At 40.2% G+C, this 288,358-nt stretch overlaps 2 protein-coding genes and 3 long non-coding RNA genes across 5 annotated transcripts; 2 read left to right on the top strand and 3 right to left on the bottom strand.

Moving 5' to 3' along the window:
- The first annotated feature begins 15,541 nt into the window (after positions 1-15,541).
- On the top strand, positions 15,542-19,634 carry ZNF503 (zinc finger protein 503). Its single transcript, XM_064717213.1, has 2 exons — positions 15,542-16,519; positions 17,616-19,634. Exons 1-2 carry the CDS (start codon positions 16,211-16,213, stop codon positions 19,134-19,136), a joined length of 1,830 nt encoding a protein of 609 aa, XP_064573283.1. The 5' UTR covers positions 15,542-16,210; the 3' UTR covers positions 19,137-19,634.
- Positions 19,635-86,979: 67,345 nt separating this feature from the next.
- Positions 86,980-93,427, bottom strand: LOC135449358 (uncharacterized). Its single transcript, XR_010440733.1, has 3 exons — positions 93,386-93,427; positions 92,974-93,154; positions 86,980-88,440 (listed from the first exon to the last, which is right to left on the bottom strand). It is a non-coding gene; the product is annotated as an uncharacterized LOC135449358 (long non-coding RNA).
- An 18,797-nt stretch (positions 93,428-112,224) lies between these two features.
- LOC135449359 (uncharacterized) lies at positions 112,225-116,438 on the bottom strand. Its single transcript, XR_010440734.1, has 4 exons — positions 116,304-116,438; positions 114,875-114,932; positions 114,072-114,163; positions 112,225-112,615 (listed from the first exon to the last, which is right to left on the bottom strand). It is a non-coding gene; the product is annotated as an uncharacterized LOC135449359 (long non-coding RNA).
- A 13,917-nt stretch (positions 116,439-130,355) lies between these two features.
- LOC135449360 (uncharacterized) lies at positions 130,356-263,452 on the bottom strand. Its single transcript, XR_010440735.1, has 3 exons — positions 263,359-263,452; positions 147,976-148,154; positions 130,356-130,454 (listed from the first exon to the last, which is right to left on the bottom strand). It is a non-coding gene; the product is annotated as an uncharacterized LOC135449360 (long non-coding RNA).
- Positions 263,453-269,979: 6,527 nt separating this feature from the next.
- Positions 269,980-276,119, top strand: COMTD1 (catechol-O-methyltransferase domain containing 1). Its single transcript, XM_064717228.1, has 7 exons — positions 269,980-270,128; positions 271,369-271,493; positions 272,455-272,560; positions 273,287-273,405; positions 273,631-273,685; positions 275,095-275,228; positions 275,724-276,119. Exons 1-7 carry the CDS (start codon positions 270,047-270,049, stop codon positions 275,874-275,876), a joined length of 774 nt encoding a protein of 257 aa, XP_064573298.1. The 5' UTR covers positions 269,980-270,046; the 3' UTR covers positions 275,877-276,119.
- The last annotated feature ends 12,239 nt before the right edge of the window (positions 276,120-288,358 follow it).

Below are 288,358 nucleotides of genomic sequence, written 5' to 3'. Positions count from 1 at the left end.
TCCTCTTTTTTCATCCTACACTAAGTTAAAGTCTGACTTAAAAGAAAATTATTGAAAAAAAATTTAAGGTCTTCACAATGTGGAAAAAAAAAGTCGAGTGAAATAACCTCAAAGAGGCAGCAGCATGATGAGTATTTCTGCTTATTCCAAATCTTAATTCTTATAAAATCATAGCAAGATGTTAAATACAGTTCTCCCCTACCATTAATTTTTCATTATGAAAAAATACATATGTTACTGAAGCTACAGAACTGTCCACACTGTCACAAACAGGAAAAAGCTCTAATTTTAAGGTAACCACAGGTCTGAAAATCTTTTGTTACCTGGAAAGTTCGAGGGTATCTGTTTTATACCAACATTTTAAATTGTTCTGTTAAAGCAGAAGAGCTAAGATCAAAGCCTTCCTCAGCTAAACAAGTAAGTGAGCAAAAAAGAAGTCAAGTGCACTGATTTTAGAGATTCTATTTTAAGCTTAATGACCATTTATATATAATGAATATATATATATTTCATCATACTGGCCCATAAACTGACATATTGAAAATAATATTTTCAAATTGTTATATACTAGGGAATTTATTAACATTCATATTCACCTTCTAGTGAATGGAAATGCATGTTAATTCTCTTCTACATTTAGGACTTCAAATTGTATTCACTGTACAGTATATTAATTTGTCTTTCAGTGGAAAGATAAGTAAATGTGTTTGTGAAAATTGTTCATAATGATCAGTTCCTGCTGCTATTTATACTGGTTATGTTAAAATATAAAGAAAGTCCTACCTAACACTTCTAAAATGTCATTCACCTGTAAATTTCATGACATTTTACATATATTAATCAATTAAGCCCTACTATACCCATCTCAATTAAGCATTAATATCCCAATTTTACAGTTAGTTACACTGAGGATAGCTTGAAAGGTTGGCTGTCTTGCTAATACCACTCAGGAGTGGGGATAAAGCCCACAAGTGATAATCCTTCTGCATGTGTAATTAAAAATGAAAAGTATTTTCCCTCTTGTAGAATGGATAGCATAAAAATAAAATGCAAAATCAATGGACAAAAGTTTGGGCTCTAACAGGACTTTATCTTTTCTTGTGAAACAAACCATTGCTTTACAAATTCTTGGAGAGAGGTGAACATGTATGATCAAGAGATTTCTACAGAAGTTCCACAAGATGTGGTCCTCAGACCACAGCAAAAACAGTGGCACAGAAGTACAGCCCCTACTAAACTCCCCCCACTCCCCCAGCCAGGCTAAGCATCTCACACTGAACACAACTTCCACTTTGCATCATTTGGAGAGGATTTTTCAACTGATCCCCTTAAAGTAAATGCAGGCTACTTTATGCTTGTTTTAACAACAAAATTGATGTATCCAATTAATTTACCCATATAGTTTTACATCATATTAATTCTATCAAATTTGCCAGTCTAATGCCACTAGAAAATAATTTTGTTTCAGTGTTGTGATATGCAAAATAAAGGTTCTCCTGTTTACCCTGTTGCTGAAATACTATAATTATCACTGATTACAAAATGGCAAACCAGTGTGTTTGCAGGTGCATATCCTAAATGTAACCTTATTTCGGAAGAAAAGCTTCATAACTTTCCTGTATACTTTTAGTATTAATATCTAGTACTCATAATTTACTGGTTTAAAAGTGCTTTCTTATTAATACCTTTACTTATAATCCTTTCTTGCTTTTAGTCCTCTAACTTGGTATGGAAACAGTTACAGGTTTCTCATGTTTAATCAGACTTCTATATGTTCTGTGTGGGTGAAAAAAAAAATAGGCTACTTTGCTCTATTGTGCTGCTACGAAACCTCTCAAAGGGGTCAGTGACAAATCACAATCTCTTGGCATTCTGTCTTGCAGATTTTGCACCAAATGAGGCAGGGGTGATACAGGAGTGGTATAATTTAATCTTCATTAACACCTCAAGACTGTCATCACATCCATGAACTAAACAACAGAACCAAGAATGTAGAGGCAACCTCTATTCTGGCACTTCATTTTTTTCTATGCCCAACCTGGCATTTTATTAGAAGTCACTAAGATTGCCATTGACATTCTGAGCCAGATACTGAAGAGTAAGTCCATAATGGCCTTGTATTTCTTCCTTGAAAGAGAAGAAAGCCTCAGCTCCAAGACCTGTTTATGTGGAATGGGCTGATTTCCAAACTGGCTCCACAACTGTTCCTTACCACCTCCAGCCATGGGCCATTCTAGTACTGTGCATACCCTGTAATCACTTCATCAATGCTTCATGTCTAGCACGATGTCTCAGGTGTGCTCTGTAAAAGCAATCTGACCCAATGTATCAGTTAGTGACAGCACCCAGCATGTCAAAAGCCTGTTAGGGGACACCCAGAGGACAGCCATAATGCTGTGGTGTCTAACAGACCCGGCTCTTTCAAGAGGGGAAATCAGCCTGGTGTAAAGGAAAGTCTGGAACGGCAGTTTTCTACGCCTGCACAGTCTGTATCAGCTAGAGGTTCCTCAGACTATGCAGCCTCTCATCCACCCCAGTGCAACACATCTTTTGATACTCTAGTGCCCACACTGAGGACAGGTAACTGGAGAAATCTGCAGCTCTTAAAGATCTTTTTTTCTCCCCTAATCTTCTACAAGCAAGCATGCATAGGCCTTCTGGGAAGATATAAGGGCACTACTGGCATCCTTCACTTTTCAGTAAGTAGCTTTCAGGGCTTTTCCATCAAGATGCTCATCTCCATGATCAGAAGCAGCCATGCCAAGGTGCCAAGGTGCCACCAAGTCCCCTCTTCTTGTGTGCTACCGAGAAAATTTTCCTCAGCACTGGCCTGGGCTACTTCCAGCAAGCCAGATCTTTTCGGGTCTCATTTCATACCTGTGTGTCCCTAAAAGATCATGGTTTTTTTAGTCATTGGTTAAAAGTCAGAAGGCTAAAAAATTAAAGGCCACATTACTTTCCAACAGATTTCTACAATTTGGTATGAGACATAAAATGTGTGGTGCACATCTGATGGCACTAAAGGGACACATGAATCTCCAAGGCCTTCTGGATAGTGGTGTAGCTCACATGAACAGAGAAAATGAAGCCCAGCATGAGTCTATATGATCCCAGTGCAATACCCAATAAAGTGAACTGCCTGCTGAGCCAGCCTCAAACTTTCTGTTAGCAGGAAGGAAGTTATTTGTTTCAGGGGGAAGCCTAAAAGTGAACAGTGTACGCAAGCAAAGCCTGAGAGCACCTTAAACTGGCAGGGCAGGCACGGCCTCTGATAGGCTTGGCACACCTCAGAGTCCTGGAAAGATGAAGGAAAGCTTTTTGCCAGCTCCCAGCAGTGACAGCTCACCCTCCCCCAGAGTGGTCACGCTGGGTTCAGCACCACTGCAGCCCACAGTGTGCCTGAGCTATGCTCCCTCCTTCACTGGGGACACGTGTTCTCTCCAGAAATCTCTATCATCTAAGGATTCCCCACTATTAGGGAAAACAGAGTTGTCATTAAGGTTCCTGCCAACTCATTGGCACCTCACAATTCACACACAGAGGTAAGGGGAGGCCTTTTTCACTTTGTAAGCAAGAAAAATATGTTTTACTGTTTGACTTGAAGCAAACAAAAGAGCTGAACAGGTTTTATACAAATTTTTATCATGCAAGACACTTGCAGTGTTTTGGGTATAATAAAAGCACTCAGGTTAGTTCAGTAATTTGCACAAGTCATTTAAGTTATGCTAGAAATGTATTATGACCAAAATGTTATTAGAAACCAACTCCATGAAAAACATGAACTACAGAGAAATTATTTTCTCTACTTCTAGAAATTATCCTAGTGTTGTTCCTCATCCATTACTGACAATAGTACCTGAGTGACATGCATTATGCATTAAATATATTTATGATAATTCAGATCTATTTGTATTAAACAGTGATATTATATATTCACTTAAGATTTAAAAACGTTAAAGTTGATAGCGTACATATCAGAATATCATAGATTAGATTACAGTGGATATCTTTAGGCAATTTTATTTTATATGGAATAGAAAGGCAGAAGACTAAGCATTTTTATTCCAAAACTGTGCTCACAACTGACCTAAACTGACAAAAATCGAGAACTTGATATCTAAACTTGTCACTTAAAGGTGAAGTAAAAATCCTTAGCAGGAAAAGGGCAAAGAATCAAAGTCATCCATAGTATATGAGCAGAAGTAAAAAATTCAAATAACCTTACATTTGGAAGGTAAAACATGGAGCCAGTAACACTGGCTACTGTCTGAAAGTCTGTATCAAAGACGTTGCCACTCTCCAGATGTTAAATAATCTATGAGCTGAATTTGTAGGCACCTCCATCACAGAAGTCCCGTCACACGACTGATATTTTTGCAGAAACAACAGAGAGGATATGAATGAACTGTTCTCTAATTATTCTGGCAAGGCAGGGGAGGACATTCTGCACTTCATTCTCTGGTGTCATCAATTTGATGTCTTTATAACTGCTAAATTAATTTTTCTGTACTTCAGGAGCCTGTTTCAGTTCTTAAACTTCTAAGGATGAAATTCATGCTGCCTTTCAAAGTCTTAGGAAATCCCCTGTGCACAGATCTTTTGGTATTCTAGTGCCCACACTGAGCTAACTGGAGAAATCTGTAGCTCTTAAAGTTTTTTTTTTTTTTTCCTGGAGTACTTAATAATATTCCACAAGCAAGCATACACAGACCTTCTGGGAAGATATATGGGCACCGCTGATAAACATTTGATCTATCCAGAGACATGCAGCCAAGACTGTGTAAAAAATACCAAACCATCTTTAGCCCAACACTCCTCCAAGAGGTAGCACTTTTTTTGTGTGTGTGTATACTACAAACATAAATATACCCTACCCTGGATTGGGTATTTTGGCATCCCATGATTATTTACTGTTCACTGTAAAAATGTTACTGCTTTCATTACTCCATAATAAATACATAAATAGAACTACAGACTGCCACAGGAAAGAACCATATTTCCTTTCAACTTTTCTCTGCATTACACCAGGTTGCTCACCCAGAACTCAGCTGAACTAATCTTGTCCTTTGTTACTGCACATAACAGAGATCTTCATGTCATCCTAGTCACAGAAATTTCAAATGTTGGCCAAAAAAATCAAGATCAACTTATCTCCATATCCACAACTGAGCTCCAGTTTTCTTTACTGTACAAATGATTTTAAGAGCTGTATTTGAAAGGAGGCAGTTCTGCCCAAAACAGCTTTTACCTTCATGATAAGGAGCCTATTACAGCTCCACAGTTGTTTGTATAAGTGCCATAATTATAAATATATCCTTTAAAAAAATCCTGTCTATTTTACATAGTTTTCATGATGAGTAACAAAAAAGGCATCCAGATTTTTTTCCCCCTTTGGTTTATTAATATTACTTATTATTAACAACAACAGATACAAATGGATACCAAGAGTCCAGAGAAAGTGAAGCATCTTTTTTTAATGGGTTGTAATGTTTACTGTTTTTCTTGAATATTATCATTTCAGTTCAACCATTACCATTTTTTATTAACATACTTTGATATTAAATATCTGTAACAAATATGAAGGCATCACACTTAAATTTGGGAGGTTCCCATTTAGATCATGTGGGAATGTGGGAATGAGACAATGGGTGATTAGTGAACAAAAACAGCTGCTGCAATTGTTTTCATACAAAAATGAATGAGAAAATTTAATCTTTCAGTACATGAAGAGAAGGTGCAAGCCCTAACTGGAGTAGCCACAATGCCATTATATTATCTCTGTCTTAGAGCTATTCAACCAAAGAATACTCTTACACAGTGTTAATAAATTACATTTCAAAAATGATGTTTTGCTAATTGATTTTCCCCTTGTATATTAATGACACTCAAACAAGACTACCAGTGCGATATAATAATAGCATTTGTACCTTTGTCCTACTAGCATAATTATTCATGATTTCAAGGTCACGGGTAAAAACATCATCTTGTATAAATATAAAGTAAACAGTAAGAGCACTAACGTCAGATATTATAGAAATAGGTAGCAACTACTAATTTAAAGAACCAAATGTCATCATCACATGCCTAAGTTGTATTACATCATTTAATGAATTTGAAAATTAGTGGAGGAATAAGAAGCCTTGATGATGCATGTTTGTTTCCAATGACTAACACAAAACATGGAACTTGCAGCAGCACCAGCATATTTAATTCTGACAAGAAATCATGGCATTCAAACAGGAATGAGATGATCCTCTTGATTTGACTATGCTATTATACAGCAAGTCACGCCGCATAATGCCGGAGCTTTTCTACAAGCAGTGTGAGATTATGTTCTTGTATTTTTCTGCCATGGTAATGCACTAAAGCATTTACTGTCTTATCCTGATTACAACTCTTTGTAATGGAAAACTAAATACCAGGACTCTGTTTCACAGATACAGAGCTGCAAAATATAGTTGAACGCTGTTAATGGTGGACCTGGAAATGAAACTTAAGTGTCGCCAACTCTGTCTAGTCTCTGCTCCTCAATGGCCACAGTTTAAGAAGTTTACTTGAACAGAATTTACTGTAAGGACTTGGGTCCTTAATCTCTACTCATAATGCTAAATGTAGTACATTTATCAGAGCTGGGAGTACCTGAATGAAACTGGTCAGGGAAAAATCCTCTTCACACTCTCATGCTGCTGCCTACTTTGTCATCCATTAAGGATATGAACTTTATGTGAGTGATGTAGGAAAAAAGAAAGAAATCAGTCTGGGGTAGGGGTTCTTTATGGGAAATAAATTACATAAAGGGGAGCACTTTGCTCAGTTAATTAAAAATAAAAAATTACAATTAGATGAAATAACACGGGTGCTTAATCTCAAAAGCAAAACTCCCCTTAGAAAGTACATTGAATTTAGAAGAACAAGTTTTCATTGTTCAGGTGTTGAGAGTAGTGATCAAGAAGAAATGTTGCTACAGGCACTTGTTTGGCTAATGCCTTTTCTTTTAAACATGGAAAATTTTGCAAGCAGAGTTTGTATTATCCCTTCATAAATAACCCTTAAATGTTCCTTTTGTCATCTTGTAAGATTTTAAATTTAATCATGTAAGTTCTTTTCCTCCCACCTTACTGGTGGCTCAGTCATTTCAACTCATTTGACCACAGGATAGAAGTGGGTGAGTGTGCACTTTTAAGCTGAACTTACATTTTCTAATATTTGGCACATTTTCTTACTATCTTTTCTTTACCTCCAGGTAGGCCACATAGCACAACAATGAGCAAATAGGTAAGACTCCAGCTGAAATGATGTAATGCTGAAAATTAAATTTATACACAAGTGTTCCGAGTCTGGGTCATAGCTGGGTCACTCCTCTGAGTGGGAGGCAATCCAGCAAGGAGCACTGGATAATGATTTCTCTAAGCTGAGGCCCCTTTCAAGAAATATAGCACAAAGCTTTACCTTGATATCTGAATCTAATCTGATTCAATGTGTGTAATTACTGATATTTGTTGTGTGGTAGTAAGAAGTGATATTATTTTGTTATATGTTGTATTATGTCTCCATTTCCTTTCAACCTGCTAGCACCCAGCAATAAGCTTTCCAGTATCTGAACCCTTACCCAGAGATAGTGGTTTAGATAAGGACTGGCTGGCTGAAGCTTTTTACAGAACACTTATTGTTTAGAGTTGGGGGGATTCATTCTTTTTTGAACAAAGAATGGAGTATGTCTTGGTTGTTTAGGCACAGCTACATACGGCCAGTGCTATTTTTTTAGCTGTATTTATCCACTGTATTCATTTGCTTCCAGGTGTAGCTATCACACACTCCTTCCTGACCTTGGGATGAGCTTTTCTGTAATGGCTTCTAAGTGGGTTCCACCTTGGGATGGTAGGAAGTTCCAGCAGAACATCTCTGCTCACATACAACTAAGCAGGCCCTCAGGGGAGACACAGGCTCTTCTAAGCAGTCCAGGCTGGTGCAACAGGCTTTGCAAAACATCTAGGAGTCTTAAAAACACAATCACATCAAAAGGTAAAGCAACCCATATAATTTCCTTCTGTTGTGCCAGTTGTCAGCCTCTTGCATGTTGTGTCGCCAATGATTTTGCACTCTACCTGCAAGGTTCCCTGCTGCCACCTGACAATGCTGCAGTCAGCCACAGCTGACAACCTCAGCACCACGAGAGCGACTGTCAGGGCCATTTTGCATGAAGCACACGCAGCTCCTATCCAGCGAAGCCCTAATGTGTTGATTTACAGAGTCCTCTTGGCTGACATGGGAAAATGAGTCTGGTCATGGTTGATTTAACATTTTATGGGCAAAGAGTCAGCCTGCTATAGTAAGTTTGGACTAGTGCAAATATTTTACACATTTGCACACAAGTCCGCGAGAAAAAAATATTCAAGATACTCTGATTTTCATTCCCACATCCCTCGAGCTCTACTGAAAATAACGTGAGTTCCAATTAATCAAACACAAAGGTGTGTGTTACGGGTCAGACCCTCAGGATGAGTAAGCAGCTCCGCGGGCACAGCCAGCCGCCCGCGAAAGGAGAAGCCGGGCCGAAGGCTGCGGTGGGGCGCCGCGAAGAGGCGCGGGTGACCCGCGAGTGCTCCCGTCCGGGCCGCTTCCCCCGCAGCTCCGCGTCCCGCCGGCCCCGGCCCCCTCAGCTCGCGGCGGGGGCGGGCGCAGCCGGCGGGCGGAGCGGACACGGGCGGCCCCGCCCGCCCCGGCGGAAGAGGCGGCGGCCGCGGGGCAGCCCCGCGGTTCTGGGCGGCGGCCCCGGCCCCGCCGTGCCCTCCCGCGGGCGCCGCTGCTCGGGGCTCCCCGCCGAGGGGGTGGAATGCCTTTCCCCGCAATCAGCTGAAGCGAACCAGCAGCGGAGCGGCCGCCTGCGCTGCGCTGCCGCCGGTGTGCTCGCCCCGAGCCCGCGGGTAGAGCGGAGCGGAGCGGGCGGCTGGCCCCGCGCTGCCGCGGCGAGCCGGGAGAGCGGCCGGGAGAGCGCCCTGCCCGAGCCCGCTCTCATCAGCCCCCTCTCCCGCCGGCACACCGGCACTCCCTCCGAGACGAGCGCAGCTGGACGGAAAATAAATCCGGGGGGGGAAAAAAGCCTGTCAAATCTACCTCCGGCTAGTTCATCGCCCGAAAAGAAAGGGGGGGAAACGGGTATGCCTGCGTGGGGGTGCCAGGAGAAAGATGAGTGTTTCTTTCATTAACCTAATGGTAATTGCAAAAAGACTCCCTTTTTGTCAGCTTCACCTAATCAAAACCGAATATCTGTATGTGGCACTGACAAAATCAGTAAAACTTCACCTTCGACTTTATTGATCTGAACAGACAGGCAGAGTTTTCTATGGTGTTCAATTTAGGGAATTAAAAAAAATCACTCCGCTAACAGCATTTGGTACATTTCTAACCCATATGTCACCTCAGTGCTTTAAATAATTATATTTGCATGCAGGGAGTGATTCATAAATATGTCAGGATTGTGAAATATAGGCAGGCATTTCAAACTTTCTATTTAAAAAACATGAATTATGGCCACGAAAAATGTGTTCCCATTTAAGGGTGATACGAAGTATTTGGTGTCTAGTACGGAGGCCCATCCATCATATAGACAATAAAGAGAGTTTTTGCCTGACGTTGGAAATTTATGGTTGCCCTTCTCTGCCCTAATAACTCAAGCATTGTGTCAGCCTGTGACAGCCTTTGCAGAAAAACAGCAACCCTGTTATCAATCAAAAAGCCCTTTTACATTTTTAGCAAAACTCTGATCATCCAGACACCCTTTTAATGTATATATTACATCATTATAGATCATTCTGCACTTTTACTGCAACTCAACAAAATGATCCATCACTTCAGGACAGTCCTGATGAACGCTGATGTAAATTATTTGCACGTCGCTAGTACAGTACAAAATGAAAAATGTACTTTAGGTGGAATTAATTTTAGGGTGTAAAAAGCTAAAAATGAAAGCAGTGGGGATTAGAGGAGACCTAAATGCACCATTAGGGATAACTGAAAACAAGCTAATAGTTATTTAAAATTAAGATTATTTTAACCTTTTGGGATGATGGACCTAGACTGTTTCAAGAAAATAGCGAAGATATATTACATATATATCTTTCTGCCCCTGCCAAACATAGCTGTTTTGTAATTGAGTGGAGGATCATTGTTCATTTGTCATTAGGGTGTTTAGATAAGGTTAATTATTTGGGTTCCAGTGCCTTTTCCAGCCATATCCTCAAAACTCTTCCTCATATCTCAAAGGACGCTGTTCCTACCCTGTACCTCCCTGTGGAAGACGCATCTGGTTGATCTGCACAGTTTCCATAACAAAGTTGTCAATAAACACTCCGCATTTGGGATCCGAGTGACAAAGCTGGAGATCGCCTCCATTGTGTGCCATGGTTAATTTCTGAGGGATTACTGTAACCAAATATGTGCTTAGTTGGTACAATTCTCTCCCGCAGCCTCCAGGCTTTCGCAGAAGATAAACACAAAGATGCCTTTATGATTGCTGAGATGGAGTGATCAGACCAAGGTGTTACAAAAGCTACAAGACTTTTTTTCCCCCCCACTCGTAGAATCTAGACGCCAAATACCAATTCAAGTTACTTATGTACGAATTAGGAAATGTGTTCACTCGCTTTGGGCTCGATGATTTTAATCGTAGTACATTTAAAAACATGAAATGACACTAAAAATCTCCATGCACTTAACAGGAAACATACCCAGTCTTGCTCGTGTCATTGCAATTATTTGACTTGCTCTCTCCCTCTCCCTCTACAAAGTTACCTTAAGGCATATTTTAAATAACAGCTGTTTGCATAAGAAACACCTTAGACATAAAAGAGGGTAGATTTTGAAAATAGCTGTTGGCAAACGGATTTCGACACGGGAGTAAAAATTTTCACACTTACACATGAAACAATGTCAAGAGGGAAATCTGTCAAAGGGCTAAAAAGAGGTTGGGGTGGGGTCTTTTTATTATTAGGTGCATTAATCTCTTCCTTATCTCGGTGTAACAAAAGGAACAAAATTAGACAAACGCATTTGAAAACATTCTAGGTGAAGCTATGTTTCCGAAAGCAGTAAGCAACCAGCCAAACAAGCAAACAAAAGTGATTTTCTGCTCGTTTAGTAAAAATGCCACTGACTTCTAAAATTCACGTTAGCTTAAACGTGACTATTATTTTGAAGATGGCTCTGAAATTATCACCGCTTATAAAACGATTACCTACATCTCATGCAGAGTAAAATATATATTGCTTCTATGTGTTAGGAAAGTAATTACAATCATAAGGGTAAATATTTTCAGGTACTATGCGAACAGGGGAGAGGTTTGGAAATCTTACTTCATGTTGGCAAGCTTTCCAACTATTCACTTTAACAATATTCTGGAATAAATACCCCTCACCTCTGCTGGATACCTGGGCACATGCATCAGTTATTAGCTGAGCACATGCAGTCTCGCATTAAAAAAAAAAAAAAAAATAAAAAGGGAAAAAAGCCTCTCTCCAAATGTACCAAATTGTGGTGGTCTATTTCTGATCACCCATCACATTTCTTATCTTCTTATATGAAGTACTATCATTCATGTGAGAAATAAAAAGAAAGAAGATGCACCATCTACAAAAATGTATTGCAATGTATATCTTAATAAAAACCTTGGGGCAGATAGTGAAATGTAAGTACTATCAAAGGAAATAAATTTGACGCACCGGATGGACAGACATGTAACTGAATTGTGTTACACACAGAAACACAACCCAGACACAACTCAGCAACTCTGCTTCTGCTAATTAACATCTTAGTCTTGTTCGAAAAGATAGAAAATAAAGGGGGGGAGAAGGAAAAAACAAACAAACAAAAAAGCTAAACTAAAGGGCCTGTAGGGTTGCTGCTGTTCCGTTTAAAAGACTAAACGCCCTTTTCCAACATGATCTACAGAAGCTGACACTTAAATGGCAAGAGAGCAAGCTCTCAGAGCAGGCACGCTGGTGTCGAGGTTTCTGCAGTTCGCTCTCCCGAGGGAAAAATAGTCAGTCCAGGTTTTTTGGGTGATCCTGACCAGGGTTTGCAGCTCGCCAGCCTGACCTGTCAAGCGGATTATTTTAGAGGGAGATTAATAGGGGAGGCGGGCTGCAATAATAATCGTTTTGTTTGATGTGACAACTTTGATAGGCGTTGATTTACTTACAAACTGATAGGCTTTTAATTGAGCGCCTCCATCCAGCTTGAGATGAAAGGAAAACCGCATTGAAAAGCTGCCCGAGTGCCCTCGAGCCTCAATACTGATTAGCCATCTCGACAGTGAATAGTTCAAGGCATTTTCAAACTTTTTTTCCTCTCTCGCTCTCGCTCTCCTCTCCTCCTCAAATATCTGCCAGCCCACTCCTTTTTAAGAGAAAATAAATCATTTCCATTGTGTGCAAATAAAATCGACTTGACATGCTTGCCAATAGCTGGTAGGTAAAGGAAAGTGTGGACTGGCACTTGTTAATTAATTCCTCCTTTGCTCTCCTTTTTTTTTTCTTTTTTAAGTTACAATTTTCCTTTGTAAAAAGAGGAAGACGGGTTCCAACCCTTGGATTTTTTTTTTCAAAGGAATAAAAGCAACAGCCACCAAAACTTCAACAAGACTACACAAGTAAATGCCAAACAGCAAACCGTCTGCACGGACTCATTAAACAAGAATCCCTCGCGAAGGTAACGAGCAGGACAGAATCGCTCTTCTTCGGCTCAGGAGAGGAAAGGAGCCCGCAGCAGGCAAATCACAAACTCCGCACCGCTTTCAAGCTGCAGCCCCGCCGCCCGCCCGATCCTACGCGTGTGCATCCTAACTCCGAGCCCCTCGCTGGGAATCGTTTTCTGCGTGTGTTAAGCGCAGTGAATAAGCTCTCATAGCTCAAAAATGCTTTGGAGGGCGCAAAGGGGAGGAGATGTCTTGGGGCTGATTTTTTTACAAGGTTCTACATTAAAAAGTTTACAGTACCGAGTGAGATTTAAATCTCATTTCAAAGGCTGAGGGGAGAGGAAAAAAAATGAAAAAGAGAAGCAAATGAAAAAGCTGTCCTCTGAAGTTGCTAATTAAATTACCCTCTGATGCTTCTACTTCAGCCAGAAAGATCGGGGTTCGTGCTGTCCCCCCCGCTCCGTCCCCCGCTTTCCCCGTCGGTGCGCTGCCTGTTTTATACAAGTACCGACTATCGCCTCTGCTTCCTTGGCTTACAAGTAAAACAACCCTTCCCGAAATCACCCTCACCTCCACAAGAAAAGAGAGAGGGAAGGAAAAATGGGGAGGGAGAGCCTTCCCACAGCTGACTCTACCTTAAGACAATTAATCTTTAGTCTTTCACCCTGGGAGGCAGGATAAATACAACGAGAAAACAGATAGGAGTCTCCCCGGTCCTGTAAGGAAAACAGCTGTTCCAAGCACTTTAATGCAAATGAACACAAATGAAGGTTTCAGCTTTTTTTTTTTTTTTTCTTCCAGAGTTTTACTGCACTCCATTTATCAATTGGACTTGACAACAAAAGAAAGAACTGGGGGAAAACCTGGGGCAGATTCAAGTCACTTCCACTCTAGATAAAGGAGGGGGGCCGGGGGGGGTGGGGGAGTTCCTTGAGGGCAAGTTGTGGGTCTTGTCAGTCCTATTGCAATATCGTGGGTTTTATGCAGGATTTCTTTCTCTACCTCCTCTCCCCTGCCTTTTAATTTTGATGGTCCTGCAAGATGACCGCGGTGATTGCAAAGTGAAAGTACGTTTATGATTCTCCACTGAGAAGTTGCGCCAATAAACCTTATCTTTCAGAGAAAAGACAGAAATTTAAAAGTTTGTTAAAATTAATCGCATCTTTATTAAAGCTAGAGGAGTTCCGTGTATTTATTCTACTCTATACACTGTAGTAAAAGAGTAAAGTGGTTTAAATAAAATACAGCAGATATACTCACTGCGCTGCAAGATTTAAGGGGTACCTCTTGGCGGGGGAAGGGGGGGATACCGAGCAAAACCTGCCTTACATACACCTCGTCAGAAGAGCGGGTCATTAAAGACTATCTGACACATCTGCTTAGGGACTAGGGCAGATCGGTGTTTCAAGCGAAGAAAAAGGACTGGGTTCAGCAAATCTAAACGTGAGAAAGTGAAAGTCCTTCCTCTCGTCCAACCCTTCCAGGATCAGCGCCTGTTCTGGTTGGAGTCCAGGTCAGGAATTGGACGCGACCCCTAAAGCACTTGCCTTGTTCTTCACTTGTCAAACGTGCTTTATCTCCAAGTGACCTTTTTGTTAATGTTGTAGATTGTGTGGGCCACCATGTCAGATCCGGAAACAAAAGTAAAAGATTGATTAACACATTTTGCCTGTGAAAAAATGTTATGGGATGAGGAGGTGGGGGGATAGTGGGAAGCAAAGTACAAAGAGGAAAGAAAAAGGCAACCCAGCGACTTGAAGGGCTGCGGATTCCGCTCGGGGCATCCGCCGGCACCGGTAAAAACGGGGCTGAGGGCAGAGGACTCGGTACCCCTCGGGAGCGCACAGACACAAAGCAAGACGAATGTAACGCCCGGGTGGACACCGTGAGCGTACCCAGAAGGCTCTCAACACAGCCTAGCTTAAAATCCAGCACATAAATGGCGAACCGGTACTCTCAGTACTCTCGTCGGGCCGAGGGGCCGCCTCCCCAGGCCCCTGCTGCCGGGGACCGGTTCAGCCCGGCGGGTGCAGGGACGAAGGACACTTTCGAACAGGACGAAGAGGGAAGGGGAAGAGAAGTCCAGCTGCCCTCCCCGACAGGGCAGTGAGGAGCTGGGGAGGGCTACGGGCTGCTGGCAAACAATCCAGTTTACTCCAAGGATTTATTCCGTAAATTAAAAGGCTTTTTCTCCCGAGGAGCCCGTCTCTCCCTCTGTTTTCTTTCCTTATTCCTCCCTCTCCCTCTCTCTCTCCTTCCCCCTTCAAGTCACACCAGGCTTGTAATCAGCAACAAAAGCTGACATAAATCAAGGGCGGATTGACAGGGGCTGACAAATAACTGATTGATTGCGGTTGGGGAGCACTGACAATTGACGGCGGGGCGGAGAGTCCCGAAAGGCGGCGGCGGGCTGTGCGTGACAGCCCCGCGTGTGACGACCTCCCCCAATCCCGCCGCGCTCCCCGCGCCGCCGCAAGCCGCGCCGCAGCGCCCCGGCTCCCGCCCGCTGCCGCCGGCGACGTGCAGGCCGGCGCTCTGCAGGTTCTCGTCCGGGCCTCCCCGCGCTGTCAGGCGGGAGGGGCGGGAAAATCGCCCCGCGCCCTTCCCGCCTCCCGGAGGGGACACGGCGCGGCGGCGGCCCCGGAGCGGCCCGGGGCCGGGGGGCGCGGGCCGGGCCCGTCCGTGCCGTGCGTGGCGGGCGGCAGGCCGTGCTCGGGGCGGTGTGCGAGCGGCGGGGGCGGGCGGGGGAAGGGAGGGCGGCGGAGCCCGCGGCCGCCCCCCGGCAGGCGCGGCGCCCCCAGCCCCGCGGCCGCCCCGCCGCTGCCGCGCGATCCGCGCTGCCTGCGGAGGAAGAAAAACGTTCGCAGCGCTTGATGTGAAACACAGAATTAACGCCCATCCCATCCTAGGAGCGAAAACAAGGAAGGAGGGGAGGGGAGAGGGAAGGCGGACGAGAAAGGAAAAAAAAAAAAAAAAAAAAAAGAGCGAGAGACCATTAAAAACGGAGAAAAAAAAAAGCCCAGAAAAGGGAACGTCACATCCCCTTGACCCTCCAATCACCTCGGGGTCCCATTTGATTGGAAGGCGGCAAAGGCTTTAATCTCAGACTAATTCAGCTGCTTTTGAAGTGAGTTTCTTTGCCAGATCCCGGGCTGGATGGGCAGCGGCTCGCATCACAGCTGAGCGGCGGAGGCGAGCGCTCCGCGCCGCGCCAGCCGGGGGAGCTGAGAGCGGCCGAGGGGGACCGCGGCACACGCTCGCAGCCCCCACCCCCGCCCCCAGCACAGCCCAAGGATTACTCGGCTTTTTTTCCTCCTCTTTCTCTCCGGCCGGCTCCCCCTTTCCCTCCCCCTCCCCACCCACGCCCTCCCCGCCAGAGAGAGCCACGGGACATTGTATGTTTGTTTTTCTGCTCGGGGGGCGTGTGGCTTTTTTCCTTTCTCGCCCGCAGAAAGCGAGCGAGCGTTTCCGAGTGCGAGCGGCGCCACTTGCCCCAGTTTTCATGCGAGGTTTTGGGTCATGATCACATCGCCCTCGCTTTCTGCTATAAGAAGTAGTAAGCGCAGCAGCAGCCTCAGCGAGCCCGGAGGCAGCCCCCGCCGCAGCCGCAGCGCCGCCGACCTCGCCGGGCCGAACGGGCACGCTGGGAATAACGGCAGCAGCGCCGCCGCCAAGCCCTGCTTCCACGCCGTCCCCCCCTCGGACCCGCTACGCCAAGCCAACCGCCTTCCCATCAAAGTCTTGAAAATGCTCACGGCGCGGACTGGACACATTTTACACCCTGAATACCTGCAGCCTTTACCCTCCACGCCCGTCAGCCCCATCGAGGTAAGGACCCGGCCCCCGTCGCTTTCCTCGTCCCTGCCCGGGCGCTGGCTGTGCATGGCGGCTCCGCCAGCCGCCCTCGGCACTTTCCTGCGCTTTGAAATGCATTTACACCGGGACAGGGGCTTCTTTTGATCTCGAGTTAGTGCGAGGAGCCGCTCCTGGGTATTGTTTCCGTGTTTACTGGGATAATGTCTAGTTCCTGTGTAAAAATAATATTTTCTTTTTTGCTATTTTGAGCTTTTTTTTTTTCTCTCTGCTTTTTGAGAGGAAGGGTGGGTGGAAGGAACCGATCCACGCTGGGGTCACGATCCGGCCACGCAAATAAGCAGCGCTCCGAGCGCCAAACAACCTTGCTTTTGCAGGGAGTGTGTTGGGGTGAGGGGGGACACACACGGGACGGGACGACACGACGCGGAAAGCGACAGGCTCAAACGCGGGTGCGGCAGAATAACTATTTCAGCTCGCCGACCGATTCCTTTAAAGTACCGACACGGATCTGTACTTCGAGGCGCCTGTTGGTCCCCTTTCTGCTCTGTCGAGGTTGCTGGTCCCCCTCTGCCTAGCTCGCTATTTGCGGGACCGAAACTCGAAACAGAGCTGGTGGTGGGAAGGGTGTGTCCGTGGGAATGAATGATTTCATTAAGGTCTCTGCGGAGCGAGGACACTCTTCTCCCGGGCAGCCCTGCTCGCCGGCTAGCTCGGGCTCTGTTTATAAATAGTGCCAGCAGTCAGGGTGCAGAAATGCTGCAGTCGCTATAGTTCACGGGCGGGATTGCGGGCCAGCACGGCCCGAGCGACGCCGAGACGCCGAGCTCCGCGCTGCCCGGGCCGCTGCCGGGGACGCTGGGGGCATTGAAGGCGGCCGCGGCGAGCTCGCAGGGATACGAAAATCCCCAGCCCTTTTTAAAGGCTTTATGGAAAATGGTGCATTCAAGGGAGGGGGCTGTCAAATTGATGAATGCGCACAAACTGTTCGTTACTTCCAGGCTGTACTCTGCGGAAACCTACGGGACAAGAGTCCTATGTAAGCGGGGAGGGGGGGTTTCTCAGACCCCGATTAAATCTCTTTCTTTGTGTGTCCTTCTGATTTCCGCAGCTGGATGCAAAGAAGAGCCCCCTGGCCCTTTTGGCACAAACTTGCTCGCAGATAGGGAAGCCGGACCCGTCCCCTTCCTCCAAACTCTCCTCGGTCACCTCCAATGGCTCCGGAGGCGACAAGGACTCCAAGTCGGGCCCCTTGAAGCTCAGCGACATCGGCGTGGAGGACAAATCGAGCTTCAAGCCGTACTCCAAGCCGGGCGCGGAGAAGAAGGAGCCGGGGGCGGCGGGCTGCGCGGGCGCCCCCGCCGCGGGGGTCGCGGCCGGGGAGAAGTCGGGATTCCGGGTGCCGAGCGCCACCTGCCAGCCGTTCACCCCAAGGACAGGCAGCCCCAACTCCAGCGCCTCCGCCTGCTCGCCCGGGCTGCTGCCGGCCGAGGGCAAAGGCGGGGAGGACAAGAAGGACTCGGAGGGCTGCGGTAAGAGCGGCAGCTCCGGCTCGGAGGGAGGCCCGGGCACCACCAGTATCAGCCACAGCCGGATTAGCGTGAGCTGTGCCGGGATTAACGTGGAGGTCAACCAGCACCAGGAGAGCACGCCGGGCTCCAAGCCCATCGCATCGGACTCCGCCTCCTCCTGCAGCAGCACCACCGCCACCTCCTCCACCTCCGTTCTGGGCTCCGGCCTCGTGGCCCCCGTCTCCCCTTACAAGCCGGGCCAGACCGTTTTCCCCTTGCCCCCGGCGGGCATGAGCTATCCGGGGACGCTGGCTGGAGCCTACGCCGGCTACCCGCCACAGTTCCTGCCGCACGGAGTGGCTCTGGACCCCACCAAATCCTCCAGCCTGGTGGGGGCCCAGCTGGCCGCCGCCAGCAGCCTGGGCTGCAGCAAGCCGGCGGGGTCGAGCCCGCTGGCGGGCGCATCGCCGCCGTCGGTGATGACGGCGAGCCTGTGCCGAGACCCGTACTGCCTGAGCTACCACTGCGCCAGCCACCTGGCAGGCGCCGCCGGAGCCTCCTGCGCCCACGACCAAGCCCTCAAGTCCGGATACCCCCTCGTCTACCCCACCCACCCTTTGCACAGCGTCCACTCCTCTCTGACCGGCGCCACGCCGCCTTCGCTAGCCGGCCACCCTTTGTACCCCTACGGCTTCATGCTCCCCAACGACCCCCAGCCACACATCTGCAACTGGGTGTCGGCCAACGGACCCTGCGACAAGCGCTTCGCCACCTCGGAGGAGCTGCTTAGCCACTTGCGGACCCATACTGCCTTCCCGGGCACCGATAAACTCCTCTCCAGCTACCCCAGCTCCTCGTCGCTGGCCAGCGCAGCGGCCGCGGCCATGGCGTGCCACATGCACATCCCCACGACGGGCGCCCCGGGCAGCCCGGGCACGCTGGCCTTGCGCAGCCCGCACCACGCGCTGGGACTCGGCAGCCGCTACCACCCGTACTCCAAGAGCCCCCTGCCCACCCCCGGGGCCCCCGTGCCCGTGCCCGCTGCCACCGGACCCTACTACTCCCCTTATGCACTCTATGGGCAGAGACTCACCACAGCCTCGGCCCTGGGGTACCAGTGAGTGCAGGCAGCGGGGCTCTGACACACAACACAAAGTCTAGCGGTAAAGGAAGGAAGCCCTGCGAAACTTTATAAAAGTTGGAAAGAAAAAAAAAACCCTGACTTTTTATAAAATAGTGTTCATTTGAGGACTGGATCCATGAGCACTGTATTTATTTATGTTAGCTTCAAGCGGGACAACGAATCATAAAGTGCATTACTAAACTGAGCTCAATAGGTAAAAGTGGAACACCCATTGTAGAATATAAATAAAAAGATAGAGGTCTTCTCTTTAATGTTACTTTAAAATTGCTATGATTGTATTGTACGTTCTTATTTAATGTCTCATTGAAACAAAAAAATTTACATGCATGTTTGTTACTAAAAACAACTCGCAATTTGTCAGTTATAATTTCAAATTGCAATTATTTTTAAGGTGTATACCCTTGAAAGAGAATTGGTATTTTTTTGTATGTATTCTGGAAGAAAAAACAAAAACAATTCTATTCCAAAAACCTCATTTGCCTTATTTTGTTCTTTAAAGGAACACTTAACTATTTTTAATTTTTAAGTCCACCCTGTAAAAAGGGTTAAGTAAGGTTTACGTCATGTACTAAAATAGACAATGTATCGCTTTAAAGATTAAAATTCCGTATATTTGATGTATTAAAAGGTTTTACTTTTTTTTTTAAATACGCTTTGATTCTGTTATAAAACCCGAGTAGGTCTTGGATGAAGGTGACTGCTAATTTCTCCTTAAGCGTTTATTCAATTTTAATTAAAAATTAAAAAAAAAAACAACCAAAGTTTTTTTTATTGTAACCCCAGGGCTCTCTTAAAAAATAATCAGACACAGTTGGTTTTTTCCTCGTCAGTAGAATTTTCTGGCACGAAATAAGAAAACTGAGAATCGCTTAAATCTCTTCCCCTGTCTTTAAAGAAGGTAAACTTATATTTTTAAACGTTTTTACTGTGAAATATCTGGTTTTTAAAACTAGTTTTCAACTAGAAGACTTCTTTCTTTCTTTAGAAAGAAACGGGGAAGGCAAGACTGTTTTGTAAAAGTGTAAGATGATTATCCGAAAGCTTTTTTTTTTAGCAATGTAATGCATACCTATTCATCTCTTTCTAAATGAGAAGTTCAGAAGTAATTAGGGAAGCGCTGTTTGAGCTCATCCAGTTATTTTCAATTTCTCTCTTCAGTTCGCACCGCAGCACAAAAGATCGTCATGTAAAAAAAAAAAAATCGGACTGCTCAGAAAATTCATGTTCTCTTAAAAAGAAAGGGACGGGAAAAAAAAGAAGCCATCCGTTATTTGGGCCGAGTTTGCTCTTTACTGAAGTGCAGTGCCAAACTTGACGTGATCCCGAGAGGGGCTGCCCCTGCCCGCACCGCGCCTCTGCCTCCGCAGCCCGGGTTTCCTCCTGGCGCCCCAGGGCCACCGCCCAGCTCCGGCTCGTCGTCCTGCGTTCAGGTAGGAGCGGGGGCTGCGGCGGAGCAGCTGCCGAAACTGCGCAGCAAACCGGTGCCGCCGACACAGTCGGAAAAGCGCTAGCGCAGTCCGTGAGGGCAATGCCAGCGCAGGGCTCTGCCCCGCGCCCTGCCCGGCGTTCGAGCAGCGGCCCAGGCGGAGCCGAGGACTTGCTGCCCCTCGCTCGGCCCCGCTCCTCCCGCCCCGGCCCCAGCCCGACGCACTGGCGGGGGGCAAAGCTGCAAGCGGCGACTTCGCTTGACAAATCACCGGGTTTTCTCCCTCGTTCTGGATTCCCCCCACAATATAATTACTGTTCAGAGTTTCCCGTGGTGCCCAGATGCTAATTAGTCGAATACATTTGCTTCAGATAATTAGTGGAAGTTAGCGTTAATGTGCAAAGGCGAGAAAAGCAGCGAGCTCCTGAAGCTGCAGCGGCCGTCCCGGCACGGCTCTCCGGGCCAGGCCCGCGGCGGGGCCCGGGACACACGCGGGGAGGCCGGGGCTGGGCCGCACTGCGGCTCTGTCGGGACGCTGTCCGAAAGCGGCTCGGGAAACGCTTTGCGGTTTAACCAAACGTGTTACCCCCCAGCCGCCTTAAATGGGAAAGGCACCTTTGCGGATCTCTGCTTTAGGAAATGTAAAACGGGCTCTCGTTCTGAACCGATGAGTTTGAGAAAGGGAGGAGAGGGCAGTGCTGTTAACTGCGCCAAGTAAACTTTAGTTATAAAATAAGAAGCCGATACAAACACAGAAAGTAATTGAAAGAAGGGCTTCTCGGGTCGGGGGTGATGGTGGCGGAGGATTCATCCGGCGAGCCCGAGAAAGGCAGAACAAGCTCGCAGTCCTCTCTGTATGCCGCACGCCCCCCGCTCCCTCCTGCAGCCCGGCCAGACTGCCTTCCCCGCTTTGCTATTTTAACTACTCTTAATTTGAGGAAAATTACATTTCAGACTCCATCTGGGTGTGCAAGAAACAATTACAGTTTTGCCGCGATTAAAACACCACCATTGCCACGTTCCTCTCCTGTTCGTGTGTTTTACAATTACGGATCTTGAACAGCTGCAGCTCAGACTTCGCTAACGAAATCCCATCGCCCATCAGGTGTTGCAGGGGCGATTTAAAAAGGGCGAGGGAAGCATTTGTGTCCTGGAAGCCTAACTACAGTTTTGGGGATTTCAGCTCTGAAAGGTTACACACAAAGATTGCTGATGCAAGTGGTGAAATGAACACTTAATGCTATTATTACTGTTTTGCTCAGATACTGTCACCGAGGTTAAAGAAAAATTAAAACACCTTATTTTATATGTAGAGTGGTGATAAGTAGGTCTCTCTTCCAGCCTTGTTAAGTATATGACCTGGCAAGTGCCACCTAGGATTTTGATATTAATCTATTAAATTCGCCTTTTTTTCTAACAGAGATTGACTTATGGACATTAATGTTTTTAGCTAAAAGGACTACATTTGTTATTCCTCACCACCCCACCCCCCCCACTCCCCCCGTTCTTACTAACTGGATGGGTTGTGGATTTGACAGCAGCCGCTGGTCCATGCCACCGAACTAAAATAATTTCACAGTGAAAAACCAGCTTGAGAGGACAAGCAACAGAAGGGCAAAACCCATCAAAACCCGAAACTGTGATCAATCTGACCAGAGTCAGGCATACATTAGTTTAAATTAAACAGTTTTGTCTTTCTCACAAATCTTTTTTGAACATTAAAGATAGAATCATGTAATATTTAAATCAACTCTTGTCAGATGCTAAGTGCAACAGAAGAACCAAAATAAAAATTAATGCGTTTCCCTCCACTCTCAAAAGCTTACTTTGGATGCCACTTCGACAAAATACTTCTGATAAGCAACGGTTAGAAAAGAAGGGTCCTGTTTATCTTATCTACGGGGAAATGTAATTAAGGTAGTTTTATGAAACAATAAAACACCAGACTCCACAGACAGCAAAGGAGTCTCTGTAATATATCTGAGCCTAGATGGGCATATGTATCTTGGCTTATGTGCACAAGCCCACACCAAACACATGCATATACATATGCTTGCCTGGTTTTGGAATGCAAAATGTATGTTAGAACTAAAATACAAGGATGCCTTTATTACGGGAAGATTTTCCTCAGTGATTAGAGACTCCATTTGCTGAGACCAGAAAGTCACCCACTGCCCACTGACCACCTTTGGAGCCACCCTCAGCGCAGGCAGCAAGGTACATGCAGTGCTGGGGCTGACCCGCCTCTCTCCGACCCGAGGTTAGCAATGATCTACCCACATCTACAGTCGAAATCACTCAGGCAAAGGGAATCCCGAAAGATCCAAACTTTCTGAAACAAAAGTAAATGTGCATTCCTATTCTGTAAAAACATTGATCAAACTTCATTCTTTCATACTTAGAAAAGATGGAGAGCACTGCTGCTTTAATACTGTTGGCTCTCATTGTAGGCTTTCGGTAGACCACAGTTTAGGGGTTTTTGGTGGTCTTTTTTTTTTTTTTTTTTTAATAATTGTGTGTGTTTTCTTTTTTTGGCTTTTGGGTTTTTTTGGTTGGTTGGTTTTTGGTTTTGCTTTTTTTTTATTTTGAAGGAACGATTCTTAAGTGGAAAATCGCTGGAGCTACCAGCACCAAATTTCCTTTTCATAAAGATTTTTGGGTATAATTTCGGACATTTGTAATGCCGTGTTGAGATACCCCACCACCCCTGATTCTCTCTGCACCATGAAGCACAGCTAGCACTTCTTCATGAGCAGACCTGAGGCAGGCAAGCAACCAGTTCTGATCAGAGGTGTCTAATCCCTGTTAAATCTCTTTCTCAGCTCACTCCTGGAAAATTCGGGGCAGTCTACCTTTTTTAAGGTAAAATTTTGTTGCGATGAAGCACAGAGGTGTCGGAAGAAAAAAGACGGACCCCGGGTCTGTATGCTCTCACCTCTTCGGAGGCGGAATGCTTTGGCAGCAGAGACGTGGTTGAAATTTGAGCAGATTATACGTTTGAGCTTGTGCATAAATGCGAAAAGACTGTCCTAATGCTGGCTATTTCTCCATCAACATCAACCAGGTGCTGCTGTTGCAAAAATCTCACCTCTGACTGCTTGCTCTGTGCGTGTGTGCACGCACAGCGATGCACAGACTTTGTTCTCTCTTCATGTCTGAAATTCATCTACTACCCACCCCCGGTTCCCAGCCCCACGTCCCCTACGTGAAAAAAAAAAAAAAAAAAGTGAATCCGTTCAGGCTTTGAATATTGTGTAAGAAGCTTTGTGTGTGTATTTTTTTTAATCTTCAAATGAATTAAAGACAACCTGACAATGCTGTCATCTGTCTTCAACGTCACATCAAGGCAAGAAATAATGATAACAGAGCAGCAGAAGGACGCCCACTGAAACCTGGAGGATATATATACACATATATATACACACACACATATATGCCTTGAAACAGTTTGAAAGAGAACAAAATTAGATTACCGCTCTTAGGCTATCACGGTAAAAACGTGTGGGATTTTGCGTGCGTATGCGTGTGAGTGGCTCATCTTTCCTGCCTTATTTTGTGAAGCGCGCGCTACTCGATCCAAACCACTTCTGTGGGATGGGACAAGAAGACGAGCAGGCACATTCCTCGTTCCCAAACTACCACGACCAAAGGAAGCACCAAAATATCTCCCCCTCCCCCTCCACCGTTTCAGGTTCACGTTCCAGTTAATAACAAACGTTACTGCTCTACCGAGGCGCAGGCCAGAGCGGCACGCTTTGCGCGGAGGCCCGGGCGGGCGCGTTACGCGCAGCTGCCTGGTGGGAAAAGGGCTGCTCCCGGGGGGAAGGAAGAGCGAGGAGCGGCTCCTCTGGAGGAAGAAGAGCGAGGAGCGGCTCCCTTTGTCTGCGCGGGCCGGTGCCGCTCCCGGCCGCCAGGCGGCGCTGCGGCCCCCGGCGGAGCTCAGGGCAGCGGCCGCAGCCGAGCCGGGCCGGGACCCCACGGACCCCGCGTGCTCGGGCACCGGGAACCGCCCGCAGTCCCGGAGGGCAGCACGGCACCACAAACGGCCTGCCGAGATAGAAACAGATAGGCCGGATCAAAAAATAGAAAATCCGAAACGCACACACACAAAAACTCCCCTCAAAAACAAAACTAAAAATCATAGTGGTTGGGTTTAGGTTTGGTTTTTTTGTTGTTGTTTTGTTGTTTTTTTTTTTTTTAATCGCGCTTGTAATCTCATTCGCTCTGAAGGGTAAATAAATTGCAGTTGTATGAAAAACAATTGGTGCTACATGTGTTCATAACAGATGGGATCTTATCACAGTTTAACTGTAATAAATTCTGACTTCTCGAAATTGTAATTTCTGCTCCATGCTGGATGTCTCTTTTCTACTGTAATAATAGGGCTACGAACTCTTAAGAGCAAGCAGAAAAGTTTTCGCTGCTAGCGTTGCTCAAGAGCCAGGGCATGCTCCTGCAGCCTCTTCCCAAGTGCGGCTCTTTGAAAGTTTGCATGAAAACGCATCTGAAAATCAAAAGGAAGAGAAAACCCCGGCGTATAGGGAAACAAACAGCTGATCCTTCTCCCGCTGAGTAACATTATTTACTAAGGCCAACTATAATAGTCCTTAAAATACATGCAGAAAACCTAAGAACGAGCCCACTGTGTGAAGAAGCCCTGGCAAATGACAGATTACGCTTTGCTTTGTGAAGAGAGAAAATGCGGAAAGAAACGGAGCCCCTGAGGAAGGGGGAACCAAACTTTAGATTAATCCCCCCTCGCTCCAGCTCACAAAATTAAAAAATAAATTTGAATACCCACTGAAAGGATAAAATTATAATAATAAATTGTCCATATTCACTGAGGCTGCGGGACTAATTATTTTCACCATCTCGACTTCCAATTGCTGTTTATCAAGTCGCAGGATAAATGCTTGTAAATCCATTACATTTCCATAAATCCTTTCGCCACTTTGTTTTTGGCCAATGCTTTTGCAACATTAATTGATTTTATTACACTTTCTGAAGTCACTGTTTATTAAACTCAAGCAACTTCTCTCTGAAAGCGTTGGGTTTTTCCATCGACATACCAAAGCCGCGAACGGGAATTACTGAGGTTACTATAGGATCTAGTCCCTTTTTTTACACCCCTGCTGTGATTTTGATGGCAAATGCGAACTGCAAATTACAAGTTTCTAATAATCCACGCTGTTACAGAAAACAGCTCCTTTACCGCTGTTGAAAAATTAGTCTAAATCCAAACACCACCCTTCCCCATTGTTTTTAAACGGGGGAGGCATGAAATGCTACTGGGAGATGGAGATCTCACACACTAAGAAACGCTCTGCGAGTCTTTTACGTTACTGGGTGGACAGCAGTAAATTTAGTAAAGGATTTTCTTGTAACTATAAGGCCAACGCAATTTAGAAATGAGTACACAAGTTCCAGGTTTCTCAAACCTTTCTCCCCTTTTCTTCAATTGCCTTAAGAAAACTGGCCCCAACCAGCCTTAAAGTGATAAATGATTTCTGACTCAATAGCAGCTGATTTCCAGTTCCCTCACCTGTCACGCTAGCCCCGTGATCGCTATTTAAAAGCGTGAAAAGCCAGCGCTGGTGTTGAGAGCGCTCCCGCTCGGTCCCACGCCATGCCCAGGCACCCCGGGCAGCAGCGAGCCCCCTCCCGCCCTGGGCGCCGCCACCGCCGCCCGCCCCATCGCACCGAGCGAGGAGGTCCCGGCCATCGGCGGCTGCTGCCGAGCCACCTCCAGGGACTTCAGTGACGCAAGACCTTGTAAAAAGCACATAATTACTACAGATCGCATACGGAAGACATGGAGAACTGCCTGGTTTAGGTAGGACAACATAATGTGAAGGCACGCTTCGTATTACAGGTTCAGCGTCTGCAGCCTACCCTTGGCTCCTCAGCCTTTTTAGTCACATCAGCTGCTGCCCATGAAGACGTGTTGTAAAGGTGAACGCACCAGTGGTTTGCGATGCGGTCATGACTCGCACTGGGAGGAGGAGGGGAAGGACAGGGAAAGCAAGCCCGGAGCTGCCCCTGCCTGCGCCTGACCCCGCGGGAGGCGGGCCAGGAGGGCAGAGCTCCGGGCACTCTGTCCCGGGCCGGCCCCCGGAGCTGCTGCGGCACCTCCGCGGGCCCCGCTGGACATGAGGCACGGGAGAAAGGCCGCAGCGTCTGCCTGCCTCCCTTCTGCTCGGGACGCCATGGGCAGCGCTGACCTCGGCGCCCTGGCCAGAGCAGCGGCCACCTCGGCACCCGGCCGGCACGACTGGGAGAAGCCATTCGCTTGTTCACGGCAGAGCGTCCTGTTTGGAAAAGGCCACCTCTCCACTACATCCACTGCCACAGCTTTAGAGGGGTGGGTTCAGCCGGGACTGGGACAGACAGCTCAGGTGTGAGGGACTCGCACTCCGCACAAGGGAAGTCATCCCACTACGAGCATCCTTTCAGCCACCACAAGATCTACAGCTCCAGCTGCAGTGTAATGGTTCAGTTTCACTGAGGTTAGTAAGCATCAGCCCAGACTCTCAAGCACACCGATCTATCTTAGAATTGTGGGGAAATGTCTCCCCTCTTGAACAATTCACAGCCCTTAACATGCTCTTTGTGGAGATGTATTTTTTCCTACCAGGAAAGATCAACTACTACCATCATCTGCTGCATTCTTCATGCTTGAATTACTCATCTCGAGGCAGAGGAATATGCATCAATTCCCCGATCTGAAATATTCCAGACCCACAAGCCTCACTTATTAGGGTTCCTGAGTCACCTGGATAGTCTAATGTGGGGAAAAATCTCCATTTGCTCCTTTGAAGGCATTTCACTTTGCTTAGAAGTGCACTGAGCCAGAGGGAAAGAGAAGGAATTAACAAGGCTGTGGTTACAGTGCTTACCAAAGCCCAGAGCTCAGGTGTCCCAGTCACTGCTCAGATCTAATAATGTTCCTACCCACTCTCTTTGCCCAAGAAAAAGCTTTAAACATTCCATACCGAAGAGGTAACCTTTGCAACATGCCCTTTTCACCCCAAATGGTAATTAGAAGAGATGAGTCTCTTACTCTGCTCAAGGGGAATAGGAAAAAATCCAAATCTGTAGCCACCAAGTTACTAAACAAACAGCTAATGGAATAGGCCCCTTTGAGAGATCATTTTTCAAAGAAAGTAGAAACCACCACGGCATGTTAGGTGACACAAGTTTTGCCTGGCAAGGCTTTAGTAAAAGGTAAGGTTTTCCTCTGCATGCACTGATCACAGAGCAAAGAAAAACTGGTTCTTGTAGTAGAGTTTCCAGCTGTGCAAGTATAAGTATTTCTCCTCTTTGGCCTGTATTTTTATTACTTGTCCACCCCATATGGAGCCACCGAAGACCATCCCCACTAACCTGCTCACCACTGCCTAAATCAGGCTACCACAGAAATTCACTGATGGAGACCAAAACAAACCCAGCCAAAATCTTACTTGTCCCTATATAGTTTTACAAGAAGATTAAGTTAATTTCATCAACTTCTAAAGAGAAAAATAATTGCCTTATAGTCAGTTTCCATCATGAAAACTGACTCATGAGCTCATGAGTCTGAGAACATTCATAAGATATTTTTTTCCTATTTCCACTTCCAATTCCCTTTCTTCTGCAAAATCACAATTTCCTTAAATATATATTGCACCAGCAGGCCCAAGGAATGTGCTCCAGATAAAACAGATGAGTAGAAATAAGTGTAGGGGTTTTTCTGTTTTGGTTTTATTTACTTATTTAAGAAGGATCAGCTGCTAAATACATTTCAGTAGAGGTGTCAAATATTTTATGACGAGAGCTGATCACGTTTATAATTATGGTCTTCAGGCTGACTTTATGGAGTTAGGGTAAAATGTTCTACTTGATCATAAGCAGATATCCTACATACATCACTAGGTTTATAAAAAGATTGAGGAAGGAATTTAGACCAGATGCAGCAACTAATTTTTCTAGTTTAACTGTGTAATTTCATTGAGAAACAAATGGTTGCTGATGTATCTACAAAACAGGTACTGACAAATTCTCTGAGAAAACTGGCTACTCACAGTACCTCCACCTTGTTTTAAATAAAGTGGGAAAGTGTTATAGCAAGTCTTACCTCCTCAATGACCAATTAACACTTTGTATACTATTTTAATCTACCTATTTCTAAAGTAACTGAGTAAAAATGGTCAATTTCCTACATGTAGATACAATCAAAGTCAGCAAAACTACTGCTAAACCCTACCCCCACAGACAGTTATACCAGTATAGTTTAATCCCTATTAGAGAAGGCACTTGTGAATCATCATAGCTGTGTATAAACCAGGTCACGAAAAAAGCTAACTCTGTAAAGGAGAAAATATTTATTCTAACTAAAACATTTAAACTTGTATAAACAGTGTTCCACATGGTTAATTGTGTTTGCTGGTTAATGGGATTGTGTCAATTTACATTTATACATTCAAGCTATTAGAACTTGCACACACCCTAAGTCCACAATGCAATGTGAAATTCTAGTCAGCCTGAAATCAGTAGAAGTGTTCTAGCAATTCTGAGAAAGGCAGGATTTCTCCTGTGACAGAAGAAGCCCTAAAGCTTACCAATTCTAATTTCAAACATAAGAATATGTAACACAGTTGTACAATTCGGGAAGGGGCCTGTGAACACCTTGGAGCAAACAATGCAACTTTTGGTTTTCTCTCTCTGGTGGTTTAGAGGTCAAAATCTGAAGAGGCCTCACAAGGTACATCCATGTAAATAGGTAAGAAAGACAGCATTGAACTCATATACTGAGAAGAGCTGGTTTTAGCCATTGTACCACAGACTCACTCAACTTGGAACTGATGTCTGTCAAGATAATAAGAGCACAGGGAGTTTAATCAGCACATCTGTCTGACCAGTCATCTCTCATGTTTTAACACAAGAAATTGTTTCATTTCAGTGATGGGTGAGATGTGTACATTTTTATTTCATGTCTGTTATTTACACAAAAAATGTCTCATCCAGGTCTTTCCCCAAGAAAATAATAGAATAATACTTTTAACGTAACTAAAAAAATCCCCTCAAATTCCTATGAATTAGTAAGAAAATAAAGAACTGTGAAATGTTCTACAAGTTTGTTTGGTTGTTTGTGCCGAGCACCTCTGAAAATACCTACATCTGTTCTGACAGCTAATAATCTTAGACGAAGCAAACCAATAAAAATTAATGATTGAATAAGTAATTTAGTTCAGCTTTTCTATGCATAGATACACAGACTAGTTTACACACTGAGTACTAGAAGAATAATGTAGTTAGTTGTGCATACCCATCTTGAAAACAATTATTGCATAACCATGTCATTTCACCAGCTATTAAATGGTAAACTCACTTGTGCAACATTTTCCCAGTTTTTCTGTATTGCAGGCATTAAAATGAGGACAGGCATATTTCTGTGAAGTCTCTTTTGATGTATTTTGTAATAGTTTCCTTTTATCTGTTCTAAAGCTCACAACAGTATTTTTTTCCCCCCCAGAATTAAACTACCCTTTCCACCACACCCACAATACAAGCTGTCCTTAGGAATGCAAGTACATACAATCCTGGAAGCGTAATAATCACCGTCCTGCTCATTACCTGGAGCCTCCAGGGCTGACTCACAAACCCTTACACCTCGAGTGAAATATCCCAGCAAGCAGCTGTGGCATACTCATATCCGCTGCTGGCCAGATGCGGCCACGGAGAGGGACGCACAGCACACTGAACAGTGGGCTACACATGCACACACACTCAAAAGCAGGTTAAAGATTGGCTAGAGACTAATCCATTTTATAGGCTCAGAAATTGATTTTCAGAGAAGCTGAGCTACAGGTGCTCAAGTCTGTTTAAAAAAGAAAACCAAAACCAAAAAAAACCCCAGCCTAACTCTGGTGGTACGGTTAGCAGTGTTCACTGCAGCAGAGGAAAGCATGGGAAACATGACCTTGGAGTCTGGTATTCCCTAAGTCCGGGTCCATTGTGTGCAGCATGACGCAGTTATTCTTTTCCTGGAGTGGTGGCTAAGGGTGTTTGCTTATAACCACAGAATTAGGGACAAAATGGACTGTAAATGTTACCCATAGCACTACCATTCAGTTGTTTTTGGATGCAATGTACAATACACTCAAGTAAATTCTCATCAGAACAATATGAGATTATAAGATATATTTATATTACTGCTAAGTAGTGAGACTGTTGTAGAAATCAGCTCTGGACCAAGTCAGACAAAACTGGTGTAAGTTAAACAGGAAAATAAACTAAGTAAGTGGATCTCCAAACCTTTAGATTTCAGAAAGGCAAACTCTGGTGTAGTTACATCAGCTGGACTGTGGAGTTAATAGGTTGAATAGGGAGCAAAGTCTTACTAATACTTCACATAAGGAATGTTTAAATAGTCAAGAATCTACGTTCCAAACACAGTAAAAAGAGAAGAGAAATGCAGGAGAAGGCACTCCAGGCCAAACTGGATGCACTACCACCCCGAGAAGTGTTAGATGTGAAAAGAGAGACAAAACACATGGGAAAAAGCACTTGTGTGTGCTCATTGGTCCTTAACTGAGAAGCATGGGGTGAACTGAGACCTGCCAAGAGAGGAACTGTCCTAGGCTTGGCAAAGGGTATTAAAATAGATGAAGATATTTTTTTCAGTTACATAAATGAAAAAAACAATGCAGTAAAGATTAAGGATAATACAGGCATGTTCCAACCTTGAATTGCTATGTTGTATTCATTTAAGTGAGAAGAGGAATACTGAGCATGGGGAAACAACTGAAAGGAACGACACTAGAGAATAAAAATCAGATAAACCAAAAAGAAATCAAATCTGGTGTGCTCTCAGACTACAGGAGTTGATCTCCAATCCAACTCAGAATTCTAGAATTTAAGACTACAACAGCAACAAGGAATCTCTACCAAGCTTAAACAAAACAAAAACTGATACAAGCCAAATAAAGACTATTATAAGAATTGAAATATGATGTCTGACATTGATATTTTTCATTCTGCTTCCAGTAATAGTGGAAGCAGAATGAAACTTACAATAGCAAGTTTTCTAACTTTACAATAGCAAGTTGAAAGCAATGATGCACAGCCAATAGATAAAAATATTTAAGAGATACAGCCTAGGATTATTCAAAGTAGATGACAACACATTAAATTTCCTCTGGTTTAAAGACAAACCTCAAATCTATTATGTGCTAATAAAGCATAAATGGTATAATTTCTCAGTATTAATAGGGTGACTGCTAAAACACCATGACTGTGGATCACCACTGTATGGCAGCTGGTGTAACTTTCAATGGAGCCAAGGAAAAGCAATAGTGTTGTGTAAACCTCTGGGAAGAGCTCACCTGAAATACTGCATTCAATCTAGTCACTTGCATTTGAGAGATTAACCAGACTTAGAGCAGGTGGAGGAGGACTGCTAGGTAGATAAGGGCAATGGAAAGCTTATATTATAAAATGAGATTAAACAAGCTTGATTTATTTCATCTACTATAACAAAAGCTCAGAGAGGACAGGATTGATGTCTAACTTCTAGTTAAAAAGCTGAGAGAGGAAAAAAATATTGAAAGAGGATTTTGGCATAAATCCAACTGGACTTGAGCTAACCTGATTTTTTTTTTAAGTGTATGGTGCTAGCTCATTGTTTTTGACTTTAACCCAAGCCAGTTCCAATAGCAAAAGGCTCACCAGCAATGTTGTAAAGCAATCACATTCTGTAACAGGCATCCTCTGGGAATAGTGGGAATAAACCACACAAGGCTTTGTAAGATAGAGTACAACACACTTCAAAAACAAATTATCCAATGTGACGGCTGCACTAGGGAGGGGAGGTCTCAGTAACCCAGAGAGTGCTGTCTGGTTCCAAAGCCTTGCACAATGGAGGAGTTGGTAGATAGAATTAAATCTACCATGATAAAAATAACATTTTTATGACACAAAGAACTGTGTGACAGCAATGATGAGATAAGCAGTACTACAAAGGCTATTTTCCCTTTTCACACTTAAGAAACCCCAACTTGTTATTTAACAACAGAAGAAAGTCACAAAACAACGATATGTAAACAACCACATTACACATAAAAGAGTTACAGAATTCCCTTCAGAAGAGAAAAGCCATTATGACAAAACTTACTTTTTCCTGTAGAAAACAAGTTATCAACAAAACCCATAGACTCCTAAGTCAAACACATCAACTTTAAAATTTTTTGAACAAAACCAAACTCTCCAAAAGAATTCTTCCTTAAAATGAAATACCATACTGCAAGATACACAAACAACAAACAACCTAAAGACTACTCCAATATAAAATTCAAATCCTTTGTTTTAAAGGAAAACACATCTTTATGAAAAAAATAAAACATATTTTTTCAATAGAAAAGATAATAACATTTGAACCAAAGAACACTTAAGCAGATGATGATTTGTAAAGGGATTTTTCTTGATACATACTTTAAAAATCTCCAAAAGAAGTTAACGTGATGACAAGCATTCCTCAGAGAGAAAAAGAATGGTATTAGAGCCATGAAAAGGCACTGACCTGCGGGCAGCCCCGGCGGCGCTGCTGCTGCTGCTGCTCCCGCACCGCGCCCTTCCCGCAGGGCCAGCCGCGGCCCCTCACGGCCTCTCCTTCTCCGCGGACAACGGAGCTGCTGCTTCCATCCTCCTCCCAGGCAGCCACACAGTGGCTTCGAGCACCGCAGCACCCCGGCAGCCATGCATGCCTGCATGCCTGCCTGCCTTGGGGCGCGGAGCCCGCTGGGACGAGGGCTGATCATCCCCAGGTGAGCAACTCAGAACGCCCAGGTTCCCCCAATTTGCCCAATTAGTGCTACTCGGTGGCCCGCTCTGGCATGGAGCTGCTGCCGGGGCACACTCCTGTGAGGCAGCCGCACATTCCGGGAGCTGCCTGCCACCCAGGTATGGCACGGCTCCGGCTGGGTTTTGTCCTGCCAGTGCCCGGGCAGTGGGACATGCATATCATCCCTTCCTACGGCCCAGGCTGGGTTTTGTCCCACCAGTGCTCAGGGAGTGGGACATGGACATCCTCCCCTTCCTACGGCCCAGGCTGGGTTTTGTCCTGTCAGTGCCCGGGGAGTGGGACATGGACATCCTCCCCTTCCTACGGCCCAGGCTGGGTTTTGTCCCGCCAGTGCCCGGGGAGTGGGACATGGACATCCTCCCCTTCCTTCTCCAGACACTCCGGCTGATGCCTCACGTGCCTTTGGGCCCTCGCTGCTGAGGGGAGGTGCGAGGGAACCTTCCAGAACCCGCGGAGGTGACAGCGTCTCAGGGCTGGTGGCACTTCTTTCAACAAAAACATATCTCAAAAATGAGGAAGTCTGTTGACTGGCCCTATTTTGGAATCTAGAATGACCTCCCCAACAAGAAAACCAACTGGTCTTGAGCTTGTAATTCTGAAAAATGCCATCACTGAATGTTTGTGTAATGCCTGGTAGCTACAGCGCGCTGTGATATTAAACAAGGATGCAGACTCATGCCCACAGCACTGCAACTGTAAAAGTGATAACAGAACTGATCTCTTCCTTCCAGTCTGCTGCAGGAAATACTGAGGGGAAAAACAGAGCCGATCCATCTTCATGGGCTTTTCAGGAATTGCTCTCTGCTGAGAATACAGCTGGGATGAGCTCACATTAAACATGCCTCAACAGCCAGCACCACGTCATTTCTTATGGGCTAGAAAGCTGCCATATAGTGACAACTTTTAGCTGCAATTGAATTAAAAGCTACACTTACTCATTAAAAAGATGCTAATAAGGTCATTCAGTGCATACTTGAATTGTTGACACCTGTATTAGAGAGGAATATGAAAGTGGAGCTACAAGAACTATACAAAGTGGAAAATGAACTATTTTAAGTACACATTAAGAGTTCCAATGGATATTTTACATCACAAATAGCAGGTCCCAGTTGTATGCATTCATTAATCTTGTCCCTTCCTTGCAATGTATAGCTTGCTGTTTCACTTTTCTAAAAAGCAACCATAGCTAAAATCAGTTACAGAAATAATTGATAGAAATGTAACAGTGGAAGCTCTGGGGCTTGGCCATTAATGTTTTATTAAAGCTTTGAGACAGTACTCATGACAGAATTAGGCAAACATAGGTGACAAACACAAACAGCATGAAGAAAAGAAAATCTTTATGGTTAAAAGGTCCAATATGTAGGGATTTTTTACTGAACTACAACAAAGATTTATTTTCTCACCCTTCCCCCAGAAAAGCAACTCAGTTTTCTTCTGGACTTTATATATAAAGTTGATGTCACACTCAAAAACTCTTCCTTTTGGCAAAAAAAAAAAAAACCCCTCTTGCTTTTTGGCAAACAAGGGAGGAAAAAACTTTTCCTCTCTCCATAGCATTTATTAGTTTGCTAAGGACATTTAACACAAAATATGAAGGATAAGCAGTACATATCACCTGCAAAGGACACAAGTAGTAGGCTGATAGGGGTGAGAGCTTGTAAGATGCCTACTCTGCAAACAAATGTGACATTTTCAGATGTCAGCTGCATTTAGTAACAAAGATACAGATTCCCTGTAAATAAAAGCAGAGAGAGACTGACAATTCATCTACGTAGAGTTGTGGTGATTTGACTGAGAGCTTGACTGCACATAGAATTATTCAAGAATAAAAACAGCATCCTTACTGAATAACTGTCTCATGCAGACATATTTGTTCTAAAATACAAACTAGAATGAGTTAATTATGTATGTGATAAGCTTCTATATGTAGAATAATTTTGTAGGGCTGTGACAATTAAGATTCAGATCCTGCTTCAGCCTGAAACAGTTTTCAAGTAAAGTAATATCTTAAACTTGAATTTTTGAAAATTTCTTCATTCAAAATTCTGGGAATCCCTTCCAGGTGTAGTTTTTTGTTTGTTTGTTTTTTTGGTTTTTTGTTTGTTTGTTTTTGTTTTTTATTTTGTTTTTTTTTCTATTGAAACTAATTTGTCTTAGTTTGATTGAGAACAAGTTTTAAATACATGAAATCACTGTAGATTTCCTGTACTTTTCTTACAAATTTCATGTAATCCAGAGTCTTACCTGAGCTCAAGCCTCTGAAATCTGGATTTATGTATGGCTTGAACTCACGTCCCATCATTCTAGGGATATTCTGACTTGACAGTTTTCCAGTATCAGTTCCACAGTTCCCTAGAGTGAGGATTTCTGGCCCTTCTGTTTACTTATTCCCACACTCCTTCTCTGTATAAGACAGCACATATTCCAGCTGCCTGTGCCTCAGCAGTCTCTGGTCAGATGTCTCTATGAAGTGCTGGGAGGATGGGGACTCACACGTGAGCTCCAGTTGCCTTCTGGTGTGAACAGAGCCGAAAGGGCCATTTCAGGAGGGACATCCACAACTGTGGTCTGCAGAAGTTTGTACAGGAAACTGCAAAAGATGCGATAAAATAAATTACTAGTCTTTAGCTTGAAAGACTAAAAATTTCAGTATTGAATCCTGCATAATGAAGAGACTGAAGCAGTTCTAAAATGTTTCTATTTCCTATCTCTGTTGAAAGGACTGTGAATATCCTACCTTGTTCTTCCTCACCTCCCAGTAAGCATGAAAGTTGCAGTGAAAAGCCTTTAACAGCACTGTGAGTTTTAGGACATAAAAGGAATGGTCCAAGACAGAACTAGAGAATCTAGACCAATTGATCAACACATTAGAGGGTTTTCTGCAATGTGACTCACAGAATCATTGTTTATGGTGTATCACAATATGAAATACCTTACCTTCATGAGGGAAGAAGACATTCCACTTCCTTGGCACCACACTTCTTATATCATAATCCCTAGCCCACCAAGTTAAAGTAGGCCCAGATGGCTGCAAATCCATGTTTTAAATATCAGATTATTATTTTTATCTATAACTAAATTGATTAATTTTTATTTTTTAAAAGTCAAAGCTGGAAGTACAGCACAAACGTCTATATACTTCATACACTTCCACTGTAAAACTTGTCTTACTCCTGCACTGCAAAATGTAGTTTCAGTAGTGGTATCTTTATGGCATAATCTATTGTGTGTCAAAGTGGGTTAAATTAAATCTTAAATTAAGAAGTTCTTTAGAGTCTTGCACCACTGGTCTTTCCCCTTTCACAAGGGAAAAAATGGAGATAATGTCATTCATAAAATATAAACACAATTTTAATATTTCTCCATTACTAATTGTTAATGCTTGAAAATTTTTTAAGAGGAAAAAGTTAAGACATCTGAAGATTCTGTGCAGGTCAAGCTTGGCTTGTTCTTGGAGTCCCCTCCTATAACTAATCTGCTGAGAAGACAGCAGCAATGGAAAATCCTTTTAGTATAGGTGCTGTCCAGTTACAGAATTGCAAAACCTTAGGTATAGGGATTAGCATTATTTTAGGAATGATGGAGGGAAGCCTGCATCCAGGGCTTTGCTAATCTGAAAGAGTACTAATGTGTCAGGCTTTTAGTCTGATCCTCTTGTGCAATAGTCACATCTGACAGTATTTTGGGTTTAGGTGTCTTAAATCTACAATAATTACTAGTCTGTCTGTGAGTGAGTAAACTGGCCTGAAACAGCTTTTGGACAAGTGAATGATCAGAGATGAAGTAAAAAAATAATAATTATGTAAAATTATTATTAACTTTTGGCCTTGCAAGCTGCTTAGTAGTAGAAGGACTTTTTCTGTCGTTCCAAGGATAAAAATCCCCTTGTTCTTTCCTTGCTTTGTTGGGGCTTTGTACCTTAGGTATGTCTGAGACAAGCACCCAGATTACTGTAGAGCAGATGGGGAAAGAAAAGGGACATTTTTCCTGGATGTCCTATGGCAAGAATTGCCTAAACACTTGTAATGCAGATTGAGCCAGCCCTTCTCATTCATCAAAAAACTGAGAACTATAAAAGAGAAAGAGAGAAGTGAGGAAACAGGGATGAAATTGCCGCCCTTTTCTCTAATGCTGAGCAGAAATGACTGGGCAGAACTGATGGCAGCGGTAGGATTGCCTTACTGCCCCACAAACTCAAGTGCCTGCACCCTGCTCTAACATCCCTGGGTACCTGTGGGTAGTGCTCCACACCCACAGCCGGGCAGGGACTGACAGAGGAGGAACGAGTGCATGAGCTTGTGCAGCAAACAGCTATTCCTGCTTCCCACCAATTCCCATGCAAGCACTCAACTCTCCACTGCCCCTACTAGTGAGACTGTGTTGCTGGTCATTAATGTTCCTTTAACACATACCTTTCAACTTTGTTGTTTGCTTCTGGTAGAAGGGATTCTTGTAATGTTTTACATGACAGTATTTGGTATTTTAACACATCTTTATTATTAATAAATTGATAAAATTCTAAAATATTTTAAGGTGCAAGTTCATGGGGAAAAAGGAAGGGTCATGAAGTCTTACCAAAAAACTTAGATAGTATCCAAACTATTTTATAACGTTGGGGAAAAATCCCAGTAAATAAACAGTACTCTACAAGAGAACAGTACATTCCCTTTTATTCCTTCATACAGGTTACCAGTCATTGTGAAGACAGGGCACACAGCCCTACAAGGATTACACATCGTTTTTTCAGTGGTGGCAGATGCTTTCTTCTTGCCAGTACCGAACATTTTCTTAGTAGTAGTTTTGACTTTGCATCCAGTTTTCAGCTGTATGGATGCAGCATATCAAAATACAGATCACTGTACATTTCAGCATCCTAGCATTATTGGCAGCAACACTTTTCCTTCTAAAACATTTTCTTTTACTGTTGTGCAACTGTGTTGTTAAGCTTTGTGCTGTATGCTCTCAGTAGACTTGATTCTGTAAAACAGTGATAAGATACACTGCTATTCAGAGAGTAATCTCATAACTTTGTCCTGATAAATTAAAGAGTTGGCCTAAGGACACTGCACCTTAATGTTGAAAGGTTCTCAGTGCCTTTGCAGTCAAATAAGATCTGCATAATAATTAAATAATACCTTTTAGATATCACATATACAAGTGCAATGTATTGATTGAGATAATGGACTTAACAAAGCTGGCATAGTCTCAGAGTTATTATTTCAGATCTCTTTAAAGCATTCTCTGTTTGTGGACATATCACATTTATAGCTGCTTAACAAACCACTGCCTCATCACCAATGTTTGCCTTCTAACAGCAAAGTCCTTAGTTGAATGCAGAAGTCAAGAAAACCAAATTCTGCGTAGCAAAAATGTAATTTTATATATAAATATAAATATACACAAAACATTTAAAGATAAAATTTACTTCAGAACATTTGTTCCATTAATTGAAAACTATTGAGCAACATTTTTCCATTAAAAATTGTCTTCAAATAAAATTGAGACTTGAGGGTGGGTGTGGTTTTTGTGTTTTGGTTAGCAAAACCAAGGTCAGTTAAGAAATAAATACATTAAAAATCCTTCAAATCAGAAATATGTTTATACTAACTCTAAACTCTAATAATAGTTGCATTGTCTTATGAGGAACAACTGGCACATTGATTGTACCTCTAGGAGTTCAAGAGAAAAAAATTGCTGTTCCCCTCTATTTTGTAGTGAGATGGGTCTGTGAAGGCCAAGTCCCAGCTGAGCCACATGAATTTTAGCTCATAACAGAGCTGCTCAGCATAAAATCCTCTTTTCTTGGAGTATTTTTTCAAAGATGCATTAAAAGAAAATGGGATGTTTATGTTAAAGTTCTGTGGCCATTCTAGGAAAATAATTGAGAGAAATCCTCTGCTCATGAAACAAGTGAACTGTTAACAGGAGCATCCAGTGTGGATGGGCTCCTTAGTGACACTCCCCCTTTCCCCCAGAAATCACCTCATGGCTACTGCAGGGTAAAGACTGGCACTTGGTTCTGGTCTGCAATATTGTTTTGATAAGATCAAAGCGTTTGCATTTCTGTCAGGAAGCAGCAAGGGCAGCTGCTCTCCCAGGGAACAGGGAGCAAGGGCAATGTCACCAGGGCAGGGTTCTGGCTGTCCCAGGGAGGAAGCAGGGCAGGACCATGGCAGCTGATATTCAACCAAGAGCTCAGACAAGTTGGAAGTCTATCTGCAGGTCAGGATCAGACCCAGCGGGTGCAGCTGGAATTGTGACCTTTGAGCAGGTTTGTAGCTAAAAAGTGAGATCAAGGCCAAGAGCCCATGGGTGAGGCTCAGGATCAGTGGGGGCCATGACAATGGTCCTACTCAGGCAGGGACTGAGGAAGCTCCAGAGCCTGTGGACAGAGGCTGGAGGAGACCACAGGTGAAGTTTTTGAGCTGGGAGGGCCCTGACAACTACAGAGTAGACAACTGTCACAAATTCATGTCATGTGAGCCATTCAAAACTCCTTAGAGATGCTAAGAATTTTACCTTGTGATGTTTGAAGGCTTCCTAGACATAAAAGAGTTATCCCAGAGTTGTCATGATCCCTGAAAAAAGTATTAGAGTTTTATCATTCCTGTATATTATTTAAACCTGACTTACTGCTTCCATTCAAACCCAAGTTACTTTGCCAGTGAAAGGAGAATGGAAAATGAAAATCACTTACCTACAGAGACAGATTTATAATTCAGCATATGCCCAGAACTCAAAATTTAAGAAAATCATCCAAGGGTCATCTCTTTGCTAAAGTTTCACTACAACAACAACTGAAAAATAAAAAGCAAGTCTTAGCTTTCTCTAAAACTTTTTATTCATTTAATTTAGAACAAGCCTACTGACTGACATGTATAGGCACTTATCTGAAGATAATGATTAATCTTACTGCAAAAGTGTGTGAATTTTATGCTGTTCATAGAGTTTCAATTTGGACTCATTCTAAGGTTATCCACAAAAAAAGCTTTTTTAGTGAAAAAATATGGTATATAACAGATTTTCTGCTTGTAGTGAATTTTTAGGCAGTTCATACTGGCTTATTTTGTGTAAATAAACAAGAATTGAGAAATCTAAGGCTAGGTAGAGGTCAGATTTTGTCACTTAGGTTCTATTTCTAAAAGGCCTCTTCCTGCAAATAGTACCTCATACAGAACACACAAAAGTGAAAGTTTTAGTCAATTAAGTTTGTTTAAATGGCATTATGGGGTATAAGCCCCAACTGTTTCAGAAAGTGTTATCCTAGTGTTCAGAGACCTTGTACTTAGGCAGTCAGCCAGAATCTATCACCATGGATTCACAACAATCAAGGCCTTGACAAGTTTTATGTCTAAAGAAAACCAGTTAGTCAATTAATGGTTAAAGACTTCAAAACATCTTTTTGTTAGTATGACACTGATTCAAAAGATAAAAGACTAAGGAAACCTTTTCAGTACTTTTCTGTTCTTTTCCCCAAATCTTCTGAGGAGGAGGAATGACAAAAAAAAAAAATCCAACCACAAATCCTGCTTGAACACATAATAGTTAACTAGTAGCCAATGGTTTAGAGTAACGCTTCCATTAGCAATTGGTACATTTCCTCTAAAACAGAAAGGAACTGTCAATGGATTTTACGGTTTCAGACTTCAGTCTTGTCTTTAATTGGATGTGGCCATTTAATTTTGAATGAAATAGTTTTTCTTTTATTGCATTCTGATACATGCCAGCTTTGACAGAGAAAGCCAGCAACATAATGCTCATATGGCACATTAAGAGGCACACTCTGTTGTGGCTTTGCACTTCAGAGACCCTAAATTCTACAAAATTTGTTCATTAAAAGGCTTGACTACAGCAGTCTCAATAATTAGAGGAGGCATAATTGCTTTTTTGCAAAACCTATTTTTGAACTCTATGAAGGGAGAAAATAACAAATTATCTGCCCCAATTTCTCTTCATATTCTTTAGCTAGCTCAATCAGACACAGCTACACTTATTGCAGGTGTTCCTCAATGAAATTCTGTGGCCCCAGTAATAAAGAATATCAGACTACATCACATCACAGAGATTTTGCTCTTCCTGGAATCTAACAAGATATCTTTTAGAAATCTATATTTCTTCAGAAAACACATGGTTCTGATGCCTAAAGTTATTCAGAACTCACCACTCTAAGTGCCATTGAGCAGATACAAAATATTTCAGTGAGACTCATGGTCATGATGCAAGTATGTGCATCCACATTGCCTTGTAGATTTTCCTTGCTTGTGGCTTTGACCCTTCTCAGCAGTCATTTGGATGCTCTCTAGAACAGCCACAGATTTAGGAAGTGCCAGTTCCTAGGAATCTCTCAAAGAATATATTCACCCTGAATGTATAAATTGTTCATTCAGGGTTCAGTCACAGAGGTCAAATAGTCTCTTCACTCTTACCACAGTAGCAGCTTTATCAGTAAGGTAGACACAGGTGTGTTCCAAAGTCGCCACCATTTTCAGAAAAACAAACTCATAGCATCAACCAAGATTCATTATTTCTTTTAAAATAGATTCCTCAAACATCACAGAGTTGAAGGAATGGTAAAGGGCAGACTGGGGACAGCTTGTGTGGGAATTAAGAAATTACATGTCCTTTGTACTTTTTCCCAAGGTAATATAAACAGTGGCTGCTAAAGTTCAAGGAGATGACTTCAACTATGCAGTTAAAGGTGTCCTTTTCCACAAAACTACTATCACAACCTGGCTGATAGCCTCTCCACCTCGCAGCACTAGCAAGGGATTTTCTTCTGTGCATAAATTACACTAAATTAACCATCCCTGGCAGGTCAGTGGTAAAATTATATATTTTCAGTGAAGCCAGCAGTTGGGATTTTCAAGGGCATTTTTCTTTTTGTTTTAACAGGAATAGCAGTGAAAGAATGTCTACCCTGAAAAATTCTGCCCTTGCATTTCCATTTTGGCTAGAAACCAAATTGTTTTCAAAAGGTGCAGCTCATCAAGAGAGGGAACCTTTGTTTAGTTTCATTTCAAAGTTATAAAATATAAAAGTGTGAAACTGCAGTAAAAACATTTCAGCCACTTAAATAAGGATGCAATATATTACCAAATTTTTCCTGAAGCAATGAAGATTCAAAGCATGGTTTCCTCTTTTTGTCACAGCAATTAAATTATTCTTTTGTGAAAAAAAAAGGAAACGAAACAAAAGATGTATGCATCCCCCTGTTTTCAAGGATATGTTTTCATCAACTCAGGTCTGGAGCTATTTAGAAAACAGGAGAAAATGTTTATCACTGTTTTAATTTGATTAGTTAAATGTTGCTGGAAAAATCAACACTTCAACATGTGAAATATTTTCATTAATTTTACAAATGTCAACAGGGACAGGTTCTGCAAAAAGTCAGGGGGGAGCAGATCTATGCCCAGCAGCCACAATATGTTGGAAAACAAAATCAGTTCAGTATATGTGTCCCCAAACAGAACCGAGTTGCAACCATTACAGTTGTTACCTCTTTCTAAATCCAAAGCATGAACTCTCCTGAAAGAACCTCCTTTCCAAAATGTTTCATGCATCAATCATTGAAAACAAATGAGAAAAAAGGTCTGGCTTTTCAAATGACATGACACTGGCCAACCAGAAAAGCCGTGTCATGAATCATTTGTAAAAAAATTCGACTTTGGTCATTGTTACAACACATTTGGAAATCCATGGGTACTCTAGCCCTGTGTGTATATGTATGTATACATATGCATGAGTACAGTTCCTTTTAGGGTTCCTGCTTCTTCATCTGCCAGCTGAAATACTTTGAGGTGAGAGGGGAGTTTTGCTAAGGGAGAAAGGTTCACAGATCTGCTATAAAGTTCACAATCACATTTGACCATATTATAACCCAGCAGAATTCACATGTATGCAAACTTGACATGTTTGCTTGAAATCCACTGAGAACGAACTTGAGGGATTAAAAAAGGGGGGGAATAAAAATAACTAAAAGAAATTCCATTCTATTACAATAAAATACCCAACTTAAGCTAATTATTTAAGCATGCTCTTCAAAAGAAATATAAAAGCTTTAATTAAAATTGTACACATGAACCAAGACTTAATCAACTTTAGTTATCAAATTCAGCTAGTGGTAAGCCACAAGCTCTGAAAGGTCCCATTTGGCTGATAAATGCAACATTTTTTAATATGTACAATAAAAATAGCAATATCATTTAATGCGAAATGTGAAAAAATTATTGCAACAAAGTGACCCTTGCTCCCAAGCTGAGAGTTTGGCCGTGGTCCTCCACTCACTGAGACTGTGAACATGGTCTCTCCAATACATCTGATTTACATGGTGTGACTGTGCCTTTTTGTATACAAAATTTTAGCACACAGCAATCTCTGATGGCTGATTACCACCCTCCCTCTCTCCTCCTTTCCTTTATTACTGGGTTTATAATGAAAACGTTGACACAGCCTTAACTATGGCAACATTAGCATTTGCCATTATAATTAACAGATTCTTTTTTTCCCTTTGTGATTTATATGCATATATTCTTCCCAGTGCAGTAATTACAGATGGTATAGCTTGTAACATATACTATCCCTGAACAAGAAATACATTCTTTTTGGAGTATGTCTCTGATAAATTTTATTTAAATATAAAAGGTAATAGGCAGAAAATGTAGTTTGCTTACAAGTTTCCTTTATGGTTGTTTGACTGTCACTTTTCTGCAGATTTATGATAATCATCCTTGCAACAAAAACGTTTACTTCACTGTCTAAATAATAAGGTAATTTGTTACAGCTAATTACTCAAGTGCTTCCTTAATCTCAATTAAAAGATTCAGGCTTATTTTCTACATTTCTGCAGCAGTATGCTCCAGAATATCTTGTTAATGTATTCCCAATCACATATTTGTTAAGGAATGCATGGTCCATGCAAAACTGAAATGCTAAAATACATAGCTGCAATCTTAAACAATGATTTATTGTGACATGGGATGTGGGACATTTCCACAGCTTTTGTGATTGCAGTAATGAAGCTGTAAACCAAATAGCATGAAATGAAGCAAGGCCTTACAATTTAATCAGCTCGTAAACAGATCTACTGCATCAAGCAAATGACATTATTATCCATCCGAAGTAAATCATGCTAATCTCAGGAGATAAAATCAACATCATTAATGGTCACATGTCATATTCATCAACACTAAACCATCCCTTTTGACAGATTAATCCTAACTACAGCTCCCACGATGTATGGTAATAGGGCTTGTAGCATACATTTCATTCAGCAGTAAGGCTAACCAGCACTCTTAGTCTGCTATTACAAATAATTTTTTTATTGATTTACATATTTTAAAATGCATTTAAGGTGAGGTACCATTAAAAATCCTGTCACTATCACATATTTCTTCCTCACATTCTCAGCCTGTATTAATAGAAACTAAACACCGTATGCCATATAAATACTTTCTTTAACACACTGTTAGTGGTAATTAAAGAGTTCTGCCTGTGTTTTTCATTCAGCAATGAAAATATTCACCCTTTTTAATAGGGTTTAAAGAATTATTGATACTATTATTATAATATCTCATTCAAAGGGTACCAGTGCATAGGGCCCCTGGTCATGGATCAGGGCTCAATCCAGCCAAGTAGGATCCTGAAGACTTTATTATCTATTATCCCATCATTAATACAGCATCAAAAACCCAAAGATGCATTTATGATATTCACTCTTCATTCACTCTGCAGTTTAATATATTCTGCAGACTGGTGGTGTATTTTTGCTCTGCCTCTAGCTCCTGCATACTGCCTATTTGTTCCAAACACAAAATATATTTATTTATCATGGAACTGACCCTGTATGAATGCTTTTCAAAAGTGTCCACTATTCAAAGTGTCACTTTCCTTGAGCAGGCACTGAATTATATTGACAGGCACATTATCAAGGGCTGCTGACTGACAGAATGAATGACTGCGGCTCCATGCCGCATTGCCAGTCATTGACTGAGTGGGTGCAAAAATTATCTACAACCTTTGGAGATCTAAAGGACTCTGAACTATGGCTAGAAAAGAAGATAGATGCAAGTGATTTACTTGCACAGCATTTATCAACTTAGTACAAACATCTTAACTATTGCCCAAACTACTTCAGTAATATAGTAATTCATTAATGATCTACTCTCTTTCCTGAAACTATTTTTTTAATATCCCTTTAATGCAATTATTAATGTCTGTTATTTAATATGTGTTTATCTTTCACCAGGGAAATGGTGGTGGTAATAATTTCAAAAGAAACCACTGCCCCCTGCATTTTTTTTAGGCCAATGTGGGTTAAGATGCATCTTAGTAAGGTTATTAGGGCAAAACAAAAACAATATTAGAGACTATCTGTGGCTGATGTGTAGCAATCAGTAAGTCTGGTTAAGAGCAAAGGCAGAATGCTTTCTGGACTGTGCTGTGGTTTTAGGAAAACACTAAACTAACCATAAAAGCATTTCATTTACTTGCCAAAATAATTTATTTGCCAGACGTATTTTTTATTTTTTTGATTGACATAATGGCAGCTTGAAGAATTAGACTATGTCTAATTAGAATTAGACCACAAAATTCTACTTTATCTATTGACTAGAAAAAAGAGGTAATAAAATATTTCAATAAGTGCATTAATTTCAAAACCTCAAAGCACTAATGTCAAATTTACTGGAATCCACTGACCTTTAAATAGCTTTTAAAGATTTTATGACTTAGATTGTCACATTACTTACCAAGAATCCTTAAGAAGCAGATTTTTCCATCTATGGTGTGTTTTTAATGTTGAGGCTGTGAAGACTTTCCCTTTTCTGCCACTGTCCTTTTTACTCCCACTGTTCCCATACTTGAAGCTCTACCTAACTAATTACTTAATCTTTGACAAGCTGCAGATATCTGTGGTGCTGATCAGTGATTGTGGTTAGAGGACTGAAAGAATCACTGATGAGGGGGAACAAAAACCCCATCTTTCTTACAGGATTTTTGTGCTATTGCATACCATACTGAGATGATGGTGTCACTGAGCTGGTACTGCTCCAAAACTGAGTCCTGGTACCTCCCAGACATGTCTGCTCTTCAAAGGTTTACTAGGAATGCCAAGATGAAAGCAATCTGTATTTTAAGGCATATGGTTTAGGTAAGCAAAAGAAACAAACCTGTTTCTCAAGCAGTGCCTGAAAAACTGGCGACAGAATTTCCTGGTGGTATAAGTGCATATAAAGTAGAAATTCTGCCAGCACAGCTATGGTGCAATGAATGTAGAACAGAAAATAGTCTGGACAGAGCCGTGAGACTAAAATTTTCCTGTGTAGACCAAGTCCTGGGAAGACATGTTGCAAGCAAAAATAATTATGTTCTGAAAAGGGATGGATTGTCTCACTTTAATCTGCAAGAAATGAAGGAACAAAACCGTACAGTGGGCAAATGGCAGCAAGGGTGCCTCTAACAGCTCACTTACCTGCATTTCAGGAGTATGGATTAGGATCACCACTAAAAGAATAAGGATAGTCCCATGAGAATACAGATAATTAAGAGTAAAAAGTGTATTATTTTTATTCCTAGTATTTTGTCCTCCCAGTTTAGTTAATACCTGAAAAAACCTTCCTTGAAAATTTTGTAGAAGGTATTTAGCAGTAAGATTTACATAGTGAGTTTAAAATACCACATTATCTTAAGTATTTTTATCAGACTGTATCTGAAATACCATTAACTAATGATATAATTACAGAGAACTTGTTAATCCATTTGTTCCATTTTGAAGCATAGCTGTAATAGGAAGATGTGCTTGGTTTTTAATAAATCCTGATAATATTCTATCAGTTTAAAGAGATACACATTGAATTATACAAATAACTGTTTTAATTTCAAAATGGTAAACCATGTTAAGATATAAAGATTATTTTGATGTTTGAAAGAAGTAATGACTTAAACTATTGCATTTCAGTTTCATGCACACAATTCTAATAAGCAATCATCCAAAAAAAACTCTACTTTATAGGAATTTATTTGAAAGCAGACAAGCTGAAAACCTGCTCTAAAAACCCATAGAAGAAAAGATTAAGAACAGAAAACATTCTAATTTTTATGTATATGTGTTTTTTTCTGTTTTAAGTTCAGTGCAACTTAATCTATTAAGCAGTTTGTTGCTTAATAGTTTTAGAACTTTGTTATTAAAGTTTTAATACTAGTAACATTGCCAATTATGAGCCAATACTATTACTTGTAGAAATGCACAGCTGATTACCTTAAGGAGATTACTGTAAAATAGGTAAGAATAATAAAGCCAACTAGAAGATGTGGGCTACTCAACACTTCTTTGATAAAGAAGGCTGCATCCCTGCATGCAAATGTATTCTGAAGGCCATTCAAAGTAACATACAATGAAGTTAGCATTTTACTACCATGATGCAATGGTGAAAATGTTGGTGGAATATGCAGTGCTGGACATTTAGGCCCTAAATGTCTCACCAGTATTTAAATTTGTCTCAGGTTTGTAGTAAGTAGCAAACCAAAAATCATTGCTTGCTCATTAACTAGCACAAAATAAGTTGAAATGCAGAACACTTTGAAAAGTCAATGTAAAGGATCCAGGTTGAAGCATTAGTTAGAATACATGAAAGATTTATATTATTATAAAACAACAAAAAAAGCACTAAGAAGCCACGTGAATTAGCATAAGCTAGATATACAGAGCTCAGTTTGGAACATCATTAATACAGTGACAGCCACCCTCCCCTCTGTGGAATATGCCTCACATATATATTTACTGGTGTGGCAGCATCAGTTCAAGAAAGTTACCAAGGCAAGAGAGACCTTATGAAGACAGCAAAGAACTGACAGCTGCTTTTCCTTTTAGCATTTGGCATTTATATTTTATAGTATGTTTTTGCACCTATGCAGTGACAGATTGGTGCCTGCTTAATGATCCACATATTTCCTCAAACCAGCTTTTCCTGATGATAATCCACACTGCCATTGTTTGGGTCAGACAGATGACAACCCTAACTTTGTAGGTGACAACTTCATTTTCATGCCAGCTGACTATACAGTCTATAATTTATAGAGACAAAGGTTATTATGAATGGTAGGAAGGGGAGCAGTACCAGATCTGCAAATTTTTAATCTAAGGAAATGAGAAAACGCTTTTTTATACTCTTTATATAAAATTTTATATAGACAAAATACATGTGTCTCATCAGCAAGAGAAGTTAGCCCCTTTTATTTCTCATCCACCAACGGAACAGTGAAAGAAGCATGGACTTCAGCATACATCTATTACCTTTAATTTTCTCATGTTGAAAGAGAGAAATCCAGACTGATGAGCAAAGAAAAGACATCCTTTGTTAAAGCAGTATTATAAAAAGACATAAAACTACAAAAAATTTATTATTGCACTCTTGACTTTAAAGTCTCCTTTCAAAGTCTTCTGCCTCCTACAACATTGTCAGAGATAAATCATGCAAGCACAGGGCTACTTACAGTTAGTTTAAGGCTCAGTAAAGAAAAGAAGGTAGAACAAAACTCAGATTTTTGTACTCTTATACAACTTTTGGCATAAGGTTAGTTAATTTTGATTTTTTGTTTTAGAAAAATCACTTGGAAAAGGCCTACCTGTGCTCCTTTGTCCTCCTCCTTTTTTAACTTTCTTCTGAATGCCATTTCTTATGCCAGAGGAAAAAAACAGTTTATTATTGCATCTTCATACACACACAAGATTATGAAAGCATGTTGATCCATTTCTTAGCTGTTGACAGTGAAATTGGAAAACTCTGGAAACACTTTTTTGTACTGTTTGGATTTTAAAAGGGTCTTGAACACACAAACTTGAAAAGACTGATTAGCTTCAATGGATTAGCTGTATCTATCTTAAAAACACTTTTAAACCTACATGCATATCCCAAAAAGCAATCATCAAAACAACACCTTTATAATAAAAAAATTACATTATTTATATCTGTCATGCATGCTCCTTTAACAGCCCAGTTAATTTTCATTTTTATGTAATACTCAGAGGGAACTTGAGTATTTGAGGTCTGCATTCTTAACTGAATCCCAGTGGGAAGATCAGACAGCATCTGGCCTTTGTGAATCAACACAGAGTGGCTGCTGGGAAGGAAAGGGTAGTCCTCTATTTCTGTTTACTTTTGAACAGCCACAATACAAATAGTGACCAGAATTACTTCCTCCTGGCTTCACCTGCCGCAGGTAATGCAGTGGCTTTGGCTTGTCAGTCTTTCAAACTATCTAGTGAACTAGGCAAACACAAAAGTGTTGATTCACTAAGTGCCATCCCAGCTCTTGGGAGTCCTTGGGAAACATTGCCTGAGTCACCAGTGTTAATTTATCACAAAGCTCCTGAGGTAGGGCATATCCCTTCCCATCCCCTGCCATGGAGGCATTCCACCTCTGTGGAAAGATCTAGCCCACAACCCAACCAAAACCAGCTCAGTCTGACTTGCAGATGCCAGCGTGTTCAACTTTGGTTAAAGAAGTTCTGTTGTAAATAAAAAACATTTTGACTAAAAGCTGTCAAATTGCAGCAAGTAGCATAGTCACCAGGCTTTATTCAATGTCATTTTGTAGAGGGAAAGAAAAAAGCCTTCAAGGAGATCATATGAGTCATGGGATTGGGTTTCCAGAGGGCTCTTAGGGATTCTTTTCGACCAAGAGTTTTCTAACACTGTTAAAGCAGGGGCTGTGTGAAACTCAGCAATTTTGACTGTCATGCTATTTTTCAGTTCCAGCTTTCATCACTTTGTGCCTTTTGGGTCTAACTTCGCCTCCACTTAAGTGGTTGTCAATGTAGAATAAATCACATGAAGAATACTTAGGGCCATGTTCTGTGCCCAGCCCACATAATAGAGGAAGGAACGAAATCCTCAGAAATAAAGGGGTATACTCTCCTCAGTATGACTATTAAAATTCTGGAGAGCAAACTGTTACACTGAAGATGAGAAATACTTGTTTTCTCTAGCATGTACTAGATTCAAATCTGACAGGACTCACAGACCTCTGCTGCTTTTTTAGAAAAGCAGGAAAGAAAAAATCTCTGTCTTTTGAGCACAATGCATAAGTAGAACAGAGTAATAAAGAATGCATTGCACAATGCATGAGTAGCTGCAGTACAAATTAAGATATTGTGATAGATTTAGGAGACAGAGGGGTGTCCAGAGCTGGACCTGGAACAGTCAAGCCAGTGATTCATAGCTTTTGGTAGTGAGGCCAATGATTCTTGAATTCCAGCCTCTGTAACTATGCCTTGCCATTCATTCTTCAAACACAAAATACTGCAGACATTCTTTCTCTAAGAGACACATGCTAAAGGACATTGGGACTCCTTCACAAACTGAAAATTTAAGCACTTCTTTATGTTTTAGGGCAGCAGATACACTGGGATCTTAAAATACATTTTTTAAAGAAAAAAAGAATCACGGCCTGATTCTGACTTACTCTTGCTTAGGAAGCTCATGTAAGTGTGAAGACTAGAGAGGAGCCAGTTTCACTGTAGGGAAGGCTTATTTTGTTATTATTAGCAGCCTGAGGTGTGCTAATCATTTTACTCCTGGTATTTTGCCATTTCTTAACAAGCATTGCCACAAAATGACTCATGAAAAGTGGTTTTTGAATGGACCTCAGTCATTTTGGCACAGATTCCAACTCTGATCATAGGGAAACCATTTACTTTTCCAATTACATGGTCAAGGCACAGCCCAAAGTACTGCAGAGTCTTCTCTTTTCATGTTAACCTAGTAGGAATGGCCAACTAATAAGCAGAAGAAAGTGAGTGTTTGGTGAACTTTATAGTCAGAAACTGTACACAAAAGTCTTCAGGCCATCAATTTCCATTCATTATAAGCATGCTGCTCTTGAAGACCTTTCTTGGAATCAGTTTTCAGAAATGTATTTCAACATCATACTACAGATGCAAAAATTTTGACTTCTCTTTTTAATAGTTATCTTTAGAAGCAACACGTAACTGACCTGCCAACTCCCATACTTCACCTGGTGGTGGTTTAAATCAACTCTATAGAGGAAATCAATCTGATGTAAAATTGAGCTAGACCTTTCCTAGACAAATCTCATTAAAACAGAAGCTCAAGCAAATACAAAGTTTTGTCACCTACACACTTGTTCTTCAGATCTAATCCACACAATGGTCTGTTGACCATGAACACTTTGCCCCTGTGGGAACTGTGAGTGATCTCCCTCACACTTCTTAACTCCAAAACATTGTTTTCATCCCTGCTTTCCCCTTTGATTGTTCTCTCCCTCTAGTTGCAGAAATCATCTCAGTAACTTTTACTCAACACTGGAAGGCATTCCAGCATTTCACAGATCCTCACATCCCTAACTGTTTACAGGACTATCCCACAGCTAGGCAGTACTGGGCTGATCCTTGAGTCACAATAGTCAGAAGAGATTTTGCCATAGACAACAATGGCCAAATTTGCAGGAAATTTTGTATTACATCCAGGTGTATTTTTTTATTAAAGGTATTTTTCACTTAATCTAAATAACAGGCATCAGTATCCAATGGGTATATTTTTTCTAGCATTGCTCAGTGCAAAAAGCTTTTTCATTTACTATACTTTTGGTTCAAGCCCACAAAATTAAGTGGGGCAGTTAAAACCAGGCAAATAACGTACCTGATTTACCAGATTTTATTTACATTATTATATAGCTATTAGATGTAATATTGTCTGCTCCTGTCACTCTCTGCAATGTGTTTGATGATTCAGGGAATAAATAAAACCCAGGGTTAGCAAATAAATGAGAGCAGAATTGGCAGCACACCAAGTCTGCTTTATTTGACTGAGAGAGAGATGTGTTACATGGCCTGTTTGTTTAAATTATGCCAAGAGCTGAGATACACCAGGTGTTGTAGACCATGGAATAGAGCCCTTAAAATGTTTGCAAAAACCAGATTTCTGTTTACTGGTTTGCCAGAATACAAATCCAGAAAGTTTACACTGAGAAGTCAAAAGAACAGGACTTTGTGATACCATTTTGCTATTATTTTTATTAATAAAAGCTACAGAAATGTCTCATATGTGCTAACTATCCACTCTCCCTGTGTGTCTGTCTTTACACTGGAATACCTAGTATATGTAATTTTGTAAAATTACTTTAGTGACTATCTTAGCAGTTCTGAAATGCCATAAGACAATTCTTTAATACAGATCAAGCCATACACTCTTTAGTCAACTAAACACCCCTTAAGTTCAGTAAATGGGAGATGGATCTGAGAGATTTAATCTGTCAGTTTTTCACCCCACTGCCTCTTCCATCAGAAACAGCCACACAGAGTGGGTTAAAACCAAGGAGATCCTGATCTGTTCTTTCAGGATGGGTACAGAAAAACAGTGTCATAAAGAGACCTCAGTAAGGAAGATCTAGCAAAACTACACTTAGAAATTTTTACTTGAATGCAATTGTTACTTGACTACTGAAGATTCAGTCAAGGATTCACAGCAGAGATGGCTGGACTGCTACTTTTGTGCTGCTCTCCACAGCATCCTGCAAAGCAAGCAGAGTGGGGCAGATGAGGGACCCTCACCCACTTCATTGCAAAGTCTGCTAAGGCAGCCCAACCTACCATAGAAGATTTCTTGAAGTTGTCCACTTAACTTGGCAGTGCTCTGGGCCAATAACCTTTGTCAAGGGAAGAGGTTAAGCCAGCAGGAGTTTTGTCTTAAGCTAGTAATGCAATTTCTGCAGTGAACGTCAGACCACAGCCTCAATCAGGTTCAAAACTTAGAGAGAGAGAGAGAAAGAGGTGGGGGGAAGAAAGAAAGGGGGAGGAGAGTAGTGGACAAGGAGGACGGGGGAGAGAGAGTGCCCATTCCCCCTTTAACTCTGTGATCAGTTACCAGCACCCTGAGAAAAGAATTATCTGTCTACCAACAAAATAAAGGCTAATGCACATGAGCCTCTTTAAGTTCCACCCAGTCATTCTTGTGTTCTAGTGGTTTTCTTCCCTGACTTGAATAGAGAAAAATTACTTTTTAAAAACCAACTTCAGCAGTAGTGACATGAGTTATCTTCCAACCAAAGTGCATTGTCTTGAATTCAGTTATCTCTGAGACTGCAGGGTTTTTTTTGGTATTTTCTAGTGGTATAACTTACAACTGCCTGGAGTGCTTTTATTGTCCAATTCAAACATCTTGATGGACAAAACATTCCTACTGACTCTCTCTGGAACCCTCTCTCTTAATGCCTGCCAAAACCTGAATTTCAGCATGCACAGAACACACTGCAAGTCTGCTTAATCTTACTTTGCATCTAGCAAGAGGATATTGGGATAGTACCAGGGAAATGCTGACAGATTTGTGTTAGCATAATGAAGAAGATAATAATGCCATGCTTACAAGGAAGTGTGTACTTTTGTCTACTTGTTAGTGTGGCTGAGTTGGAATAAATAAAGAAAGGAGATTCCTAGAATAAATTCTTAATTCCAGCAAAGTTGGACATAAAGCTCAGCTGAATGTAGTGGAACCAGCATTTTGTCTCTGATTTTTCTGTTCTATAGTTTATCCATTAATATAGGTCATCAGTTTCCAGTCTGTAGAAGAGACAGAGATTACAGTTGTACAAATAAATACACATATTTTTTAACATAACTTTTCTCAAAAGTTTCTTGATAAGAAAGTAAAGAATCCAGTCATTTTCCCATTAATATGAGAAAAGTACTAGAACACAGGATGGATTTTATGCACAAAACTAAACTACTGCTTATCTCACTGCAGAAGTTTTTTTGAAAACCAATTTTAATGGTCTTGTGAGCAAAATAGATTCAATAGGTCTGATCTGCCAATACATTACTCCATTTGTATGTCAGTACAACTCATTGATTTTTGTGCTATTATGACTGTTTAGAAATGAAATAACACAGTGTTGAATCAAACCTATTCAAAGACTGACTGATGGTCCTGTTCAGAAATCAGATGAATTAAGAAAAACAAAATATGTTGAGAAGAGATGATGTTCCAGATGTACTGTAGTGGGAGGAAGGATCACACACTATAACAAATGGACTGATTTCTATGATAGACCTCATTTCACAGTGGAGAAATTATGTGAAGTCTCGCAACAAAAAGTTTGTTTGAAAGCTTCATCATGGTCCAAAAATAGCCCCTACCTTATATTTTTCCTCTTTGAGGATCATTCTGATCCCAATTTTGCATCTCTATTTCTTCACAGAATAAGGTATTCTAAGTAGGGGTTGCACAGGCAGGAAGATTTGTTGCTTTGGGACTTGGGACAAAATCTAATTTTAGTAGGCTCTATGTTCCTGTTTATAGTGGTGAGGCAGAATATCAAATGAGCTGTTTAACTGTGTTAACAGGTTTGCACTGGTTGCAAAGTTCATTTTCATAATTCTTTAAATGACTGGCCTTCACCCTAACATGAAAGCAAGCCTTATTCCTTTAAGCCCTCAGTTCACCCAAGTTACTAAAAATTGGGGCCTCTGTATATTCTGAATTTTAGGTCACATTAGCCAGCTGCTTGGTTAGGGTAATCTAAACCAAAACAAGAGTATTGCCTTTCTTTAAATAGGTGTTGCAGGCCACAATATATTGTGGGGTTAACTGTGTTATATCACTTTAGGACAGAAGTCTCAAACATGAGAAAAACATGTGGGATAAAATAAGACCAGCATTGGTTTTGACCTAGTTTGAACAAAGGTGCAGAAAAATCAATGAGCCCTGGAGCAGCCTAAATGCTTTGTTAGCCTTTTACTACAACATTATATATTACATGCAAATAATGGCACAAATTTAATACTACTATTCATGTCAAGTGATTTCTTTGAATCTATATTTTATATTTTACAGATCTTGAACAGTAACATTTTTCTTTTAGTGCAAAGCTGCTCAAGGTTCACTGGAGACTCTTTTAAATTGTTGCTTTCATAGAAATAACAATGTAAAATGACATTATGATATATAGCACCCTTCTGAAGACTTGAACCAGTACAGCAGAAAGTCACTAAAACCTCTGGGAATGAAGCAATCTCCAGGGCACTATTGTCCAATTGTCCTAAGTGGATCACTTTTAATTAGTTGCAATTAATTTCAAGTGACAGTGCACTGAAATATCAAATTATAAAGCACAAGAAAACACACTGGAATTTGGAAAATATCATTGTTGGATACCTTCTCTTGTACAGAAGAGAACTAGATCTGATCATCCTGCTTTAATCTATATAATTTTCATTTATTTGTTTCTACAATAAAGACATGCAATGAGGTTGCTGAAGTAGTGACAGAGCTTTAGCACTTAACCAGCTGACATGCATCAAGCTAACAAGTAGTACACAGGATTTTTCTATTGAAGAAATCAGCATCTATCAATCTAACAGTTGCATATGCTATGGCTAAAATGGTTTAGGACTGTGGGTACAACAGGCTACAAACTCTCTAGATGTTTGTTCCCCTCTGTCCCAATGGGCTGGTTATTCTTGCAGGGAACTCAAAAACTCAAAAGATCCAAGTCGAGGCAGAGCCCTTATCAGTAGATTTCAAGAGAAACTGAGATTTACCCATCTGTATGTTAGAAATCCTGCATTTGCCAGTGCTGGAGGCACCCACTGAGTGCTACCATGGAACAGTACCTGTGGCTATTCCAGGATCCAGGCAAAGGTAGCCTTGCAGCAGTTACCTTACCCCTGACTGCCCTGGAATAGGCAACCTTCAGCATGGCTTGGGAGTGGGGAACTGCTGGATCATCTCTTTTCTGATCAGTGCAGTCAGAGCTCTAGAGAGCTCACACAGAGGAGAGGTTTGCTGGATCCCAAGGCTAGAAGAAATGCATATCAGAGAAGTGGCTGTCTTTCCTTCTGTGTCTCCTTAGCACCATAAGTTGGCACCAATGTGCCTTAGATATAGACAGAAGTGCTATAGATCACAGGTATCACACCACAGAGAAGTCACTGAATTAGAATACTGAATTATGCTCTTAAGTGTTTTGATTTTTTAGATATTATCAGGCCATATCTATGACAAATTAAAACACCACTAGAGGAAAAATATGGCTATGAGTTCAAATGGGGCCAAAAATTCAACAAAGTAATTTTTATGACAATATGTACCTCTACAATTCAAGGGGCAAAACAAATCTTCTCAACTCAATATGACTGAAAGAAGCTGAATCATCATCTCTAGGAACTGAAATCCCAGACTGACAACACAATAGACAGGGGAAGACACAGTGCTCACTATTCTGTGCGCCAGTGCCCTTCTATCACCAACAAAAGGGAAGAATACCCCAAGGAGCTGGCGTGGGCCCATTCCAGTCCTTGCTAATGGCCCTGAACTTGCCTGAAGGAGGATGGATGTATCATGAGGTATTTGCTCCCTTCTCTGCAAGCTCCTCTGCATGTGCACCAGAGTAACTAACTCCACAAGGCAGCTTTCAGATGACAGGTACTGATACAGCCAAGAGTTACCTGCAGCAGAGGTGGTGTAACAAGGTCTTTGTGTAGTCTCCTCTCTTACATATACAATATTATGCTGTTCCTCTGTGATTACTTTACAATTTCACATATTGTTTCTCATCAGATTTTCACAATTTGGAAATCTGATCATGAAGCTGATCAAGTTAAGGGGACTTGGAAATGTCTGAAATAATAATAATAAATTTCTGAGTATTTACATGTTCTTGTGTTAAGTGTGTCAGTCAGACATATTTTTTCAGGAAAATGCAGCTGGAAGAACAGTTTCCTCACCATTTATGAAAAAATGCAAAACAGGAACCAGTATAAATTTTCAAAAAGAAACTTGTGCTCACTCAAACAAGGCTTCTTTCATTGAATCATGTTTTTATATCAAAAAATATTTAGTTAGCGTAATGAAATCAAGGAATCTATGAATTATCAAATTATTCCATGCTGGCAAATCTGGTAAGTAAAAATACAGCAATATTTCCATGAAGATAATTTCTATTAGATCATATATAACAATCTAAACCACTTTACTTTCTCCACTGAAAACTTTTGCATCTGTTCAGGTAGCAAAGGAAAAATGCTTGGAATGACCGAATAAAAGTTAAGTGATGCAGTTTAAAACATTTATTTCGAAGTGATTTCATCATTCTGTCTTATTTAGAGCCACCAAAGATCAAGTCCACTTTATTACAGCATCCTGCTCCTCCACCTGCAATCAGAAATTCCACTAGCCAGCTGCACTGAGCAGTCTGCTGGGACCTTGCACTAAGAATGGGCCAAATTTAGAAATTATGCAGTAAAAATCAAAAGCACTGAAGCCTTAGTACAAAAGTCACATGAAAAGCCAGGATTTGATCTAGAATAAAATTCTGATATTTTGGTACCCTATCCAGGGTTCTCATTATTAGAAAAATTGATCTTTAATGAGGAACTAGACAGAATTGGACTGGGCTCCTTTTTACAGCACAACCTATGTAATTTCTGCTGCATCAAAATGTCAAAAGTGATTTGATTGAATTTCTTTCTTTTAAGAATTTTGAGGTCCTTTTTCCTTAGAGGGACAGAATCCTATAGCTGAGAACCAATGTACACTGCAATAGGACTGAAGACTATCTTATATATTCACAGTGAGACAGAGGGGGAAAAAAACTCCACAGAACTATTTCTTTTTAGTAATGTACATATTTTTCTCATTACACACAAGATTATCCTAAATTTCAGATGTGATAGTAGGAAAGATCAGATAACCTGTCTGTACTTCAATGTGCTGGCTGGTACACAGGTTTGGTTTTTGTTCTTTTTTTAGAATTTTTTTTCCTCCTTCTTTTTAGTTTCTTTGCTTAATTAAGAAGATTCAAAATAATCACATGACCTTTGATGCTGTTCAATATATTGAATCATTTAAGTATATTCAAGAGCATCTATTTCTGTTTGTATAATGTCACAGCATAAATAGTGTCATCTTCTAACAGAGTGTGACAGGAGCTTAATTCCTGGTGCCTATGAATCAGGTCAAGAGCTCTGTTGATGACAGTGAGTTAGAGATTTACAGTAGACCAGACAAACTATAAAAACCTATGGTAGGGATTATGAGTTATCAAGATGTGCTGAGCTGGCACATGCTGCTGAGGCTGCGGTCAGCATTATCCGGGGAAGCTGCAGTGCCACAGCTGCACAGCCCTCCATTACTACCAGTTAGCATCAGAGTATCAGCAGTGCAAAGACTTTAAAAAGGTTTGAAGGCAGGAGGATAAAGAAGGGAAATCAGGAGGAAAATGCATGACAAACAGTAACGTCTCCAGGACTGGCAACTCGTAAATCCAAAGATTGCTAGCAAACAAGCTGTATGCTCAGCACTTTAACAAAACCATTCAAGGAAATAACATCAACATCAAATTGAAATCTCTCTATTCCCTTGTTCTGGCAGGAGTGTGAGGAAAGCAATAACTGGGGGAGGCTGCAGTTTTTCATGCAGTGATTCTTTCTTTGTTGCACATATCATCAGCTGATTATTTGCAATAGAGGAACATGCCAGGCAGGAAAAGGGCTTCTTGTCCTGTCATGCTTTTCCTTGAACTCTAGCAATTCCTTTCTTGATTTTTAATATATATAAACACATTGCTTATGGCTCTATATATGCTTGCACCAATAAAAGCATATAGGCACAATAGCTTTTATCTGAATTACTACATCTTCACAGACTACAGCAGAGGTTAAGTCTGAGTCTTATTTGCTCAAAAATGACTATATATCTCAAATAAGAGTCAATTTGGGAACTGAGATATATTTAACAATGATTATTCATGCTTCCAGCAGTTTTCAGCCTTCCTCACTGCAATATATATGAACAGAGCTTACGATGGTCTTATACATTTAAAATAATTTAATTTTCATTTAGGTGATGGCTTTACTTTTCATTTAGGTTTCCCTGGATGCTCTCTTCTGTAAGACTTGAGAATAGAAGGAAAAGCCTGTCATGAGATCACAACCTATCACAGATGGCAGTTTGAGGTATCAATTTCTTTCAATGTCCTGGGCAAGGAAGTTGTGAATAACATACTGGCTTTGCAGATGAAAAAAAAAAAGTGGATATACTTCTTTAGAACAGACAACATTTGCCCTGTCAACAGCCATCATCAGGAATGTCCCCCCATCCACACAAATTCTACTTTATCTCAACTGAGATTGGTCCAACCTGTCTTTTAGCCTCCCCAGAGGTCTGGTTCTACAAGAATGAAGAGCTTAAACCTTCCAGTGTGATAGCAGAGAAAGACAGCTGGGTGCCACCTGCACATTAGTAAGTCCACTTACAGTCTCAAATGTTCTTGCATACATAACAAATAAGAGAGCTGCACAGAACACCATCCTGTAGAGTTTCCTATAACAAAGGGCCCACTAAAAGAATCATCCTATAACATTCTTTAAGATTTATTGGAAGGAAAAGAATTGCCTCAGCAAAGATCAACCATTCAATTCCTACCAGATACTCCGGCAAGCCAAGAACATCTTTAATTAATTGCACAAAAAGCATTTGAAAGATATAACCATTATGCATTTTGGTCTGAAATGAGCAAAGTATGCATGGCTTCCTGAAATAATTAAATGAACTGCATGCACTTGTGCCCTGTAGCAAAGTCCCTCTTCTTCAATTCCTGAGTTTGATTTCTGTCAGGCTTACCACAAGAGTGATATAAGGCAGCTGTACCAGCTGTTACCCATTGCAGAAGATGGATTTTTGAGTGTATATCCTGAACACCTGCTAGAGGTAACCCATGTCTTATAATTCTATAGAAAAGTGCTGAAAACTTAGTTAATGAGCCATTGCCTTTCTAACAACCACACTGGGTAACTGCTATCTGTCTTTAGAAAAAAGGTAACTGACAAGTATCTCCAAATTCTGTTTGGAAGAATTAAAAAACACCCAAGAACTTTGATATATATATCTATCCTAAAAACACTCACACTTTCTCAGACTCTGCCTGTTAAATTTTTACCTTATGATCTGCAAAGTACACATAAAGTCACTCACCACATGGAAAATGGGGCCAACTCCATGTCTGCAAGCAAGATGCTCACTGACCTGCCAGCAGTGATTCCAGTATCTAGGAATTTATTAGTAGAAGACAGCCATGTAGCAAATGGCTTTATTTACCCCTTTTTGACTTTTTCAACATGCAGGAGGCTCCTTGAACTCAATGGCCACTAAACTAAAGGCTATGTCAAACACAGGCACTGGACAAACAGATTTCCCCTCCCCCCAGTTTAAACAGTTGGGCTACCATTAACATACTGGGCCCTGGCCAAGTCAGCACTTGCACTGAAAAGCAAGGTTAGTGATCACAGAGGATCATTACTGGCTATGAATAGGTAACAGGCTACTATTTCTATATTGAGTGATGCCATAAGAGCTGCAGTACTTGCCTTGAGTAAGCTATACTTCTGTTATAATTTCCTGTTTTCAAGCTACAAATAAATATTGGACAGATGTTTTCTCAGGCAGAGCATGGCCTTATTCTAGGATACAATTAATCCTGGAATATAAATGTAATTAAAAAAATTTGATTAACTCATTTAACAGTTAAACACTTTAGATGTTAAAAATGGCAGTATATAAATGAAATTAAATTATTTTTTGTGAAACATGATTTTTTTTTTAAACAATTGTTTACCAAAATCATGGCAGTTGCTCAAGCTAAAGGAAGAGATTTTAAATCCTATGGTCCGATGGCACCATAATGGGAAAGTGGAAGCAAGAGGATTTTGAGACCAGGTACTTCAAAACTGACTAAGAAATAGCAGCAGACTCTATTCATGAGATGTAGGAATTCAATTTTCAAAGCTTTACTGTGCCATCCTCGTTCATCATATCAGACTCTACAATTAGAATGGACATACTGTTTTTCACCTCTGGGACATAAGCAAAACAGAATCATGAAGCCCATGTTTCCAGAACAGTCACTTGGTTTGGTTTCCTATCACTGAGCAAAGTGTAACCTCTATATCACACCCCCTTCAAGCCTTCTGTGCCAGAAGAGCTGCCCAGGCTATCAGCACTGACACCTGCTTCTGACCCGAGCACAAATAATAAGCAATGATTTCTCTGCAGCTGCTGTGGGCTCAGAATGGCAGATGGAAGACAGAGGAGATTGAATCGTGGAAGGAGCAGGGGTATAAAGGCATGGCCAAGAGGCTTGTTTCACAGGGGCAGAGGAGCTTATTCCTGCAGTTCACATCCTGGAAACTAAGCCTAATATTGGATCTCAATCTCTTCTCTTGTCAGCAGCTGTGAAACCCTTAAATGAAGTTTGTGTCTAATTCCCTTCTAGCGACTAATACAGAGAGAGGTCTATAGCCCTTCTTTGGCAACCACTTGACAATTTAAATGCTAGACATCTCTGCATAAATCTAATAATCTAAAATCCTTTGAAAATGAGCTAGAAGTTATGCTTTAAGTATTGCTTACTTTAAGTGTGGAACAGTAAAGTCATATTTTAGTAGTTCTGTGTGTCAGTCAAGATTTAGGTAACAAGAACCAAACTAGCCACACATAGCCTTATTTTGGTTCCTTTGTCATGTACACCACGAAGCTCCTATTTATGCCATAAAACTACTGAACTACTCAGAGCACAGATTCGATGCTGTGCCCAGGTCAGTGCTGTCAGTGAACCTGGTGTGGGGCAAGATTCTTACTTCATCTCTTACTCTAGTTAAAATGTGAACAAAAACCAGTTATGGCTAATTCCACTGAACGCCACTGTTAGGAACTGAAGCTTATCTTTCTTCAGCCAATTAATTTTTTTTATGATGCTGAACAAGTCACTTTAAGACTTTAGAGGGAGTCACCAGCTGTGTTATTCCTTGAGTTACAAGTGATCAACATGAAACATGGGCCAATTCAAACTGTACTTGGTATTGACTGGAGTTTTACTCTGAAGTTTAGATCCTTTTTGTAAAAAGCCAAAGATGGAGGGAAGAGGGAGATGGAGGGAGATAGAGGGACGCTGTAGATGTCTCAATATGAACATCTTGGAAAATCCAATTTTTTTCTTTTTACTCTGCCAGAATTCTGTGTGTAAAACTGAAAAAAATAGAAAGCTGAAAAAGAAAATTCAGTGATAGTTTTGAAGAAAAATCTGTGGCCATACAGTGAATGCAAAATATAAGAGGTAAACAAGTATCTTTCTTATTGAGTAGCAGGAGTCTAATGGAAATATCTGTAAGGACTAACCATAACATACAGGTTTGGGTGTTGGGGGAGAAGGTAAGAACATTTTAGATGCTCTGTTTTCTGATTTAGAGAAACAGGTCCTAGTGAAGACTCCTCTAGAGAAGTATACAGAAGTCCTAAGGGGGTAGGAGCTACCAAGCAACATTCTGTCTAGCTGTTCTGGGACTTCTTGATTCAAGATCTTAAGCTGGGTTACTGGTAGTATCTTAATGGTTAAACTTGGCCTTGCAGAGATATTTCACTGTTTATGAAAGGTATCTCTGCAAGGTGAGAGAGGAGTCAAGGTTGACAGTGATAATATGTGTTACCCACCAAGCTCTGGGATGAAAGCAATTATCAGCTCCTCATGGGGCAGATGTTTGGTGATTCTGAGCCACAAGCATCACAGTGTGATATGGCAAGCTCACACAAACAGCAGTCACACCTGGCTGCCAAGCCAGGAAAGGTTTGCAGAGAGGAACAGAACAGGCCTGGCCTCTGTTTTGGATTCCACAACCAGGCCTTGTCAGGCAAAGTGCACACCAGCAGAATTTCTGACCCCGGAAAATAGAAACACAGCCAGAAGCCATCATAAATACAATTGCCAAGAGAGATATGCTGCTCGTATGGGATGAAAACATGAAGACTACTTTGTAACTGCAAGTGGAATATCTTATCCCTACAACAGTTATCTGGCAGGCAGATAGAGACCGCTCAGCAGCTTCCAAACGCAAAGACACCGGAGCCTCAACTGACCAGAGCTCAAGTGGAGGAGATGCAGGTTTAATTAGGACTTAAATGAGATACTTAAATCACAAATCCAACCAGGCAGAAGAAGTGGCACGTGCAATTTGCTTGAAATTGGCTTTGAAATAAATGTGTTATGGTACTGCACAGACCTGTACACCAGTGCTGGTGGAGGCTTTTCTAAGACTGCAGTCCAAATGTCTTGTGATTATTACAGGTGATTTGGCACTTTGGAAAGGAGAGAGGAAAGTGGTTCTACACAGGTAACTAAAAATTCTTGGCATTTAGATACTAAACTTCCCTACTGTTTAACTAAACATTGTATTATTCCCCATATTAGGTCTCCAAGTCTATATGGCTCATCCTGTTATATTTTACCTCAGTCTTTGAGGTTTGAAGATAGTACCTTTGAAACACAAAACATATAACTTTAGAACAGAAATGCTTATTCACACAATGAGTAAAGTTCTCCACAGGTCTTTGGAGATTTGTGAAGGCATTTTTAAAAACAGATTATAGAAGTAAATGTACTGATATCTATTCCTACTATTAACATTTGATTTTACATAATGATTATATTATATCCAATGATATAATTGGATATATCCAATGATTCCATATATCCAGTCATATTACATAGTCATACATCCATATGTATGATGTACACAAACAGAAACATAAGACCTGCCATGTAGTTAGAGGAGTATTAAAACTTTTGTTTCAGAATAGGTGCTAGAAAAAAAAAATTACAATCTGTATTATTTTCTTGTCATCTCATTTTCAGGACAAGTGTTAGTTTGGCAGGGCTGTACTTTCCTTATAAAGAGACAACTTCCATCTGTTATTCAACAAACATCAGTTTCTCACTCTTTTTTTTACAGTCTATTTATCAAAATTTACTGTAGAGTCTTAGTTACCTCTCTGTGTTGCTCTATAATCTGTGCACTGGAATTTTTAAAACAGACTGTGCTTTCTCTTGCCATATGAAAGAAAAAAAGAAAAAGATGTTCATATTGGTTCATCTGTTAATCACAACTGCTTGCAAAGGATTGCTTTATGACCACTGGTTTAGTGTTCCTGCTTTTTAAAATTTTTTTGCTAAATAAGCATGCTGTTGGATAGCCTGTCAGTCAACATTGAAAGCTTTGAAAGGATTTTAATATAGCACATGCTGATTATATATCTAGTACTTTATATTCCATGATTACAAACAGCTTTGCTTCAAACAGATACAGGCTTCCTTCACCCCAGAAGCTCAATGATCTCCAGTTGGAAACACCAGCAGAGAGTTTTCAGTTGGAAAGGACCTTCCAAAACCATTTTAGTCAAAATACGAAATTGCAGCAGGAGAAAAATCCTGTGTTAAAACTCCTTGGAAAATTCAAATGGGCATAGTGCTGGACCTCCAGGCTGGAACACAGACAGTGTGACAAATAATACAGTCTTGTCAAAATAGTCAGCTGGTATAAGTCATTGTCAGTGCACTGCTTTCAAAATAACAATGCTGATTTACATCAGTTGTGAACTGGGCCAGCTCTTTCTCAATTTGGGATCATCAGAAAGAAGGTGGATACAGCAGCAGCACAGACATCCCCTCAACTACTGGGACAGGGGCTCAGGGAGGTGCACAAGGCTCCTCCTTATAGTTTTCCCCTGATGTTTGTCATCCAAATATTGATCCACAGCTCAATTCACTAAGATTGACAAGATTGCAAATTTTGCTGGTATGACAGGCTGGTTTAATTGCATTAAGTGTTTTAGGGTTCTTTATAAGCTACACAAACATCAGCAATGCATAGTGTAAAAAAAGTTTAAAAATCTCACTGTTATCTCTTAAGGTTAAAGGGACAACTGCTTCCTCTCTCTAAAGAGGAGCAGGTAGGCAAAAATTCAATTGTTTTATCATAGGCAGTGAAATTTATTACATGAGAAGAGCCTGAGAGGCTTGGGACTGTAGAAAGTACTGAAATATGCTTTTACAGAGCTTAACTAAAATGTTATTTTGTAACTGCCATAAAACATAAGAAAATATTGATGGCTTCTTTTAAACTTTATGTCAGCAGGGTATAATCAGAAAAGGAGAGGATGAAATAAAACATGGAAGATCTTTCTTCCTTTACTGAAAGATGCTTGCATACATTTCTTTTTAGAGATGAAAATCTAATGTAATGCTTATTTGGTTAACTGCACTTCAGCTTGTGGTTTAGTTTGAACATTTTTTGCTAGCTTTAGTCTTACAGGGATTGTCTGTGGGACTGTAATGTCTTTTGAAGGGACAAATTGGCGAGCACAACTATTAGCTGGGTGACATCAAAGAGCATTAATCTTCTGTTCTATAGCAAGGCCAAGACCACATTAGTGCATTTCACCCAGTCATTATTAAGACTGTAGCCCAAGGGTGTAATAAATGTTTTATGGCATGCAAACCAAGGTAATGGGATGCAAATTCCATAATACATCCATACATTTATTTTCTAATAGAGTAAATGATGATGTATTTTATCTTAGAAGAACTCTGAATGACAACACAAATTCAGAACTGAAGATAAATATAGCCCTTGCTTGGTTTGGGACAGCTGTGTGAGACAAGAGGAAGAGATATTTGTCCTGCTAGAAATTACCTAGTAAAAATCTTTAAGAGCAAACATTTTCATCTTGTTCTTTACTGTAAATCTCTTTCTGGGAAGGTGGATGTGGTTATCTTACATTTTTATTTCTAATTACATTTCCCGCTTTGAATACTAATGGATTATTTTGCTTATATTTGCCTTAGAAATATATGGGAACATTAATGTATGAGATTTTATAGGTATCAGGGCAGGCGTTTTCCCAGCAGAACTTAAGTTATGCTTTATTATATTGTATTCAGAATCTGAGGGATTAAGAATTCTTCCTGAGGTAAAACAATATAAGCAAGCTAAATAATGACAGAAATATATATCAGTGTTCTTTTTACTTTAACCAACCCAACTACACTGCAGACGTGCCAGTAGGCACAATCCTGGTTGAGTGGATTAGTGTGTGAAACCTCTGTAACCATTTTATCTGCCCCTAAGAAATGTTTTCATTTCATTCTCTGCCTTATTTCCTGATGATGCACAGTGCTTTTGATCCCACCTAATAGACAGTTTCATGTTCATTCATTGCTGTTTCTCATATAGAAATATAGTAACTGAAAGAGTAAATTGTATTACACAGTGTAGCCCAAGCACACACTCAGGACTGATAAGTTCTAAGACTGTAAAAAGCCTCATAACTAACTAAGGAGAGTGAACAAGGAAAGGTTCTCAGTGACAGCTAAACTACTAAAGTCTGGATCATGCACAGCCAGAACAATACAGTAATTCATAACAGGAAAACAAATCTGTTTAAACTCTATCCTCTCAGTACTTATTCTCCAGGGTAATATTTTTCTTATGTCATTCATAAGGCAAAAGATTTGTCTTTGTGGAGTAAAAGTTAATGAGAAGGACATCAAAGTGTTCTAGGTCCTCGCATAATTTTTCACTGAAGCAAATTGTCTTGATGACCCTGGACCATCTGTAGGATCCGCTTCCGAGTCACATTCTCGGCTGAAAGCATTTATAGTATGATTCAAAACATACAAGAATCATTGGAAAGATTCCCACTGATTCCACTGGTCCTTAGATCAGGCCTTTTATAGCAATATAATATTTAATATACCCCTACTTGTGTTTTCTTTCCTTGAGTGAAAGTTGCTAAGATAGCTCAAAGGGAGAAGCTCATCCCTGCCATCACCAGAGCTCCCCATAGCTGTTCCTGGGAGCCTCAGTCTGTACATGAAAGCAGCCCCTTTATGTCCCACTGCTCCCAGTCTCTAGGGCATTAAAGCTCTATTTGTATTGTGACAGAACTTCCAGGTGAGGGGAAACCTTCTCTTCCTTTCAAAGGGAAAGAAAGAGGACATCAGTTTAAATGGATCCTTGAGTAACACTGGTATTGATTGAGAAGGCACAATTAGTTGCCGTGCTGTGGCTCCTGCTGTGCTTTGCAGAATCTCACTGAGGTTGTAGTGCCCTTACTTAGGCTCCACAGCTCAAAACTTCCAGTAGGAAGTGATGAAAACAAAGAACAAGCAAAACCATACAGAAAATATTCTGAACAAAGCAAACTGTTGCATTTAATTTCAACAGAGCAACAAAAGAAAAACCTGCTGGTTACACACATACAGCCTGTGGCACAGCTGAGATAATGATTATTTTAGCATACAAGGAAGCCAGACCAATTACTTTGCAGTAGAGAAAAGTCAAAATGAGGAAGAAAAGGCATACACTGTGCTACCTCTCTCTTACCTACTTGTGACAAACATGCCCCCAGAAGATGACATGCAGATGTTTTTAACTCTGGGAAGTGCGAGAAGCAATGAGGATTTCTTTTCACAGAGATATAATATACCAGGCCCACTAGCTGCCAGTTGTGACAACAACCTCTGAAATAGCCCAGTACTGGTTTGATGTTTCTTTATGTTTTTAATAAATGTGAAAGCCCACCTAGATTATGTCTGTGACCAAAGCTCTAGGCAGAAATCTCAGGCTATGAGATCACCACGAGTACATGACTGAAGTCTCTGCTTGCTGCACTTTAAGGATTCAGGGACACTCTTGCAGGCTGGAATTAGAAGTATGGTGGGTCTTATAGCGCTGCACCAGGGAACTCTCATCAAGCATCAGGGGCTACAGAAAATTTTTATCTGCAGTGTCCACCACAACTTAGCATGACTAATTCCTCCCTATATTTTACTCATAAAGATTATAAAATTATGCAGACTAAGTACCTAATATTCTAATTCGTAAAATAGTGACATAGATGTTGTAGTTTTTGTAACTGAGCAACAAATTTTAGTATATTTTTCTCAAGAACAGAACCAAAACCATCAGGCTTAGACGTAGTTTGTCAGTAGTAGTAATCTGGGTTTGTCTACTAAATGAAATACCTTCAGTAAAAAAAAAAAAAAAAAGGGGGCTAAAAGCTGTAATGAATAAAACAATAAAAAATAAAAATCAATGTTCACCTGGCATTTACTATCCAAACTGAACAATTAAAATAGTCTCTGGCATGATGTAAGCACTCACTACTGCAACACAGGATTTATTGAATATCTGATAAGGAGTGAGAACCTTTGAAGACAGCTTTAGAAAGCACTTAAATTTACTGCACATTTCTGGAAGATTTTTTGAAATAATTGTTGTAAAACATGATGCTAATTTACCAGTTATAAACCTGTCTACCATATAAATTAACTAAGAGGTGGAATCTCATTGGTATATCAATGAAAGAAAATTTAGTTCTACTCTTTTGAACATACTGTTTTGCTTAAAAAATATGAAGTAGATTGAGATAAATTGTATTGCACTTATTTTTTTAGCTTGTAATAAAGAAGAGAGAAAAGTTGGGCAGCACTGAAAAATAGTTAGAAGCCCACTTCCAGCTTATTCTGGTTTGGGTTTTTTTTTAATTTTCTGATGAGAAAATCAAATTTGACCAAATTATGAAGCCCTTCAGTTTATTTGCCTTTTACCATGGAATTTAATTTGCAAACACTGACTATATTAATCATTGATTCATCAGCTCATTACAATGAAAGTTAGCATTAACCTCTGCTAAGTGATATATGCAACTCGCAGTTTTCTAGGTGCAAAAACTAAAATGAAGTTCACTGTTGTGTGTGCTCCTTCTCTGCCCCTTTATTCTGGCAATGAGAGCTCATTTTCTATTTCCTGATGAATGATTAAGGTGAAGTTGTTAAAATTAGTGCTTAATCCTGAAACAGATACTAAAGAGCTTAAAAGAAAAATACACAGAAGTTTATGCACTTTTATGCATTTCTCAAGATCACAAGAGGTGCTTGAAAGCTATAAAGATTAATTAATTTCCCTACATCATGAGCACAAACAATTTCAGTATGAGTTCCAGTCATTTTCTTTTACTGGTAGCGTGGATTTCAAGAAAGAAAAAAGGCAGGACAGGTATGAGCTGTCTCCAACACAATTTCCTCAAAGTCACACAAATGCATGCATAGAGGCTAATCTCAAACTCTTACAAAGACCTAAGTTTTGAAAAATCAGCTGTCAATTTAGGTGCTCTTTTCTGAACAAAGAGCTCAGCAATTTCTGCTTTAAGGTATCTCCAGTTAGCCCTCAAGAATCATTAATAAATTGTTAATAAACACTTATAATTATAAACCTATTTGGTGTAATTTCAAACCTATTCCCAATAACATAAATAGTAAAGATCATCTTACTGTTGTGGTTTGGAATAAGAATCCCTTGTACTTCTCCCCATCCCCCAAAAATTCTTCTGGAAATGTGGACCCTAGGTTAGTTGTATTGCAGCTTGCCTCATGTATCCCCACAAACAATTTGCAATTAGAGATATAGCACTTACACTGCATTACTGTGATTAGCTGCTGAGGCAAGAGGGAATAACAATCAAAGGGGTTCTTTCTACTTCTCCACTTATATTTTTCTTGCACTCCTCTGAGCAAAACACAGGAACCAGCACAGTTGTTGAGGCAGAAAGGTGAAATACCGAGAGAGAATACTATTGCTCATAGCAAACCAGTCAGGTGTGATTGTTATTTTCATGGGTTTATTGAAGAAAAACTTAATTTGTGTATACAGTGTAGAGCTGCAACACAGCAGGGTTTATTGGCACTGTGATCTTAAAAGCCACATATTAGAACTTTCTAGCTAATCATCATGTAAGAAAAGACAAATCTGTTTATCATTTCTCTTTGCACTGATTTGCTCAATTGTTCCCAGCATTAATATGCTGTATAACCCCTAAATGCAAATGAATTGAGTCAGGTTCTTTCTATCAGCCTGAATATATAGTAATGTACAAATGTGAAATAGAAAAGACATGCTTTACAGTTTTCCTTTAAGCTAATTGCTTTCCTCTAAAATGAAGACACCACTGAGTCTGGGCTAAGACCTTTTATATAGTGGTATATTAAGGGACAGCAAGTGATTCAGCACATTTCCTGTATGCTGCTTCATTGCCTATATAATATAGAGAAGTTCAATTGATTCAAGACATTTTAATGCTTTTTTTTTGCCAGAAGAGATCTCTCTGCCTTTCAACTGGCAAAGTAGGAACACAGGTTTTTTTGGTCTCACAGCCTTGGGATATTTTATTCAAAATTTTGTTTTATCATCATATTCACCTCTTCTGGAAAAGTCTAAAATAGAAAATACACTTACCATTTACCTGGTAGAACAGAGTGATGTGGATGGTGGTGACACCCCTGTCACTTCTGTGAATGCAAGTAATAAAGTGAAGATCTATTTTTCAAGCCAATTAATTTCTCTGTACCATTTAGAAAAGAGCTACTCTTGTATCTTTAAGCAGCACATGAATGATGAGGCTTAGGTCTACAATGAAGAAATAGAGAGACAAAAGGTACAGGACTGTAGGACAACACAGATGCATTTTGTGAGCTGTTATTGACAATACCCATTTTCTGATTTATGATAACGGTCTATGATTACAATAAGTCATCGATCATCCAGTATGGTGAGGATGAGCAAAAAAGGGGAAACAATTTTGAGACAGGCAAGTCAATTTTTGGTTGCACATGCTAAGTGAGATGTTGTACTAACTAGTAATCCTGCACTCATTCACTGATTTGGCTGAGATCAACAGATTCCTTGGAGTTATGAACCCCGTTAATTTGATGATTGTGCAATATTTTTCAATTTATTCCAGATTTTCACTCCCAAACATTTTAGTCTCTAAAACCGTCATTTAGTTCTGTGCAATACAGGTGGGTGGAGAAAAGTTCTTTTCCAGAGTCATGTTATAATTTGAAGGAGAAGGGACAACAGAAGTTTTCTGCCAGAGATGGTATATGAGACTTCAGACTGGACTTCTAAACTATTCCACACTGAACTGATTGGCATCCATTTTCTTGGAATTGATTTTAATCCAAATTTTGCTTTACTAATGCTCTGCTTGAGGCAGAAGAGAACTAACTGAGGAACTGTTTCCTGGCCAAAGACATAATTTTTAAGATGTCCTTAGACACAGTCCTAGTGTAGCTGGATACAGTGACCATTTATGCAGCAGATGATATCAAAACCAAAATCCTCAAAGTTCACTTTAAAATATAAGAGTCCCTCTATTACATGGTTTTTATTACGAGCTCAACACAAGTAGTCAAATCATGGACTTTTTCACAGTTATAAAGACTAGATGTCTGTTTAGCAGAAGTTGATGAAATATTCCAAGAACAAAGTAGTACAAATTTACTTCTGTTAGAGATTCAATATTACTTCCAAGAGTTTAATTGCCTTAAAATTTTGTGTGGTCTAACAAAGTATACATTTTAATGTATATATCTCTATAGAAGTCAAATAAAAATCCCCTCATTTTCATTGCCATTCCCTCCAGAAGAGGTGAATGCTTTCAGCTAATAAATTTACAAGTCATCAACACAAAAACTGGAAATCTCTAACTGTGGCTTGCCTGCAGGTAAGAGAGATTCTGCTGCCTATCACTACATCTCTCCATAATATATGTGTCTTGAAAGAAGAAGCAGGACAGGAAGGCTTCTCCATGACACCAAAATATTAGTATTCATTCCTTTCCAGTCTCAGTGCACTGAGACACTCCACTGACAAATACAGGTCAAATCACAACTGATGGCTCTCTCTGAGCCACTGCTGTGTTTGAGAAGTTACACTTTGAGAGAACTGGATCAACATGTTTATTGGGAACATGCTATGGAAAGGCAGGCTGTGGCAAGAAGTGATTAGAGCTATTAATTTAGAAGCATTTTCCCCTTCTGAATCACTAATAAACCCTAATAAATGTGCCCACTATTAAACTAGTACCTGTTAAAGGGATGCCATCTTGCAAAGCTGGCTTCCTGACAGATGCGATGACTGCAATTCCACTGTGCTCTTGGAAAAAGTTCGGAGCAAATTCCAGTCTGAGGAATTACATTGCATGTACCCCAGATTCCCCATTAAGTTTTAGCTGAAAAAAATGGCATCTTATATAGTGAGCACATAAGGGTTAGCTAGCTCTCAAGGGACTGTGCTTTGTCATTACTGTGAGGAATGATTCACTCACACACCCTTAAGCTTGGGAACAATTGCTCATGGAAGGACTTTTATCTGTACATATATCAAAAAGTTAAGGAGTCATGTCCCAGTGGAGTCAGCTGATGGCTCAGATCCTACCTTGCAAATGATTTTCCAGAATTTCTAAGTATGCTAGGAACACAACAAATTAAATAGGCATTTAGTACACAGTGAGGCTGTTCAGTGACTGTACAGGAACAGAGTGACTAAGCACTCAGAGAGCAACAGCAATGAGTGCTGGCATGGTTTGGAACTGCTGTCAGTGCAACAACATTTGCAAACATCTCTTTTTTGCAGGCTGATTCCAACACCTGCTTTCCATTAATAGCCACACATAGCACACTAGAGGAAGTGAAAATGACCAAGGATTTGTTATTAGAATAACATCAGTTTAATTTAGCATGTGACTGCCATGGAAATTGGCGCCTACACATCTAGAACCTTTCAGACCTGCAAACTTAACCACTGCTACATCTGAATTGACAGTTTGCATCCCTGATGCTTCTTACACCATGGTCCCAAGAGCTCTGTCTGTACCTTCACTTTTAAACCTGATTCTGACTTTCTGGCAAAGCTCACTTTCATTTATGGAATTAGATTCACTTACAAGTTCAGGACCAGCAGGATATAGACTTTGTATGGATCTTCTGGACAGGAATCAAATCCTTTTTATAAAAGGTGGCTAAATTCACTAAGTGAACTTGCCTTAATATGGGCAGAACATTTTAAGTTCTCACTCCAGAGGATTCAATTTCCTTGGAACAGGTTGATCAGACGAATCTGGTCAGAAGAATTTGGGAACACCTACCCAGCTGTAATTCTGATGCAATGGCTCTGCAAGGGCAGGCCATGTAGTTAGAAAAATCTAGACACTGCTAACCCCTTTTCAAGTGTATGCTTGGTGTCATTCTTACTTTCCAATAGAAAAAACCCCCACCTTTTGGCATCAAGCTGTGAGCATGTTTTTCAATGATGATCAAATTAGCTATGATATCCTCTCATTTTAGAATGGGATTTTGAAAGGCTGAACCTTAACCTCTAAAAGGTGAGAGAGACATTTGAGTGAGAGTCACCCCTTTTTAGGTTTGAGATTTGGGGTTTTTTTATGAGAAGAAACCTATAGAATTGATTTCTAAACATATGTTAATCTCTCCAAACCATGCAAAAATATTTGTCCCCTACAGAGAAAATTTGATTTGTATAGATGGATATAGTTATCTTCACATGGCACAGTAGCCCTGTACATTGCTTACAAACAACAGTGAAGGCTAATTTAAAAAGGTGTTCCTAATTATAAATTGGAACTTACTTCTTCAGGTGATTGGTAGGTAAGAAGATTTATTATTTTGTATGCCTTACAATATATTTTCTTGTAAATTCATATTTCAGATTTAGCATTTCTAAATTTTGTAGCATCAGTGACAAAATCAGCAGTTGTTCTCCAATCTCACTCTTCAGATGTCTTTATGTTATGTTCTCAAGTGATAAATATTTCTACCTAGCTGCAGATGTTGTAATCTGTAAAAGAAGGATTTGCAAGTAAGGAGAAACTGAAAAAAATTAATATTAATAAACTGCATAAAAAGAGAAAATTATAAATACTATATGGCTCAGATCCATGAGAAGAGCAGGGCATCAATTTGTAGTGGACAAATAATTCATAACAAGTAACATATTCAATATATTTAATCTCTTTTTTTTTGTATTCTAGCAAATTGCACACCAGCAGATAGTGATTTTCTCTAATTTACTCATAATTCATATTTTCCAACTATGTACTTTCTGCAGAGTTATTGGTCTTAAACAGTTTGTTTCAAAGTATTCCATAGTAAAATATATTATAAGAAAGAGGAACTGAGTTGAGAGGAATTTTGAATTCCAAGTTTAAATAAGTATTTTATTTCCTGACTAAACAGGTGTAGCAGTTAAGGTTCAGTTTTCTGATCTAAATTGTCATGTTTACAGGCTTCTTTGATTTCAAGAAACATTCCCTATATCTAATTAAAATATTCTACTAGCTCATTGTCTTGGGTAACTCTAGAAGGTGACTAGAAAAAAAGCAAAAAACTCACAAGAAAATGAAAATTTCTGAAAGAAAGAAAAAGGAATTGATACTCAACAGGGAGTCACAGCAGTTTTTAAGTATGCCATGGAGTAGTATTTATCAAGAGCTTCATGACAGCCAATACATTCAATAACTTTCTATATTAGCTAGTGAAAGAGATGGGCAAGAAAAGACAGTTCCTTCCTGCAATATGGGAATGAAAAACACATATGCAAGAGTGAGAAAAAGGTTTCCTTTTGTGCTCTTCTCTATAATATTAGGGACCATCTGGGTTTTTGTCTGCATTGGTGTGACTTGCTTGGAGTAATCAAAAAATAAACAGAAAATCAGAACTATACTGAAAATGCATAGCTGAGAGAAACATCTGCATTTTTATGGAGACTTGAATGTCCAAGAAGGTACTTTAGATATTATCTTTATGTAAATGATGTTCAGTCTTTTCTGAGTTCATATAAACTCCATTTTAATTCAAGGAAATCAAGAGCTCTTCCCTATTCACGAGCCTTATTCCCTCACCGAGGTACGAGGCAGGATGCCCAGAGTGACCACTCCAGCCCTGGGCACTGCCCTGGGCACCTCCTGGCAGCGCCGACTCTGTGGTTTCAGCAAGGGACAGGATACCACGAGTGAGTCCTCAGCCTGTGGCTCTTTGGGGAAAGCATCCAAGGGGAGGATAACTCTGTGCACAGTAGCAGTGATGTTTTGATAGGTGTGTGTGTGTTTAACTGATCCCACATGCACGTGTGCATTAGTGTGGGAGAATTGTCTCATTTCACAATGGAAAGAGGAGGCAACTTTAAGCTCCTGAGGAGAGTTCTTCCAGTGTGAAGTGGGCTAAGGAAAGAGCCACAGAGCCAAGTTTCAGAGCCGAGCTCAGACACTGCTTGAAGCAGCAATGTGCAGTGACATGAGCCTGGGCTGCAGGAGGAAGCATCAGGCATATGTCCCTGCACTTTCTTGCACCACACTAAGAGGGAATTCTTCCCAGTAGGACACAGTAGTCTACTGAAAGCATTTCTTTCAAGAGTTACACATTTTTAAGTACTGCTGCTCATTCTAAATTAGAGTTCTCCTCTTAATAAGCAACAGAAGAATATTTATGCCTTCAATAAACACATATCACAAAAGTCTACACATATCATGCAAGCTCTGACATGCCCAGGTGGAGGCTCATGAATACACTGGCTATGAAACCTCAGTCTCAATTATAGTGTGTGTGAAAGATTGATATCAAAATTCAGACAGCTTTGTAATTTTTTAATATGATCTTAGCAAGGGCTTGTTGGGTCAGATCTATTTTGTTATCTGCAGTTCTTTGCTTTTGGTTAATGAATATGCTGTTGAACTCATGAGTGTCTTTCCAGTAAGAGTGATATTTTTACTTGAGCTTTCAAGGACTGCAATAGCACAATCAAGCAGTGAGAAACCTTTTCTTATGGGAAGTAAAACATTGATAAATAGAAAGTAGAACCGCTCCTCTTCAATGCCTCTATCAGCATTGCTGCCTCTAGAACCTGTCCTGTCTTTTGCATTTCCTTGATGTACTGCAGTCTTAATCTCAGTGATATTTTATTTATAGTTCTGGCTTAGGCCTCACAGTACCTCATCAAGCATGTTCAAGTTGTCCCTAACCTCACTGGCAGGTGTTCTAACATTTCTAGCCATATCCTGCAGGTGCTATGAGTCATACAAGCTTATTCAAAAAGTGAAAGATCTGTGGGAATTTCCCCAGGAATGTAGTTACATCCACCATGAATACTGCAATACCATTAAATACACTTGAACAGTTTTGGGAAGACAAAGTCAAAATGAGTAGTTTCTATAAAACTTGTCTTACAACAATGTCATTTTTTCAACACTCTATAGACTTTCTATGTATACTCAGCACAACACATAACCACATCTTCCTAATTTCTCACCCAAATTAACCACATGGTACCAAAACAGAGTAAAAGGAGTCATTTGAAAAAGCATGAATCAACTCAGAACTATCCTAACTGATTTTATGAAAGTAATGAATGTAATAGTGAAGAATGAAAATTTGTTTTATTAGAGCTCAGTAGACAAAACTTATTCTGCTGCCCTCAGGTAAAGAACAGAATTATTTGTTTTGAATTTGTTGCTGGGAACAACAACATTCCAAGCTGTGGCAAAAGAAGAGTGCATTGCATGGGAAGAAGTTTTTTCCCTTTTCTCTCAGGCTGTGAAATAGAAGTGGAAGTCCAGGATGTGGGAAGATTTGAGGAACCTAGCAGAAAAACTCATTTTCTCACTTACTTTTTCAGCACTTCACTGAATAGCCCTTTACCCACCCCAGGTCATTCCAATTTGCTGGGACCTGATTTTGTAGCACTTTGTGCTACAAAAGTACAAGTGCACATACTGTAAGCCTGGCCTCTGATGCCTCTGGTTGACCTGAAGAGTATGTGGACTACTGCCCAACCCACTCTCCACAATACCACTTCTCCTCCAATTTTCCTTCATCCAGCCCTGTCCTCCAAACCTATGCAGCAGTAATAAGGTATTTTATAAACAAATATCAAAGAAAGATGACAAGACAGACTACTACATGCATTAATTGTGCCAATGATATATCTATTTAACTTTAAAGATGTTTTTGGAAGGGGGGTCCCAAAACACATGAAACTCTGGGCTGACTACTTTCTGATGTATTGCTTCTGTCTCATGACTTTGTTTTTGCAACCTACGTTTCAGTTTAAGGTAAGCTTTTCAAATTCAGATCATATTTCTGACTTATCATCAAGGCCCCTAATGCCTTGTCCTTTGTCATTCACCAAGAGAAACTTTGTCTCAAATTGAAAGTTAACATGATCTGGTGTCCTTCACAAGTAGCAATTTCTTTTCATTAGAAAGAATTATTTATTTTTTTATTATTTATTATGCCTCTCATGGAGTATATAACTTGGTAGCTAGTTTGCATCTCTAGTTAAACCAATACAGCTCATCTGACTCTGTTAACACACTGATTTATCATTTTTATCCTTCCCTCTTTCTTTTGTTCTCTGTTGGAATCACCTCCATCTCTAAGTATCATTAGGAATTGATGGACATAAGTTTTCCCATGCTTACTTGGACAAGGTTCAAATGCCTTATGAATAAATTGAAATGACTTATGAATAAATTAAGTTCCCCACACACGAAGTCCCATTGCTTAAGAAATCTCAGTGTACTGCTGGAAACAATCCTGGCTGGATGAGAAGATGAAATTGATTATTTAATAGAAGTTTTCCAACTCTCCCAGTTTTCTACCCTGTGGGCACAATGCTTTGAACTGGACAACTTTAGAAGTTTAATGAAATTTCTCCTACTTCTATCATGGCTGAATCTAGCTCTTCAACAAAAGCAGTTTGTTGTTCATGAGCAGTACCTTTTCCCCTTAAAGGCTAGTCAGAATGCTTTTTCAAACGTAGCTTCAAGAGACAGTGGACGGAATACAGAAGGATTGGAATAAATCAAATAGTAGTGCTCCCAACTTGGAGCCAAGCTTTTTTCCCACTCCATATTCAAGCAGAATTCGCCGTGATGTAAATGGCCTGTTTGCCTGGTTGAGACAAACTGACTGGGCTATGCATGGAAAGAACCAACCAACACTTTCAATATGTAAGGGTGCATTTTCACTACAAAGAGAGCTAAGAAGGCATTTTTATCATTTGACACACATAAAAAGGAAAGTTTTATGGACAATTCTGTAAGAACAAACACTCATTATTGAGTTAGTTAGTAAATAATAATGATAACAGCATCAGACTGGTGACTACCATCAATGAGTAACGAGCTTATACTCTTTGTGTATTTATTATTAGATTTCTGTGCTCATCAGAAATTGAGTGTAGCTTTATTCACTACATATATCTTCATATTGCAATCAATATAATGGCACACTTTTCATAGACATCAGACTTTAATATTAATTTGCTCTTACTTATACATCACAGAAAGACACAGAACATCTTCACTTCTGTGATAAAGCCCTCATTCAAAATAAAGTATGGGTATATCATCACTGGGGTTAAGAAGATTTTATGTTTACTACTGAAAAGATTAATGGGTCACTCAAGCATTTACATTCTCATACATTTTTATGACAGTGCTATGAAGTAAATTTGATGTATGTTCAGAAGAGAATGATAGGTTTAAATGTCTAACAGCTGCTCTTTTGAATTTCAGCAATGTTTTAAGTGTTGCTACCATTTAGCACTTCCACCGCTCACTGCAATTTACTGTTTGCCAGTGTTAGTTATTTGTGTTTGCACAGGAAGACAAAGGAAAAGAATTAGGTGCAGCATAGGAACAGTTTTACTTTCTTTAAGCCACCTGAATCTAATCCATTTTATGGCAAGCACTGCTCTGGAAAAAACTGACACTTTTCAGAATGCTTATTGAAAGACTCCACTGAAAAAGCATCTTAGTCTGTGTGCACAAATACACACCCTTTCCCAGATGTAGTTTGAAGCTTACTCCACATTTGGAAATGCATTTGATGGCTCCTATATCGCAAAACCAGTTTTGATGAGTAAACAACACAGAGGGGGGCTGATTTCAGCAAAACAGCCCATTGAAATTGCACGGAGTTGGGAGTGGCAGTAGCAGCAGGAAGTTCTGGTCTTTTAGCTCCAATCAACTGAAACAGCTTCAAATGCTGCTGCAGTCTTTTCCTATGTGACACACACAACACTAAATGCAATGCACTGGGTACACTTCACTTAAGACAAGACTGTTTAACACAGCAGGGAAACACGGTTCTCTAATCACCCCCTACTATGAACCAGAGCCAACACAGGGGCAATTAAATAAGAAAGATCAGAATGTCACTACAGGCAAGAACAAGCTGTGTCAGGGCACAGGGCAATCATCATTAGGGACCACACAGACCTGCTTCCACTTGCTTTTGTGACTCCATATATAGCATCAGTTGTTTCATGAGTACCTGCAGACTATAGCAGGCCCCCCAGCAAATACAGGAGGAGTGGATAAAGCAGGCAGCCCTTCAAAACCCTTCTCTAGCCCACTCTGTACTGCATACAGAGACTCAGTTCTATGATGAAGTTACATGTGTGACCACACACTCATTTGTCCCCGTTTTGAAGAGGGTTTAGTTCACCCCTGAGTCAGAGTTTCACAACTGCCTCATTATGTGAACAAGCAAAAGACAACTATGCTGAATTCCAAAAGCACACAATAAATGTTTCAGAAGCCTAATTTTATTTTAGGAATGGTGCCTCAGGCAAGACTTGTGTGGCTTAGAAAGGGAAAACGTTTGAAACATTTGCAAAAGTTCTGTAAACCTGGTTTAGCCAGTTTCTGCTCCATGTTACACTATTCTGAAGAGACTTGAAGCTGAATGGCTCCTTCAAGTTGGGAAATAGAAATAATACTTTGCCACTTATAGGAGACACAGATGCTTGTTAAGTCTAAGGTTATCATTGCAACACACTTATTTCATGGTCAACATTGTGACTGCCTGGAGGAATAGAACATGGAATTTAGCCAAAGAAGGACTCTAACAGAGTTCTAAAATGACAAGGCAGAGTTCATGCTACCATCACTTTCTGGTCACGCAGAACAGAAAACACAATCCTGGTAAATACCAGCTATGCACTTTGCTGGGTTGGTTCTAACTCTCCTAACAAGGTTGTCACTGTTCCAAGCCCCATTACTCTACTCAGTGATATCCTATGGTCCAAGAACATTCTGCAGAAAAGCAATTGTAACAATTAACTTTAGTCCCTGGCATCTCATAGCACCTCTAATCCCTCAGTACCTGGTGCACCATTAAACAACCACAACAAGAATCATGTGACTTCTGCAGAGACAATCTGTGACTGCCTATCATGTCTCAGTGAAAGGCACTTTGCAATGTGGGAAGTAAAGTAGGAAATGCTTACTAACTCTGCAGCAAGGCTGGATACTTCAGAGATACAAAAAAGACTTAAAGGAGAAAGAGGGGAAAAAATAGAACCAAAGAGAATGTTTTTATAATACGGAGCCTAAAAGAGGGTGGAGTAGATAGTTTATCATTCTCTGAGTGATATGCATCTCAGAGGACTCTGCACAGTTAGCAGCCATCCAAAAAACCTATGAAAATTGAAAGACAAAAGGAGAAAATGTCTTCTGAGCTTTTAGATGCTTCAAAGGAGTGAGGCTCAGCTCACTCAGGCATGCAGAGTGAAGTAACTCACAACTACAGAGCAGAAATATCACAAAAGAACTGCCCATTGTGATGTGGATGCTGGCTAAGCAGAGCTTTGAAATCATTCACAGAATGTTGAAAAACAAAAAAAGGTGCAGAAAAAGTTTATCCTTGTCCAGTACAGATAAACTGACATCTTAAGACATTTGAAGTAAAGCATACAAAAATTTGATTATTCAAATTATTGGTCACTTTGCCTAAATTTATTGTCTCTTGTTTCCCTGTGCTTGAGGCTTCTGCTGTACACAGTAAGGCTCATACTGCTTTTCCATTTGTCTCAGATATTGATGAATGATTTTAAAGCATTTATTCAGACTCAAAATGTGTCAGCAGAAATACAAATTTTTAAGTTATTTAGGATATAGCACTATGTCCAAGAAATAACTCACTCCAATAGGAAAATTTAGGCAATCAAGTTCCCTAGAGTTTTTTAAAATGCTCATATCAAACTTCTTCCCACAAATATCTTCCAGAAGAGATTAAATTCCATAATGAATTATTAAATAATTATAAATTAGGTTGGCATTAGCTTGCATTAACATGTGAATTTGGAACAAAAAATTTTCAATATCATTTTTGAATAATTTCATTTCCAAGGTCAGATTCAGAATTCTTTTTTACTTAAATGCTTATTATGCGGGCAACTGTCCCTGAAAATAATTTTTAAAATATATTAAAAACCCTAATCACAAATTTATATTATTCTTTCTATTCAGTAAATCAGAAACAGCCTCTCATTATTATAATGATATTGTTTAGCATTATCTTTTTCTGTACATAGATTAGTTGCACAATTTCTTCAAACATGCTTCATTATGACTAATAAAAAACACAGATAAATAAATGTAGATATACAAATTAGGAAAGATAATGTTAATAATGTTATTTTAATTTATACTCCCAAGAAAACTTACAGCAAGGTATAAATTTACTTGCTGAAGAAAATAAATGAAAAGATAATGAAACTCTAATTAAAATTACACTCTGATGTACAGATGCAAGGATGAGCAATTCCAGCTAGAGCATCATTAACCATGTACACTAACATTTGTTTGTACTTATAGCTAGGCATTAATTTATTCAAAAAACCCCCAAGACCTCATTTCAGCATCCAAACACATGCTTAGTGCCCCCTAAAGATGGTGTGTTTAAGTTGCTCAATAGCAGCAGATTACCCACATGCTTAAGAGCAAGCCCAAGTGAGTACTTTGCTGAATTCAAGTCAAAATGTGACTCAGTCACAGACTTAATTTGTGCTCGTGTGCTGCATGAGGGGCGGATGGGGAGATGGGGAAGCAGAGTGCCTAGTCTTTCATAATTTCGTATCAGGGGTGTGAATTGTGTCAGTCCTTGAACTCCTAGGGCAGAAGTGGGAGGGTTTAGCTCTAGAAGCTGGCCAGACACAGCAAGAGCATGGCTCACCAACTGCTTGACAGCCAGCACAACTAGACTGATAGATATGCACTTAAAAGCAGAGGTGGGATCAAGATGTAAAGCACAGCACACCGAGATCACAATGTCAGCACTCTGCATGCAAATTACAGAGTGTGTGCCACTGATACCATGCCATGCACAGCTGCAATTCTTTGTGTGTTTCTTTGCAAGAGCACACCACAGCTAATTCTGCATGCCAACTGCCTCTGCAAAACAAATATGCAAAGTGAATGCATATTTCCTTGTACATAAAGATCAAAAGCACAGTGTCATACCATTTTTTTTGAGGCATGTAATGAGTCACTGAAGAGCCACTGGTAGAGGGTAGGAGCCCTCCTTCAGTGCATCTAGATACACCCCTACCACATTCTCTGTCGCCTACCTGATCTGAAGCTAATTATGTAGGGATTGTATACCTATGTCCTCTTTGAGGTCTTCAGGCACCACAGATGGTCCTGATATCCTACAGCACCCTAGCAAACCAGCCCAGGCCAAATAGCTCAGCTGAGGCTCATCTCTCTCCCTTCATTACCCCAAGCATGTTTTTTGGTTTCCATGTTTCATAGTACCCTGATGTTTGCCTTAAAGACAACTGACAGAGCAGTTAAGACACAGTAAGCACAGAGAAGGAGGGAGTGAGTAAACATGTACCCTTCTCCACTTCGAGGGGTTGGAAAGGCATTTCCAAAAGACATGAAATTAAATTCACTGATTTCTACATCCAACACAATCTCTTGATGACTCTGGAGTAGCTGGAGTGAATCATCTACGACGTAAGGACGCTGCAGCTTTGTACTAAATTGCTCTGAAGTTTGTGCCACGCTTTGCACCTTCAAACAAAGTGGATCTAAAACCTTGCAAGTCAGAACTATTTGGTTTTACATTTGCTTCCCTAGACTGATATGATGCAAAGATACTGATCAGTCTAGAATTACTAATTTTTATATGCCTCTGAATAGTCTTTATAGAATTAGAAACCTAAGACATTTAATCTAGTTACAATGAGATCTTTTTTTATCAGCAGCTATTTATATGCTTATATTTTCACCATTATCTACACAAAACATTTTCAATCATAAAACCAGGCAGCATTCATTTTGGCTTTTGGCCTTCTATTTCTCATACCTCACTGATTATCCTGACTTGCCTTTAGACTAGCAGCACCATACTTTTACAATTTTCACTTTGGGAAAGGTCTCTCCTTTGGAGCCTATGGAAGAAACATCATGGGACAAAGTACAAAACACTCCAGACTTAAGGCCTCAGCATTCACACAGCATTAAAGACTGGATTACACAGCTAGAAAATCAACAAACAAAGAGATGTCTCCAATGGTCTTAAATTCATTCTTCTGGAGAAGGAAAATCTGTTATAGTCTTTGTAAAAGACTTCACAGGAAAGGAATATTTATGGAAGTCTCTAGAAAAATCATTTTCAAATATTACTGTACTTCCATTGAAAGTAATGATACAAAAACTTGTTGACCTCAGGAACATGACTTCAATATCTATAAATAAAACATAACTAGGAAGCTCTTCAACATAACTGATGCCATTTTACCTTTAATCTAATGGAAATAAGCTGTCCACAGAGTGTTTTAAGGAAACTCTTCTGCAGTTTATTCTTCCCACTGTACAATATTTTGTTTAATTTCTAGTCTTCTCAATAATCAAAAAGTTCTAGATCTTAGATATTTGTTTGTTTCAGGCAAGAAAGAATTGAGCACCAATAATTCTGCCTTATCTTCTCCTCCCAAGTTAAGGTTATTCCGATTTGCAAAGCTAGTTCATCAAAGGTTACAACAGCAGAACGTTGTTCTGAGCACACATGCTGTGAAATACTAATAAAAAAATGTTCAGGCAGAGCTAACACACAGGATAGAGAGGAGATGCATCAAATTCATAAGGAGAATGTCTGCAGTGGGAAAAGGCTTTCCAAAAGGTGCTAGTGCTCTTTGGCCCTTTAGAGACTCTGGGCCACAGTCTGGCCCCTGCTCTCCACACCTTGTACCCTTATTTTGCTGAGTTCTCTCCAACACATACCTGGCTGTACAAGAAAAGCTCAAGCAGTCCCAGGGTAGACTCTGTGGTGCAGAGGGGGAAAGGACAAGGCAGGCTGCAATCAGCAAAGCTGGGCTTCACCCAGAGGCCTGGGGGACAGCACCAGCAGCTGTCGAGGCCCTTGCATAATGCTGTGTTTGCAAGAGGGGACAGAGGCTCAGAGCACTTTGAAAGCCATGAATTTTCTGACCTGTCTTGGGAAGCAGATGAAGCTTGGGCAGTAAACCTTTATTTTAGTTCTCATTCCGGACGGATGAAAATGTTTTCTGCTAGTTGCCTTACAAAACAGCAAAAAGAAATGAAGGCAGACACAAGCTTTTTAGCATTATTTGTTAATATTTTTTGGCAGCTGTGCATGCACTACTCTCTTGCTGTGACCATAATCGAAGCCTAATGTTGCTCCCAAGGAATGCTGTGGCAGTATTCCCACCGACTGCACTGCAAGCAGATCTGGGGCCTTTGTTTGGTCAAAGCTGTTCCAGATGGAGTCCAGAGGATTCCCACCAGGCATTCCAGTTGTAAAGAATGACTCTGCCTTTCTCTTCCAACAGGAGTTGTCTGGCTTGAGGTATGGTTGATCTCTTAGGATCAACCGTGGAAACGACCCACTACCATTGTGTAGGATGACTGACCTCTTAGGAGAAAAGGGCAATGTTTTATTACCTCCATACCTGTCTAATCAATGTTAAGGTAATTCAGTTTAATGTTGTTGTATATATTGAAAGGGTTTTTGCTGATCAAAGAAATGTAGCAGCTCCTAGGATAGAAATATAATTGTAGTACACCAATAAAACAGATTTTTCAAGGATATGAACGTGCAAATCCTGGCGCTGGTGTGCCTACCCACTTGAAACCATACCAGGAGTATGATTCAGGAAAAATGTAAGGTACCTCAGAAGGAATCTTACAATCACAAAAGGGAAAATTCTTTCCTTCTTTTGGGATCTTTAATGGTGAAAAATTGCTTAGAAACTTATATTTGCATCATACTTCATAAAGTAGTAATATTTTCTGCTATTATTAATGAACTATTAGCCTAGCAGTAATTTTTGTGACCAGCTGAAGTGGGGCTATTTGCCAGATGACAGATGTGAAGAAACAGCAAGCTTGCTGGTACTTTCTATTTCAAAACTCATTGGTCACTTCTGAAAATTTAGGCTACTATTATCATTATATATTACTTTGAAACAAAACTCTTCCTCCCTCACCTTTGTTAGTAACTCACTGCTGATCTATGGCTCTAATTTTGTAAGCATACTGATGTTTTTTCATGCTAGTAGAACTTCTGAGCAAAGACTGCAAATTTAGGCCAGTAGAAAAATAACCACCCAAGTTACCACAATACCCAGCTTGAAATTTTGGTCCAAAGCATTGGATTTAACAATACCATAAAGCATTGCCAAGCTCTAAATTCAGATGAGAAGATTCACCAAATCATGCATAGAAGTTTTTCAAATTCATACTTATTCAGAAACTTCAAGGATAAGAAACTAAACCTTGTCCTCCCCTATGTTATGAGGCTGAGTCTGTGCAGGCCCAAAGCCAAGCACCCCGAACACACAGAGAAACACTGTGACACCTGTGGAGAATCCATTGGCACAAGGCACCTGCATGCTTAGATGGAAGATTTCTTGATGGGGATGGCTGCTGGTATAGGACATTGATACCTTTGGTACACACTGCAATCACCAGTTTAAGAATTTGTTTCATAAATCCATATTTCCTAGTTCTGGTCAGTTTAGGCTTAGAAACATGATAGACTTCAAACATGTAATGACATCCAAACACTGTTACTGTGTTCTAAGAACAACTATGCTATAGTTGTTATGACTATTTCATTATGACATGCATTGAGGAGCAATTGCACATACCAAGCAAATTATTTAGGTATTCCTGTAACACATCTAATATGCTTGTACATTGAATCAACAATCTGAGCAGAACAGTAGTTCTGACCAATTACATGGAGAAGAAAGCAAAACAATTAATATACAGAATTCCCTTTCTTTTGATGGTCCTGTTTGCAGAGGGGCTTCATTGCCTCAGTTACTTTACAAGACTAGGAAATACATATAAGCTTACAAAAGCTAACAGACAGCAGAGGTTGTGGGAGGGGAGCAACTTTTTTTTTCTACATTCACTATTATTCACTGAAATAGGCTTGTTTGCTTGTTTCCTAGTATCTTGGGAGCAATGATTAAAAACAAACCCAACAATATTTTCTTTTAAGGTTCTGAAGCAAATAGCCTTCCTTTGACTTCACCAGACACTCAACTGGGCTTTGAGTAAAGTTGGTGATTGCTTCCAAGTGACATAGCAGTGACCCAGACTTTGCAACCAAGAAGTAGAAATAACTGTAATGCCTTATGGGCTTCCAAAACCTGTCCAACAGTTTTGCCCTTTTTTAACACACATTTCAATCTGATGAAAGATGGGCAAGGAGCAGAAAAAGCACACATAAGGTATGTGATACTTTGTGTTCAGCAGGCAAATCTGTATGACATTTTCTCCTTCCATTTTCTCGATGAGTGAGTGAAAACTTGCACATGTTTGTCAGACTGGCCCTCCATTAAATGTCTCTTCATGGAAATAAGGGGATATTTATGCACAGTGACTAATGAATGGATGCATTCCAGCATCTGCTATTGTGTATTTCCTGTAAAGTCATTTATTATTCTATCTAACAAACACAGTGTTCTTGGGTTGATGCTTAAGATTAATGAGGCATTTACTCCTATTCAAGAAACAAGTTCAGAAGACGCATTTTCTCCCATTCAGCTGTGCTGATAGTTTAATTAATGCCATTAATACATATAAGTCACCAAGAACTGTTTTATGGTAACACTGAGGAAAGTTGGCAAAGCAAGGAAATTTCAGAGGTAAAGCTACAACATAACACTTCCCTTTGTTTCCAGGTAGTATAGGATTCTCCAGAGAGTGGGTGATCTTACAGACTACATGAGTAACAAAACCCCAAGATGTAATGAGCTGAGGTAATGACAGAATATCAGTCTTAACTCTCTGCTTGTGCGGGCTTAGTCAAATCCTTAATGTGATTCCACTACAAATTTATTTTTATGTAGATGCAAATCATATTCCCATCCTCATCCTCCACCCACCCCCAGTAGTAGAGACAAGAAGAAAGAAAATGGCCTCTTACTGAAACATAAGAGTTGGTACTCTAGACCACAACCAGTGCTATGGTCTATGGTTTAAAGATATATTAGGGGAATTTTTCAAAGTATGTACAGTTTCACTGATATGACAGGAGGAATTTAATGGCTCTTTCAGTCCTCATACCATTTTTTTGCTCAAGTTTCTGCCTGGTGCCTTTTTCTGTAAGGATGCCCAATTGCCAGGCCCACTCAGGCCAGTGCAGAAAGCCAGGTGTGAACTGGAATATCACAGGGCTCACATTTCAGAAACAGAGAACTGGAAAGCAAGGAGTGAGCATGGGAATATGCATGTTTAAAGGAGGGGATAGAAAATTAAAATACAATGAAGAGGTGGTACTTAACAGGGCTTCACAACCTTGGTCCCAGAAGAAAACAACACATAAAGGTACACCACTCAGGCATCAAAACCCAGACTTTCTCATGCTGAAGTCTTATCTAGAGCTAAATTTTCAATTGCAGACTCATGACTGGGTTAATCTCGCTGTTGTCACCTAAAGCGATCATCTCATGACCTCCCCAGATGCAGAGATTATGCACAAGAAGCACCTTGAAGACATCATTTTTACTGAAATAGAGCAGCAGTGCAAGGACCAGATCTACTGGTGATTCACTGAAGTAAATGCAACAACCTGCAGCCATATTACAGCTATAGACAGCTGAGCTTCTAGAGCCAGAGTGCTGGTTTAATTTGTTTGAGCCTCCTAATGGAACTTTTCTTTGCTCATTTTCAGTTTTTATCTCAAGGACTGGTAAGAGGAAAATAAACGAATATAACAATGACAAAATCCCAAACCAAACAGCCTTTCAACATCATTTAAAATCTCCAAACAGGAGACATAAGCAAATCAAACCACAACTGGCACTGCTCGCAGAGGAGCGCTAGACCTTAGTGTGCCCAGGCTGTTGGCAATGCTGTGCAGTGCTTTGTCACCATACGGCTTTGCTGCTTGAGCTAACACCTTCTAAAAAGCCACTCCCAGTCTGCAGCGGGGAACTCCAGGTACAGGGATGGATGTTGAGTTTGGTACAGTGCCTGGTAGAACAAGGAGCTCCTGGAAAGTTGTACAGAAAAAAGCCCATTACCTACTTTGAGTGTTACTCCAATTGCATAAGTAAATCAACAAAATCCACATAACTCAATAGGATAAAAAAAAGAGGCCTTGAGGGTGATATTTAGGTCTTCAAGAAATATGTCTAAAACCTATCCTTCAACAAAACAGTTTTGTTCATAGCGAAAATTCAATGATTAACAAAAGAACGCTGTATGAACTGTATTTGTTACTTATAAAAACACCTCCTCTTTTCACTATCCTGGCCAGAAGCTCTGAAATGGCCATAATATTGTAGTAAACATTCGAGCCTGAAACAATGATGCTATCAACAGGTGCAAGGACATGCTATGGGCATCCATGCAGTAAGACTTGCTAGACAGGCATACAGACATCACCCATCCCTTATTGTGGGAGTTATACAGACAGAATTACACATCATTTGCCCAGAGAATAAAATATAACACACTGTGTAATTCTCAGCATCATTAAATACAAGAAACCTAGTATTAAAATTTACTTCTCCAAGTTGTTTGTAAGAAGTTTGATCAACAGCCTCAAGAAATGTTTTTTTTTTCCTGCAAGGGTTTCCTAGTGCTTAGCCTGCAGCTGTTAGCATTGGATTTCAAGACACACTGTACTAAACTGCATTAGGCATGTGAAAGGACTTTCATTCCTCATTAGCTGTGCATAAGAAAGGATTGTAACTTTTAAAAAGAACTAAGCAGCTTTATAAAAAACTTGAATTTTGCTCTAACAAAAATCATACTTGTTAAAACTTCTTTTTTATTCCCAGCTGAACTATGCTTCAACTCAAAGCAAATAAAGTCATCAGTTGACTCCATTCTATTAGAGGACAGCCTTTAGAAAGGGAGAAGGAGGAAAAAAGAAATAAAAAAGAGTCCAATAGGTCTTTGAACAGTGGTCCCTTGTCTGTCACATCAAGACATGGCTTCTACTTCACACACTATTGACCACAAAAAGCAATCTTGCGACTTTTGAAGCCCCATCACAAAAAAACAAGTGCGAGAGAAAACTTTTCTTGAAATGTCAAGGATGGGGGGCTGACTGCTCTCATCTCCTATGATTAATGACTTGTGGCCTTCTTGTGTAGAGGCTGCTAATTAGCTTCAGACTGATTGGGCTGCAGAATGCAAAATTCAGCTTGATAAACCTGGACAGCCTCCATTCCCCACCTCTCAAACAAGCCTGGTGCAGAAACTCTGACATCTAGTTTTGTGGTAAAAGCATACTCTTTGGAACCAATGTAATTCCAAGAGACTCTGGGCTTCATTTCTTAGAAAATTGAACTACAGTTTTGCTGTATAATTAATTTTCAGTCCTGTCCTAGTTACCTGCCTTTTATCTAAATACTTGCTTCACATTTTGAGTAAGCAGACATCATATACTAAAAATTTAGTTAAAAAGCAAAAAAAAAAAACAAATAGCAGGAGGATATTTTTAGTCTTCGATTATTCCCTTATTAACAAATAAGAGCACATTCATTATAATGCTTCTGAAAAGTTGCACACAGCCTTCTTGGATGTTCATTATAGATGCATTTAAAAAGAGAGCAGAAAAGCAGCAGTTCCTAAATTGTTATTGCCTAACATTCTGACCACCTGCTTTACTGGAATACATACTGAACCCTTTCTTTGGTAATAATCACTTGCCATAGCTATAGAGGAGGAAGTCCAGTACACAGGGAGTTTCAATCCCTTCTGCCATGACTCCCTCCTTCTCTCCTCTCAATCTTGGATTAATTCTGCTTGTTGCATTGATCTTCACATAGAAAAGCATTACAGTCTACTAACACAGGAAGGTTGCAAATACTTATGCCAGATTTTTAACATTAACCTCATCAAAATGATGCACTACAACATAAGGCTGATTAGCTTAATAACTGATTACTCATCCTCTGGGCACTAGCAACCAAAATTACAAACTTTAGCAGATCATAAAACAAAGTAATATGAGCTTTTTTTTTCAGATACCTACAGTTCTGAGAGGGAAGAAAAAATAATGTTTCTAGGCTAGTACCAAAGAGGGAAAGTTTGTTGGTTTGGTTGGTGGGATGGATTGAAATGCTAATTTCCTCTCTACTAAATAATACCTAGGTAAAAAGACCACATAAATATCTATGCATAAAGATAAATTAATAGTTGGATTAATTTTAATTTCATATATATACAAGTCTGACTATCTTCAACACATGAGCTGCTTGAATTCAAGAGGCTTCCTTTCTTGCTCTGGATTTCTCAGAGCATCCTTCACTTGTTCCACCCATTACTCACATTGCTCTACACCCACAGGGCACCTGTTACACCAGGTACTGCATGTTGTGAAGTGAAAAGACAGTCATGCTTCAAAAGAGTAAGTTCCAGTATTGCAAAAATACTGCCACATGAGTAGGCAGCAGGCCTTGCCAAGGGAGAGTTTGCAGGGTAGTGCTCAATTTATGATGAAAGGCAACAGGTGGCCACTGGAAATAGTAACTGAAGGGACCATGGGATGACTGTGATAGACAATGCAGGGAGAGGGCATCATCCATAGCCTCTTTCAGGTCCCCAACAGGAAGCCTAAGTTTATGCCTAACTTGAAGCATGCAAGCAATCTCTTTGAAGTCAGTAGTAACCAGGTTTTTAAGTACTTGCATGTCTATGCTTTTATTTTCACTGTAATTATGCAGCATGTACACTGTAAACACTAACAGACCAACCTCAGCATTCTGTAAGGTAGCACAGTTCCTCAATCATCAATATATTGCTTAAGACCTGGGATTTAACTTAGTGTTTATAAGCATTTTTCTATGCCTTACCCTGTTTCTTTTTTGCCTTGTTTTGCTTTCAGCAAAGCTCTCTGTAGTATCATAACTCACAATCTTTCTAGTCAAGACTTTGTTTATAAAACCCCTATTGTTCCAGAACAATGGAGTTGTGACCTGTTCGAAGGCAGGACTGCAATCAGGGCCCTCTCCGTACTTTCTCAGGGTGCACTTTGTGACCAAGAGAATAGACCACACAACCCTATTGATGTCAGCCAGGAGGGGAAAAATAGGCTCCCTCAATAAATCTCAACATAAATCTTCTTGCCCTATCTCACCATCTGTATTCACCTAAAGCACAAAATTAATAAGCAGAACAAGTATCTCCAAGCCTAAAAGATTGAAATACTGCTTCCAGACCAAAACAGATTAGTTTCATACTTGGGGCAGTTTTGGGGAATTCACAGGCATAGAAAGCAACAGGTGGAAACATAGCTTGGGCCAAGACAAAGTGAACGAGATTGACCCTCACATCATGAATATGCTTCACCCTTCTGTGTCAGTTCCCCGCTATAAATTTCCCCAGTGGCAGGGTTGTGGCTTCTGTTGCTTTCTTATCACCGATGACTTTGGTTTTCTGATTTTGCCTCCTATGTTACAGAACAATTATCCACACAATACAAGCACTAACAGTCAAACAGCCACAGCTTTTTTCATTATCTGAAAATGCCACATTCTGTAGTTCTGGTTTTGAAGGTCAGGAAAGGGCTGCTTAGAAGAGGTGATGACCATGTCTCTTTTGAAATATACTTCTGGCCACTCAACCTCATTCAGCTTTACATCTTTTTTGTACATATGTTGAGAACATGAAGTAAGACACTCAAAGAAATCTGCAGACAAAAGAAATAAAGAAAAGAGTTTTCCTTAACTTCAGTGGAAACAGCCTTCACATGTTGCCTAGGTGTATTCTAGGCAGTTAAAAAGAAGTGCATTCAATATAAATTTTCATTATCATTCATGAAAGAGGAAAACAAAAAAGCCAGAGCAAGCACTAAAACAAGCAAACAAATGGAGCCTCCAACTTAATTGCATAAGTGTTTGTGGGAAAACTGAAAGCACTTCATAGCAGTGCTACCTTTTTGTCCAGTGTCAATACATCTTCTAGCACAGCAGGGTTCCAGATTGTGACCAAGTCTTTCAAACAGTGCTGCATTGAGCAACAATAGTGTAAAGACAGCTAAAGCCAAGTTATTTCTAAATTTGAATCATTATTTATGTTTTTAAGCATTCACTCCATTTTGACAGCAATAAAATCCTTCAATAATGTCTTCCATCTGAGCAGGGCATATCAAAGTGCTTTGCAACAAATTACTGGTTAAAATGTGTAAAAGAAATTTAATTGTTATAATGGAAGGCAAAAGATCTCAGTCAAGTCCCTCTAGAGGGAAAATACTACTGTAAATTCATCAGGAGTAAAAACATTACAAAAACAGATTTTATAAAGTTATATTTCTGCTGAATCAAGGCATATCTATAATATATAACCTTATATAGCAAATTCCAGGCAACTTGTTATATTGCTGGTTAGAAAACACTTCAACTTAAAATGATTGTTCAGGTACCATTAGTAAAATTGCACACTTATTGGCAATATAAGCTATCATACCAGATCAACATTTGTAGATCTGTATCTGCTGACCTGGTCATACCTACTCAATGACTAACCACTCTGAATGGAGGGGAGGAGACACCCCTGTGAAGCAAACACTCACCTTGGATGTTTTTAACAGAAAAGGAGGAGAGCAATCAGAGCTCCTTATGTGAGAGACACATGCAGGGGACCAGCCCAGGGGTGAAGTAAGGCAGGGCAATCCACTGCTGTTTCTCCAGGACTTGTGAAGATAAAAAGGAATTGTCCATAGAGCACCTTCCATGAGGAATTCATTCCTTTCTCTGTGTTGAAAAGGAAAAAAAATGAGCAACCTTAAAAAAGCTCGGTTATGACATCCCTCCCCTGACTCCCTCCAGACAGCAAAACCTATTTAGAACATCCAAAATCTATTCATTCAGTAGCACTGAAATAATTACAAATGTGTAAAAATGTAACTACTTCTAGTAAAGCTAGAATAACTATGCTCTGCTCTAGCATAAAGCATTTTACAAGGTACTATAAAGCTACCCTACCATGCACAGACAATGCCTTTGCTCCCAAGTAATATGCAAAATACTTTGTTAATCCACCTCGCTGCTTTTATAATCTGATGATTGGTTCAACAGCTGAGTGTCAGCACCAAATCAATTCAGGTGTCCTCGTTAACACCTTCATTCACTGTGGCTACAGGGCATGGGGTGAAGGGATGGCAACACCCAGCTCCCACTACTCCCATCAGCAGAGGACCTGTGGAAGGCTGTAAGGATGATTGGAGCTCATGGCAGTACCACAGAAGAGGGTAAGGAAGGGTGAGGCCTGGGGTACAGCTGCCCAGGCATCCCCATGTCAACTGAGATACTGTACATGAAATTAAGTGTGGCAGTTGAGAACTGAAAATGCTTACATCTGTGTTAGAGTTTGTGTGTCTGAAACACAGAACATCACCCAGGTAGCTAAGGAGTCAGACTCAACAACCTGAGAGATCAGAGTGTAGAAGTGCTAGAGGAGGCTCGAGGGAAAAGAACTAGAGAACAGATGTGAGGATATGAAGACCTGTGATAATAAAATACATTCAGGTTATGCATCTGTTTAACAAATTAAGATACCTGAAAATAGACTGTCTGAATACTTTGTAATAAGTCTAGTTGTTGCACACCTAGAAGAGTGTAGTAGGGCCAACCAAGTCAGCATCAGAAATAATTATACGTCCAGCAGTGAGACCATCACAATCTACAGACACCCTTGAGGCAACAAGAATACAAAGGTTTGGTTTGAAAGCAACCTTGAGGGTATTCCGGTTCTAAATCCTCTACTGTGGACAGGGACACCTTCCACTAGACCAGGCTGCTCAGAGCCCCATCCAGCCTGGTCTTGAAAACTTCCAGGGATGGGACACCCACAACTTCTCTGGACAACCTGTTCTAGATACTACATGTTGTCAGACAAATCGTGTGTAAGCTTTTGAGTACACAATCTTTTGTCTGATGGCATGAAGGACCTAAACTCAGTTACATCGGCAGACTTAGCCTCTTGGTGTTTTGGATATGATGCGTAAAACTTTGGAGAAATAAATTTCTTATTGCACAATGTAAACCAGCTCTTCCAAGCAAGGTCATAACTGATTGAGAGACACCCAGAGCTTCTATTTCCACTTAACAACTAGGAAACTATTTTCAGCAGTTTGTGGTACAAAGCTACCCAAACCAAAACCACTGTGCATTTTTAGAAGCTGTATAAAAATTAGTGTCCTGGGATATGTGTGGGAAATAACCAGTACTTAAAGTTGGTAATTAAAATTATTGATATTAGCAAAAAAAAAAAATCCAGTCTCCAAGCAAGTCACCATAGTGCTTCATAATTGATTGTAATTGTAATAAATACTAATGAATTCATTTCTAAAATAATATAGCTTTATATGTTTATTCACTCTCCTAAGAAATATTTGTGTTGTGTTATGTCAACAATTTAATACACTAATATAATTTATAATTATTTATTATTAGTTTCAACACTTAATAAAAAGCAGTTGTTTCATATAAATACCAAAGCAATCTTCAGAGCACATCTGTGTCCCCAGCAAGCATTCAGTCTGGCTTGATTCCTTTTACCAACTGTGAGCCTGCAGGATGGAGCTGCACCAGCCAGCTCAATGTCCCAAGCAGCAGAATGAGCAGGCCTGCAGGGTCTAACCTTGCCCTAACCTGGGGTTTACCAGCATCCAGTCTGTCTATCTCCAGAGCAAAACATTTCCACTGGGAAGAGATTCAGAACTCCTCAACAAGAAAATCATCCCTCCATGCTGAATTAGTAGCTCTGAATAATCTCTGCCACCCCTACACAATTTCCTACCTTTCTGAAATCTGTCCATATACTGCTTCATCTTCTAAGACAGCATTCCTCTTCCTCCATTAACTTTGCTAGGGATGCAAATACTTATGACAGTTTTTTCAACTCAGCTGTTTGCTTCATCTGTGAAGGTCATTGGGTACTACATTACCTCTTTGGTGCCACTTGGGATGGATATCTCCTGCTGCACTCATGTTTCTGATGTGAAGCATCTCTCAGCAAGAGCGGCAACAATGAGCAGGGCAGTGTCCTCTGTGGAGCTCCCAGGAATGCGATTGCTGGTGGTTCCTGCAGAGCAAGGGAACACAAATCTCCTGCCTGCTGTGAGATCAGAGCTAATGGTGAGGCCAGCTGGCCACCTTTCATTCTGCAAACTGAGAGCGAGATGCTGTCCTGCATAGGACACACAAACCTGCAATCCCTGGCTCTAGGACTGAGGTGATTATCTGATCAGCGCCATTCTGCCTAGTACCTGGAATCCAGTCAGGGCTGGACCAGGTGTTGTCCTTCTAGGCACAAAAGATCATATCTACTACAGCACTAGTAGGGATGGTGGTGAGGCATGTGGTAAATAGGCCACATCAAAACTCTCTCTTTCTAAACCTATCACACCTGGATCCCCACTCCTGTATCCTAGGGTCACCTCAGAAGGCCCCAATTGTGCCTGAGTCACACAATGGCCAACATGCTCATGCCTTTACAGTACTGTTTTATCTGAGTCATGCCATCAGCACCGAAGCCTGATTAGCAAACAGAACAAAAGGAGGGGGATTCACCCTGTTCTTCTAAGGTTTATGAGTGCTGGCATGCCTTTTTTATTTCTCTGAACTTGAAATCCTGAGCACACTCACCTCCTGCCTGCTTTGTTAGACACCTCCATGGTGTTTGACAATAGCTAGTTGCCCTCTCATTTAAAGGCAATTATTGATCTGACCCATAAGATTCAGTACACACAGTATAGGTTGCTTTAGGTCAAGGAATAGACCTTACCTCAGCCCAAAGTACAGAAGAGTACTGAGAACTTTCAAGGACACCACTAACTGACCTGTTTTTGATTCCAAGCAAATTACAAAGTCCTGGGATAGCAGTAGCCAGACCTCTTCATCTCAAGAGCAACATGACAAGAGCTGGATATTATCCTAAGTGCTTCCATTGCTCTTTTAAAAGCTCAGGTCTTGATACAACCATCAAGACCTCATGAAGAGTTGCCAAATTTGCCCCCTCAAGGGGTACTGCAATGCAGTATTTGCAAAAGGGAGGAAGCTAACCTCAAGGAGCTCAGACCTGGGACAAGTTTTTAGAAACGCATAGTTGCCATTCTGCTCCCACCTTTGCTGTAAATATGAAGCTCTACAGGATGAGGTTAAGAGCTAGGCTCTGTGGCTGACTCATCGAGCAGACACAGAGCTCCTGTGGACTGTGTTGAGAGACAAACACAAGGAGTAAAGGGATTACACTGTATTGTAGGTCGAGAGCCAGATTTGGTGGAGTGTTAATCTCCAAGAGTATCATTGCCAAAGTCACTCCTTACTGTAGCAGCTCAAGAGACAGCCTCTGTCTTAGGACCTGAGGCTAACCTATTTGATGTCACACTGCAAGTAGAGCAGGTGCTGGGTTTGCAATGTATATTTGATGTCTAGTGTTGAAAAGTGAATTGATTGAAATGCTGTCAGGCTGCATTTTGAATGATTGCACTGCTAATGTCACCTAGAGGCAACTTGATGGACATTCTGCCATACATAGACTACAGTAGGCTGGAAATCATCATTTGCAAATCATCACCTTTGAAACTACAACAACCAATTCAGCTGGAAAAAAAAAAAAAAAGAACTGGAAACATGTTGAAGAAACATTAACCTGAGGAAGTGAGCAAATCAGGAACACCAAATATTTAGGCTCATGGATTTCTCATTATGGGAATTTTCAGCCAACTGTATTTTTTTGGGGGTGTTGCATTTCAAAACCTGTGTTTTGTTTGATAATGTAATTCCACCTCAGGAAATCTAATCAGTTTGTCTTCTAAGGTTTTAGTGACATACATTTGGGGGTTTGTTCATTTATGGAAGTAGCTTTACAAAATCTGTCACTATATACAAAAGTGTCAAATGAGTAGTAAAACACTGGCATATTTTTGAAAGGATATAGGGATTTAGCTATCTAATTCACATTTAGATTAATAAGAACTTAGTATTTAAATTCCATCGTTGATCATATAAATCACAGTTTTGACTTCTATTTCCCTGCCCTGACACCAGCCTGGGTTAGAGTTTATAAACATTCATGTCATAGGACAGAGGTAGGGAAGATTTACTTATTTAAAGTGTCAACTCTTCTCCACAAAAATAGAATTCTGCAATTAATTTTACACCAATCTGGAGATTAACAATGTGGTAAAACCACTGGCTTATAAGTGCTCTCGGAACCAACATCTCAGAAAGAGGAAGAAGCAGGACTAAGGAAACATGAGTATTTCACCACAGTCATCCACTATTGTCAGTTTATGTTAGCTAGTCAGCAATAACGTTGAAGCCTTTCAAGAACTCTCTATCAAATTTACTGAGAAATTTGGTATGAATTTACTGTGAGTGTATTTTTCTAGAAAACAACAACAGAAACTGAGATACAGGCTAGATGTTCAACTCTTTCATTTAAAAATCCTGTGGGTTCTTTTTCATATACCAGTGTATTTATATATATCCTCAAGGATATTATGCTTTCCTTAAGCATTACAGAACACAGCATCTCATCAAGAAGAACATTTGAATTTCTATATGAATTTGGCACTGCACCAGGGAAACTCTATCCCTTCCACTAACAAATGGGGACAGGAAGCCATTTTGAATCTGCACAAAATCACACAGCAAGTTGGAGAGTTCTGTGACTACTGAAAAGAAAAAGATTTCATGTTGAAGCAGGAACTACTTTCAAAACCAAGTAGAATCAGGAACAGAATTCTTCTCCAGCCCCTTGAAAACAGACTGTTCATGGTACCACATGTGAGATGTTCAAGCAGACTGCTTTTCTTGAGCAAGGGCCATGGAAAGGTCTTGGCTAAAGGCAGGCTGCCTGGGAGCTCTCCTGCTGCAGTGCACACATGAATTCTAAACAGGGCCACTCATCAGGGAGCAGAAAGAGCAGGGCTTCTCCAAGGAGAGGAGAAGCTGGGGAATGAAGGTGGCTTGAATGAAGCTCCACATTGCCTGAAAGGATCAGGCTGGTTTGACAGTCCCAGACCAGGTGAGATAGAGAGTCAACAGCAGCATCCTTCCAGGAAGCACAATCAAGCAAGAAGGCTGAAAATGGGTTTGTGACACAGCTCTAAGGTACGCCCAGGATACAGACAGAAGACAAAGTTACCTTGCAGGGCAGTTCTGGAGTTCACCCCAAAAAGCCAGTCAGGAAGCCAGAGCAATGAATGGAAGGCCTGGAACACCTATAACTTGGCTTAGCAGACAGCCCAAGGCTGAGTAGGCATGGACCTGCAGGCAAAGGTTGTGGGACAAGGCCTCAGGAGGGCCTCACCAAGCTCCTAAAGCCAGTCAGGGCCTCATAGAACCTAACCTATACTTTGGGACGAGATGGGAGTCTAAAGCCTTGTTTAGGCAAGAAATACTGCTGCTTTACCTTTCAGTAAAAATATATACCTGCTCTTATGCTGAAAAGCTGGAATTTGGCCAAAAAAAGATCAAGTTTTTGTTCAGCACCTGATATGATCTCCCATATAGATGTGTGTTTGGGCAAAAAAAGTTCTGCACAAAGGGTGATGGGCAATCATTCCTCTTACTTGTCTGCTCTGTAGACTGCAAAAATCAGTTAAATGAAGCAAATTTTAAATATATAAATATTTACATTAGAAATAGGAAAAAAAAAGTATCCAGTATTCTGCTTTCTAAATTTAGCCTTAAACCCTTAACTCCTATTAAAAATCTTAAATGAGTAAAAGTTTTAAATGAGTAAATGGTAGGCTCCTCAGTCTGTGTGTCATTTTAAACATAAAATTAATGTCTTCTAAGGGAATCTTTCAATATTTAGAAATTTGATGGCTGCCCAATTATTGAGAATTTGTATGCACATTCTTTTCTTTCACTGATCTGCTCTTTCAACATCACGAATGGTAACACTCTGGGAATTGTTTACCCAAGATCAGCATGGTTCAAGTGTTACTTAGGATCTCAGTTAGCATTTCTTGGGTTTTAAATGTTTAGTCCCTGGGGAGAAGTGAAAATGACAGCAGGAAGAACCTAGAGTACTAAGTCCTGCTGAAGCTGGCACTTGATGACAGGAGGAGAATGAACACACGAGGCACTACATTTTATGATAGAGCAAACAGGGAAGTTTGTATTAGATTGTATCAACTTGTGCTGTGTCTTGAGCACATGTGAAAGAAAAGAAACTGACGAAAGTTACAGGGTACAAAAACAAGCAGAATGCATGGAGAATGGGAAGTTGGGAATACGCGTAAAATGGAAATAAATAGTAGAGGGAAAAAAGAGAGACTTGTCACCTCTCACATGACAACTGTTCTAAGTGATGGCTTTGCAGTTGAGATGAGAAAGAATTTGTTCCTTCCTCCCTTGCCCCCAGACCCACCAGAGGGACACACTTTGCCCAGGGGGAATGGCTATGGCATCTGATGATCTGAGCCTCACGTCAGAAAGATGAATAGAGTCATTTTCTCTGAAGTAAAAGAGGCAACAGGCAATGAAGGGCAGGGTGTGTGCAGGCAGTGTGCAAATCTGCCTTTGGTTGGCCTAGAATATTAGAAAGGCATCTGCCACACAAGGAAAATACATCCCACCCAAAATGCTAAGACCCATGCATTTGTGTTTGCAGAAAGCCGACATCAGGCTGTTTCAGAGCTGTCAGCCCTCTGTGGGCAAATTGATTCATCCATGGGGACAAGCACCCCAGCTCTGAGCACTTACACAGGGGTTGGAGGCAAAGACACTGGCCAACATCTTGCTGACCCTGCTGTATTACCTACTGCTTCCAAACCCACAGAGATGTTCCATCTGGTCAGGGTCCTGCCCTCCTAGGCAGTGTTCCTGAGCACAAAGAGTGGACCTTTATTTCCTGCTGCCATCACTTGCCATCGATCAAAGCTACAGCAGGGTGATAACCCACTGCAGACCAGAAAGGCTGTAATACACTCTTCCAGAAAGACAAATGCTTTCTGAGGCTTCCCTATAGCTATAACACAGCCTTCCATCCATCCATCTGTCCCTGCACTTAGACACAAGTTGGCTTAGTAAGGATTCAACAGCAACAGACGGTTTACTTTCCCTTCCACATGTGCTATTCTCTTCCTCAGTAGGTCAAAGTCCTCTCGCAAAACTGCAGCCATTTCTGGGAAATGCTACTGGGAAGAGGAACGCCTGCCTCTCCTGTGTTACCTTTGCAATATAATTGTAAATCTGCGACACTCTAAGCAGGCCACAAATTCCACAGGTCAAACTGTAAACACGGCAGGAATTCGAGGTCCTTGACATTTCACGGAAAGCAAAGCTGTGAGACTGAGGAAAACAAGCTAAAGGCTAAGTTAAGATATGTCTACTAGCTCCTAAGAAGGATCAGTTCAAATAAGGAACTGCAGTCACAATTTCCTGCTTGATTGTCACTTTCTTCCAGTGAAGAAATAGTCTGCAACTGGCCCTTGTCAGGAACAAATTACTTTCCCTTCACTGCCAAGTCAGCTCCACATGCCCTGCACAGAAGAGAAGCAGGACTGCAAAAAGCCAGTTTTCCCCAGAGGTTAGGAACTACAGAGACTGGTAATCTGTACAGATAATTTTAAAGGGGTAACTTACCCTGCATTTACTGAGAGCAGTATAAAGGACTAAGAGGGAGTTTCATTCTAAATTAATTGAAAAAAAATCTGCTATGAAATATTTTGCATAGGAATTCTCATGAATGAATTTTTTTTATCCCCTGAGAGCAAGCTTTAGGGAGGGCTAAGACAGAATCTAAATCCAACCATAAAAGAAATGTGGTGAGAGCATGTTGGTATTTTAGCTTATGTTCTCAGATAGAGCCAATCTGTACCAATAAAAAAGCTAATTAAAATTAATTACAATGAAAAGCTTTTTAAGACATACTGTTTTCAGACTTCCAGTTTGTTCGCTTTTAGTGTGGGCAAGATACAATAAGCATTCTGCTTAGGCCTTCCTCACTTCATTCTTTCAAAAAATTTTATTTGTGAGAGAAAAAGGGAAAAACATCAACAATGAGGGTCCCAAGTGCAGGGCAGTCATACTGCAGGGCCATTTGAGGTTTATTCTATAGCACAGTTTAGGAGTCCTTATTCAACAGTTAAAATCAATGGTAACTTCACTGGGAAAGGCATGTCTGTCAGAGTTCAGGACTCTGAAGAAACAGTTTGAAAATAGTGAGAATAAAATCTCTAAAGCAATGATGTAAGCTTTAAATTAATTCTATTATCAAAAACACTTCACATGCAGATTTCCTAGTTTCTCAGTTAGGAGGTGTACTTTGGTGCTTTGCTTTTCTTTGTTCAGCCTAAATGAACTTTCATAACTTTACTGTATCCATCATACTTCAGTAAGTCCTGATTTGAACAACTCTTGACTGCTTACTCAAGTTTCTGGACTTGTTCTCTCCTAGGCAGAGAGTAACTTGATCCATGCATCCTGTTGATTCTTTCAATGTCTAAAATTAGCACTGTGCATGCACGCTTCCCCTACCTGGGAGCAAGCTCCCCAACAGAACCAGGGCACCACTCAGGCACAAAGGCCTGTGTTTTTTCAGTGGAAGAAACCAGAGATTTTTACCTTTAACTTCACATACAAGGAGGAGATTCCGTCCCACTCTCACATCCAGCATATGTGACAAGTACCATTTTGTTCAGCTAAATGCTGAAAATGGCGACATGGTTTGTAATCACAAGTGATGGCATCCATCCCAACATAGCAGAACCCATGGCTCTGACAAGCCCAAGCATGGCAGAAGCTGTGTGGCAGTCACTGGCCTGCACACTTGGAAAGGTTAAAGAGAATCCCCCAGCCTCTCACCCGTCCCTCCTCCACTCTTCCGTTCTCACAAGGATCTCTTGGGACACCCTTGCTAGAACAACATTTGTCAGAAAACGGAAGGCAACCCAATGGGAAACATCAGTGAACCTGCATTTACTTTATTTAGAAATGACACCCCATCCCTGTCCCCTGGGGTAAAACTTCTTTTCTAGACATGACCTCAGAGATGTGCTACATGCACCCTGCACAATTTATCACCATGCTGCCTATAATTAGGTTTGTTAACATACAGCCTAGTGCAGTCTTGTTGACTGGGAACTTAATCAAGTTACTATTGAGTTCTTGTATGCATTGCTTCGGGTGACTGTTTTACTTGCAGAATTATAGCTGTGACCAACGCGAGGAAATTAGCTCTGGACACAAGTTTTTTACTTTTTTTTCCCCCTACATGTGAAAATATTTAGCAAACAGTGACAATGATGGAAAACAGTAGGAAACAAAATGTTCTACATTAGTATAAAACATGAAAAATGCAGCAAGGACCCTCAGTGGTACAACATGTGTTATGCTGGCTGGCAGTCCATTAGGCTTGATAGACATTTCACTTACCTAAGTCAAATATAACAGTCTAGTATTCATTAATATAAGAAGGGGGTTGTGGAATCAAGCCTACCATCTGGTTAGAACGACAGAATAATCTACAACTCATGATTAGGTCTAAGGAGTGGAATTTCACTTTAATCTTTTTCATTGCTCGAAATTTCCATCTGCGCAGTACGGCACATCATTTTTCTTCAAGACAAATGTGCTGTTTTTCATGTTCCAAAATTAGATCAGAAGAAAACGATTAATCATGTCATGGCCTGGGAAAGGAAACAAAGCCCTGATATTTCTCTCTCTCTCTCTCTCTTCCCCCCAGCCCCCACCCCTCCCAGCTCTGGCTCTTTGCAAGGTCCTTTCTTTCCCTGCCTCAATTTTCAGCACAACTTTCAGAGATTCACATTGTGGTGGGCTAGGCACACTCACAACACAGGAATGTAAAATAAAGATGCAGCTTTGATTTGCACGGCCGTTTTTATTTTCCCCTTGCCTCTCCCCCACCCCCAGTTTGTCACTTCATCGTTTCCTCCTTCTCTCTCTCTCACTCTCTCTCCCTCTCCACCCCCTACCATGTGCCCCCTGGCACAGGACGACAGATGGTGACCTGTTTGCATGTGACACCGTAACTGAATCTAAACTCAAGGAAACAAGTCACCGGGCTGCAAATTAGTGAGACCACACAACTGTCAGGTGGCAGTCCCCTTTGACAGTTGTAGGCCATTATAGGAACATTGATGTTTTCGCAGTGTGACAAAAAGGAATCCTTTTTGCAGCAGACCTGTCTGTCAGCTGGCTCTCAAGTCATAACAAATCCCTGGCACTCAGCTGAGGCTGAACATTCGCAGCGTCAGGAGGATGATAAATGACCTGCAGGGCTTTGAAGTGCCTTGGCAGTTCAGATGGGTCCGTAGTGCTGACAGAGAAATATACACAACAGCGTAACCAATAATGAGAACATTAAACATTCCTGCTTTGTGACAGGCTGACAGAAAAACCCAGCCTCACATCAATCATCTGTGGAGATATAACCTTGACAATTAGCCCCCTCTCTGATACTCAGAGTAACCTTTTTTTCCCCCTCCCCACCGCCTTTTTTTTTTCTTCTTTTGCCTGGCTTATCTTCCCTGATCTATTTTTTTCTAGTATGGCAGAGAAGGGAAAAAACAGCAGAAAAAAAAAATCTGACATCAAAAACGATCCTTTCCTTTTCCTCCATGCAAAAATAAAATATGCCAGGACAAAGTTTATTTGATGGACTTCCACCTATTTCCCTTTAGGAGAAAGGAATATATTTTTTGCCCTATCTACCAAAGCATCTGTCACTACAAATACTCCTAGCAGAATATTGTTTACATATTATGCTTATTTTGTTCCTTAGGTTTTTTTCTTTTCCCCTACTCTCACATTCATATCAGTACATTCTGTTGTCAAGCATCGTTTCCACTTGTAAGAGTGAGATGATTAAGCACACGACTGTCCCCTTGTTACTGTATTCCAGGATCATTCAATAAAATAGATAGAATCTCAGCTTCTTTCCATAACCTTGTGTTTTCTCTTTTTTTGTATGTGTCTGTACTGGTTTGCCATTTTTTAGAACCGTTTACAGAGCAAAAATAATCTTCCACAGACAAATGAAAAGTGTAGCTGATCTTCCTGAAAACTAAACACTTTTTACAACCCCCTGGAATCATTCTCACTGAAGGGCAGGAATCCACTCAGAGAATTTCTCTTGCTCTCCCCAGTGTGGCATCAGCAGAAATCCCTCCTGATATACATGAGTGAATTCTTGCCATGGCTCTCTTCTGACAGCAGAGGCATTCAAGCAGTGGGGTCAATGAGAGTGTTTGTGCTCTGTGAGAGGCAAATTAGGCTTCTGGGCACTTTCTGCACTCCATCCTGGTGGCCTAGAGTCTCCTAAGTCACTAACTCAACCCCACAGAGAGGTTTCAAAGGAGCCTAAGAACCCTTGTGCAATAGCCTCAATCATAAATAGGTTCAAAATGGCATTTTTTACAGAAGATTTCATCTGGAGGAATGTCAATAATGTAAAATCCCCAAAATTTTCTGTCACTGAATTAGCAGCAAATCCTCTATGGTGTGCTGTGTCCCGGTCTCTGTCTCCCTGTTCCCAAAGAAATTTCTGTTTCACTTATGCAATGACAAACATGCACTCTTACTCTCATCAAGCACAGCACAAATACTTTGATGTGAAGTTTGGGTAGTGAAACAGATTTACGCACAACCAAGCACTTGTAAATTAAAAAAAGCTGTGTTTCTAACCCTGAAGTAAAGTCTGTCCCCAAGGTCCCTTTTCCTACACACACTTTAGGATCCCTGTTCAATGCTCATGTAGTGGAAAGAAGATGAAAAGAAGAACAACACACAAGGCCTTCAACCTTCAACAGAGTTATAGAAGAGCCAGCTATTGACCCACATGATGCTACCGAAATTATATATTCCAGTGTCTGTCAGCTGAGTCCTGCTGCTGAGTATGTTAGAGTATGTCCTGCTGCTGTCAAAGTATGTCCTGTGCCTGTGGCCACAGCTGACTTCACTATTAGATAAGATCAACATCTTGATGGAAGGAAGAAAAAAAGTTATTAGAAAGATGATCAACAGTAAGCAGCAAAACCTGTTCAAGAGTTGCCTGACCTCATTTTTACTCTGATCATACTATTCTGATAAAAACGCAAACCATGCAGTGTCTTTTTTCAAGATACAGCAATGGAAGATTGGCCTGTGCAGAACCAAGAGGAGCCATTTCACTCCCATGTAAGAACTTTTAAGACACTGGGCTGACAACAGTGGAAGCAGAAAACCTCTTTGCCTTCATTATACCTGCTTAGTGTCTACTGGCTGACTGTCACAGCACACTGGAAACATACTGTGTACCACATTCCATACCCTATGTGGAGGATCTGCAGTCAGGCATTGTGGTTGCTATGCCCTGCTCAGGCTTTGGAAAGCCCAGATGTGGCAGCGCTTGCCCACTGCAGGCTGAGGCTGTAGCAGAACCAGGCAGCGAAGCACTACGAGTATTTTCTCTTTCCTCTGGATCTGAGACTGGTGTCTGGTGACAGAGGGACATCATTCAATCTTCAGCTTCTCTACCAAGAGAAGAAATTTCCCAAAGGCTGATTCTTTAGCTTATTAAAAACATCGACCTGTTTATTTTGAGCCTGTCTCACAGCCAGATGACCTTTTCTTACCACGACAGCAGGTACAAAGGAAAAGGTGCTCTCAGCCTGTGTACTGTATCTGTGGGATCTCTCATGTGCTTGATTTCAGTCTTCTTTCACACACCTTCAAAGAAGCAGCCACACCCCGCTTTTTAAATTGCAGCACATATGAGTTCTAAGCCTGCCAGACAGGCTGGATAATGCCATCCCTTCTCCAGATAGTAGCACACAGAGAGGGAGCGACACTCATGGAGCTCCTTGCAGTTGGTCTCTGGCCAAACCAAGTTTGATTTCTGACCTATGAACACTTAGGGCCCAGAAATATCTTCCACTATCCTAACCCATTCCCATGGGATGCTTTATGGCTTTTCCTACAGCATCATCAGTAACCATGTTTGAGTAGTAACTGCTGATGGCCAAATCTATAGAGGAACTTCAGAAGATACATGTGCAGAATAAATGAACACTTGTCTCAGCAGCTTTCTCCCCTTCTACCTGCTTACCCACAGAAGAGAACAGGCTGCTTTCCATACTTTCCAGCAGGGAGATGGATGAACAGTTCATCCTTGACCACCAGGCAAGGAGCTTCAGGCCTTTTCCAACTAACATTGCAGAGCTCATCTTGTAGAACACCATGGCTGTACGAGTGAGTGGATGCATTCAAGTCCTACTCTAAGAGTCCTCTCAGTGCAAAGGGGTGAAAGGCCTGAACCATTTGCTGAGAAGATGACAGAGGTAAAGCGTAGCAAATCACTCCTTTTCTCCTGATCATATTGGAGGACTGAACAAGCATCTGATGTGCCCAAAGACTGGTGAGGCCAAAACTAGACTGAGACAAAGCGCTAGTCATCACAAAGGCTAAGGGAAGTGAGAGTCTGGAAGCTATTTGGCTCCTCTGCCATTCAGGCAGCCATTATCCGTGTTGTCTGTCTGATGAAATTTTGAAGAACCAAATTTTTCTGAAATTATCAAATCTCCTAATCTCTTGGGCCATAATTCTTACTCTAACATTTTATTTGGCTCACAGCCTTGAGCTAATCACCACTCCCTGCCTCAGTTTCCTCACAAACAGGAATGGATGCATTCAAATTACATTCACCTGAAAGGCATGCTGTAAAATTTAATTAAGCCCTGAAAAGCACTCTGCAATTGTGAGATGAAAAGGTGCCATTAAAGGCTTCTAGTATTATATTTCACTAAGACTCAGAAATATTTTGGATGGAGTTAAAGAGAGAAAATAAAAGGCAAATAAATCATAAACATTGCAGAATAAATGCTGCCTGCCCCTTCTTATCTGTAACTCACAAGGCATATAGATTACATCTAAATAATCCTTTGTATGAAAAACTGTCCATACATTTGCACGCAAGATGTAAGGACAATGCTGGGTTTATATGAAAGGGAATATACATGTTTCCTTGCACACCCTCAGTGAAGTTAAAAGGGTTAATAAAATATAAGTTGAGATCAAAAGAAATCTGAGGTGACATTTTGGCCTTGAGGCCTTCCCTTGGCTGTGGGAAAACAGAATGAGGCTGCTCTGCAACATACACGCTGAGGTACAATTAGTGGTGTTTTCAGACTGCATGTTTTTTCCTAACTTAAATCTGTAGAGATATAAGCATATGCAATGAAAGCACTGTGAATTCAGTTTTACCAGCGCAGATTAACTAACAGTGTTACAGACAGAGACAATTTGAGAAAATTTAAAGCTATGTAATTAGAAGATTATATCCAGGCAGAGCAGATCCAGATATAATAGTAAAACCATGATTATTAAATGCACTCAAAAGGGAAGGGCTTGGCGCATGTGTATGCAGCTGCAGTGTCATGCACACATCCTGAGGACAACTGGAGACAGTAGGCCTTTCATCTTCTGACTCAGGACCTTCCCAAGACCTCTGCATTGCAGCACGAAGAACCACACACTCTATCAAACATCGTTATTTACATAACACATGGCAGGGAGTGGTTATGGAATAAATCAATACTTTGTGATATTTGTTACAAGCCACATGGCAGCTGAGCATTTCTAAGGCCTTTTCCAAGGTCTGGCTTGAGGGGAGCTTATTACAGCTATATTAAAATTGCCTAATAAGTGAGGTTACCAGAGAAGTGCACTCTGCCTTTTTTTTTCCACTGTGGTGTAGCCCAGTGAGGGCAGGGCTTTCATTTACAGACAAGCTCCTGATCTGACCCCCTTCAATCCAGACTGTCTTCTGTGTAAATGACCAGCTGATCACCTTTGCCTGCAGCCCTCTCACAATGGCACTGATCCCTAAGCATAGCTGTGATTTCAAGGGTGGACAATTGTCCCAGATTTAGTGATACAACTCCTAAAACAACCCACATAACTGCTCACTAGTGAGACTCTGCCTGTGCCTGTGGCTGCACAATGGGAGAGTGACACCCATTCCTAGAGGTCCCTCAGCCAGCAGGCTTTATGTGAAAGGGGAACTTCCAGAGGACAAAGAAGAAGTGGGTACCCACCTCTCTTAATTCAGTATGTGAGGAGCCTGGACCTCATATACTCGCACATGCATGCTAGATTACTGAAGTCTGATTAAGTAAATCCTGCCTATATCCCACAAAGAGGTTTGGGCATCGTGACAAGCTCTTGTAAAACAGCACAATTTCTGGTTTTAACACTATCTGACCATCACTTTTCTGTGGTCTTGTAAATTAGGTTTTCGTTAAAAAACACAATCAGGAAACACAACTAACCTCTCCAGTTTCATTCTGCAAAAGCATATTTAATGCAAAAGCATTAAAATCTCCAGTGTGGTGAAGACTGTTTTAGAACACTAATAATGCTTAAAATGCAATTTTATCAGTTCCAAACACCAGAACAGCACAAAGCTGCAAATTCACTGGGAAAAAGCCCACACTTTCTTTGCTTTTGCTCAGCACCTAGCACCTGGTTCACAATTAGGCCAAATAAAGTATCTCAAATAGGAAGTGGCAGTAATTGCAAAATATGATGTACTATAGTGGAGATATAGCGATTAAATAACACTATAAAAATCACTAAATAAAAAATTCCTCTCCAAATGTTAGAGACTTGTGTAAAAAGAAACACAGTAAACAAAGTACCTCATTATGTTCTTTCTCCTGTATTAAGAATATAGGCAATCACAAAAGGTAAAGAAGGAATTTAAACAGATGCGCAAGTCCAGTAAGGAATCTCCACCAAAGTCAAACAGGCACAGGAAAAAATAATCTCCAAGAACCATGAGGTTGTGTAAAGCACTAAGAAGTTACATAAGGAACTTGTTACACTCTTACTAAAATACTGTACAGCTGAATTAAAAAAAAAAATAAACTAAGTATGATACATTAGACATTAGTAAATAATTTAATGGAAAGTCATCTGAAATATTCAACTACATTTGTTTAGATGGTAACATAAAACTGGGTCTAAAAGCTAAAAATTCAGCCTTTTCTTTATTCTGCTGCTCAGAGATTGTATATTAGTCATCTGCTGCCTCAGCTACATCAACATATCTCTTTTTTTTTTTGTCTTAAAACTTTCTTACTCCATGTTTTTGAAATGGCCATCTCAAGTATTTTTTCTCTTTTCATGCTTTTCTTTCTCAGCTCCCTGGTTTACACTTATAAATCAAATTCAGCACACAACTTTAGAGCACTGCAAAGCACTGTCCTTGGGCATCTTTCTTTACCACTGCTTTCACTAATCCTGATCCTTAAAAGAACTCTCAGGCTTGCTTGGACTACCCAAGTCTTCTTTCCCTATGGTAGAACTTATTTTTTTCACCTATGACATGAAGCATGTTTGTGACAACTTTAAATTCACTTTTGCTAGATGTCTGCTGTAGAAAACTCATGTGCTATTGCACAACCACATCCCTGTGCCCTCATTATGCTGTTTCACACCTTTGAGATGTCTGTAGATGAAGTCTTTCAGAGCAAAGAGAGCATTAATTGGCGCCAGCAATTTCTGTTGAGTAGTCTTATATACATCCACAGTGTCACATACACTAGCCATGAACAAACCCCCAAGAACAAACAATTTGAGGAAACTGCCCCTTGGGAAATTTGCAGAGACTGTGTTAAACCGAAGTGATATTCAGTAATATTTTAAAACCACTAATCAGGTGATATAAAAAGTTGATATAGTAATCAAATTTGCAGAAGATGCTAAATTAGGAAGTGTTGCAAATACAAGCAAAGACAGAAAAATAACACTGAAGACCTGAAAAAGCTTAAAAATAAGAGCAGGAAATAACAAAATTAATTTCATCCAGGAAACATGCAAAGGTACTGTACATCTGGGGGAAATATTTCAAAATTAAATGCCAAAAGTAATCTGATCTCATGGTTCAAGGTGTAAACTGATTGCCACAGCTGAAATAACCCTCTCAACCTTCCTGCTCAGCAACATAGAACTGGCAAGGTACATTATGAAGGGTTTTGAAAGATCAGGTACAAGATATTTTTGGAGGCAAGATGCCTGGCTTTACAGAAAATCCTCTGCAACATCTAAATTCAGAGAAATAGACAGGTTCATTGAGAACATTACCACTCTTGGGCAAGCAAAATATTTGCTTACTTTCATGCCCAACAGTTACTTCCATGTCCTCATTTGTATTCTTCCCAACAATTCAGCACAGCCCCATCACACAGTGGCAGTGGCACTAACAGCACAAGTTGAAAAGAACAGGCGAGGGCGATGCCAGGCTGGTTAGAGGGTGAATTATCTGGGCCCTTAGTACTCCCAGCCTCTGAGAAACTGCCTCAGCTACTTCTCACTCTCAGTGGCCACAGGGACTGCTACACCAGACAAGCAGTAATGTTGTCAGAAACACAGAACCAGATACTCAGTTGATGTCAATCAGGGCTTTTCTGCTGACTTCAAAGAGAATAGCAAATTTAATGTGAGTTTGCAGTGAAATAGGATATTGAAATTCTTCAGTGCTGCTTAGTTTTCTATCCTTGGGCTCACCACAATCAGGAACTAGAAAAGAGATGAGGCTATGTACAGCATTGATAAAACTACAGCAAATATATCACTAGGCTTTGGCCCTTGAATGCCATTAACTCATAGAGAAACTGGAAAGAGTTGAATGGAAATCAATAACAATGAAGGATCTCAAACAGATGGGCTTTGAAGAAAGTCACTATCTTTTGTTACACATAAAAGACAAGAGATGTCATTAAAAAAAATAAATTCATGATAGCCCTATAGCAAATCAGTTGCTCTCCATCTCTGCTTCAGAACAGAGATTCTGTTTAGGAATTAACTTTCTACTACAGCTCTAAAGAAACAGCACATATATCCTCACACATTCCCTGCCCTGTTCTTCCTAGATAAACAATCTGTACAGGAATGAAATTAGAGACTAAGATGAGTCATTGGTTTCGCCACTCATTCAGATCTGTTCATTGTCTAATCCCCCCCCCCGCATTCAGTTGATTCAATTTTTCATGAAATTCCAGAGGTGTGAATGGCTGGACAATAGTTTAAGGAGTCTTTGCAGCTGGATCACCTCTTGTCACTGGAGTGTAGTACATGGGCCAAGAACAGGATTTCGTAGAAACTAAATTGAGATTGAATATCCTTCCATAAAGATTTGCTGTAGCATAAAAAACAAATCATACACTTTCACAAGAAGTTTTGAGTCAATTTTACAGTTTGTGTCAAGCTGACAGCCTTTGCTTCTGTCTGATTAGTGTGAAGCCAGTCTCCTGCAACGTGGCAATCCTTAAAAAGTCATACTGAAGCATATAAAATGTCCAGCTCCTGATCTCATGGAAATTACTTCTCTGAGGGCATTTGTGATAGCAAATGGAAAGAAAAAAAAACAAAAGACAAAACAAATTCTTGGAATAATCTCACATAATCTCACTGTGGTCAGCTTTTTACACTGGGATAATTTAAAAGCTCTAAGGAGCATATGTTAATGCAACTAAAAACATTTAATGAAGGAACTGTTATCCAACAGATACCAGGGAGATAAGGATGATCTCTGGTTAAGCACAGTATGTGGATCTTAGAGTGGTCTGGGGCCTGTCCTTCACTGTGCAACATATTTACTGTACAAACCTAAACAAATGGCTTTAGAAGTACCCTAATTCCAGGTCTGTAAAGTTAGAACTTTGTCAGCCATTTCTATTCATGCTTCAAGCTACGTACACCTGCAGTACCTCATGACAGGAAACAGATTTGGAACAAAGGAGAGAAGGTATTTCTAAAGCAGGTAATGCTATTACAGGCAACTGGCACCATCACATTTCATCAGGCATGTATGTCTAGAAAATCTTCTCCAGCAAGAAGAGGGAGATCTGTGGTTTTAGATCTCCAGACCAACAATTCATATGAATCACTTTGGGTGGGCTTACCTTGCACTTCATCATCAAAACCTATGCCAAGCTTATGGGTAGCACCATTATGCACAGTCAGATATCTTTGGCTCTCTGTGGCATGTAGGCTTTCCAGCTGTCATGAGCCCCTGCTCTCCACAAGCTTTTTTAAGAAGACTGAGCATGAAGATGGAAATGCAGTCGTGATATAATGGAGTGTGGTGCCTGATACTATCAGGGTTTTTAATATTAGTCTCATTGCTGCGGGGTTTGAGCACTTCCAGCTGAAGTTGGGTGCTGCCATCATCCAACTGTCTGATAGAGAGACCTGCAGGCAAAGTTGTGGTTGTAAAACTTGAGATGAGCAGATCTTCTATCTGTATAATGAGCTAATTAAAAATTAATTTAAACATAGTCTGTATAAAGTGCTGAAGCATATGATGTGGGGCATAATCCTATGCTGGATTTGACAACTCACAGCTGCTACTGCATATTCAGTGTTTTTTAACAAAATGATATGTTCCTTCTGCCAGACTCCAATGAGAATTTTCTCTCACTGAGGACTTGAGAGTCTGACTCCAGGATGCAGATTGAATGGTTAGTCTTATGTGATGGTGTGCAGAGATAAGAGCTCAGATCTAGAGGCCATTTGACTGTGTTTGCACACATGCTGTTCCTGAGACTAAGCAGTGTTCTAGAAAACAAGCATGGATACATCCACTGTCCTTCCCACCACTCTTTGTTCCAGACTTTCACATGCTGCACCAGCTTGTATGTCTCAGCACTTTCAGTGTTGATGTATCCATAAATAGGATGAAAATATCTGTATTGGCAACAAGCACAAAAGGTTTTTTGCCTTCAAGGCATATAGACCCCTGGGAACTCTGTGGAAAGCTGAAAGGCAAGCTGTGATTGCTTTCCTCTGCCAATGACTCTCAGCTGGGACACAGATATAGATGAGGCATCAGAAGCTGGGGAAGCAGAAATCAGAGAGGTAGGAGTGCCCTTAGGAAGCCATGAAGAGAAAGAGCTCATACAATTCTTGCTCTCTTCTTGGACAGGGATCTACCACAAGCCACAACTGAGCCCCGCCCCAAATGAAGTGTTAGTCACTGTACTGCAGAAACATTGGGACTCCTGGATACACCAAACTCTGCTCCTTGCAGCCATGCCAAAATTGGGATAAAATAGTATGGTACTGCTTGCAGAGCCAACTAGAGGAAGAGGGATTCTTTTGTTAAGCAATGATATTTAAATAGCCTAGAATGAGCAAATACTGCAATGGGCTTAAAAGAAAATCCCTTTCAGTTAGAATGAGAGCAACAGGATGGTTGCCTTGGCTTGAAGACTGAAAACCATATAAATATGAGTCCAGCTATATGAAGCAAGATAGGAATAAAAGGATTGCTTCTAAAAATAATTACTAAGTGTGATAATTTTTGAATCTGAAAACAACCACTTCCCCTGACAGTTCACTAAACACTGGTATGTTGGTAGTTTGTTTACTGTATTATTAAATAAAACATTTTCCTTCTTGCCCAAAAAGCATGTTAATTAATCGTAATGAGATATAGCCTAGAAACACAATTAGGTAAGAATTATGCATGGCCACACTTTTGTGGTGTTACCAGGTACAATATCACTAAGACTTGATAGAAATAACCTCAAACAGTTAGAGCAAAACAGAACAGCAATTATGAAATAACTCCCTACTTACTAGAAAGAAAATCTTGCATATTCAGGAAGCTTTCTTAAACACAAGAACACATTTATTCTTTACTCACCACCTTTTTTCTGCCCATGTCCCCAAAGCAGGAATGGCACAGGGGCCCCAGGACTCTCTGAGTTGCAGTGGAGAAGCCCAAGGATGGCAATCCTCAAATTAAAGAAGAGAACCATGAATAACAGGTAATAACTAATGAGACAGAGAATATTTCATTTGAGAAAGAGCTTTCCATTATTCCCTTAAAAAATCAGTAGGAAAAAATCAGCATAGAATAAAACCATTAATTAGCTTATTCTAGTCAGCTACTGTGTATTTCTTCTTGAATTCTCATGAGAGCTCCCAAAGGCCTTGGTTGCTTCCCAAAAAGGGGAACATTTGTATGTTTCTGCAGTGGTACTGCCACCAAGCTACTCTTGTTTTGTGCTACCTATGAAGATATTACATAAAATTTCAAACTGATATCAAATTTTTAAAAAAATTTCCCCAGAATACTTGTGTACATATTCAAGATGCAGACCATAATCAGTTAGAGCCCTCTGTCCTAAAAGGACACTCTATAGAAAGGCCAGAGTTCATCAGGACAAGAGATGGGTTCTCTTGTAGGCTCATCAAGACTTCTTCATGGGGCAAAGAACAAAACTTCAAGAAAACCTTGGCCTCTTTTGTTCTATGCCCATAGTGCATTTTTGCTTGCTCTTTCATAAAATAGAATGACACATACATGATATTAGAGAGATGACCATAATACAAGAGCATGTGGAAAGCAGCATATAAGAGATTGAATAAAACATTCCTTCCTAACCCTTCTTCACATATATATGCCAAAGATTTGGTAGGCCTAACTATGAACTTAGCATTTACCAAATGAGATCTGATTGATGTCTTTCCAGTTGCAGGTGGTCAAATTTTTAATGATTGCCTGTTACAAAAGGAAGAGAAGCAATGCATTAACTGTTGAGCATAGAAATGCATGGTAGAAAACAAAACCTCCATCATAAGAAGTAATAATCTCATTTCCTGTACCTCACACTTCAAAGCTCTTTTGCATGTTTCTCCTACCACACTTATTGATTGGTAATTTGTACAGCCCATTCTTTAGTCATTTAGCCATGAATATAAAATTTAAAGGATGACAAAACACACATCATTCATATTCTCTCCTGCCAATTTTATAGACAGAGACATTTTAGTAGAAAAACCAAACTGAGTACCTGAATCCTCTAAGTGATTTTTATGCAGTGCTGATTAAGGATGTATTGGGGTTGCATGGCAAGGTTTTTCCAGTGGGGGAGGTCACAGGGGTGGCTTCTGTGAGAAGCTGCCAGGAGCTTTCCCTGTGTCTGACAGAGCCAAAGCCAGCTGGCTCCAGCACAGACCCACTGCTGCCCATCAGCAGCAATGCCAGTGGCCGCTGGGATAGCGCAGCTAAGAAGGGGGAAAATCACCCCTGTGCAAGAGCAGCTGGGAGGGGAGTCAGCCAGGGCCACCCCTCCCAAAACAAAGGCCCCGGGAGCTGTCTGGAGCTCTCTTGCAGCCCAAGTGTTCAACATGGAGGCTCTCCACAAAAGTTTGCCACAAGGAACATGCAGAGCAAGGTTCCCATGGCAGTTAACTCATACTCAAGAACAATTTTAAAAATCCACAGTTTAATTGCCACAAATAGAGTTTTCTCCAATCTTTTCCTTTTTTTCCCCCCTGCTTCACCTGAAAGGAAACAGTAAAATTATCTTACAGCAGATTTCTTTTTAGGCTGTGGTTAGGTGCTTAGAGAACAGTTGAATCTTGCGTAAGGTCCATGCAGCAAGGATGAGAGTTTTGAGATATAATGTGATCAAAGATTTTTGACTACTATATCTTTCTCAGGCTCCCCTAACAGCCTATTTTCAAATTAAACTTCCCCTTAGAAATACTCCTTGAGCTTAGCTTTTCAGAAAATCCCTGTATGTGACAAATCCACACAACTGCCAAGAATAGTCTTTCAGTTTCCATTTACAGCAGCGCCATTCTGGTTTATCAGAAAAGCAAAACACACAAGTATTTACAGGAAAGACTTTAATTGTTTCAATAGGTTTGGTCTTTTTATCCTGCACATTTCTAAACACATTAAGCATGTCTACATGTTTCTTTTTTTTTCTTTTCACTTGCTGAAGGAATCATTTAACAAACTAGGGTCTAAATGGAAAGAGTTAGAGATGCAGCTACAGTAAGGGTGTGATTTCATGGTCAGCTTCATCTAGTTGAACTCTGAAATACTACTGCAAGGGACAAATCTTCCTTCCCCCCATCTCACCTGTCTGTCCTCCATGCTTTGTGTCAGCACATGGAGATGCATCCTCAGCAGTGAGGCAGATCCGGTCCCCAGTGCAGCTGTACAGCTGGATGAGTGCTGCTGCTGACACAACACAAGGACCAGGGACAGACACCCTTTCAGCACCTTTTTGGTGTTTAGAAATAGATTAGCCACGGTTGATATAAAACTACACCCAAGTATCACCCCTTTTTGGTGAAGAAAGGAAATGGCAGATTCCCGTATTATTTGCTGCACAACATCAAATCAAATTATTGATAAATAGTAAGCATGGGCATACCTACCTTTATGATATGATGGTCATTTGGTAACACAAATGCAAAGAGATACATCAGACAAGTGTTTGTTTCAAGAGATTGGACAAGAAATGTAAATTAAACCAAATGAAATGAAATTGTAAGATAAGTGTTATGGACAGGGAAGTGTGAGGCTTGAACATAGATTTTTCATTACTTTCATCTTCATCTCAGAAGATACTACTTCCAAAACTGTACTGAATATTGGTGTCATGCTAATTATCATTACATGAAAAGGTGGCTTAGGAGAAAGTGCTAAACCAAATGGTGGAATGGAAGAGACCATGCACTAGCGGCTTCAGCAGAACCTGGAGGAAGCCTTTAACATTTCTTGTCCATTCCCCCACTGTTTGCTAAACACACAAAACAACAGCAGAAAAACTTCAAGTTCTGTAAAAAGACAAGGTTGGTGACTAGATAATGAGTAGTGCAAAGTTAAACTCTTTTGTTAGAAACAAGTATTCTTATTGTTGAGAAAAAAGGGCCACTTCATATCAGAATAATTAAATAATAGGAGAAAAAGAGGCAGTTTCTCCACAGCAGTTAGCACAGCCATTGCCAGTGCCAAGATCCCAGATTAGATAGACCACCCCTCTGATCCTGAACCACTTCTATCCTGCTCACTGCCCTTCACCTCAGCACCAGTGGCACAGTGCCTCAAGCCTTGACTCTGCAAGACAGCAGGATACAGACACCAGTGCTCTGTTCTGCTGTAGGATACACAACAGCAGTTCCCACAGCCATCACACGGAGCTACGTGGATACCTAGTGCCAGGAAGGGTGGGGTGAGAGCACTTGGAAAGCAACTACTGAAAGTTCAAGTCAACAGGTTTGGAAACTTGGCAAAGACAGCGTAGACAAATAACTCAAAGTTTGCAGGGCACCTCTGTGACTGGTATAAATCAGATGAGTACTTCTGAGTTCAAGGGAACCTGCCAATGCATGACAGATGAGCACCCACTCCTTTGCAAATGCTCTTCTGAGTCCTGGTATCTGAACTGCATTGGATCTCATCCAGTTTTCTAGTGTTTCCTCCAGGCCAAGATGAGAACCACACAAAACCTTCTGCCATTCTCAACTCAGTGAAAAATGAAATCACATTTGATCATGAAAGTTGATCCTCCATTTTTACATCAGCAAAGATACAGAGGAGATGTAAAAAAGATTAAGGAACTTCCTCTCCTTCTTTCAAATCCCCACCCTGTAAGTGCTTTCCTGCTGCTGACAGAAATGAAAGTCAGGCCTGGATGAATCCAGCAGAGACACCCAGAGGCACCGCAGCAGTGCTGGGCCCCTCCCAATGCCACACCACAGATCAAAGCCTTGAAAGGCAGCAGATCTCCCACTGTGCTGCAGTTCAGCTCCCACCTGAAGAGCTGCACACCTGGCAGCAGCGCACTCTGCAGCAGTGCCTCCTTTGCGACAGTAGGTCCTTATCTTCTCTGCCTTCTGCCAGTACAGTCACATGCTGCTCTCATGGTGCACAAATGCTGAGCAGCATCTCTGCTCGTCCTGCTCGTTTCACCTGCAGCCGCAGGTCAGTGCTGGCCAAAGCTCTTTATTTGCTGAGTGTATTTGTTCTGATTTAGGGCAAATTTGGGAGGAAATTTCCAAAGGGCTTCCTCTAGAAAGCTGATTCAAGTGGCCACTTCCTTGGCTGGTTCAGGAAAATATTTTCTTGAAGAAAAGTGGGAAAAATCTGTTTATTTAACCAGAAAAACATTCACAAGCATAAAAAATGAATTAAACAAAACAATAAAATCTCTCACTGTTCTGAAGAGACAGCAAATTCAGAAAGTCCTTCTCGTGGGGTGTAGCTTGGCTTGCTCAGTCTCTTGCCAGTCTCTCCTGTGCTGGAATGCAGCATCCCGGGCCCTGGTGGGCCACAGGTGTTTTTCTGGTCCAGAGCAGGACTGATCAGTTCCAAGAAAAAGAAAAGCTACAGTCTGGGGAACTTCTCTGCTTCAGATAGCTAAAAAAACTAACAGAAAGCAAAGGAGAGCTCTGTCCTACTGTCTGTGCTGTGGACAACGCAGGCTGTGAGAGGGAAAGCTGAAGCTCTTATCACTATGTTTTTGAATACAGCCACCTCAAACATTCCACCACTTCTCCTTTTCCCCCTGCTTCACTCTCAGTTCTAGTTTTAAAGGTGCAAAACTTTTTTCTGGGCTAAACAGATGAATGAGGGTACAATTAATCATCATAAAATCACCCCAGGACACCGAGCTTTGCCCACTGCTTCTGCCCCAGCTCCCTTTTGAGGTGCTTGCTTTGACAATTGCCTTTCTACATAACAAGGCTGTCATAAGGATTTTTGAGGTAATGAAACCGATAGTAAATGGGAGTCCTGATAATAGAAGAGAGATCAGATTTCACTCAATGCATGCTGCACACACACAGGTCAACTGCACAAAGCAGGCACTGCTGAGCCCTGGGATGGAGCTTGCAAAATTGTTTTCCTGCATTTGCACAGTAGCTTTTTCCTCAGCAGCCACTGCCACCAGTGCCAAAAAGGCACCCAGCTGACGTGAAATATTGGAGGAAGCTTTTCTGTAAACTTCTCATATGAAGCATAAGAGTTCACTGGGCGTTTAGAGAGGACATCTGGCAACTCCTTCAGTGGCCAACACGATTTGAAGATGCCTCCAAATTCATGCAGCAATAGACTGCTTAGTCTCAGACCTTGCAGTTTTCAGGCTTACTGATGAAAATGAATATGAAATAAAGATGTAAAAATACAAATAAAACAAATAAGTCAAAAGCAAATCAAAACTTATCAAAAGTTAAAAGGATGTAATACAATTTGAAGTTTATTTCTTAACAGAGTAAGGACTCAGCTACTTGAGCTGCTGATTTAGCTAATATTTTGACTACAGTAAAAGATGGCTCCTAGTTGCAAGACCTGGCTCTATTAATATCAACTTCCAAAACAACTGAAATTGTCAAGCATCTGGTTGAGCCTCTTACAGAAAGACAGGGCCTGAACTCTAAACAGAAATTTGAATTTTACTGCATTTCAGGGTTAATGGTGAGAGGGTTGCAATATCAGGTTCCTCTAGCGTATCTTCAGTAAAACAAACACAGTTCTCTAACCCCATCATTATCCCAAGATGCTGCTGTGGTGTGGGCTGAAGGGCTGGCAGAGAAAGGAGTGGAAGAGGAGAAAGAAGTTCCTCATTCCTCCCTATTGCCCTTCCTGTTTTCATGTCTGTTTATGCAGGGGATTGTCTTTCCACAAGCAAACAACTAGAGACAAGCTCACTCCAAATGTATGTTCTCTCATGTTTCAAGCACTTGCTCTGTTCTTGCTGAATGTTTAGTTACACCATGAAAAATGGATATGTGGAATGAAGACATTTCCCCTTTGACTTGCACATTTGCTGAAGGTATGTCAAGGATCTGAGGCAAGGGGTATGGGCAAGCTTTCAAGATTCCCCCCCACCTTCTCCTTTGCTTGCTTATTAGAAGAGCAATAAATATCAAGCAGACAGACCCTTCTCACAGTTACAAAGCCTACCTGTAACTGAGCTGGATAATTAGCAGCCTTGAAGATGATATATGACTTTCATTACCCTTTGGGACTGGAGACTAAATGAGGACAGAGCTAATTGCCGTGCAAAGCAGTTTGGCATGAATGAGAAAAATGCAGGCGCTGTCTCCTGCCAAAAAAGGGCCCTATTGCTGCTCTGATCTCATGGCTGGTTTTTGCCGCAGGAGTTCACTTGGTGTCCATAAATCATGGTCTGCTTACAGCTGAAACTGCACTGAGTCATCAACATGCAATAAGCTGAGTGACAGATTCCAGCCTGACTACATTAGAACTTCAGACTTAGTCCTCCCCCCCACACTACCCGTACTTAACAGAAAATTAAACCCAGACTACACAGACATGAAGGCTGTGAGAAACACAAGGCTTGTTTACTTGACAATAGTTTTTTAAGACTGATGTTTCCAGGAAATAACATCATGCATTTTGAAAGGGAGAGGGCCACAAGCACTGAATTTATAATATGACCTACTGCTATAGCACTTAGCTTGTCCTTCCTCATGTACTAACTGATTAAAATGTATTGCCTTCCTTTAATGATCTAAAGTGGCACTTTGTCATCTTAGTTCTTACGGAGATAGATTTAGTCAGCTAACTGAGAAAATATTTTGCTGCTCTTTAAAATTAGGCCAGAAGAACCTGAAATTTGATTGCAAACCTGCTTCCAAAGTGACCTGGGGCATATTAACATCCATATTGTACCCTTAAGAAGTGTGGGCTTCTGGGGAATCTAACCCATCAGAGCAAAAGAGAGTCCTTGAAGATACTCTTTTCCTCTCCCTATTCTGTTTTACAGGAGATCTTTTGCTTTTCCCTAAAGGTACCTTAGGTCTATTTTTTTTTAATGGAAGAGATTGTGCTGAATTTGCAATATGGTATCCTGTCAGATCCTAATCAATTAGCCCACATCAGCTCAGCATAAGGCAGATACCAATTTAACTCAGAGAGCTAAGCCTTCTGATTTTCTCTAAGGGCAGTCACATAATTCATTCTTTGTAGTGCCAAATTATATTTGACATTTAATTTAAAACTCAAGGTACCATAATGCAAAATCTCACTAAAAATAATGGTGATAAAGCAGAGGAACATTTCATTTGACAGTGAGGATTTTTTCAGCTTATTTATGCACCCAAAGTTTTCCCCTCACCCACCTTTCAAAGGCCCAAACTCAGGAGGCAATCACTTTCAGGGGATTTTAACCTCTACAGGTGCTTGCATACAGTAAAGGGGCACTTAAAGGTGAAGCATACATGGTGGTTGCTGATCACCTTTTGGTGGGTGAACTCTGCCTCCCTGATAACACAAGCTCTACTTTTCATGTATTCTTGCTGCTGCTGCTGTTGATAGTAGAAAGAAATATTATCATAGAGTGGCTGGGCTAAGTGGAATGGTTGTGTGTGGACTGGGGCAGAGGGAGTCAGCCTGAAAAGGCTGAGTTTTTTTACATTTAGAAGACCCAAGAAGAGAGGGGAAAAAAATAAAAAGTGTTTAATGGCTTCATTCACCATGCTCTGCCATGCAGCAGCTCCATTCACAGCTTCCTAGCACAATGGAAGTCTGGTGGTTCATCAAGCATGTCTAGACTCTGACAATGCTTGTTCATGCACAAATGAGAATAAAAACCCCAAGTTCTCCTCCTTTCTTGAAATGTGCAACACACTGTGAATCCATGGGGAGCTCTAGCCATGGGCTCACTCAGCACTTCCAGTAACAGTCAAACTCTAATAAAAGCGCTACTTGGAAAAACTGTGCAGCTGTCTCTGTCAAGGTGAGCGGCTTGTAGGGTCTGACTCTTTCTGTTGGTAGCATCACAATGCTAAGCAGCCAGAGATCTGCCTGGCTAATCCAGAGCAGCTCTATGAGAAAAGAAAGTAATGGATAACAGCAGGCTCTGTCTGCATTGTTGAGACAATCCCAGATAGCAATGAGCAAAGGATGCTGCTAGTGTAATCCTCCTGAGAGGGACTCAACTTTTGTCCTGTCAAGAAACAGCAACTACTTTGCAATAAAAAGAAGCAAATGTCTAATGTTCTCATCCTTTATGTGCCAGATTAGCTCTTGGGGGAAAAAAAAATCATCACTGGTCGCAACACGCTTCTCAACAGAAGATGGATGACTCAGATTCTGGGATGTTAGGTCTTACTGTGGATTTCAATCCCTGATTAAGATGAAAACAGTTCAGGGCTAAACTCTGGTATTTTTAGAGTGAGTGTAGGCCTCAGGTTAGGCATTATTGCCCTATTTCACAGTTGCATGTAGGTGCATGCATATGGTACTGGGAGACAAGCTCACAATTTTGGCCATGCGATTGGATCTATTTCTTTTAGCACTTGCTATGTGCTCCACATTTATGTTATAGAACACACAAGGCATTATCTGGGGTATGAAATGTGGACAGGAACAAAGTTGCTATGTATCTGAGTGAGAGGGTGCATTGTCAGCATATTTGAAATCAAAGAAACTGTATTTGATGTGGATACAGAGTGCCTGTGTGACAGGTTTAAATTAGTGGAACAATTGTGAGGGCATAACACTGCTGTAGGATTTCCCTATCTTCCATCAAATTTCATGGTAGAATAAAACACAACCCCAAAACTTCTAGAAAAGAAATTCTTCAGCATTGCATAATAAAAAGAGCCCCTTTCTATGGTGTGTATCCTGCAATTCAGCTCTTCCAGACTTCCTGAGCTGAGACTATATCAAGACACTCGTTTTAATAGCAAGGATTTTGTATTTTAATTGTAAGGATAAGAGTACCTTCCTCAAGTCTAGATAACTGTTTTCTTAATCTAATTATACTTTGGCTTTTATAGCATATTTTAGAGTTCCATAGTTTATTAATATTTTTATGTAGAAAACCACTTCCATTGGTTTAAGCACTATTAACGATTTCAAGAAATAGAGATGAAGCATTCCTTATTGCTTTTTCATAAAATTTAAGATTGTATCATGAGGAATTATGCAGCCTTCATACCTCTATTTCTAAGCTCATTTTACTTAACCTCTTCTCATCTGGAAATCTTTCCAGAAATTAGCTCACTGCTTTTACTTGTTCTAAATCCTGTATGTAGGGTCCTTTTGAGTTGAGGGCAAGATATACTTTTCAAGATGTCAACCTACTATAGATTCATATCATATCAACTACTGTCCCAGAAATTTTTGCAGTTGTGAATCTGTGTAGGTACACCTATAACTCCTCACCAACTGAATAGCAATATTTTGGCACACAAACAAACAAGTGCACAAAATATTTAAAATATTCAAACAAACAAAAGATTCTGCACCAAATTCTTAAGAATATTCAGCTTGATAAATATTTCTTCAAAATAGTTTGAATCTTCTCAGAAAGGAAATTATGCAGAAACTGATACAATTTTATTACTGTAAAGAAGCTGGATTAGCTAAATGGCCATTTTAGTAGTCCATTTATATCTCTAAATTTTTAATATTGCAGGGACAGAAGCTTTAAAAATAAGGATTAATTTAAAATGGTAGTAAAAAGTATGCAATCAGTAAATATCTAGATTGGAAAACTGACATTTTGTAGTACAAAGAATCATTAAATAGAAGTGAAAAGATAAGGGCACTGACTGAGATTTCAGACCTTCAGATACATAAGTTGGTTCCAAGTGCTGAAAACATTTTCGCTAAAAAAAAAAAACAACAAACAAGAGTCCAACTTTAAATTTATGCTTTCTGAAGGTCTTGTTCTTAATCTCTCTTCATATGTGGGATTTACCATATTGCTTTTCAAGGAGTCTATAAAACATGGGGAACTGACTTCAGAAGCCTTGCATCCAGTAAGAAAGCTGATTTTTAATCACGTTGTGCAAAAACATTAGCAATAAAATCCCCTTATAAATACAAACAGAAAACTAAACCATAGTGTAAGAAGCCATAAGGATTGGAATGCAGAGAGGATGCACATGACTGCATGACACACATCTCTAATTTCTGAGGAGAATTCTACTTCAGTTCATGGTGATGGAAAGCAGGTTCAGAAAACATCTTGTTTAGTCCTTGTTTAAAATTCTCCCAGAAAAATGGATTACAGTTTCTTTAAATCACTCCTGCTATAGGATTTTATAATTAATACTCCAGACACATTTGTCACCATTCCTAAGCATGGATATTTGTGTGAAGATTTCAATAAGCTCTATTTTGTCCCAATTAAAATTCTTTTAAATTATTCCAAGCTCCATTGTGGAATAACTCTTTGCATAACCTAAACTTGTGTTTGACCCCTGTTCTGGGTCCTTATCACAGCTGTATTGAGGAGCATTTTTCCAAAGCACAAACAGCAATAATGTCAAACAATTTTAATTTCCTGGCCACTGTCTGTCCTTCCAATCTGAGGAGCTATAGTATGTTACATTTCCTTGTTACTGACCAAAGTATTTCTGAAATTCCAAGTTAATTTGCATCACAACATTCCAAGTACTGTAAGAGGCTAAACCCCGTTTTTCCAATGGAATAAGCAGGGGTTACTGCTGCTCCACATGCAATAAAAATAAATTCTCTAGACAAAAACAGTACAGTCTTGATTGCCAGATAACAAAAGATGAAAAATAAAGGACTTCTTTCTCGCACATTATAGTTTAGGAAACAAAGGCTGAGAGAGAAAAAATGTTTTGCCCAAGATTGCCAAGATCAGGCAAAACAAGGACAAAAATTGAGTCCAGATTTCTTCAGACTCATTATGGTTCCTGTATCACATGATCATTTTGCTCACTAAATGAATGGCAATCACAGCCTGACCAGCAGCCTACTGAATTCAACATGAAGAGCTCTTCCTATTTCCAAAGGGGATTTTGATTTTGAGTCCATTGGGTTACTCAATGCATACAGGCAAAAGAAGACTGCAGCTAGAATAAAAGCTGAGGACATGTCACAGCAGACTAGATTTCTTCTTTTTTAAGGCATCTCTAATTCATTGGCCATGAATAATATAATATTCACGGAGTCCCATCTGGTGTTCAGTTTTGTGTATAAGTGCTTTGCATTGTTGGTCTGATAATTTCAACTAAACCTGGTAAAGTGATATACAGGACCTTGAAAACAGTAGTGGGATAAAAAGAAATAACAAATTGAATAAAGGAGAAAAAATAAGCTTGCTTTAGTGTGTAAGGAACAAAATTGATGCCTTTTAACCTTACACATAAGTTCCACACCATTACTTTTTAAAATCAGCTGGAAATCATTTAAAATCAAATTGATTTTGGCTTTTACATTCAGATGCACTTCAGCTTCTCACTTACTGCCCTATATAAGTAATGCCTTCAGCCAACCTGTGTTTAGAATGGGTTGAAAACCAGTTTGTAGATTCACATGCTTATTGGAATTTTCTCATTTCCATTTCACTCAGAGCCAATCACGATCAGTTTAACTTGCTGGGGAATATGTCAAGAGGCTGATTTAATGTGTGCTGTAGCAAAGAAATGGTTCTTAATAGTGAGGTTTTTTCTTATAACACATTGTCTATTGCCAATTTTGTGTCAATAAATGGAAAGATAATCAGAACTGTTAATATTTATTCTGAAGAGCTCTCTTCTCCATCATATGTAGACAACCATGAAAGAACTGTAAAATTCCATGAAAATATTTTCTGGTTTACATCTGTTCCTTTCTACTAACAAAATCTGGAGTATCTGCAGCCTTCCATGTATGGACTGGCAGGGTAGGCTTCTGAAATGGACACTTTCCTGTTCACCTGCTGCCATCCAACTGTGGATCATTTGGACTGGATAACTGCTATCTGAACTGACATTTAGTCATCCAGTCTGAGAGCAAGTATGCTGAAATAATGCAACATAACATGCTATCAAGGCTGTAATAGGACATAGAACACCTGCCATTGACTTGGATAGAAAGGATAAAATGCTTTGAATTGCTTTGTTTTCAACATACTCTTCCCCATACTCCTCACATGTCCATTTTTACTTAATTTGTCACTGATGCATTAAGGAGAGAGAAACGGCATGGTTGGAGAACAAGAAAATGTGAAACAGATGCCCAAGTTCTATTACTAACTCTGTTGGTGACTGGATAACTCTTTAGATCATTGTATTGAGTTCATTGATTTAGATGGCTTAGTTTTAGGTTTCCAAACTGAGAAGATGCACACTGCCTGCTTTCCACTGTGAGTCAGTACTTCAATACTCATCATCTTCAAAAAAAGAGTTAGAATGAGTCTGCAATTAAGGTGGTAAATATGCCTCAAGCTCTGCATCTAAATACTCAACACTTACAATTAAATGGTATCAGGAAAATACTGACTGTAAGCTCACAGTAATTCAATTAAGTTGCCTCTAAATGAGAAATTAAAAATGCATCACAAAGAGAGATATTGTGGGTTTAATCAATTGCTTTAAGGGTCTCTGCAAATCTCAAATAAGATGTAAAAAATCCATGCGCAAATATTACATTGCAGAGATGATGAATGGGAATGGAGTGGGAGGTTATATAACCTGATAATATCAAGGATATGAAAGAGCTTAAACTATTTAACTATTCAGCAGTGAAAAGAAGTCAAGAAGGATCATTGCAGACAAGGACTGGAAATACAATATAGAGGCTGACTTGTGCAGCCTGACATTCTGCTTCAAAGAGTATTAGTGCTAGAGAGTGGTTACAAAACTATAAGTCTTTAAAAACAAGTCTGATTTAATAAATATTTACTAAATTGTATAAGGATTGCCTGGCATCAAGCTATAAATATTAAATTGTAATGTATATGTTAAAAGAAGAATGTTTTTTTCAAATAATCAATTGAAGATTATAAGAATTTTTGGGTTAAAAGTAAAAATATTAATAAAAAATCACTGAAAGTCAAACAAAAATAGTGACGGTTACATTCCAAAAGAACAATCCACTCAGAGTTCCTTTCATGTGCCAAAAACTATTATTTATATTGTTTATGCACTTTCATCATGACAGCCCTAACACTGAGCAGAGCAGATAGAGTCTAACAGTTACCACATTAGAGAAAAAAAGCTCTCAAAAGGTAAATAAAGTGAAGTGAGGCCATATTTTTGGATCTTGGGAGATGTAAGGCCATTCTGATATTCTGCTTATATCGATTATTTTATATTGTTTAATGAATTTCTGTACCCTTTCTACAAAACAAAGATTGGCTCAATGACTAGAGCCTGCACTTAAAGGAACCACTCTATAAAAACTGGTTTTGTTTGTGCCTGGAGAATCAGAACAATTCCAGACAGTTTGTTTCATATTTTACTTGAAAGCTCCTGTTCCATCAGTATGATATAATTTCTGAGACAAAGCTTAACCACAGTGTCTTTCCCCTTTAAAAGGTAATGACACCATCTAAGCAAAAATAACAGTGGGGGGAAAAAAGACCCCCATTATAGCAAACTGTGGTATTAATGAAATTCTGTTTGTATTAAAATTTTCTTTCAACCCTGGTCTTCCCGTTCAGGGGGATAGTGTCAACCTGTCAAACTTTTAATCAAGAGCAGTTCATTGATGCTTCCATTATGTCAAAATGCTTCACCTAGGTGACTTCAAGGGGAGACAGGAGGTCTGACTTTCTCAACATCCAAGGCTATGAATTTTTCATTTCTCACCCCTTAACTTTTAATTTCTAGTATATGTACGTGGATAGACACAATGTCTTTTTTCTTGTATCAAATCCATAAATAGCGTACATTTCAATCAAGCTGTAAGGTCAAGAGATTAAAGAAAGGTAAATACATGAAAGAATAATTTCTTAAATTTTAGGCTGGTAAAAGGGGATAGTTAGAGGACTTTAATCTATGCCTTTACAAAACCTTTTAAATGACAGCTTCTTCAAAACTTGACCACACAAAATCGTGATTCACAATCTAGAATCTCCCTACAAATTATTTCACTGAGGTGTTGCATTTGCAAACGTGCTGATAATAATTATATCATTCAGCCTACTAAAGAATCCTTACTTTATTGCATAGAAGCCAAATTTGGGGTCAGATCATGACCTCCTGCAGTAGCTGCTATCCATCAGCAAGACTGAAATGTACAAGATGTCAGCTTAATGAAGCACCTGAACCTCCTGCTCTGTTGGCAGAATGCTTGATTTGGAAGACAAAAATAAAAGCCCCCACATGACAGCTTTACAATGCCTTCCTCTGCAGCTTATCACTCACTAACCTGCTGCAAGTGAAGTTATAAGGGAACTGTGACTAGGAAAGGCTCCCTCTCCCCAGTTCCAGGGAACCAAAATGATTGCTTAAGGGTGTTAAGAAGGTGACTGAGAACAGCCTTAAAAGAGTTCTGATTTCCATCTCAGCATCAGCACAGTATGTCATTGACCCTGTGTGATAGGCAGAAAGTTCTTTATACTGTGTGCTACAGAGAGCAAGCAAATCCCAAGGAAATGTACAGTCCTCCCAGGATCTCAATTTAGTCCTGTAAAGATTTTACTGAATTTCTCTAATAGAGATATCAATTGAACAGTTTCTAGCGTACTCACAAACAAAGCCACATTTTTGCATTTACAGTTAAGATTCCTTATTTATCAATTAGATGTATAGTGAGATGAGTTTTGACTGAAAATACTTTGTTGCTTCATGATTAGGAAGTGAAGTCAGGGAGAATTATGACAACCTGAAGGTATGGTTAAAGGAGCTTCCAGATCTTGAGTTTTTAAATAAGTTCACAAAGGCATGTTGATGGGGAGTATACTACATAATCCATCTAAAATATTTACTTTTCGCTGTTCTGCCAAAGGAAAGATTCTCATCCAAACAGTTTGGTGAATTTTGTTGTGTTTTTTAAACATATCATGTATAATTAAAAGATGACTATATGAGTCATTTGTAAAGCCAAACAACAAGACCAGAACTCTCACAATGTGAAATGACCAGCTAATTACAAGACTGGCTTAAATTATGTTCCTAAGTATTACTTGTTCTTTCCAAAATGGGCTGGATATCTGTACTATTAATTCAGCCCCAAAGACCAATTTCAACCTTGCAAGCATATTGCACATTTAAAATGTAGCAAGGTTTAAATCATCCAAGCTTATTGTTTTAAATTCCAATATTTCATTACTCTACTTAATGGTTTGAACATTATTTTATACAAGCACATTATCGTTTTATTGCATGGTGTAAATAAAAAAACAACCAAAAAAGGAAACCTATGTCCCATTTGCTTCCAAAAGAGATAAGAAGTGATGGGACAGTAGACCTAAAATACAGTGATGTTTTGCTTACAGACAGGAAAAGCTGAAGGTTGTTCAACATATGCTTAATTGGAAGATACATACTCTGAGTATTAGGAGCATATTCTGAATTTGTACGCCCCTCAGGATCGTATTGGCAGAAATATAAAGAAACCAAGCCAGCCCAATCTTTCTCTTATTGTAGTGAACTGGAACATTGACAGCTTTGGCTGGGCTAAGAGAAAGCACTAATTTAGATCCTGTGGCTTCTGCACTGGAGCGGGTTTTGTAGCTGGGGATCAGAGCTTTGAGAGACTCATCCTGGGGGGTAAAATATGAAATGTGCTGCATAGTCCCTCAAAACACAGAGGAACTGAAGGTATAGCCTGCAGTCTCAGAGACAGCTTCCTTCTTCCCCTGGGAGCCTCAGGTGGCAGTGCCTGGCAATCAAGAACTACATCAGAGTAACTGATGTAGTTGATCTCTAGGACTCCAGGTGCCACTGAGGTTAGAGGAATGGAAACAAAGGCCCCAAAATGAGTGGAAAGCATTCTGATGCATTGCCCCTACAAAGCACAGATATTTGCCTTTAACATTAGGAGATCTATGAATAATTTAAAAATATATCTCAAATTGTTATTTTGTGCGCAATACACAAATTACTTTTTCCCAAAACTATTTTACCAAATATTTCCACAAAGCCTATCCATTGAAGCACTGTATCTGCCAAGATGTTAAAGGATCGGTGCTTTCCAAGTGCCCTCAATTGCTCCTGTTCTACTTGCCTTGACCTGTTGCATCATGTTATGAGATATCAAACTGCCATCATGTTCCATGTTAGAGCTGATTATCCTTCATTGGTGGGCAACGTTGCTGCTTGCTGAGGGTTTGTGAAGTTTGATTAATTAGTGCTTATGAAGTGCTTTGAAATTCTTGCATGAATGATGTTACAGAAACACTGAATATTGCTGCTGTTATACAGGCAGGTACATGATTAAAGATTTGATGTTGCAAGGTGTGGCTGGGCCTTACCTTCTCTTTGGGAAAGTATTCTGGTTTTCTCTGAATTCCCTCTGGCAAGCTAGTACAGTCTTCCAACCAAACCAAACCAAAACACTTCAATCGTCCTAGGGTAGGGAAAAATAATAAAAAGAAAGATTAGATGAAGGATATTTCTGAGAACTCATTGCCTGTCTAGGATATTGCACCTCTAGGTGGTCTGATAATCTTCAAGAGCACCTTGGTGATTAAGATTATTCTCAGACTGACTGCATTTTCTTCAACTTTTTTTAATCAACTATAGTTCTTTTAATTGCTTTCTCCTCTTAGGTATTTTACATAGACACCTGACTGCCTGTTAAAGCATCTTCCTTAAGCATACTTATCTGTGATATCCTCTCCTTGGCTGAAGAGACCTACCTATCCCCCGCTCTGATCTCTCCTGCCCAAAGGGAGCTGTTACATGTTGCATCCCTTTCCATAATTTCTGACTCTGAACCCAACAGCTCCCATCTGCTCTGGGAAATGCAGCACCCCACAAGTGATTCATTCTCAGCCAAGGCAGGAAGCTGTAGGGCTCAGCCCACAGGCAGCCTTAAAAGACCCAAGCTGTAGGCAATTATTGCACAGACATTCCCGCTCAAAGATTTGTTCAACTTGCCCACTGCTGCCATGCTTGGCTGTGACCATGACCACGCTGTTGTGGCCCTTCAGGAACGTGCTGCTTCACAAAGCAAAGGCCAGAATTCCTGTCCAAGGCACAGGTGCCCAGTGCCATTTGAGAAGGCTGTAAAGCATCCAGGATATCTGCACAGGAATAGCAGAGATGACGCAGGACCTAAAGCAGACTGACACTCCACCACGGTAGTGAACGGATGCCAGGCAGACATCTGCAATAGCTGAAACAACACCAAATGCCAAGAATGAAGCCACCAACTTGCCTGTGTGCTGTCCAACTTCCCTGCTTTCTACTACTATCGAGGGCATTCAAAAGGATTGTCTATATTGATCCTCTGTGTTGACCACACAATTAATACACTTTTGGTCTTGCTTACATGAGCTTAACTATGATCACTAGTGCTATCTTCAGTTCAGGTCACAGCATGGTATCTGGAGTTTCATCTTTCCTGCTTGTTCTACTCATTTCACATCCTGCACCCAGTAACATTTTTTGTTACTTTTCATAATAACCTAATGGCTAATTTTGTACACACCATTCTGCCTACAGTAACCTCTGGGGTTTTAGTGCTTTGTACTTCCTTAGTTTGCTAAGAACTATAAAAAAAAATATTGATTGGTTTTGCCTCAGGCTTTAGTAGACAAACTTACCTAGACTGCAAGGCCAAAGTCTGAGTACATGTCACTATTTAAACCATGGGAACATTTAGCATCTAAGAGGTTCAAAATAACCAGGCCAAACACCCTTATTATCTATCAAACACCACCAGTTTTCTGGCTGCTGCCAAGGCTGATGCCATAGTCCTATCCTGTTACATATTTTCAGAAACATAAATCTTATGAAGAAGTATTTAAAGGTACCACATTTTTCAAATGCTTAAATGAAGAGTATTCAGGAGCTTCTCACTCAGTCACAGCCAGTGAGTTATTGCACACTTCAAAATCTGTTCCTTCAGTTTTCTGACTGTTGTTCTTGTCTGTGCATCTTTCAAAAACTAAGTTATTAATCTACTGCGCCATAAAGTTTCTTTCATTAGAAATTAACAAGTTTGTTCTGACCTTCTCCTAGTTCTGGGCTGGAATTCCATGAGGCTTTTCTCGTCAATCATTGTATTCTTCGCACAGCTTGCACTGCTCCATGTATGCTTTCAACTGGGTATTCATGCCTGGCCTGTAGATACATTTCCTGGCTCATCTCAGGCATGTCTCTATCCCCAGGTGTGAAATATGTATCCACTGCATGATGTCAGCCCTTAAATCTCTTGGGATTATTGTTCAGCTCCATTTAAAACAAAATCCATGCAGTTCTTCATTCACTTCTGGGGGGTGGGCACAACAGTCTGTGGCACTCATTGCTTTCTCCAGGCTCACCATGGATTGCACATCGTTTTCTTGCCTGTCACACACCACACTGTTTTGTAAGACTACCTTGAATAAAAGTAGCTGAAGGAGCAGAGTCAGTAGTAGGTTTTCACATCATTGTTTCCCCTTCCTGGATATAGCAGAACACCAGTAAACACCGCACTCTGCATCTTTACTCCCAGAGCTGTTTCTCCTCCCCTCTCTCAAGCGCCCCCACACCGGCGCTTCAGGTGCATATAATGCTTTAGGGACTTGTGCCCCACTTGCAATTTTCTTCTCTCAATGCCTTTTCTTTCTAATCATTGAGTATTCTCACAAGATTTCATATCAATCATTTTCAGCAGTCAAGAGAAGTCCAATGGGATAGATCTAGAGTTGAGCTCACTCTCAGTCTGCCTTATTCTCCTAGTACAAAATAATAGTCTGCCTAATATTTTGTCTCCAGCACCCACTGAGAAAAATTATCATAGATAAAGATAATGCACTTTTTTTGCCTATGATTTTACATTTCTTTCCTGGGATAAAAATGCCCTAAGTTACAAGACTAGCAACTAGAGGCACAGTATCAGTTAATATCAAATACCTTTGAATTGGAGCTGACACCAATAATCATATGTGCTCATCAATACCTACTAGAAGGTGTGGCAAAGGTTGTCAGGAAGCTGAATAGCTCTCCTTCTTCAGCACGCAAGTTATTGACTCCCTAATTTATTTCTTAATTCTTTAATCACCTACCCCATCATGACAGGATATATCCACACAGAAAATAATCCATGTAAAAAGGACACATATGAGAGCGGACAGAATGGAGGCATACACCTAGCCCAAGTCAGGTAATTACTCCTACTTTGCCAATTAAAATCACATTGCCATTTTTGCTGGTTTAACAGTAAGCATCTATTTTACATTCAGCTCTTTGTTTCAGAGCAGATGTGTTCATTCTTACTTTTTAAACTATGTCACCTTTCCCTCAACATGGGCTTAGGTTAATAAACTGTACATCAAACACTGCTTAAAAGCTGGCTTTGCAGGATGATAACTGATGAGGGAATTGCTTTTAATTACTGTACAAGTGAGTAGATAAAAATCACAGTCCTAATAATCAGCTCCAGAAACTGACAGCAGCAAAGTCTCACATTTCAAATGTGGATTATTTTTTCTTTCAGCATTCAGCTACAGAAGGCAAATGTTAGTGGTTGGATCATCTTCTGTAAGCAAGCCAAAGTTATGTGTAACATTTTTGGATGCTAATAGCACACAGTTCTGGCAGAACAGAAATAAGGGTAACATTAAAGATTAGAGCAAGCTTGGAAGGGAAGAAAAGTGCTTTTCTCAATTCAGACTTTCAGAAGAACAATAATCTCACCTACATCTGCTGCTAGAACTTCGAAAGTCCAAGGACAGAAAAAACAAACAACTTGCTTGCACAGCTATCAAGAATGAGAGAGAGCATGAGGCTTCCCAGATTGCCTTCAAAACCAGCAGCATTTGGCCCATTATCATCCACACCAGGCTAATGTATTTTTAATAGTTCACCACCTAAAGAGATACTGTAGGCCATGAGATGTAAATTAGGCAGCCAAAATTGAGAGAGTTTGTGCTATGAGAAATTTCAAGGGAGAATGAAATAAATGAAAGTAGGATTACAAACTGGGTTTGGTGCTCTGGTGAGAGGAGAAAAATGTGCTCATATAGCCCAATAAAACTTTCTTTTTCTGGTTTATTAGGTGTTTGCAAAACGTCTCAGTTGCAAAGTACGACGTGTTCTTTTTCTGAAGACTCATGTACAGCATGGAGGCTCTGATAAATCAGCTGCTTTCTTTTTCAGCCAACTACACAGTGTATGGGAAACTAAGGTTACTATTATGGCTTTGTTAAAACATTAGATGTTGCCTGAAAGCTGCCATGTGAACTCCATTTTAAATGCATTTCAATGCAGGTTTTTACAATAGGAAAAATAAACACTTAGGAGCTCAGGAAACTAGGATCTAAAATACTGAAGACATGGATTTGTTTATTTGTTGCTTTCCTGCTATAGATCAGCCTGTCAGGATACCTCCTTCATGTAAATATTTAAGCTGTACAACAAACTACAAAAGCTCTACAACAAAACAATTCTGATTAAAAAAAAAATTAAGGAAAAGGAGGATACAGAGTTTATTTAAAAAAAAAAACAAACCAAACCAAACAAACCAAACATGGATATGGGTCTCATTGGATCTATCAAGTGTATTGTTGATGAAAAGGAAAAATATTCTAACTGTAAAGGTGTTGCTTCCAGCAAATGGCCCTAAGTTCCTAGGAATCATATGTTCTATAGATTTTAAGTTAGCATATTCCTTTTTAACTTTTTTTTTTTTGTTGTTTTAATGGGGCAATAACATTAGCTCTCAAAAGTCCACATGAGAAACTGAAAATCCAGGATTTGAGAACTAGAGAAGTTCAGAATAGTAGTCATCTGGAAGTCTCCTCTTTTCATGTTGGTAAAGTATAATGTTACTTCACGCCATTTGGCTGCAAATGTAAATTACACCTTTTTTCAGTTGTTAGGACAGGATAAAAAAACCACATAATTCTAATGAGTCATAAATGTTTCACCATTTTTTTCTTCATTTAATTCATATGGTGCCAACACCTGTGAAAACAATCAGCATCATAGCTGTGTGCTCTACTTAAATTTGCTTTAGGGTATGCTTGAGTAAAAGCTTTTATATCTCATTTCTCTACATTATTAACAACATGATGCCCTGAATCATTCTATAATTTAAGTATGCTCATTTCATTCTCAGCCATTTTATTAGGACTAGAAAAGATGCTCAAAGACTATGACAGTCTTAAAACAGACACACACGTACCCATTCCTGATTCTTAATGTAACAAAATATCTATAACAAGATCTTCACTTTATTTTTTATGTGCTTTGGCAGTTTTGCACCCTGAATTACGAACCTAAACTGTTAGTACAAGAGCCATACTACAAAGCTTTCTCCCAGAAGGCTTTGCAGCCACTGCTCTAAGGTGAGTTCTTTTCATGAGAGCGACATCTGCACTGATCTGAATTTTAAGCTATTGCTATAAGAGAGCACATCTTGTTCAGCAGTGGGAAAGAGCAGTGGTTGGAAGAGTAGTTCTGGAATCACTAGATGGTGCCAGAGAGGAATGTGCAATGGCAGCTGCAATCCTGCTTCAGTTATCACGGGGCAATGGGGTGGGTAAGCTTGGGGACAAATTTAAAAACACGCTTCAGTGTCTGAAGAAATAATGTAGTGACTCAAGGATACAGAGAAGATCCTAAATCCTACTTGTCTTTCAGTGGACATCAGGCCTTTGACCACCTTAGGAACTCTTGGTAATTCCACCTGGCATCTACATAGCCCTAAAGCAAACTTTTACCTACAGTTTTATAACATAATTTAAGGGGGTACTAAGCCCTCTCTAAATTTCAATGGGATTGTGGCTCAAACTTCCTTTGTAAAATTCCCCATCTAAACACAAGCAAAATAATAAATATAGATGAGTGAGCACAGAGCATGCAAGCTGGAAGGTGTAGAGACCATTTCCCAAAAGAGATGTATTTCCCAAAGAGATCCTTCCCCAGAATGTACATTCCAATGTTAAACAGCATATTACAAGTAACCATCCAAGGCCAATTCATGATGAGAAAGCCCAGAGCTGATAAATGCTTCAAGCAAAATGCTTGCAGTTTTGATTCACTGCAATAACTCCCTTGCAATCCAGAGGTGGGGACATACTCCAAGTAGCTTCAACCAGCTAGCTCAAATCCTGAGAGCAGTGCAGGCCCCAGCAGAGTCTTAGGTAAGAACTCAGACTGTCACAGCTCAGCAACTGAAGTCAATCCAAGCTAGACAATTTAAGGCTTCTGAACTGCAGCCTTCTCTCCACACTGAAGCACAGTATCACCTGCATCCATGAGGATGAGGGCTGAGCTGAACACACCCTTCCATGCCTACAGAATTTCAAAACTGACTTGGAGATGGCTAAAACTAAGTAGTCTGCTAGTAATTTCAAATAACTTTATTATAAAGTTATTCCAGTAACCTGTACATTTTTGCATTGTCCTTGGTTTCTTCATGGATAAAAATCTGTGCTTGTGGTTACTCACCAGTGCCTTTAGTGGCAGTTTGCACAAATGATACCAATTAAGTACAAGTCAGCCTTCTTTTTTTTCTTTGCTTCTTTTAAGGCTTCTTCTTAAGAGGTCTTCCACACAGACATGGGACTTTGGGGAAGTGGGGGGAAACATGAAAACCAATCCTACTCACAAAACACTTACTTGCATGTCTATTAATTTGCAAGACCATGCACCAGAGCCAGTGTCATTCAGTGCCAGATGGGTACACACAGCAACATGACTAGATGTGGCCAAATCTCAGCCAAACCTCTCTCTCCATATTTCAGTGGTTTCTGTTTACTGGAACCAAAACCATTTCTTCCAATTTCACCTTTTTTTAAATTTCTTCCTCTTGATCTACTAGATTTCACTTTGAAAGCCTAAATGAAAATCCCTGTGAGCTAGCTAGAATCCATCTTCACCCTTAGAGGAAAGAGATTGCCCTTGCACAGTCCATTCAAGAGGCCACTCAGCACAGTAAAACTGTGCTTGCTTTACATTGTTCAGTTCTCAGTAGTTTCACTCAGCTGAAGGTCTGCTTGATTTTGATTTCTAATAGGAAAGTTTAGAAAATATGAAAATAACACATTTTAAAATTTCACTGAAATAATCTCCATATTATTGAAGATATTTAAACTTCCTGGCCAATACAGCACTCAGGAGATGCAGCATTTTCCATTCATGCATTCTTAACTTTGAAATGGAACAAGAAGGAAATATTTATACTGGCTGCACTTTAATTAAATTAAATTAATTAATTTAGCTAGGAAATCCTGAAGCAAAGAGCACTGAGTATGAGCTTTAATTTTCTTTCTCAGTAAAACTGATCTGTTATTGAAATGCTCAGCTGAAAATCAGATATTTTTCTTAGGGGAATACTCATTTGCCTGGCTGTAAGCTGCAAATCTTTCATAGTTTCAGTTCTTCCACTATGAACGCAGCTTCTGTGCTAGGAATTTTAGGAGGACAGTCTTGAAATGTTATTAATAAGGACTTAGTGTATACTTCATATTTGATGTAGGTGCACTCTGCCTCCTAATGGAAGTCGCATGTGTTTTTCCCCCAAGTATGCACCGGTAAGTAATGACCCATCATCAGGCAGTAACTGATGACAATTGATCATATGGCCATCTACAGCGGCAAGAAATTAGAGTAATCTCTCAAGAGAATAATCAGGGAACAATTTTCCAGGGTCATTACTAGCAAAGAAGCTTGCTGAAGAAGAAAAAAAGTCTCAGTCTTCACTCTGGATTTTCTTTTCTCCTCTGGATTTCATTTTATACACAAGGTTTACATTTGGTTTTAGAAAATTTTATGAGGCAGACTGAAATGTTAAGGGGATTAAGGAATGGAAGACAGTCTTTCACCTCCAAGTCTTCAGTTCAAGTCCAGCTTAGGTTGGTAACGAACAAGAAGTATTTACCATTGCTGCTCACTGTCTGTGCAAAATGGATTGGTGGCTCTGGCTTAATTCCCAGCAATAAACCTGCATGCCACAACTGGCAACTCCGTTGCCATTCTCAGCAGACAGCGCCAAGAATTAAATGAAGCATAGGAAGCAAAGTTACCTCTCCCCACCTACATGCCAGGGTGGAGGAACATTGGGAGGAGAAGCCCTCTCTGCTGCTGCCTGAGCAGGGCTGTGCCACAGTCGAGCACAAAGACATCAGTTTAGTGTCTAAAAAAACTACCACTTTTTCATGAACTGAATTTACTAATTTTCTTAAAACAATAATAAAAAAATCAGGCGCCATCTAGGGTGGGTCAGGTTAGTGACTCAGACTAGGCCACATTGTTCCTTATGCTGAAGTATAGATTAACCTGCAATTGCAAAGATTGGAACTTGATGTAAGTGCAATGAATTGCCACTAGAAAAGGCTTGTCCTGCCTGTGACAATACCCTAGAAGGGAAAAAAAATCAGGACCTTTTTTAACCCAGAAGTCATACGAAACATAATTTCTCAGTCTAGGAGACTTATTAGTACCAGAAGCCACTAGACCAGGAAGTTTGTTTTTCCTCAAACCATGAATTTAGAGTAATTCCACTGAAATAAATGGAGCCAACCACCCACACAGAGCAGCATAAATGGAAGCAGAGCACACCCCCAATCTTTATCTGTCCAATACTGGAAAGAAAAAATGACAAGCACAAACTAAAACAAGCCACCACACTTCTGTGCTGAGGGCATCAGCACCATCAACAGGAAGGACACTGAACATCCTTGCACATGTGCACAGCAAGAAAACAATCCAACATAGGCTTTAAGCCTTGGAGTGATTTTACCATTGAACAGTGCTGATTGAAAAATGCATGAATTTTATTCTAAAAATAGCAAGATGGGTCAAGAGAATAATGATCTCAGTCTACACAGCTGGATGAATTTATGGTGATGCCCTCTTTTATATTTTATAGGATATTCACTATGGACCCTACATTTTCCATGGCTTTGAACACTTTATTTATCCATATTTTATTACCAGTGTAAACCTAATTATCACAGCATCTTCATGCTGAAAGTGATTGATAGATTTTGCTACTTGCTTGTCAAGATGCTCATGTTCACTGTATTCAGCTATCACACCAACCCAGAGACTGATGACTGTTCTGGCCTATTAATAAAAGTCTATTACAGTGCATTGATGCTACTTGTCTCAAACAGTATTAACGCAAGCTCTGCGGCAAGAGGCACATTTTTAACTTGCTACAGTACAATGAGGCCTATTTCATTATAATTATTAACTCCTTTACATTTTACTCGTGTCCATTCTTATACATAAAGAACAATCACAAAACCTTCTCCCTCGTTTTCCCATTGTTTTAAAAATGTGTTGTTTGCCAGCCCATTCTTACAAAAGCAATTAGTGATTTTTCAGTACCTGTACTTGCAACTTCTGAAATTGAAACAATATGAAGTGCACTTCATATGAAGACAGCTTCATGAAACACTGAGTAACCCTTCAGAAACAAAAGATTCAGATTGACAACTCAGACATTAAAGGACTCAAGACCAATCACTGATTGTGAAGATATTATGTTAGAGCTCAACTGGCAACAAACAATGAATGAAAAGTATTTCTGCAAATAATATGAGAGAGGAAAGCAAAATAATAATAATTAAAAAAAACCACCAAACTTGAACATGCTCAAAGTGGTAAAGGCAATATGCTGTCAATTTGTTTTTCTTCTTATCGAGCAGGACATTCTATTTTCCTGTAAAGGCTCCTCTAGGATCAACTTGCCTTCTGCCACTTGAGTTTTGGTTCGATGTTATGACATTCAAACTAAAATGTCTCGATCCTGCTAAAGAAGCTAAATTGTTAACACTTAAGATACTTCCAATACTTCTAAATATGGGGACACAACTCAGCCTGCAAGTCAGGAAAATGGCAAATGGATAAAAGATACTGACCTCAAACACCTCAACTCAGCTTCTTTTTTTTAAAGTAGAATATTTTAAATAGAAAAACCTGGAAAACAATAAAAGTGACTCTGTCCAACAAAATGCTTACAAACTGTTTAGCTTTAAGTACAGCATCAATATCTGCTAGTTTTCTTTGATGAAGATGCTTGCCTTGCAGCAGTTAAGCATGTGCTTAACTGTTTCACTGTGAGTCAATAGCCTTATAAAAACCGACAAGATTTTAGTATGAAATGACATCAATACTTCTGGTTTTAATATGCATAATTTTCCAGAAAATCTAGTTTCAGCAATCATAATCTGAATTAGCATGCCTAGATACTCAGCCTGCACCAACTGTTGGTGCTCCACTGATTTTCAGTGACCCATTGAAGATACAGCCTCAGGACCCCGACAGTGTGGGTAGCCCTAACGGCTCTCAAAGGCTGAAGGCTTGGAGCTCACTCAGAGAGGTTGTGCTGGATTTAGTGATAATGGCTTAAGAGGTTACCTCTCCCAGCTGTCTGCAGCAGTCCCCCACCAGAAGCTGAAACAGAGCCATCAGACAGCGATATGGTCCAACCCTCATCCGCAGAGCTCTGAGCCAGCACATTAATTTTAACTGCCAATGGTCTGCAAACTGTAACAGTTGATAAACTGGCACTTGCTTACATCTGCTGCCTCCACTAGGAAGGTGGAAGTCTGAGGCAAAGTGGCAGGGTAGACATTAAGGGCAGTAACCCCTTCCTCCACCCCACCAAAATTAATAGCACTTGTTTGCCAGAGCCCTAATCTGCTCAGAGTAGAACAGTATGTTGAAAGAAGCAACTCCATTTAACTTCGTTTGGGGGGAATGAAGAGCAAGGATTTTCTACATTTCATGAGGCAGTGAATGGCAAAGAATTAGTGTATATACAGTACCCCTTGTAATTTTAATTCACATTGCCCCCTCTCAGTGAATAAATCTTGTTAAACCTTATCCTCTCGGAGACCATCTGGATGAAAACTATTCAGGAAACGTCACCATTGGTACAAGAACTTAAATCTCACCATAAATCTCAGCATGTCAAAGCCAAGCATGCATGCCTTAAAGAAATTCTGCAGCTGTGACTCGCTCAGAGTTGCAGACATGTGTGTGCAAATGGTGCCTCCCAAGAAACACACTGCTACATTTCAGAAACTCTTAAAAACAAATGAAAGCAAACTCAGGAATTTTCTCATTTTCAGATAGCTTTACCCTGTTTTTAGTATAAAAGAAACAAAATGGTTTAATAAAAGCTACATAAAATTTACTACCCTATTATAACTGTACTGGCTCAAATGATCTCCACCCTTGTCCTTATCTTGCTCTGATTACTTCTCCCTCTCTTCCAAAGTACATGTGCTAATGTGGCAACCTATGCTGAAAATCAGAAATCATGATTACTTTGCTCTGTAATCTGATTGCCTGTATAGTTAGACACCTGCCTTCCTGGCAAATTTCTTTATGGTAACAGGGTAGGAGCAGGTTGGCCTTTTAAGTGCCAGATACTGACAAAACAGCTCCAATCTAAGCTCAGTTAGAACACTACTGTTATCCAACAGCTCATATTCTCCTTTCTCCACCCCAAATCTAGTACAACCGTTTTTACAGAAAATGATTTTGTATAAAGTTCACTGACTTCAAAATATGGCAAAACATAATGCAAAATTTACAAGACAATCCATCCAGTAAGTGAAAAAATAGAAAAGTAACTAAGAGAAATAATCTAGACTCAATGCTTTGACCAAAAAAAACCAATGGGGGGCATAAATGCAGACTTGTTGAAACAAAAGGTTCTGTAATTTGCTTCATTTTCCTCATTTCCATATAAGGAAAAAAGCCCCCCAGAAATATTGGAAAATGACTAAAATTATTGACTTCTGGTAATTTAAAAAAACTATTTCTGAAAAAATATTCAAAAGGAGCTTGTTCAGAAGCATTTTTCCAGTAAGTAAAAAACTTATTAAACATAGATAAATCCTAAGCAGTGCATTTTATTTTCATTTAGGCAAAATATTTTACTTGACTCAAACTGAAATTTTTCGGTTTTCTGTCTTGTGAAAAATATGCACTTTGCAACTGCCAGACAACTTAAAGAACATCTACTTTAACACTGTGAAAGTAGCTTTGGAGCTCAGGAATAGGTTAATTAGATGTGCTATATGAATACAAGTTTCATCAGTCAAAGCAAATAAAATATTTCTGATACATCAATGTACCACAATTGATGAGCCAAGGTTTCTCCAAAACTAGTGCAGATTTCTTGATGAGTCAGCAAAGTAACAGAGGTGGACTCAATGACTTTAAATTTTCCAACCTGAACGATTCTATGATTCTAAGATTACTGGACTTTACTCTTTAATTTGAATACAAGTGATCCAGGTTTATTTTTACAAGTCAGTCCTGTTCTGTGCAGCTGCATATCACCACGGTGAAACATCTCAGCTACCATCCCTACAGCAGACATGACCTGCTAATGCAGGTTCTTGCTTGACTAACTCTTTTAAAAAACAAGACAAAAAAGAGGAACTCAATTAGCCTTAGAGGTAATAAGGGCTAGCAAGACATGCCAAGACTGCCCTGGTGGCTCCTTGTAAAGTAACCATCCTTTCTCCACAAGTGCAGAGATATTCAGTGAGAATTATCAGCTCCCACTGGAAAAGCAATGCTGTCTGGGCCTCAGTAAACTGCCTTTAGCATACAGTTGTCTAAGAACTGTAGAAGGAGCCAGCATGGGATACAGCTTTAGAAACAACGCACCTTATATGTCCCCCATAAGTTGTATCCCCCATAAAGGAAACATTTGCTAGCTCAGAATGCAAGATGCTTGGCAATGCATTGTTGACACATAAGGTGTATTGTTTCTTGTTTCTAAAGCTGTATCCCATGCTGGGCTCTAATTCCTCCCACATGAATTTCTAGACCAAAGTGGGGAGCTAAATGAGGAAGGGGTACTGTTGTTCTCTGCCTGCATAGTCAATGGCTATGACACGTGGGCTGAATTAGCCTCTGGAGGTGCATATCACTTTCCAGCATCAATGGGGGAGCCTTGGGTGATTAGGTACTAACTTAGGTGCCACAGTTTTATGCTTGAAGTCAGGTGGCTCAAATCCAGGAGCAACTGTGCTTCTCCTTCTGTCCTAAATTGGTGCATGCTGCTGCTACACATTGCAAAACAAATAGCAAAGAGTAGTAGTTTTCATGGAAGTGATAACAGCTAGTATAAAAGTTAGTGCTTTGGATCTAAACCTAGACTACTATTATTACTAAAGGAATCCAGCCTGTTTCATATGTCCTTTAACTTCACTCCTTCAACTATGCAGTGCTGCATAACTGAACATACTGTGTAAGATTATTTCCACTTTTCATAGAGGCTGCACCCAGAGCTAGCCACTACTGGAAGCAGGACAGCAAATTTTCAAGGCCAACTTGCTGCTCTGGTACAGTAAATCAGTTGTTCCTACAGCAAGTAGCATACAGATTCTTTTCTTTTTCCAATGCATAATACAAGGAAAGGATGACTCAAGCTGAGTTTCACAGGTGAAGTTCAGATGAGTTCAGATCTATTCAAGCCCTTTCAATGTTTCCATATGCTTGACTCAAGTCCAAACATTTAATCGTAGCTCCAAACAAAAACTTCCAATGAAGAAGCAGAGCAGGGAATTCTGAACTCTGCTTTCCAGCACTAAGGACTTGAGCATTTTTTTTATAATCTGTCATTTGTACTTTTTCATACTAAAGGTGACAGTCTAATTCACATATGACCAACACCCATAAATCATGCTGGGGGGAGGAAATATTCATAAATCCATATCAAACAGAACCCAAATTATGACAAATGACATGGCAGTCATAAAATTGCACAAGCACAACTCACCAAGTCATTAATTTCATGGCCGTGGAAAATAAACAGACACATTTTTTTCGCAGCCCTAATAAATTTTAAAAAACTCAAAGAATGGTCCATCTGCTTCGAATAATTTTTAATTTCCTATTCTGTCTCGTTCCCATTAGCTATTCCACTGAGATATTTGCTAAATTCTTTCATTTGCCTCCTCCCATCTGTATTCAATTACTCTATTCCCAAATAGAGTTAGTTTTTCTTTCTCCTAAGTGCAGTACAAAATATCCCCACCTGTACCTTAAAGCAAATGTTATGTGTGTTTTATTATCTGTTAGACTCTATGAGTCATTCTAACTCGATTGCCTGTGCTGAAAGACTTGGAGGGCAATCTGATTTTGATGTTTTCTGGCTTTGGTGAAAAACACCTGCCTGATTCTCATAGCTAATCTATTAACTTGGTAAATGCCTCAACAGATGTTCTAGAATCAGCTAGGGATCAGGGTCTGTCCTCGTGACAGCGTCCGCTTGTAAGCTTGAAATATTTAAATGTTCAGAGATCAGAGGCCAATGATGTGTTTTGGGTACAAGCTTTCACTAAATCATATTTTTTCAGTCAGTCCCTGGAGTGCATTCCACATACAATAAGTGGCTGGAGCATTCTGACTGAGCAGGCCAACAATACAGGCCTCCTTGAACTTTGAAGGGACATGAATTTCAAGGCAGCATTAGCTTCTTTTATTGAAAAATGGAACAAATTTTAGACTGTGCCGACGCTGTTCCCTTTCAAGCTACATGTCTCTTTTTCCAGTTCCTTTTATGTCTTCCTAATGAAACCCATTAAGAAAGTATAAGGCTTGGCTTTGAGACCTCCCTTTCCAAGGATAACCTAATATCTCCAAGGAACCTGTTCTACGCCATCATCCTCTGTTTGGGTCAGCACTGGTCTGCATGATTCACTTACTGTGCGCCTGATCCTCCACTTTTTAACACTGATTTTAATCCAGGGTTGCTCCACTGCCTCGAAACCATTCCACTCTGTAACAGCCCCTGAGGCTCACAGATTGGCTGGGATCACCAGAGCAGAGCAATGCTTTGGGAAGGCCTTAGTCCTCCCATAGGAAGGGTGGGATAGATGCATGACATCAGTGTCAAGCCCACATGAAGGGACTCCCATTTTGAAGCTTAAGGCACTTTTCTGTCAATCTAGCACCACCACAAAAACACAAATGAGAAAAAAAAGCTCACAACACAGAACAGACCACAACCACTGCTGGCCTCATTCTGCTATAAGGAACTGCCTCTTGAAAATCAAAGCTGGACCTGAGAGCTTTTAAACGTTCATTACTTTTATGAGCTTTTATATTACCTTGATTCTTGTATGAAAAGCTAAAGATTGTGAAAAAATGTCTAAATGCTTCAAACTGAAATGGCTGCAAGCTCCACTGCAAAAATTTTCTCAATGAGATCACATAAAAGCAGAACAAATAAAAAACAGGATACCTTCCTCTGACCTTCACTCATCACTTGATTCTGGTCATTTCACCCCTTGTTTACCTCCACCTCTTCATTTGCTAAATGGGTGTCATTAATGCAAACTTTCTTTGTTGTTTTAAAGCTTAATTAGTTAATGTTTGTAAAGTGTTTTGAGATCAATAGAGCAGTATTACCAACATATTCAAAATCTCATCTCTGCTGCTATTTGCTCTTGGAGGCTTGACAAAAAAGATTTCAGTGTTCCACATCTTCAATAATGCTCAGAAGCAGCTCTGATGTTAGAGCTCTCATATGAGTGATCAGCAGATGGAGTTGGAGGAGTGAGAAGGGTAAGACAGATTCTTACTCTTACTGCTGTTTCACATGCTGCCTTCTAGAAAACAGAAAATATGAAGGGAGGGTTGATATCAAATACTTAATCATGTAAAGGAAAACACTGAAAGTACAGCAAACTGCTTATGTCTACTCTGAAATTACTGCATTTTTCAAAAGCACCCTTCTGGGAAAGCCATCAGATTGGCCTCCAAGCCTGACAAGAGCTGGAGGAAGGTTCAAAATGTGAGAAGGAGGAGAATAAAGAAGAAAGGTTCACTAGAAACAGTGTTTCCAACTGAGGATCTAGGGTGAAATTCACTTCATTAAGGAGGAAAAAGAGATTTTCTGTCTGTAATCAAATGCAAAAGAATTTGTCATTTTTAATTTATCTCTTGAAAAAGTTTCCTCTTTCCATTTTCAGACTGTACCTCTGCTAAAATGAAACATAATCCTCCCCTGTCACTGAGATTAAAAAAGATTGAATTGGTTACTGGAAAGATACAATAACAATTTTAAAGTATAATCCCTGCAATATTTTTATTATAAATTAGGCTGATATCATAGAAACATAGAATACATTGAGATGGAAGAGACCCATTAGGATAATTGAGTCCAACTCCTGGTCCTGCACAGGACACCCCAAGAGTAACACACTGTGCTTGAGAGCACTGTCCAAGCACTGCTTGAGCTCTGTCAGGCTGGTGCTGTGACCTCTGCCCTGGGGAGCTGCTCCAGTGCCCAACCACCCTCTGGTGGAGAACCTTCTAATATCTAACTAATATCTAACTAATATCAAACCAAAACCTCCCCTGCCTCAGCTTCAGGCCATCCCCTCAAATCCAGCCACTGCTCACCAGAATGAAGAGATCAGTGCCTGCCCCTTCTCTTCCCTCCACAAGGAAGTTGTGCCTGCCGTGGGGTCTGTCCTCAGTCTCCTCTTGTCCAGGCTGAACAGACCCAGTGATCTCAGCCACTTTGCGGTCGGCCTCACCTCCAGACACTTCACCATCCTGTGGCCCTCCTTTGGATGCTTTCTAATAGCTTAATAGTGCTTTTTTAAATATTGTGGTGCCCTCAGGACTCAAGATGAGGCTGCATCAATGCAGAGTGGGACACTCACCTCTTTTGTCCAGCTGGTGATACTGTGCCCATGCACTCCAGATATGTTACACTCACTCTTGACTTCTTATCTATTTTGACATTTTAGAAGTGTTATCATCAGAGGTAGATGTGATATGATTAGTGCATATGGCAAATATAGGCTTTTTCTTTTGGACTCACCAACCTGGAGCTGATCTCCAGATTGAAGCAAGTGCCCTGCCTACACATCTTTTTTGCAAAGGTTAAGATTATGGTTTGGTTTCTGTAATCTACAACAATTTAGAACCTTTTGTTTGTATTCAAAGAATACACAAGAAAAAGAATACATTTTTTCATATCATATTCATGCAGCTCCATTGATACAAGTTTTATTACATTTGTAAACTTTTGGTACAAAAGAAGTACACAAGGTAAAAACCAAAAATAATTCAGTATGATGTTGTTATAGCTGTCCACAGCAGAGGGTGCTAAGAATAAAGAGTTAACATTTGGTGCAATGGGAGCAAATTTGCAGCAACCAGAGATAGATTTTTGTTGATTAGTGAAGCAATAAAGACATTGGTTGACTCTTCATGAATGATATCTGCTGTTTCAGTTTTTTCCCTGAAATGCAGGTTTTTCATAGGAAAGGATGTACAACATCCAGAGCAGAAAAATGATGTGTGGTTTCATGCATCAACAATTTTACTCAGAAATTGAATTTAGTTTACACACTAATAAAAACAAATCAGATCAAACAAACAAGCAGGCTGTTCTCCTATACTTTGCCTCTTTTTTCCCCAGAAGTCTTTAATTGTTCTCAGGAAGACACATTTATCTCACACCAAAAGCAGCCTTAAGTAACTAAAAGCGCAAAATTCAGAAATACTTCTGCCAGTGAAACTGGCTGTTACTGCAATGAAAATGAGCTATCTGACTGATAGCTTAGCTTCTATTGTGTTCCAGTGAAAACACATCCTTGAATTTAGAGCTGTGTAATGACATTATTACATTAAACTTGTTATTTGAAAATAGACAAACAGCTCCAAAAATATCCTGCTACCAGACACATGTTTGGCTTCATCTCTTCAGAGATGACTGAACACGTCATTAAGTCCTCCCTCCTTACAGCTACCAACCCATTGGTTTTCACAGACTGTTAAGCTTGCTCATGGGGCAGAGTGAAGCCGAAAGAAGGGAAGAAACAAAAGTCCTGAAGTACATGCCCAAAGGCTTGGAAAGATCACAAGTTTGCAAAGGATTACCAAGTCTTTGGCTAATGAGTCATTCTGAACTCAGAATAGGAACAAGTGAAAATTTTTACCTTTTGATGCAGTGTTCTTTATCAGTAGTTGTTCATCTTCAGCACACAAGCGAAGCCTCTTGGATTCACAGCTCCTTCAGTCACACCAGGCTTCTCTTCCATTGGGCCCTGCAGCAGCAATTGATGTTCTCACTTGGAAACACCTTGGAAGCTGTCATCCTCAGCATCAGCTTTCTGACCTACAACACCAAAATCCATGACAAAAAAAAACCCAAACCAAAACAAAAAAAAGCCCTGTAAACAACATAAACCAAACCAAAACCCATAAAATCCCCAACTTTACAGATGCTGGCAATCAAGATAGGTTCTTTACTTTCTAGTTTTGACATCAGAGTATCTACTGACTTACACCAGAATGGGAAGTCACAGGTGGGGACAGAACAGATGGTTAGACAGTTCTGCTTTAAAGCACAGTATACTCGTGCTGCAGAAAGGCATGAGAAAAGAAGGTTAAGAGACAGCCTTGCAGAGAAAGCCCACATACGCTGTGTCTGGAAATTTGTTGGAAATCCTGGCTTTGACCACCAAAGCAACTGAGGCGGCTCTCCACAGACACTTGTTTCTGCAGAAGTTGGAAGGCTGAATGAGCACTGGGGCACAGCAGTTTGAGGGATCCAGACTTCATAACTCACTAAGACCTTCATGCATAGAGCCCCAATTTCCCATCTCGTGGGAAATTGTGGCAGGATGATAGGAATCTGGTTCCTGATGATAAGCCAAAAAGAAAAACACAGTAATACTCAGTAGAGCATATACAGAAATCCTAATGGAAGAATTCCTGTTATGATGGGCATCATAATGCTGAAATTCATTTAGCCACCATTCAATTACATACTCTTTATTTTCTTTCCCTTGCAAGTCACCAGTCTCACAAGCATGACTGCTCATTGAAGAGTGAAGACAAGTAGTAAATAAAAAGCAATGAAAGCTGTTTTACATCTCTTTTCATCTCCACTACGCAGCTCCCTCAACCTTAAAATTTAGGGGAATAAAGACCAGGTTTTCTATGCAGACAATGAAAAGTATATGCATTGAATGTCAATTCTATAGGAAAGAAAAGAAGTGACTGAAAGAAAGAAACCCATAAAAGGAAATGCACCACATTCTTCCACCCTCTACCCCAACAAATCCAATTAAACTTGCCAAGACACACACACATGCCGTCAATCATTCCAGATCCTATCCACCCTATCAATATTTCAGCAGCATTTCACTCTCTTACTTTCCAGGACTATGCACACTCCACACAGCATGCATTCATTGTTCCCCATGCTCCTTCCTTGCCCCTCTTAATCAGTCACAACAAGTCACATTCATTCCTTTCCTGCACCTTATGCTACACCAAACTAGCTGGTTAGCTGGCACAGATGAGCTTCTTTGTTCTCCATTGATGCTTTGGGGCTTAGCTGGTTGGGGGGAGGGAGGAGGCTGTTTGTGGGTTTGTCTGTTTGGTTTTATAAAAGGGTGAAAAGCAGAATGCAAAATATGGCTATTTATAGACAAAAGGACACCAAAGAATTGTGTTCATGCTTATAAAACAATTTTGCTTATTGTGAAATACTGCTAGCCTATTATAGTGGCCTCATTTTAATGAGCACAAGGACAGTAGACTCAAAATTTCTAGTATTAACAGATGCAAAAGTTCTCCAGAGTCCTTACATATCCAACATGGGCATTCTCAAAGCCTGCCTAGACACGACATCATTATCAAAATAACTTCCATAATTTGGACTTATGTTCTTATGCAGACTGTTCAGGCTCAGAACAGAACTCAGACTCCTCAATGGGAAGAGGAGATGCATGATGGCTTTTTCATTCTATATCATGCACTCTCAGGGCTGCCCTTGAGCATGGTCATATACGGTAACTCATTTTCATACATAAGGATTATTTTGGGTGCACTAGAAACACTCATATCTTATACCAGTATAATAACAGGGCAATTGACTTTCTCTTTGAATTCTCACTTGGTATCACCATAAGAAATGCGGAAATCCAACATGATGGAGGATTTCACCAACTGTTGAGCTGTCTTTACTGACATTACAGGCAGTAACACAAAGTGGCTCCAGTACAATGGCTGGGCTTTCAGGGAGGCAGTAGCTATTCCAGCAGAGCAATCTGCCTATAAAATTTTTCCCTTTTCCAGTGTTACTATGTCCTGAGCTGCTCCAGTACTGAGCAGATTCTAAGCCTGAAGAGTTGTTCCCGCTGTGAGTTCCTATTCCATCCCTAGGACAGGATGGATGATGAGGGTAAGCTATCCAGATGAACTCTCTCTTGCTATTGACAACTGGGTGAGCATTCACTAATGTTTAAAGTAAACTGAAGCTCCAAAGTTATTGCTTAAATTCATTCTGTGTAAAAGTTGCAATGAAACCATGAATCTTTTATCTCTGATTTTTTTTACTGATAACAAGAGCAGCTTTATAATCTTGGAATTCACATTTTGTGCAGCAGCCTATTAAAATTTCACTGGAAGTTAGGGTGGCCATACAGAGAGACAATTCTTAGGTGTATCTGAAAACTGAAGGTGGGACTTTGAGGAGCATTTTAGGCTCAGAAATTTGAGCTCAACAGGGCAAAGGCTGTGATTCCAGAAAAGTAAAAATCCTCTTTGCAAAAGAGAAAAAAGTTTTAACCTTTGTCAGTGTCTGTTTGGACTCAAGGAAGAGTACAAGCTAATCATTAAATCCAATGTATTATGTGTATTCCAAGCCAAATATATCCAGTTCCACCACCGGTCTTTCCCGCCTGGTGGCTGTGCCAGCACATACAGCAGTCACCAGTGTATTTCTGTGCCATTTCATTTGTCCACTCCAGGCCCCTTGTATGGACATGTCCTGGATAGCATAACTTCATCTCCCATCCTGGAGGGAACTGACAAGCACATTCCCTTGGAGGATCTTGTTCTGCTTCCTCATGCTGAGGCAGAGCTGCAGTCCTTGAGGCCCATGGAAAAAGCCGCCTGATCAGATCATGCCTTGAAAGCGCAGGGAGGCCAACTGCGTGTGGAGCAGCACAGCTTCCTCCAGCAGCCACCCTGCTCATCCTTCGAGAGTGGGCTGGGATTAACAGGACCTGAGTAAATAAAGGCTCCCCATTCAGATAGTTAGCTCACTGCCTTTTTCAGCAGTCCTGCTGGAGAGCTATGCTTTGGAGAACCCCAATCCGTCATCTAAAAGGGAGTTTCAGAGCTCCTTTGAAGCAATACTTTCTCAAAACATGAAGAAAGCTGTGTAAACTTGGATCTAAGGTAAAAAAAGTATAACCTTCACTCTGCACAGTTACAGCTTTAATATAGTCCTCAAAGTTTTGAAAACAGACTTCCCTGAAGGTGCTGTCCAGAAACTGTTTCTTCCTTGACCCTCAGAGTTAACAAGTTTTCCACTTTTTAACTATGAGAAACTTGCTTCCACGAGGCAAAAATCCAAATTTTGAGGAGACAGAAGAAGAAAATGGGAAAATGAGGAAACCTGGTGATCATTGCTCCTCTGGGCAATTATCTATCCTGTAAATAATTAATGTTTACTCACTTTTGTAATATGGTTATCTGCCAAACACAAACACTGCTGGCTGCACAAACCAAAGCCAAAAGGAGCTTCTGAATGAGTCACTAATCAGACCTGACCATAGGGCACCTGGAGAATATTGACTGCAATGTGATCCATATTTCCTATATTTGGTGAGCAATATGTGATTTCCAAATAAACTGGAAAATGACTTTATGACTAAAAAAAAGTCCAAGTTGTGCAGGCATGCAGTCTGAGTGCCAACTGCTTATCTCTGGTAACACGAACTCAGCTGACTTGGGGATTGCCTGGAGGCCTCCAGGGCGCTAGCAAACACAGCATCAAATGACTCCAGCACAGCCTTTTAGGAGAATTGTTTGACATAGAAGGATGCTGTGAGTCACCCTGGTTTTATGTGCACTGTTTGTGGGAAGCCAGTGCAAAAAAAGAGCTGAGGAGCATTCAAGAATGTAGCTGGCAAGGTGATGACATGTGATTCTAATAAGGAAATTACAGTTTTTCTCAGCCCTGGTTTTGGTAAGGGGTCACTTGCTGCAATGTGTGGAATTTCTTTAGAGTGATGCATCTTGCACCCTGTTCTTGGGAACACAGTGGGCAAAGCTCCCAGGGTATGATTGATTAAATAGCTACCACATGTTTATCTGTGTATTTATCTGATGGTAGAAACCATGTGTATACACACACTGCAATTCTGACCTTAATTTACAACCAGGTCACCTGTTTTCTACTGCACTAAAGATATTATGAGGTAAAAATCACAGCTGAAAGGAGTAAAGCTCCCTCTGTTTATGTTGGAATGGAACATGAGTTCTGAAGCATTCAGCAAGCCAGATTTGCCTGTGAAGGATGCTTGCATTCTAATATTTGTTATAGTGCCTGCTCATGGAATGCAGAGAGAATAAGGCAACCAAAAATGGGTGCCTAAAGCCAGCATCCTCAACAGGGAGCAAATAAAGCTTGCCAACACAGAGTTCAGAGGAGCTTCTGTCTTCTGACTTCCCATCCCTCTTTGCAGTTTAGAGTATATCTTCCCAGACCCTGACCTTGGTAACTTGCTTTTAAAACTTACATCCTTGAACAAATGAGGCTTGGAATTATAATCTCACTTCTTAGAAATGAGGAAGGGCTAAGAGCTGTTGTCTTTCCTAACATATCCTAGAAGAGTATGTGCTCTGCTCTAATCCATCAGCTGGGCTTTAGGTCCTACACATGGAACTAGACTTTTGAGAGAGCCTGTTGGTGGTAGCCCAGTGAATGGGCACTTAAGCACCTAATCTGAGAGTTTTGGCAGGTTATGATTAAAGCAAGGCCCAGAATGGGTCAGCAATCTCAACATCAAGCAGCATTTTGGTCATTTGACAAGATCAACATCAATGGATTTTATTGTGTCTTCAGTGCTGGTTGAGAGCCAAATGGGTTTTTAACAATCTAAACAGTTTGTCACTTAGACCACTTGGTAGAACAGCCTTGTCCTCCTGTCATTTCACCTTCCCCAACGAGCCTCAGAAGCTATCATCCTTTCCATGCCTCTACTATTTCCTTGTGCACTTCCCTTTAAACCAGTCTGCCACTGGAGATGCCATTTGGAAGCTTTGATCTCAATTGACATTTTACTAGGTAGACACTTAATGTGTTCCTCAGTCAGAAAAAAGGGAAGGATCCTCCCACAGATTTATTCTGATTGTTTTTCCTGCTCCATCACACCACTCAATTCCTGAAACCCCAACCTCACTTGTACAATTTATAGTAGTCAGAATATGAGCAACACCTGCCTGTTTCTGTGGAGAGGCAGCTAGCCTCCTCCTACTGCTAATTGACCTTGAGTGAATGGAACAATGTATTCCTTTCCTCATTATTCAATCAAATTGAAAATTATTGCTAACACAGCACCTGGACAAGCTGCCATTTATCAAACAAACAAAATCCCACACTGAATGAACTGTTCTCATCCTTCCTTCCATTTTCTGACACTGTTGTTACATATTAGGTGCAGCTAGCAGAATGTGTTACCTAGGATTCGTATTTGAAGAAGATAAGAATTTCAGACGTAAACCTAACTGTATTTTCCCTGCAGGAGTGTATGGGGACATGGAACAGGATTGAAATTGTTCATTCAAAAGATGGCAGCCAGATGCAGTCTGTGTCTGACCTTTGCATTAGGTGGGTATTCAGATCAAAAGCATAGTTTCAGTGCTGTCTCTGGCTGGCTCCCTTTCCACAGATCAACTGATTTTTCAAGGTATTGTGGAGAAGATTAATTTAAATTAATATTTTTATTATTTTTTAAATTAATTCAAGTTAAAATGTGTTGTTACTATCATGTTATGAAAGACATCTAGAGAAAAGGCCTCCAAATGAGGAACATATCCATCAGTCAAGAGACTGATGTGACTAGTACCAGTCTTCAGCACAGTGCTTTCTGTCAGATTTGCAATTTAATGGGTTTTTTTACTTAAAAACACACAACTCTCCCAGCCACCCCACACCAATCCAAACACTGGATTACTTGGAAAGACCTGGACTGGGGCAATGCCTGCATCTTTAATGTTTATGCGTAGCATCTAAAAACATGTATTTCTTAGAGACACTTTTTGTGTTGCACTGTTATTTGAAGGCACATGCACAGTTTCCTGTGACAAAAGAACCTCCTAAATAAGAACCAATAAAGGAATGAACACAAACTAGGAAACAGAAATAAACAGAGACTCACCAAGCAACTCAATGCAACAGTAAAGCAGCCAACAGTCCTGAAGTCATTGCTTCATGCTAATTTCATCCCAGGCATTCAGGACTTTTGGTTCAAAATTTTCATGCAGATCTCCTGAGTAAACTGCAGCAATATTCTTCCATTAGCAAGACAAACAAGTCCATATTATGGGAAAATCTATAACCTTCTAACTCCTCCCCAAAATGTCTTTTGACAAGGACAACGCTGTTGAACTCTGAAGGACAGCTGGAAGTTCCTTGCAAAAGGCTATGGGACTGCCCTTGATGGAAAGGAGGAGAACAGATGTTATTTGCTCCTCCTGAGAACAAGCTCTCACAGATGAGATTTGAAGGCCAGCAAACTAACAGCCCTTGAACAACCCACATTTCAGATTTAGGTGCAGCGTACATGCCAATGGGGGCTAGGGGCTGAGTGAGGCAGCACAGCTGAGGTTCTGCACACAAGCCCTGTACCCACACGGAGGGTGTGAACTGTGAGGGCTATAAATGGAGGCTCTACTCCACTAGATCCTATCCATGAGTTGTGTCTGGCTTAAAGAAGGAAAGGGGCTTTGGTTCTGCTGTGCAGCCACAAACCCTTCATCCCCTCCAGGGGATGCAGGGATGCTTTTACGGGCAAGTGGAAAATACATTCAACTCTTTACTTGTTCAAGTCACATCTAGACAATCAACAAGGTCCTACATTGATTGATTTGAGTGAGCTTTTCTTCTTCCCCTAAAAAATTCACCTTCTTGGCCATAAAACATCAGTGGAAAAAACATTTTAAAATCATGCTAATAAGTAAAATACCTTGAGGTCCATCTGCATTTACATTTCAGACAACCCTGACTCCACAATGTCTAGATACAAACCAGCTTGGTAGCATTCATTTTCTTCAGCAGTTACACAGAGCTGTTCAGGTGATGGGATTTATCACAGAGGAAAAGGTTTAAGGTTCTCTTGAATTAAAAAAAAAAAAAAATAATCTCAGTTTCTAAAACAGTATCATGTTCCCAGGCTGTAACAATAACAGATTTTACTGTTGGGTGAATCAGCCTTTCAGATCTATAATTTATTATAACAGCAGCATGAAAAGCCAAGCTGTGTATGAAACAGAGTTAAATTTAGATCTGAAACAAAGGGTGCCCTGCAGAAAAAGGGTCAGCTGAAATACACATTGGATTTCTATGGAGAGGTAGAGCAGTCCTTTGATCAAGAAAAAGAAGCAAGATTCAGAGGAGATGGGCTCCAATCCCAGCACACTTCCTATAAGGACATAGGAAAAATGATCTCCCTCCTTTCTATCTTTATTTCCTCAATGGTGTCACAGGTTGGCTTGGGAAGACAGTAAGATCCTGAAATGATGGACAGTATTTGAAGAGCAAGATACTGCTTTTTCAACAGTTGCAGATGAGCCCAACTGCAGATACTTCTCACACAAACTCACACACACATTGCTTTGTTTCATAAGTGAGGTTTTAAATGTGATCATCACAGACCAAGAACATTAATTAAGTGTGCTGAAGACAATGACACTTCTTTCTGAGTCCAAACATGCGGAGTCTGTCCCTGTCTCTGGACAGTGACCAGACCCCTGAGTTCTCATTGCAGCAGTTTGCTCACATTAGTGTCAATGTGAGCTTCAGTGTAGTTACCTCTTCATGCACTTTATGTAATCAGAAATATTTTAGCTAATACTTTCAAATTCCAGACAAAGCTACAAATTTCAGGTGTAACATGATTTTTACAAATTTCATGATTATATTTGGTTTACAATTTTCTTCTTATGATTTAAATAAGAATCCCTTTACAAAGCATGGCCTGAGCAGAATCTCTCCAAGCGCTGGGGTTTTTTTTATTTGTGAGAGATAAAGAAATTATCAGTTTGCCATCTCAGAAACATTTTTGTGTAGTTTTGTGCATAAGGGCAGTGCCAGCTGTGAACACTGGGCTTAACAATAAAATTTCAGGCAATTAAAATCACTTTTCAACAATTTCCTAGCAAAGGGGTAGAGGGGAAGGGAAGGGTATTCAAATTCAAAATCCCTGCCAAACCACAACTTACAATTTGTTTGTCTGTTCTGAAAGACCTATTTATTAATTAGGAGTGTTCCTGATTTGCAAGTGAAATCAGTGCTTGAGAAAGTCATAACCTTCACAGTTAAGTACCTCAGCCTCGAGGCACTCAGAATGCTCCAAAACAGGGGACATCAAGGATGCCCATCACACTTCCTAAACACTTATATCAAGGATATTAATAGAGATGATGGACTATGTAACATCACACTTTTCTTAGGGATGAATGGTTGCAATTTTGTTTTTAAAAATGTATTTTTACTTCTCTACCAAGAGCAAGGAAAATACAGGAAGCTTTTAAAAGAACACAAACTGGTGAGGGGATTGGGTATATTTCATATTATTTATTTTTTTAAGAACCAACCACACACATCTCCATCCTGGGACAAAAGCAGATTCACACAGTGTTTGGGCAATATCCTCTTCCAGAAGTCACTGCAAACATACATAAGGCTCAGCTCTGGGGATATGGTTATAGCCTTACAGTAGCCTTCAACAAACCACTGAACAAAGTCTTTGTCAAGTCCTTTAGGACTTCTACATAATGTAAAGTAACATAGTTTTTCAACTTCAGATAAGAATGGACTGACACATTCATAACATTTTCAAACCTCAGAAAAAAATGCATCATGAGAAAACACCACAAACATGGCTTTCTACTCCAAGGGTACCATCTTTGTGACATATGGGTAACATGGGTAGGTCTGACTATTTGTTATGTTGTAATAGTAATGTAGTGAGTGCTATATAAAAGGAAAAAGTAAAAATTCCTACAGCAACATTGACTCTTGACTGTGACATGTCCTGTGTAATTTTAGCCAGATAACAGAAACTCCATCTGAACAAGCTTTTGTAGAAGAAGGAAAACATTCTCCAAATGAAGAAAAGGTGACATTTCTCATCCTTAGCAGTGCTTAATAAAGACAGGAATAGAGAAAGGTAAGGGTGCTGCCAGAAGGCAGTGAAAGGGTTAGTTGTTTTGAACATGGTGCCTGTTATGTGGTCAGATGCTACCTATTCATCCCCAGCATGAATTACCTCACCAGGCCTGTGATCTAAACACGTGTAGTTGCTAAGCAATACCAGTCACAAGGTCTCCTGTAATCCATACCATTTGCTATTTTACTAGAGATGTGCCCTGGTCAGTTTGCTAAAGTGACACCTGTGTTCCTACATTGAGTAATAAAACTCATTTACCAGCAGGGCTGGTGGGTCTTATAAAATAAATTTTTAGAATGCTTCCTCTATAAAAAAAGAAAGAAATAATCAATAAATAGATAAGTTAATCTGTTCTGTCTACAAGAGCTCTTAATATCTTTTCTTCTCCCTGCCATAAGCCTACCCAACACTGATGGCATGCACCTAGGGTCTCCATTATACATGACAGCTTTTCATGCTGTAAAAACATTATTTTTGAAGGAGGAGGGAAGGAGAAAAAGCTGATCTTCCTTCTTGCAAAAAAGGTTTGAAAAGTTAATCAATTTGCTAGCGTTGACCAGACCATGCAGAGAGGCTCCTTGCATTTGGATAAATTCTTGGATTTATTGCTGGCTTTAAGCAATCAGTCCTGATTGACATTAATCTCAGCAGTCAGAAGTCTATGCTTTAGAGCAAAAAGAAATGAGCATTCTAAACAGAAATACTTCAAGTCTTGGGAAAGAACAGAAAAACATAGTTTCCTAAGATACTCAAGGACATCCAGCTCACCTCTGCAAGCTTACAGGCTGACAGGACACTTGAACTCTGCTCTCCTGCTTAGGTGACATCATAGGACTATGCTAAAGCAAAACAAGCTCATCTTTCAAAGACATGTAGTCCATTCAGTGCAAATGTTAAAAATCATTAATAGAAACCGTACTGAGGCTAAGATTCCTTCCCCCATCTCAATGATCCTTAATTGCTGTTGCAATAGCAAAATTCAAGTCGGAACTCTGGATATCTGTGCCCTAAGCAGTACTCAGGAGCCAAGTGGGTCTTTTAACACGTGATTTGAAGGTCAAAAAAATACCCCAACAATGAAGAGATGCATGGTATAAGGATAACCAGTGGAAGCTGAAAACACTTGTCTCTTAGGGCCTGGTTCTGTGACTCTCATTGGATGTCATGATCAGTCAGAACCCCTGCTCACAGCAGTCACCCAGTGAGATTAACGCCTGTGCAGGAACCTGAGCTGGCTGAATGTCACTTTAAAAATTGTGACAGACCATGAAAGCTAACACCTAAGATAATCTTACTGTCACTTCTACAGGTAGTTTGTCAAGTCCTACCTTAAACATCTAGCCTACGTGCAGTGAAGTCAATGCAAACTGCAGGTGTTCTCTCTCTTCCTAACATACTTGCCAAAGAATTAGGCCAGGCCTACACAATATTATAAGAGAGAAAGAACTTGTTTGATACTTTACAGATTTCCTTTTCCTCCTAAAAGGAACAAACTACTGTTAGAATACTGTTTGAAATAGTAATTCCCAGCCTCAGACTGCACACTAACAGCGTTTTTAAAATTTCTTTAAGACATAGTGTGGCAGGAGCTGTGAATTTGAGAAACACCTTCAGAACATGTTATGCAGTCACTCCTCTTAATCTAAAATGGGAAAACCAAGCATAAGTCCACATAAAATACATGTGATATAGCATAGAGCAGGATAATGGGTCTAGCACATATGGTATTGTGAGAAATGATTTTCTGTGACAGCCAAGTATGACAAGGAACAGAAGACAAATGAATTTCCTGCACTTCATCCATACGGTTGCCTGTTCTGCAAAGACTTATATAGAACAAACTGACAAGATCACCTGGAATTACCTAATCTGATTGGCATTATATATGACAGATAAAACATCTGTGTACAGAAAATAAAATGTACTTATCCGTGACTGAAATACTGACCAAAACCAGACCAAACAGTGGAAAACATCCCTCAAAACAATTTTAACAAGTCTTGCAAAGAGGTCTCAAACAATTTATGGTAACGCAGAGACATGGAACTCAGCACACTTTCAGTTCTAATGACAAGCATGCCACAGTTCATTTTAATGTTCCAGTTGTGTGATGTGTAGAAAAAGGACTGGTGTGTAATTTTGAAACTAAAATCATCTGGAAAAGAAATAACTGAAATAGGAACAATTCAAAGTAGAATATGCCAAGAAAAAAAAATCCATTGTTGATATATCAGAAAGTAAGGTACTTTCATCATCATCATGTTCTCTTTTCCCAAAAACAAAGTTTCTACCAATGGATTTAAAAATGCAACTTTAAAATCTGGAAACAAATGGCCTTTAGAAAACCAAACTTGATTTTAATACCTGGTGGTTGCAAACAGCAGAAACTTAGCAAGTATACACATAGCAGAAAATCTGAATTTTGAGAGGACATCCTCAATGAAATTCCACTGACACATTTATTCTTGTTAGTAAAACTTCCCTGACTAACCCAAAACTCATGGATTTTCCCAAACTATACAAATTATCTCCTTCTCTTTAAGAATTTGTTGCCTGTATCTTAAAACAGTATATGAGGCTGCTTCAGTTTTGGTGACAGAAGAGCAGAAATTTTTAAGTTATTCATACAGACAGGAAACTTAGAGGGAGAGAGAGGACAGAGCAGTGCATGGGGAATGGGCTGGGTGGGAAGCATTGAGAATCTAGATGGAGGACTGCTGTGGTAATAAGGGTGACATGGTAGTTGATGGGAAGGTGCTGCAATTAGGGTGTGGGTGTGACAGCATCAGGGTGATGAGAGGAAAATTACCTTGCTTGAAATGAATGGGAAGGGAGAAGCCAGTCAGTCAGAGCAATGCTCGTTATACAGGCATCATAGGCACAAGAACTTTGTTTTTCTAGCTGGATACAGCAGGCACAGCATCCAGACAGCTTAAAAATGCAACTTCCACAGGAGGCTGCAGCACATTGAATGCAGAGGCCCGCATGATCCCAAGTTGCCCAAACCCATTTCAACTGCAAGACCAGGAATCTGCTGAGGTAACCACAAACCACGGTTCTGCCCACCGTGGAATATTATAGCTTGGGTGACAGCATGATTGCAGTGATACTCAGACATGTCCTCCAGCTGCCTCAAAAATCAGATATGAGTAATTTAATCAGAATATACTATCATGAAACAGGCAGCTCCCTTCTTGTTAAAAATATCAACATTAATAATGCCCTCTTCTTACCTTAGGCCACATCCTGTAGCTTTTCCTGTTGTTGAGCTAGTGCCTTCAGCAGGATTATTAGGTACAACTCAGCTGTCAAGCATGTGTCCTTCAACGAGGACCTTCTTCAGGCAGGAGGCCTCCTTTCATCCATAAGTACGGCACAGCCCCACAGAAATACAGACCTAGCACTTCTAACTGTGGATCAACAACTTCTCATGAGATTCAGCTGTTCCAGGGGTTCCTCACTGCAGTAGGCCACAGGGACTGTTTCAAACACTCCTAACCTTACAGCCTAATAAGAAATTTCCAACAGGCAACCCTACATGACAGAACTCCATGGGGTTTTTTTGGACTACTCACAGTCACCCCCAGAAATAACCCCAGCTAGTCCTGGCAAGATGTAGCTAAATCAGCTTTTAAGAGAGTAAACTGAAAAATGGCTATGCAAAAAATGTCACTGTGATACAGCACTGCTGCTTCAACACAAGTTTTATATTCCACCTATAATAAATGGAAGAGACCAGTCTCTGGAGAGGGCACATTACAAGAGGTGGGCCATAAAGATGCTTTGATTTTCTCCTCTGGAAAAATTTCAGTCTCTCCACTGTCTACAAGGAGCCTAGATGGGCCAGGCAACAAAGCACAACAGCAAACTCTCTCCACAAGACAGAGTTATCAGAAAAATCATCATGAGAATTTTTCCAGGCAGGGTAGTCTCACAAGGCAGACAAAAATCTGAACAATAAATATGCTTAACTTTCTCCAATCATTTCCCTGAAAATTTTTAACAGCAAAAGAAAGTAGACAAATGAACTTGTACATTGAACTACTTCTGTGCATAACACGCAGAGAGAGGAGAGAACCTGGATTAAATTATTAGAAACAATGAAAATTCTTTGGGGGTAAATCTGCAAGGAAAATGTATGCTGTGTTCCACTTGGGAGGATCTGTTTCATGTCACGTATGGCATGAGTTTGCCAGGGCACTGCTTTACTTTTGTAACAAAATACTTTGTGAATATCCTGGTCTCCACAGGCAGACGTGAGGAGGAGCTAGGAACCCTTCAGTTCAGAGCTTAACCCATCTGATCAAACCCATACACTTCTCTTCAGCAGGAGAGAAGCGTCGTTGCTGTGTTGTCTCAGACCCTGTACATCCACCCTAATCTTCTTCCTGTTTCATCTTTCCCTGTATTTTCAGACTGGACAGATCATTCTGTTGTACTTGAAGATTCACACACTCACGGAACTGTTTTATTTCAGCCCTCGCTCAACAATCCATGCAACAAAAGCCAGAGAAGAAGAGTGAGCTCTGTGTACTGTCAGTGCTACATACTTCTGACTATTATTTCCGCTCCATGGCTTTGGTTTTATCCAAGGATTATTCAGTTTGGGAATAATAGGAGATTTACATGCTTGCACACAGGTCAAATTACAGTCAGAAAGCACATGTGCTCCAATTTCTTCACCTGCAGATTATTCCTGGTGACTTATTTTAAAGCTTCCCTAACTGGCAACAGCAAAAATTACTGTTTGAATCCTGTCTGCAGATGAATGCTGATGTCCTCCTGGTGTTCCAGCAGGATATTGCACTGATATTGAATGACAAATTGTTTCAAATAGTATCAGATTAGCTCTTCTAAAGCGTAATTCTTCAATTGGCTGAATAGATCACTAGAACTCAAACCTTGCAGAATTTTTCTGCAAGTAGCTATTCTTAAATCAAGAGTGTTACTATGTTATTTTGAGTTTTATACCATCTCAAGCAAATTAACATCAACTATAATGCCTTCTCTCTGAACACAGGAACAAATGCCAATGTTTTATCATTATTTGTGGTATTTCTAAAGGTTTTGGTAGTCATTTGGAGATATTAAAAAGGAAATAAATAGAGAGCTATACTTATTCTTCCTCATTTAAAAAAAAAAAAAAGTTAAACAAATCCAATGTGAATTTCACCACCTGTCCTGTAACAAACCAGGGGGAGAATGACAGTTTTGCAGTTTCTGAGGAATTACTGTGACTGAAATACAACTGTGAATTCTGGATGTAAATAATGAGAAGACAATGCAGGAAAAAAACATCACCTTACTGATCGAGTTATTCATTTTTAATAATGACGTATACACAGGCAGGATAAGGAAGCATACTGACACCCAATTTAATTTTCAAGTTTGTCTAAGTTTTCTAGAACCACATAGTACTATCCATACATGAAAGCAGGTGAAGGATTCCCCTATTCCCCTTCACTTTTGGGGGTTTTGTCATTAAGTATCTCCTCAAAAACATTCTCAGCCACATGTTCAAACTGAGTGCCCTCTACCTAAGGTTACGCAGAGTTTAAAATTAAATTAGTAAATGGTCTTTTCCACCTCCTTAACATGTAGCAATAGATGTCTGGGTAAGGGAGAGAAAATTATAATCTCAAAGCGGGGCTCCTAAATTCACTCACTAGAAGCATTGGGATATCAGGCACTCCAGCTCCATCAGCTGCACACAGCAATGTACAGCCCCTCAGCTCATGCAGGACACAGCCACTCTGTTCTTCCTGAGCAGAGAATTTTGGCCACAGCACAAAGGTAGGCCTAACCCCTGGAACACTTCCTTCAGCTCTTAACCCCAAATGAGGTTTTCTAGGGATGGAGGATGCACACCCAGGAACATTTTTGGAACAGGAGCTTTAAGACAGAGGCCTATTCAGTAACCGTAAAGATCAGATGCCTTTTTTGTTTGCATGATTTTAACAAAGGAGAGCTCCATCATAAATCTTCACTTCAAATTTGATTGCTTTATAATATATCATACTGTGATGTAACTGGCATCTGCACTTGGCTCCTATTAGGTGATACCATATGGTACAATTAGAAGCAGAGACACAGACTGACATTCAAATAAGTCAAACTTCATTCATCTATGATTAAACCATCCTCATTCCCCTGTATGCATTCAAGATCCTAATTTAACTTCTAAAGCCATTCCCATTCAGTTGTGCATAAATATTTTGTATTTTTGCAACTCTAGATCACTCAGCTGAATGTCTCTTAGAGCTTCTCTAAGTTGTTTATTTGCTTTCTTACTAAGACAGTTTCAGTCTATGGCAGGGCCATCCAGATGGGGAAGGTGTGCACAGTTTCCAAAACCTCCCATTTGCAAAGCAGGCACAGGCTCTTTGACACATTGCCTGCCTCCCTCTGGGAGATCTACACAATGACATTCAGCTTTGTCTTGTGGTACCCACATTCTAGCTACAGCAGAAAATAAATCTGCAAGTTATCAATAAAGGATTTTTAATTGGCAAGGCTGTTTTATTTGTTCATGGGAAGATAAGAGAGTCTTAGAATACCTTCTTTCCCAGAAGGTTAGGGGGTTGCACACAACTCACAAATCTTTCTTGATAATCCTCTAGTTGAACCAGAAATTATATTATGCTTTTGTTCTTTCATGCCTAAAACTGACCAAGCGGGCAATGATTTATTAAGCTAGAGTCTTGAGTCTCCTGCCACACAACCCACTTAGTCACACTAATGGCTATGAAACAGATCATGCATTATAAGATAGGCCATAATTTGTGTTCAAGAAACTTGTCTGTTTTAATCACCAAATTTAATATGCAAAGCCCTATAAAGGTTATGAAGTAAAAAGGAACAAAGCAGCTAAACTTTAGGTTGTAATGTTATGTCTTACATATGCAGAGTAGGAGAAGAAAAAATTAATTTGGCACAGACTCAAAAGATAAAGATCAAATGGCTTCAAATAATTAAATGTAGGATTCTTCCAATATACACTTTTGGATCCTGAGTCTGTTTACAAATAATCAGAAGTAAAGCAATCATATATATTTCACTTCCTCAGTGAAACACTGAAATTGGAGTCCACTTAGCAAGAAAGTAGAAAGGCTTCTCTTCAGGGACTGAGTTGGGGTTTCACATGAAGTACCACACATTTTTAGATGCTGATTAAGAACATCTTACATTTGAATTTTAGTATCACTGATTTCAACTGAATTCAAGGCTACACACACATTACAAAGTAATTGAAGTTGGTGTTCAAAAACCGGAGCTTTCAGGGAATGCACAAGAAAATAAATAAAAACCTTCACAATATTCAAATAAGTGTAGTTTTTCCAGCTACTTGAAATTACTTGAAATACATCAATTCATTAGAACTCACTTTAATGATATATCTAGAAAAGACTGAGGCAACTGTAATGTTACTTTTCATAGGTTAACAACCCAATTTTTTGCTTTGAACAATGGATAATAGAAGATATTATCTATTATGACCATTGCAGCAGATTCTATGAGCTACTTATTATAAAGATGAAAAAGGAGACAGAAGGAGGCAGTTTTGGAAGTTTCTCCAACATAAAGTATACATTGACCTCAAATATCACAATAGATTTATGGTTTTCTTTGGCTGTGTGAACGTGCAGTTAGGCGGAGGGAACGCTCACGGGGAGGAAACACACGCAAGGCAGAGAGAGTGAAAGAACTGCATGGAAGGGGAAGATGCAAGGGACAGGCACAGCTGAGATACAGATGGGGAGGAGAAACCACAATGAGTTCATGGCTAGCAAAGGTTGGCACCTGACAGAAACAGGCTCAGAGGCACAGCCCCAGCCAGAAGGTAACTTCCTTGTGATAAGGGGATGCTTTCCAGGCTGACTTGGATCATTTTGAGTGTGAAGGGCCTGCTTACATCCTGCCACTGAAATTAACTATCATCAAATAATTTCAATAGCCAGCATCAAGACTTTCCATCCACATTTAATTTTATATATCCTCTGCTTGTTCAAGAGAATAAGAGAACTAAGTTTAAGTCTCAGTCGCATATGTATCAGGCCAGGTGGGAATTTCCTTAATTTGCAACTTTGTAGTAACAAAATACACTTAAGAAAAAGGAGATACGGTAATTTTCTCCCCATGCCCACAAGCTCTTTTCCTGATAACCCCAAGCAAACAGCTTCAATTACCTCTATTTCAGCTTATTCTGTAAAGCAATTACAGCAATATTTGCTCAGTCTGAAGGAATTGGGAAATTATGCTGGAGTTCACAACACAAATTTTGATCCCTGGACTGCAGCTGTTATTGGTTGAAATTATTATAATGCAGCAGTTTATTCAGACATAGAAAGTTTCTGTAAGGAAAGAGAGACTGGTGAACCATTTTAGTCACCTGTGAAATATTTGTGAGGGATAGATGCAGATCTATTCTAAAGATCTAGTCTAGCATCTATTCTAGATGCAAATAGGTCTGAAGAGAGATGAAGGAAAGGAGGAGTTGGGAGAGGAAGCAGCTGAAACCACAGCACTGCATCCATCACTGACAGTATTTGTGGGTGACAAAGCCTCACAGGATGATACACAACAAGGTACAGGCTTGAACACATTGCAGGCACATACACCTGCACCATCTTAACAGCCACACGTTTAAAATACTGACATTGCTTTCCTATTTCACCTCCGCTACTCATTCAGCACCCTGAACCAATATATGATTCCAATATATTTTATAGTAGCTACTTTTCAGAAATTGCTCTGCATTCTTCTCAACACATTGTTTCAAAGCAGCACTCTAAAATGCAGAGATTGCAGGATAAGATTAAATGTTTTTGACAAGATTTACTCTGAATTTTAGACCTGGTAATCTTGTTTCTTTTAGTGATTGATGAGAGATCGCTATTGAAACCTTCAAGTGGGTCAGCAGTGTGTGCAGCACAGATGAAGTGTTGGAAGTACAGAAAAACATAGACCAGAAAAATGGTCTTGAAGCTTCCTATTAAAATATACAGCCTTGCACCTGGAGCAAAAAGGCACAAAGCAACCATCTAAGGCTTTTCATAAGGGATTTCTATCACAAGAATTACAACTACGAAAAGACGCTGTTATTAAAACATATAAACAAAGAAGTAAGTTATAATTTTTTATTAAATTAATGAATCAAATCTCTAGGGTGTCTATTAACTAAAGAAGTCTGCACTGGAATAGAATAGCCCAGATATTACTAACCATCTTCAGCTAGCCAAGCCGTGAGTGAAATTCCTGTAATAAAACAGCACCAGTGTGGAAAAGCCTCAGATAAAGATAATGTTGTATTACCCTAGGCTTGATGTTGACTGAAACCTGACCCACATATGCAACGGGCAGGTCTTCTAAGCGGGTGTTTTTGTCAGGAGCTGCAAGACAGGGTGCTGTATTTGCACAGAGGAGGTTTTTTCAGCACCCATGGGATTGCAAATATGATGTCAATGAGATTGTGTAAAAATGGGTGCTCTTCACTCGAACAGCAAAGCCTACAGGCAAAAAAAGTAACTTGGACTAGCCATTAGTTTTTACTTTTCATGTAGTTTCCATTTATGATTCTTACAGAAACCCTATCAAATATAGGGAAAAAGTTCCCATGAACAAACGGCACGCATGTCAGTGAATAAACAGAGCTCCCTGAGTACAGCCGGCTTGCTTCTGGAACAAATGCAGTACAGCACTCCACAGTCAGCACTGGACATGGGACAAAGCATCATCTCTGTACTCAACTGGCCTAGGGAGCTGGGACAGGCCTTAGAATTATTTGCATGTATAAATCACCCTAAAAATATTTATAGCAGGAAAATTTACAGCAAACCTTGGACAAGGTCACACATACTGGTGGACCCTAGGGTATTTTCTTTGCAACCAACATACAAGTTGTCTTTTTAACCCCCACAGTGGCCAGGCAGACTTTCACATACCCGGCTTCCTACTCGGCAGTGCATAATGGGATAGGTTCTCTGCTTTGTGAACCTCCTTTGACTTAACTTTGACTTTAACCTTGGCAGAGGTTAAATATCTGGGAAGCCTAAAACCTTCCACCAAAGGGCTTAAAAGACATATAGGTGTAAGTTTACTTATGGCTTTTTGTGGTTTGCAGCCTAAGTATGCAATTTTTTACCTTCCTTTATCTCCACTAAACCCTGGCCAGACCCTGCCTCAGGCTTCAATGCCACAGGAACTGCACAACTGTAATATAAGTAGGTCTTCTTAGCTGCTGGACATTTGGTGCACTTGGGCACACTTCAGAGTGTGAATAGCACATTTTCCTCTCAAATTCACCTATCCAAGCCCTCAAAGCATGTGATGAACCTAGCTATGATTATCCCTGGATGACTCCTGCTGTCTTCTCCTCTAAGAGAGATGCTGGAATTAATTTTGAAACTTTTCAAATTCAAAATTCTTTGGTATTAGCAACCTTCAAAAGGTCTCAACAATAAATCTTACTCTAAATCAAGCTTTGATGTGCCATAGATTGCTACATTTGAATTAAACATTGCCAAGTAATACTATGCTTTTGTTTAGGTGAACCATTAAGTGCAGATTCATCCCTGCTTCAGTGCAGACTCAGTCATGTACAGGCAGCTAATCCTGAATAGGTCTCTGCAAGCATAATTATCTAGTCTGATTAGGAGAGGGATTTTATACTACCACTTTTGAAGCTCTGAAAAAGCAAACTAAAGATTTTGAAGACAAAGGCAATTGAGTAAGAGAAGAATGATCACCACATCTTTCAACACCCTCTATATAAAAGAGACATCGTCCTAATGCCCAAAAGGAGTTTAATTGTTCAGTTATTTGACAACACTAAATTTTCAGCCAAATGCTTTTAATTTAAGTGTGACAATGCAAGAAGCTTGCAAAAGATCTGGAGGCTCCAGAACATACCCAGAAATACAAATATATATATATATATAATGCTACTGCACTGTTTGCCATTACCAGTGCTATTTGCTACCCTGCTACCAGCTGCATGTCTTTCAGGCCTCTCATCCTAATAACATAATGTGATTCCTGAAATTTACCTAGTGATGTAAGTGATGTTAAAGGATCTGACTAAACCTTACAAGAATGAAGTGGAATTTGGAGTGAGATGAAGTAGCATTGGAGAGAGACTCCACTGCAAAGACCAAAGTGGGATTTCTATAGGACAAAACACATCAAGAACATAAGAGGAACAGTTCTGCAGAATGACTTTGTAATTCTCAATTTATATCACATGCCATGAGGCATAAATTTATTAGTGAGTGCAAAGACTTCAGGATGCTTTAAAACTATAGATTACCAAGGGGTAAGGGTAAATGGAGCACAGTTAGCATGCCTCTGGTTTGAATTCTTAGAGATGTTCAAGATGATCCACTTTGCAAAAGGCAGATTTCCAAACAGGTAAAAAATGAAGTCTGCATTGCTAGGGGATTTGTCATTCCTGCACACTAACTCCAGGAATGACAAATCAGCAACATAAGGAAAAATATCAATTTATGACATTTTTAAGTGCAGCAACACTAGAATATAAAAAATTATAGTAATAGAAACTATAGAAGTATAAATGTATAAACATATGACATATAATAACAAAAATAGATTGACACCAATATAAAACAATAGAACAATAATAGAACATACACTCGTTAGTTTATTCTACAATTTCTACTGCACAAGTTATATCCAAACTGACAGAAAAGAAGATATACAAACTGAAAAATACTGTCTAATCATAGTAAAGCAAATGTCAGATTTCTGTTGCCAAGTACAATTATTTCCATGTTACTGTTTTACAATTTTATTTGGACCCAATACAGTTTAATGGTTGGGTGGGGGATGAAATCCCAAAGAAGAAATCTTATAAAATTCAATCCAAAACAGTCATATTCAGGAAAAGCAGATACCAAAATCCTCTCAATTCCACTTCAGCCTAAAAGGAACTTCATTTTATAATATTTGCAAGTGAAGTTCTACCGTTCAAACTCTGTGCTGGGAATGGAGCTACGCAAGTAGAAAAAGGCTGCTGCTTCTATTTTTGAGGTCTATTTAGGTTTTTTAAATGCAGAATCAATGTAAAGCAGAAATAAGACTGGGAAATGAAAGGGGGGAGCTTGTGCATGAGACATTGACTACCTGAAATCTCCATCCCTCTCACATTTTCCAGAGGAGAATGCAAGGCCTAAAGCAGTGAGATGCTGAGTGGACTTAGCTTCTGCAAATATTAGAAGGAGTGAAGGACACTCACTCTTCAGTAGGTGGAGTTTAAAACCAATGGGATCTAACCCCCAGAATGCATGTGGTATTCCTGAGCTGTGGCTGCACATGTGTCCCGAACAGAGTGTTCTCATACCAGCAGTAACAAATGTCAGATGCAAGGCTGCATTTCACAGCTTCAAAATAAAGCATGCTATGTTGCCCTCCAGAATTTTAGCCACATCTTTGGTTTTTATTTACATGACTGCAGAAGTCACAGTCAAATTTGGCTTCTACTTGTATGAATCTATGAAGAATTTTTCATTAGAGGGCCTGCACATGTGCTGGATCTCTACATAAAGTCCACACTAACTGTTTCTGACATGGAATCACAGCAAGTTATAGAAAGTCAAGGAGCTGACTCTGGTTCCAATTACAAACATCCAAACCCCACAGTCTCTAGAGCATCACTTCACCCTAAGGTTTATTTATGAGAGCACATGCTGATTGTGTAAGATCTTTAATTTTGTATGGTATGGTAAGCTGAGCAGATGATAAAAATACAAAGCACGACGAACTCACTGAGTGCATGCCTCCACACTTCAGCAAAACAAAGACCAACAACAGTATTGAACAGGGATGGGTGGGGGAGAAATTTTGCTAGCTGAAGGAAGTATACCAACTCAAATAGAGCAAGTGCAAGAACCAGCTGAAGTGATTTCAGAATCCAGTTACTTATAGAGAGCCTTTTCAGACGTTGACACTATATTTCCGAGGTGAAGACAAATCTTTGCAAGGGTTCATCTTGAACATTTGGAAGAACGTTCAAACTACACAAAGCTTGGAGTTTGTACCCACAGACCTAATTTAGTATAAAACTATAGTAATTTGGCATAAAATAACACAGAACACTATAATTTTTTCTTTTACTATTTACCTTTCCAGAAATACTGGAGGAATGAAATTAAATAGTTCCAGTTTTCTGATGTTATAACATACTTGAAAGCACTGAAGTGCGTTTCCCTTTCAAAACAAGTGATGCACAGCATTCCTAAGGAATGCAAGTATGCTGTCACACAGCTTGCTAGCATAGTGATACATCTGAAATGAAAATTAGAGTCCAGAACAAGCAGAGGCAGAATATCATTGGGGGGAATTCTTTCATCCACTATAGTTCTGGCACTTAAAAGAAATTGTTTTGATACAAATGGCTTTGGCAATGCCATCTCAATGACAAAAGTCAAATTATCTTATCTAATATTTGACTGGATAATCGATAATCCTAGCCAGAAAAGGTCTGAATTACTACCCCCACTTTGTTTTTGCTTTTATCTTTTCTTCTAAAATTGAAATCCAGGAGCTCTTCAGAGAAGAGGATTTCATTCTGACAGATAAAAGGAATGTGATGTTTCCCCGTCAGGGTTGGCGGATTAAAGACAGGATAACATTAGGAATCAACTCTGCACATAGAGCAACCCACCAAGACAGAAATCTGCATCCTTACGTTGTTGTTAAGGAAAATTATAGTGACACATCACTGTGAAAAATCAAACATTGATGCAAAATGCATTTCTTTTCTTCAAAATAAAAGTCACCTAAAATCAGAGAAGGGAGATGCTTTATTCTGATATCTCAAGGCCCATGTACTGCACTCGCATACCAGCACGCGTAAGGCATAGCTCAAGTGCATTTAGCCCAGATCTGTTGTGTATCAAACTTCACTATACAAATACATACAAATACACATATTTGGGGGAAAAAAAAAAGAAAAGCCGGTTGTAGCATAACTAACAGGTGAAGCAGTCCCTTGCAAGTCAGCATGAGGCAAAATACACCATCTTCCATCAAAAAAATGTTGCATTTTTGTTTAGTGACTTACAAGGCATTTCAAAGGTTGACATATTTTATATTCCAGATTAGGACCTGCTAAAACCTGCAATGCAAAATGGGGCCCTGATCTCAGGATTACCAATGTGTTTCTTAATACACCATTGCCCTGACTCAACTGACATAGCAAGCAGCCAGAAATCAAGGACAAGGGTGGGCTTACATTTGTGATCTTACTCTGTTCTTTTACTGGGGGGCACTTAATCTTGCAGAGAAGAAAATACTGTAATTATTGATGAGTGAAGGGACAGGGTAGCAACTGTGCTTTCTGAAAACCCCAGATTCTTTTAATATACTACACTTGGGGCTTCTTCCCTCTTCTTTTTCCTGCAGTACTTTCTGAACAATCACTTCAAAGGCTGTTGTTTAGTTTATATCATAAACATCATTTTCTCCTGCCCTCAGGACACCATCAATTCAAGGTAAGAGACACCAGTGTGCTGTTGTCAGGGCCACAGATGTTTGGAATCTGCACATTGATTCCACTGAATAGTTTTAATGTGAGATAAACTAACCTACCCCAGATTGAACTATATGTAAATGAGAAAACAAAGCGCAATCCTTTCTGTTCAGGTACAAGTAGCACCTGATATTCAAAGTAATAATCTTAAATCTCAAGAAGCATTTGCCTTCAGTGGATCCATCTGGAATGGGAGCACTCATAAAAAGTATTGATTCAATGCCAGAACTGCAGAAATCTTATGGAGATGCTGTCTATGAAAAGCTAAACAGGAGTTTAAGAGGATTGCAGAGCTGGTAACTGTTGTTTGGGCTAAGAAATTTGTTCTGGCAGTGACAATAATACATTTAAAAAGAAAAGGAACAGGGTTGGGCTTAAGTAAAAGCTGAAGTCTACACCATCACACAGGATTGAACAGGTATACAATAGACATACAACATCTTATACCAGCTGCCTTTCCTATAGGAGGGCAGCTTTAAACCCCTCCCTCCTCGTACACAACCAGGATATTTGTCCTTTTTATGGTATTATTAACCTCACTAAGCAGTCATTTCTCCTTTCTTTGGAAGCTCTGGAATAAAAATGAAATCCAGAGGGAGAGACAAGGAAGTGTGACCTAGAAGAGAGGTGGAAGTAAGAGCCAGGAGGGAGTTGTAGGATGAAACCAAGAAGCAGCAAAGAAGAGAGCAGGAGAAACCAAACTATACACATGCCATACCCACTTACAGCAATTGCAATTAAACTTTAAAAAAAGAATTATTGAGGGAGACACTGGTAAGAGAGCTAAATCCTGCCAATATAAAATCTATCTTCAGCACCTGGAAGAATTTAATAGAAAGGTGGAGTCAATGTTACAAGGACACACAAGCATGACCACTATCCCCTTTCCTCTGAGGGTACTAAGGAGCGTGGAAGGTGGATTTCCCTGGTAAAGCAAATGTTGTAGATGTGTCAAGTATGGAAAGGGTGAAAAGTCACACAGGGAGAGAGTGCACCGAAGCACACACCAAGAAGCAACATCAGATTACATTTGTAGGGCACGGGAGATGCTAATAGAAGGGACCCTGGAAGGGAAACACAAATAACTTTGATAGCTAATCCTTAGTTTAACTTGGTGACTAAATGAGAGGAAGAGAAATGATAGAGAAGGGAAAAACAATAGGACAAAAAGGAATGGCTCAAGATCCTTAGACAGACAGACTATTAACTTAGCAGGAAGCAAATGCCATTCATGCTGGAGACACAGCCTCACATCTGTTACTCCTACTTCCAATTATTGTACAAAGCATCTCTTTACATTAGTGCTCCCACAAAAACACCAACTGACTTGTCATAGATGTGGTCCATTCATCTGTTCCACATGAAGTTATATAGTGAACAAAACATCTTTGGCCAAGTGGCATCACAAAGAACAGTAGACCACAAACAACAGTGGAGCTGAATAGGAAACAGAAATATTTATATTGAAAACACAATCTGTGGATAAATCATCCACTCTATAAAATATACAATTGTTGTGACTAGGCACAGGCACAGACGTGAAGCATACACTAAGAAGGGCTAGACCTTCTACTGTGAAAGTAATATATTTTATACTCTGAGATTATAACTTTAGTAGTTTTACTTTCATATTTAGGAAACTTAAATCACAGCCAGCTAGAGGGACTGCAGCACCTCAGCAGGACATGATTGGCCAGCTGTGGTCAATGAATGAATGCACAGTGCCATAATCACAGTGACAGAGCCATGGGCTGAATTTTAAGTTTACCTCTACTCATGGGTGGTTTAAGTGCAAATTTACTTTTTAGGAAAGACAAAAAGATTGACGGATGGCAGGGACTGCAATGCAGACCTATGACCCCAGAACCAGGATGGAAACTTTGATACTTTACACAATTTTAGACTGCGTACAATTTCTAAATATCACTACATTTGGTTTGATCCCATTCTTGGGTTTTGAGTGTTCATTATGGTTGTTCTCTGTGTTAAATAATCCTGACATAGGTGTCCAGCACCTTGCAGGCACTTTTTGTATGGATAAGCTGCAAACTTGGGAATTAGGCTTATCTGGCTACACAAACCCACATCTCACACCAGGTCTGCATCCTGCCTTCCTGCTTATCTACAAGGGCACCCCAAAAGGAGTACTTGAAACTCTCCACTTGAGCAAAGCCCAAATCAAGGCAGATCGTAGAAAGAGTAATATCAAAAGACTCAATCTTTTGAATTTCTTCTTAAGAAAGGTGTGACACAGCAGGAATGGTCTCAAACTGTATCCAGCTAGACACACAATAATAACAACAGGCTTGTCTGGAATATCCACTAATTAAAAGCCCATCACTAATCACAGTCCCCCATACTTTCCTGAAAATGTATTGCCTTATGCTCCAAGACACTCATTTAGAGCCACATCTGTTGGTATGTTGGTGTGCCTTAAATATCAGTTTGAGTCTCCAGCAAATACACTCCACCATCATTACACATTATCTTTCCTAGTTTGCATAGTATCTTTGTGCTAAAATACTTTCTAGAGGCGAGATGTTTTGGGATGGAATGAGAACTGACATGCTATTTGTTCTTTATAATGAGTAAAAGCTAATACAAAGTAACAAATAAAAACAAAGTCATCTGAAACCACAAAATAAGACAATCAAAACCAAGTGCATATATGACTTCAGAAAGAATATAATTCAGAAGGGAGTTACAGCAAATAAAAAAAATGGGTAAGCATATAAAAAACTAGTATGCAGAGAAGGATACTTCAGCTATGTCACATTTTATGTCAGAGCCATTGGACACCTATGGACAATGTCCCACGTCACATTGTACAATACTTGAGTGCAGAAAAGTCAAAGGTGGAACACCACATCTATGCGAGGGTTGCTTCTCCATCGTTCATTTTACCCTCAAATCTTTTAAACCAAACTCTGAAATCTTAATATATCACATTCTGTTGAACTCACCCCAAAGTTTCAATTTCAGAAAGATACAAATCACAAATCAACAAGAATTTTTAAAGTAACAAAGAGAGAACAATTAGAAAGCTTTTGGAATGTTTGCATCCTCATCCTGAAATACAATAAATTCCTGTATGAACTGTATGTCAATATAGATACTCAACTATTAAGCAAATTATTTCATAGTGACATGAATCATTTTCCCCATGTATATTCCCATGTATGATTTTGGTTCACAAACTGTATATTAGTTGCATATGTGTATATACTAATTGTATACAAGAAAAGCAGTGTTGGTGGTAGAGTTAGTAACAGAGTTGCAGTATGTGAAAACTGCTTATCACAAGTGTCAGAATTTGCTGTGAGGTGAGGATTTAGGCTGGGAGGCCTATTTACTTTCCAGTTTGCTGGGGGAAGCAGTTATCTGTAAATCAGCAGAGCACTTTTGGCTTCCATAGTTCTTACTGATTTATAGCTAACACCTTTACACAACAAGAAAAAAATCCAAAACCCAGAGCAAGGCACAGGAGACCATTATTTAGGTTTCTATATCAGCACTTGGAGACAGGACACACCAGTTTTACAGCTACTTCTACAAATTGAATTATACCATATTGCACGTTCACCCCTACACACTATATAAAGTGGGGTCTTATAGAGGAAAAATGACACTTTATAATTGTAAACAGATTGTAATGCCATTATAACAACACACAAAGGAAACTATTAAGATAAAGGAGCCCCTTTCCCTCACACAGCTCATCGACTCTGTGGTACATGTAGGACAGAGTGCAGAAGCTGGGACAGCATCCTGCCCCTGTGAGGGAGGTTACACGCTGCGTGCAGGGATCAGCGCAGCCTGCAGGCACTGCTGCTGTGGGGTGCCAGTGGCACCTGCCTGCAGAAGGGCCAAGCACTCACGCTGCTCCACTGCACCCCAGTATTGTGTGGAGGTTCACAGCTGAGAGAAGGATGACAGGCTTTCAAATATCCTTTTTATTTCAGAAATGGAAAATAATTCATTACCTGACAAAGTGTTTTTGTTCCAAAATTCTTCAGCGGTTTGCCACAAAAATTCACACATTAGTGCAAACACTAAAAAGTGCCAACAGATAAAAGAAAAAAACCTCCTGCCAATGCAGACTTGCACCAAGTCCAATATTGTACACATCAGCTGCAACATAGTTATTTTAGAGAAGTATTTAAAACCTAAAAAATATCAATACAAAAGAGAGATTTCGCACTGAAGTCCTCGTAAATCCTAATCAAATACTTTTTAGATTTCTCTGTTCTACCATAAGCCCACAAATTCTCTTAAATCTCACAACTTCTCACAATTAAATTTACTTGCAAAAATGTTACAATGCAAATTGCACTGTGTAAGCAGCACTAATTCTTGGTGACAAGCAAACTGTATCAAGAAACCAGAGATGAAATCTTGAAAGCTTTATGTTTTAAAACTAATTCAAAACCTGTCACAGATAACATAGTAGTAGTCAAGAGGATTTTGGGTTTCATTTACAACAGGTAGAAATGTTTTCTTTTAATTTGGAGGCATTTAAAGGAAAAAAAATAAGATTTTTTTCCTCAAAGCATCTTTCCCACTGTACTGTTTCACAGCACTCTGCTGGACTATGGGAAATGTTTCATCTGCTTTTATGTAAGATGGGCAGAAGTGACTGCAGGTAGTAAACTGGAAAAATCCTACACTACTGTAAAATACACAGCCCCAATGATTCTATTATAATTAGATGTACAGAACAACTTATCTTACACAGTTGCTCAGTTGAGAGTGCAGAGACCATTCTCTGCTGGAAGTAGTCCCCACTAAAAAGCATCAAGATCCCTATAGTGTTCCTGAGGGGTAATGGAAATAAGCAACCAGCACTTAACATGCTTCTCATATTTTTGCAGCTAAATGTCAAGTGTGCCCTTTAAATCAGTAAACTTTTTAATCAACCTGAACTGAAATAAATACTGAAATTATTTACATGAAAGCTGTTCCAGGCACAGATTTGTGAATAAATGGGGGCTATTGAAAAAAGGAAGAAAAAAGCTTTCTGTTTTCTTCACTCCTGGCCACCTGCTATCAAGATGTGATCAAGGTGCATTGTAGCTGGCTGTCTCCAAGCAAATTACAGTAGGTACTTCAGGGTCTTTCTTACAGCTGACATGGAACTCCATCAATCACACTCGTTTTCATCATAAATTACTGAAATCCCAAGATGCTTTATGGTCCACCATACTTCACACATCCCTGCTACCCCTTTCTAAAATGTCTTCAGTTATACAATATACAGGAGGAAGCAAAAAGTTTACTGTATATTGGTTTAAATGCATGGCTTGTCAAAATAAGTTTTCCCTACAGCTGACATTGAACTTAGTAATTATTCCTGAATGTTGTGTTTTAGAGGCTGCCCCTTGATAATATGGAAACTGTTTTCTCTACATCTTGACTACATGCATGCCCCTTTCTGAATAAACAGGAATATCATGTCCTTTTAAAAGGCACATCTCTTCCTCCCTTCACCTTCCTTCCCTTGTATTTTTTTACTCAGATATTTGAGCCCTCAGTTTTGAGGGGACTGTCATTTGACTTTGAGGAGAAAAGTCTCAAGGATAAGGACAAAAGCACAAGGTGAAACATTCATGCCCATCCTGCATCTGATAATGGCCTGCAACTGCCCTCTAGTTGGAAGCCCAGATGCACGCTTTAAGTGAAGCGGGGGTCCAGGGAGAGGAAAAACCATCTCACCTTTAAAGCTCTTGGGCATCACTTTCCTTCCACCCTGAGCACAAACACCTGAAAGAGCTACTTATACAATAGCCCTGTAGCTAGAGCACTCACCAGAGAAGTCAGAGCCCAGGGCTCAAACCCACACCTTACTGTTCTGCCCACCAGGCTCTTGAAGAGTCTGAAGTGGGGTCACACCTCCCCCTGAAAGTGCAGTAGTGTACAATCAAACACACAGGAGGTGGCAACAGAACAAAGCATTTGAACAAAATTAAGTTATAGGCTACTCTCCATGGCACACACTTGAGTGGGACAGGAAAGGGTAAAACATGAGTGTAAATTAAAACAGTTGATTAAAATAACAAAGATTTTACTCCTGCAAGTAAAAGAGCTAAACCCTGATGCAGACTTTATTACAGAGCACATAAGCCTGCTTAAATTCAGTACAAACACAACTGTCCAGACTCAAAAAGAAATAAAACCCTCTAAATTATACACCTTTAAAATAAAAATCCACAATGTTTCTGTGATTGAAGGCATATTGTGAATTCAATAATTCAAGCTGAAAAACAAGCAGATACTGGGTGGCAAATTACTGAATATGTTGTGAAGGAGACTCGCAGAAACACCAAATATACCAAGAAATGTATCAGCTCTTGTATAATCCCCATTAGAAGTTATCATCCCTGTGTTACAGGAAGCACTGTGCACTGCAGCTTTTGTGATATCTATGTTAGTCAAGCAGGAAAAAGGTCACCAATAAGAATGATCCTAGTACAACATTCACATTTAATATTCCAAAATTAACACCCTTAAAGGCTAAGCAAGATAAACGGAGATTACAGTAAATGACATTCCCTCTTGCACATCTGTAGAAAGAATGAAAAGGAGTCATATAAAAAAATAAAAAGGAAGAAGTGATTTATAGAAGCGAATGTTGGCTGGATGGCAAGAAGATCAGAAATACACGTGAACTATTTTCTGCAGTGGCACAGTCTTCTTTCAATTTAAAGCTCCCTTTTGTGTCAAGCTAGGAAGAAAGGGTCCACAAGGTATCAATACATCAGCATTTTGTTCTCTTCATGACCTTTCAGAGGTGAGCCCATCTACCCAACTAGGCAATTTCCCCTCTCCCCTTGCATTTCCCAAGAGGCAGCTGTTGGGATAATCACCTCCTTCAAGATCCCAGAGACTCAGAAAATACAAATAATGCACTAGGCCAGCAGTTCAGCACTCTCCTTCAATTACCAATATACGTAAGTCAGGAGAAGCAGGTAATAAAATATCCACTTTAAGGTAGACTTTAAGAGGCAGAAAAAACAAACCCACACATACACCCTCCTCTCCTCACCACATAAAAGTAAAAATTTGTTCCCCCCTCTCCTGCTTCAAAATATCATCTAGCAAGGAAAACTTTTTAAAAGGAACAAAACATATATTCCTCCTTAGACTCTCCTGTATCAGAAGGGAAATTTATCATTCTGTGTGCCTCAGCAATATTTTCTGCTTCAGCCTATATGCTTTCAAATTCCCGTCCAAACATAAAAGCAAAGCATCGATGAAAAGAAAATTGATGTACCAACAAGCAAGAGCTCTTGCAGTGACTACAACCAAACAGCAACCGGCATGAAGAGAGCCAACATTTAATACTGTTTTAAGATATAATTAAAAAAGAAAGCTGCTCAGAAAGAACGCTTTACTATAAAATATGGCAGATATACACTACAAATACTCCACCAGTTTTTTTCCCCATGCAGTGCAAGCCTGAAGATCTTCAGATGAAAATGTATGGTGGGTTTGCAGAAGCCCTTTGCAATAACACTTACGGGCCTTTCAGCACATAATAGACTTTGGCACCCCGTTCTCTCTGTCATCAAGGGTGGCACCAGGAAGATTTAGAACTCGAGTTTGCCTCCTCCCAGTCTCACAGAGCAAGTACTGTAAAAGGTTGGGGTGCTTCCACCACAGTCTGATTTAGGGGAATTTGATAGGAGGACAAATAAAACCAGATTTTTTTGTTAAATGTCTTGTCTCCTCTTGTAGAGCTTGAGTAATACCACAGTTTAAAAGGAACTGTGAAGGGAAAACCCAGAGTAGTTGAGCAGCGGAACATGGTAACTGCAGAGATATGAGCTGTTTCACTACATGCAATGGGAACTTCATTGCCAGGAATTTAGTGGTGCAAGGCAGGGACGTGTTCAGTTGTCTGAAGGTTGGTACAGTTCTTCATTCACACAAGAGCCAGCTGCATCTGGAACTGGATCCAACTTTCTCTCCAAAGCCTAGGATCTAAGTGCAATCTCAATGCATTCAAATACCTGACTGCACAACTGATGAAAACGCTGGTATCACAGCCAGCTGGGGAGAGCTTAGGTACAACACCGTGCTAGAGAGGAGGCTCAGTAAGGTGTGCCCACGCCTCCGATGGCTGCGGCTTGGCGCTGAGCTGACAACCTCCTCAGGCACACTGAGACACCTTTTCTTTTTTCAGAAAAAGCATATTAATTTCAAGGTGTAGAAGCTAAGAACTGCTTTTACAGTCTAGAAAAGTCCTTTCAGCTTTGGCAAAAAAAACCCAACAAAAAACCAAACAACCTTTCACCTGGCTCTACCAGTCATCATAGGAAACACCCAAATGGTTTTGAATTGTTTCTGTCTTTGACATGCAGAAAATCTGGAGTTTTGGCTTTAGTCTCCCAAAACCATTGGCTGCAAACAGCCTGAAAGAGAAAATTTCTCCAATTCATCTCTAACCCTTCAAATAGAAATAACATGGTCTATGCTAGAAGTTCAAGAAAAGACTTGCCACCAGCAATTGTAGTGCAAAGTGAGGCACAAAGCAGGACACCTCTATCACAGAATTCCTGAAGAGCAAGTGTAAGGTGGAGTTAAAGCACCTAAGAGAAAACTAACTTCCTCTGAATGATTAAATTAAAGTGCTACATATTAAAACCCTAGGTGTCTTGACTAGGAATTGTTCTGCAAGACATCATAGCAGTTTTAAGATAAAATTGTTCTGTCTGATAAGCAATCACATCCTCCCTGCCCGATTTCACCAAAAACCTACAGGAAAAAATCTTTTAAAAATTCTTCTTTACTCAGGTTAGGGGACTCCATTCTCAAGGACCTGACAGCTTTACTGGCCTTTTAATTTAGAAATGTGTCACAAAATCTTTTTTCTGGAAGCTCAAAGAAGCCTACACACAGTCTGCAGGAGCAGAGATGGCAAACTCCTATTTGTTTTAATCACAACTTACTTTACACTGTTTCAGAGCCATACTAATGCAGTCATCCTTGCGCAACAATGCAATCTACCAAACTCTTAACACTTACAAAACTCAGCACTTCCCTCCTCACAAAGCACATACAGATGTACCTAGTTTATTCTTCCGGCTTACTAGCTGGCATTTTGGGTCACGAGATGAAAGCAAGTCCATGGAATATTCTAAAAGTAAATACAGTTCTCTTTGGAAAACCAGCAACTCTTGACTCAATATTTTAGAGAATGTCAAATTCTAGGCAGTAAATAAGAAGATGGCCACTATTGTGGCAGTTTGGTGCACACATCAGCTGAAAGCATATGAGAAAAATATCCATGAGAAACAAGTAGGTATAGAAAAATCCATAATCTCAGCTAAAGAATAAAACCAGCTATTTCAAACTACAAGGCCTAAAAAATTGTTTAGCCAGAAGAGGGAGACAAATGCACAAATGGACAGTATTTCACATAGCCTACAGCTTTCAGTGACAATCTTATGGAAAACATGGATGTGGTCAAGAGACATACATTTAACTTTCGCCTTATCAATTAATTTCCTGTCCCTAAACTTAAAGAATCCTTGGATCTGGTGGAATTCAAATCCAGGTCAGGATAGTCACATTGATGCTTGAAGTAACAACATGCTATTTCTTTGCATAAAACAATTCCAGAATAGCAAGCTTGGAGAGAAAATTGAATTTTCATCTTAAGCATATTTTCCAGGAGAAAGAAAGACCTTGTTGCAGTGATGAAACACTTCAGTCATAAAAACCAAACTTTTCTGAAACATCAGGGTTAAACAGAGTTCACAGCATTCTCAAGATACATTTTTATGACATCTATAAGCCTATCATATGTTATAAATTAATGGCAGATACAGCACACTCTAATTATATCACCCATGTCTATATCATTTAAGTAATAGCTCTAAAGGGTGGATTAAAATTATGAAAACCTGAGGAATTGCTGCAGATAATTGCGTGAGGTGCTACAACAGAGATTTACAACCTACTGTTCACCATCACCCTCTGCTGGGCATCAGTGAGGAGCATGTACATGGCCTCAAGGCTCCGGGGGCACAACAGGGCTGGTGGTGCCTTGTTTGACTGAAGCACATCATCTGATGCACAGTTTGGAGCATTTGGGCTGTAAGATTTCATTACAGCTCATCATAAACTGATCAACTGACATCACAGAACAAAACAGCAAAGGTATATTCAATGTGTCATAAATAAAATAATTCAGACACCTGGTTTTACAAGACTCTGCTTCCCCCTCAGCTGCTATGGTTGATTTTGAAAGCTCAGAGAGCCCTACACAGACAGGATTAGGCCCAAACCACATTTTATATGTTGTTTTAAAGAGAAGAACAGCTTGGAAAAGAGCCATTTCACAAACCAATGAAAACAGGAGACAACTTAATCCTTATTTCACGCAATTCATATAAGTTGGTATTTGCAATATCAGGCTACCCAGGCACAACTCTTTGAAGGTACACACCTGGAATTTGATCTGTAATACCACTGCAGCAACATTAAAACCCATAAGAAAGTCCAATAATGCAAAAGGGAGGAATTAAAATCTTATCCATGTTTCACATGTGGACCAATAGTTAGCTCTAACACTACAGAACATCAGTCCATGGATTAATTCACTCACATTAAGAAGAACAGGCACACATGCCACAGAGTGCAGGAAGCTAAGGAAGGGCAGGCTGGCTGCACATCCCATTGGTGGGGTGGGTTTGACACCAGCCAAAGGCAGCTGGACGGCAGGAGGCAGCTCCACCTGCCCAGCACCTCATCTGGCTGAAGATGTCCCTAAAGCAAGCTGGAGTCCCCCAGGCAATGCCACACCTTGAGCTAATTGCAGTGGCCTCCTGTGAGACCATTTAGCAGGCTAGAGTAGCTAGAAGGCAGCATGACTCACAGCTCATTCTTCTTGTGTCTCTGTGTGGGCTTTAACCACTGGGGAAATCACCTTTGCACCAGGCATGGTGTAGCACTAGCTCTCCAGCCCCATTTCCCTGGAGGCAGGCCTTATCTCCATCATTTGCTCATTATATTTTACATCTTGCATTCTGAAACAGGACCAATAGTGCCAGAAGCAGCTGTATTTAACTCATTTTAGAAAGAGCCACACCATTATACAATTCTGTTCTGAGCAAATCCACACAGGCTGCAATTTTCCCTGACTCCAGTGCATGATGGAGGCAGCACACAAAGATGTGTTGGATTGCCAACCTCTCCAGAACTGAGAGCTGCTCTAGATTTAAGGTGCACTGCACTGTGGAAACCAACTTCAGGATTTTTTCTCTCTTACATGCACAAGTAACTGAAGTTCTTTTTTGCTTCATATATACAAACAATAAGTTTTAAAATTATATTTCTTTCATTAAAAGATGAATTAACTATATGGCATAGAAACAATCAGAAAAGCAAGAAAAGAGCAATGACACTAGAAGGAAGAACATACACTTTTTAGACAGGTCTAGATTTCAGATTTTTCTTTTAAGTTCAGGAAATCAAGGCTATTTTGTGGACTTCTTTTTAATCCATTATGAATGGAAGACATGCAGGTCAAATGTATTAAGAACTTGCTTTCAAATTAAGACTCCATTGCTGATTCTGATTAAATGAGCATAAATAAATCTTAAATTGAAATCAGTGCGATTATCTCAGTTTGCATCATGAGTTTAAAAAATTATCTATAAAAATTGAAGCAAACACTTGTAATCACATGTTTTAATTGACCAAAGTGTGAGAAAATCAACATGCTCTTTTTCAAGCTCTTGCAGGCAGCCAGATAGAATACAAACAAATCATACTCCAAAGAAAGATATACAACCACAGTTTTAAAGTACTATTTACTTTCCTTTTTCTTAATAAGTCTGTTGAATGTTAAAGGAAAGTGATTATCACTGCCATATGAATCAGGGTCTAAGAAACACTGTTTGTGTAGCAACAGACTGGAAACAAAAAAACTCTCACCCTTATATGACCTCAAATTGTCAATCTCAGTTGTGCTAGAGGGGTGCCTCATGTGCACAAGTGTGGCAAAGCAGGACCACAGAATTTTCTTGACAAGAGAAAAGATATCTCCAGTCTACAAATTTTGTTTCTGGGCTGCAGAGAAGTCAATAACTTCTGTAGTATAAACTTCTGGGGAGTAAAGCCCTGCATCAAAGTCTTTTAAGTGAACCCAATGTGCCTGTGTTTGAATTCCCAGTGAACAGCATAACCCATCTCTGCCTAGGAGAAACTAAGCCAACAGCAGCACCAACCTCAATTTTATTCAAAACCACAAGTCATGCCTTTAGGATATAAATTTATCCCCTCCCTTTCCCATCAACACACACGTTTTGCCACTCGCCTTGGGAAGCATGTTATTAAAAAAAATTCATTTCCCCCTTGGATACATTTTTATATTGTATACTAAATTATGCATTTAAAATCAAATAAAAAGAATTTACTGCCTTAAGATTACTGCACACATCAGAAAGCTCTCTGTTTCTAAATTTTGGAAGAATTTTCCACCTTCCCACCCAAGACAAGCAAACATCCAGTGTTGTTACAGCTGAAGCAGTGGGGGAAAAAAAAGACAAAAATATTTTTCACATTAGAAATCTGTGCTTCAAGTAGTAGGGAGGAAAAGTGCACATCTCAGAAAAGCTACTGCTGAATGCTTCAAGAGGGGAAAGGGAACTTGTAATTTTGAGGGAATATCTGAAAAGTTCACAGTTTAGGTCAGTCTAAAATAATAATCTTTTGATTCTCTCCTAAACAATGTGAAACTTAGACACTGATTAATTAGCAGCCTAGTGCAGAAGTTGATCTTGCAGCATTTCACTTTTTTCAGTCACAGTTCTCCTTGTTGGGAGGAAATAAAAGAGGTGAAACAACACACTAGGACAGTTCAGACATGGCAAACATTGTTCTATGGTTTTGTTCTGAGGAAGGAAGAGGATGGTGAGAAGAGGTGACCTTTTTCTGTATTAGCACAGATTGAAACCTACACATAGGAGCAAACATTCTGAATCTGAAAGTGTAAAATATAAAAACCCCAGTTCTTATTTAGAGGCTTAAATAAAAGTGCTCTGATTTCCTGAGATGATTTCTTAACACATCTCCTGCACCTGGAATTGCAGCTGCTCAAATCTTCCAAAAAATCAGGAGACTCAGAACTTTAAGTATAATTTTATGACATTAACTGCAGGTAGTCATATTTGAACAAGCTTAACTTGGGTTCCTATAAGGAGCAACTGCAGCCTGTCTCAGGCTTTGTCTAACACAATGTTCATTTTTTCACTTACAGAGGAGAAATTTATAAAATAAGGAGAATAAAGACAAGAGCAGGCAAATATAGGCTTAATTTAACTATAGACTAGATGTTTTTTTTCCTCCAATAAGTTACATTTAAATAGGTAAGAAACCTCAGCTGGACAGAATGGTGACCCACTGTGCAAACTGCTGACATTCTCCTGGAAATCCACAAATTCAGGTGAGACCTGCTTCCCTGCTACTCATGACGCTCCTGAGTTCATCAGGGACTGGTAGCTACAACTGAAGAGAAGTTATGTGTGAAAATAGAAAGGAAACGGGAGACCCAGGCTCAGGAACATTCTTGGCTAGAGAAATCAAGAGATAAGTCTAAACAGAGCAGACAGTGCACTGGAGAAAGGACAGAGGTTTCAGACACAGAGGTACATATATGGTGCCTGCCAGAATAGCTGAGGAGGGAAAAACAAAATAATTTAAAGAGCCAGCATAACACAGACCCGAAGATAGTCTAGGAGCAGTGAGATGAACAGGTCAAGAGGTAGGTAAACAAACCTGCCAGATAAGAGAAGAGAATTTGGCACAAGGCACATATGATGCCACAAAAAAAAAAAAAAAAGCGCAGAGATTTCCAACCAAGAATGCCAAGGACAGAGCACATCAAACACCTCAGCCTAATCAGTTACTAATTTCGGTTGAGGTATTTTTAATATAACAGATGAAAGAGTACCTGATGCAGTAGCATCAGTATTTCCCCCCTATATGTAGAGACAGTGCTTCTCCTCCCTTCTGGAGACTGCAAGCAGAGAGATTCAGGTGGCTGGGAAGATGACATTCGAAACAGCAGGAACCCAGTGGCAGTTACAGCATCTTTATTGGAAAGGTTTGGTCGTACCCAAAGCCTTCACATAACTCCACTATTTCCTCACTCCTATGGTGCAACCAAATAAACCATATGTTGGATACTGTCACTGAAATGGGTTTTACATTCCTACAGCCTTCCCCAGCTTTCAACTCCAGGCCTCTGGGTTGCATGTAAAGAATACCATCATAATTTAACTCAGCTCACAGACACTGAAACAGGTCAAACATTTGTCAACTCCTTTAAAATGTCTTTTAAAATATTTCCAGAACCACTAAATAAGCCCCCAGAGAAGCAAGAACAAATAGTCAGAGTCTGCTAAAGAGAAGCGGAAGGATTGCTCTCTCCCAAAAGGGGATAGTCAGGACATCTGTTGAACACTCCAGGATTTTTTCCTTTCTTAAGGTAATTGTTGACACAGTCCCATGGTCCCACTTACACTTTCAACTGGAAAACTAGAATTTGGATACCATCATAATTCACTGTTGGACCTTTCTACTCCTGAATTAAATGAGTAATTAACATGGCTCCAGGGACTGTGGTTGGACTCCTTGGCACTGTGCATTTGGTTGAATTGGAAGTCTCCATAGTCCATAGCAAGGAAAAAAATTCCCTTACCAGGCTCAGTGTAGCACAACTACCACATATAAGGAAGGGATTGGGTTTATACCATCAGTGGTGGTGGGCAGGAAGTCACCAATTCAACAGACTGCACAGGACCCTTTCAGAAAAAAATGAGTTTTGCAACGGCCATACTGCAGTTTTGCTAGATCCATACTACTGCTCTAGATTTCTGTGTCCCACTTATGCTGAAAACAGCAAATTAGCATTTCTACCTCCAACAAACTGCTGCTAGGTGTTGCCCTGCACCGTAGGAAAAAAAAAAAAAACCCACAAAAAAAACCAACAACAACCTGTGTATGCTCCCCAACCCCAGTGAATCTAATGATAGTAACAGTTGCCAGATCAATGAATGAGCAGATGCAAGTTTTCTGCTCCGGCAGAAAAAGTTAGCACAACCTCCTCTCTGCGCCTGGTGAAAGAATAGTTCTCCACCTTACCCAGCGCTCAGCCTCACTATCAGACACAGGGGGGAAAAAAAAAAAACCAAAAAGCACCACACACAAAAAAACCAGAGAGCACTGAAATAATGATGGAGTCACATTCAGATCTCTGATGAGCTGATCTGAGAAAAAAATCCTTTCAAGCAGGCCATGATACAGGTGCCTCAGAAGTCAAACATGAATGACCCTGCTGCTCTTGTTATCCAGATTAAAAAAAGAGGTCTCTACAAACCCAAAGAGCCTTGCTTAGAAATTATAACCTAGCTGATGCAATTTTGGAATTGCTGATAAATTCACAAACCTTATTCAATGGAGCTGATATTCTCACACAGCTCTTCCCTCTAAGTCCTGTGATTAGCTTCAGCATGGCCAGGATTTGACACTAGCTGAGAGACACAGACCCCTAGTTAGTGGAGTTTTATGTAAAACCTGATGCTCAGCATGTAAGCAAAACATCAAACTGCTCAAATATTTGTGAGTGTTGGTGACAACATGTCAGTTTGTCTTCTAGAGATTCTGTCAAGTGAAAATTGCTGCTGCACTGTAGATGGGTGAAAATCTAGCCTCATGCCAGCAGGCAATCACCAAAACTGAGTACTTTTAAAGGAAACAAAGAGCTAAACAATTTTCCTGGTACATTCATGGTCAATAAAAAAATTTAAACTGCACTGTAAGTTCGCTTCTTATAAAAAGGCTTGTGCATTCATATGAAAAATCAGGATCTAGCCTTTGGTGGTTAGCTGCATCCCACAGCAGATCCTGGAGCAAGCAAACATGCTCCGTCTAACCAACAAAGACTGTAGGGTGAGAACAGTGTTGAAAAGTTCCTGCTGCCTGGTGAGCTGTCAAATTCAGTGCCAACCAGCAAATGCATCTTGCATGACTACATGAAAGCACTACTGTACATAATGGAAAGTTATTTCTTAAGGCTGTCCAATTTTGAACTATGTGACAAAAATCACTTTGTGCTAATTCAAAAGGAGGTGATTGTCAGTAGCAAGTGATCAACCTTTCACACTAAATGTTTCATATACACAACAAAAATTGATATTTCTGTATTTGTGCGTCATGGTTCTCTCAACTGCTCACTAATGACACATAGTCAAGTGTTATATTTTATTTGCATGTTTCACAAGAATCATTAGTGCAGCAATACAGAACATAATGTTGTTCCTAAAGCCACACTATGCTCCGGGAGACAGAGTATGCCCATATAACACTTATACAAGGAAAATAACAAAAGAACAGGCATGGGCACATGCTTGTTTGATTTTCACAAGCTGCTGTGGGAAAGGGCCCCTCATGCTTCTTTGCATTTACCTATTTTCATTTCAGTTTTTTGTGTTTTGTTATTTTGGGGTGTTTTTCCAAACAGTTTGTCTACACTTACGTTTGTTTTGATTTTTTAAGAAACAGCGTTGCAGTGTTAAATGAACTGGCTTAAACTAAGTTAAACTGGTGTTAGGCAATCCCTACGAAACTGTTGCCATGTGGATTACAGACGGTAGGTTTTTTCTCAAAAGATGTTGATGCATGCTGGCACAAGCAAGCTAACACTTCACAATGTATCCCCAAGCAGCAGCTGCTCCTAGCTTTTAAGACAAACCTGCACATATTTTCTATGTATTTCATTTCCCAGACTCCTTGCTAATGCTACAAATAAGATGACTCCATCAGCCAGGAAGGCCAACCAACTGGTCAAAAAGATAATTTACAGTTAATGTAAACCTACTCAGCTGGATTACCAGCATATTTATACACTTACAAGCATTTGTGAGTGGCATATGATGCTAATGGACATTAAAAGGAAGGCTGCATGATGAATGATGGTAATTAATGATTAAAGCATTACACAACACGTTTCTCTGGGAGAGCCATGTTAGTGTAACTAAATTAAGATCCATCAACCTGCAGTTTAAGAGGTCTTGGGGTTGTGAAACACTGTTTAAAAAAAGGGTATTTTTACCCTTGTACTTTTTTAACCACACACAGGAGTATTAATACAAGACTGAGGATAACTCCAGTTTGACAAGCATATAAATATGTGCATGGGGAGTGTGCATGTGACCCCTCTGTAGAAATCTTTAGCATTTCCTAGCTGACAAACCTGCCTTCCCCTCTTAAAATGCTCTCTTAAGACCTTACATTAAAGCCTTGTTTGCAGCAGTAACTTTTCTACTATGTATAAGAAACACATATATCCTTTTCTACTATAAATTTACAAACAATATTCCTTGAAAGGAAGGCAGTGACAGAATTTGTGGTATCCTGGCCAATGTTAAACCACAGGTGTGATTTAGGAATGCATCAGGGAACAACGTGTGTCACAGCAGTGCATGTCACACTAATGGCTAGACAGCAGATACCTGAGGTTACTTAACTTCTCCTCTGAGCAGGTCTGAGGTCCCTGGCTGCTGCCTTGTGATCTCACAGTGCCCAATGCCCTGTCAAGCCGTGCTCATGCCTGGCTCCAGCTGCCCTCAGCCTGGCTTTGGCTGCTGCCTGCCCAGCCCATCAGCAGGGAGCAGATGCCCACAACCCAGTCAACTCCTTTTGCTACCTTAGCCCAAACACAGTGCTTGAATTTAGTAGTATCAATTGTCTAATGGAACAAGTAACACTAAGGTACACATGACAGCCTGCCAAAACTGCTGTAGAAGCAGGAACCTTTAAAAAGGGAATTGGGGTGGACAGACAGACAGACATGGAAACACCTTAAACTGCAGCAAAATGATAAGCAAAAAACCGGTCAGCCAGAATCCTTGCTTAATAAAATCTCCTGGTGGTGACTACCAGCCTATATAACAAAAATGAGGTGTTGGGGTTTTCTGTTGCTGTGGGATTTTTGGTTTCTTTTGGGGAGTTTCTTTAATTATTTCTTAAGCATGCTCAGTCTTGTCACAGCTGCAAAGCTTAACAGACCTATCTGCCATGAATTTTAAATCCTATATATCCAACCTGTTTCTGGGAGGATTAGGTGGCACAGTGCTGAAGAAGCAAGCACATGCAAGATGCAGGTCAGCATTAGAGCTTCCTAACACAGTAAAGATGTAAGCTGGTCTTACAGGAATCAGTTTGTAGCACAAGAAATCAATTTTCCCTGTCTCATGTGCTAACCAGACAGACTTGCTACTTTAACTTAGTATCTACTGGAATGATGCTGACTCTGCTAATCAAAGTAAAGCTAGCTGTTATAGCAAGAGATGCAGGTACTGGAAGAGCTGCCTTGGCTCTGAAATCCAAGTTATTCCCTGTATCAAATTACCTTTAAAAATAATAGAAGTTAATTTAAAACTCATAGAAATTTAGAGAACACCATTGTATGCAGCTGCAAAGAGTAAGACACATACATTTCCCCAGCTATATGGTCAATCAAGTTCATTCCATCAGCCATTTATAGCCTGAACATATTTTTCCACTCTCAGTACAAACACAGCACAACGTTTTCAGAGCATGAGAAGCAGCCAGTTAGAAAAGAATGAGAAACTTGAAGTGATCACTTGATCCTCATAAATGCTGCTAAAGCTGATTTCAGAAGTGGGCCTTTGTCTTCCTAATCCCAGTAATTCCTTTAATTGAAACTGCAGAAGTTGTCTTTTTCAGCCAGGAAATGCTAGTTCTTCATTCTTAAAGTGACTAAAAGGGGTTTTTTCTCAGCCTAGAATGTATGTAGGATTTGCACAAAATATATGAGCTGCAGAACCAAGAAAAAGCAATGATTGAACAAAAACTTCTATGAAATTGTCAGACACTTCATTTTCACATATTGAAAAGCAGATGTAATACTGTGAAGTCTGTAAAAATGGGGAAGGAAGGAAAAAAAAGGGCAGGGATTTCTCCTTCTGCATTATTTTCCCAGGACTTAAACTAGAAAAGTAGAGGTGATGAGTTGTTATGAATTGAAGAGAAATTATGCCTAACAGTGGTGTTCCAGTTAAAAAGAGAGTATTAGGAGTCACAGGTTCTGAGTTCTGTTTTATGCTCACTTAGTGACTTTGAATATAAATCTTGGGGCCTGGTTCAAGAGAAGATGGGGCCACTGAAGGACATCCTTAATGTCAGTGGGATTTCCACATTTCTTGAATCATTCTAGGGCTGGGTTAAGCAAAGCAAGAACCATCATAAATCTGATGGTTTGCAAACAGCATGAAGATGTTAAAGAAAAAAAAAAAAAGGAAAAAAGTCACCATTGTCAGATAAAATCAAGTCTAACAGCAGGAACACTTATTTCTGATTTCCAAAGAAACTTAGCCCATGGTATTATATGCTTTCCCAACAAAGAATGTCTCTTTTCCCAGAGTAGGAGCTGGAGAACAGCAATGGTCTGTATGTCAGGACACCAGTCAAAAGACAACTGTAAGACTGAGATTGTTTAAAAGATACTTGTAGAGGCGTCTTTAAGAGATGGTTCTCTGAAAAGTAAAGGGTTCTCTAAAGAGTCTTTCCAATTATTTCTGCATCTCAAAAATAGCTGGGAAGAGACCTGAATGATGAAAGCTGGCAGACTTCCACTTCTAAGAATCCAGGCCACAATCCACCTGCTTTAGGATATTTGCTCATGATCTAATTGCAGCCTGGTGCTTGTAGGGCCCAGCTGATGATACCCAACAGACTTCATTTGTTTTACATGAAGAAATTAATTAATCCTTCAAAGACAGAGAAGTCAATGGATGTCCATGGTAATGAGTGTACCAATGCCACTTTAAAAAACGCTTTTGAAAGAGAAGTCAGAAAAAAATGAAAATACACTTGCTTTCATCCACAAGAACAGAAGGAGAGACACATTGCAGATGCTTAAGAAATTATGATAATACAAATACCAATACCAATATATTACACCAAAAGTATCCAGCTATCAGCTGTATAACTGGAAATGAAGATTTACAGGTTTCAGTAGCACTACTCTAGATTTCAGCTTGTATAACTAAAATTGGAATATGGCCTGCTGTCATTAAATTGCACAAAGAAATACTGGAAAAAAATTTTTGCAAGCAGAAATGCAGCACCAATAAAATGGTTTTTTCATCTGCATCACTGTAAAATGAAGTATTTTTCAGAAGGAAAACTTTAGAAAGCTCAGCAAGTGCATTAATGTGAGCCCAACTTTAAAAAAAAACTCAAGGCATCAAAGTGAGGATGAAAAAAGGAAACCGTAATTAGTACTTTATCTCCAACTACAAAATTAGCAGAGATCACAGGAACATAAAGTTCTTATGAAAACATCTTCCACTATTTAGTGCCCAGGCTCTTTCACTGTGGCCTCTTCTTGCTCAGTTTTCCATCAACTATAGTAGACACAGTTGGTCATGGCAGTTGGGTGAATACAAACAAGTCCACCTTTCCAGCCTTGGGGGCACCAACACTTAAACAGTGCAGTTCAAATGATGAAACGCTGCTTTTCCATGCCTATGTACTAAGTATTTAAGTAAGTTACAAAGCTGTTAGTAAAAGCAATGATTGTTTCCGTTGGTACACAAAGACATGAAACCAACACCGTCCTCACCTTGCAGCTCCTGTATGAGACCACATGCAAACTCTGGCAGGCACGACACACCAAGCACAACCAGGTCACCCCCTTAGGCTTCCCATACATTTAAATATTTTTTTCAAAGTCAGCAGTACCCAAAAAAGGAAGGCTAAATGTCTGCAACGTGAAAACAGACAGTACTGTGCCTATGAATTTGGTGGAATTGAGACTTTTCAGAAATGGCTCTGTGCCACAGGAGACTCTCAGTACGTGGGCATCTTCAAGCAGAGGCACTTTTGTCTCCATGCAGAGATGTGAAGTTATCCACATGAGAATTTACTGGGCATGACTAACTACTCTGCTGATTACCACTGAAAACACTTTTGAGATTTTTTTTTTTTCCCCATTAAGACCTTTGTCTTATTTCACAGGAACCTAAAACTTTCTATTTCTTTCAGGTTTGGATCACTGCAACAAAATGTGGACTATCTAACCAGAAACCTACTCACTTGTACTTGGGCACAGACTCCTCTTCCACGAGGAAACTCTTAAGAGTATTTGCTGATTAACCTCACTTCTAAAGAGCAAAGAGTCCATCTCCTATCACCAGTGCCCTGCAGCATCCACAACTAGGATCAACATAAGCATTAGCAAAGGGCAAAATTCAACCAGGATGACCAAAAGTTATTTTAATCAATTTACAGACTTCTACAGCTTTCATTTCTATCCAAAAATGTTTAAATATTTCTCCTAATTCAGCAGTATTTCCAATCCTAGAAGTCACAAGAGAGTACTTTCTTCTCTTTTTTTTTTTTGATCCACAAAGCATATTTAATTTTTGTGATTTTCTTTGGCAAGGTAATCAGCTGAATGCTTGAGATTTGATGACAACTTCATGACACTCCTTGAAGAGGAATGAATTGGGCACAAGAAATTTGTGCTACCCACTGAGAATTACTGGTAACATACACCTTAACTGTGACTTTTTTTTTTTGCCCTTCAGATAAAAATGGTTTAACCTAGTCTAGATTACAGCAGAAAAACCTAAACAACACAAATTGTTTGGTTACTCTTTTTTTAAAAACAGGGGGGTAAAGTGGAAGAGTAATAACTATACACACTTCAAAAGATACTACACATTGATGTCCACCCCATCAGCTACCTCTGATTTGTAACGTTCATTTTAGATACATTACTATTATTCCTTTCCTGAAGAACAGGGAGGATTGTGAAGTGACAAGACTTGATTTGAACATCTTGAATGAGTGAACTTAACTACATCAATAAGGTCACAATATAGGTCACTAGCAACATAATTTTCACTAGGCTGGTAATAAGTTCTCAGATTTGACATATGACTTCTCTGTCACAAGATGTTAATTATTCCCACTGAGGTAATATGCACGCAACACAGAGAAGTGCATGTTCTCTTCTGATTTATTAGAAACTGTATTAATTTACAAGAATAAACACAGAACTCATTAATTTCAAATAATGCAATTTAACTACACTGAATTACACCTGTTCCTTAGCTCTACCGCAGAGCAAAAAGACATCAGGTATAATAAAAACCTGAAAAGGATTAAAATATTGAGTCAGGCTGGGGACTATTGCCTTTTTTATTTAATGCATGCATTGTCTATTACGAGCAATTTTCTGAAGGCTATTGCTCTTGCATAATATGCTGTATGAACATGCAGAGGGTGGGGTCCCAACAGCCCCATTCTTTTAATTCACTGAAGTGGAAACAGTCAAGAACAAATGGAAAGCAGAGATCAATTGCTCCCACTGGTGATGTCACCAATTATGAATTCTGTGGAATTAAAATGAATTTACCATCTTGGCTGTGTTATTATGGTTACATTGTGTAACATTATGAAAAGCACATTCATCTCATATATAAAATTAGCTGAAATAAATGTATAATTTTTCTCCTTTTGAAATACGGTACACGGTAATGATACTTGATCCATTCTAGCAAGATGTCTCAGGCTCACTTTTTAACTAGTCACAAAACAGCTGTCAGCACTGTCAGGAAGCAAATTCAGGAAAAAAGATAAAATTCATCAGCAACATCTGGAGCAATCTCAGAGAGCCACCAAGGAATCTGACAGCCCCATTCTTCCACACTACTCTACTTCCAAAGGTGAATTGCCTTGCTTTCAAAGGTGTAGATTCCAATATACAGTGGTAAAAGAAGAGACAAATTTGGTCTTCAACTTCGGAAGCAAACTACATAACTCAGTGTTTTAAGTATCAAATAAGCAGCACCATCCTACAGAGAGTAAGCATACAAATAGGAAAAGCAAACATTGTGTTATTCTTTTACAACAATATTCATCACCCAGTGTCATACAGAAACAACCAGATCATGAGTGACTGCAGCTGAGGGCTAGACACATGGCAACCTCCATTGTGTAATCAGGCCTTACAGACTTGGGGTAAGGAGTAATCTTTTTAACCAATCCAAGGAAATTCAACAATACTTATTCAGCACAGCTTCTAGACAGCTGCAAAGTCATTTTGTATTTTGGATGTGTGAATAGAAAAAGGCTTCTTATGGACAACTGATACTCCAAATTTGCCGAGTTTGTGTTTGGAAATGAAGGAGAGATTAAGCAAATACTTATTTGGTCTTAATAAAATTTGAGATCGAAATTAGAAAACATATGACTACTTTGCAAGGTAGCATGAAAAAAAGCTTACTTGCATCACTAGCTCCTAGCAAGTCAATCCGTGCTTTGGCACAGGGCAAGCAGTACTACTCATAAGGGCCTCTCACATTATGTTGATACCAGGCACAGACTAAACTTAAGGAACAGCATTGCAAAGGAAGATAAACTGGGGAAGACAAAAATAAGAAATAAAATCTCTACAAAAGTTTCAATTCAACCAGAAATAAAAACTCCTAATGACATGGGAGAAGGAATGCAATTTCAATAAATAAGAAGAAAGGAGCTTTTACAGAATAGAAAGTGGTTGCAGAGAGCATAACATTGGAGAGGAAACCTACATGATCAGGAAAACACTGCACAATGACATTTTGCACAGCCTGAACAGCAAAGCACATCAGATTTGGTTAGAAAATCAGCCTTTGTACTGTGTACTAAGACAGCACTGATCCACAGCACTTAAATGGAAATGACTGTACTACCTGATGATATATGAGAGTCTAGAAAATAATTTCAGATATGCTAAATTGATGGGCATCTAGCAGCATTGAAAACTTGCTTCCCATATTGGCATTTTATTCTAACAAGCAAAGGACAAATAGCGTTCCTCAAATACAGTTACAGGTAATATTTAAAAAAAAACAAAACAAAACAGAAATTGAAACACAAAAAGAAACACAAAAAGAAATGTTTCAGGCACCTTCAATCATTTCTCAGCAGTTCTGGTTAACTGAGGATGTCATAGTTGACTGAATTTAGCAAATGTACTGTCCGTCTATGAGGATTGGAAGGAGGATCCAGGCAACTTACAGGTCTGCCAGCCTGACCTTAGTGCGAGGGAAGGTCATGGAGCAGATGATCTGGAGTGCCACCACAGAGCACATGCAGGGCACCAGGCTAGCAAGCCCAGCCAGCTTGGCTTTATGAAAGGCAGGTGCTGCCTGACTAACCTGATCTCCTCCTATGACAGGGTGACCCACTTGGAGGATGAGAGAAAGGCTGAAGACTTAAGTACAGCTTTCTCCTGGAGAAGCTGTCAGCCTGGCTTGCTGGGCTTTTTACCCAGCCTGCTTGCTGGGTAAAAAATTGTTTGGATGGCCAAGCCCAGAGTGGGATGGAGAAGAGTGTCACATCCAGATCTATCATACTGCTAATAATACCAACATTCTTAAGGAACAAAATAATTGTCTGCCGAGGACAAATGTGAACTGCCCTCTCCTGGACAAAACTGGAACACTCAAACACCTCATTAACCTGGTTTCTCATCTACAACACATCAGAAAACATAACACTACTTTGAGCCCCTGAAAATTCTTTGAGGATGGACACTGAAATCTCTGACCAGCACCCAAAACTACAGGTGCCCTGTGACACCCAAAGTGAGGAGTCATGCTCTTGCTAATCTGCTCCAATACACCATCAGGCAATAGCCATCCAATCATGGTAATACATAATAATGGCTTTTGAGCAATAAACTTCAAGTAAGCGATGGACTATCACAGACCCAAGACTTACTGAAGCTTGAAAGAGCAATAACATACAGCCCCCTCCAACACAAACACCAACCAAACATACTCACTGCTGTCACTTCTAGCAAAATGGAGAGAAAAGAGGTTTGGGAAAACCCTGCTACAGAACACCTAGCTTCCCTTTGTCTTCCCCATAGCGGTGTTGTATAAGAAAATCAAGGTGACTATGCAAAGGATATTCAGAAACATCCTGCAACAAGGCCAAATCCAGCAAGCTGCTGAGTAAGTACCTCCCACAAGGTGCCGAGTGCCCCTGACTCCTGCTTCGAGTTATATCGCAGAAGCCTTGACACATTCGGACGCATGGAGGACACCCATTATTTCAGCCGTTTGAAAGGAAGTCTGATTGATATAAGACACCCACAGGGGCAGTAGAAGATGGCTGCAGTCTGCACAGTGACATAGGAAGGTCAGAGGGAGAGGCAGGTGGACGGCACTAAGTCAGATTTAAAAAATAAATACCCCGTCCCCCTACCGGAGCTCTGGAAATGACCTACGTATCATTCTGTCAGACAGCTTCAGTGGTGATACAGGCCAACCTAAGAGTAGTGGCAGCAGCCCTGATTGGGACTGGGCAGTGGGGAGATGTAAATGTGCAACAGAGAGAATTTGCTTTTCCCTGTTTGCAGGTCTGGAGCTCACAGCAAAGCGTTGCACTTGGGACCACAATAACAGCTTTCTTTTTGCTACATTTTAAAAACATTAATTAGCTTCCATCAGTTAAGAAGTTTTTAAAACCTATTAAACTCTATTAGTAGTGCATAGCTTACTAGATGTACAGAATGAAAGAAGCATTGCTTTCCACTAGTTAGTAAACATAACCTAAAGATAAATTTTATGCTTTGGTTTATGAGAGTGAGGACGGGTAAATTACAGAAGCAATCCTATAATATACATTTTCTGCCTAGAAAAACCTAGTTTCAGAGTCAGTATTTCTAGAAATGTAAGTACTGAAACTGCACTTTAGATGTCAGTAAATTCATTATCACATTAACTAGGTCTAAATTATTAAACCTTAATGATGTAGGTTCTCAAAATGTGTTGGGCCTTATTTTCCCACACAGAATCAATGTTAAACATTAGCAGTATAAATTAAGTAATACTTTACAGTGGCATGCTGCTGCTTTGAATTGAGTTACCCCAGGAAGATGTATATTCATGGCTACAGGCTCTTTTTGGCCTCCTAGCGAGGATGATATAGTTTATTGTAACAAATGAGCAGTCGACCTGTAATGACTTAAATGATGTATACATTTTTGCCAATGAAAATGTACCAGTGAGGGCCTTTCTGCTTAAGGGAATGAGAAGAAAACGGGAGCATGTACTATAAACATGATTTCCATGAAAGCCTGGGGGAGCATCTCCCTTTACACAGTTTAGAAGCATGGCGCATATCACAAAACATTTTAGGATAGTTAAATTAATAGAATATAGACTAGGGCAAATTTGGGAAGGATGATTTTTTAAAAAGAGTATTTCAGCTTTAACCCTGTGCTGCTTTTCTTTCCTTGGTGTTCAATCTGAACTGTGTAAAACACAGTTAGGAGACTATACAATTATCATCTTGATGCAATTTAAGGGTCCTTAAAAGAAGAAAGTATTTATAGTGTGAAGTCATCCTAACTATTGTCACATATTATTGCTTGGCTTCAATTTCTTTTCTTGCTATTTCTTTTACACACCCAAAGGGCATAAAAATTGCAACAAGCAGCTTATCTGATAGTCTAAATGTTATAGCAGTGCATGCTTTGCAGAGATACTTGAAACAGAGAGAGCAAGGTAAATACACATCTTGTATTGCTTTTCCAGGATGCCAAAATCAGGCTGAATAGCAATAGATGCAGCTTGTCAGAGCCATCAGCGACTATCAGCAACACACACTAACAGGTTGAAAAGAACAAATTAAAGACTGATAATCCAGGCCACTTGGTATAGATCCCTTGACTAAACTGCAATGACTATTTCACCTCATTTGGAAGCTTAAAATGAATGCTGCATCTGCCCAAATACAGAATCAGAGACTACTGAACTGAAAAGAGGTACATGATAAACTGAGGGGTGACAGACTGTAGTCAGTGTGACAGAGATTCACTTTCTCCTCCATTGTTTGAAGTACCGGGAGCTAAAAGAAATATTTCCTCTACCTATCATGAAGTACAAAAGACAAGTTACCAGAGACAGATGACAAAAACTTACACCTGATCCTGGAAATAAAGAGAAAAAGGATGAGACAAACTTACTAATGTTGACAGTGCAGTATAGTCCTATGAGTGGGACGTGGAGATTCAAATGTCTCCTACCTCTGACAATATTCAAGTGATCCAACATTCTCTCACATTTCTCCAATAATTACACAATGACTTCTCAATAAAATCTTGCTAAACAAGGTCTTTTCAGGACTGAAAAGGCAGCCTATCTCATTCATACCAGGCAGTGTGAAGAATTAAGAAATACAGAGAGCAAGTTCCATCCCCATTCAGTCAGAGGACAGAACTGCCAATGCCAGTTGGACCAGCTGGAGCATAAAGATGATCACACCATGCTGGCATACGATACTTTTTTTTCCTGCTGGGGTTGTGTATGTGATGGACCTTTGCATGCAAGACTGCTATTCTCAACTGCACTGAAGTAAGTCAACAGAAAATTTGCATCCCAGCCTTCCCAGGAGAGTGGCACACTGTCAACACAATCCAACAAGTTAGATAATGACACAGAATTTTAAGTCAAAACAACCATACTATTCACAAGCAAAACTAACAAAAAACAAAAAATCCACATACAAACAAAATCAAAAAACCCACCACTACCACCACCCCCCAAAAAAACCAAACCTAAAACTAAAAACCACCAAAAACCCCAACCAAATGAAAAAAAGAAATCTAAATTCCAGCAAGCTCTGGGAAGGCAAAAGGAAGATAAACTGCATTTTTAGCTACTACCTAAAACACTCTTACCTCCACTGCAAAAACCTGCAGCTGCATTCACATATTCTGAAATTACTTACAGGTAGCCAATATTTCAGAAATGTAAATAACTGCCTTTAGTCATTTCACACCTGGATTCCATTTTTCTAACTGTTCTCAAATCTACAAATGACCAATATTTAGAAGTAGGAATATGAGACAGGACCTTGCCCATCATGCATATTAAATAGTAGATATCACATTAAAAAAAGAAACAAACAAACCCCAATCACCCAACAAAAGCTATTGTGGTACTGGTGAGTTTTGCAAAATTTCAGATTCATCTTTTTTTTTCTAACAGGTGCCTTTTGAATAGAGATCCATTTTCACACTTTATATTGGTCTAAAGGCAAGCAATTTCTAGAAAGCTAAGAATGAAACAGACTAATTTCATCAGTCTTATCCTGCTTGCAATAAAAGATTGTGCTTTATGGTATTTCCAGCTGGCTTCTATGGACTCAAATTTATGAGGCTTTTTTGAGAAGTTAGATTAGCTAGGGATGCTGGCTTATGAGAAGAGGGGCATTAGCCCTCAAAACAAAGATTCTGACTAACATGTTGGCCTGATACAGTACCAAACATTGCTGGTGTACATGAAGTATGTCCAAAAATGCTTCTACAATACTGTCTGGTTATATCTGTGCCTTTGCTACAGTATCTTGCAAAGATTACTATGTAATAGTTTCTGTTTGAGAAGATGACTTTCTCATTCACATATTATCAGAAATCGTTTGAATCAAAGGCTGCTTTCACTAACACTTGTCCTAAAGAAATTGGCTTAACAGTACTATGAATCAATCTACTTCTACATTAAAATACTTATTCAAAAAGAAGAGAAAATTTTATAGAACTTTAAGAGTCTTCCACTAACAACTAATGCACGTTGCATTAAAAGTATACTGTTCGAGCTGCAGAAACTGCCATAGTAATAATGGTGGCCAGACACAAAATAAAACCAAACCTGGATTTCCATTTAAATAGTATGCTTACAACTGGAATTATTTGTATTTATATATTTCCTCTTGGGTTTCATTCCTGACACAGGGGATCTTTGGCTCCTGTAACCCTATTGCAGCATTTTTATACAACAGCAATTCAGGTACACACTATAGTTTAGAGAGCATTTCTGGCCCATGGGAATGAGTTTTCCACTCATGTAACTTTAAGGACACAGAGTGCTATTGCCTGCAAATAGTAATAAAGCCCTTCCTTGACTCATTTGGTTCAACCACAGCTCTCAAGTCTATCTGTTCCACTTGTTTAGTAAACTCACAAAATGCAGCAAATTGCTTCTCTTCTCTTTCTATCTGAATACTGCTCAGAGGACCACAGAAAAGGGTCTGTTTCCAGTTTCATATTAAAACTGCTCCATCAGTGTCAGTGCCATGACCAGTAACAGCAGAATTAGGCTGGGCATCTCTTGAGTGTTTTTAGGTACCATGGCAACATAACAACTGTAGGCCTGGGTATGAAGGTGTAATGTTACCATCTATTTACACAACCTCTAATAAACAACAGCTTTGTGCTTCCTGTTAAAAGGCAATTAACCTAAAGAATGAAAAAGGAGTTTAATCTATTTCTAAAGAACAGCAAAGGCTCCAAAGTTTTGTCATGATGACATTGCATGTGGACAGAGAACGCACACGTGCACCACAGAGAGGGATAAATTCAGAGTAACAAAAACTAAACACACCAGATATTAGGCCATCAAATTCTAACACTGTCATCATCCCCATACTACATATTCCAGAGAAATTAAACAATATGTCCAGGAATTTACACATAACAATACTCTTCAGTCCTGTAATGGCCATCTCTTGAGCATACTGGCGGGATCCTGTCACATACAAACAAAACCACAAAGAGTGCATCGCCACCAACTAATTGACCAATTGAGAGGGGATCTTACTAATGTATATAAATAGCTAAAGGAAGATTGTCAAGAAGATGGAGCTTTCTTCTCAGTGGTGCCAAGCAATAGGACAAGAAGCAACAGGCACAAACTGATGCACAAGAGTTCCACCTGAAGGTGAGGAAGAATGCCTTTACTATGTGTGCAGGTGACTGCACACTGGAACGGATAGCCCAGAGCAGGTGTGGAGTCTCCATCAGTGGAGATGTTCAAGAACTGTCTGGACACATTCCTGTGGTGAGGGCTCTACAATGACCCTGCTTAAGCAAGGAGGTGGGAGCAGATCCACCCACTGTGGCTCCTTCCAACCTGACCCATTCTGTAATGCAGTGACCACATTAGAGTTAATACACATCTCTGGAAAGTGCGGTATTTCAGAAGGAGGTACTTAGAAACACGAGGAGGACCACAGTAAGGGGCTACAGTCACAGCACACCAACCAGACCACCAATGGGCATCCCAGAAAATCATATACTGAGGAAAACAGTGAGAAAAACACTGCAAAGTGTACGAGTTGCATTTGGCTGACTCAGTTCTTACACTGCTCCCACTCTGGATTAATTCACTGTACACACAGAAACGGAAGTGTAGCTGTAGTGCAGTTGTGAGTGGTACACAAGCATACAGAAGGTCTCAGCCAAAAGCAAAAAGGGAGGTGTAGATAGCTGAACATTTTCAACTGGGAAACAAATTACATTATGTGCCAGATGAACAGACAAAGGAATGCAAACCTTCCAAATCTGTTTGCCATTGTATCGTTACATTACACTGAATTTCATTGTTCCCACTTTCAACTGTCCAAGATCAGCCACGTACAGAAATTATGTTCTTAAATTTAACCATGTCATCCTTATTTAAAATGAGAAACTTGAATGTTTGGTGCAACCCCATCCATCTCCTTTCATTTAATAGAAATTTCTTTATGTGGCTAGAGGATAAATCCCATATCTTAGCATAAGATGGAAAAAGTATAAACCTATTAACATAGTCATAACTATTGGTTCCTACTCCGAAACACACCATTACATCCAAGGTGTAGTGCTAACTGTAGCAGGTTCTTTTAGGTTATTCCCAGCCAAGCAGAATTACTTCAGGGACCTTTTTAAAGATCAGTTTCTCTGAACACAAAATGAAATTATGTTGTATGTTTTGGCTACTCGCAGCAGCACCTTTACATTATGTCTGGCTCTTGATTGCTCTTAGTGTGAGCAAATTGCAGAGCACACTGTTAGGGATTTTCACTTTATGCGAAGGATGGGAATTTATTGCTGGTTTTATGCTAACACATTGGTGCTCTGAGTATTTGTAACATATTGTTGCATTTGTTATTAATAGAGCAGTGTGCTGGGGAGGGATTAAGAATCGATAAAACACTCTTACATCTGCATTTATAGTATTTAAAAATAAGGTAGTACATACACAGTCCACAGGGTTTACTCAGAGAGATGTGTTTGCTGAGCAATTTCTCCATTGTGCTTTGGGCAGGAAGCAGGTCATGGGTGTGGATAAAGGGTATCATTAGAATGTGATGGTGAAAATAAAAAATTTAGAAGCAATATAATCTGCAGGTTGAAAAATGCCAAAACTGGAAGTTCTGTCCCACAAAGTTTATATGCTATAGGGCAAGTTTTAAGAGTATTAGACTGCCTAAAGATGGTATGTCATGGGATTCCCATAGGAGTCTCGATCTCAATCACTTTAAACTTCTCCCAGCTCACTAAATAAAAGTACCTACACCACAAACTGAAGCCACAATTAGTTTGACAAGCTCTGAGATGCAATTACATTTCATGCAGGTCTAACATAAGACCTGAGTGGATGCAGAACCTAATTCCTAGGCAGCCTGTGATGGTTGCATTAGACACGTGAGTGTTTAAGTGGAGAGAATGGTGCACAAACACACTACTCTGTCTAGCTCTGAATTTTCCCAGTTTCCACACCAAACTTCCCTTTTGTCACCTGCAGGGATCATCTTATATCCATGTTCCACCTATTCTGATAAACCCAGATTTGGTCTTTTCTGAGGCTTGTGGGTACCAGGAACTCCACACCATCACCACTTCAGAGACCCCTGCCTGCCCCTCCTGTTGGGCTGTCCAACATCACATTTCCTACCAAGGGGCCACCCACTCCTGCTCGCACCAGTCACATCCAATCTTTCTACGCCTTGGCAAAGCAGCCAGAAGTCAGCAGAATGTATTGCATGCCTTTTGCAGGTTTCCAACTCCTATTGGGAGAGCACCTCAACAAACCTGAGCAACACGAAAGTGGCAGAATCTGCCGAAGGACTGCTCACAAATTTGCACACTAGCAGTCATCAGGGAGCATGAAATATTTTTGCATATTCTGCCTAAAGGCATTTTGATGGGTGAAAGGTGGGTAGTGAGGGCAGAGAGTTAAGGAAAAGGCATATCAGTCTGCCTGTACCCAAGTAACAAAGCAGACTGCTGAAATACCCCTGCAGTTGTGCCTGGCTCTTCCCACAAGCCTCAGCTTCTTACTCTTCACCAAAACTTATCTCCAGATTCAGGTCTCTCCCTTCTCTAATCCCTTGTAAAAGACACTTTCCAACACCTCTATCCTTATTCACTCTCTCTACCTATCTTGCAGTGTTTCAATCTTCTTGGTTCCATTTATAAAAAAGGAACATTAACATGTGTTATTTTAGATGCACAGGCAATTTTTAACCTCATGTGGCTTCTGAAGTAGACCTTGCCTAAGGACTCCAGTTAGTGTGCGGGAACTAGTGATACAAATAGCAACTATTTACTGAGAACAAGTAAAAGAATAATTAAATTATAACAAGAAAGCAACTTGTTTCTAAGGACCTTGTTGTACAGGGCATAATTTATGCGGCTTTAGCTGCAAAGGTGTTCACAGAAGTCAACAGTTCTGGACCTGACACTCTGGAACAAAGCTATATCAAAAAAAAAGAGGACAAAAACTTCACTCCCTTTGGTAAGGGAAATTTTTATTTGTGGGTGTGGCAGTAAACAGAGTCTATATTACAGTCAAGTCCAGAGTGACATTTCCCTTAGTGCCATTTTTTGGGCTCAGAAATGTATCACTTCCTGCAGGTGCCAGATTGGTTTCAAGCATTTGTGGACGGGAGCGCTAAACTATGTAGATAAATTTCAAAAGATGAACGAGCATCTGCACTCCAATATAATTTATATGCAATAATACATGTTATTTATACACTCTGAAGGCTCTGCAAGCCAAAACATCACCATTTTGTCTATTTTCTGAATGTATAAATAAGATATAGGATTGTACAGAAATTATATTAGAGAGCAAAGGCTCATTAATCTTTTTAAATTTACTTGCATACCCTTTACACTAGGAAAAATAATACCATCCACAATTTACAGAGAAATAAAATCAGTCAGATGAAAGGCTTTAAATAAAACTGTTATGGTAACATGTTCAAATTAGGTAAATCCAGCCTTTTTCAAATTAATTAATCCTCACTATAAACTAAACCCAGTTTTAACTCTACACATGCAGAAAACATGATGCAAAGGCAGGTCAAGTGAGCTGAAAACAAAGAACAACTCTTGCAAGTGGGACCAAATATGTCTTTCACTTACACCAAGGTAAGAGCCAGGGACTGAAAGCTATTCTTCTAATCTTGCACAAATTGAAATTACAGCATGATCTGCTCTAAGGAAAGAGACATTTGCTCAAGCTTGAGCTATCTGTAGACTCGAGCATGTGTAAATTGAAATACCATTTCTAACACCACAGCTCATCTCCACTATGTATAATTAACTCCTGCACAAAAAGAATAATATACTTATTTATTACCAGCAATTAAAAATTCACTCTTCTTATGTCAACTGATTAGAATTAACATCCTTCATTTACAGCATTTGGAAGAATATATTTTGAAAATATTTTACCCGTCTTTGTAAAATAAACTTCAATTTTATTTTAGAATAGTAAGACCAATGTCAGAAGGTCAGATCCTTCTGTCCTCCTCATAACAACCTCTTCCTTTTTATACAACCTAGTCTTTTAATGCATAACCCCCTATGGTTTCTGTTTCATGTTCTGGGAAAACCCACAGTTTTAATGACTATGTAGGGTTACTGTTTTCTTGTAGGAGAGTTAAGACTGACAAAACCACCAGAACACAGATGTTGTCTGAAAAAGCTAATCCAAAGGCACTGATTTTAAAGGAGACATTTCAGTTCAGATGTCAACAATTAAGTCAATAGTTATGCTCATTCTCCCCTAACTGCTCTCTCCACTTACATTTTTTAACCTTGTCTTTGTCACACTTGAACTTAATAGCACCTTCAATGCAGAAAGAGCACAGGGATTTCTTACTTTCAAAAGAGATGGGCTAAGCTATTTGAAACTGAAAAATACACCAAATCTCACATGAAAATGACAGGGTTTAGAGCACTTTTCTCTTTACAAGTTAGAAATCACCCTGGTGAAAACAGAACCAAATCAAACAACACTGCAGTCCTTTCTAACAAGGATTCTTCTTGTTTTTTCTACCATACAGACGTACGAAACTTCTTCTCAAAGCAAACAAACAGAGAAGGATAAAAGAAAACAACTCAAAATTTCCTTATATAGTCTGGAAAACCTCTTTTTCAAAATAGACCATTTTAGAGGAATCAAAGCTAGAATCGTCTCCCACTTCTCCAGTCACAAATACAATTGCTGGTTATACTTTCTTCCATGTGATAGAATTCTTTAGATTCCAGTTCTGGTATGGTCTGGTTAAAACCAGGGCAGGGTGATAAAACTGCTGAAAACTGCACAAATAAATAAGTGATGTTTAAGTGCACTATGGATGAAAGCTTTATAGATCCAGAAATATTTTTCATGTGTCCAGTTTTGCAGCATATACCTGCTTAAATCCTTATGGCAACATCACATGTGGCCAGAGTCAGACAGTTCCCAATCCACCAGTCCATTTCTGTACCCTTTTTTTCTCTACACACATTCCTAGTACCAAACACCAGAACTAACATTTGATAAAATGACAAAAGAAGATAAAGCATTTCTTAAAATACAAACAGCCAGAAGCAAAATGTAATCACACCATTCCTATACTTTGGAAGGCTGTACATAAATATAGTAGTACCTCATTTAAACTACTGAATTGAACTTGATATTCAGGTCTGGGTAAGCTGATTTCTGACAGTGACTTTAAAAACATTTATATGTTCACAAATACTATTTCAGATTTTTTTTGCATTAAAAATTTAAGAAAAAAAAATCCTAAATGCATCTGAATTAGATAACCAGATTGGATTTTGATTCCTAAATATAATTATTTAAAAAAAAGAAGTCCATTCATGAATGCAGCCTGGAATGTCCTTTCCAAATTGAAAGAGGGAATGTAACTGACAGCAGACAGGAGATATTCACTGGTAAAAATGCATTATCCAAAGTTTCTTAGCTAAAGCCCATTCAAGCCATGGACCATGAAAATAGCTTCCCCTCCATCCCAAAAAATAAATAATTTCTTTATTCTAGATATTAACTTAAGTTAAATGATAAAAATTAAAATGTAACTTTTTCTCCAGGTCCTCACAGATGTCAGATGACCTCTTGAACATCTATTTCTAATACATGTCAAAACCATTGCACATTTTTTTGACACCCAATCAGGAATTTGCAGAATGGGACAGGCAAGGCTCCTGCCACCATTCAGATGCCCAAACAAAGTGGATGGGACACTCCAGGTAAAGGGTGCCAGTCCTGGTGGGTTTGGTTAGGAACAGAGATGGATGGAAGGGGCAGTCCTTTTTCAGCACAATGAACACACAGAAAGGCTTTTGCATTGATATCTTATGAAAAGGCAGCACAGCAGAGGAGCAAAGGTCATGCTAACATTTAAAAGGGCTGTTTTGTCTAAACTATTCTTTCTTAAATTTGAGAAGAGTGTGTTGGTAGGGGCTTTTTTTGTCTGTTTGAATTACACATACACATGAAAGAGAAGAGATGATGGAAAATAGATATAGCTTCTCTTAGAAATACACGATTTCCATCCCTGTCAAGAATTCTCTCCAGAATTTTGCAATAGCTATGAAAAGATTACTGCCTGCATTTCAGTCATGGAGCTGAAAGCTGCAGCAAACAGGACTTCAATCCAGCAAAACCATATTTTTTATTATTGTAGCATTTTCTAGTGTGGGAACAGTAGGAATTTACAGTCAGTATTGACTATCCCCCTAAGTGCTACCATTTAGATAAGTTTGTACTTAAAAGATAATACATGCTGAATTGGATCAGTAACTTCTTGTCACTCCACTCACCCACACATGCCTTTATGTCTAATTTCCAAGCCTGGGAAGAAGGCTACAAGCTTAGCATGGAGACAGCAGCCCTTTCTCTGGAACAGGGTACGCACAGCTGAGCACCCGCTGCGGTCACCACACCGTCACCATCTTCAGCCATTGTTATGAGACAGGTATGTCTGTGGAAACCTGGACGCAAGCTAATCTAAGAACAGACTTGTTTTAGCAGCGTGGAAAGTGATTCACTCTGTTTTGCAAGCAGATTTCACATCCAATGCCAAGCTCAGTGCTGCTGCAGTCAGATTACAAACATTTCAGCTGGCTGCTTTGAAATCAGTTCATGCGAAGCTCTTCATCAGCAGCTCTCAGACAGCCCTGCTACTCCAGCAGCCACCTCACACCCCACCGCTTTGACAAGTACTTCACCACTGAGAGGGGACAGTGCCCAGGAGCTCCTGGGAGCACAGGGAAGGAATGTGCTAATGAAATGACAGCTCAGCCCAACGGGTGTAACACGAAGATCCACTGAGCCAGCTTCATCCAGGGAAGGTGCAGACAGAGCAGAGAGCAGAAATGACACTCACACCAGTCTATGACACCTCTGCAGGATGTATTATGGCAATCCCAGGTTTTGTCATCTCGTCATCCCTGCTCCCCACACAGTCAGCTCTTTCCTGGCTTAGAGCATCCCTGGCACCACAACAGCCTTACCTGACATCCCCCAATGCACTGGCATTGCCAATCCCTACCACTCTTTCCTCCCTTACAAGATACAGCCCAGATGCAGCCCTCCCTTTGACGAGACTTTCATTTGGTTATAAACTCTTTTGGGCAAAGATGATCTTTTATTATGTGTTGGTACAGTGCCCAGAAAAATGGAGTTCTGATCTCAAGGCACTACTGTAACATAAATAACAATAATTCACTCCTACTAGCCTTCAGTAACTCCAGGAGTTTCACTGGGAGATGGCAAGTCATGCTAACATGCCTTTCTACAGCACAGAAATAAATCATTTTTGCACATTCCAGTATTTTGGGAAGAAGGAGGAAACAGAAAATGCAAAATGAATCTAAAACACATTTGATTCTTTAAACCTATAATAAATCTAAATGATTTACCAGAACATAAAATTCTCACATGCAGAGTCAAGGACTGAATATTCTATTCATGTGCAAGAGTCACTTATTCATTTATAATTAGATAAAATGAACCGCAATTTTTTAAGAAAAAAATTTGCATGTGGCAACAGTAATGTATTACAGAAGGGTAGCACTTTGTTACCATCCATTTGTTAGTCAGGACACTGGAGCTGCAATTTAATAGACAAGAAATAAGTACAGTAGAGGAAGGGAAAAAATTAAATTCCGCGTGATCAGCAAGGTTTCGAACAATCGCTAGCCAACTGAAGTGGGTGCCATATCTATAAGTCATTTTGTTTTATAGGCCATTAGGATCTCCTGAGAGAGGCTGCATGGAGACCGCTGCTTTTTGTTGAAATTAAAATGTCAGAGAAAAAGAAATAGAACAAAACAGGGAATCTGCAATTAATTACAAGGCCATAAAAATTCAATAATCAGGAGGCAGTGCTGCTGTAGGCACAGCGGTATCTGATTCAGGCTAACAGGAATGGAATACATTAATCTTTTCAAATTAGTTTTTTAATCTGACAGGGATATATAGTGACGTGTTCTTTTACTGTTTGAGCAGAGCCGCTGTCTAATATATAATGCTGAGTGTCTGGAATTAGGACATCTATGGCCGTTTTGTGACTACAACATTTTCACGGCATTTATTCAACCCTATCTGTACACCTGTCCTACAGCGATCAGGCAAAACATGTTCAAAGTTCATATCCTAGACACCACTCATGAAGAAAGAATTAAAATGCTGGGATTAAGACAAAATAGCAGGTCCCCAAAACAAGGTTGGCTCAAGGCCGCTTAAAATGACAGTCTGCTCTTCAGGACATATCACCAGGCTTCGTAACTGGCTTTCCATTCCTTGTCTACATTGAATTCTCCCTTTCTTTTCCCCACCAAAAGTGACTTGCAGGGACCCTCTCCATGCTGCCATGTTTTGCATCCTTTAGTCCTATAGAGCAAAGCCCTAAGAGTTTCAGAGATTACAGGATTTTTTTATTTTTCCCATTAAATACCCATTACATCCCTCAGACCTATACTCCTGGTTAAAGCTTCACCAGTCTTCTCAGCAGCCCTTTTAGGGAGCCCCAAAAGCACACTACAGAGCCTCACACGCTGCTTGAACTCTCAAGGTGGATGAATGCTTACTGGACACCAGTTTTCCAAAGCATGTGTTCAGTCTCAGAGGAATATACAAAGACTATTTGACCCTAGTATTTTTACACAAACATCTTTTCCTATTTGTGGCTAGGCTTCACCCCCTAATTCTACTCAAATTACATTTTGGAAAAAAAGACTTTCCAATTAAATGAAAACCCAGGAGTCAGGTCCTTCTTTCTCAATCTGCCCCAAAATCTTTTCTTTTTACAATTATGTAAACCCCGCACAAAGCCTACTTCTACACTTTCTCTCACATGATTCATTGGAAAAAAGGCACAGAAAACCCTCTTTTTACATTGTTCAGAAATCACTTTTCACATTTTCTAAGAGTCTTTTTATAAGGCATCTCTCTAACACTGCTCTACTCAAAACAGCAATATGGTTATCAAAGCCTACTGGCTCAAAACTTTCCTGTAGGGGGCTAAAATCACTGTCATGCTGTTTGTCCTGGGTGCACAAGGCACACTCATTTGGCTCCATTTGAGGTTTCAGTCCTGTCAGCACACAATCCAAGAAAAACAACCTCCCCAGGTGAACATTAAATGTCTAAGCTCAGGTTGAATTATGACTTTACACTTTTGCCTAATTCCATTTTTATTTTACAGATATTATTTTTTTTCAATCAAATTCCAGCATACTCACTTGATAAGATGCTTTTCAATTCTTCACAGTTCCTCAATGTAAAGTAACATCATTTATGCATTCATTGTTTTTTCCTTCAAGGCAGAATAAATGGGCATGGATGCATTCTTTTCATAAATCCTTCAAAAGGATAAGTAATATGTTCATGTGGATTTAGATGAAAGAAAGGGAGTGAGAGAACAAGAAAACAAGGCCTAATACTTCAAGATAGGATTTACAGGTCAAAAGAAATAGCAGTTCCATTTAGGAAACATATTCCAAGCATTCGAAAGGGTACAAAAAGCTTCCTTCAATAGGCATTAATCATTTTCTATACATTAGTTTTCTTTTAAATCATGATGACAGCAGGGCTCTACCTTCTGTGGTTAGTTTATCTAGCACACTTCTCCTACAAGTGTACTCCATCATATCTATGCACATGAGCACATCCACACTCAAGGACAACAGAGGGTAAAAACTTACCTCCACTGAGGTCATCAACTGTCATTACAAGTGCAGCAAGAATCTCTCCCTAGATCTCTATAATGAATTGATCTGTCCTAGCTCTCTACTATCCTTCTGTTTAAAAACATGCTTTAGCAATTTCAATGCAAGATAGCCACATTTTCTCATCATAATCTTCCATTACCAAATTCCTCTCATCAGAATGGGCCCCAAGATGCACTTTTCTGACTACAAAAGCCATGTGTAGTGACAATGTACCCTTGACAATGTTTGAACACAGCATCTATTCCATGTAACGTCATCTTAGTCCACAACAACTTGAATGTGGAAGACAAGAGCACTGTATGCAATCAAAATTTCAGGGGAAATTCAGGCAGACATATTTCCTGAGTTGTAGAACAGCTTGTAGTGCTGTGGTTCTCATCTCTGCTACACTCCCACTCCCACTCCATGGGAGGCACTGCGTAACGAACAGGACAAGGTGAATTAACTCTCATGCTTGTATCCTCAATGTGGCCTCACCAGCTAAGAGGTAAATCCAGAGCTTAAAAAACTGGTTTAAAATCAATACAATAAAACATTTCCCTGTTCATAAAGTGTAATGAGCACGCTGAACAGAATATTACTTCCATAAATGTTAATGGCTCAAAATTACTTGCAGTATCATCACAGTCACCACAAGTGTTAAATACTCCAAACAAGCTGGGTCTCCTTGCTCATTCAGTTTACTTTTCAGTCCTAACAAGACAAGCATAAGCAATTGGAAAGACACAAAAACAAAATATTGTCAAATTCAAAGTTTCCAATACACTACTACTGCTGTTTCAAGAAAAACAAAGCATGAACAGAACTATCATAGAGGGAGACTCAATACAATTTATTTAAAAATTTGAAAAAGAACTTAAAATGTCAGCCTATTGCACAATTGTCCAGCTCTGCTTAATGCAGCATGACTTTGTCTACACAACTCACTGACAGTTTTGAACACTGTTTCACAGCTGTGCAGCACTACTTAGAATCAAGTATTAGCAGCCCTGAAAGCCAGCCCAGTAGATTTGAACAGCAGATATCCAGCTCTGAAATGAATAAAGCTTGGAAGACAGTGACTGTAACCTGTGCCAGTATCCTCACACCTCTGCTGCTGCTGAAGTTGCACCAGTGATAGTGACTGGGAGAACATTTTATTTAAAACCTTTTAACTTATATACAGCATCCACAAGAAAGTGTAGAATGGTTCCCTTGACTCTTTTTTCCCTACTGTCCAGACTCTGAGGATAAACAGATGTCTCTGGAAACATGTTCTGCTGGCAAGAGACAGCAGCCTTAAATTCATTTAGGACAATGACACATTCCAGTGTAAATATTCATTGTGACTTATGGGGAAATTAACCATGCAGCTCTGATTAGCAATAACAGCGACACGAACAGCCAGTATCTACAACACAAAATGGATATTAAACATACACCATTGTTTCTTGCAGTCCCTTTATTTTAACAAAAATAACACATTCTAAAAAATGCCAAAAAGAGAAAATACTTTCCAGTTGTCTTACACTCTGTTCAGCTAAACACTAAATGTTTAAGCCTTGTTATGTCCATAGGACTTATATTTATATACAGATGATAACTTGACATCTGTTAACATCAAAAAAAAAAAGCTTTTCAGATTGGAAGTCTAGGCAATCTTTCAGTTGTAAGACACATTCCTGGTCTATCAAGATTATTTTTAATATAAGAATAGGAATCTTCAATTAATGTATATGTTCATAGTACGATGTCAAATAAGATATAAAAAGTACAATATTATAACAAGTTGATAAGAGAAAAAGATAATGAAATAATGTTTAACGAATCTGAAAGCCTTCTACAAGATGACTAGCTCATTAGATGCAGGAAGAGAAGTGGATTTTGTTTCCTGGCTTTTGCAAGGTTTCTGACACTGTGTACCAGAATATCCTTACAGACAAACTGAAGAGGGGTGGATAAAATGGCTGTGGTATAGACTGAGACCTGGCTCAACTGCCTGGCTCACACAGCTGTGATCAGTGCATGAAATCCAGATGGGGGCCAGTCACTGATGCTGTAACCTCAGAGGTGAGCACTTGCATCAGTACTGTCTAGCATCTCCATTAATGACTGGGATGACAGGACAGAAGGCACCCTCAGAAGGTTTGCAGATGATAAATTGGCAGGAGGGGCTGACACCTGGGACCACAATGCTGCCACTCCGAGGTACCTTGACATGGAGACATCGGTCAGTGAGAACCACATCAAGTTCAACCCATCGGGAGTGCTGCGCTCACTGTGGGGCTCCCCAGGAGGGATGGGGGAGGGAAAGAACAGACACCAGCAGACCAGACCAAATCCAGCAAAGGGCCACAGAGATGGTCACAGGACTGGAGCATTTGTTATCCAAGGAAAAGCTTGGAGAGAGAGAACTGTGTGGGACTGCTCAGCCTAGAGAAGGCTCATAGCGGAGCTTATTCATGTATATAACTGAACAGTAGAAGCAAGTAAAGATGATAGATCCAGGTGCTGTAGCAGCCAATGAAAGGACAAGACAGCCGGCACAAACTGACATATTGTATGTTCCATTCAGCATTAAAAGAAAAAAAATTCATCTTTTTACTGTAAGAGTGATTCAACTCTGCAAATGCCCGAGTAAAAAAAGAGTTCTTGGAGTTCTCCTTAATCCTTAGAGTTCTGCTTAATCTGACTGGATGCGATCCTGAGCAGCCTACTGGAGCTGACCATGGTTTGAGCAGGGGGATCCTTTCCAACCTCAACTACCTGAAGTTTCTGTGAATAATTCAGTATGTAGGTATCATAAGGATGACTACTTGCACTATGATATCCAATACAGGGTCCAGCCATGAATGCAAGTTGAATATTCACTTGTTGGGGGCAGGGGAGGAGAAAGGGGGGAAAAAAAGAGAAGTCTCTCTCAACAAGATATTGCTCAGCTTCTCTTGAAAAAAATATACATTTAATAGATTAGTTCTCTGCTCTGATAGCCTCACAGGATCACAAACCAGCAACAAATTCTATTTCCTCAGCACCCTTTAGGGTATATGAAGACATATACTTTAGCCTTCAGTCTATTAACAATACGGATTCAGTTTCAGCTTTCCCCAGACAATCAGGAATCTGAAAATTGATTTGCATGTTCTGGACAGGTATCCTCCTGCACTCATTCTCACCACATACCTACCTCTATGCCTGTGACACAAGTACTCACTTTATATAGAGTAACGAAAATGTGTAGTCTCACTCATTTGATGCGCCACCATTAATTCTTCTGGTAGGCAAACAGAAGAACAAAGAGTAGATAAGCATGAAAGAAAAGCATGCCAGAAGTCAGGTTTTGCACATCACTGAAAGAGAATAGCAGTGAACACAGAACCCAACCTGCTGAGAGAACAGGAAACAGTCAGAAAAAAGCAGCAAAGAAACACATCTCACATTATGCAGAAAGGCCAACTATACATACTACATGAAATCACACTTTATAAGCCTGGACGTCCCAAAGTGCTGATGTTCTGGGCATTCAAATTCAGCCTGTAGAACTGAGGAACCTCAAAATCCCATGACTGAAAAGAGAAGTAGAGAGGGGGGGAAAACAAACAAACAAAAAACCACCACCAACAAGAAGCCTGGAAAAAGGTTGAGCTAGAAATAACACCTAAAGGCACTGAATGAGAACATGACATAGGAGAGCTCAGCTCCATGACAAATGCTGGATTATCATGAGGATGGAAGGAAACTTAACAAAAGCAAGTGTTCCAATAGCTGAATGGTTCTCAGAGATCATCTCTGCCCAAGAAGTCAACCATTAAGTGCCATTTTGACACTCTGCTCAAATCCAGAAACCTTGTAGAAAACACTAGCTTCAACCTACTGAAAATTATTTTAAAATGCAGCCCATGTTTTGGCATTTCATAGACAGACACAGCATGCCCTGTCTCTATGTTTTACTCTCACATATGCAATAGCAACACCAACCTTTCAACAATACACCAAAATAACAGATGGCACAGGCAAAAGAAGCCAAAAATGCAGCACGGGACCTTACTCTGACTAGCTCATGGTGTCAAGAGACAGAGTAGTATAAGTACATCACTCATTAAAAAATATTTTGGTTGCATGAGCCAAGAAACTTGATGATTTAATAGAAAACTTGTGACTAATACATTGTCCTTTGAGCCTTTGCTAGGCTACCACTATTATTTTATATTCTCAAGACACCTTCAACAGCCATTCTCCACTCCCATCACTTCTTAATTTTGATGTGCAATGGCTTACAGAACGGTGCCAGGAATTGCACCAGTCTCTGCAATAGCATTGTTTGCCCAGAGCATCCATTGATAAAATATTCCCACTTGCAAAGCACTGATAATCATGTGGGCAAAATGACAGTTCTGATTTCTAGTCTTCTGCTCAGATGCATCTGTGGTTTGGCTGGAAAAGCTTACAAAAGACTGTAAATCAAAAGGTGGAAGTACTTTACATCTATATAAACATATCCATAAATAGATATAATATATCTATATCTAACAAAAAACTATATAAACGTCTTGCACATTTCATAGCCTCTCTCTTTTGGCTCCAGTAGTAACAGAGGGAAGATGTTTGAACTTAGCTGCTGTAGATCAGCAGCCCATCATTTCTGTGCAGCATTACCTTGGTGCTACCCAAGAACCACAGAAACTAGGAACACAGAAAAAAATTTCATTGGTTTCACATGACACAACTTACTGACTCAGCACTCCAACCACAACATGCACATTTCCTAAATGGCCGCACAGCATTCAAAAGAATTAATTCAAAGCATTTAGAACACAGAGGTACCTATATTTAGAATATAGGTAGAGGTAGAAAGGATGAGGGCAGAGTGAGCACTGACTGGCTGCTGGAAGGCCATGGTAGATGTAACTCTTGTAACTCACACAGCAAGGAGGAGGCTGGGCTCAGAGAAGACTCCATAGCAGCATATACAGCACTTTCCTCAGTCTGTGCTGGCCTACACTAGGCAAGCTCCAACACTCAACATGGGCACTCGAAACCACTGTTATAAGAACGCTACAGTGCTTTATTTTTTGCCCAGTCACTCCCACATTATTCCCCCTCGAGCAACCCACAGAGAAGTAAGCCTCATCATGTGAGGTGTTTAGAAACAGACTGGACAAGCATTAGAAGCTGTACTCCAGGGGACTGGCCTCAGGGGACAGATTAGATGACCTCATGCAAATCTTTTTCTTCTCTCTAATTTATGCAGTCAGATGAATACTCCTCTCTTACTGAAGGTTCATCAAGGGTGCAATGATTGCAATAATCATGATTTGATACAACAGCTTTCTTCCAAATTAGATGGCTAATACAGTCTTTGTCTCATTCCTGTCTTCCTCCCCCCAACTCTAATTAACTTCTCTGTGCAGTGGCTCAGGAATGCATGTAATCCCTCCTGGAAGGGTTTTTTCCTAATCCTCCATGACAGGACTCACAGCATGTTGATATGGACTCCAAAGACAGATGATCTGGTGCAACTAGAGAGGCATGCAGCGGACTTGCTGCAAAATCATACCACGTCCTGCTCTGCAGCAACTTACTTCCAGCACCAAAATCACGCAATTTCATTGAGTTTCACTTATGAAAAGGATATGTATTCTGTGACACCAATTACATTTTTTACTTTTCCACTTGCCCAGCCCTCCACACCTTCTACTCAATCCAGAGAAACAAAAAACATTAAAGAAAACTGACTGGTATAAACATCAGTTACACATGTTTTAGCATGAAAAAGGGTGAAATTATTACAGACTGAATAAAGACAAACCCAAAGCACGTAGCAAATTAATTCCACTGAATTTCCAAAAATATTTTTTCTTAAATATTACAAATAAATATAAAAATAACACTAAAGAGACATCCAACTTGAATAGTCAAAAATACCCAGATTGAATAAGAATTCATCACAAGTACTCAGCAAAAAGATAAACCATAAAACCTATACATGCAGGAGAAGTGTTCTAAGTGATAAAAGTGGAAGAAGAAAATGAAAGGGAGTAGAACGCTTTACATAAGACTAGGGAATAGTAACTATATCCTGTACAGAAACTGAAATTCTTTTTAAAACACACCTAAATCCCCATCCAAAACCCTGCTCTTAGAGGATGACAAGCCACAGAAAGAAATTAAACTGTCAGGCAATTTAAGACTGCAAGTTATGATTATCCTAATCAACTTAGTACCCAAAACTGAGGAGTGTAAAAGAAAGCAGTCATTAAATTCCTCTTCAAAAGGGCCACAATAATATAAACATATGATTTAATAGTCAGATAAAGACATAATAGCCATCTCATAGACAGGGGAAAATCCAGCAACTCTTGGGTTCTTCTGGATTTTCAGTAGGTGAGGCTTAGATTAGAATCCACCCTTCAGTATATTGGCTCTTCAGGCATAAACTGACATGAACTGAAAAATATTTATCTTCAGGAAACCACGGAGCAGCCCTTAGAACCATGGATGTATTTTTAAAGCCCTATGCAGGATATGAGCAACATTGCTTCCTTTCATGATCTGCCATGTTGGTCTCCTCTGCAGAGTTACTGTAAAAACACTGATGTGAGGTTCCACAGTTCACGTCTTTCAGCAACTTCAGATCAAATATATTGAATTTATAAAGAGAGGAAAAATATTTTTTCTCCTAGCCACCAACTCTGAAAACTCCTCCCAAGCTGAGTTTGCTCCTCCAAGTCCCTAACCCCTTCTGACCACTAATAATTACAAATTAAGGTCGCACTGAGCAAGCCAGGTCTCTAAGGTAAAGCTCCAGTCCATTCTCATTGTCCCCTCTGGGCTTGCACAGGGGAAAAAGATCCACAACAGGAACCCACTGCACTGTTCAGCAGAGGCATATGATGAACCCAGCAGAGCTCCCAGCTCCCCTCCACCCCTTTAGTTTTTATTCAAAAACTCTGCAATGAATGCCACTGAGAAACAATTTCTTTACTTGCCAGGTGGAGTAGAATACCAGACTAACTTTTGCAAGAGTTTTTGGTATATTTTGATGACACTGAAATTGAGTAAAGAAGAATGTTTCACTGAGTTTTCAGATGAGAGAGAAGGGTATTTTTTGCTGTTAGCAAATTGTATATTCCTACATGAATCCAGAATAAGCAATATTTCTGCACCTATCTTTATTTATTTCTGTGGTACATGAACTGTCCTGAGACAAAATTTTCCTGAGCAGTGCAATTTATAACAAACAAGGAACTTCTCCTTGAAAGAGAAGGAAGTCTTAGGGAGGAAAAAAAAGTCCTCCCTTAATTTTAAATAAAAGGTCATCCAGGGTTTCTGCTGTTGAGGGCAGTACATTATGAATATAACTTGACTTATTACTTCTGTAACAAGATAAAAAGTTATGAATAAGTTGATGAGCTGCAGGGTATGAAAATCTGAAAGTGATTGCTTAGTTTGAAACAGTTCTACTCTATCTTAAAACATGTAGAATTCCCTGGGTTCATGTAGAAGAAAGCTCTTAAAGGATTAACAAGTACTGTCAGAGACAATCCTATTTGTTCTTTTTTCTTTTTTTTAACTTATTTAGCCATTCAGGTCTAAGATCTCAAAAAATAACTCATTACTCCTGGGAAGTACTGTCAATATGATAAATGAGAACAAAAAGATGAGAGTATGGAAAAATAGTATGAAAGTAGAAGTCTTGTATAACATGGGCTTTATCAGTAGTCAGAAAAAAAATTCAGGAATCAAAAGTTAGTTAAAAACTTTCCTGCTCACCCCATAACTTTGTAGTCCTCTTCAGTCTGGCAATTTATTTATAAGAATAGAGAGAGGGCCTTGTCTTATAGCTCTGTCTGATTAGATCCATCTTACAGCTTCTCAGTAGCGTGATATTATAGTTAACAGTGATGAGGGAACGAAATACTCATCACTATAAAAAGACCTTCAGTCAAACAGGTCTTTACTAGCATGATATAAACACAAACAGTTGAGCAATGGAGCATACAGTGTAATTTGTGGCAATGGGAATGACACAGAATCAGAGCCAGAAACTTCAATGAGAAACTTCAAACAAAAAAGGAAGATGTGGCTTTCTAGTTTACGAGTGTAAATATTTCTCTGCAGCCAAACATTGTTGTTTCTTATCCAAAATATCTGGAAACGAGATAAAGCAACCAAGTTCTAAGCACAGATTCCCTGGACTAATTATGCCAGACAACCTGACATCCAACCAGATTACAAATTTCCCTGCAAGAGGAATTGCTACAGAATCTAACAATACAAGCTGCTGTTCTTTCACAGATGCCAATGGAGGTCTCTATCTGAGGGAGTATTTAAGATGTGCAGACAATTGTGTGTTATTACACAAGATATTTCAGTAAGATATTCATTACTTGTGGGTCATCATTCACTTTATCAAGGCAAGAGGCCAGTATTTCTTAACTTTCCTGGGAGGCTGATGTTTTCTTTCACCAAACAATACACATTGGTGCGAAGCTGTAAAATAGATGGTTCCTGACCTAACTCTACAGGACAAGGTAACGCAAACAAACTTTGGTATTCTTGCCAAGCATAAATATTTTCATTCTTGGGTTTGACTTTGTACAGAATGCTGGTTCTATAATAAATTCAACTTCAGGACATGACTTTTTGAATGAAACTCAAATCCACTGTTTGCATTGGAAGATTCTAATGAAGCCAGTCATCTAAATGGATATGATTCAAACTGAGACCCAGAAAAAACATTACTTTTGGTTAAAAGCCATGTCATCACTGGGAGTTCCAACCAAATCAACCAAACACTAGTTGAAAGAAAGATATCTTACACTATCCAGTGAACTGAAAAGTATCAAAATAATCAGCTACACCATAATGACTGGAACATTGACATTGGTTTCTGTGATCTAGAGTAACATCCATCAGCTCACGTGCAGGGAAGCAAAAAATTTTGGCAAGTGTCACTAGCATTACTTTTGCAACAGTCAGTAAAAAAGAAAAAACCCCTCACACATAGAGAACCAAAACAGTCACCTACTGAATGGTCTACTTGACTTCAGTGGAAGCCAGGCCTGAGCAGACTGCAGGAAGAAACCACAACGTGTTACTGTGAAGAGAATGAACAGAGAAAACAAACAAAAATTTCAAGGAACATTGGCAGAGCATTTCCAAAATAATAGAAGGAATTGGAAGTTGGACATGCAAGTCCCCTGTACTTGAAATGTTATCCCTTAAGCAAAAAAACAGTGACCTAGTCAGGGCTCCAAACATCACACACATTGACTCTGGAGAAACTCAGGAGCTCATGATCCACACTAGATAGAAAAGTAACTTTGATGTGACTGCTTTTCAGTTTTCCAAGGTGCCAAATTCCTGAGTAACTCATCAGAAAACATTATGAGAAACCACTAGCAGAACCTGGTACTATTTTTATATTATATCCTTCTTCACACACCTTTTACACGTACTTGGTGCTTTAAACATTGACAGGGCTCCTCTGGGACCCTTAAAAACTGGCAAGAATTTCTCAAACATGAAAAAAGTGGGGAGTGGGAAATAGGTAATGCAAAAGATTCCTTGCCTGTTTTCCACATCTGGTTTTCTAAATTCTTAAAGACTTGTTTCCAAGCTGAATAAAGTAGGACACACTCTCAAATAAATTGAATGAATTTGCAATATTAATTATAGAAGCCAGAAAAACTATCTAGAACTTGCCATTGTATCAATTACTAACTGTAACTGTCCTTTATTAAATTCTATTCTGTTTATGGTTTATGAAATAATTTGAATTCTAACTTATCTGAAATTTAAGTTGCTCATGATATTCCAGAACAACTTTGTTAATTCAATTTAAAAATTGATGCATTATAGGTTTCAAATCAAGAAGAAAAGAATCTTAAATTCCCATTAGTAGGGCCATTTTTTATAGCAAGGAGCATAAAGAAACCCTTAAAGTTGTGCACAAGGAACAAAATAGATAGAAGACTTCAATCCAGAGACAAGGTTGCCTGAAGACAGTAACTGACATGCTTCAGTCTAGTGTTGTAATTCTGAGACTTCTTGGTTTTTGTCTTGCAAGCAAGGAAACCCCTGCTTCTTCCACTGTTGTGGTTTGACCACTGCCTAAGCAAATTTATCAAATGTGAAACAATTGTATGCAAATTCTAGCCTGAAGAAGATGATACTTATCTGTCCTGGTGATAAATACAACACGACCCAAACAATATTTAAGATAGAAATTCGATGCTAGACACAAAGCAATTCTTTTCTACATCAGTATATCAAAATTCACTACATTACTGCTGAAGATTCATCATCATCTAAGTGGCTTTTCAATGCTTTCTTTGGAATGCATCCATATTCTTGAACACAAAATTCAACAATTCACAACCAGACCCTGTTAAAAGAAGATTTCAACTAGACAGCAAAATGACTTTTCAGATGACAAATACAATTTTGTCAACAATAAAACCTTCTGGAATATTGATTTCCATGATGGAATATTTAATTTGACTTCTTAGGTTAGTCAGGCTGTATTTCATTCTGACTTTTAATTTTGTATTACATTTTATTAAAATATTGGCATATATATCCTCACATGAGGCTAAAGTGTTCCAAGATAAAAGCATTCTGACATCACTAAAATGAAGTGTTCCTGACTTCTCATGCCATGTTTAATCTTACACCCCATAAAAGAAGAAAAAATGTTTTCCCAAAACATTATAGCTACCCTTAGGGATAGCAAACCTGTCAGCTAGATACATCCACAAAGAGTGGCTTCATGACATTAACTTGCTAGATCCTGATGCATGGGCATTCACAGACAAAACACAGCACTATCTCCAAGCCTGAATGATAAAATCCAGAATCAGAACTGGAAATGAAATTACATTCTACTTCTTTCCACAGACAATCCATAGTATTATGAAGTATTTGCATCACTTGGATCTGTTCTGTAACTAGAGAGGATTTTGGTCTTGACAACCTTTCTCCAGAGCAAAATTTGTACTAAGAGCATAAGGGAAGAAAGGGACTTGAAGACAGAACATGTTGCAAGCTAGTAGTTTCAAAGTAGTACATTACAATTTTGTCAGCTGAGAAAATTAAAAGTCTTCTCTACACTTTTGTTGAAACCAGCATTTAGTGAGTTCAGTGGCTAACACAAGTGCAGAAATTCATTTCAGGTATAAATTTGAATGAGATGCAGTGGTACATGTGGTGACTATCATTTATCAAGCAAGTGAAATTAGGGAGTACCAGAGACTCAAAAAAAGACACACAAAAAGAAGTTCTCCACCTTACTATTATTTCATACTCTTACAAAGCCAAGACTCCTCATAAAGGAAACACTCAAGTAACACACCTCCTGAGCAGGCTGATAAATGACTGTTTAGGATGGCTGCACTGCTCAATATCACTTGCATGTTCAATTTCAAAGGTCAAGAGAAAATGAACTTTTTCCAAAACTGTTATTGAGAAGCTGCTGCCTGGAAATGCGTATTCAGACATAGTTGCACACTACTTTCACAAAATAGAAAAAAAACACTGCCCAGCTAAAATGTATTTTATGAAAATACAAATTTAATTTCAATGGAGCCAGCTACAGTATATTGATGGCATTGATGATACTCCTTTTGATCCACAAGTCTGTGAATCACCTGCCTGGGAACACAGTGGCACAGACTGTGTGAGACAGCAAGAGTGTCACTGTCTACCGAAGGAACCCCCTCACATTTGTACCCAGTCAGCTAACCAACCAAGCAGGCCTAAGGATAAACAAATCCTTCCTCCAAAGTGCCACACCACACTTCTTTGTACAGATGCTGCCCTCCATTGTTACACACCTTAAGCAAGGAAGATTTTGGCAGCTGTTGACCTGATAAAGTGGCCACCTTTTTGACACACAGCTCTTGACAAAGCAAAAGGAGGATGCAAAGGATAAAAGTCACCTACAGTAACTAGTCAAAGAGAAGCAACAGAAAAACTACAAGCAACTAAAACAGATACATTAACCCAATATTTTGTATGTGCAAATGCCTCATGTTAAACTCAGCAAATTTCTGATGCTTTTTCTTAAGACTCATGTGTCATTACTGATGGACCCCACTATCTTCCTTTTGCTCCAAATTCTGGCATGCACAGAGTAAGCATTTTCCCCAACCCACTTTGTACCATATGGCTGCTTACATGCTTAGACAAGCAGCACATTAGGTATCAATGACATTAACCTGAGCCAATGACCCTGAGGTGCATTCAACAGCTTTTTTGTATTACTAGGACAACTTAAAAATTCCCTTCCATGAACTAGCAGGAGATTGAAGGCAAGTGCAAGGTTAAGACCTCGTGAAGAGTTGGAGGAACTATTCCACATGGTGGCAGCAGTGGTCTAAAATACAATGAAGTTCCATGTTCCAAAACGTAGCCACACCTGCTTCAAATTCACCTTGCAGAAAGAACTCTTCCTTTCCTTGATAACCTCCCATAATTTAGTTTCTTTTAAACACTAATAGAGTTGTTGTCTCTCTGCTCTTTTTCCATGTGATTTTGAACTTTGTTACAGGATTGAAAACAACTTCCAAGTCAAGAAAAAATCAAAGCAGTTTCTTTCTTTAGTGAGGTTGGCATAAATACAAAACAATAAGCTAAACAGTAGTCTGAGAGGGAAATTACTTTCATCCAGCATATGCACTGCATTCCTCCACCAAACTTTCACAGGAATGATATGGAAAAAATGTCGCTTTCTGTGGTGGGTTGACCTTGGTAGTCACGTGGCATCCAGCCAAAGCTGCTGTATGACTTCTCTTCAGCTGGACAGGGGAATTTTTTAAAAAAGGTCAAGATAAATACAGGGAGATCACTCAGCCATTACAGTCACAGGCAAAACAGATTCAGACACATCCCCCTCCTCCTCCCCCCCCCTGCTTCTCAGGTTTAATTTTACTCCAAATTTCTCTACACTCACACATCCCTCCATACTCTTCCTCCCAGCAGCATAAGGAAACAGGAATGGGGGTTGCAAGCAGTGCATCACACATCACCTCTGCTGCTCCTTCCTCCTCATGGACAGGACTCCTCATGCTCTTCCCCTGCTCCAGCACAGGGTTTCCTCACTTGAGACAGTCCTCTACAAACTTCTCCAAGGTGAATCCTTCCCAGAGGCTGCAGGTCAAGAACTGCTCCAGCGTGGGGCCCTTCCAGAGAGCGCAGTCCTTCAGGAACAGAGGGGTTCCCTGTGGGGTCCCAAGTCCTGCCAGCAAAGCTGCTCCAGCATGGGCTCCTCCCCATGGGTCCACAGCCCCTGCCAGGAGCCTGCTCCAGCACAGGCTTCCCTCGGGGCCACAGCCTCCTTTGGGCACTTCCACCTGCCCCACTGTGGGCTCTCCATGGGCTCCAGGTGGATGTCTGCTCCACCATGGCCTCCATGGCTGTGGGGGCACAGCTGCCTCACCATGGGCTTCACCTGGGGCTGCCATGAAATCTCCACCCCAGCAGCTGGAGCACCTCCTGCCCCCCCCTTGGGCAAGGACACTGATGTCTACAGAGCTGTTCCTCTCACATCTCCTCACTCCTCTCACTGGGTGCAAATGCTGCTGCACAACTTGTGCCTCTCCTAATTCCTTTATCCCAGAGGTGTAACCACCATCTCTGATGGGCTCAGCCTTGGCCGGGAGCAGGTCCATCTTAGTACCAGCTGGTATTGGATCCATCAGACACAGGGAAAGCTCATAATACCTTCCACAGAAGCCAGCCCTGTAGCTCCTGACAAGCACTATCAAAACTGTTTCACACAAACCCAATACAAACCTCCTCACAGTGTTCAGTGAGTTCAGTGTTCTGGAAAAAGAGACACTGACAGTGTCTCCACATAAATGGCATTTGATGCCAGCTCCTGGATGAAAATATTAGAGACCAAAATCTTGTCCCTAGAGCAAATCCTGAGTACAAGAACCATGCCCAGGGACTCCTTTCTGTCAGCAGGACGACTTTATTGTCAAACTATCACACAAGCAAAACCACTCCATGATAGTAGTAGCAGTTCTCCATAGTACTCTAATGTTCCCTTTCAAGTGATACACATCACTTTTAACAATAATTGACACAGCTGCAGACTAGTACAGCACCCTTTTAAAGTTGATGGTAGGTTTGGGAGGGGTTTTGTTGTTTTGGCTTGATGGAGGGTGGGGGGGGGGGTTTGAATGAGGAGAAGACGACAAATTATTCCATCGTGCACAAGTTATCTGCCTTTCTCTTTGTGGTTACCTCTTTGCTTTACCACAGATTTCTGAAATTAAGTTGCTATGCTGAAAACTGCATACAGAAACTAAATGCTCTCCCTGCTTCTTTTAACTGTAGGTGAACTAGTTCTAGGAATTTGCTGCCCCAAGCAAACTAGGAAATGAATGATGCTCCCAGCTCAGCTGCTTGGGCACCACAGACAGCAAGCTCTGCTCTAAGCAACCACCTGCTCCAAATGCATTCCAGTGCCATCTGCCCTTTGGGTGAGAGAATACTTTGTCCCTTACAAGAACTTCTGGTGACTTACACCAGAGAGTTATTATTATTCGTCTCCCAGTCATGAGACAGGGGGAGGAAAGGGCAAGTACTTACTAGAGCAGGGAATTATTCATATTTGGCTATTAGAGATGAAAACGCCCCACAAGTGCTCTCCAGTCTTAAGTAACATAATCCAATTTCATAAGGAAGGCTTTCCTACACAGACTTGAAGCATGAGAGAAAGGAGGGCACTAGCTGAAGGAAAGGCACTTATCCCCAGTCAGCCTAGGCAATTGCATTCCTCTACAGTTGTGGCCTTGGCATTTAATTTTCCCTTGGGCATCTTCCACCTGCTCTTTGCCAAACTTGCTGTGTTTTAAACTCACCTAGGTCATCTTGATCCTCTGAAACGCTATATTAACAAATAACTACCCTTGAACTGAAACAGAGCTACTTCCTTTTGAAAATATGCAGCTTAAATTGAAAAGCAAGGCTTTCTGACCTAGTGGAAGATGGCACTTTTGTGGATAAATATAGAGGAGAAGCCAGGACATTTAAATGCTAGAGGGTGGGTGCAAATGTTTTCAATGTGCCTCTGAAGACTCTGAACCAACAGGTTCTTCATCATGTCCCCATGGAACTGCTGCAACAGCCACAATTAATAAGCAGCTTCACAAGTGGAACTTGTTCCTAGTTTGTAACACAAGAACATCCCCATTCACAATTACAGCTCTTCATTTAAAATTGCCTATAAAAAGCTTTTTTCTATTATTTGTTGAGGGTTTTTTGTTTAGAATGTGCAAATCGGCTAAATATTCAATTGTATTGATTGATTCAGGTCTAGGGAAGAAAAGATCTTTTAAAATGTCAGTAAGTAGTTTAAAGCTTTTCCCCTTCATACTAGTATGTTTGAAAAAGCAAAATCCATTTGTTACCCCTGAATTTAGCATCAAAACAAGCCTGACATTAATTGCATTCTGTTATTACAATCAGAGGTCATATGTGCTTTTCTTAATAGAGTTTGCAGCTCTTATTTTTATAGATATTCCATGTGGGCTAAATAACATTAGGAAAGCTAAGGTCAAAGCCGGTCATTTCAAAGGAATCAAGGGAAAAACAAGACATCTGGTGAGAACAGTTTATAAGGGGAAGTAAGGCTTTTCTTCTGAGATTATATCAATTGAAGCCTAAATTGGGGAAGAAATCCCAAAGGGAGACAAACTCCACTTGGTAAATCAATACTGCTCAGAGATGCAACAGATTTGATCCTGAGTTTCCAATAGATGATAGCATCTCACATTCCAGGAAACTTCCCTACAATCACCAAGTTTTGATTTCCATAAAGCACCTTTGGATTTTCTCTCCCTTAAGCTGTTCTCTTCCCGTGCAATAAAGTAGTCAGATGTCCTCTTCAGGGGTTTGCCACTCCCAGGTCATCCCAGCTATTGGTCACCAACCCATACCTGCCCTCAAAAATACATTCTGTCAGGTTTGCTGGTGTAAATGCTTGTGAAATAATTTCCCAAAGCTACTTGCCTGGGTTAAATGTATTTTTCTAAGCCAACTGATTTTAACCACTGTCCATTCAGCAGCCAGAAAGAAAGGTGATCCAGCTCAATGATCAGCCCTACCCTGGGCTCAGAGCTGGTGTTTCTCACCTGGGTCCACTAATCCAGCTCAAGTGGCCCTACAGCTGAACATGAAACTACAGTTAAGGCAGCACTGAATCATGAGTGCAGCAGAATAAGTGACATGGAGCTGAAAACCCAATAAACAAGCACTGCCACTAAACTTTGTAGTGTATAAACATAACACAGAAGACTTTGGTGAGATACCTTTATGAGTGACTGTGTCTGCCCATATATATTATCTTGGGTAACACACAAAATTGGGTAAGAGTTACTCTATAGGTGCAAAAACACATGTGTAAAGAGCTTTTTTCCTGAGCATTCCCTAGGCTATCTGCATCTCAAAAATAAGTTAATGCAACCCTACACCCACCTTGGGCTGAAAGAGCATGGTGAAAGAAAGATCAAGTTGCATCTCTCCTACCTGCCCCAAATGCCAAAAGGTAGCAGTAGACTCAAAATTGTGGATATCTGCACCAGATAGCAAGCTCTCAACACTGAATGAACAGTCACCAAGAGGTGTTAAGTTTCAGTAACTGCTAGATCTGAGCTTAATTCAAATTTTTGCACTAGTCTGGAGATGGTTAGTGCTGTCCAGATACTATTTGCTTGCTTTGCTCCCCAGTTCCATGCTGACTGCCAAACCCCTCTCTCTGTAGGAGACAGCATGTGTGGCTGAGACCCTGCCAACCCATCTGGAGATGGACATCAGCACTCAGCCTCTCATCTCTGTGTGCTCCAGCCCATGAGCTGTAATACTGCCTGCAAATGCATTAGCAATGTCTTCTTTTACAGGTTATATGGCAGAACAGATGCTGGGTATCAGGATGATAAATGACCCAATTTTGGCAACCCTAAAATACAGGGACAGTGAGATAGGAATGAGTGCAGTATATCACAAACTATACACCCCAGAAAAAAACTCCACCTAGTCTACAAACAGGAAGTTTCAAACTTTGCACTAATTCCTAATAACAATTCTCCAAACCACAGAGAACTATGTACAATTGCTCAAAAGCCTGCACAATAAATGTTCAATTCTCTGTATTTGTTGAGATGTTGACTGCAGCTATATACATTGGCTGTTTTTAAAAAGGCATTCCATTACTTTGCCTTATATGAAAGGTAGAACATTAAGGGTCTCTCTAATCAGATCTTTTCCCCTTGGAAAACTTAGGGCTATTCAGCAGTTTCATTACAGTTCCATATTAAAGATGTCATGTCATACATCTCCATCATCTTTTAAGTGACACTATAGAGATGGAGGAAAAAAAAAAAAAAGCAAAACCAAAATCCAATCCTATCTATGTGGCACAGAAGAAAAAAAAAGTGTGTTCTAATTTACTGGCTTTTTCCTTTTTGCTTTCCTCCTATCTGCTTTTAAAGCATAATTAGTTGGTCCCTCTTATCCCTCTCTTATTCAACAATTCCTCTTCAGTTCCTGGGTAGGAATGTGCTGGGAATCCTGCCGAGAGTTCACTTTGGGTGAGGGTAAAAACTGCTGATATTAGTCTTTCTCGATAACTTTACCACCTAGGTTCACAACAGTGTTCATACATCAAATCTGCGCCATCTACTTTAATTACCCCATATTTTCATCAGTCTCCTTCTATTAGTCTACCTCTTGTAATAGTATTTCCATTGCTGCAGAATGTGAGGCTGAGTTTCATGCATCTTCAATACCTTTGCAATTAAGTAGCCTGGTATGACATCTTGCCCCAGAAAACTATGCTATTCAACTGGCTTCTTTGCAGATTCCCAAGATATGGACAACCCCCTCCTTCCTCCTCTCAGTATCAAGTACTACGAATATAACACATTGTCTAGATTCTTTTTTACCTTTGCCCCCAAATATCTATTTAAAGACTATGATCTATTATTTGCATGGCTTCAAGTTAGAGCAAAAACTGTACATGGCCAGCTGAAATATCTATAGCCTGTAGGTTTGCCTCAGGCTAAACCATCTCCTGTACTAGTAGTCAAAGCAAGTACCATCTCATTTATTAAAGATGTGTTGCATTCACATATCTCCAGCAGCTGCTGTGGCTAACTGCATAAAAGATAAACTACAGTCAACCATTTTGGACTATGTTCACATCAGACTTTTGTGCTCCCATCTCAAAAACAGGTCAGAAATAAATCTAAAAATAATGAGATTTTAAATTTATTTCTCTATGAACATCTGGAATTATTCAGAAATATCATCTAGAAATCGTGGACTCAAAAAAGCAGGGATAATACAAACAGGCCCAAGTTCACAGAACTTTGGAACAGAGATCCCAGTACAATATAGGATAATCAGAACAAACAAGTAAAGTCATGGTCAAAGCTTACCCTTTAGACCAGTGTCCATAATTTTGCCATTTGGATTTAAAGGTAACTGTGGATGTGGCCAAGTCCTTTCCACAGCTATAGGTAATATTGTATCCAGCATGAGAGGACATCATGCTGCCTTTCAGTGACCCCAGTACTACTGTTCAGCACATCAACATTCCTCAAACTGTTACAAAACAGAGATAACACACCAGGTCTGTAGGCAAACAGCTGGAACACTTCCAAGCCACATTCAGAAGAGAACTCCACTAATCATACATCTCTACCACGGCATCACCTTGTGCACTTCAAGGAAAGACTAAAAGTCTGACTAAAAGTCAGACAGGCCCAGGCCTGAACCCAAGAAGGTCCCAGAGCTTCCTTTCTGGACATGGTGCTGGAAGCTGGCATTGACTGAAGACTTCCCCATTCGATCCATTTCAAATTTAGTGGTTTCTAGTTCACACAGAAACAGTAATCTAATATTCACATTGCTATGACAGGAAGGTAGAAGTATATTTAACCTTTTCCTCCAAATTTATTCCTAACAGACCCATTTCTGCTCTGGTGGTTCTCAGGCCAAGTCTTCAGGAACAGGAGGAGATTTTCCTTTTTCACCATGCTACTCTCTAGGGCTATGTGTTCAGACAATAGATACCTAAATTGCTTTTGGAACCATCTCCAAAACCCATCAACTTTATAAAGCATGCAAGAGCAGAAGTCAACAGCCCAAAATTTCATAGATTTGATCAGAAAAATCACTATGTGAACAGTCTGCACAGTATCAGGTAAAAAACATTGCAAATGACCTCAGGATGCTCCCAGAGCAGATCATTTACACCTACATGCCCCTCTGTTACAGGGCCTTTTGTGTAAAAAATTGTTAAAGAACAAAAAAAATTAAAGAAACAAATCCAACCCAGAAAGCCTCCATTGGTAGACTTTCTACAACCTTTCTGAGTATTCTATTTCAGCATCCAGCTGTCTTTAGCTGAGAAGTTCCCTCAGCATCTCAGCTAAGAACACCAACATTTTGATTTACCTGATCAAAAACCTGGAAACATGACACTGGAGAAAGCCTCAAGCTTAACAGCTCAAAATTTCAGCACAATACCCTTAAAATAAGCAGTTTTCTGAAAATGCTGAAGTGCACACTTCATAGAATAGACACAGAATCAGAGGGAACAAGACCTGCTTTCAGGAGTCAAGGAACTGGTCCATAGCCCTGGGGCAGGGAGTGGGGGGGAAATTAAATTCTTTAAGTTAATTCAAGTGTAGTTTGTAATAAGATACAGAGAGACCAATGATACTCCTGTAAGAAGAGCAAAAGGCAAAAGACAAAGCTTGAGAGAAAACTACTTGATTAATTTCAAAGCAGAAAATATTTATCTTCTGATAGTTCTGCAAAAGGAACTTTTCCTCTGTTTTTCAGGATGACTAATACACCATAGATACTATGTTTTATCTGATGGATACAGATTCAGTACAGTGAGACCTACTCCTTGCAGTATTAGTGAAGAGGCAGGTGCTGATAAATTTTGAGATGGGCTTGTTCTGAAGCTCAGGCAAACCAGAAATTAGCTTACTCATAAAAAGGCAGCTCTTAAAAAAATGTGTATGTAAATCTTGCATATAAACTAGTTTGCAATAAGCTGAAGTTTCATCAATATTCTTGCTGACACAATGTGGTTTCAAGTCACACAAATCAGAGTCAGAATTAGAACAACTTTGATATGTCAAGAAACAATAGTTGCATTATAATATTTTCTTAAGGTACCTGTATATTTAAAATTAAAGGGGAAAAGTGGGTTTTTGCAGTTCTTGTCTCTTCTTCAGCCTATAAATTTTTCCTTCAGTTTTATGGCCAAGAGCCTACACTAGAACCTGCATTCATTTCTCAGCCCTGCAGTTTAATTCCTGGAGGGCCTCTGTCAGTCATTTAACCTCTTTTAAACCAGGGTCTCAATTACTTCTGTATCTGTCAACTCAATTGTTCTGTCTCTGAAGAGCAGTGATGGTACTTACCACATCTTTCTTTTGCTTGTCTCACCCAATAGCAAACTTTTTGAGCAAGAACTGATTCTTAACATGTGCCAATACAGCACTTTGCAAGCTGAGGTCCTGTCAGTTGGCTAAACCAAACAAAACACCCCAACTTCCTTTCCCTCCACTATCACAGGAAACTCAAAAATGTTCTTGAATATGTATTATTTCTTTTCCAGATGCATTTTTTCCTCCAGTATCTTCCAGCATCATTTTATGTGAGAGAAGGCAGCTAATATTACAGCAAAACAGAGGGAGAGCTTCATGCATAAACCACCAAGCTCTACTCCACCTCTACTTGCAGAGCAAACCTGGTTTTGCGTGCATCCAGTGGAGGAAATTCCGCTCAGCAGAGGAGTCACCATTCATATTCCAGAAGAACCAAGCACAGAAATAACTCTTCCACTGAAGCAAGTTCAGGAACAAAGTTTTTGAGTGATTTTAAAAGATGACCCAACCTGAGTCTTCTGCACAAAAGCAGAATGTATTTTCTAAGCCCAGTACAGCAAATATAACAACACAGAAAGTGATCAAAGTATGCCAGAGTTAGAAGATCCTCCAGTGATTCCTATCCTACCATTGCTACTGGCCTCCATGGCAGAATTACAAAATAACAGCCTGGGGTACACAACAGGTAAAATGAGACGTGTTAAGTGTCCCTTCTGGCTTTATTTCCCAGCTTAGATGGCAAAAGAAATAAGACAGTTAATGATATTAAGCCTAATATCAGCTTCTGGCTACAAAGATACAGGATTTTCTATAGGCACTGCTGCTCTCACCCCACAGGAGTGGAATTACAATCGCTTGAGCTCATTGCAGATTGCTCCTGACAGCAGCTTGATTTAAGGGCTCAGGCATACCTGAGATATTCCACTAAGCACCTATTTAACCAATATTTTCTGAAGACAACTACACATCTGTTCTACTCAAATCTTCCTAAGAGAGTCTCCATTTTTCATTTCTACTTGTTACTGTGCCTTGGACCCTCAGAGAAGGCCCTTGCCTTTCAGCACTGTGATCACAATCATCTGACTAACAAAAAGGCTAAAAATGTGACTTATATTAAAATATGGCCTCTTTTCCAAGTGAGACACTTGACTCCTTTCATCAAATTCATAGCAAAACAGTTACTTGAGTTTTCAATGCCATAATGTCAATTTCCAGTTGATCTGGCAAATGTACAGAGACACAGAAAACAAAGGTGAGTAAAGTCTCCTTACAAGAATTTCCCTATTTTCATTCAAATACTACCACAATATATTCAAGCTAGAAATCAAATTCCATTTTTGTTTGTGCTAGTTAAGACATTAAATTTTACAATCTAATATTGCAAGGATTCATGAAAATACATAAAAAGTTACCATGTAATTTTACCAAGATCATTTTCTATGAACTCCCACTTTTTCTTCATACCAGAGCCCTGGCACTTATTTTTTCTAACATATTTTTTACTCATATCAGAAATTAATATGGCTCATCAGAGCAGCTTTGGTGTGATGGTTCTGTGCTAAGATAATACCCCATGTATAATAATTTACATTAAATCTTTTTGCTAAATACATATTGTTCCCATCAGTGAACAAACAGCCTATCCAAACATCCAGATAATTTGTTTTAACAACATGTTACTGTTCTTGGGTAATGCAACAAAGCAGGCAATCACAGATGAGCGAGCAATATGCCAATAAAATTGAAAGAAATAAATTAGTATCATGGTAACACATGTGTCTTCACAATTAATAAATTCCACTCCATCAGTCTGTGATTTAATTATGCATTATGTATAGAGCTACCATGAATCATTCATGTATTCTGTTCACTAAATGGCTAGATATAAAGCTTATGATGGGAATATTTACATAAGTGTTCATGAAGAGAAGGATCCTTAATTAATTTTTTGTTCCTAGGGGTTTTTTTTGAGGGGAAAAAGGATCTTTTGGGGTGTTACTTAGATTTGGGGGGGGGGGGGGGGGGGGAGGGGGGGTTGGGTGTTTTGTTCTGTTTTAGGGTTAGTTTTTTAATAAAAAAGCTATACCTTTTGGCCAGACAACATGGCTTTCTGGTTTTTTTACATTCAGATGTAATGAAGTGAGTTTTTCCTGTAATAGTCCATAGCTAAGGGTAACAAACAATTTCTTAATGTGCTCCTTTTCAGGAGATCCAGCTCTGTCCAGTGTCTGCCAGCAGAACCCTAAATGAGGCTGCTCAGAGTCCTGTGTCTCCTGTGTCCCTGTAGTCTTCTCATTCTCCTCACACTCTATTGCTCCTTTCTGTCAAGAACCATCTCTATCAGGACTTCCCATCTCTTGACAAACTGACAGGGCAGCAGATTAAGATGTAATGCTTCCTACAGAGGAGGAAGGCACATATAACAGGTGCAGAACACCATGTAGGCAGCCAGGACTTTAGGACTGACATCTAGATCAGTGGAAAGAAATAATACTCAGTCATTCTCTGCTTGGAGGAATTATTTGGTCCCTTACTTTATGGCCTGATGAAGGGACTTGTCCTTTCACAGTGCCTGCTTTAAAGATCACTCTAAGAGTATTTCGTTCAACTATAGTGAGTCATAGATGAAACACTGATACAAGGACACAGGACTATTTAGGATTTGCTACTTGTCACTAACACCAAAGTTAACTGAAGTCACAGCAGAATTCAACATGATCAGGCATTTCAAGAGGCAAGAAACTTGCAAAGGCAAAATAAGTGCAGGAGGTCCCCTTACATCCATCATTTATGGCAGATTTTCTTCTGGTCCTATTAGGCTAAAACTTCAGAACAATTTTGTGAAGACAAAGATGGTCTTGTTCCTGAAGCTACTTAATACAATCCTTCCCTTCAATATCTATTTTATGAATAAGGTATGGACAAAGGGTTCTGAGATTTCCATGATATGATAAAAAGTTGGATATTTTTAATGTCTTTTGAAAGTTTATCCAGATTCATCCTCCATTTCCAGTGAATTGTCCTGAACAGTACAAGAAAATGCTGTGATTCCATCACTTCTCACTGAGGCTAATAGTCTCAAGAGCTTTGGAGCCCTTTATGTTAAAATGCTGTGTGATCATTATTTATGTATGCAAACAGGAACTAAGGGGAGAAATTGGCTGAAGTTAAACTTGTATTTGTTAACTTTCATTTGTCCAGAAATACTAAAATGTATTATCAAGTACACCCTGCCCAAAGTTGCAAAGTAGAAATACAGTCTGCCCTGACCCTCCACAGCTTTATCTGACACATCCTGTCTTAAAAGAACACTCCAGGTCCTTACACAACACATTGCATCAGGCATAGGCAATCTGCACCATGTCCCAGTAACAAACACTCCCATCTCTGAGGCTCCAGTGCACCTCGCAATGCAAGTACTGCTCTGCAAGTCTCCAGGGAGGGGGTAGCAGGAGTCCGCTGCCTCTCACCCCAACAGCAGTTTTTCTTTCCTGGTACTCCTGAAGCTATCTTCCCATGTAGCCTTCTAGTCCTGCAGAAGGCAGAGGAACAGAACATCCCTCACTCTTCCACTGCTGGTTTCCTCACTATGTGCACTGGCAGCAAAAGCTTGTGCCTGCCTCAGAGTCAGCTGGTAAAGAAAGGATGACTCCAAAATACAGCAGGTACTGCTGAGGCCACTTTGCAGAGTGCACGACAGAATAAGCTAAACACCTCAGAAATGGCATACATGTTCACATCTAGAAAATATACTCTGGCTCATTACCAGTTTAAGGGCAGTGGGGGAATCCCTAAGTGTATTTAATGAAAGTTGCAGAGCTGGTGTCAGATAACAGTAATAATTTCAACTGTGTAATTGCTGCAAAGCCCAGAGGATCAGGAGCAATTTTATACACTGAGAAAGAATCAAGTATTTTGGGAGATAGAGTGAAAAATGTAACTTATCCATCAGATACATATTTGGGGATTTCAAGATTATCTAGTTCCTGGTTCTAGGAAACCCTAAGGTTAAATCCAGTCTGAGCACTTTAAAGTTTGAGGAATGTAGGCAGCATCTTCTCTTCAACAGCCTGGTCCTTGAAGGAACAAAGACTGAGCTCTATTAGAAGGCTCCTGCAGATACAACTGGAAACACAATCCATGAGGCTCAGTGCAGGACTAAATCAAAGGAACATTTTGAATACCTGGAAAGGATGAACAACACAAAGTATGTGCTGTGGGAGGAATAACTAGAAGGGGGTAGTGCTGGACTGAGCAATTGCCAGGGCTCAGTTTGTGTCAACAGTTAAGAACTTGTTTACCTAACAAGGAAATCCAAAGGAGAGGTTAGTTCAGAGCCTCATGCGTTTTGGTGGTATTCTATAATTTTCAGTCTACTTCTCTCTGCTTGGATTATTTATCTGGGATAATAATCCATGTTTTCAGCAAACTACAGCTTCTGTCTTTTGAAAGGTTGGATAGCAGAATCCAGAACTGTAAGAGGGATCAAATCTATCTGGACTCTGTGGGGCAATAGGGTAAGGTAAAAATGGATCAGGATTTCTGCTTCATCTGGATCCATGAAGCTTTTTATGTTTTTGAACATTGCCATTCTGAGTTCATATACAAGAGGATCAGATATACATCCCCATTTTGAAGGTGTTGATATGTATAGCCTTAGTTATGGTGGATAATGCAGGAGACAAAAGTTTTCATATGGTAAAATCGCTGCAGTCTAGAAGTTCAAGCATGAAGAAACAACATCTCCATTACAAGGAAGCTGAAAAGGCAGTTAAAGTGTCAAAGAGAAAGTGCTTACAAGGCAACAACTTATACACCTAAAAACTTGCTCCCTCAGTACTGAGAAAGGAAAAAAAAAAGTAGTTTGTGCCCAGCAGTTACATGCATTAGGAACACTTTCTTAAAAGGAAGATATAATAGACACATTCCACAGAAAATGGTTTACATTACCTACTGTGGGGAATAAAGTTGCCTACAATATGTTCATGCTTCATACTAGATCATTGTACAATTTCAGTCCTGTCCAAATATTTAAATAAGATATTTTAGTGCACGGATATTTCTAAACAGCATTGGACAATTTCTCTACTGTGCACTGAAGCACAGGAAATTTTTTTCTAGACCAGTTGAAAGACTGTAGATAAATCCTAGAGAAAATGTCTGTAGCTGTACCAGTTCAGAAGCATGGGATCTCCACCTTTCTGGGATGCCTTGAAGCATAAGAACAATGTGTCTCAGCTCATTAGAGAAGGGAAAATGGAGGAAGAAGCTTGACAGTTTTCTGGCTAGACTTAGCCTACGTGTATTATGCCAAGTCTGCTCTAGAAAATCACTTTAGTAAAAAGCTTCTTTATGTTTCTGAACTAGTTTGGTTTCATGAAATATTAAAGATCAGCCATCAAAAGGGAACACGTCACTATGAACATTCCTCTCCCATTCAGAAACATCCCACAGTTAAGTGACATGACATTAATGTCACGTTCTTGCCCTGTTACTTCCCAATGACTGCCTGCTGCCTGGGCCTTTAGAGAAGTCACAGCCTGGTTTTGAGAGTCTGTTGTTTCCTGAACCATTGTCTAACACAAGAGAAGTGAATGTGGAGTAGGCCAAGTTTTCTAGCAAAAGTAAATTGTTTCAGTTGAAGTGAGCGATTATATCTGAGACACTACAGTTGTACTGGGACATATTGAGGGACCAAGGAACACACTGCAGGTGGTATTTAACTTGCATGAGTTCCAACTAATGTACACTGGCAAAACAATCTCAATGCCTGCTGTACACTGTTGAGTTGCTAATACAAAGGGAGGCCTTCCACAGGAGTAAAGGCAGAGGAGTCAACCTGAAAATCACACTAAAGCTGCCCCTACTCTCCTCTTGCACAGAAGAGTTACTAAAGCAGACAGGTTCCCTCTTTCTTGGCTCTGTTTAGCAAAGCTTAGAAACTATCCACATCTAAACTTCTAAATTAAACTGTCATCTGAAATACCTAGCTCCATCTCCCCTCCAGAAACACAGGGAAGAGACCAAGATAATTGAAAGCAGATCTAGGAAGATCAGTGGAATCAAGAAGAGGCTGCACAGGAGCTAGAAACATCATTTTTGTCTGTTATACAGTAGTTTGTGTTCTCTGCCACTAAAGAATGCCACATAAAAAAGGCTCAAGTAGTACCCTTTACTTCTGGTACCTTTTTCATGCAACGATTGAAAAGCAGTGACCTAAGATCAGGAGAAGTTCACTAATGAAGTTAATGACAGAATGCAATGATGATTACACTGATTCTTTTGAAGCAAAGCAAAATGCAGGACTAGAAGCAAATTTCCAAGATGCTAATCAATTTGGCAATAGAGACTTCTAGTGTATTAAGAAACTAAAACCTGGTAAAAATAATTCAAGTGTGGTACATGAGATCTAGCATTTTAAAAGGACAGTTTCTACAGAGCAGAGTCATACAAATTATATTATCACGCAAACACAAAGCAGAAGCCAACATCTTCCTCTCATGATGAGAGGTCACCAGCACCCACTACATCTAGAAGTGGTTGTCAGTTTTATAATTAATCTGTGCTGACAGATCCATTAATTGGAGCAGATCACATTGCCCAAGCAATGTAGGTCACAATGTTTTAACAATACCAATACCAAGCAGTCAATGTTTCAAACGACCTCATGCCACAGCCATTTCTTTTGCAAAAAAGGCCTCCACAAAGTCAAACCCTTGCACCTTTCTCCCCTTCATGGCAGTCTCCTATCATAAGGAAAGATCAAGCTGAGAGCAGATGTGGGGAAAAAAGTCATTTACTATGCTGGTAAATGGTAGAAGCAAATGCTGCACTGTCAGTTGCAATTTAATCTTACAAACTGTTTCATTGGAAGTTTTATGTACAGCAATAAGATTTCCCTGCTGCACCAAAAATAAATCTGTCCATCCAATTACCAGCAAATTATCAACTGTTAACTTCATTACTGAGCAGTAATTTTTTTTCCTATCCCACAGGGGGAAAGTAAGATAGAAAAATCCTACCCCTGTCTGACTTGAGCACAGTTACAGCAAAACTGTTTTCAATTCACTCTTCATGTGCCCAGAATGAGTTCCCAGATCACTATAGTGGACTTTGAAAGTAACACAGAATTATGGAAACCTGTGATGGCAAAATAAGCTCTGAAAGGAGTAACACTGTTGAATCACAGCTACACACAGCTGCTCTTCTGGCTGCACTGATGCAGGTTCCTTGTGCCACCCTGCAGAGACATCTGTTCTACATCAGACATAGCTGGCCTGAGGACACAGCCCCTGCAATGCATCCCAACATACACTTGGGCTGCTCTCAACAGCCCAAAAGGTGAAAGTTCAGCTGGAGCAAGCTGGAAGGTGAAGCATTCGGAACTACAGCTACAAGTTCCTAAAGAACATCTAACCCCTATCTGTTCCTTGGGGAAAACAGATATGATTAACTACAGACTAAGAGACCAAAGTCATTCTTGCACAAGTTTCCACTCATTCCAGGCTCTCAGTTTTGCATGCTTGTTAAATTGCAAACTGATATTTTGTCATGCACAAGAAGCTTTTTGGTCCTACGAAACACAGAGGCATCAGCCTGTATATTCTTGATTGCCACCTACTGGCATTTTACATATTAGAGTAAGGTTTACAAATACACACAAAATAGAAATTAGGCAGCTTCAGGTAATCTTTGCTGAAGCACACACGGTAAATAATTTTCTAAAGACTAGCTTTTCTTAAGTACCATGAACAACAAAGAAAGGAATGAAGCTTCACAAAGCCACTACTTCATGACTAATTTAAAACATGACAAACAGAACCTGATCCTAAAAAAAATATAAAGATGCCCTAATAAGGATTTTTCTTCCCATCAATTTTTATGTCATTGACAGAAAAGTCCTTCCTGCTTCATTTTATTAGAAATTTGAAACTAAATCTTTAATCTGAGTTGAAGTTTCCTTAAAAGGTCTGCAACACAAAGAAGTAGAATAAACAGCACCTGAGACTTCCAGTAGCATTTTTCACCAGAAGATCAAGAGTACCAGGACAAGTCTTCTCCTGTACTAGTAATGCTCACTGACAAAAATGTGTGTATTTTGCTATGCATCTTAAAGGAAACCAGACTCCTCAATGCTGCTCGCCAGTTACTGAACAGGACACAAGAAATGGGAATGGTTTACCCAGCAAACCAGAGACGTGACCAGGACAGAATACAGGTCATCTCTAATCACTCAACCACAGGACACGTTCCCAACCAGAATCCAAGCTACATTCCCTGCAAAACAATTTCACCAGTGATGGAACCAGCCTTGTAGAACTTCTGAAAGAAATAGTCCTCTGCTAGGACACAATTTTGCATGACTGCCCCTACCGTCAGCTTTAAGAAGTAAATAACAGCTTTTCAGAGTTACACCCTGACCCGTCCTGAGCGTTACATTTATTCAGACAGTTGGTTCCTCCTTTCATTCCACTGCTGCAGTGCTGAATTTCAACATAGTAGTAATTAGGTTGCTCAAAACATAAGGAATTAAAAAAAATTATCCAGGTTTTGCAGCTTTTCCAATAAAACCATGCTTTCTGAGCAAGTGTTTTAGGCAATGCTGGAGGGACAACATAAGAGTGTACTAAGACTACACCAGGTTCATAACTATGCTATGGCACCAATTAGGAAATAAATTCACAAGTTACAGAAAACAAAAGTCAAAGTCAAGTGAGTGCAGAAAAAAAAAATCAGTTTTCATCTTGTGTATTTTCCTTCTTTTAATGAATCAAGAGAGTAGGAGTTTTGCAAAGAAAGAAGAAAAGGAAATCAGTCTCTATATTAAGCCATTCATCAAAAAAAACTCCAACATAGTCTACAAACTTAAGTGCAAAACTAGTAGGTTCCTTCTCATATTACTGTTCAGCCTCTGCACCGAATTTCAGGTACTTATGCACCTCAGTACAAAAACTTAAATAGCAACATATGATACTCACAGCTGGACACTTTCACAGAAATCACAAGGATTTGCAAATTTGAAACATAGATCACACATTAATTCATTTTAAAATAAAGCATGGTCCTTTGTGGAAGAGAACATCATACTCTGAGATTTGTGCCACTGTAAATGGTCAGTTCTCCCAGTAGCATTTTGAACTGATATCAGCTTTAGTGTATATGCCAGGGTTTTTTTATATCTAATGCTTAAGTGTTTCTTTGTCTGTTTATATTAAACAACTATTTGCTGGTAACCAGTAGCAATACTTGACAGAATTTCTAACAAGAACAAATCTTTATTTTTTAATTTGCTTATTTTTAAGTGAGTTAAGTAAATCAAGAATCAATGTCCTAAAAATATTTTTCATACTTGAAATCTAAGAATTCTGCTCAGCAGAAACCCAGACCTGAGGCAACAGTTTCCTAACACTGCAAAGACCAGATCCAGAAATACTACACCATTAGACAACTGCCCTTACAAGCTACCTCAATCAAACTCAAAATAAGCATTTCATCCTGCCAGACTAAGAAACTGAAAATATTCTCCCTATATTTATTTTTCCGCAAATCTCTTCTTTCTACCCAATAGGTTAATTTTTTGAGGAGCAACAACAAGAACAGCTCCATGTCAGCTCATTATTCTTCTTTAACTGGTGATCAGCCTGTACTCCAAACAAGTCTCTAACAGAAAAGTGCTTAAAAGAAATAAGCCACATTACAAAATTCTGATTGCCACCCAGGCTATCAGAATGAGACTATTCACATTTCCTGCCAGAGAGAACGCAGATCAGGACCTTTGTCAAGTCACTGGTCTGAAAACAAGCTTATCATAGATAGGATTAAGACATAAGCATTACATTCAGAACCAGACTTTGTAAAGTTGAGAACAATTTCGCCCAGCCTTTGTAATCAGTTCACTTCTACTTCAAAAGAAAGAAAATAAATCATTACTTATTTGCTCCATTTCTATTCTTTTTCCTGCCAGCTTCTCTGTAATCTCATATGGCTCCCTGCATTATGTAACTATCCAAACCATTCTTCCTTGTCTCTTTTTTCTCAGCAAAACAGATAGAAACTGATGGATCAAACTTCCAAGGGCAAGTTTATCTTCGGTATTCAATATTAGACAACTTCTTTTCAAAGACTAAAGGTTGGAGCATATGCTTATACATATTCTACCTCAAAAAATAATGTTGTGAGGATAGTTTTCATTAATTGCTCTCCTAGTGGGAGAGGAGGAACAGACTTCAAAACTACAATCACCCCACACCAAACTCTTTGAAATTAAAATACAGGGAGATTATATTACAAGGGCCTCTGTATTGAACCGTACACATTCAGGCTACAATCAGGAGTTAGTCAAGTTGCAAGACTCCTGTGAAGAGAGAGGTCTGGAAGCCTTCTATGCAAGCCACAGAAGACAGTACTGACACTGTCACAACTGCAACTGCTTTGAAGATCTACTAACAGAGGAAGCCATGAAACCAGACACAGCCTCCAATAGAGAGACTGAGAGAGAACAGAATATAACCACTTTAATTAAATGTTATGCAAGTAGCTGAATGACACTGCAGTGCACAAGTAACTGTAGATTCTCACCTACCTCTATTTCATGCTCAGGCAGGGGGCCCTCACTTTATAGAAACAGTCTTGATAATGGCAAAAGACAAAACCAAATAGAGCAGAAGGAATGTGCTCCCAAATGACAGTGGGGAAACAAGCAGGAAAAAAATTAAAAGGTCAAAATCTTTTGCAGATGCTAAGAGATACATGGCAATCCAGACTGGAGATTATCTTTACAACTTTTCTCTTGGTGAAAGCTGCTTGAGTTATAAACTAAGGGTGCTAGAATCAGATAATCTCAAGACCACACTGACTTTGACTTTAGTGAGGTAGGTATGGCTCAAGTTAGCCCCAGATAAGGCTTCATGGAAGCCAAGTAGAGCTACAGCTCCACTTGCACAAGCGCCATTTGGATTCTGTCAGTGCTACTCTACTCTGTGACTACTCTCAGGAGTTTCCTCCCCTACAAATACTTTCCCTATGGCGAAGTTGCCATTCAGTTATTCTAGAAACACAGATCCTACTCAGCCTCTGATAAAAACATCGCAGGGAAGATGCAGGCAGCTAGATAGGTATTGTACACAACTGCATTTCACCAGGCATACACAGCACCCACTATCAGTAGCCATCCTGTTACCTGGCCACAGCACAGGCAAAGTCAAACCTGTGCTGCTACAGGGGCAAGGGTTTTCACAAGGGCTCAGGATACAGAGAGTTCTTCTGAGGTACCCATATATGGTACATATGTTAAACAAACACTCCCACTCAGCCTGGCCTCCAGCCAGCTCTCAAAGTACCCAGACCCTAAATGTGTTCATTAACCAGTTACACGATTTTCTGTAAGCTGGGAAGCAAAGACTACAAGTTTCTCAAGTCCTTCTGCCAATGCTATATATAGAGCGCCTCAGGAAAAGCCAGGAAAACATCTCCTGCCATGAAGTCCTTAAATATATCAAAGCAAGACTTATAAACGTTGCTATTCATATTCCTATTACAGGAAACAGGCACAAAAGAAAGTTTTGGTCACACCAGAGTCCTTTGGCAGGCTCAGTAGAACAGTGCTTCTCTTCCAAGAAAGACAGTCAGACAATCACTTAAAGCCTTTTAAGCTCCAACCTAGACAGCCAATATAATAATCAGAGTAAAACCAAATCCAAACTCAGAAACAAGCAGTTTCCTCCCTCTGCATTACTACTAAACAAAGCAGGAAGGACTTTTATGCACTCATGTATCTGTAGGTGTTGCACACAAGTAGAATGTGGTGGATTCCTTTCTAGTGATTACTTGTAGGGTTGTTTTTTTTTGCCGGGGTGAATATTAAAAGAAAACCTAAATTCCAGAAAGACAACACTCATGCTATTGGATGCTAGTCTGTAAAAGCAGAGAAGCATCTGACAGGCTGGGTTTTTAATCTACATGATCCACATTGACAACTGACAGTCCTTTCAATGAAGAGGCACCTGAGTACTTAATAACAGAGAATTAACAATCTGACAATGGGTAAGGTACTTGCTCAGGCATTAGTAAGGAAACAGAGTGACACCTTACATGAAAAGCTACCTGAATGCCATTTAAACTTGTCAAATTGCAGAAAAATAGAACTTCAAAGTGATAAAATCAAGGTTATTCATTATGTGAACTAATGTCTAATTTTCTTAAATTGCATCCATTTCACACAAGTTAAAACAAGAGAGCTCTTCTTTCTCCTGTTTGCTGGAGCAAACTACCCAGCACTGCCAAGAACTACTATAAAGGATTCTCAGATCCTGCAGCTAGAGGACACCAAACCAATCACCCTCTCTGACCTCCTGTAAAACACAGATCATACCAGTCCCTAAATGAAGTCCCTGGTTTGACTAGAGCATGCTGTCAAGGAAGAATGAAATTGCCAACAGAGAAAAATCCATGACAACCCTGAGTAAAACACTCTAGTGGTTAATTAGCCCCATTCTTTTTAAACACAGCTCTTTCTTCTTGTCTAAACTTGTCCAGCTCCAACTTCCAGCCAGGAGCAATCACAGCACACTTGTCAGCTAGATAGAACATTTCTGGTCCTTATATAGGTACTTAGAGACTGGTCAAGCCACCTTTAAACTTCTGTGAAAGCTAAAGCAGATTGTGCTCTCAGAGCATGTCACTAAAGGACATTTTTTCAGACCTTTTAATCATTCTGACATTGCCTCTGATCCTCCTCCAATTTATCAGCATCCTTCCAGCACCGTTGAAATGAGAGCCAGGCACACTATTACAAAAGCAATTGCACCAGTGACAAAGGAATTACCTCTAGCCTCTCATTTAAAAATCCCTCGTTTTCACACCCAAAGACCTCATTAATCCTTGTGGTAACTTAGGAATTGGTTATTCAGCAGATGCCTCAAGTCCCTCTCAGCGTCTGCCCCTCCCCAACAGGGTCTCCCACTCTGGAACCACTACCTTGTTAGTTCCTAGATGCCAAATTTAACTTTCAGCCCCACTAGGAAGCTCCACATTTGCTTGCTTACATTGTCCTATATGGTACTACTGGCTTGGAAACCTGATATTACAGAATATGATCTTCCTTGTTGGCAGAAGACTTGGGGGAGCATAACTACACACTTTAATCACAAATGATCTTGGGGGTTATTCCAAATTCATGTAATTAAAAAGCATTAAACAGATCTGGGAACCAAATGCTGCAGAACCTTACTAGAAACACATGTTCAGCAATAATTCCTTGTTAACCATCATGTTTAGAGACCTGTCACAGCTGGCCAGTTGGTAATATCATTAGTGTATGCCATGCTAGTTCTCTATCACTTTTTTTCCAAAATGTCCTGTGGTAGCAAGTCAATTGCTTTAGAGATGTCTAGAGAATTTCCTTTAATCAACTAAATTTATCAAAAGAGATATCAAGTTAGTTTGACAGGATCGCTTTTCCATAAACCCAACTTGACTGACATTAATTATATTACTCTTTTTAACTCTTTGCTACTCAAATCCTTTAATCAGCCATTTCATTATTGTGCCCGGGATAAACATCAAGTTGACAGGGCTATAATTACCAGATTTGTCTTGTTTTCCCTTTTTATGCACTGGCACAACAGTAAGTTTCTTCCAGGCTTCTGGTATCTCACCACAATTCCAAGAGCAAACATCATCAGTATCATAGAGAGACAGATATGCCATCATCTTCAAAACTGCTTATGGTTGCACAAGATAAATCAGCTCCAGAACCTACACACCTGTCACAGGATGTGCATCATGTATCTCACTAAAGCACAACTAAGCCAGGAGCAAATACCAAGAAAGGACAAGTTAAAATGCTAGATGGCAGGTGCCTCTATCTAGCACACTTTGAAGGCCTCAAATTACCACAATAGCATTTCAAGACTCCTTTGAGAAGAAAACCCTCCACAGCTGCCTCCTCACCTGTCCATCCAACAGAAGCAGGGAGAGGACCCCTGGAATGCTGCCCTGCTTTGCATGGTTTGATGAGAGACCACAAATCAGAGCAAGTGTTGAACTGTGCGCAAGTGAGCACATTTGGGAGACTGGTAACAACTCCTCATTACCATTAGAGAAGATGCTGCTTGCTGAAGCCTTCTAGGCATGGGCTCTAATTGAAACCAATGCTGAACTCTCAAAGTCAGGAGATACAGAAGCTTAAAGATGTCAGCAAAATCTAACTCATAATGAAAAAAAGATTAGACAAGTGGAAACCAGGCTAAGAAGGGGCTCGAGGGCTTAGATGGAAGTGATAGTTGATGTAAGAGACGGGGACATGTCAAAGAGTAAGAAACATTGCAGAAGGGCAATAAGGCAGCAGAGGAGAAAGAAGCAGTTAACATGGAAAGGATGGTGGAGGAGAAAGATATTAAATCAATGATACCACTGCAAAACCAGATGTAATTGGTTGAAAGCACATTTCAACAGTCCCCTCTCAGCCTGCTTCAGTCAGCTTTCACAGCTTTTGCTCAGTGTTGTCAAGTGCCATACCACTGCACCGAGGGGAACAAATATTACCGGCAACAAGAAAATAAAACAGAGCTTTCAGGATGGAAACCTGGATCTCCTTACCAGCCACTGCAGTCATGTGATTGTAGCTGCTCTGCTCTCCAGGGCTGAACACAACCTGTGCTAACACTGGGCAGAGCCAGAACATTTGTCTCTGACAGAAATGGTAGACAACAATAGTCCTGTTGGTGGATGTGCTACAGGTCACGCTTCTTATTTGCCTCCTGGCACAAGCAGCACGATGTTGCATTGTTCGGAAGAGAGGAAGTCACCAACCCAAGAAACTCCATCATTTCAAAGAACCACTCTCACCCTTAAAAGCAACCCTGGGCTTTTAAGATGGATTGAAGATGGGGGTTGTGCATTTCCAATCTTATTCCATTGCATTGTCCAAATTAATTCTCGTGAAAGAGGCAAAAGGAAGGAATAACATTTCTATCTCAGAAAAAAAAGCAGGATGTCGATGGCAGCGATGCACTATGGCAAAAAACAGAAGAGGAATATATTTTGAAAGGACATGGATAACTGTAACTGACTGCACAAGGCCTTCAACTACAAGGGTGATAAAACTGGCAAGGAAATACTAGCTGTGCCTCACCTTCATGGCAACAGACAAAAGAAAAAAAATACAAAACTATCATCAATTTACTAGGTTTAGTAAAACTTGATTATGCTATGTTCAAAGCATCTTTGCCTCTATGTAAAACAATACCAAACCCATTGCAGACCTGGCCAAATTGGCTGGCAGCTCAGAAGAGATGGCATAGCTAACAGCAACCAAGCTAAAATGTTGGGACTAAATCAAACTGACAATGTCCCTTTAAGGGAACAAGCATACTCAAATAGGCCTATTTTTAAACCATTTCTACAGAAGGCTGCCATTTCTGACACTGTTACCAGCAGCCAAGGCAGCATCTGCGGCAGCAATTTAATAGAGACACTATAGTGACAGGGTGTTCCTCTACCTCCCTCCCCAGCCTTGTCTTGGGAAAAGGGCAGTGGAGAGATTTTAATGAATTTTGGTCCCCAAAAAACTCAAAGCAAAGCAACCAGCACACAGTGCATTTATCAAATGGAACAACAATAGCCACAGCCGTACACACACCATGCTCTGATCTTTCAGGCAATGGTGTTGTTGTTAGTCAGATCACTTATGGCTGTAGAATATCAGAGAAAGAGATGCAACAATTCATCAGTATCTGTAAGAAATGGGTGAGATTTAATCCACAGCCAGAACCACAAGGCAGCAGATTTCAACCCCTGGTAAAGATTGGTCTCTAGAGGGTCTTCCCCTCCTCTCCTCCACCCAAACAAAATTCATTCATTTTTCAAAAAATCTGTTAGGCCTTAGGGGAGAAAAAATAATCTTATTGTCATGTGAAGAAACAACACTACTCCTTCTAGAGTAACTTAAAAGACATAATTTTTCTATGTTCTTAAACCAATTTTTTTAATGACTTCTCTGGTCATTCCTATCCAATATTTGGAAACAAGTCTCGAGATGTAGCACACCAAGTCCAAGTACCCATTTCAAAATACCTAAGACCATATTAGGCATGGAGGAAAAAGCCTATAAAAACCTGGTATGAAGTATTTTTCATCTCCCACTAAAGCAACACTACTGAAGAGTCAATTGATCTAGCTGATTAATTCAGATGTAAAATCCAAGAGATGCTCAGGAAGGCTGTAAATTCATCTGACATAGCTCTTAAAACTTGCTCATTTGCAGCCTATATTCTCACAAAACAGGCAAGCAGATGCTAATTAACAGCAGTGTTCTGAGAGCTGAGTAGTTACACCCAATATTGGCAACATTTTAGGTTTCCGCACTAGGGAATAGAGCATTTACTTGGGTCAAGCCATGGCTGCAATTCTTCAGACTTCCATCACATTGTGGAACACAATTTAATAGAGGCACAACCTCCGCAACACTTTCCCTTTTCCCATTAACAAACTTCTAACAACCCTGTGGCACCCTCAGCAAGTGCCTATGCAGCACAGAACTAGCAGAGAGACATTTGAACTGTTTCAGCTGTCTGTCATGCAGCTTTAACCCTGTGATCAGCAAATGCTACAGACCACAGCAACTCACAAACTGTAACTTCATTATCTACTGCAAGGCTGGATGGCTACATGGATTGCAACAGTGTAGCACAGAGTTCATAAAACATCCTCTTCTAACCTTAAAAAGCATAATTTCCAGAGTAGAAAGTGCTCCCTTATTCATTAACATCAAAATGTCACTAATAGTGTCACTAGACATCAAGCAGCATCCTTTTGAGGATCTGGCACGTTCTTCACTCCCAGCTTTCAGATGAGTACAGCATTCGGCTGAATAGCTTTTTCAACAAATGACATGTCACAGCCTTGACACAAAAATACTTGCACCTTGTCAATCATTCACTCACCATCAAGTTCAAATGCTCATCTTCACAGAGATGAATTTGATCTGCACTGCAGTTAATGTTAAATATGGACTCACAGAGGAGAAGACGAGCGCAAGTAAAAGTACAAAGTAATTTTGGCAAATCAGAGAAAATACCATGTCATTTGTACATTAAATAGGAAACTAGGAACTTCTGTAGCATGCAGACTTTCTGGCACGTGGAACAACAATAGCTGAGTGTTAGATGACAAGGATGGAAATGAAAGCTGATATGGATGGCCTCCAATTTTAAACTGCTGACCTAGATGTCCCAGCCCAAAGGTTAGCTACTGTTTTATCCATCAAGGTTGTTATACTGCAACCATCACTATAATATAACACAGCCAGTCAGGGACTTTATTGCCAGAGAGAAATCCATGTGTCATTTCCAACACCCCAGTTATTTTTTTGATAGATGTATAAAACAAAGCACTACTGTGCACAGCAAGTTACCCCTACTAGCCAAGGCATCATTCACCACACGACTCAAACCCATTCAGTTTGAACTAAAAAAAATTGTAAAAATTAAACATAGCTACTTCAGAATTAGTCAGAAAAAGAATAGTCATTATTAACTTTTGTATATAATCTCTCTGGGTCTATATCACAAAAATAATTCAAATACCTTAAAAATGCCAGTGAGGAAAGAGCACAAACCACCTAAAGATCTAGCTGAAATTTTAAAAAGGTGTAAAATAATTAAATTCAAAGGAGCTGGTTCCTTAATACTTGCAGATCACTTCAGAAATAACAATCTAAGATGCCTGAAATGACAAAGTTGTCCCCACTGAATCCAGATGCTAGTGGAATTGATAGTAATGCAAGACACAAGCTACAGAAAAGGTCTGAGTTAGTATTACACTCTTCCTGCTTTTCAGAGTAATCTTAGACTTGTCTTGGCCTCATTCTCCCCTCCTCCTGCAGTGGGATTCACACTGAACTCTATAGTATTTCACAACTGCAGTTTTAACAGAGAACTACATTAAATAGAGAAGGACATTTCCTAGCATAGCATCACTTTAATGTGATATTTTTACCCAGCTTGTTCTGAGAGTTTTCCCAGTACTCCCAAATCACCCAGAGAAGACACTTGAAACATCTGTAAATGTCCAATGGAAACCCTGTTGGGCCACCTCACATAGCTAGGATACAATTGAGTTTTATCAGTCATGTCTCACTCTAGATTTAAGGATTGGGATATATTATTCCTCTCATTTAGCATTCTGTTTATTTCCTTTTTATCTTGATACAAAATACCTTAGAAAATAACAGATTAAACAAACTGGTCAATCATCATACATCATCTAAGCTGATATGCAACTGTTCTAAGGTTATTGATTCTTATAGATTTTAATATCCCGTTGAACAACCCAATGTGATTAACTCAATTTTGTTCAATGCCACTCATTCATTACTTTGAGCTCTTAACTTCCACATGCTAGTTCAGCTGGATTTCTGTCTCTTCAGTTTTCTTTTCATCCCTGTGTCACAGATGAGGTTACTCTATACAGTATTTGCAGTCAAAGACCTCAGGGAATCAATTCAAGAGCAGCAAGCCTCAATAAAGCAGTGTCTCCATTAAAGAAGGCTTCAATAGTCCCTCTTTGAATGAAGGTGCTGCTGCTTAGGCATTCCTAAGACCCTAAGCATGGATAACTGGCAGGAAGGATAGCCAGGACACACTAGGATATTATCTCCATGTTCAAAAAATCACAGAATCATCAAGGTTGGAAAAGACCTCCAAGATTGAGTCTAACCTCTGACCAAACATCACCATGCACAGCACTAAGTGTCACAACCAGTCATTTGCTGAACACTTCCAGGGATGGTGACTCCACTAGTGAAGTCCATTCCAATGCTTAGCCACCCTTTTAGTGAAAGAAAATCTTCCTGATATCCAACCAGAATCTATCCTGGCACAGCTTGAGGCCATGTCCTCATATCCTGTCAATGGCTCCTCAGAAAAGAGGCCAATCCCATCTTGCTGCAGGCTCCTTTCAGGCAGTTGCAGAGAGCAAGAGAATCATCACTGAGCCTTCTCCAGACCAAACAATAACAGCTCAGCCCTTCTCCTCATATGACTTATTCACTAGACTCTTAGAGCAGCCTGCTCTTGTAACTATCTTGGCATTTTTCAAGCTACTCTGGGAAGGCTGGAGCAGTACACATCCTCTTTTCACAGTGACCTCTATGCACAGAGCTTCTTCCTGCTTTACTGTGCCAGTGCAACAGAACCATATTTCCCATTCTGAGCCCTTTCATCTAAGGAGGGCTCTCGGATATGGGCACTGGCAAGAGGGAGAGAAGGAACATAATAGCAAGTACTGGAGCTCTTAAAGCAATGTATTTTTCTCCTGGTTCTAAATAATTTTATTGTATCTCAGATTTTCATCACATTATCTAAAATGGCAGAAACTGGCCCACCACTCGCTTTCATAGCATTACCATTACTGGAAAGAACCATTTCCTAATGGTGCCAGGGCTACTGCTCCAACAGACAAAAAAGGGATTGTGGTAGGGTGCCCATTTACCCACTGCTACCTCATTTCATCAGCCATTTATCAACACATTCTTCATTTGGAGAAATAAAATCAATGGTAAGTGGAGCTCTTTCAGAGCATTTAACTTCCCTGGCATGATACAGGTGGTAACACAGCTGAGATCAAACACTTCCATCTTTCCTCCAGAGCCAGCTTGGCTGCAGACTAGCTGCTTCTTAATTAGAGACTGCAATATTTCTGGCAAGGATTATGTGTGCTTTCTACAGCTCAGATTTGCCTCACTGTTGCTTTTTTTAATTTAAAGAACAATCACTTTCTTACTAGATCATTCACCTTTTACCCAAGGTCTTTAAGAAATAAAAAGGCCTGTCTCAAGTTATGTATGTGACATAAATCTGTGGAAAACTTTAGGCAGACATGAAGACTGAGATTTTAAAACACTGATTCTGTGTTACAGTTTATAAATCCTGTCACACACTGCAGTAAGCATTTCTCTGTTGGTTTCCTAAAAGAGAAGGGTTATAACTGCATTTTCAACAGAGACCAGGGAAGATTCAGAAGATCACCTGGTCTGTTGCTAAGTCGTTTCTGTATCCTGGACATCTTTACTCCACATTAGGATAACAGCAGGTCCCTGACAATTGCCTCGCACAGCAAATTTTACCAAGTTTAATTTCTTCAACTATCCATGAGGACAACAGAAAAGGAGTACCATCATTCCAGTGCTTTGCAGGGAGAAAGAAATAATACAGTAGCTTGTTCCACTTTCAGAATTTTTTTTACCTTTCTTGGTTTTATATTTAATATGTAATTTAACGGGTAAAATTAGCTATCCCAGCTCTAGAAAGATTAGAGATCCTAGAATCAAACTGTTAGTAATGCCTTATATTTCCACAGCACCATAAGTGAGATCTCTGTTATGGCTTGTAAGAATGGCTGGTACAGAACCAAAACCTGAAGAGAACTCATACCAATGCAAACCTTTTCTTCTTAACAGAGTGGTGTATTCTACAATGTAAACCAAGGAACAATAAAGAACTAGAAGTTCTTATATTTGACATAAATTCCCCATAACCTCTTTAATGACACTTATTACTCTGTGATCTTTATCTGCATCCACACCCCTCTACATCACCTGCAGGGTCCACAGGATGACAGTATGCCACTTAATTCATTTCAGCTTCTACACATTTGTTAGTATTTGCTTCAGTTGGCCATTCCTTGCAATTTGTCACCCCTTCACAACTAATGATGCAATATAACTCAGATGCCTAGTTTTTAAGTTTAAAGCCAAAATGACCTGTAATCTCACCCCTGATATTGAGATCAGTAATATTTGACAGGTGACATACTGATTTACACATACAAGTGTTTAAAATGCTGCATACTGGAGATATTCACCCCCCCCACACACACACCCCCATCTTCAGGCTAGCTCCTCATCCAGTAATGTATACATTGTGTTTTGCACCTTATGAATTCCTACTATGCATGTAGCTCAATAAATCAGCACTTATAAATCAGCCACAGCCTCTGTGTTGAATCCATCTTCCCACTCCCTGCCCTGAAATGCTTTGTCAGCAAAGGCTTGAGCTATTGGTTCTGCAGGTGCAGGTAGATCAATATTAAACACATGGCAGCTTAGTCTGCAGTGACTAATTCCAGCTCTGCTCCCCCATTTGAGAGTGCACGTACCTGGCTGAGATTAGCAGAGCACTCAGCACTGACCAAAGTCCCCAGTATTACTCTTGCTGACATCCAGCATACAGGTTTCTCCTCTAAGCACCAATTATACTGACCATGGACAAAAACATTCCTGAAAGTTGAGCAAGTTAGGACCACCTTAAAAGGAAAGACTGGATGGTTTGGAATAAGCTGTTATGACGTGGTTAACAGCTTCTTCACCTGCAGAAACCCACAAACCTCAGCTCTCCTGAGAACAGGCACATCTTGCCACATCAATATTATGTAAAACTGTCAGCTTAATTTTTAATCTCTTCTACAGAAGAAGAATGGGTACCCAGAACCCTCACTTTACTACCTTTTGCTGATATTCAATGCAAAGTGAAATCCAATTTTTCTACACATTTTAGGTTGCACCTTGCCTCACAGTCGAGGAAATACAATCATGAAATTCTAAAAAAGAAAAAAATGCACACCAGAGACCAGGCTGAAGCAGCACTACTTTGAATAAACTGTTTTCATCTCCAAAAACAATCCTGACTCTTAATTCCATTAACATTTCCTCTTACCAGAATGCTAGGAAACTGCTTTGCTGCCTAAGTACCACCAGATTTTTGGCAGGATATCATCACAAGCTGATGAAAAGTGGGATATGATAGGAAAAAAATTATCTTTCATCTACTTGGAAGGGACATAGAAAGGCAACATCAAGGAAGCACCAGTGTTTCAGCCACAGCCATTACACCTTAGTTACAGTCCCAGAGTAAACACGGGAGGGCATCAAATTGATCCAGGGGTGCAAACACAATCAGAGACCATAACTAATGCTTCAGATAGAAGAAGCTGCCAGCATTTAAAAATAACCAAAAAGAAACCCCACACCACACTCACAGTGTCACCATACTCTGCCTGCCCAGCTCAGCTGTGTGGACAGGCAATAAAAATAATTCATACTGCAAACTTAGCACCTCTGTCAAGGAAGACAGCATGCCTATCATGGAGTGTCATGACATACTACAGACAAACAAAGCCCTTCACAGCTCTCAACTGACAGGTAAATCAAGCACAAGAATAACCTTTCTCCTTACAGCATCACCACTGGAATGCAGCCTCCTCCAGGGCAAAACACTGAAGAGATTTAACAGCAAAAATGTAACTCCACGCTGTAGATAACACAAAGGAATCCACAAAGGTAGGTGAACTAAGGAAACAGTCTATAGCTGGAAAAGAGCCAAGAACTGGAGATAATCCTGGTTACATGGAGCAATGGGAAGCAATACCACAGGTTAATGGCTATTTAAGCCATCTTTCCCTTAGAAACCCACCTGGAAGGAGCTCCACCAGTTAAAATAAAAAGAACAAGTCACCCAAGTCACCTAATAAATCATCACCCCATTTTCTGCAACATCCAAGGGTTCTGCTTTCAAGTGCTCACCTGAGCATCCTCAAGATCTTGCCAATCACAACCTGAGTGCAGCTTTCAGAGGGAAGGTACAGGGAGGCTCTGTGCTGCTGTGACAGACTGTTCCATGCTGTCAGCAGGAATCATGAATGGCAGGGTTTAAACCAGGCAGCAACCAAGCCCCACACAGCCGTTCATTCACTCTCCCACCAGCATAATCCAGAAGAGAATCAAAGGGTAAAAGCTAAGAAACTTGAAATTGAGATTAAGACAGTTTAATAGGAAAAGCAAAAGCCACACATACAAGCAAAGCAAGGAATGAAATCACTGCTTCCCATGGGCAGGCAAGCGTTCAGCCATCTCCAGGAGGGTGGGGCCCCATCATGTGACAATTATTTGGGAAGACAAACACCATCACTCCAAACGTGTCCCCACTTCTTCTCCCTGATCCCACAGGTGGGGAAGTGAGCCAGCAGCTGCATGGTACTTGGCTGCTGGCTGGACTTAAAACCACAACACAAGGGCACATTTTTACAGGCCCCAATATGAAATAAGCAGTCTATTACATTTACACACAGCCTTCATATTCCAGCTGCTTTAGGAACAAGAAAACAGTCCACAGAGAATGCCCCTGCTCTTTCCTCTTGTTCTTTTGCATACCCCTGAGCTGCTTTGTTTTAGCCAAATGACAAAGATATCAGTCTTTCATCCTCCATGGCAGGACTGTACCCCACAGGGAAACACATCAAAGCTGTCAGTCCTACATACACATCACCATTTACTGAGAAATTGCCCTGTCCTATCACCCACCCACCCCTCAACAGATAAGCAACCCTCACCACACGTGTCAGTCCTCAGTATGAAATGGAAAAGCCTGCAGTGAAAGCAACAGCTGCCACAGTTGATTTAGCCATTGGTAGAAACAGAGTGAGGGAGAGAGTAGCCCGCTGAAACTCTGTAGTTTCTGTTGTTTTTTTTATTACAGAAGACCTTGATCAACACCATTTCAGATATAATACCTATACACATTAAGATCCTGGATCAGGGTAACATCCCAGTACAGGAGACATGCAAGAGAACTATTCTGTTTCTACAACTCAAATAATATAGTTACTACATGACTAAGGTCACAAAGGGAAAACTAGTATTTGTGTCTCCTGTGACACTGAACAGCAGCAGACTAGAGAATAAGGGACCATTCACATGCAAGAACTCCAGCAGCCCAAGAGAAGCCTTTAAGAATAAAATTCAATGGGCAAGTCTCAAAACCATCAATAAACTTTCATGCTAATGTTCCTAAGCTGCTCCCAGGCCCTGAAATGGCTTCATTATTTATGTGGAATGGTGCAGTAGAAGTGAAGACCAAATACGGCATGCATTCAGACCACAGAATCCACCACCAATTTTCCTTCTTGTGAGTTCACTTTTACTAAGCCTTCAGCAGAAAGCTCTACACAAGATCTCAAGCCCCAGGTTGTAAGCAGCTTTGAGGTGGGATGTTTTCTGTTTGGTCATTTTCCCCATTGGAGCGTAATTTCCACTCACGGAGATCCAAGGGGGAGACAAAGAAACAACAAAGAGAAGCTGTAAGCCTTTTGGCTATTCCATTACCATCAAAGATGTTCTCCTCTATTCCAAGATACTGCTGAAATTACAAAAACTCACAGACCTCTCAGCCTTGCAGGATGCATTTCCCCTGCCCTCCAAGCATATCCATGTTAGTACTACTGGGCCAAGTAAAGGCTCCAACCAGAGGAGGACTCCATGATGCCAAGCGCAGCCCACCTACAGTAAAGAAACAGCTCCTGCCCCTAAAAGCAGTCATAATTTAAAACAAGGTGAAATGAGGGGGATGAACCAAATACAGAGTACAAGGTAAAAGGGTGGAAAAGCTATCATATGAACAGGACTTTTAAATGACTGTCTCTACTCCCCCTCCTGTTTTTTAGAGAGTTTAGCTGCCCACAACCAACACATCATAAAGACTAAAACAATGAGCTGGAGTTTGAGGCTTTTTTGATGCAGAAAAGGGCAGAAATATAATAAAGAGCTACCTTAATGCAGGGAAATTCAGCTGTTCCCATGCTCTTTTAAGCAAGTAATTACAAGTGATTGGGTGATTCTCTAGAGGTGTGTTAGGGGAGGCAGGGATTGAAATGCTGCTCTGAATTTTACAACAGGGAAAGGTACTTATCTACCCTGACCTGGCCCTGTTTTTTATGACAGGCTTATTCCATTCTCAGATGCCTAAAAAGGATAGGAAAGAATGAGAAAGTGTGGGAGTACTCTTCTTTTATCCCTGCCTGAAGCAAAGAGAATGTTTAATTTATAGCATGCCCACTACACACACCCCTCCACAGCTTGTATCACTCAGAATCCACAGCAGAAGGACATGACATTTCTCCAGACTGCAATATGTCCATTCATTTTCAGATACCAGTACTGCTGCTTAGGATAACTACTGCACACCAGGAAATTACCAGAGGGATTAAAAAAAAGAAAGAAAAAACAAAACTGCCAAGTGCCAAGAGAAGAGGGGACACATGAGCCAAGCTCTTTTCCAAGAAGATTATGCTAGAAAACTAAGCAGTGATCTAAAAGGATAACTTCAGATGAAGAGACTCATATGCAGCCCATGTATTTAGCCATGTATGCCAACTGCCAATATAGCACAGCTCTGCTATTCATCCCATCTGATTGTAAAAGGGTGGGAGTTGAAAGCTTTGCACTGCCAAAATGCCAGCCACTAGCCAAAAGGTACATTTGGTTGCTTGTCAGTGCAGCAGATGTGAAATGGGCAGCCTTTCCCTTCTCTGACCTCCTCAAGGACAGCAAAAGCAGCTCCAGAAAAGAACGGAGGTCAGAAAAACTAACTGATTTTCTCAAAGTTCTGCTTTTTGGCACTATTCCTACATCATGGGTTTTTTCCCCCCCAGAAATTTGTCAAGAAAAAATCGGCCCCTTAATGTTTATCTCTTGTGTAAGAAAATCTAGGAGCTGAGGACATCCAGATTAAACAAAAAAGCAGCAAGGGCTTGTGCTGACAGGATTAAGTGGAATGCTGACCAGCATGGGGGAATACTGAACACGTAGGACTGAGACACCACAGAAAGATAAATCCATAGGAAATCTCTGTTTTCTCTTACAAATGCCCTGCTTACTCACTGCCTTTTGAAGCGCTAAAACATAATGGGGTATCCCATATCTGGAGACACTTTTTAAAAAATTCTATTATCATCTAAGTACTGGGGAGAGAAGTTGCTTCACCTTGCTGTGCAGTACGGAAGAAAATTACTGGGACCATAAATACAGAAGGAGAAGGCAGGAGGAAAGGAGTTTCACTTGGTGACTCCAGTTAAATCAGGGCTGGGGAGAAACCAGGTGCAAACAGGCCAGCTAGAAATCTGCATGTAACAATTCTACCCTTAGAAGATATTCCTCTAAGTAAAGATATGACAAGAAAAGCAATCTTGCTGCTTAACACCACAAATATTTGCCCAATACTACCCCACTATAAAACAGTCAAAAGAGGGTGTTAACTGCACCAGCTCGACAGATTCCACGCAAAACAGAGAGAGCAGAGATGTGAGTAGATGTACAGAGGAGAGGCTTCACAGAGTGACCATTCTGAAGGGGAAAGGAGGATTGCTTACCACCTTCTAGGAAATCCACCAAAAAACTGACAAGCCAAAAATACTCAGTTTGAGCTTTAAAAAGGCTAAGATTTTTACATCTGCCTGTTAGGAAGAACTCCTGCATTGCATATAATTCTAAGCAAGCTGATTGGATAAATCCACAGATGATAAGCTTTCTAAAAGTTACTCATTTAATTAGCCATTGTATTTTCAAATCGGAAACTGCATGTAAAGCCACTGGGACACTGAAGTTATTAAAAGTAGGGTTTATTTACAGAGCCATTCTTAGCAGCATATTTAGTTAATAAAATATAGGTAAATTGTATGTGCTATTAATAAGCTTATTAAAACGGTTAACCCAAGAACATTTCTTACTTAATACAGTAAACCATAAACTTTTCAGATAACCTCTCCTTTCCTGTTCAAGGAAATTTACTGGGAATAAACTCCTATTTTTAAATTCAGGTTATAAGTGGTGGATTCAAAGAGGTTAATTTGAATGGCCAATGTTTTCACACATACTATCTAATCAGAATAATAAGAATTTTAACGTGTGCCACTTAGTCACAACTCATTAAAAAAAAAAAAAACAACAAAAAGTTCTCCTGTTATCCTGGTAGTGCCAGGAAATAATGGAATTTCACCTTAGCAACCCTGCAATACTTCAACAAAACTCAGATGGAAACACCTCTATAATTGAACACATTTCCATCTACAAAAGCACCACCAACACCTCCAGCTGGATATGCCAGGGGACAAAGGCAAAGACTAGGAACCAATTGTCTCAAAGAAGAACTAGATTTCTCAATTACTATAATGTTACTGTGTTCTCAATTACACATAAATATCTGAGATTTTCCAAGCACTCCTGAAGTGAATTAACTATATTCTCGCTATATTCCATTGCCTTTTCCAGCCCAGAGAAGATGCAAGGGGATCATGTGCCACAGTTACATGCACACATGCAAGTCATGGAAGAGCTAGATGATGTGTTACACTGATCAAAGAGACAGAGCCTTTCTCCCTTAACAGCTGAAGACTCATAGCTTTCCATTTCTTCTGCCACCAGTTTCTCCACTGCCATCTCTACACAGAAGTAGGACAACTCAAAAAACTTGCCAGTTCTGAGATTCAGTTTCTTGTAACAATATTTCAGTAACTAATGTCTATCCTTTCTTCAAGCTTCCAAAACTCACAAATGCTTCATTCATTCCATGCAATATGAGATACTTAAAACTCAGACACCTACACTTGATCTAATACTACAGAGTCAAAGAGCAACAGGAGTTTACAGAACACAATTCATCTTCAGAGATTTTTGGCTACCTACCTTACTATGTGTTGTGCATCCAGAAACACCTGTTTCTCCATCCAATGATATACAAAAGTCTAGTCAGATGCAGGTGGCTAAAGATATTAAGCTGAACCCCTTAAATTCAGATTTACAGAACACTTCTTCAGAGAAACACTAGGTGAAGCAAAGACACAAAATTAATAATTTATTGAATGGTGCCAGAAATACACTTGCAAATAATATTTAAAAGCCCCATACTAATGTCCCAACTCAACTTGTCACAGTTGCAGAGTTTTTCAGCTCACCTCAGAGCCAAAGTCAAGGGTATCCTTTTGCCATCCTGCACACAAATTTTCTTGCATTTCCCATAAACAAGTCCAGTCCCCAGACCTCATTTTCAGGCCCTCCTTTGACTGAGTTTGATCCGACGATCCAACACAGTTCACTGCTTCAGTATCTGCTTGCATACTGCAAGCCTGAAAACACCAATAGCCCTTTCTTTACCTGAGACAGTATCTTGTAAACAATTAATTCCTGATCACTCAGGTCCAAGATTTTTTCCCCACCATTACATTAACATAGACAAAAGGTACCTAGTCTAAACGGCTTTCACAGTCTCAAAAGGAAGGGAGGTGATCTGGAGATGGAGGGCAAAGCAGCCCCAGCCACCAACAGTTTTGCTGAATACAATCATAACCAACTAATGATGAAAGTTAACATTTTGTTTTTACAAACATCTAGGAGGAACTGAACAATAATAATGTTGTGTACTGACTTAACAAATTCCTTTATAATGGCAGAAAGTAGTGAGAGGAAGCAGGATTTTTCACTTCTCTCTTTGTTCAACTACCATTTGTATGGCTCAGGTTTTGGTTTGTACTGAGGATAGTTCACAACATTCCATCCAGAGACTATTGTCCCTTAGAAATGGATTCTGGAAGGATCATTTTGCTACCTCCTGTGTTCAAGGCTCTAAAAATGTGTTACACCAAGCAAAACAGAAGTGAAGGAGAACTTTCTGTAGGACTACAGTACCAAACACTGGAAAAGAGCAGCTTAGCCAGTTTGATGTATGTTAGTGGAGAAACAGAACAATGTATGGCATCAGCCTGCAAGACCAGCAAGCAGTATTCTTTGTCAGAGACTCACGTGGACCAATATGTGTATAGTCAAGTATTAATGCCTAACAACAGCTCTTGGCATTATCCATGTGAGGCCAAAGCTTTGAGGGTTCCAGGGAATCCCCAGGTACTCCTGAATTCTCACACTGCATCACATTCTGTGTGGTGACAAGAACAGTCCTTCAATGCCTGCACACATTATAGCTTTCTCCTTCAATTCAGTGAAGGAGAAACCACCTTCTAGTGAAAGATTCCCTGCCTCTGCTGAAAAATTCTCTGTCCATGGCTAGGGGCTGGAACTAGATGATCTTTAAGGTCCCTTCCAGCTCAAACCATTCTATGATGACTTCATGTTTCTGGTCTCAGAAGGTATAACTTCTTTCAAAGCATCTAGATTGTTCCTCTTTTTTCACTGTCTTTACTTCATCAGCTTATTAAGAACACATCTGTTGTCACTTTTGTGCTTTAAGATAGGAAATAGGTCTTATCCTACATAACAGAGCCAGGTTTTAAAGCATGGTAAATGTTTGGGTCTTCAACTTGATTTCAGCACCAGAAGACCCACTGCTTCCTCTAAGGATGTACCAATACTAATATCATGGAAAAGGTAGAGAACTGGGGAAGAGCAGTCAGCCTTGTTTATTAGAACTGGTATGGGGTGAACAACACTTGGTCCATTGTGCCATTTGCCCTTTTTAAGGCTGAGTTGATTGCACAATAAACACCATTTCATGCCTTATTTTATGCATACAAAAACTCTGTGGTACATAAACATCAAAAAGCTAAACAGTCCATGAGAGACTGCAACAAGGTTGGAGGGGTTACTAAACCCCATTTGGCCACAGAAATTGTCTCTGCTGTGGAATGAGACAAACAACTTTGATTTTCCAAAAGGCATTTCATCAGGAAGGTGTATGGCACACAGTAATTACCCATGTTCTCCAAAGTGTTGAGGCAGATGACCAGCTGCATACCTATCCTCCTCCTGGCCCAGCTCCCAAGTACTCTGGCATTTCCCCCTGCAGCCTACATGAATGTGACTGAAGACAAAGGCAAACTGCATTAAGGTTTCTGGCAGTTGGGCAGCATTTCATGTTTTAAGGACCACAGGCTAGGATTCAGTTACAACAGTAACTGTTTACAACATGCCACAAATACCCTGTTAGGAGACATAACAGCTCCAAACTGCTCTGTTCTGTGAAATATGTCAGCTGAGCTTAGCCAGGGTACAGCCATGTTAAGTATTCTGCCCATCCTTGAAATCCAAATGTTCCTGTCACCAAACCTGACTAACCTCTCACACACACTTCCTGGATAAGAACCTAAACGTGGCTAGATTAATCTCTAAATTTCTGAGGGGGGGTGGATTTGTTGTTTCTTTGGTTTGGGGCTTTTTTGGTTTTGTTTGGGTTTTTAAATATTTTTTTTAATTTCAAATAAAAGTAGTGTTTACTGTTCTACATCATTTGCTTCTGTCCTTATAAAACAGGACATGTGAAAATCCAGAGGCAAATAAAAGCAGCTTCTCTTCAGGGATATGATATGAACTTCAATATACTTCTCCAAGTTACCTGTTACCTCTGACACCTCATTCAGAAAATCACTTCCCTCTTTTTAAGGAAAGAGCACTTACAGTAATAAGGAGATACTGCCCCTGTTACAGCTTTAATTTAGTCTAATTGCCCAATTACAGCTGCTCCCATTTTTACAGGAGACTATATTATTTGAAGTATTCCTCTACCTAGCAGTCTTTGCTGATATCAAGCAGGTACAGTGCAATTTATTTCAGATAAAGATGAAGAGAGAAACAAAGTAAAGCTTCCAGGAAAGAGCACAGCACGACCGTGTTTCCCCTCTGTGGCAAAATCAAGCAACTTCAAGAACAAAATGGCACCAGAAACCATCTTTAAAAAACACACAAAGGTATAAGGAGGGAGAGGGAGAAAAAAAGATTTAAAAAAAAAAAAAAGGTAGTGAAGGACTAGCAGTTTTACAGCTGTATTTGGAATAAGGGACTACCCACAAAAAGAATGCAAGGTGAAAAGGACTATAGGGAACATGAGATGCAAAGGGAAGACTGTAAAGTAAATTTCTCCCAGATATTTCCTCAAAGAGCATGGCAAATTCAGGAACAGATTCCACAGCAATTGTGCAATGCAACCCAAAAGAGCTAACTGTTGTCCAGGGATATTTATGATGCTTTATACAGGGAGACTATTATCCCTTGGAATAGACTACAGAAGAATCATTTTGCTACTTCACAGGTCCAAAGCTCTAAAAATCTGTGTTACACTTAGGAGAGTAAAAGTGAAGTATGCAGAAGTGATCAAAAGAGAACAGGCTGGGTTTATAGCCTGCAGGGGAAACAACTGATCATATATTCTTCCTATGACAAACAACTGAGAAAGTAATTGAGAGCCTAGCAGAAACCAATGTTGTTACCTCAGCATTATTGATTTTCAGCAGACATCTTAATCTAACACATGACAAAACTTTGGTCATTCCAGTAAGATATAGCTTTCAAGGAAAAATGATATTTATAAAGGTAGTTTATGGTTCAGTTAGAGATTCTTATGAAGTCAAGCTCAGGCTATAAAGGAATGGAAAGAAAAGGACTTCTTAAAAACAAAATGGATAGAAAGATCGATTAAAAGGCAAAAATATGATTCAAGTATACTAAAGCAGAAGGATCTTCTGATGTTCAAAACACTAAAAGGAGGTAGTAAAAACATAACTTTAAAATACTGTACTCATTCTTATGAGATCCTCATTCTTATTAAAAGGATGAGTGCCACTGAAGACTCACAGTTCACCTGTTAGGCATTCTTTTAAAAATTTCTTGCAAAATTTACTAGAAATGTTCCCACTGCATATAGCAAAAGAAACTGAATTGTTTACACTTGTATATATCAAAAATGAAGCCATGACAGGATAAGAAGATAAAAGTCCGTATAGTCCTTTGTTAACATTCAAACTCAAAGAAATACAACAATAAGATAAAAAAAATTTAATACATTGAGCAAAACCTCATACAATTACAACAAACATCTTAAAAATAGATGTTGAGAGAAAAAAGTGAGAAAAGTGAGTGTGGCTCACAGCAATTACAAAGACTGCATCTTCAATTTAGAAAAAAAAAGGGGGGGGGGCAGGAAAATAAAGGGAACATGGTATACAACTAAAAAATTCCTTCCTACCTTGCCTCTATTTCCTCCTACAAGCAGCCTGCTCTTTGGAATTTCAGATGCCATCCTCTGCACACCTTGCTCCCCTGTTTCCTGGGGATATCTGAGCCTTTCCCCCCACTACAGCTTTCAGCAGGCATGGGGTAATGCACCACTCATGAGTTTCAGGTGATAACACTAATTGGGCTCTCTCTTCAGCAGGTGTTTGCTATCTGCTAAAGTAAGTACTGCCTTCTTCCCAGCTGCATCATATTAGCAATCCACAGCTGATTAACACAGATGGCCCCTTCTCTGGTTTTTCCAACTGACAAATACTCTATTAAGAATTCTTGCTTTTAAGTCCCAAAGATAACAGCCAAGCACAGTTTTTACATGCTTGTGACAAATTCTTACTTGTGAAATGAAATCTGACCTAGAGCTCTCTAGAAATCAGGCCTAGTGAGTTGGCCATTCATCATTCTTTAATATGCTTGGGGTAGGCTATCTAATAACAACCTAGTCCTGCACCTCTCCTGCCATCATGCTGCTGCTGTTGCTTTTGTGCACTCCCGGGCAAATGCCCTTAAGGGAAGGGAAAAAGAACTCACTTCCAAAAGTACTCTTTATTTTTGGTATCCATTTCATGGCTGGTATGAAACAAATCCAGCTTGCTGGGCTCTGACATAGATTTTTTCAGATGTCAAAGAAGAGAAGCAAAATATATAGGCATGGGAGAGCCTGGTTAATGAGGTGTCACAGCCAAGGTTGATTGTTCACTGCTTCCTTAATTCTATTATTTGTATCAGAGTGATAAGGAGCAACATTTCTCACATTTTGTTTATGCACTATACAATTTAAGGCTTAAGTGGAGCAGCTTCTTGAGACTCACAGCAGGCTTTGTAAGTAAAGCAGAATGCTCCACTCAAGGTGTGTCTATTACAATCACCTGGGGACTATTTGTAGGGGCAAATTAATGTTAAGCTTTATTTCTCAGTAATCAACACCCATTGTTACCACTGTCCATGCACTTGTTCCATGCGTGAGCTGGACTGTGACCTGGAAGGAGATCATTCAGAAAAGTCTGACACCTGTTTTGAGGAATTCAATGTGCCTCTGATCCATGTACTTCAACTCCTTTGTCAGGAGAACTGCTTCTATCATTGGATCTGTCAAGCTGAGCCACTGACAAGCCATTTCGCTGGGTCTCCCCCAGTCAAGCTCAATTTGAGTTTTACAGTCCTTGATACTTGTGGGATATTGTCATTGAAGCCATTAATGTATTTTGCACTGGGAATTATGCTGCCTGGCAGGGGCTATCTCTCCTCACGATATTTGTATGTCCAAAGCTCAACCTAGTCTTGTAATGAGATTGCAAAAAGTAGTCATATATATTCAAAATGTTGGCCTGTAAGCCAGTAAGGCCTGAAAATATTTACCAATATGTCAAAATGCTTCTAGCTGAAAACCGTTTCTAAACCATTCACTGTTTGCAAGTTTAATGGCTTAAGGCTTATGGGCTCATGAATCACCTGCTTTCTTAGCAGCAGCATTTGAAATGTTGATATCTTAGCCTTGAAATAGATGTGAAGGTACCACAGCCTTTACAAGCTGTTATGGAAAGACATACTTTAAAAGCTCCCACAAAAGACTGACTGCAATAGAAGCAGCTGAGCAGGATGAAAGTAACTGAACCAACTTAGTTAAAGTCATTGTTCATGTCTGTGTTCCATTTCAGTGATTACCCTCCAGCTGGACAATGAATCATATTAAAGGAAGCTTTGCTACTTACAGTTCATCTGATAAAAAATCCAGATGACTTCAGAAGCAATGATAAGTATTTGGGAAACTATTAGTCTTATTTCAAATTACTGAATTCAGCACCAAAAAAAAAACCAAAAAAAAACCAACAGAGCAATTTCATTTACCACAATTTTTTTTTTGTTATAAAAACATACCATTCTAAAAATTCTAAAAAATTCTAAGATTTTTAGCTTAGAAGATGAATGAACATTTATGGAGAAAAAATTGCTATAACAAATATGTCTGGAATTAGTATCTCTAAGGTCAAATAGGTTATGCTGGGAAATGGCATACCCTGCTTTACAGAACTGCAAAATTAAAAGTTAAGCATAATACTAGAAAGATAACAGGGATGGAACAGACAAATACATAGCAAAACCAATTAGAAGAAATAAAAAATCTCAATTGTGAATAAAATAATAAATGTACAGTCCTCTAAAATATACCATCAAGTGATTTATCAAGGTCTTGCAAGGGGATATACACTGTGGACTGTAAAATTATAAAATATATACATTTTTCATGTACAACACCCAAGACAGATTAATGAACACATAAATATGGTAAATAAGTTCTGTTTCAATTTTTTAAAGAAGATATTACAAGAATCTATTAAAAAAGAATAAATAAATACAATTGAATGCTTATGGGTTCAGTTATTTGTGAATATCTTAAAAGGTAAGGAATTCATGGACTGATGTCTTTTCTGAGTATCTGGCCCAATCTATGCACACATTCATCCAGTGTCTGTGCAGACAACTTGCAAATATGCCTCTTCCCCCCTATCCTCTTAAACCAGATTAAAATCCAATCTGTATCAAACATTTCTCTGAGGATGGCTAAGATCAGGTCAGCCTCAGCTCTACAAACTTTTTGTTTCATCAATATAGATAAAAATTACTATTTTGCCTATCACTCAACCTATAACTCTTCATTATCAACCCTCATTTCACTCCAAACCCTCATACTCAGCCATGCATACACAAGCAGAAATATTTTTACATATTTTCAAGATTGTATTTTCATCTTCACAATTAAAAGGTTTGTCTAAGGTCTCTACCTTGCTTACTACAACATCTTCCTCCAGCTCTCATCTCATTCAAGTCCCATTCACCCAGAATTTCAAGCCAACCAGCATTTTCAGCAATTAATCTGACCATATGAATGCATGAATGCATTCTTCTTTGGTTTCTCCTTGTATTTGGGCTTTTAGTCATTCTGCACTCATACTTGATGTAAACTTTTAAACAGCTCCAAACTTCATTTTCCTTCCTGTTGATCACTCCTTTAAACTTTGCTCTGATTTCTCCTCAGAAATTTGAGTTAGGCTACTGCCAAGCACATAGCTCATTACAATCCAATTCCCTACACTTCCTGCCCATGACATGGTTTTACATTCACATTACAAGCTTTTGGGGACAAAGACAGCTGTCTTCTCTTTCAGCTGTACACAAGCATCAAACATTTTTTCCACTTTACTCACTAAACTAAATACACGTAGCATTTACACTTGCTTTTCAACACTTTGACATGGTTTAGAGGACTGTCTAACTGCTATCCTCATTGTAAACAGAGGAGAACAATGTCTAGATAACTAAGACTTTAAGTAAGCAACATTTAAATTACACTTGAAGCCACACCACTGCAGCCTGAATGATGCAGACACAACATGCAACTCCACTGAATGCTTTCCAGTGTCATAGGCCAATATAGTTTCATCAAATGTGTAGGGCAACAATACATGCAGGGCTTATTTCCAGTGGGTTGTGCTGTCCAAACATGCCTGTACATACTTCCTTTGGGATATCTGTAATACACAGTGATTTTCCACCACAGAGTGAGTATGATTTTAGAAAGAGTCATCTATACCCAGGCTGTTCATGCTGGACAGAGGCTGAAACACCCATAGATTTTACTTCTTTTTAGTGCAGCAGTAAGACTATCAGATGTTCACTACTCTTTACCACCACCTTGGAGCAGGCCACAGAACATCACCAATGACCTGGAAGGCACAGCCTGCCACAACAGGCTGAGTTCAGGTAGCTGACACATGGAAGATTGAAGAGGGAAATAAAAACAATAGCAAAAAAAAAAATGCAAATTATGAAGAGAGTGAAAGGAAAAACTTTCTATACTCAAGGCAAGTCATTTAGCATTTTACAGTGGTGCTTTAGTTACCAGGCACAACTGGTCCATGTAAAAATAGTTGCAAATGAAAGGCAGAAACCCAGAAGTGAGATGACAGCCTTATCAGTAGGCTAACCCTCTGCCAGTCCCATTTCTACAATAAGTCTACACAGATGACACCAAGGCAGATGGTGTGCAACATTCTCACATAGAAAAACACTCCTGGAAGGAAGGTTCCAGGAGAAGAACAGGCTATTTCATATATCAATTGCCTAGTGTCTGTAAAACCTTGAATAGATTATCTATATGAATAAAGTGAGGATTTGTACACCCTGAGGTCAGCCCCTAGCCTGTCTGTCCTGCTCCATATGTTTTACAAATGCGATCATGTTCTGGCTCCAGCCTGAATATGCTTCCAAAACCCTCCTACCCTTTCTAGAATGCAGTCCAAGAGAGAAGGCACTTTCAGGCATGGCAAATATGCCTCCTGACTACAGCACTGGGAGCAATCCTGAACTCCCACGAAATCTGTGCAACTGGACTGACCTTAGAGATTTAGGGAGCAGTGGGGTTTGTATCCAAGCCCATATTATACTCAGTTTTTAATCTCTAGGTAGCCTTCACCCTACTTAGCACAAGTAGTAGGCAGAAATCTACCAAAATGTTTAAATGCTCAGGTAGCCACAGCCCACTGCAAGCACATATCTAATAAATCTGTTAATCAAAGTTTTCTGTTCCATATATATCACAGAGTTAAGTAAACTGAAAATGCAAATGGCTCAAAGAAAAGCTGACAGCTCCATTCCATCTAGCTGGAAGATTATAACTCTTCTGACCCCCTCATGAAACTTTTTCATTATATCTTAGATATCTGAAAATCGACTTCCTTATCTAAAGGAAACAACCTGTTGTCCAGTACAATGATACAGTAAAACATCTGACACTGCCAGCAAAGGCAAGCTATTACTGATTGACAGCTTGGGGGTGGAAGGAATTTCAGAAACACATTCAAGTATATTAGCAATTCACGTCACCAATTCTCTTGGAGCTTTCAGAAACTTGACGTTCCCAGAGATATCCAAATGGATCATCCCTTCGAGTCGAGAGGTCAGCACAGCACTGGCAGCTCGCACTTAGTGCGTTCCATTGAAGAGAGTAACGCCCAGCTCCTCTCCCTCATGCTGCAGTTGTAGAGAAGAATCACTAGATGGAGCCGCACCGTCACAAATCTGATTTATGGCCGCTGCAAGAATTGTTGCCTCCTACAGTTGTTTGGCCTAAAACTGACACGTTGCAGCACATGCTGATAACTCATCTTCTGAAAGACGGGATGAAATGCTCTCATTTACAAACGCAAAATGTACACAGAGAAAGTGACAAGACACTGAATGAAAAAAAGCCACCAAGAAACCAGCGACACTCACAGCTTTCAAAATCAAATAAATTTTAGAAGTGAACTGGAAGTTATTTTATCTGCCAAGACAGATCATATGTCTTACTTTGTTCTGCAAATCAGAAATCACAGCAGACTCCCTAGTGAGTGGCATGATTAGTTGCTGCAAAAGAAATATAAGAGCTCTGGGGGCAAGCTTTGTAAATAAGCTCTAACACACTAAAAATGCAGTGATAGGCAAACACAATTCCCATAAATACCCTGGTGATATACTTAATCCCACACTTAAGATGTACTTTAAAAAGCACTAACACTGACTAAAACTGCACTGACATTTGTTTTGCTAGGATAGGGAAGTAGTTGATATGTTTTCATCCAAACCTACCAACACACAATTCATCCGGCTTTCTGAAGATAGAATATGTGCCAAAATGGAATTTTTACCAGCTTTCATCCTACATCTGTGGAGGCCAAGTTGCAACCCAATCCATTCCTATGTATTCCTAGTCAGTGTGCAATAGCACTAATTTCATCTCCCATAGAATGTCAAAATATTTTGCTCGTGTTTTCCAAGACCCAGATATTACCAATACTTCACAAAATGAAAACCGAATTCCCAGCCCATCTCCAAAAGGCACAGGAGCACAAAAAAGTTTAGACTGACATAAAAAAGATTACACAATCACTTGTTACTTATAAACCAACTCCCTCAGCAACAGATCTGGCCTGGGATGAGATCCCTCAACAAGGCTGTTGGGCAGTGGCAAGGGCACAGCTCCACCTCACCTGGAAGGTACTGCAGAAGGGGGCTGAAACAGCAGTGGAGGAAACCAGGTCCCATTCCCCCTCCCTTGGAGAATACTCCTTGACTCCTTTCACCTGGAGACTCACAGGTCACAAGACTAAAATTCCAAAATCTTACATGCTTTTTGACGAGTAATTGCTCACACTTCAGCTGCAAAGAAACCTGTATTCTAGGGGAAGGAGAGAGCTCACTTCCCGGGCTAGTTGGAGTACCAAGCCTCTTACGAGATATTTCTGTGAAAAGCTCCATGAGAGCCCATTACGAGCACACTTGGGTGTGTTTTAAAACGAAGACTGCAGTGAAGCTGTACCACAACCAGCCCCTGAGGAGGGGCGGCACAAATCCCGGGTGCTGTCTTTGTCACTTTACGCACCACAGCCGAGTATGTCACCGAGAGGAAGGCGCACACCTCCCGCAGGTGACCCACGCTCTCGGCACCGCAGCCAGCCCACGATCCAGCTCGCGGGGACCCCCAGCGCCACCGGGCCGAGCCGAAGCCGCCCCCGGGCAGCGCGGCCCCGCCCTCGCGGCAGGCGGAGCGCCCCGCGCCGCCCGCGTAACCCGGCGGCGCCGCTCCCCTCGCTGCCGGCTCCGAAATGCCGCTTCTCAGCGTGCCCAAAGAAGTGGCCGTGGGGACGGCGATGCTGGGGGTCGCCTTTGCCGCGGGTGTGCTTGCAGGTAAGCGGCGCCCCCGAGCCACATACACGAGGCGTGAAGGCTGCGCTTTCCCCGTGTCCGCACCGCGGACGGGACAGGAACCGCAGCGCCCGGCGGGTCCCTCCCAGGGCGGGCAGGGAGCAGACCCCTTGGGGCTGCCGTGCGGGCAGAGATTTATTTTGCCGAGCTGCTGCAGTAAATACAATGATGTTCTGAGAGCCCAAGCCGCTCCCTGTAATCCAGCTGCCGCAGTGTGGGCCCGGGGACAAAGTCCAGCCAAAGCGAGAACACGCTCCCCGCCCGGTGCCCTGCCTGCGTTTGTTCGGCCAGCCCGGAAAGGCCGGGGTGTGGTCCTTGCGCACAGCGTTGTTCTGTAGCAGTTTCGCTTTCATCCCCCGGGGGCACCGGAAGAACGAGCCCACGATCCAGGAGGGGAAGGAGACTTCTGTTGAGTTTGTAACGCGGGCACTTACTTAATCTTTGATTTAAGGCAAGTTGTTGAAATAATTTACATCTCGGCGTGATCGTATATAAAATATAACCATTAACAGAAAATAAACCCCTTGAAATAGAAGCGTTCTGTCTAGCAAACAACTACCAGGAGACGTGGAAATGAATTTGTTGTTATTTCTTCAAAACAGTTAATCCATTTGGTAAAAGAAACATTGGGCACGAAAGCTGCAGTCAGTTCTGTATTTGAGCAGACATGTACTGAAACTTCAGCTTTCAGCGCCTACTTTGTCTGCTTACTGGTTTCAGGCTAAACAAGGCATTTTGCAATACCACATTTCCTCTGGCTGGAGGGCAGGACAGCATCATGAGGAGAGCACAGGGTTTGAGAAGACACATCAGCTGATGGATGTGTGGCCTCCATTCATCTGCAAAAGAAGGACCACAGACTAAGAAAATCGTGCACCTTATTCATGTATCTCTCTTTAAACTTGCCCTTTGGGTTTTGATGGGGTTACTTTTCCTGTAAGATTATAGCAGTTTGTAACCATCACATTGGCCACTGAACAACACAGTACTAAAGCCTTGTCCTTTCAGCCTTTGGAGGCCTGGAATGGCCATCTTAGAGGCTAAAAAGAACAAGGGAAAAAATTATAGTCCACTTGGTTGTCCAGCTATGTTGCTTTTTCCATTTTCATGGCTGTTTTAGAGCAGAGAACTTTTTAACCTTTGGTAATACTTCAATGTTTACTTTATTTAAAATGGCAATAACTGAAAAGTGTAAAAGTTCTTATTACTTATTTTTTGGTAGGTAAAAAATACCCTTCTTTCATTTTTGGGACCCCAAGTGGTAAGATCGGAAGAAATAGTCCTCTCCGGCGATACATACTGGATCACTCCTTGCGGGAACATCCAATTCTCAAGAAGCTGCGTCTGGTCAGTGTCACCCACGCCCTGTCCTGAGCTGCTGGGATCCTGGTCACATCTCCCTCCTCCCTCTCATTTGCATACCCACTAGAGGGTTTTTTTAAACTGGTAATACCCAGACTCTTCTATGTTCAGGGCTACCTACATGACTATTTAATAGTATTGGCATACATTGTAGACATGTCTTTCTATCCTCGGCTCCCAAGGCTATGTGTCAGGGCTGCACTTGATTTGGACTTGAACAAATGACTTTTGTTCACTTTGGTTGGCATGTAAGGAACCTGTAGCTCAGAGAAGTGATGCCTTCCATCAGGCTGCAGTGTCAGAGATGAGATGAGATATTCTGAGTCAGGTTTGAGTCATTTCATGTGAGACAAACTGTTCTTGTATAAAAGAAATTAAATGCTAACTGCTGGAACAGGTTGGTTGGAACGATCCCTATCCGAAGAAAGAAAATAGGAAGATACGTTTTTCCTTCAACTGTCATGGCACAGCCCTGCTTCTCTCATTGCCCATTCCTCAGTGCCAAGAGCCCTTCCACCCTGGCATGGGCACACATTCTCCAAGTTTGTATTCTGTAGCCCAGACTATGCGGTCTGACCTTTGGCAGACATGAACCTAGCAGTTCATTAAAGCATTCTACACATCTGTTTGCACAAATTCACAGAAATAAAGGACTTTCACAGTCAGAGTTCCTCTACGATTCTTCATTTAATTACAAATATTGCTGCATTTGCCATGGTAATATCCTCTGCTTATGACACACATAACATCCTCCTTACTTATAGTTAAATTCAAGCCAATTTCTGGCTCATAGATGGCTCCATCTAGCTCCATCCACAAAGCAATCTAAAATGAGAAGACAGAGATGTCCGTTTTTCCTGGAGTTTCACTGCGTTTTTGTCTTTAGGATATTGGTAGATTGGTTTTTGTTTGATGTGATATGTTTGGGTTTTTTTCCCTTTCCTAGCTCACTGCTGATCATCCCCATGGCAGAATGATGGTGTCCTGTGAGGAGGCTCAGCTTATGGCAAATTTGGCCAAACTCATTAAAGCCAAGAAAGTTATTGAAATAGGTAAGAGTGTCACTTTGTAGTAAAATAAAACTCTTGACTATCACTCTTCAAATACAGCCATGTTTAACATAAAATATCCAAATACAGGAAGGTACTGCGTAACTGTCAGCAAGCAGGTGGGCAAACTACAGCATGAAAAGGAGGGTCTGATTTGCACTTGGTTGCAACTTTGTCTAACTGTGCATTAAATAGTTCTGGCGTCACGATGGATGGCTCATCCATTCTGAGGCAATGCGAAAAACTGACCTAAATGGATCTCTTGAGTCTTAAGCAGTTGCAGGACAGGGTGTATTCTGTCCTTCCTGTACCATTTTCTTGCTAGAAGAAGAGATTTTGCTGCGCAGCCCTGTATCAAATCCACTTTGCTTGAATACCTATATTACCAGGATGTCCTAAAAGACAGGCTGACGCTGAGCAGCCAGGTATGGGTTCCCACCATCTTCATTCTTGGCCTGGCTGTTACAATTCCCTGGTGTTTTGCTGCCCATCCAGTCTCTGCCTTGTCTGGCCATGAGCCTTTTGGAAAAAGCTAACATTGAAGTTTGCTAAAAAAAAACTTCTTCTCAACCTACCTTTACATTAAAATGGAAGGAAAAATGAAAAATCTTTACTGTCTATTAACAAATTGCCATCCTTGATTCCTTTGGGGATTTTATTCCTAGAGAGCCCTGTAACCCTTTTTTAACACAATACAATAAGTGTTGATGTCTCTTATGGTTTTCCTAGGTGTATTCACAGGTTATAATGCCTTGAGTATGGCACTTCTCCTGCCAGATGATGGCCGAGTTATTGCCTGTGATATAAATGAGGACTATGCCAAAATTGGAAGGCCGCTGTGGAAGGAGGTAAGCAGCGTCTCCTGTACACAGTGGGGACAGCTGCCTTTACATGTGAAGAGATTTTTTTATTTTAGACTTGCAAATTCACACAGAAATATTCTTACCATTAAAGGAGGCTGACAGAGTTGTGTTTGGAATCCAGAAATAATAGGAAAACTATCTGAACCCCAGTCACTCTCTGAGTACTGCCTACTAACAGCCTACTATCAACAGTGTTCTTTTCCATCTTAGGCCGGGGTAGAGCATAAAATTGACCTGCGGATTAAGCCAGCAATTCAAACACTTGGTAAGTAACCTGAAATAACAGATTGTTTCCCCTTCCCTAGAAATAGAAGAGAGATGCAATAGTGATGAAATTTAAGACCAAATATGGCTGTGAATGTGATTCCTTTTGCTAATAGGTAGGCAGCTTCTCTTATATTAAAAAGTAAAAATCTTTAGGAATTCACAGTTTTCCTACCTACTAGGAGAGAGGAAGAAAATGCTTGTCCTGTGTTGTGGGCTGTACTGGTCACTCACCTGTCCTGTCCATCACTTTGTTTAATTTATCAAATACTATACTACTTCTGGAAAGCTGATTAAAACAGATTAACCAAACAAAGCCAAATTTCTCTTAGCATTGTCCATTCTAAGCAAGTATTCCTTTGTTAAGAGAAGAAGAGTTCCCTGAAAGGGCTGAGGTGCAGAAAAAATTCAGAAGCCAATATATTAACTTAGGCTGAATTGTGTTCAGAGTAGTTCAAATTTAGGACGTGCCAAAAGCATGCAAGGCCATTAGTGAGGCAATGACTTCTCTCATTCAAGCAAAGAGAAAATGGAAAATGTGGGGCAGAGGAAATACTAATATATGTTCTGAAAATACAATACATTTTCTAGGACTGTTGGATGCAGAAGATTTCCAGCAAAGGTATTTGCTGGATCCACACCTGATAACCTTGTATTACTTTCAAATCCATCCTTTCTAAAGAGGCAAATACAGGCAGTTAGCTGGTATGCACACTCCTTGAAGTCTGTCAAAGCAATGCTTTGTCCCGGCATTGCTTCAGACAGAACAATGACCTGCTGACAGGGGCTGAGGGCGAGTTAGAGGGGTGTCAGAGGACCTTAGGAGACAAAAATCACCTCCTCTGAAACTGGCAATTTGGAATTCTCAGTCAAGAAATCTGTTTAGGAGAACTTCAAAATGAATTCTACTTGACTTGGCCCAGAGAGGGACTACTTACAGCAGTTTTTTGCTGCAAATATCTCTCACAGGGTTGTTCATGACCTCTGTCATGGCCCTTGATCTGCAAGCAAAGATTAGCTTTTAGAACCTGTTCATAAAGTGAGAAAAGTTCTAATCCACTCAAGAAAACAGTTCTCAGCTGAAAAAAAGCTGAAGGTGTAGAGTATGTCCAGTTTCAAAGTGCTTGACTTGTTTTTGCTGTACCTTTCAGCAGTCCCAGCTGGATCCTTCAGGTTTGGAGGTACTCCACAAACTCCTAAGCATGCAGACCTCAGTAACTGTGTTTTATGGCATACATAATGTCTAGATTGGTTTCTGTGGGATAAGCTTTTCTAGTAATTACCTGTGAAGGAATAGGCTGCCTGGTCAAGGCAGCAGAAAACATTTAATGAGAGCTTTGACACAAATGGATTACTTCCTCCTACACAGCATTAACCAGGGTATAACAACTCACTGTGTTGCTCATCTAGATGAACTGTTGGCCAATGGAGAAGCAGAAACCTTTGACTTCGCTTTCATTGATGCCGATAAAGAAAGCTACAATGAGTACTATGAAAAATGCTTTCACCTCATAAAGAAAGGGGGAATAATAGCTATTGATAATGTAAGTACTGCAGTTCTGATGGTAATGCACTGGCAGTTACACATAACACAATCAAAAAGAAAATTCAACATAAACTCTTTAAGTAAGCTATATAAAACACTAATAGAAATCGTAGAAACTTTTTGTTATTCATTACAGAGAATGCTCTGAATTATTCTTGTTTGTCTTGTTTGCCTATGTATACAGTACTGACACAAGATCAAAAGTAGCGCTTGTAATCAGTAACTATTAATAAGTTATCAATTAACTACTATTACAAGAAAAAAAGGATATTAAACTTATTTTGGCTTCAAATCTACAGTAGAATTAGCAAGGCCTGTGGACTCTCAGTCCCACTTACTTTTGAGAGTTCCATGTCAGAGACCATTAGATGTCTGAAATACAACAAATAATATCAATCTCTAAGAAATGTACAGGAACTTTTCCAAAGCTTTCTTTGTGGTCCAAGGATCATATTAGAATGAAGGAGGAGCATCATATTTCTTTTCTCAATAGGTCTTTTGGAATGGAAAGGTGCTAAAACCAAGGAAGGATGACTTGGCAGCGCAGAGTATCCACCACCTCAATGAGAAGCTTCTCAGAGACGCACGTGTCAATATCAGCATGCTCCCAGTGGGAGATGGAGTGACATTAGCATTCAAGTTGTAACTCGAGGAAGCCCAGCAGATGGGAAATATCAATCAAATCATCAGGAATAATGGAGGTGGAACAGTATAAAAAATTCAATTTAACCTATATCTCCACTGGATAGCATAGCCTGGGAAAGTAGACTTTAGGAGCAGCTGGATCCTAAGGGCAACTAAGTAGAGAAGAGAGATTTATTATGAGATCTTCTATGGTTTCTTACTTTAATTGTAATAAAGGAAATAAACTTATGTGGTTGAAAAAATCCTCCTGTATAGATTGTCCAAGTGCCTCAATGCAACAAAGTAATTTTCTGTCCTAGAAGAGCCTCTTGAGCAGTGGAATAATCAGTCAGTACCATCAAAAGGAAAAGAAGTGCAGTTTATTAATGTTTATAGCCATAATAGAAAAATGGATTTTTAATGAAATGACATCAAGGAGATTGCTAGCCTTCTCAGAGTAAAAATATTCTAAGTTGTTCCTTATCTTTGAAGGATACTACAGAACAAGCCTCAAAAAGACATCATCTGAAAAAAAAAAAGGTGCTTTTAAAAGCTTGCCAAAGGACAAACAGTATTCACAATACAATAACTATTCTCTAAAACCTTTTTGCACCAGAACTGAATTTCTTTAGCCTTGGTAACAGTGCAGATAGATTATTTTTTTAAGCCAGTATGAGGAAAAGCAAATGGGCAAGAAGTAAAGCAAAACAATTCTCCCTCTTTCCTGTGTCCCTCCCCCTTGCCCCCTCAAAGAAGCAACTTGCTAGATGCTTGTTTCCTAGAAAGATGCAAGCACAGAGCATTGGTGGCAAGCCTACAGAAAGATCCTGATTGTATGAGGATGCAATACAGCTGTGAACTGCCTGTTCAAGCTGCTATTGCAAACAGAGATTCCCTTCCCTAGGCAGCATGTAACAAAATTTCAGCCCACAATTCTTTAGTACAGATAAAAATTGACTAAATAAGGAACTGAAAGTAGGATTTTACAGGCAAAAGCTTCACTGGTAACTCTTGGGGGACTGATAACACTGGGTATCGTATGTATAGACAAATGTTCAGTTTTGTTGACATCCTGAAGGGAAGCTCTATCAGAACTAAGAGAATACTTTGTCCATTTGCTTAAACAGTGCACTTGAATGACTCGAGACAGTGGGGGACAAAGATTCCTTGTCTCAGAATGTTTAGGACTGTCTACTTGGCTCCTATTTTTGAAATTTCAGCCGGGTGGCATGGGTTCTGGTAAGGGGCAGAAGTTCAGAGCATGGCTCGTGCCTGTCTCAGACACTTGCCATAGCATCCTGCGGTGGAGAGCAATGAAGGAAGGAAGCATTGCCTGATGGCTTCAGAGTAGCGTTATGACTGAGGAGATCTCAATTCTATTTCTGTCACTTCCACTTAAAAACCTGATTCAGCAAAGCATATCAGGATCTGCTTAATTGAGGACTGACTGCAAAATCCATGTCTGGGAGAAGGCCAGGACAAAGTACGTGTTGCCCTTAAATGAGAATTTAAATAGGGTATGAAGTTTGCCCAATTTGTTTTCTGAGTACAGATTTACCCTCAGAACTTCAAACCTCTGCACTCCTCAAATTTCTTCTCTGCATAAAAGAAATGATATCTTATTAAATTCTTAGTGGCTATAACAGCTCTCAGATGGAGTGGCTAAAGGAGAGTACAGATCATTACATTTTGCATGCAGAGCTTCTGGCCATGTTCTGCTTTAGAGTTTTACTTTGTCAGTACATACCAAAAGAATCCTAAGGGTTAAAAACACAAAATGGGACACTTTAACAGCAGGGGTATCTTCTCAAGTTTTCCTGCTTTCAGAGGCTAACGGCTGATAAACTTGTGCAAGCTAGAAGCTGTTAAGAATACATACCCTGCCCTAAGAGTACCATGGTGGCCTTTCCCAGACATGGAGAAGTCATTGGAAGTCATCAATCACAGATTGCAACTCTTTTACTACTATTTTCCAGGTTGCAAGAATCCTACCAGCTGAGCCAAAAATGGGCAAGCATCATGAGTATTTTTGCAAGAAACTAAAGTTTAGCAACATTCAAAACCAGATACAAGCACTCATAGTTGAATAATTAAAAAATAACTATTCTTTCTGTGGTGGGAGCTAGCAAAGTCCCCATTACCTATGCTAGAGGAAGACCTAAAGCCTCAAGCTTTAGCTTGAGGCTAAAGCCAGGTGCAGCAGCCAGCTATCATTTTGCCTCTGCTTTGGGCTCTGTTCCATTTTAAATATGCAGATCATAATGTGAGTATTTCATCAAAAACCTGTCTCCATCCTGATCACCTAATTACCATTAGAAAGAATAGCAATGTGTCCCTAAACTATAGATTGATGAGCCATCTGTAAGTGGAAACAAAGAGCAGAAGGAAGCTTAATTGAATCAAATATTTAGAATACATTACTCTATCTTGTAGTTACTCAGAAACTGGCCTTCTCTTCAGGCTTCTGTCCTGCACATCTGGAATTCATCACTGCTAACTGCATTTGATCCTTCACCCTTCCTATGAAATGACTGCTGATAATATGTAATCATGGTTTAATTTGAGTGGTGAATTGGCTATGGGGAATTTGTGGGGCAATGAGAATTTAGACTTCCATTAGCTGATGAGAATGGGCCACCCACTAACACAATGCCAAGTCTTTGTCTCTCTCTAATGGAGGCACCAGGTATGGGACTCGTGGGTCTGCTGGGCCTGCTCACCCCTCTCAGGCAATGCACCTGCCTGAGCTACTGCTCGCACTGTAGAGGCTCAGGATTTTCTGCCCCAGGAGAAGAGCTGGCCCAGGGGCACAGCTGCTGCCCAAACCCTCCCAGCCCAGCTGTTCCTGCAATACCAACATCTCTCTGCCTGCAAGAGAGGATCCCAGCCAACACAGGTGACAAATGTACAGCTGGGACTTGCTCAGAAGCAAATGGGGCTGAAGGATGGGTCAGATAACAGAAAAGAATGACAACAGCAATGAAAAAAATAATTCCCCCTAGTGTGGTAACTCCCAGAAGCCACCATGAGAAAAAGCATGTAATCCTAGCTGCTGGTTAGGTATCTGAGTCCCTGCTCCAAAGACACACATTCAAAATGGTATTTGTATGATATTTACAGGGCTTTGCACCTCTACTAACTAATTAAATGAGCAGGACTGAGACTAAATGCTCAGAAATCTAGAGAGAAGGCTACCTCAAAAAAACCAGCTCATTGTCCAAGGGTAGACACAGGGCTGAAGGCTTGGTTCTGCATTTTCAATGCTGCAGCTTTTAACCCTGCTGGGACATTGGGGGATGATGCAGGGAGTATCCTCAGTCTCTCATGTTACTAAAGAAAGCAATGGCCTAAAGACAAACTGGGCTACTGAGTGTAACATAACTTTCAGGCATTTACTGAACCTCTGACACCCCTGTCAGTCCTTTTTTTAACAAATTCAAGTGTTTTTAATCAGCAGCTGTTGCTAGCTGGGCTTAACCACAACACCCTACTAGCTGAGATTAATACAGCCTGGTTTTACCCTTCTCATCTACTGAAAGTGCAGAGGTCTCCACTGGAGAAGGTGACTGCTGAGTGGCTCCATCCCTTCTTCCACAGAACAGCCAGACCAACACAGTAGAATAACCTAAAGCACCCCACACACAAACAATCTGGGCCCATTTCTGCATGGCTTGCAGCACATTTGATTTTAATGCTCATTCCATTTTAATGGGAGAGGGAGCACTATCATGGCCTTCCCAGAAGGAAAATGTGGGAATCACAAATACAACAAGAATCATCTTTTGGGAAGGGATTGCTGATGACATCCCAAACAAGTACTGAGTGAGAGAATGACAAAGCTGATTTTTCCCTCTGTGCGCACCTAAGAGCTGCAAATGAGCATTTCCTGCCACAGTGAGCACTGAAGTTTCCTCAGAGAAGCCTAAAGAAATTCTTTTGTTTCCTAACTCATCACTTGCTGTGCTCTCTGGTCTGCTAAGCCTTTTCCCAGGGCTGTGGCGTTTCTCTGCTGCTGCATATTGTGCCAGTGATCTGCACTAGATGAAAAGGCTCTGCCCAAATATAAAGCATTACCTCTGCATAATTCTAATCACACAAAATTGGCCTCATGCGTTTGCAGCTACTCATGGTTTCTAAGTCACCTGTTTTATAATAATTTCTGAAGCAATGTTTTGAAAAAGGAAATGAACAAACATAAAACCTGCAAAAGAGGGAAATGAATGGGAGATTTCAGACAAGTTATTTATCTTCCTTTTTGGCTCAGTGCAATACTGTAGGGATAAGCACATAACTAGCTGCTTTAATATTTACTCTGATTATAAGAAAAATAAACATTGATGATAAGTCACTGCTTTCCAGGATTAGATTTCATATTTTAAAGACTGCTTTAAATTAATGCAGAAGCAAACATTATCTTTTCTTCTTATTCATATATTTCCCTAATGAGTTCCAAGCAAATTGTGCCTACTTATATTTTACGATTTTAAATAATTAAAACGTTTTATGGAGGCAACTAAAATTCTCCCCAGAGTTAGCAGAAAGATTATTGATTGAACAGATCTCAGGCTACAAGGAAAAAATTATTATTTAGTTTAAAGGCTCATAATTTTATTCCTATTCACCTACTAAAAAACCAAGAGACTGTGCATTTTTCCAGCAACCTTTTGAGTTATGCTGGGGTAGGGACTTGGGTTATGTTGGTGAGATGAAAGTAGTAACTTTTTGACATCATGAAATTAGATTTCAGAAGATAGTTAATGAGAAAGTGTTATTGCTGCTGTCACAAATAAATGCAATACCTAAATACTGCACACCCACACAACACCACAGCATTCATTACCCAAGAAAAGCCGTACTGTACATTCACAACACCAAGAATTTTAATCAAATCCACAAATACAAAACATCAACAGAAGAAATCCACTCTCAGAGAGGGCTGGTTCACAGGATACCCAGGCTGTCATGTCATGTCATGGCCAGAGAAGTCCATAGGGTTATGGCCCAGATGTCACTGTCCTGTAGTACAACAGCCAAACACCCAGCAGCAGAAAAGAGGGATTCTTCCAGCATGAAAAGAAATGCAAACAAGCCACCAAAAAAAAAAAAAAAAACAAAAAAAAACAACTAAATCTAAGAGACAAATGCATTTTAAAACTGGTGCAAAGAAACCTTCACAATAAGGGAAATGGATGCCTGCAAATTCAAATAGAAATAACAGCTGCAGGTAAAATTTAGGCGTATTTTTAAGGAACCTTATGTTTGTCCATGATGTCACCTTGTATCTTTTGCTGTGTGGAGTTTTAGGAAGCAAACATTAGGTATTTACTTTTAAAGGTAACCAAAGCATGTAACTCCTTGGAATAGCAAAAAAAATCCCAAACCAACCAACCAAAAGAAAGAAACCAACCAACCAGAAAAGACCCGAAACACCTACAATCCTCAGCTCAAAAATGCTGATTCTGAGCATTTTTTTTACCCTGCACCCATGTCTGACCCTTTTTCTTGCAACAGTGAAATTCACACAGGCTGTGGCTCACAGCTCTCAGTGTTTACTCCATAAGGTATGTATTTTTCCATCTGCCAGAAGCCAGTGTTGCTGGTATCTGCTACAAATCAAAACCTGGAAAGCCGAGGAGCAGAAACAGCTGCAATGAGCAGAACTGGAAAGCTTTGTCAGACAACAATGGACACCTTTGGATTCAAGGAGGGCTGTAAGGACTACATGGGGTCAGTGAGATCTCTCTGCTGCTCTGTGTGGAGGGACACATATCTGTCTCCACCTCTGGCACTGTTCAGCTCCACAGACAGAGGTGAAAAAGGGTCCCTCAGGTGCCCTCACCAGCTTCCACCCAGCTCCCAATGTATCCTCAGCTTCCTGGGCACATCAGCAGAGTTTGGGCATGTCATTTCCAGTGTCACCTTCAACATCCTCCAGCCATCTAAATGTCAGCTGTGTAAAATGCTCTCCCAAGACACTTAATCCATCTTTTCTATGTAGTGTAATTAGTGGGGTCATTCCAAAGCGGAAAGCCACAGTTAACTGTGCAACTACTGTGCCACCATGCATTATATCAAAGAGATTAATACAACCTGAAAGAAAAAGCAGAGCCCTCCATGGTTTTCTTTAAGCAGCAGATTATGCTGCTAGATTGTGTTCCAGTGAGCCTCAAACCATCCCCAGTGAAGAGAAGCATTAATTCACTATCAAAGTACAATTACAAAACAAAACACACTAGGTCAAAGTCCTGACAAAATTATTCCTGTACAAAAATCTGGAGTTTCTCCACAGATGTTTAGAGCCAGCTTCTATATCACCATCTCTGGGTCTTCCCCCAGCTATTGTGGATTTTAGGCACAGTCATTTTTGGGAGCTATTCCCACCAACAGGCAGTAGTCCCTCTCCTCAGGTCAGGAGGACTGTCAACACCCCATAAGGTGTCCTGCAGAATATCTGTGCCACAGCACCAAAGCTGAGCTCCCTTGGCCCTGTCCAGGACTGCTGCATGGGATCAGACCATCCTCACAGTTCTGATCCAAGATACCACTGAAGACTAACTCAAAGGAGGCAAAAGCACAGACAGACACATTTAATCAACACCCACAGACCCAGCACTTAAATTCCTTCTGTCATTACAGAAGGTGTCTCAGATACCATCAAGCCCATCTCACACCCCTCTCTCATGCAGCTTTGGTTACTTTGATGGCTGCTACCAAGTTTTCCTTTCTTGATTTTCAATGTTCTCACTCACCATAGATTGAGTCACCCTTTAGCTTAAGCTTAAGTTCAAGTGTATATTTAAACTTCCAGGCACAGACTATGGTAAACTCTTAATGAATACTTTAGATGTGCAGACAGGATCTGCCTGCCTGATGACCCAAGGAACCATTTATGGCCACCTCTACATAAACTACACTAAGCTACATGATTAAGGCTGCAAAACTAAGCACTGCCTATGTTGCAAGAGAGTCATCAGACTTGCACAAGCAATCAATTTTGACAGCCCCTACTACATGTAAGCATTATACTATAGATTTTAATTTTATGATCAAACATTTCTGCATTCAACCTTTGATGCAGTCCTTCCTGATCTTATTAGGTTTCATATTACTTTTTTTGCCTTCAGGCTAATAAACTGAGACAGGAAAATAGCTGGGTTTTGGCAGTCTGTGCCAATGGAGGATTCCTAGATCTCAGAAGGGCCAAGCAGCTTTGTGCTGTGGCCACAATTCTCTAGCAAAAGAAGTAGACAAAATCAGGGAATCACCGTCACAAGTTACAACTGCCTTTTCTGTGTTTAAGTATCTTAATTTTCTGCTTTGGATTTATCTTACTTCATAAAAGAACATTAGAATATGACAGCTGCAGCAACACAATCATTTCCGCTAACTCCTTATACTTTTTCTCTGGGGGATTAAAGGCTGTAAGTCAAAGGAAAGAAATACTGAGGAGAAGTACCAACAGGTTTTCTCCAGTTATCCTGTAAAGTATTAAACTTAGAGCCTTTCTTCTTCTGGAAAGTTTACATTTTGAATGCTTTTCTGCTCCTCAGCTGTTCTCCCCCTTGCTGCTCTGCAGGCCGAGGTCTCTGTGCCTGTAACCCTGCCCTCAGGTACCAGCAGCTGCTGTGCAGCTCAGCCCACAGGCCAAGGCAGGCCTGTACCCATTCCCATCCAGGGAAGCACAGCCTCACTCTGCAGTGTGGCCACCACGAGCCCCACACCCACCAGAGCAGGCACATGTGACACTCCATGGTTCTGATTCAGGAAATCCCAGACAGACACATGAGGGCAATCTCATTTCATCAACAAGAAGCACAATCAGCTTAACACAGCAGGATTGTAGGGCAGTAGGCTCATGCTCTCTAGAGCCCTGCTCTCTCTGCTCACCAGTGGCTTATGCTTTGCCAGACCAGAGAGGGGCCCAGCACAAGCACCTCACATGCACTCTTCCGGCACTGGGGTGTGCGGTGAGCTAGGAGGAGCTGTGCCCACGAGAAGCTGCTGCTGATGACTGTGCTGGGACTCCACGTACACCTCTGCTACAGCTGCCCACACACAAAAGGAAGGGTTAGGAAATGGGACTCTCAGCCAGATTGTTTTGAGAAAGAGAAGGTGTTTTAGTTAAGTTGTGCTGTTTTGGCAGACAGGCTATCAAAACTGCTACGTCAGTGCTCACCCATGAACTCATCTTATCATGGGCATGATAAAACTAAACCAGGGGAGCTTCAAGCTATTTAAGTTAACTGCAAACAATTTCAACACAAGCTCACAAACTCTAAATACAGAGAGGACCTGTGCTACAAAGCATTAAAACTCACCCAAAAGCCTACCAGTCTTGCACCAGGACTGAATGCTGCAGCAGATTTCCTAAGGTACTTCAAAAGACTAACACAAAAGTAAAATATTTTCTCAAACACAGTGGAAGAAGATCAGCCTTCTAAGACTGCAATATTAGCCCACATCAACAGTAAATTAGCACATAAAGACTATTTGTGAATTGCAGTTCTCTTAAAAACATTTCATAAAACATTAATTACTGAAACACAGACACACACACTTACCTAGTGCCATCTCTCAGGGCAAATTCTGCAGCTGACAGCATAGAAGGCTTGCCACATCCAGGGAATGTCTGTCAAAGCTGGTTCTGTTCAGCCCAACAAATGAACATCTCAGGTATGAATGACAGCAAGAGCTGCTACATACGCCATCACAATGGGCAGGATTCTGTCAGGGCTAAGAGACACACAGTACACCCCAACACCAAGAGAAAGCAAAAAAACCTCCTGACCCTACTCCCCAGAGAACATGCTGACAATTATAGAAATGAAAACACCTGTCAATTTGGCCTGGGGCCAGGCTCAGCCCCAGGGCAGCTGGCAATACACCCATTTCTCTGACTCCCCAGGAGCTGAGTGGTTCAACACAACTGGCTAAGAGGTATTTGCGTGCTCTGCTTGGAAGGGAAACAAAGCCCCAAAGACCAACAAGGGTCCCCAAAGAGAACAAGGTGAGGCAACGACCAGGAAGAGGCTGTGGGAAGCCTGGGGCAGCATCATGGATGCACTAGTCTTCTGGTTTTATCCAGGAAAGACAAATTTTGTATGTTCATTAACAAAACAGCCCAAACAAAAATTGTGTCTGCTCCCCATCCTCATCTGAAACATTTTGCACAGCAGCTTTCTAACAGCCTCTCTGTGTGAAGGGGATGGTGGCACTGTCATTCCTCATAGCAGTGCTCACCACTTCTGCCCCATGGCACCAGCAGCTCAAACAGCAGACTGCTGTTTCACCACAGCATCACAGAATCACCAAATCAATTAGGTTGGAAAAGATATCTGAGATCATTGAGTCCAACCTGTGACCAAACACCCCTGTGTCAACAAGACCACAGCACCGAGTGCCATGTCCAGTCTTTTCTTAAACACCTCCTAGGACAGACCCTCCCTGAGCAGTCCATTCCAATATTTAATCATCTTTTCTGTGAAGAAATTCCCCCTAATGTCTTAGTTAAACCTTCCATAGTGCAGCTTGAGGCTATGTTGTCTCATCCTGTCACCAGTTGCTGGGGAGAAGAGGCTGACCCCAGCCTGGCTACACCCTCCTTTCAAGTAGTTGTAGATAGTGATAGGGTCACCTCTGAGCCTCCTTTTCTCCAGGCTAAACAACCCCCGCTCCCTCAGCTGCTCCTCATAGGACTTACCCTGTAGCCCTTTCACCAAACCTTCTCTGGACGTGCTGCAGCACCTCACTGCTCCTCCTGAGCTGAGGGGCCCAGAACCAGACACAGTGCTCAAGGTGTGGCCTCACCAGTGCCCAAAGGGACAATCACTTCCCTAATTCTTCTGATCATATCATTTCTCATACAAGCCAGGATGCCATTGGCATTCTTGGCCACCTGGGCACGCTGCTGGCCACGTCCACATGGGACAGGCCCTTAGCAGACTTGCTGGGCTCTCTTCCCTGTCCCCATGCTCCAGTGGGTTGATTGACACTTGTATTGCAATTAATTGCAATTAAATAAATTGCAATTAATAAATTACAATTAATTGTGATGGGGGAAGAGTTTGTGAGTAACCCACACTGTAGCAGTGTGAGGTCCCTGGGCTGTGGCCATGAGCCTGCACTTCTAACATGTCCTGTGGCCACCACAGCGTTGGTCCAGCCCCACCACACTGCCTGATGCCACCAGCCATGGGAATATCACCAGTCAGCAATGTTTTGAATCTTTCCCCTTTGCCTGCTGGGTTTTGACAGCTGGTGTGCCCTGTCCTCCTGCCAGCAAGTGTTTCTTATAGCCAAGGGCGGCCAGAACATCTCTTTGCAAGTCAAGGTATCTTAAGCAGTTTGAGGATTTCTTCTAGAAAAGTACAGTCACGTCAGGGGCTGAGCAGCAGTCGGGAAGACAACTTGTTGTGTTAATGAATTGCGTTTAGACGGGAGTGGAGGCTCCCGGGAGCCAGCAGGCGGTGAGAACAGCGCTGGCTGCTCCATCAGAGCCCAGGGCCGCTGCCCGGGTCTCAGCTGCAGGGATAGAGCACCCCGAGTGCCGGCGTACGAGGGGCCTTTCCTCCTTTGATTCTATTTCTTCGTCTCAGGATGACCGGGCTCGCTGCCATCACCATTTCCCACTGCCTCGCTCGCTCGGTGGGCCGGGGACGGCGCCCGCAGGAGCGGCTCCTCCTGAGGGCGCAACGGCGGCGTCAGGGGGCGCCGGCGGCCGCCAGGTGGCGCCCGCAGCCCGCGGCGGACTCGGGGGGCGGCAGCGGCCCGGGCAGCTCGGGGCGACCGCCCCCGTCCGTCACCGCCAGAGCCGCGGCACGGACTGCCGGATCGCGGGGAACAGCGAGCTGGCAACAAAGCTCGCTCGGGAGCTGCCGGGAAAATATCCCGGACGGTGCAGGAGAACTCAAACACATCCCTCCCCACACCACAGCACAGCGAAATTTAGCATTTCTTAAACGGAGGCACGTGTGCGTACTAAAGAGTCATTGAAAAGCGTATTTTCAGCAATGCCACCACAGACCGCTAAGAATCCGAGGGCAAAGGTGACTGGTTCCTTGCGCGCCCCCACCCCAGCTCTCCCCTCCGTGCCGGCTCTCGGGCGGAGCTCGGTAACTCGGGCTGAAGCACAGCCAGAGACAAGGGACATTTCTGTCATTTCTGTAATGGCCATTTAGTGGTTTCATCTTCATAGGAACACAGGCAAAGTAAACAAAAAAAAAAGTGAGTCTTAAGAATGCCAAACGCTTAAACAGCATCATTGCTTCAGCATTAGGATCTCCTCCCTTGGATCCAGGACAAAGAATATCCCACAAAAAAACCACAAAACATTTCTGGTATGTGCGCTGCTGTTAACCAGCAAGTGTACTGCAAGTTCTGCTGTGGTATTCGGCTCAGCAGAAAATCCTCATTTAAAAAGATCTGAAGTAAAGGTCAAATATTTGGAGCTGAAACAGTCCAGGCTTGCCATCTTCAAAGGTCTGTCAGCACTTTTCCCAGCATCAGCAGATACATGAGGGTAGATATGAACCAAATCTCAGTATGTAATACCTCACATTCTAATAGCATTTTCATAAGTTTTAATTAATATTCTCAGAAATTGCTTTGCAAAAAAAAGTTTTCCTCTATTTACATAAGCATTTGTATCAAACTTGCAGCTGAAGTAAAAGATGCGGCATGTTATGCTCAGAAAAATCCACTTGTTTATTGCTTCCCATTTGATCCAGCAGCATGTGGAAGGGACCCAAAGCACAACTAAAATGCAGGCCCAGAAACAATGAGAGACAAAATATCACTGAATTCAATGAATGCACACTACACTAATGGATATAATCTATGCTTTTATTACTATTCCAGATTGGGAACAGAAACATTCCACTGCAAAGGGAAACTGACAAACACAATAAAACCAGTTAAAATAAACCTAGCCTTTTCATGCTATGTAACCCAACTGGCTTTTTCTCTGGCTTTCCCTTCCTGTCAGCTGGTTCCCAGGAAGCATTTCTACCTGCCACTAAGACACTACTACTACAGGTGTGAGCCAGTTTTATTACGGCCTCGCCTTGCATAGAATTGCTTCTGTCTTTGCTCATTGGTTTGATAAGGAAACAAGGACCTTCGGTAGAAGTAGGGCTGAATCATCCACACATAAGCTGGCTCGTTTGCCCGGTTCTACTTCCCCTAGGAGAGCAGGCACCAGGAATTAACTGTGTATTCGTGCCCGGCTGACGGCCTGCTGCAGCAATGAGCTCAACACCAGAATAGGACATTAGAGGGCAGCAAGCACCCTTATTGCTGCCTCGTTTTATCCAGCGCCAAAGGAAAGGTGAAAACCCGTCACGACGCTTGGGGGCAAAATGTTTCCCTGCCCATTCCAAAATAGTTCAAAATTTCCTGCTTTTGAACAACTGCAGTGTGCAAGAGGCAGATTTAGGAATATACCACACCCAGTTGAACCACGTGAAGAGTGCAAGGTTAAATGAACCAACCTGGAGAATTTCTACA

This window comes from Zonotrichia leucophrys, chromosome 6, assembly GCF_028769735.1.
Source record: "Zonotrichia leucophrys gambelii isolate GWCS_2022_RI chromosome 6, RI_Zleu_2.0, whole genome shotgun sequence".
Taxonomy (NCBI): domain Eukaryota; kingdom Metazoa; phylum Chordata; class Aves; order Passeriformes; family Passerellidae; genus Zonotrichia; species Zonotrichia leucophrys.
Note: the sequence above shows the minus strand (reverse complement) of the source record. Positions and strands in the feature narration are given on the sequence as shown.

Coding starts and splice junctions, on each gene's coding strand:
- COMTD1 (XM_064717228.1), top strand. CDS start 270,047: ATGCCGCTTCTCAGCGTGCCCAAAGAAGTGGCCGTGGGGACGGCGATG. Junction 271,494..272,454: donor TTCTCAAGAAGCTGCGTCTG/GTCAGTGTCACC, acceptor TCCCTTTCCTAG/CTCACTGCTGATCATCCCCA. Junction 273,406..273,630: donor GAAGGCCGCTGTGGAAGGAG/GTAAGCAGCGTC, acceptor TTTCCATCTTAG/GCCGGGGTAGAGCATAAAAT.
- ZNF503 (XM_064717213.1), top strand. CDS start 16,211: ATGATCACATCGCCCTCGCTTTCTGCTATAAGAAGTAGTAAGCGCAGC. Junction 16,520..17,615: donor CGCCCGTCAGCCCCATCGAG/GTAAGGACCCGG, acceptor TGATTTCCGCAG/CTGGATGCAAAGAAGAGCCC.